The sequence below is a fragment of the Grampus griseus genome (genome assembly GCF_964374135.1).
Source record: "Grampus griseus genome assembly, chromosome: 1".
NCBI classification, from domain to species: domain Eukaryota; kingdom Metazoa; phylum Chordata; class Mammalia; order Artiodactyla; family Delphinidae; genus Grampus; species Grampus griseus.
Window position 1 is genome coordinate 45,463,557 of NC_139017.1, and position 288,358 is coordinate 45,751,914.

General features: G+C 48.7%; 1 protein-coding gene across 1 annotated transcript; it reads left to right on the plus strand.

Moving 5' to 3' along the window:
• Positions 1-16,425: 16,425 nt before the first annotated feature.
• PLXNA2 (plexin A2) lies at positions 16,426-234,329 on the plus strand. Its single transcript, XM_082674787.1, has 32 exons — positions 16,426-16,528; positions 41,446-42,713; positions 47,853-48,035; positions 112,620-112,754; positions 153,562-153,662; positions 156,779-156,902; positions 158,631-158,784; positions 159,815-159,911; positions 163,213-163,327; positions 172,090-172,290; positions 173,950-174,046; positions 177,693-177,883; positions 193,805-193,956; positions 200,104-200,221; positions 202,044-202,180; positions 203,104-203,271; positions 203,418-203,511; positions 207,233-207,472; positions 213,786-213,929; positions 214,205-214,439; positions 216,475-216,617; positions 217,293-217,561; positions 219,473-219,539; positions 219,754-219,900; positions 220,534-220,693; positions 221,052-221,155; positions 225,047-225,146; positions 226,124-226,314; positions 227,670-227,839; positions 230,349-230,561; positions 231,236-231,386; positions 232,071-234,329. Exons 2-32 carry the CDS (start codon positions 41,526-41,528, stop codon positions 232,164-232,166), a joined length of 5,685 nt encoding a protein of 1,894 aa, XP_082530913.1. The 5' UTR covers positions 16,426-16,528; positions 41,446-41,525; the 3' UTR covers positions 232,167-234,329.
• Positions 234,330-288,358: the final 54,029 nt, after the last annotated feature.

Genomic DNA, 288,358 nt, shown 5'->3' on the forward strand with positions numbered 1-288,358 from the left:
AACATGTTCCTCTGTCCCTCTGTATTTCTTATACATTGATCGTTGGATCTGCAGGCTTTAATAATTTGACAAGGCTACTTCAATAATTCAGCTTCAATAATTAGATAAGACTACTTCATGGGCTGTGGTATGTATTTCTATCAGGAGGTTCACAATGTCTGGTTGGTTCTTATGTGATGATGTTAGCAGTATCAATGATCATTGTCTAGATTTATTAATTCATGGCCAGGTTGCCTACAAAAATGCAGATGTCCAGTTACTTTTGAATTTCAGATAAACAATGAATAATTTTGAGTGTAAGTTTATCTCAAATATACCTGTACTATGCAATTATGTGGTTTTTATATGAAATTTATATTTAAGTGGAGTTCTATGTTTTTATTTGTTAAACCTGGCAACCCTAATAAGGGGCTACAAAATGATGATATTCTAATTCTATGATTCCTTCTTTATTTGTTAGTCATAATATTTTTCTAAAGAGAAACTTCCTCTCATCTATTTGACAGCCCTGAAATATAGATTACATATAAGAATCAAAATAGGTATTTGATTTTTTTTCCTTTTCCTTTTCAATTGGAAAATAATGAGATAGGTCCTCTAATGATCAATAGAAGTATCATTATGAACTCACACATGTGAATATATTTGTTGTGAATTTCAATCCTTTGTGGTTACTATCCTTTCTGGTGCTTAAACTATCCTATCTCTGGTCAGTGAGAATCTATTCTAGTAGGCTCCCGAGTCGAGTCCTTTTGACATGACATCAGTAGCTTGATATTTAGTTTGCTTTCTGGTAGGACAAGATTTTCTAGGCTCATCATGTATATTTCCTGCCTTGGATCTGGAATCAAGCATTTCTTCAAGGAATCCTGTTTCCTTTTAAGAGAAAATGGTACTTAGAAAACATAATCTGGTTTTCTACTGGTACTTAGAAAACATAATCTGCTCTGTGCTACTGAATTGTTCATTATTTTTAGGTCTTTTCAATAGAGCCAGTAACCATGTATTTTTAAAAGATAATAAAGCTCATGAGTTTGTAATATTTCCAATACAAATGCAAAACCACATGTTTTTCTTCGCTTCATTGGTCTCACATCTGTATCTCTTTTGTCCCATCATAAAAATCCCTATTCTCAATGACATTCACATAATTACTCACATACAACACATACACATAAAACAATGTATGCATGCAACATACAACTTCACTTACACTACAACTTTGTAATAACAATACCAACACTACCACTGTCAATATGATGGGTAAACATAGCTTAAGGTTTTGTTTCATTTTGTAGTTATTTTTATTCTTAGGGCATATTCCACTAGGGATATAAAAAATATATACTTATATTTTTAAATTACTTGAAATACTTTATTAGTATGGTTATGCTCCAGCTAGGTGTATATTTAAGTTCTCTTTTTAAAATTTCATTTTACTTTCTAAATTTTTAGGAATTGCTCTTTCGTGTTGCATTTTTAAATTATGTAAACATATTTACATAGTTCCAAAGACAAATCTGTAAAACATGGTGATATTCAAAGAAATCTAGTCTTATTCTGGTCTCCTCCACTCTGTTCTCTTTCTCCTTCTAAAGGTAAACACGTTATTTTTACAATTTATCCTTCACTGATTTATCCTTCTCTAATTACTTTAATCTAAACAAATATAAAGATATATCTGTATCCTCCTCATTCTTCAAGGCTCAGCTCCAATAGTACTCCTCTGAGGCCTCACCACCAAAAATTGAGAACTCATCATCTATTACAGACATCATCTATTACAGACAGAAGTGTCACCTGCCTAACAATATGGTCACACTGTTTACAGCTAGTCTCCATTCTGATGGTTTACTTCTCTATTCTAATTGATTGGTGCCTGAGTTTTACCTGATTACAGTTCATTGCATTCACATCTGCCTCTCTTAGTAGCAAAAGTTGCTAGGATTTCCTAGAAAGCCAAGACCAGCCCAGACCTTACATCCTTCTTTTATATTCCATACAGCCACAGCCTCAATGAAAATTCATTGAATTGAATGCATAAATCAGTGCCTCTTAGCCCTGGATAAGCATCTAAATTATCCATATAGTTTTCTCAGCTTTTTTATAAGTACAGGTTGCCAAGTTCTACCCAAGACCCACTGAATCAGAATCTCCAAAAATGATCACCAAGAATGTGAATTAAATAATAAAGCATGATTCTATTATACAGCCAGTTTGAGAGCCATTGACCAACAGCCACTCTGTATAAATGCCCCCAATGGAGCACATACAAGCACCTGCAGGGGGCGTTTCTTAAGAGATTCTCCCCTCGCCTGTTTAAGATGGTGCAATTCTGTGTCAGCAAAGCCAAGAGTAAACTTAGCTGGTCCTTTCATTTACCCTGATGATTTCCTCCAGAGAAAACTTAAAGAACTGTGGAGGGTGGGTTTATGTCTTTGAAAGAGAATTTGTTGCATATAAAGGTTAATTACTTTTTAAGGTCACACAGTTTGTCAACACACTAGGATGAAACTGGCTTCGTGATCTTCTGACCCAGAGCTCTGTCATTAGCTTCCCTTTCCCAAGCCCAGTATTACCCGAGGGCATAGATGACACAGGTCTTCTCATCCCTCCAAGGGCACTTCCATCCCAAGGCAGGACTTGAGAGCCAGAAGGGATTTTAGGGATCTAATCCAATCCCTAAGGTGAGAAAGCTGTGGCCTGAGTCAGAAAGACAGTTCAAGGCAGCGCTTGGACTAGAAACCCAGTGTCCCGCCTTCCTGGTTGATCAGGCTTTTTACTTTCCTCGCTGCATCCACAGTCCTGCCTATTCTTATGCCATCCATGCATTAACGCTTTAGGGTAAGAAAGAAGCTAAGTTAGGGTGTTGACATCTAGTCTCAGCCAAACGGGCTGATGTCACATTTCTGCAACTATGTAGAAGGCAAGACTCAGACCCTACTTTATTTGTCTAAGCTTTAGTGACAAAGCCATTGCCGGACCTGTGTCCAGAAAGTCACACCCATCATGAGCTGAGAGGAAGAGAGGGAGCGGGTAGAGAAAGGATTATCTCCTCCTTTTACAATAGCTTTAACTTAGCTCTCTCATTTGATTTTTCTTGATCATCTAGCAGTGAAAAGAGGCAGTGGGTGTGTGGGATGGCTGGGGGCAGGGGGCCCCCAGAAGTAGCAGCACAGTCGGCTTCCTCCAAGTCTGCCTTTTCACTTTTATCCCCAGGGCTCTATAGGCCAGAGATAGTCTAATTGGTGTCCTGGTGGAAAGGGATGGCGGCTGAGCACTATAGAAACAGGGCTTAGGTTTTTCTTCCATTATGCCAGCCTCCATAATCCTCACCATTCCCTGTCCCCCGCCCACAGTTTGAACCAAAGGCAAAACCTGGAGGTGGTCCACTTGGTACATGTGGCTATTTGGAAAGCTCCAGGGAGGGAGTCATCACAGTAATCAAATGCATCAATTAAACCCAACAGATCCTTTTCAATCACAGGGAACATATGCACACACACACATGCACAAGCACACACACACAGACACAATCGCCTGTCTTAGTGTACCCTAAAGGGCTCACTCTGGCCTCCGTGGCTTCCACAGTGTGAGGCAAGGCAAAAAATCTATTCAGGTCACAAGGTTGGGGTTATGAGAGATGAAGGAAACCAGAGGGGGTGGGCAAGCACGCTGGTGAACTTGGATGTGTGCCAGGAAAGGGAGCTTTGAAGGCAAGAGTCCTATAGGGATGCTAATCGTGAGTATTTCATTGTGATGTTTCTGGGTCTCTTTCTTTCACGGGGATGCACACAAAACTGTGCTGTGGGATAGGAGTCTCCCAGCTGTCTCCTATGGCGCCTTTGGAATAGAGGTCAGTGGTGGAAGAAAAGCCTTCTGCCCAAGGTTTTTGGAAAAATCATTGTTTTCACTGGATTAAAGTTCAAAAGGAAAATTTAGACTAGAATTTAAGAATCTTCCAGGGTAAAAGTACTGTAAAACTGTAACAGGTACCAAGAGTATTAGTGATATATTCTAGCCCTCTTTAAAGTTATAAGGTGGTAAATGCCTTATCATTGGATGTATACAAAGAGATAAAGAATGACCACTTACTGAGTTGATGTAGGAGATATTTTTATAGAGGGAGTAGTGGCATTTAATTGTGTCTCCCAAAAAGATATGTTCAAGTCCTAACCCCTAGTACCTCTAAATGTGACCTTATTTAGAAATAAGGTCTTTGCAGATGTATTCAAGTTAAGACAAAGTCATACTGGATTAGGGTAGGCCCAAGTCCAATGACTGGTGTCCTTATAAGAAGGCCATATGAACACACACACGGAGAGGGAAGACGGCCGTGTGAAGACTGAGGCATAAAGCGGAGTGATGTAGCTACAAACTAAGGAATGCCAAGGACTGTGGACAGAAACCAGAAGCTAGAAGAGGCAAGGAAGGATTCTTCCCTAGAGGCTTCAGAGGGAGCCATGACCCTGTTGACACCTTGATTTCCAACTTCTGGACTCCAGCCACAGTGAGAGGATAAATTGTTGTTTTAAACCATCCAGTTTGTGGTCCTTTGTTATGGCAGCCTTAGGAAACTCATACAGGATAAGACTAAATAGCCTGGAGGGTCTCTTCCAGCTGCAATAGGCCATAGACCTAATTTTGTGGGGTTTTCATTGTTGGGAATTTATACAGAAGCATCTCTCTGAACTGATTTCCAAATAGTTCTATCCTGAGAAAGAAGGAAGCATGGCTATAAATGAGAAGGAAGGAAATGTGAAAGCCATTGTAGATCCTGTCAAGAGGGCCTCACTTAGCCTCCCGTTTCCTCAAGAAAGGGTTGGACTTCCTTGTACTGTGAAATTCTCTCACACATGCGCTCTCTCCCTGCCCCTCACATGAATAACAGCTGCATACTTCATGCTGGCTCTTGGGGACAGGAACCAGACCCTAGGGCTGTCAAGAGTGATTCCTGACTCAGGAGCACGTTTAATCCCAAACAATTAAGATAATCCAATCAACATTGCAGCCAGCACAAAATAATGCCATTAGAGGCAGAATCTCCCCAGGCACTGGGGGGAGGAGAAGAAGGGGAGACAAAGCATAGTGGGCTCAGTCTCAAGGTCACTGTGATCTCCTAACCTAAACTGAGTTACTTGGGACAGATGGTTCCAAAGCAATGCCAGAGTTCTTAGAGGCAGACGTTAGTGTCCTCCTCTAGGGAGACCATGGCCAAAAGTAAAGATGGTATATGCTCAAAGGACAAAGCATCTCCCAGAGACTCTTAGGGGAGCCCATGCATCTCCGTGAACAGTGCACAGAGCTAGACTCAGAGACCTTGCTTTCATCCCAGCTTTTCCATTTATCAGCTACACCCCTTGGACAAAGCATTTGATCTCCTAAACCTCAGTTGCCTCATTGGAAAACAGGGACGTTGCTTGACTTCCTTCCTATCTTTCTGTGTTGTTCTGAAGGCTGAAATGTATCAGGATCCAATGCTTCTCACCCTACAGAGGAGGAAAATGAGGCTACCTGACTTCCCCAAGTCCACACTGCCCATTAGTGACAGGGGCTGATACGGAGTAACTGCCCTGTAGGTAGCAGCTTTTCTTGAGCCAGACACTGCGGTTTACAAGACTCATTTAATTCTTATAACAACTCTATGATGTCCACATTCTTTTCCTGTTTTACCATTGAGGGGATTGAAATTAGCAAGAGGTTAAGTAACTTTGCTAAGACCACAGAGGAATCAGTGGCAGAGCTGGGAACAAAGCCCACTCTGAAGTCTATGCTCTGAGCAACTGTAGTTGAACCCCACCATCTTTCTAGTATATGTCCACCTGCTTCTAATGTACTTGAAAACTTTGCCAATGGTGACTTGCTGTACACATTATTACATTAATTATTAACAGTAACTGTTAAATATTATTGCATTAAGAGAAGTAAGCATTCGTTTGACTTTGAAGCTCCTCAAAAGCACAGAGGTGAGTCACACAGGTTCTGGGCTGAGGCGGCTACGGAAACTGCAAAGCCATTTGTCATGTTCTTCCATCAAAGGGTCTCTTCTAAGCTCATCAGTCAACAGGGTAGAGAGGACTGTCCCTGCTGGTAGAACCAGTAGTAGTGAATCTGAAGGCATCTCTAATGTCACAAAGGAGGAGTTGTTTGGCCTCCTGACGTTCCTTGTGTCATCATGTCCCATGTAGGAAAGAGAGACCCAGATCAGTGGAGCGGGGCTGGACAGAGGAGCACAGATCACAGGTGTTTGCCAATCCAGGTCCACAGAATATTCCGGCATCGGAACCAAGGCCTTCCAAAGTTTGGCTCCGCGATGTTTATTTAGCCAGTTTTGACAGACTGGAGAAAAGTCGAGGTGAAGTGGTTACAGGAGATTGATCAGGAACTTCCACTTCCAAGGTAAGGTACAAGAGAAAGTCTGGCCCCTGCCCACCAGGACTTTGCAATCTGATGAAAAATATGAAGCCCTGAAGTTAAGCACACTGGCGAGTAACAGGAGAGGTTAGAGGAGATTGCAACAGGGACGTAGCATAGCAAAATGGAAAGGACCCTGGGCTTGAAATGAAAACAACCAGGTTCCAGTGTCTTCTCTGCCATGTAACTGGACATGTGATCTACAAGTGACTTAAGCTTTCTGAACATCTTTACATTTATCCTCTGTGAAATGGGTATAAATGGCAAAAACCACTAGTGAAAGTAATTCAGCAAACACGCACCCAGGGACTTCTCTAGGCCAAGCTCACAATGAATAGAAACAAGTTTACAAATTATTAACCTTTTGTGGGCATAAAGTGCCCTTAGCATAGGTTGGAAAAGATATATTTAAAGATATATTTAAAAAGATATATTTAAAAAGATATATTTTAAAAGACCTTTTAGAAAAAGGTCTTGAGAAGGTCTTAAAGATTGTTCAGGCTCTGGGAAGTTAGGAAGGGGAACAATACATTCTAGACAGCTGGAAGAACATGGGCAGAAGTGCGGGGAGAAAACGAGCTTAGCAATTTCAAGGAACCCAGAGGGAACCAGTATGCCTGGGTGGGTGGACAGGGGTTATTAGAAATAAGACTGAGCATAGAGGGTAGGGCAAGGTTATGGAGAACCTTGAAAGACGGCCTGTAAGTCCTCTGATGCTACGGTTATGGGGTGTTATTTTTATTCAAGGGAAGGAAAAAGCAAAGCAATGCATGCTGTTCACCCAAACATCAGGACATTCTGTTCCTCTGTGATTGTGCTTCATGAAAATGCTCTCCAGCAAAAAAAGAAAAAGAATGATTAAGGGGGAAAAAAAATAACCAGAGCCACATTCATTTCAGCTCCACTGAAAGCACAGCAGGAAGAAGTCGCTGTGTTTGCCAAACTCCAGAAAGAGACACAATTGATGTGGGGCTGAGAGGGGGAGGGCCAGGCAGGGAAGGGGAGATCAGAAGGAGGGGGCCGGTGTTGCTTTATTCTCCCAAGAAGATACTGTAAATAATGGCGAGGTATAATGCACGGAAGGGGAAATTACTCTGACAGGGCCCTTTTAGGGAAGAAAATGGAACTAAATACATGTTCCATTATTCCTGATCTTTCATTCAACTCCCCATTTACATGGGGGCTCCCCGGAGCTGATGTTTCCCCTTTGCTGTCATAAGTAGTCATTGACTGGAGCCTATCATTTCAAAATAATGGCCTGCAATTCTTCCACTGTCATGATTAACACAGGGTAATAATTATTAGCCACATGGAAAACTGTGGAGCAGAGGTAAGGCTGCCAGGCTGCCCGGCTTTTCCCAAGCCAGGGAAGTTCCCCGTCATTCCACCAGGGGGGGCGATGTCCCCAAGAGACCACAGAAGGCTTTGGTCTCTCCAGCTTCTCCGGGAGGCCTGGGTGGTAGCCAGGGATGGGATTTGCTGTCATCCCAGGATGTTGCGGAACGACACAAGATAGGAATTCCACAAGGAGGAGAGGGGGCTGGAGAGCAAGGTGGGTGGGGGAAGAGGAGAGGAGGTAAAGTAAATCTACGATACCCGATCATCCCATACTCTTGGCCTTGGAAACGTCAGGAAATATTATCAGCCGAATGGATCAGAGGGGCTGCAGCCACCCATGACTCAGATTCATAACAGCCAGCATCGTGAACAGAAGAGTTTATCAAGGCAGGCAGAGAGAGAAATCATCCACCTCGAGACAATCCAAAGGCAAGATCCTTTTTCTCAACTGTGTCCCTGTAGCATACACCCTCGGTGATGTCTTAGGCACTGGGCTTCCTTAGCTATTACAAGAAGGCTTCTTAGGGTCCAATGTCCTCGCTCCATTCTCCAAGGAGAGAGTCGGAGTGATGACAGGACAGGGCGGCAGTGCGGGGGGAGAGAGGGGAGCGTGGAGCCTGATTCCTTCTTCTTACAGATGCAAAAACCAGGACCAAAAGGAGGGAGAGGACTTGTGGGAGGCCAGGAAAGAGCAGAGGCAGGGTTAGAATCCAGGTCGCCTGTCACCCAAGGGGGAGGGGGTCCAACCTCTGTTTTATTATGGAAATAATAGTCTTGCCATTCAAATACTGATTCTGAGTGAATAGAAGCCATACGAGGAAAAAAAAACCCACAAATACACAAAAATCAGTGCTGTGACCCCAGAGAGAAAGAGGAGGAGAGTCAGAAGAGAAGGACAGGAACAGAATTACTTTTGTTCTCGATCTTCCTTTCCATCTCATACACCACCCAGAATAACCCGCAAGAGTGTATTTCACAAAAGGAATAAAAATGAACTTAACCTTAAACTGACTATGAGGGAAATGTGTGGATCTTACTTTCTAGGAATTCAAAACTCAGAATATAGGAAACAACATTTAAGTCTTTTTTTTTTCCTGGTGATTATTAACTGTTTCATGATGTTGGTGATGACGCCGTTGATTCCTGTCTGCCAAGACTTACGCCGTTTCTGACTTTTTCTATTTAGACCCTAGTAGTTCATACCCTGCTCTAAACTTACAGCACTGAAGCAGGCACTGGCGCTTGCATCTGCGTGCCAGGACATTTGATTTATTTAAGCAGTGTGGGCAACGAACTTTACTCCCTACCAGCCTCCTCCGGGCAACGCCCAATCCCTCCACCCCCAACGGGCCCTGGACCAGCTCCCACGCGTCTGGCTTGAGGCATCCCACACTACCCACCCCCCCAGCCACTGCTCTGCACTGCCTCACAGCAGACCAGCACACCGGAGACAAGCGTCCTGGCGCGGTCTAGCTTTTCCAACCAGCCCCGCTTCATCACTCTCATCACACACCGGCTCCGGTCCCAGGGAGGGGCTGGCACTGTGTTAGGTACTCCAGGTATCAGTCAGGAGAGAGAAGGGTGGGAGCAGACAGAGGGAGAGCTTAATGTCCTGTCCCTGAAGAGCTTGCAGTCAGAGGTAGGAAGAAATTCTTCTACTATCATTCTTGTCTTCCTTTCTCCCCTAATTAGGAGGAGATGTAAATTCAATTCTGTTGGGGGTTTGTAGGGTACAGATGCAATCCAGGAGAAGGCAGACACCGGTGTCTGCTTGCCCTGCTCCCCGTGGAGTCCACAAAGACCGACCGGCGTGCTCTCTCTAAGGGGTGGGTGACGCACGTTGCACCCATTATCCCATTATTTTGGAAGGCAGGCGCGGCCATGCATGTGCTGTTGTGCAGGGCAGAGGTGACATGAGCTGGTGGAGATCTGCATGTGTTGGCCACTTCTTTCCTCTGGGCCAAGTCTCGCTGTTAAACACACACACCCTGCAAAGCAGAGGAGAATTGAGCTCATTAGTATGATTGTTTATAATAATCATGATAACAATTGCAACATGCTCTCCTTTGTAAGAGAAAATGAAGCTCCTGACCTTCAGTAGAACTGAAGCTCAGCAATGCTGAGCAACGCTTTGCAGGACTTGTGATGAGTCTGTAGGAGCTCAGGGTCACTGCCGGTTCAGTGCTAAGAAGAGGGATGAGGCTCGGTGCCCCCCGTGTCCTGCCATGTGTAGAATGGACTCCCACACTTTCACCACTTTTTCCTCCTCAGAAGAGGACAAAACTGGAGAAAATGAATGTCAGATATGCCTACGTTCAAATTTTGACTATGCCACATACTACCTGGGTGACCTTGGGACCAGTGGCTTGACTCTCTGATCATCAGTTTCCGCATCTGTAAAATGGGTGATAATACCTACTAAGACTGGACTTGTGAAGATTCAGCATCATGTGGGCACACTGCCAAGCACTGTGACGGAAGCAGGGTGGGCACCCAATGCATGTTAGCACTTACCACTATATGATGAAAGTGGGTGCTTCCTATAGGTTCTGATCTTGAAGGAACAAACTGTACTGGCTTCCTCCAGTCTGTCTTACTCCCGCTCCAGAAGGCCCTGGCTGTGCCTGCACCATGAGACACTGCATCCTCGGAAAGCTGGGCAGCCCAGCTCCAGCTAGAGCTCTGAGAGCACAGTCATCTGAATCAGGCTGGGCCATCAGAGCCAGGGAGGGCAGCGTGTGTCTGGTGAGGCCTGCTGAGCAGAGAAGGACCTCAAAAGTGCATCTTCATAATGCATCTCAGGCAGTGAGAGTCCGTGCCATTCTGATTCCCGTACAATTGAGGGTGTTCCCCCAGGCATCTCAGCTCCTCTCTGCCTGCCTGGGAAGAGCGGGCTTATGGGGACTGCCAAGCCGTTAGGGTCAGCTCCAGCCTGGGTGTTCCCTGTGGTTCCACGTCGAAGGTAACTAGGCAGAATCTTTTGGTCTGCAGCACTTTCCAGTGGAGGCGTGGGAGAGGTGGAGGGACCCCAAAGTGATGGGGAGACAATGCAGCCACCCAATAAGCAGAGGGGTATCTCTTAGGAACCCAGCTGATTCCCTCAAAAACCGAACAAGAGGGCTTCCCTGGTGGCACAGTGGTTGAGAGTCCGCCTGCCGATGCAGGGTACATGGGTTTGTGCCCCGGTCCGGGAAGATCCCACGTGCCGCGGAGTGGCTGGGCCCGTGAGCCATGGCCGCTGAGCCTGCACGTCCGGAGCCTGTGCTCCACCACGGGAGAGGTCACAGCAGTGAGAGGCCCGCGTACCACAAAAAAAAAAAAACCGAACAAGAGAATGAACTGCTGAGTCAAGAAGAAGGTTTGGCTTTGGAAGGAACTTCTGGAACCTTAAGACAACATCCCCATTATACAAATATGTCATGATTTCCGATTCACAGCCAGTCTCTTGTTTGATTCTTGTGAAGCAGCGTATGCGGGAACCAGGGATATTATTTCCACTTCACAGATGAGGAAATGGAGGCACTGAGAGGCATAGCCAGGGATTACACGACCTAATGGGTAGCGTGTTTCCTTTTTTGGAATCTCTTAGAAAAAATAAGGGAGGAAGGCCCTTTCTCAGACCTTCAGTGCCAGGCACAGAGCAGCAGCAAGAGTCATGTCCCCGAACTGAGACCTTCACCCAGTCCTCACATTTCACACCTGAAGCCCGGTGGTCCACACTCACCTCCTGCATCCTGCAGCCTTCTCACCCGGGACACGCAGGAGTCTTTAGATGGTTCCAGAGACCTGTTCACATAAGTTTAGGGCTGTAGTTGGCTGACCCTCCCAGAGAATATTCTCCTCCCAGAGCAACATTCTAGATGGATGGAGAGAGGGAGGGAGGGTTAGGGAAAGAGGGCGAGGGATAGAGGCACAGAAGCTCCACTTGTGGGAGGTCTAGTGAGAAAGGAGCGAAATCCCACCTTGTTTGATTTGGAGTCTTAACAGGCTTGTACTGTTTACAGTACACAGGAACGTGGGTTTTGTGAAGGGATGAGAGGGGAGGAGAGACGAGGGTGACATCTGTATGTATGGGGCTGAGAATCCTGGAGCAGGTGCCCTGCGGCTGTGTCCTGGACCGCTGTCCCCACCGCCCAGCCAGAGGCCCGCCCTCTGGCAACCCAGTCATCCCTCCCTCCTTTCATAGGGCTTGGCCCACACACTCAGGGCTGGACCGTCAGACCAATCCCTTTGTTTCCCTCCATGTGGGTGGGGGAAGGAGGCTGCTGTTTCTACACTGTGCCTGCCTGGTCGCATCTGCTGGGTAAAGGTGAGGCAGGGGATGAGAGACGGAAGGGCCCACCCACGGGGGAAGGCGGCCCTGCCTTGAAATGTGGAAGGCTAGGGGTCAGGGCAAATGAAAGAGGATGTGCCTCTGAGAGCAGAAGTAGATCAGTGGTCTCAGCTTCGGGAGCTAGATGCAAGGCTGGTAACAACCGCACACCACCCAAAGATCACCCACTGACGCTGGCCACCTGCCCACAGCTCCAGGCACACAGCCCCCAGCCCAGCCCCCATGCCACTCAAGGCACCCTAAATGTATGCTCGAGCACACTCGCAGGCAGCATCCCCATGCTAAACACTGCTGGCTTGCCACCCTCCCAACCTCTGAAAGGGAGCAGAATTAATGCTGAAAGCCTGACAAAGTGTGGCTGCCTTCCAGCACCAAAAATACCTCCCGTGATCCAAGGAGCTACTGTACTGGCATCTATTTGTGGAGCTGGAGCTGCTGCTGTGACAGAGAGAGGACTTCCCCTGGGGGTCGGCTGGGTGCCCATTTGGGCCTATTCTCCCCAGAGTCTCAGGCTTCCTCAGGCCTGAGGACATCTGCTCGGCCAGACCTGCCTCTGCAGGAGAAATACTTATTTCTCCCGGGAAAAATTCAGCTCCATTCCAGAGTGTGCCATGGCCCTGTTCTCTCCTGCTTTTCTTATCCTCTTCCCCACGTTACCCATCTAGTTACAAGCAAAGAGGGGGCCTGGGGCTCAGGATGACAATGCAGCAGCCACAGATGACTTTGCAGGGGTGAGGTTCCAGGAGTACCATGACTTCAGAGGTGGGTGGGTTGGGATGGACGAGATCCCTATTGAGCTTGCTACAGTTTTCCAAAGATGAGGATTTGGCATAAGACAAACATCTCCCCATCCATCCATCCATCCATCCATCCATTTGATAAACACTTATTAAACACCCACCACGTGTGCAGAACGGTGCTGGGCTGTGACCATTCCCCCTGATGGAAATGAGGATGAACTTCAAGGCACTGGCAGAGTCTTGATGAGTCCCCAGGGGCCATGCATCTGCTATCAGCTGGACAGGATGCAAAAGAAGACATCAAAGACCAGCTAGATACCAGAAAACTCAGGTCCCAGAAAGACATAGACAGGTCTGAGGGCATAGAGCCTATTAGCATGATTATTAGCATAATTTCTCTAAAAATACGTGTGGAAGAGATAATCATGTACTATGTACAATTCCATTTTTAAAAAATCGAATAAAGTTGCTCTTAATAAATAATATTTGTGGAATGAATGAATGAATGGATACCCAGTGATCAAAAAGATGTGGTTATTAGAGCACCTTTGAAGATCAAAGGCTCATGTATATTGCCATTGCCTCAGAGGATGTTATATCTAAACACACACCATGAAACTGAGTTGTTCTTTTTTTATTCCCAAGATATATTGTTATAATTATGTGCGTGACTAATAAGATCCATATTTGTTTTAGCCTATTTGGACTAAAAATATGAACAAATCTTTCCATTTTAATGACACTATTAATTCTTCTAACATTTCTACATATTTCTATTTTAACTCCCACAACTCTCTGAAAATTGAAGGTAGGAATCCCCATTTTGAAGATGGATAAACCGAGGCCCAGAGATGTTAAGGGTACTTAACAGGGTGCCTCCCGGGAGACCTGGTAGTGTTCTTGACATTGTCATGCTGACCGCAGGAACCCCCATAATCTCACAGGACTCAGACCTCAGGCCTGAGTTCAGTGGCAATGTACAAACTGGGTGACATTGTGTCATGCCTGCAACATGTTCTCCTACCTGTCTTCTCTCTCTCTCCCTCCCTCTCTTTCTCTTCACTATTTATTTGAAAAGGGGAAGGGAGACTGGGTTGAAGGATGTGGTGAGTAGAGGAGTCTGTTTAATTTTACCTTCCTTGCTCTTCGTTCTAGGGTTGATTTCTGAACCACATGTAGGGAGGTAGTATTAGAAAATTATTTAAATGGTATTGTATTAAAATAGTCCCGAGATATGATTAAATTGTGGCAAAGGGAAGAGATGTAACCTCTTCCAGGGTCACGCAGCACTTGATTGAGAACCAGAAGGTCCTAATTTTCAGCTTCAAGCTTTATCGGTTAGGTATTTCCAACCCTACCACTGCCTGTCCTGGGTGGAGCTGACCAGATCAATGTTCCATGTGTCAAACAAATAAGAGAAATGTTCCAAAATCTTCTACCATCTTCTTCAAATTATATTCCTTAATAAATTGTGGTTTATATTCGGTTTAACCAAAGATAGGATGGTAGACAAGACTGTCTGGATGAAGAGACAAGATCAACTTATAAAGAGAAATAAATAATAATATAGGGTAACTTTTGATAATTGCCTGGAGGGGTGCCAACGATAAATGCTAAAGAAGTTCAAAGAAAAGAGTTGGTATGGATCAGGAAAGACAGCTTAGATTCTTTGTGGCTGCACAGGGCACAACAAGGAATAACCAGTGAAAGTCACAGTAAGACAAATGTCAGCTAATTAACAATGAGGAAGGAACTTTTGAAGAATTAGCTAATTTCTGTGACTGAAGTAAATCTTACATTTCCCCCCAATACTGTATTGAATGGGTGATTGTGCAAGACAACCGGTGAGTCTTCATTTATTTTCCCTTTTTTTTTTTTTTTAAAGGCCCCTGCTGCTCTGAGAATTCCCTGCGACTCCCTTTAGGGTTTCCGGAGTGGTTTTTTTTTCTTTCTTTCTTTCTATTTATACCACTGAGGACTGTGGCCACGAGAGGGCAGTAGAGGGAGCTCATCAGAATACTTGGACGTTTTGAGTAAACTCGCCTGTGCCCTAATCGGGAGCAGGGACTGCGCAGATCCTGCGAACTCGCTGGGATCTAGCTTGCAGGCCTGTTTCTCAAAGCCGCGTCCAGAGTCTACGGGGATACTGAGATTCTATAGGACATGGAAGCACTGGTCATAAAGACACCGAGGCATTTCCATTCAGAATCCAGGCACCTCTCACCTTAGGCTATTAAAATAAGTTTTTTTTACCGCCGTCTCTCTGATTCCCCTGCCAGATAGGCCCCCTAGGTCTGGATATAGAAAGCTCCCCACTGGTCCCCGCCTCCCCCGCTTGCCAGATGCCCAGGATCCCTCACAGAGCTGGAAGCTTGCGACTCAGAGCAAGGCTCATCTTCGCATTATAAAAATTATAATTAATAACAACAACTTCAAACCTCATTTGACAGCTTGTTGGCTTTTTGAGATTCACAAGCAGAGGAAATTTGCTCGGGTAAATTCTGAGAGCCCCTTCTTAACCTCATCAGCCAAGGCCGGTTCTTCCCCACTCACCCCTCAGATTAAAGACGAAGAGAGAGATGTGCAGGATGTGCGCGGTGACAGGTGATGCTCAGGGAGGGGGAGCCCACGTCCCCACTGACCTCTCCCACTCTGCCGGCGTCCTGAGCTCCCCGCACCGGGGGTTCAGCCGGCCGGGCTCTTCAGGCCTCCACCCAAATCCCCAGGCCCCAGCAGGATTTGCGTTGCCCCCTTTGCCACTTAAGGTGGCGGGTGGGTCCGGGCTGAGCCGCGCACAGGGAGGCAGCGGAGCGGCCTCCCGATGCCCAACCTGATTCTCCTTTGTTGACAGCTGGCGGAGGAGGAAGACCGGGCGGGCGGGGGAGGGGGCAGGGGGCTGGCTGCGGCGCGCTGTGCCAGTGGCGGGCGCGGCCCCAGCCCGGGCGGGAGCGGCCGGCAGGGAGGGGGTTAACGCGCGCGGCCTCTATGATAATGAGCTGCATGGTAATATAGGGAGGCCGGCTCTCAGGGCTCCGCCGCCGCCACCACCGCGGGAGCCGGAGCTGCCGGGCGGAGCGTCCGCGCCAGACTGGAGCGGGAGGGCGGCTGAGCGCAGTTGCTGGGAATTTTTCAGCCGAGAGGGCAGGCGATCCAGAGAGAGACCCCGCGAGCTCGGGAGCGGTGTGGAGCGCGGGCGCCGGAGCGAGCGAAGCGAACCTCGAAATAGATCTGGAGAGCCAGGTTCCCGGAGGAAATGGGACTGTGAATGAACCCGGGAGCAAGAAGGGAAGGAAGCGCCGCGATTGCTGATGTCAGAGGAGCCCGGAAAGTCGCGCTGGAAAAATCTGAAGACAGCCGGGGCTCTGCCGCTTCCCAAGGAGAGACACCGCCAGCCACCCACCCCACGCCCCCTCGGCGCCTCCCGGTTCCCCCAGCGAGCCGGCGTCAGAGCCCGGCAGGGCTGTTACGGGGCGGCGGAGGACGGAGCGGCGCGCGGACAGGAGACCGAGGGGCCACTTCAGGAATACAGATAAGTGGCTGGGGGCTTGACGTGGATTTTAATGAATCTGGACTCCATGTGGATTTGGTCGTTCCCGTGATCGCGAGCTGCTGGCAGCGAGAGGGGCAGCGCGCCGGCCTCGGCAGCCGGCGGCCGAAGCGGCCGGATCGGGGACGGAAGGACAGACCGACGTCTCCGAGCTGGGTAAGCGGCGCCCTCCGCCCCGTCCCCCGAAGCGCGCTCGCCCCGCCGCGGCTCCCCCCGCGCCCTCCTCCGCGGCGTCCCGGCCCCGAACGCCTGGGCTCGGCTGCGGCCGGCGAGTCCCCGCGCGGGGTCGGCCACTTTCGCGGGCCGGAGCGCGGCGCGCGCGCGGTGTGCCGGCTGACTCCCTGCCGCCGCCTTTAGCCCAGGCTTCCCCGCCGGAGCCCCGCTTCCCCGCTGGGCTGCTGGCGGGCGGCGCTCCACGGCGCGCTTCCACCGCGCACCTGCCTGCAAGCTGAGGCTCGGGGAGCGCGGGGGCGGCGGGACTGTCCCGAGAGCTGCAGCCCAAAGCGGGCCTCTGAGGCACTGCACCGGCAGGAGGGCCTGGGCCACTGTGGCCGGCGCTCAATTTGGGGACGTTCACTCTGGTGCCGGAGTCCCTGGAGGCCGCTGGCTGTTCCTTCGGAGCAGGGGACTTGGGAATCAAAGGGGAATGCCTCATATGCGCGGCTTCCAGAGGCTCAGGGAACGACACCAAGGCACCGAATGGGATAGGTGCCCCATGCCCCCTTCTGTGCGCCCTCGTGGTGAAGCACCCATAAGCACGATCCCCTGGTCTGAGCCTCAGGAGAGGGTTGGGTGTTGAAGGACGAGCTTATCCAGGGTCCGAGAGGCTCCTTATAAGCCCTTTTAGAATATTTTCTTTCTTGGGCTTCTTCTTGCCCCATCCCACAAGTGATGTAGGGATCTTAGAAAATTCTGGCCCTTTTTATCCATCCCACAGGTAGTCTCTGTAAATATGTTAATCATGGTCTTGATGGCCAAAGAGAGAAAGTCATCCGGAAACTGCCATCCCAGTTCCCTGACGAATGTCCACCTGTTTGGCATGACCTTTGCCCTAGAAGGAGCTACCTACTCAAACTCAGCTCGGAGGGATAGAGATACTGGGGGAGGTGGAAGTAAAAGACTTGGGGTTCAAAGTCAGTTGTCTCTAGAAATGAGAGCCCCATGAAGTGGGCAATGGAAATATGATCAGGTCTCCTGTAGGGTTCTAAGATCCTAGGGTAACAGTGGCAATCCTAGTAGTGGCTATACAAGGGACATAAGACAGGACCAGCTTGAGGCAGTGGCTTGGGGACCCAGTAGCTTGGAGGAAACTACAGAAATTTGGGGAGCCATTCATCCCCTATCCATGAGCACAGTGGACGGGGTTCATGAGCATCAGATCAAGATGAGTATCTGGGCTGGGCAGGGCTGGACGTCCTGGGAGCTGGGAGTCAGATTCAGTTCCCCCCGCACACCAGTCCCCACACAATAGCAGGCTCCTGTCCTTCTGGGCTTCTTTCCCAGACCTTGAAACTTCACTCTCCCCTCTGGGCAGGTTTTGGATTCTGGGGCCTTCAACAGAGCATCAGAGCCCAGGGAAGAGATAGCCCTGGCTGGAGGAATTCAGCTATTCCTAACTGAAACGGACAACTTTTGTGCAGACACCCCAGAACACTCCAGGAGCTGCTAGCAGCCCTCTCTCCTCTGACGTCCTGGCAAGAGGAGAGAAGAATTCATTAATTTCCCCCTCCCCTCATCTAGCACCTTTTGAATTAATTACCTATGATCTCCCCTCCTTGGCCTGCAGGTGGGGTGGGGGGTCAGGTGGGAAGGTAGGGAACCAGGGAAACTGAGAGCAATCTGTCAAGATACCCTAGCGAGGTTGTTTTGCTTTTCCCTTCTTCCACCTGGCATCTCCGCTTACGCCCAACCCTTCCTCATCCCGGAACCTGCCCTCACTGCCAGCATTACCTGAAAGAGTGGTTCCCCTCAGCCCTCTAGCCAACCCTCTTCAGGGACCCGCTGATAAAGGAAGGGCAGTGCAGACTGCCATCTCCGCTCCCTCACCGTCCTCAACAAATTGCATTAGGATGGAGCAAATTGGCTTGCAAAGCAGTTAAATGGAAATGACGTTTGGAGCGCTTGTGCAGTGGATATGCTGCTGCAGAGCAGCAGGGTGCGAGGCGGTGGAGCGCAGGCAGGTCCCCTCTGCCCAGGACCACGAGTCTGCCAAGGGATTTCCACTTGGCCCTTCTCTTTGACAGGATGTAAGGACCAGGACCGGGGTCCCTCATAGCCTGGAGCAGGCCAGAGGGGAGCTGGTTGGCCTCTCAGTCCCAGTCTAAATGAGTAAATGGTGGTGTCCCATGTCCATCACCCCAAAGCAACCGTGTCATTACAAGGTTGGTAGCCCTGCTTTCACAGCTGCCCTGAATACCTACCCCTGTCCCCAAAGCACCAGGGAACATTCCCTCTCCAACCTTTTGATCATCCAAAGCTGCAGGTGTGATGGAGGTAAAAGTTCACCATCTGTTGTAGTGGAGTCTGTGCTTAACATGAGGTTAAAGAGAAACCCTTCGAAGAAGAGCTACTTCTCTACCAGGCCCCTTTCCCATTTCCAAATACTTCTGGTGATTTTGTTCATCTTTATTTCATGGGCATGTTACAAGGAAACACACAAGCAGGATGGGAAACCAGTGACACAGTTAAATACACAAGGCAGCAGCTGGCAGCAGCCTAAACTCACCTGTTCAGGTATCATGAAATATTTATGGCTCTGGAGTTGTCACTGTTTGGGGGTTTTATAGTCTCTATCCTGCCTCCTTTGCTATGGCTGCCTCTCCAAGATAAGGGGTTTGGTGCGGGAGGGGTGGGGGGGGCAGACGATTTCCATCTCCAGCAGCGACCCCCCCCCCCAGCTGTCTCCCTGCATTGCCGCACAGCTGTCTCCATACACACAGACTGGGACCCAATATACTCTGTCCATCACGGCACAGCGAGAGGCGAGGAACTCCAAGCCAAGCCCCCACCCCACTCCCGTTCTGCTCATAAAGAGACCGTAGCATTGTGTTACTACAGTCTGTTAACTACGGATAAGTCAGGATTGTCCACAGGGAAAGTGGCAGAAGCAGGCTTTGAGGTGCCGTAGTTTTACAGCCTGTGCACACACCCCTCCCCCCAGCACTGCCACCCTCACCCAGGGCCAGTCTGTTATCAATTCATTATAAGTGAATATTTCTCCCCTTCACAGATGCTCTGTTCCAACAATAGTGAATGGAACTGATTCCCTTATGGGAAACAGTGTTTTTCACTTAGTTACAAAGATTTCATGCCTGATTAGAGTAAATGAGGGCTGGGGGTGTGTCCCCTCCTTGTTTGGTCATTTCTAAAGGTGAGCCCTGTGGAGACAGAGAAAGGCAGTTCTTCCCGGGGAGGGGACGGGCTGTGTGTGTCAAACAGCTGGTCCTAAGGGCCAGGAGGGATGCATGGTAAGAACAGGACACCCCCTTTCTCCCTGCCTTAGCCCTCAGGCTCTCCAGGGCCCTGTTCCTGGCCTTTGGGCATATGGAACCCCTACTGTTCCATCTGGGATTCAAGGGCAGAAATAGAGGCGAGAAAGTTCTTTGTTGGGGAGCAGTGTCCCTACAGGGCAAGTGTAAAGGGAGAGGAGGGAAGGGATGGGGGAGAGAGGAAAGAAAAGGCCCCAGCAGTGCACAGGCTGCTGCTCCCACAGTTGGTTAACCATTAACCCCTGCCCTGGCCTGGCCCTGTCTCCTGCTTGCGTGGAAGGATACTCTCAGAAACCCAGAGGAGCAGCGGGTGATCCCCATGCCCACCTCTCCCTGCCACAGGACATTCGCCATGTCTCCCCTCTCCCCTTCGGCCCCCAGCTCAGTCCTGGCCCCCACTCCCCCTTTTCTCTCCCTCTCCCCTGGCACCGGCATCCTCCTCCCAAACCCTGCCAGCTGTCCCTTCACCCAGGCTTTGCCAGTTGTTTGCCTGACAGCATGCACGTCCCACGGGGAGACAGGCAGACTAGGGAGGAGAGTGGATGGACGGGCTGAGCTGGGCTCACACAGGACTCCAGAGCCAGAGCTCTGAGCTCAGCTTATAGACTGCTTCAAACCTATACATCACCGCACGAGGCCCAAGTTTGCTTGGGGGATGGAGGCGAGGAGGGGCTTTTGGCCAAAGTTCCCTCTTCTCCGGGAATGCCTGATTTCCGCGAGGGTCCCTGCTTTGGCCCTCTGAGATAGGCCATTTTCTCTCCAAGGCCTTGTCAAAGCATTTCCAGCTCCTCCGACCTGGAGCCCTGAACTTCGGGAAAAAAAAAAAAAAAAAATCAGCAGACGGACCAGAGATGCGGACCAAGATACAGGAGCGAAGGCATACGTGGCAAGACCCAAGTCAAGATGCAGAAAGTCACAGATAGGCAGAGAGAGGCAAGGTGACAGAAAAGGAAGATAAAGGCGGAAAGGCTGACAGTGTAAATGTGGCGAGAAGAGCTGAGAACAGACATGGAAGCAAGTGGGAAGGAACAGTCCAGGCCTGAGGGGCTCTTCTGGTCTTCCCAGGCCCTAAGGGGAGGCTCCTCTGGGCTGCATTGGGAAGCTGAAGTAGCAGGTTATCTCCACTAGAGGGGACTCGTGAAAACCAGGCTTGGCCCTAAACTGGCTTTTGTGCTTATTTGGGTTTTTTTTTTTTTTTTTTAAGAAGAAAAAAATAGTTAAGATATATTAGAAACTCCCAGCTGTCGCTACGCAGAGACCACAACTGGTAGGGTCCTTTCGCCGGTGGGACCTCTGGGCCCGTCTGGTTGCAGGGGAGCGGGAAAGGCGCCTGCAGCATTAGGAGGTGCGGTCCAGCATGGTGAGCAGCTCAGGGAGAGGCCTGCGTGGCAGGCAGGATGCACCTGGGGGTGGGAGACAGGAGGGGGCAGGCATTCTCAAGAAGTCCTGGCCCGCCGGCTGGCCTGGCCTGCCAGGAGGCTCTTGCCTTTCTTTATCAGCAGTAGAAGTTTTGGCGCATCCCCAAGGTACCTTCATAGGCCTTCCCTTCTCCCAGCTCCCTAAATGCGAATTTGCAAAACACTCTCAGGTGGTGGCAAAAGTGCTCCTGAGGAGACATTTTAAAAGAGACCTTTCAGGAACTGAACGCATGTCAACGCTGTATCACTGATTTAATCTTCGTCTTCATACTCTCTGTGGGAGCCTTTCTCTGAATTATAATTCCCCCTTTCATTTCAGCAGAGGACAATATGGAGAGAACAGAGTCCAGAGGTTTTTCTCATCTGAGGAGATAATAACTGTCTAACAGGGGAAGGGAAAAATCTTGAAGCTTGGGGATGGGCAGTGGGCCAGAAAGGAGCATCTCTTCAGATCTGATATTTAATCATGGCTTCCCTTTGGCTCAAATTTACCTGAGGTCAAAGCGGGAGGGGAGGGAGGAGAGAGCAAAGAAAAAAGAAAAACAAGATAAATGTATCATATTATGAAAGTCTAATCCTGCTTTTCCTTGGCTAAAATTACTTTCAGTATGAGAGATAAAGTGGAGTTGCCCTTGCAAAGTTCAACGTATCTTTGAGAAGGAAGAGGCGGAGGAATCCTGGGGCTCAGAGTGACTAGCCGATGAATGAACCCCTCTCCTCTGTGACCCCCCAGCACAATTTCTCTCTGAAACTTTGAGAGTGAAGATGGAGGCCCTGACTAAGGCACCTCCACTGCTTCTCTGCGCTGTCTGGGGAGCTAAACTTTTAGTATTTTTGTATCTACAAGCTTCCCTTCCCACCTTAGTGTCTTGTTTGGGTACGGAGGGATAGAAAAAAGAGGTGTCGAGCAGCTAAACAACTCCTCCGAGTTTAATCTTCATACGTGAATTGTTGCGCTTGTACTGAAAACAGGAATTGCTATCCATTGGGGTTTAATCAAGTAGAAATCCATCACTTATGCAGTGCTAGGAACGTGTAACACTTGGTACCAGGATGAAAAGGTAACAGATCCTACCTTTAAGACCCTTAAGAGCATCCTGGGGGGAGGGAGTATTACGTAAGCCATGTACCTTCACAGAAGTTTAATGTAAGGCAGAATGGAGTTAACAGTATGTCGGGAGTGTCAGAGGAAGTGGAGCTCCGGGAAGCTTTTGCTCTAGTCAACGGAAGGTGTAGGTTTCCAGGAGAGAGGCTCGGGTGTCTGAGAACTTCATAGCTCCCTGTCAAGAATGACTGTCTAACGCTCTCCCATATTCCTCACCCTCTCAGAAGTACCCCTATTTTTTTTTCCTCATCCTCCTCCACGGATTTCAAAATGACACCACTGTAGTTGTTTTCTATTAGTCAACATCCTAGAGCAAGATCTCCATGTAGCACCCTCCCAAGGGGTTTTCACCGTGTATTCTATGTAAATTGCATCCCTTTCCGGTCCCCTGGAGCTGGCCGCATGGACGCCACTGTGCTTCATCAGGAAACGTTATTACTCATCTGTATTCACATTGAAGTGTCTGGAAACCTGCCGTTAGTGCACCACATTTATCTGAAGGAACCCATTAAAGGGAACAAACCTGAGAGAGAAAAAATATTCGGCTTTTCCTCCTCACCATGGCTGAGCAGGAGAACGCCCTCCACGAGCCACCCCAAATTAAATTTGGGGCGGGGGAGACCTGGCACTGGGGTGGACAGAACCAGGGTGCATGCTTGGGCTTAAAGAGGCCTTTGAAACCTTTGAAAGTCTGTGCTTTTTAAGAAGTATGAGTGTGTGTGTGTGTGTGTGTGTGTATTTCTGAAGAGAAGGAGTTTGTGATCCGCCCCCCGCAAACGTAAAGAACCACTAGACTCTAGTCTCCAGGGCCTTTTCCTAGCCTCAGTTTCTGCTTTCTGTTCTGGTGGTAGAATGAGGGCTTTGGGTGAGGAACTGTAACCCCAGTGCCTTCCGCATGTCCCCAAGTGGTAGATGACTGACTCTTAGAGTAGACAAGAGAAATCCAGGGACAAAATGACTCAGAATGTCAGGGAACCCAGGTGTCATAATTGCTCTGCAAATATGGACAGGTCATGGCACTTTTCTGAGCAGGAGGCAGGGCAGAGGACTCCTCCCTGTAAGGGATGGAGGGTGGAAGGTTCAGGAGGAGAGGAAGAGGTGGGTGAGAAAGCCCTGCCTGCCCTGTAGAGGCAGGAGGACCAGCGGGCAGACAGAAGGGACAAGAGGGGATGTTGCCGCTTTGAAGTGGTTTCCTGCTTCATAAAAGCGAAAGGCCTCAGCTGGGCTGGGTAAATATTACGTTGGCCTCTGACCTCCCACCTCCCCAGATTGTTCCCCCAGCTTCCCATTTTTTTCTCCTGAGCTACAAACATACCTGAGGGAGAAGAGCCTGTTCTCTGAACTTGGGTGTTCTCAGCGGGAGCCCTGGCCAAAGCCAGACAGGAGGACAAGGCTCCTCCCCTGTGCCCAGACCTGAGAGCCTTGTGGGTCAGCCAGCGCTGCCAGGTCTGGGTCCCTGCTCCACGCTGGTGGGTGGTGATGTTTTCCAGGAGAGAGGCGGTCAGTCCCCTGACAAGACTAGCCCTCTACCCTCACTTCAGCGGCCCAGACCTTGCTGGCAAGTCCCTTGATTCTCTGTGAAATTAAAACTGACACCACTAGGGTTTTTTCTGCTAGGCAAACACCCCCTGAGGTTTATCCGGAAATTAACAAAATTCAAGTCTAATGCCCCCCTCCGAGTGACCCCCCAGGGTGTGAAGCCCTTCAGGTTCTGGGCCCAAGAACCCAGCTGTGAGAGACTTAGAGAAAACCATCTGAGCCACTTGTGAAGCTGGGAAGTCACGCCCCGCACCCTCCCGCAGGAGGCTTAGTCCAGCCAGGAGGGGTCAGAACAGATGGTCAGGAAGAGTCTGGCGTCAGGTTAAGGTCCTAGTGCATGGGAACAAAGGGCCTTCCTTCACACTTGTAGCTCTTCCCTCTTCCTAAAAGCTTTCTCACCTGTTGAACAGTGTTCACCCTCCATTTGCTCCTGGGCCCGGGAAGGAGATACGAGGGAGACAGAAGACACTCAGGGAGAACTGCTGCCTGCCCCGCACCAGCACCTCAGTTTCTTCATCTGTACAGTGGGAATGAATGCTTTCCGTGACTCCCCAAGCGCCCTCAGTTGCCCTTGTTTCTGAAGCCGTGCATGGGAAGATAGTGTTTGGGCATTTGGAAAAATGACAATTGTTGCAAATGTGTAAAATTATTCTAAAATTTAGAGCAGGAGTACAGCCAAGCTAGGGGTGTTTTTCTCCTCTCTCTCTCTCTGTCTCTGAATTTGTTTGGAATTTTCTGAGAAAAAATAAGATTTTTATTTAAAGAAAATCTGTGTGCTAAAGGTTTTGATATGTAAAAATAGATGAAGGGCTAAAGATTCAGTGAAGACTGGAAACTGAGAGGAAAACCAATGGTGATCCTGGCACTGGGGCCACATGCATGGTTTGGGGTTAGCACTAACCAGTGGGGCTGGAGTTTGAATTCTGAATTTGCTACCCTTGGGGCTTTGATGCCTTCAAGTCTAAGAGGAGAGATGAATGATACTGTCACAGAACTGGTAAGCTGGCATTTTTCTGGGAGTCAGCCTCCCATGGCAGGGCAAGGGGCGGAGCTGACGGACCCCTAGCTGCCTGCCTGCAAACAAGCTTACATCTCTCTGCAGAGAGAGCTCCTAGGAGTATGGATATGAATGGGATGGACACAGCACGAAAAGCATCAGCAGGAACTGGGGCCAGAGCCCCAGCTGGACCCTGGAGCTCAGGGATTAGATCCTTGGCCAGCGCTGACCCCTGGGCAGAACATAGCAAGATGTCTGGGGAGAAGCATCAGCTATCTTGTGCTAGCCCAAGAAACTCCCCCAGGCCTTCCCTGCTGCAGCACAGAGCCTTGCCCTTGTTGGAAGCACAGAGCATGGGAAGGGGGCAATGAGAGGAGGGGAGCCCTGTGCCTTAGACAGCACTGTCCAAGAGCCAGCGGTGGAAAATGAGTGTGACAAGATGCCTTGAGTTTCTTTTCTAGAATATTATGAAGAAAACAGTTTGAATTACAAAAGAACGGGTGTTATATGTAGAATACTTGAGAAATGTTTCTGAGGATTTGATAACAGCTTTACCCAGCCCCACATCATAGATGCGGCAGCCGAGTCCAGCCTGGGAGAGTAGACTGCCCTGCGTCACACAGTGAGTGGCCAGTCACGGTGTCCACCTGTGAGGAGGTCTGTTTGCCCCGGCCTGGCCCAGCACACTCTCTCCACGTGCCCATGTGGCCACCTTCTCTTTCCATTCTCTCATTCCCCAACCCTGTGCTCAGCGCCGTCCCCATCTCTCTCCCTTGGGTTTGAGCGGGCGTCCCCAAGAAGTGACCTCTCCCCTGCTCTGCCAGTCCGCCGGCCCTAGGACACCCCCATCCCTCTCTGTGGCGCTGGGCAGTGTGTAGAAAGGCCCCCCTGCCTTAAGTAGCTCCAGCCAGCTTTCCTCCATCCACCGCAGGCCTTGCTCTTTTCAGAGTCAATGGCCCTGGCAAAGCCCAGCCACCCCTCCCTCCCCAGAGGCAGCGTGGGTACTGCTTGTGTGGCGGTCTCTATAGGCTCTGCATTCACAAGTTGAAGAGGGTGAGACAATGACCCGAGCAGCCGCCTGCAGACTGTGCTGGCTGGGAGGCTGCCAGAGCGGGAGGTGGGAGCCTGGGCCGGCCAGGGTTTGCCTACCACGCACCTGCGAGCTTTCTCAGGCAGCCGTGGCTGACCCAGAGGAGATGCGAGGCGGAATTGGGATCCAGAGGACCTGGTCCAGGCCACCTGATTGGCTTCTACCACAAGCCCCCAGCCTCCTTGGCCAAGGTTTCCGCCAGCTGTGTAGTCACTACAGGCCTGGAGGAAATAGCAGGGCCCTGGCTCCTGAGGGCCATTTGTGGCCTGAGGACAGGAAGAGGCAGGACACTTGTCCAGGTAGAGACAAAGAGGCCGCTTCACCAGGAGCCTGCCCAGGCAGAAGAAAGGTACTGTTCATTACTTGCAAGGAGATTGACGTTGGCATAACATGATTTACTTTGCACACATGTTTGTTGAATATCTACTATGTGGCAAGTATTATGGGAGGGAGGCCAGTGGCTATCGTGGCTCTTGAGAACCTTCCAGTGTGGCAAGGGGAAAAGGGGATACACACCAATAATGGTCATGCAAGTTAAGTGTTGCAGGAGCCCAGGAGAGAGAGATGAACCAGAGCCATGCAACCCAGAAGGGGCCGTCTAGGGAGGGAATGGGCTCTACATCATTTGGGGAATTCAAGCAGAGACTGGAAGATGATGACCAGGTCTCAAGAAGGGATTCCCGTGTGGAAGGTATAAGAGGGATGGCTGAGGTCCCCACCCACGTCCCAGTCCTCTAACCTTGAGTCTTTCTTTTTGCTGCTCAGTGAATTCAGTGGAGGAAAAGGCTCTTTTGAGAAGTGAGGATGAGTGTCAGGTCCGTGAGAATGACCCACAGCTGCAGGCCTAAATTCCACAGTAAACAGAGCTGGTTCTCACACCTTCATCCCCGTGACTCCCCTCGGAGCAGGGTGCCAGGAAGGCTGGGCTGGGATAAGCCCTGGCCTCCCCTGGAGCCAGAATTGTCCTAATCGTGTTAAAATGAGCTCTCGGTCTACAAGCAGGGGCAGACCCGCGTGCGCTGAGACTTGGTCAGCTCTCTGCCTGCAAAGCTCTAACTTCTAATCATTGTCATAAACAGGACGGAAGCAGCTGCTCACTCCAGTCTATTATCAGCTTGGTTGGAGACAGAGAAATTTAAATGGCAGTGAGATGCTTAGCAGAGCAACGAAAAGTCGGTGTTAAAAATAAAGAAAGCGAGACAGCTTGTTTCATCGAAATAGAAGGGTTATTAAACAGCCCTAAATTAATCAGTGATCTGCCAGGGTTGGGAATCAGAGCGCCGCAGAGCCAGGGTAGAGAGCTGGGAGAAGATGGGGGACAGCAGGTTAGAGGCAGGTAGGAGCTGCCTGCGATCTCAGGCCAAGCTGCAGGGATTGTGGAAGCAAGGTCTTCAGAAGGGGAGTCGGCAAATAGTTTTCTGCGCCACTGATAAGAGCAGGTTGGGTGGGGAGGGGATGTTGGTAGCCCAGCCTCTCCCCCTACAAAGCCCTGCTTCTGATTTCTTTCCATCTGCCACCACCCATGCCAGCCCTTGGGCCATCTCCAGTCCTCAGCTCCTCCCCAGGGCTGGGCAGGAGCTAAGTGGCATTCGGTGGAGGGCCACAAGCTCCCAGCCTGTCTTCTTCCTCTCTCGCAGGATGTCCCCAAGAACTCAAGCCTGAGTTGAGCTCCTTGCACTGCACTCCCGTTCTGAAAGAGTGGGAACAGTATATCCCAAGTATGGCCTGTAGGGAGGCTGATCTCTGGAGTCAGGGCTCTGTCCTTGGTGATATCACTTGGACTCCAGCCAGAAGGGCAGCAGGGAGACAGGTGTAACTCCAGGAGCCCCAAGTCCAAGGCCCACTTCCACATCAGGTACCTTCTCCAAAATATTTCACCTCAGGTCTACCTAAGTCTCACCGGTGAAGTGGTGATGCTGACCTGTTCTCTCCCTCACAGGCTCGCATATGGGGTACATTAATGGGATAACATACATGAAATTCTTAGTCAACTATAAGATCGCTGCACAAATGCTAGTTTATACTACAGCGGGGTCCCTTGGAGACTCAGGACAAAACATCAAAAAGACTTCCCAGAGGGCGTGACAGGGGTCTGGGGGAAGCGGACTTGCTGGTACCTGGGCGGAGCCACGGGAGGGGAGACCGGCCAAGCACGTCCCTGAGCACTTGTGCTCCCGCCAGGCTGGGCAGCAAGTTGGATCTTGAATCAATCACTCCAGGAGCATTTTCTCTGCTCTTTGACCTCAACATTCTTTCTCCTCCCGCCTCCCAGCCTCCTGCTTCCCTCCTGGCTGTTTACCTTTTTCCAGGCTCCTCTCTCACACCCCATTCATCATCGGGGGCCAGATCCTCACTCGAAAAGTCTCTCATCTCCCGCCCAGGTGGCCGCACGCTACATTGGCCTGCGTCTCCCCCTCTCCCCCCCAGCACATTCTTCTGGGGTCAGCTTCCCCGATAATTGTGCCCTCCGCTTCTCCCGCAAGGGCCTGAAAAGTCTCTTCTTGCCTCCCTGCTCACCCAGGTGCTAAGGGTCCTTCAGGCCGATGCACTACATTTTGGCACAGACAAGCCCCATAAGTGGACACACCTCTGCCCAGAGTGCCCGCCGCCCCAAAGTCTCCATGTGTCTCTCTTAACCAGCGCCACCCGCAGTTCCCTTGCTCCGTTGAGTGTGTGCGAGTGTGAATGCGCCTGTTACTTAAGAGAGGCTGCTTGACAGCTCAGGATCTTTTCTGCAAAAGCTCAGAGTCTCAGACAAAGAGAGAAAAATAATAGAAACTGAAGGTGGGAAGGTACAGGGTGGGGACACAGCCTGCTTAAGAAGCTTCCTTATAAAAAGGAGTTACAGCTTTTTATTCGAAGGGAGGCTGTTGATTCAGAAAAACCCCAGAAAGGGACTTCCGTGGTGGTGCAGTGGTTAAGAATCTGCCTGCCAGTGCAGGGGACACAGGTTCAATCCCTGGTCTGGGAAGATCCCACGTGCCATGGAGCAACTAAGCCCGTGCACCACAGCTACAGAGCCTGCGCTCTAGAGCCCATGAGCCACAACTACAGAGCCCACGTGCCACAACTACGGAAGCCCACGCACCTAGAGCCCATGCTCCACAACAAGAGAAGCCACCGTAATGAGAAGCCCGCGCACCACAGCCAAGAGTAGCCCCCACTCGCTGCAACTAGAGAAAGCCCACGTGCAGCATTGAAGACCCAACGCAACCAAAAAATTAATTAATTAATTAATTAAAAAGAAAAGCCCCAGAAAGAAGGAGAGGTAGGGAAGATAGCAGAGAGGAATTTCATCTGACGTGCTGACCAAACCCAGAGGAAGAGCCCCCCAAAATGTGGAGCTCAGCCCGTACGAACAGTTCTCAGCATCTCCTCGTCCTACGGGCCAGCTTTTCTCTCTTCTCCTTTCCTTCCTCTTTCCTTCCAGGGGCACCTGGATAAATCACCCAGAGTGGCAGAAGTGGCCTTAAATCACTCTCAGGGCCCTGAGAGGAGGGGGTGTGCCCTGGGTAGCATGGGGCCCCGGGGGACTGGAGGAATGGCTGCTTGGAACCAGCAGCACCCAGTTTCTCCCCAGAAGCCTGGGTCTGGGGAGCTGGGAGCTGGGTCCCCAAGCTCCATGCACAAGAACCACCCCGTCACCTGGCTGACGCCACCATCCAGGGCAGACACTGTTGCCAAGGAGATGATGCCCTTGTACAGTGTTTCTCCAAAAACAGAAATAAGAGTAACTGGTGTTTATTCAAAACTGTGGCATTTACAAAACACTTTCACATCTCTTTTCTCATCAGTTCTCACCACAACCCTGTGCGGTGGCCTTTTACAGTTGAGGAAACTAAGACTCCAAAAGGTTAAATAACATGTTCAAGGTCAGGGAACTAGTAAGTGGTAGAGCAAGACTTGCGCCCAGGTCTGCCTCCGAAGCCTCTGCATCCGCTGCCCGGCAACATGTGTCACGGCGATTTGACCTCCTCATAGGACAGCCCTGCTCTGAAACCTTCCTGGAGGGATCTCACCCCACCCACTCTGCTTTTGATCACTTTATGTTGTCCATTTATGATTACGTGCTTTTCATGTGATCGATGATAGCGTATGCTTCACGGCTTCTTGCCAAGACATTTCCTGCACCAACCCTGTTTGCATGGGGCATTCTTCAAAGGAGAGCTGGCATCTCCTCACTCTTCTCCATCCTTCTCCCCACCTTATCCACCTAGCCAATGACATTTGCTCTTCACCCAGTGGGCTCAAGACGAACAACACAGCCAGGATCCTTCCCAAATGGTTCACTCCCTTCTTCACTACCTCCCAAAGATCAGTTATGACAAATCATTGAGCCAAGTGTATTTCAGCCATGGCTTAGAGCAGCCTAGCAGGTGAGAAAAACATATGAGCATCCCCCCTTCCCTCTCCCCTGCTCTCCATGATTCAGACTGAGTGCAGTACTGAGTAAAAGGCATCATGCTACCCCTGTACAGGATGCCAAAGATGCCCTCAAAGAGCCTCTACTGCAATGGGAAGATAGGATAGTCACATGAAAATAGAGCCTACACTACCATGCAATCAATGTGTGCTAGAAATAGCAATTTTTGACTTTGGAGGAAAGACAGGGGTTGGGGACAGGGAGCGCCTAGAGGCTTCCTGAGGTTTTGAAGAATGGACAGGGTTTAGACAGGCAAAGAAGAAAGTGGAGATGGGCATTCCAGGGAGAGGGGACCACGGAGATAAAACCGTGTGAGGTGTTTCGGGGACTCGGCAAATGAACCAGTTTGTTAGGAGTGGGGTCACCCGGGAAGAGGTAGGAAGGGAGGCCAGAGAAAGACAGAAGAGCCAGCTTGGGAGGACTTGAACTTGGGCACTGAGCAGTCCCGAGTCTCTCTGGGCAACAGCAGGGAGCCAAGGAAGGTGTTTTCTAGGTGGATACCATACTTTGGCCCTATACCTGGCAAAGTTAGTCAAAGGTAGTCCTCTGACACACAGGAAATGAAGCAGTACGAGGCACACCTTGCAGGAAATCTATGGCTGCATCTTAGAGGCCAATGGCCTTCACTGGGGTCCATCACAGTGGCAGACCTGGATGGTGACTGTGACTGTCTTACATGCACATTTTCAGGGAGGCAACACCAGGCTTGCTAGTAAAGAGGACCACTCTTTTGAACTTGGGGGAATCCCAACTTCTGGAAACAGCGTTAAAAAATGCACCTTGATCTGGCACTAATGGCTGCTCTCCCTGACGCAAGGACAAGGCAGCAGCAATGGGGAGTGCCCCTTGTCCCTAGAGCCTTTCAGTGGCTGCCATGGGGCAGAAAGCATGAGGGTCTGCAAGAGAAACAGGAAGTGCTCTCACCTGGGGACTGCTGGGGGCTGTTAAAATTCTTCTTCAAGAGGAGAAAGATAGGACAGCTTCCTGGAAAGTAAGTGGCGTTTAGGGCCATTCCACAGCCTGAGAGCTGGGATAAATGTCTAGGGCTTTGTTTTTTTACTCCCCCCTCCTTTTTCTTCCGCCCCCTTCCCCCCCACTGGTGAGAATTGGAGCTGTGTCACTATTCTTTGAAAACATTGCAGTTAATGACAGCATAATATGCCGTTATTTGGAGTAACTGTAATTTATTTAACCCCTTAGTTGGGTACTTTCTACCCTGTTTCCTGCTCTCCTGCCCCATTTCTATCTCAAAGTCCTTAGCTCTTCCTTGTACAGTAAGCATTGGGTGAGAAGGCAGGAGAGATACTTCCAGGCTCCTCGGAAAGATCATGTGGAATTCCCCTGAAAGGTGACTGCCAGCCAGCAAACCTCTTGCCACAAAACACCCATGGACTCCACCTTGTAATGGATAACTCAGCCCTGGCCACCTCCATCCTCAGCCCTGCTTCTTTACCAAAATAAAATGGGAGCCTCAAGTCTTGACTTTAAAGTAAAGTACTTGCCAAGTCTTACTTAAAGTTCTCATGAGTCTTCCCAGATTAGGGGCAAGAGGGTTTGGTTGAAAAATAAATTCTAAATATCTAGGTGATATGGAAGAGTGGGGAAAGCATGGGTGTCAGAAAGTTCTGCTTCCTAGCAGAATGATGCTAGTTACTCAACCTCCCTGAGATTCCATTTTTTCATCTGTGAAATGGGGAGAATAATACCCATCTTGCGGAATAATCACAAAATTACCCGTTGCGTATGCAAAGAATCTAGCAGTGTACCATATAGCAGGTGGTTAATAATTAATAATAATGATAGCTGCTCCTTTTTATTATTTTTGTCGTGGAACACAAATGGAAATTGCTATCATTATGCTATTCGTGACCCTTCTGGTATGAGGAGTTCTAACGTAAATTTGGACTTGATTTAGCAATGCTAGATCCCCACTTTTATTCCTTTGCCAGACTTTGGAAGGAGCCTGAAAACTCCCCTTCCTGTTCTTTAATCCCATAATGCCTACCAGCAGAGCAACCCCATCACGAGGATGGTATGCGTATGGTCTGGCTACAGTCAGGGGACAAGTGGGGTCACCTTTCTAGGGGCCCCATAGTGCAGAGGGCAGGCGCGCCCCCAGTGCCCACAGCTTGGAGCCTCAGAGCCCTGCTAAGTCGCAGAAATTCTTTCTGCCCCAGGGGTGAGGTAGTCATGGCAAGGCTGGGCTGCACCATCCCCTAGAGGGGGTTGAAGAGGGCAGAGCCCACGGAAGGAGGAGGGAGGAGGGGGGGCAGGCCGGCAGCTGCTTGAAATTGATTGCTCTTGTAGTTTAGTTTATACCATGGGCCCTCTCCGCGCTGCCCGGGTGGCGACCTTTAGATAATAAAGGGAATTCTGGGAGATTTCTGACAGGCCCGTGACATATGGGGCAGGTCTGCAGGGTCAGGCGGTGTATCTCCCTGCTCCTGGCCCCAGGGTAATGAATCTTGTTTTGACTTGGCCAAGCCAACCCAGCCAGCACCCCAGAAAGGAGCCCAGCCCCTCCCCTCTGCAACCCTTCAAATAAGCGCCTGTCTTTGGAACCCTTCATAATTCAGGGAGACAACTTCAAACTTTTATAGCCTGTGAGAGGAGAAGACAAACACTGGATGTTTTGCTAAGGCCCTGGGAGAGCTGGTGTGGTTTCCAGGGCTTGAGCAGAGCCCACTGGGAGACCTGGGGAAAAAAAGCTACCAGAAAACCCTCCCTGATGTGAAGAGGCAGTGGTCCCTGGACAGGCCAGAGAAGGAGCTGGGGTGGGAATGGAGGGCGATGGCTCCCTGGGAGTCACAGAATATCCCCTGTGTCCTTGGGGTCTGGCAGGTGACACATGGACTCTTCTGGGCAGCAGGAGGAGGGGGCAGGGAGGCAAAATGGATAGGAACTCTGCAGGCCAAGCACGAGAGGTGAGAGGCTGGCAAAACCCAGTTCTAGTCCCACCGGGGCCAGAGCTGGGAGAGGCAGAACAAGTGCATTCTCGGGGCCACTGTGTTTAGCTGGGTGAAAGGGGAAGCATGTTTTGCTGCCTTTGGTTCTCACAGAGATGTTGAGAGATCTACATCTCGAAGTGTGTTGGCCCTGTGATGGCTTCTACCCAACCCCTCGCCACAAACACCCGTTTCTTTCAAGGAACAATTCCCAAGCCAAGATGGTGGAATGCATCACTCCTCCCAGCTACATTAGTTTGCTAGGGCTGCTGTCACCAAGTACCACCAACTGGGTGGCTTAAACACCAGGAGTTAATTGCCTCACAGTCTGGAGGCCAGAAGTCCAGGTGTGGTTCCTTCTCATGGTTGTGAGGGAAGGGTCTGTCCCAGGCCTCTCTCCTTAGCTTGCAGATGGCCGTCTTCTCCTTGTGTCTCTTCACATGTCTTCCCTCCATGCCTATCTGTCTCTGTGTCCAAATGTCCCCTTTTTATAAAGACACTGGTACATTTGGGTTAGGGCCCACCCTAATTATCTCATATTAATTTAATTACCTCTATAAAGACCCTGTCTCCAAATACAGCCATGCTCTGAGGTTGCAGGGCTTAAGGCTTCAACATGTGAATTTGGAGGGTGCATGAGAGCGGGAGTGCCTTGCCCACCGTGCCATCTGAGACACAGAGACCCCATCTCTGTCATGCACTCATGTGGGATGCAAGGGCCTTGCTTCCACCATCTGCCTGAGCAGAAAGCCACACACAGTGGCTTGGTCAGCAGCCCTCTCACCGCCTGGAATATGAGTTCTTCCCTTACTGCTGATCAATGTTAGGGCCTCCCCAAATTTCCTTCACTTAGTCCTTGGTTATTGGAGATTAGATCTGATTTATCCACCTGTGGGAAAAAAAATTGCATGGAAGGACAAGCAGGGAATCTCCCTTCTCATGGTGAGGGAAGTGACTGGGTAGCTGTTGTTACCAAAAGTTGCCTGGACATACCGTGGGGGGATGCGGGAGGGGTGGGGAGCATTGTATCGTCTATTGCACTTTCTCAGGAAAGATGCCAAGAGGCCATGTAGGCAGAGGCCCATTTTCCTTCTCTTTCGCCCCTCACCTCCCTTCCATCTCGCTCTGGGGCGAGGTGTAGCCACTTAGCTTCGCGTAACAGCACTGAGTCTGGGGGAAAAAATGACATTCGATTAATGAAACAAACGCAGCTGGTATAGCAGTGACATCTAAATTGTTCCTTTGGTCCTGTTATTTTCTGTAGGAAATTCTCCCTCTGCCCACCCCCCCCCCCTCCTCTTTTCCCTTTAAATCGTGTGCATAAAATACGCTAATAACAATCTTGGTGTCTGTGCCTGAGTGACAGCTGAAATAAGAAAAAGACTAATCGTACCTCCTGCAGCCCTGTCACATGGAGATTAAATGAGTCTCTCTCCCACCCCCTGCCTCCCCACCACCACCTCTCTCTCCCAATCTCTCCCCTCTCTCTGGTCTCTTCTCAGTGAGCATCATGGGCATTTGAATAATATATTATAGACGCCATCAGGGTGACAGTGGGGGAAAAAATCAGCTCAAACCCATGATTACTCCTTCCATCTAATAATTATTTAAATACCAGATAACTCCTTTCACTCTAATTGAGGCCTTCCAGCTGTCGGTGTTACCCGCGGCCTCTGCGCTTGCCCTGGCATTCACCTTGTGCTACTCAACGTGCCTGGACTACCTCTGAGGTCGCTGTTCGACAGAGTGACACTTGGAATGTTCATGTACAACCCCAAAGATGACACTATGACGGGTCCTTCAAGATCGTTCCATCCACAGGGGATGAGCCAGGGCCCCAGCCTTGTGCATTTAGACATTTTATCCTCATAGACTTTAATTCATAGAAATCCTATACCAAAGGCAGCCTCTTTGGGTCACTGGGACCAATCCCCTGCTTCTCAGTAAACATATTCCTCAACAGCTGTCAGGAAAATTCAATGTCAGAAAATTCCATAATCTCCTTGGCAGGATGCCCCAGGGATCCTCTCTAGATAGGATGTCCCCCTGGATATCTCACTCTAGTCCCTTCGGCTGCATTTCTAAGTCTTTGAGAAAAAGAAAGTGCCTGTGCTTGGATAACATCTGACCTGTCTATGGGGTTATCTACAACCCAGAGGCATATGGTTCAGGACACCTTAGCCCCCAAGTCACAGTATAGGTGCCATTCTTGTGTGTGACAACTGCCTGGACCTGCCTGGCCTGGAGGAGGTCATCCCCCCAACACAGAAGGGAGCCATTCTGGTGTCCCTTTCACTCCCCTGCCCCTTAATCCGCTCATCCTTGAGTCTGCCCTGCACACCACCTCCCTGTCCAGGCCCAGTCCCAGGCTCACTTCTGCCCATCAGGGGGCCACCACGATCAAAAGGCACCTTCTTTCCCCAAAACAGGGCACCCTCGAGGCAGAACATAACTGACTCCCTGAACTCTTTTGCCTACAGCAGAGGAAGCAATGGACCTTTGGTCACAAGGTCTAGGTTCTGATGGAAGCCTGTCCCTGAGTCATGTTGGGTCACCTTGGACAATCTGTTTTCTTTCCATAGGCCTCAGTTTCTTCATTTAAAAAAAAAAGAAGTGGACGGGAGTAATTTTACAGTCTGCTTCAGTGCTGGACTTGAATTCCTGCTTTAAAGGTGCCACTAATTAGAAGGGAAAGCTGGGGGAGAAGATGGACCTTTCCCTGCCCTGGGAGAGGGAAGAGGTTGGGGTGAAGCCCAGGAACAGGTGCTAACTCCTCTGACTTCACAGCGCTCATTTTTTGTTTGTTTGTTTAATTGAAGTATAGTTGATTTACAATATTGTGTTAATTTCAGGTGTATGGCAAAGAGATTCAGTTTTTTATATATATATATATATATATATATATATATATATATATATACTTTTTCAGATTCCTTTCCATTATAGGTTATTACAAGATATTGAATATTGTCCCCTGTGTTTTACAGTAAATCCTATTTTATATATATTAGTACTGTGTATCTGTTAATCCCATACTCCTAATTTGTCCTTCTTCCCCTCCCTTTTCCCTTTAGTAACCATAAATGTGTTTTCTATGTCTGTGAGTATGTGTCTGTTTTGTATATGGATTGATTTATTTTTTAGATTCCACATATAAGTGATATCATGTACTATTTGTCTTTCTCTGTCTAACTTACTTCACTTAGTGTGATATTCCCTAGGTCCACCCACATTGCTGCAAGTGGCAATATTTCATTCTTCTTTATGGCTGAGTAATATTCCATTGTATATATATACCACATCTTCTTTATCCATTCATCTGTTGATGGACACTTGGGTTGCTTCCATGTCTTGGCTATTGTAAATAGTACACAGCCCTCATTCTCATACTTACCATTTGGATCCTGGCTATGTGAGCCACCTAGTAGGTGCGGTTGTATTAATAGGCATGTTTTACTGTTATTGTTATGAAAACTGTCACAGCCAAAATGGTGCTGGTGATGACAGTGCAGGTGGTGGTGATAATGATGGTGACAGTGATGATAGAATGATGGAGGATACTGATGATGGAAGAGCTACAGATGGGTCCAAGAGTGGGAGCTCTACCATCATGAACTTTTACTCAGTTTAGCAAAATTGTATCCTGATCCTAACTCCTCTTCCTACCTCCTCCTCCTTCCTTTTGCAATAAGGGAGGCCAAGTAAGCATAGAGGCATATTCCCCCAGATCTCCTAAAAAAGGCCACAGGGCGGGTCACAGGAAGGAAAGACTCTGGCACTGAGCTGAGCTGGAAATGCCTAATTGTCATTTCTTCCCTGCTCTGCCCCTGTTGCCTACAGCAGCTGATCAGGAAGGTATTAGATGCCTTCACTAGCTGTCACCAACACCTGCCTCCTGAATCCTGATCGGGGAGATGGTGTCACCAGGCCCTCCAAATAAAATATTTAGTGACACTTGCTTCCCAAAGAGGAAAGCGTGGCCTCTTCTTGGCATCAGGAATGCTTTGCGTGCTTCGCTGATAGGGCGAGCATCCCGGGGCAGCACGTCCTGGTTGGAGACTTGGGGTGGGGGAGAGGGAAACTGGTAGGAGGACAGCCACTTGGCAAGTCTGGCTCTTGAGAATGCATGTGACACAGTGACTTCATGAACTAGACGGAGAGAGGAGAAGGGACAGGAAGGAGGCATCGTTGAGAAAACCCCTGAGGTTGACACTAGCAGAAAACAGGGGTTAGGAGGAAATGCTAGGTCTACAGAGTCATAGGTGTGTGTTCACTGGCTTCTACCAAAGTCATTCTAAGACCGACCACGGAATGGGTGGAAATCAAGAGCTGGGAATATTGAGAAATAAATTATTACTGATAAAGGCTAATGTATCTTGAACACTTATAACAGACCAGGCATTGTTCTAAGTGCTTTATATGTATTAAAGGACTTCATCATAATAATCCTATGAGGTAGATGCTAGTGCTAATCTCATTATATATAAATAGTGAGATAGCATCAGAGAATGGCTAAGTACCCTGACCAAGTTGACACAACTATTATTGCCTCTGAATCCAAGCATCTAAGTTCAGAGCTCATGAGTCTAACCATTACACCACATTGCCTCTCGTCAGAGGTTCAGAGGTGGGTGCCCTTCCCCCTTACTCCAAATTCAGACGGGAGGCTTGATCCTTGCCAGCTGGGCCCTGCTTTGGAAGAGCTACCTAATAGCATCAGCCTTGGCCTGGAAAGCCAGGGGCTCTCAACTTGCTGTTGAAGTCAGTTGTCTTTGTGAATTCCAAGGTGGAATGCAAGCCTCCTCTGCCACCCCTGCACTGCAAGAGACCACGTCTCCTCTTGACCCTGACGCACTAGTGCCTACTGCTCCCAGGTGGGTGATCTTTGAGTGCCATGGAATGAATCTGTGTGGCCGGTCACCAGGAGCAGTCTGTCCCAGGGTAGATGCTGATTGAGGGGTGAGAGGAGAATAGCCCAATTATTGGTCTGTTGAGAACTCTGAACTTCACCAGCCTTACCCAGTAGGACAAAAGAACCTCAGCTGCCATTGCAGTCATAGACTCTGGAAGCTGAAGCAGACAAGTCTCAAGGTATCATTTTGTCTGAATGAAGAAATCTTAAGAACTGGTTAATTCTAACATCCTTGATGTTAAGATCAAGAAATAGGCTCAGGTCGATGCTAGACCGGTCTAAAGCTATACAACTCATGGGTGACACAGGCAGGATATGAATCCGGGGCTCGCCGAGTCCCTCACTCTTCCTCCTGCCCCATGACTGCATACCTTCTAGCCACCAGGCCAATTTTGCCATTCATACTTGAACTCTCAGGATCCTGTACCTCCGCCGGGCTCCCTGCAGGTTGCAGAGAGGCTGTGTTGGGACCTGTGCAGTAGTGTGCTAGAGACGATCACCTTGGATCTATCCCCCTTCCTCTGACTCATGCTTCCCAGTCTGTGCCCCTTCACTGGGCCAGGGAGGGGGATCAAAGGTCTGCCCACAGCGTTCATTCCCATGGAAAGGAAGAATACGAGCAAAAAGAGAAGTCAGGAGGTCTGGCGGGATTCCTGAAGTGCAGTCTCCTGGGGAGGCTTCAGTGATAATAATAACTCCATAAGTTACGCATTCACTGAGTGCCAGCTCCCATGCTAAGAGGTTTCCCCGCGTTATCTCATTTACTCTATGACAACTCGAGGGGCTGGTGCTGTAATTATCCCATCCTACCAGAAAAGGGGGATGAGACTGGACTTGCCCAAGGTCCCAAATTTCTTCCCCAATTCTGCCTAACAACAAAAGCCACTCACTGTTTATTCAAACTGTGTCTCTGGAGGATATCGGGCAGGGAGGTGAGATAGTTGATCTTAACCTCACAATCGTGTCCTTTGGTGTCACCTCTTCTACTGGGACCTTTTCCCTCCAGCCATGGGCTAAGCATGTATGTACATGTACGTTCTGGGGGAGGTGGGGTGCACTGCCCACAAACTCGATGCCAGGGTGTCTCACAGAGCACTGTCTAAAAGGCACAGCCCAAGCGCATCAGTGGTGATGATTAGAATCCTCACGGCTCCTCGGGGACACACAGCCCTCCACCTGTAGGCAAAGGAGCTCTCCTACCCAGAGACAGGGGCACGCACAGCCCGGCCTCCTGCCGTTCCCTGTCCAGCTGGAGAATGTGAGCATTCTGTTATTTCCTTTCCACGGCTCCTCTTGAGGAATTCACGTCCTGCTACTGGCCCCAGGACATAGCTAAAAATAACCTCCAAACCGAAAGCTCTGTCTGTCGGGAGGCTTTGCCGGTGAGCACGTGGGGCCGGAAGGGCTGTGTCAGAGTCTCTGAGGTCAGCCTGGGCCTCATGCCGCTGTCGCCTCCCTCTTTCCAAGGAAGCCCGGGACCTGATGAGTCACACCAGAACAACACCCCGGTGAGGCCCGGTTGGAGGAGAGCCGTCAGGTGGGGCCTCCCTCTGGCACCGTGATGGCTGTCAGGCATGGGAGGCACAGTTGAGGAGGATGAGGGAGAGTTTCTAAAGACACAGAGCGAAAGCCATGGGGATGCTGCAGATGGCATCTGTGTTAATTCCAACCCAATCTAGCCAGGTTGGGGGCGAAGGGACACAGGACTCTCCTAAGCCGCCTTGGAGCACATTCTTAATCCTTGGCTTGAGTGTTTCCACTCCTGCTGCCTCATCGCCCAGAGTTCTGTCTGGACTTGTCCGAGGAAGTTGTCAGACACTCCATCCAGCTGGAGAAAAGATCCCTCTGCTAGACAGCCTGCTGCCCACTGCTGCCGCCACTGCCACCGCTGTCCCTCCCTCTCCATAGAAGTCAGGAGCAGCGCTGGCAGAGTGATGGGACAGGCTCCGCTCTCTACCCTCTGCCTAGGAGTCTAGAGAAGCTCTCGCAGGAACACCACCTTGCCCCTCTGGGCAGCTTCCTTGGAATAAGGAGGAAAAGCTGTGCAGCCTGGGGCTTGGGAGGGCAGAGAGGGAGGAAAGAAGTCGGGGCAGGGGACTGATGAGGCTGGGGCAGGCAGCCTGAGGTCGGCCACACGGAGCCTTAAACAATCACAAGGCCCCGGCAGTGGCTACAGTGAGCCTGACCTTCAACTTGCCTCCCTTTGCTCCTCTCCACATCTCCCAAACCCGGAACCCTTGCCCAGGTGGCTGAGACTGGACTCAGCCAGCCAGTCCCCGTGATTAAGGAGGCCACCTCCCCCTGTGCTCCACCTGCAGAGAAGCAGAAGTGGAAGCAATTTCCCCAGGACCTGGCACCCCACTTACTGGGGAGGCAGTGGCTGATGCCCTCCTGTCCCAAGGAGGAGGGGTGGGGGGTTGTCCGCCCTTCTCCCTGGGGCTCTGCAGGCTCCTGAACAGCACCTGTGGGGATCCCAGTCCCACCTCACACTCTGAACGAGTTTTAACCGCTAATGATCAGGGATTCTTCTTTCTAGAGAGGACGAGGTCAAGGGGCAGCGAGAGGCACTGTGATTCAGGGTGACCAGCTCTCCTCCTTCCCTACAGGGAACAGAGCATGAAAGAGGAAGGAAGCCAGCAGTGTGAGGGGCTGGAAGTCTGAAATAAGAAAGAATTTTATTTGTGATATCAGACTCGGAATAGCTGCCTGGGAGAGCCTGGGAGAGGACCTTGCTGACCAGCTTTCACAAGACAGGAGAGATTTCCACTGGACTGGGAGAGAACAGGAGGACAGACCCAGCGACTGGGTGGGGAAGTCCGGCTTTAGTTCCGACACCAGGATCAACTGGCTGGGTGAACTCAGCCGTTTAACCTCTCTGAGAGATAAAAACGATATCTGAAGACGACAGAAATAGAGATGCTTTGTAAAGTTATTAAAAAAAAATGCATTTTACAGCGTAAAGGCTGGAGACCAAAATAGATAATAGGATTCCCTGAACATCCCGAAGAGGGAGAAAGTATGTTAAAAATAGAAAAACTGAAATACAGAAGAAAGAGCCTCACAGAGCTAGTCGGCACTGGGACCTGGGTCAAGCAGTCCTGTTCACTCCTCCAGGGATTTATTTTCCATCTGACCCCTCTGCCTTGTGTTTTCCAGAACCATGTAAGGGCCAAGCCAGGAAGGCGGAGTACGCGAGCGCTCACAGGCTCTGTCTCCTGGTCCCCGCCCGGCTCAGAATGGAACAGAGGAGGCCCTGGCCGCGGGCTGCAGAGGTGGACGGCTGGCCTGTGGTCCTGCTCTCCGCCGTCTGCGTGCTGCTGGCACCCCCGGCGGCCGGCATGCCCCAGTTCAGCACCTTCCACTCCGAGAACCGGGACTGGACCTTCAACCATTTGACGGTGCACCGCGGGACGGGGGCAGTGTACGTGGGGGCCATCAACCGCGTGTACAAGCTGACGGGCAACCTGACCATCCAGGTGGCTCACAAGACGGGGCCGGAGGAGGACAACAAGTCCTGCTACCCGCCGCTCATCGTTCAGCCCTGCAGCGAGGTGCTCACGCTTACCAACAACGTCAACAAGCTGCTCATCATCGACTACTCCGAGAACCGGCTGCTGGCCTGCGGCAGCCTGTACCAAGGGGTCTGCAAGCTGCTGCGGCTGGACGACCTCTTCATCCTGGTGGAGCCGTCCCACAAGAAGGAGCACTACCTGTCCAGCGTCAACAAGACGGGGACGATGTACGGGGTGATCGTGCGCTCCGAGGGCGAGGACGGCAAGCTCTTCATCGGCACTGCTGTGGACGGCAAGCAGGACTATTTTCCCACCCTGTCCAGCCGCAAGCTGCCCCGCGACCCCGAGTCCTCCGCCATGCTCGACTACGAGCTCCACAGCGACTTCGTCTCCTCACTCATCAAGATCCCGTCCGACACCCTGGCCCTGGTCGCCCACTTTGACATCTTCTACATCTACGGCTTCGCCAGCGGGGGCTTCGTCTACTTCCTCACCGTCCAGCCTGAGACCCCCGAGGGCGTGGCCATCAACTCGGCCGGAGACCTCTTCTACACCTCGCGCATCGTGAGGCTCTGCAAGGACGACCCCAAGTTCCACTCCTACGTGTCCCTGCCCTTCGGCTGCACGCGGGCCGGGGTGGAATATCGCCTCCTGCAGGCTGCTTACCTCGCCAAGCCCGGGGACTCGCTGGCCCAGGCCTTCAACATCAGCGGCCAGGACGACGTGCTCTTCGCCATCTTCTCCAAAGGGCAGAAGCAGTATCACCACCCGCCGGATGACTCCGCCCTCTGTGCCTTCCCCATCCGGGCCATCAACTTGCAGATCAAAGAGCGCTTGCAGTCCTGCTACCAGGGCGAGGGCAACCTGGAGCTCAACTGGCTGCTGGGGAAGGATGTGCAGTGCACCAAGGCGGTAAGGAGGGCCCCACCTGCTCTACCCCTGATGTGGCATCTGGCATTGCACACCCCTTTGCACACCCTGCCCGCAGACCACCACGGCCTGAAATGAGAGAGGTGCTCAGGCTCACGTTACCAGGTGGTCCCCATAATACAGAGTCTGAGGATATCAGACACTTGAGGCATGTTTGCTGATGCGCGGAGTCATTCCCAATGTATAATCAAGGGCCTCTACGCCACCAGCCACTGTTGTAAGCACCCCGGGCTTCAGAGGTGAACCATACAACACAGCTACTTGCCCTCATGGAGCTTTCATTAGTGAGGCAAGACAGATTAATACATAAAATATGTCGTCTCTCAAGTGATGACAACTGCTGTAGGGAAAAATAAAGCACGGAAGTGGGGAGAGGCAGTACCCACGAGGATTGGTGCATTGAGAAAGCAGCATTTGAGCAAAGAATGAGGAAAGTAAGCTATGCAGGTATCTGGGAAAGCATTCCAGAGAGAGGGAGGGAGTAGCTCTTGCAGAGAATGCAGGGCATGCCTGGAGAGCGTGAAGAGCGAGGAGGCCACTACAGCTGGACCCGAGCATGTGGCAGAAAGAGCGGTTGGAGATGAGCCAGTCAGAGGTAACACACACCAGATCCTGTACATACAGGGCCCTGTAGGCCACTGTACAGCCAAGTGAAGGAGTAAAGTAGGCAGGTAGATATGTGAGCTGGAGGAGCGAGAAGGGAGTTGAGCTTGACTGATAATTTGAAAACTGGGGAAAAAGGAGAAGAAAGGGAGCTTGGGGTCCAGACCTGAGGATGGCAGAGACAAGAAAGTCAGTGGAAAGCACTGTCCTGTCAGAGGGTCAAGATGCTGCCATCTAGGTGGTTACCGTGATCCACCCATTAGTCCGTCCATCCATCTACCCATCCCTCTATCCATCCATTCATCCCTCCCTCCAGCCATCCACTTAACAAGAAGGTATTGAAGATCTCCCAAGTGCCCAGCTGGGGATGCAAACATAAAAAGACATGATCACAACTTTCAGATATCTCGTAATCTAATGGGAGAAAGAGTGAAAGAAAAAATAGCTGGCAGTGTAATATAGTACCTAAGAGTTTGGGATTCAGAATTCAAATTCTATCTGTGTGACTTCCTGGCTTCAGGAGTAACTTAATATCTCTCCATTATCATCTGTGAAATGGGAATCATAATGCCTACCGCATGGGATGATCAGATACTATGTGGCAAGATTAACACCATGCCTGGCATGTTAGGTTGAGCATTATTAGTTAACTGTTACGCATGTGACAAGTGCTAAGATAGATTTCTGTGCAGAGTGCTGTGGACACTGGATCGGCAGCCTGGGGAACAATCTGAGACCAAGTGACCCATACGGCTGCCTTCTGAGCACCCTAAATGGAGGGTGTCTGCTACCGGGACCAAACACCTCTTCTTAAAGCAAAAGACAAATCAGGCCTAGGGTATGCTTCTGTTCCTACCGTCAGCCTCTTGGTACAATAGGATAGTAGTTAAGGCCGTAGGCTTGGAATTCCAACAGATTTGTATTTAAAAATCAGTCCTACCATTTAAAACTGTGTGACTTTAGGCAAGTTATGTACCTGATCTGAGCTGTATTTTTTTTCATTTTTAAAATAGAAATAATAGTAGTCTCTTTTTATGGGTATTATGAGGATCAAATGGAGCAAGTATGTATGAGCACAATACCTGGCCCATAATAAGCATGCAATAAAGGACAGCTATAATTATTAATATTAATTATTATAGAACCAGTTATTTGCTGTTATTTTACCTTTATAAAATGAGGAGTTTGAGCTAGATATTCTCCGAAGTTCTTTACAGTCCTGAAATTCTATAACCTCTGGCCCCAACCAATCAAGACAAGTGGAGAGGAAATGCAAGGGTTAAGTCCTTGCAGAGTCCAGCCTGGTTCCCACTGCCCAGAGGGGGCCCTTGTCAGAAGGAAACTGCTGATTCCTGCCTGCTGCTGAGCCAGAGGGAAGAGGAAGAGCCGACACCCTTGTGGGGCTCCATTGGCTTGCAGAGAGACAAGCCCGGGCTAGTAACCACAGAGCAGCAGAGGCACTGGGAGAGAGGTGACAGCAGGTGGGATCAGGACCTCAGAGAGAACAGCCCCTCACTCACCACCCCCTCCCTTCATCATCACTCTTCGGCTGCGGCCTTGATAGTGGAGGTGGAGGTGGGGCTGCAACAGGAGGGGCCCCTTAAAATCCTTATAATCTAAGGAGTCCCAGACCTGGGGACCCAGAGACATTTTGGTGGCCTCAGAGGGCGTTAGGGAGGAGTGAGGGTAGCTGACGTCCCGGGGCTTAATTTTAACGTGATCTCTGGACTAACATGGAGCTCTCAGATGAAGGATTTGAGCTCTGTTCCAGAAGAGAAATGAGGAAGGGGAGCGTCACCCATTGAATAACAGTTATTGTCCTAAAGGCTGTGCTGGGCAATTTAAGAGTTACCTCACTTAATCCTCAATATGACCCTATAAAGCAAGGATTTTCATCCCCCATTTGACAGATGGAAAAACAAAGACACAAAAACTAAGTACATTGGTTGCACCCATACAACCATAAATGACACAGCAGGGATTTGAATTCAGTTTAGCCCATATGACCTCCGAGTCCAAACTCTTTGCATTTAGCCCTGCTGCTTCTAAGGAAAGCCATACACCAGGCTCTCCCTTTCAGAGCAAAAGTAAAGGGGCAGCAGGTGTTTGGGAATATCTGACAATTTAGAGACGAGAAAAGGAAATGCCAGCCAATCCCAGGGGCTTAGGCTCAGAACAAACCGTTTCCGTCACAGTCTGGTGATTCTAGAGTCAGGAGGGATGTAGAGAAATTCAAAATCACTGGCAAGTTTTTGGCTTCTGTCATCATTTCTCAGAAGCTGGCTTAGGTTATGCCTGAGCCCAGGCTCTGCAACCTTAGCGGTCCCTGGAGAGAGTGGGAAAGAAACTGAAGCCATGAAATCAAGAACTTTCAGAGCTGAAAGGAAGCTTGACGATTACCTGGTCTAATCCTTTCCCTTTACAGATGAGAGCATTCAGACTCAAAGTGGGTATGTGGTATATCAAGATAACATAGCTGGCTAGTGGTAGAGACAGGACTACAATCTAGATTTCCTGATTCTTTATCAGGACACTTGTGCCTCTGGTGTAGGGATGAGAAAGAGAAGTAGAAAATGTAAAAAGTGGTAGCTGATTCCTCTGACCTACCTTTCTAGAGAGCCTGAAATTTCCATTATTGGCTCCAGGGATGTGCTGGTGAATCTTAAATGGATGGCTATATGCAGGCAATGGTAGTAGCAGGGAAGGGATTGGGGTGGGAGGATCTTGATTAGAAGCATTTGCCAATTTCCGTGGTGTAAATACTCCCACCATGGATAATTTCAAGCCACCAGTGTGATGTCACTGAATGCAGAGATAGACGTACAGGCATTCCTCATAAGCTGGCTCTACTATACCATTGCTTCACTCCCTGCCTGAGAAGCTTATCCCTTCTGCCGTGTGGAGCGCCATATAATCCAGAATTCAAGGTCATCCTTAACCCAAAAGTTAGTTTTCTTTCCTAAAGAATAAACACACACACACACACACACACACACACAAGGGTAGCACCGCCACTCAGTTGTAGGAGCAGTAGCTCTCTACAAAACACCAAGGAATCACAAGACATGAGCCTCTGTTCTCTTTGGATTTGAACAGGGAATGAAAGAGAAGTCCCTGGTTTACCAAAAAAAATCCCATTTAGCTTATAAATCAGTTCTTCCAAGGAAATGAAGCTGTCAGGGAACGACACACCAGCCCGCTCTTTCCTGGTGTGGGTGAGAGGAGAAGGGTGATGGGAACAGGTCTCTCCATGATGCTTTCTGTGCTTCCCACGACCGTCACTTCCTTCCTCCTCGAGGATGCCTTTCCAGACCCAGGAGGAACAGCTGCCACAGGGCTCAGGGCTCTTTCTGGCCCAGAGTCTGCGACCTTTGCCCACAGGATTCCCTGTTGTGCAATCAACTGGGATGTTTTGGAGGATCCGTCATAGCCCAGCCCCAGGCTAGACAGTGTGCAGAGAATGCAGCCCCCTTGCAGCCCCTGTCCTCAGGAAGCATGCAGTCTTTTTTTTTAACTGAATGAGATCTTAGAAATCATCAATTTAACAGTCCCCAAAGAGGCTGTTACTGATCAAAGTTCACATAGAAGAAGAGCAGAGACTGGAATTCTTTCTGTCCAGCTATTTTTCCACTTGCTCAGGGTGCAATGTCTTTTCAAGGTGCCCTAGTCTCTTCTGAGAGAGAAGAGACTTTAATTTTTTTAAAAAAAATTTATTCAATGACAGATATTCTTTATACAAGCATACCTCCACTCCCTGCAAAAGGCTGCTAACAAGAAGACCATCTACCCCAGAATCTACCCAAACATCACTGAAGACCTCTAACGGACAGTGATGAGAATCATTGTACAACTTAATGAATCTCTTCGCACGTGTTATTTCCTTTTCTCCCCAGTGATTCTCTCACAAAGGTGGGCAGGTAGTGTGACACCTGAAGAAACTGAGATTCATGTAGATGAAATAACTTTTCCAAAGTATAAGGCACTGTTCAATATCAAGATAACCCTTTTTAATGTATCCCCAGTGTGGGATGTGGTGAATAATGGAATGACTGAAAATTCCTTATGCCCGAAGGCAGGCTTTTGCAGTCCAGGAAACAAATAAGGAGCGCCACCAGGCTGGTAGGAATCCTGTGATGTTGCCTCTAGACTGAATCTCCACTGTCTAAATAGAAAGACCGCCACAAATGGCGTGGTCCACAGGGACACGTAAATGACCAGGAAATGAGTTTGAGCAATCAGCTTTGCAACCTGTCGCAGGTTGTCTTGGCAGAAAAGTGAGTGGGTGATAGCAGGTGAGGGAGAAGAAAGCTGTCTGGTTTCCCAGGAGTCAGTGCGGGGTTCATGGGTCAGCCGTGAGATGTTTGTGTGTGCAGTGTGTGTTAGGCCCCTGAACTCCATGCCTGAATTTCTCGGAGGCCTGGTGTCCTGGGGCTGGTGGCCACGGTGGGTGGGCTGGTGAGGATCAACGTGGCCCTGCCTCCGCTGCTACTCACCCCAGGTCCCTCCCCTTCTCTCCAGCCGGTGCCCATCGATGACAACTTCTGTGGACTGGACATCAACCAGCCGCTTGGAGGCTCAATTCCAGTGGAGGGCCTGACCCTGTACACCACCAGCCGGGACCGCATGACCTCGGTGGCGTCCTATGTTTACAATGGCTACAGCGTGGTGTTTGTGGGTACAAAGAGCGGCAAGCTGAAAAAGGTAAGAGTCCGTGAGACTGGACGCCCGCTGCTGTTCAGCTCCTCCGCTGAGAGCCTCTGCTAGAAGCCTGCTGTGGATGGAGATTTAACTAGAGGCAACTCAGTTTTCTTGGGGCAGGAACAGGTAGAGTGGGGAGGGTTGGTAGGGGTTAATTTGTGCCTTATCTTCTAGCTGCTTCCTCTACCCACTGGTCAGTGAGTGTCTTGGTAATGTAAACATATTTCAATATTGACCAAACTCCAAGGAATTAGGAAGGTGCATCTGTCTAGAGGAGGAAAAAAAAAAAGTCTCCAAATCAAGTAGAATTTTTTGATTATCTATATTATGAATTTTTTGATTTTTTGATTATCTATATTATGAATCACCCACATCATAAATTTTTTTGATTTTTTGATTATCTATATTATGAATTTTTTGATTTTTTGATTATCTATAATATGAATCACCCACATCATAAATTTTTTTGATTATCTATATTATCTATATTTTTTGATTATCTATATTATGAATCACCCACATCATAAATCCCTCCCCACAGTCTACAGAGGTGATTGTACTCATCGAAAGTCTTTGTTGAGTCCAGAGCAGCTGCTTGAAGCACATTATGGGTCTCACTTCTCAGCCGATGGTGGTGCCTCTCTGGGATGGTATACGGTGCCTGGATAAGGGACTGTTCTCCTGTCTTTCCTCTTCCTGCAATCGCAGTCTCTTCCCCGCCCCTCCTCCCTCACCCCCAAGACCTGAGCTGACAGGAGGAAGTAGGCGTCTTATCCTGTGCCTGCTCTGAGCACCTCTGCCCATGGGAGGGCACGGGCCGTCTGGGGCTGGCAGCACGGGAAGCCTCCTGCGCGGCGGGCTGAAGCCGGAAGCTTGTACCTGCTTGTCTAGCACTTAAGGTGTAGAGACGGAGCACAGTCTGGTTTATCATGTGGAATTACAGCAGCCACGTTCTTTCCAGTCCCTGCTAATCCCTTTTTCCCAAGCTCACCCTCCTGCCACCTTTCCCCAGTCCCAGCACCTGTGGATCAAGACACAGGCCAGACCTCACCGCATCTCCCCCTTTGATGTTGACATCAGCCCTGTGGCTCTTTCCTCCTAATCCAGTTAGAGCCTCAGGAGAGATGTTGTTTGGGAATGTAGAAGGAGGGTGGCAGGGAGGGAGCCTGAGGAAGAATTTCCGTGTTCTGCTTGTTCTGAGTTGCTGCCAAAGGAGGTGAGAAAAACTGGTCTGGGTTGATGTGGAGATGCCTTCTTTCTCATGATGCCAGAGCCCTTTAACCCTTTCCTCACTCTGTGGAGAGGTGCCCACCTGTACCTGTCCTGTGCCCTCCACTTGGCCTGGGACTGTGGGCCCTGGCTTGGTTTCAGGTATGGGAGAGTGAGGATGAGTGTGGTCCCGGCGTTTGCTTTCCCAGAAGTGGAGAGGGAAGGAGTTGACCTTCTGAGATTCCACTAAGATTTAAAAGTGGTGTACTCTAGAAAAGAGTCTGAAATAGGATATATATATGTGTGTGTGTATATATATATATATGTGTGTGTGTGTGTGTGTGTGTGTGTGTATATATATATCTTGAATCACTTTGCTGTACACCTGAAACTGACGCAACATTGTAAATCGACTCTACTTCAATTTTTAAAAAGTGGTATATTCTGCGGCTTCCCTGGTGGCGCGGTGGTTGAGAGGCTGCCTGCTGATGCAGGGGACACGGGTTCGTGCCCCGGTCCGGGAAGATCCCACATGCCGCGGAGCGGCTGGGCCCGTGAGCCATGGCCGCTGGGCCTGCGCGTCTGGAGCCTGTGCTCTGTGGCGGGAGAGGCCACAGCAGTGAGGCCGGTGTACCACAAAAAAAAAAAAAAAAAGTGGTATATTCTATCAAGACAGGGTTCATCTTGGACTCCTGAGGCTGGCTACTTTCCTGCAGGGTTATCTATACAGCTGGGTAGATTGTGACTTGCCCAGGGACTTTGGGCCGAGGTGCCTATGGGAGTTGAAATCCAATCTGAACTCTCCTTGTCAAGCCATACACCCTAGGGTATAAACGTACCCCCAGAGGAGCTCCTGGAGCTGACTCATCTGCCCATAAATACCACCTGTTTCTCAGTTGCACAAAGGCTCTGGAAGGCCAGCAGGAGCCACAGCTAAGCTAGTGCTCAGCATTTTCTCCTCTCCTTCATGCACCTTCAGTCACTGTTCTGGATCATTCCTGTGATTCTGTCTCCTTTATTCTCTTGAAAGTTCTGTTAAAGGCAGGGGTCATGCCTTTGTTCATATTTATTTCCTTCTTTCTGCCTCATCCTTTCACCAAGTGTTCCCACCTGGGATGGGCCTCAAAACTGTCTCGAAAAAGAAAACCATGCTCTAAGGAACCTTAGAGACCATCTAGCCCAATACTAGCGTTATTTGGCAGGAAAATTGAGGCCCAGAGAAGAAAAGTGACTCGTCCAAGCTTAGAGATGAAGACAAGTTGCCTCTTGTCCTGAATCCGAGTTGACACCTGTTTTACTTAAAGAAGCAGCCACGGAACCCCGGGGGTGGAGGCTGAGAACAGCCTTCGGGTTCAGGCTTGCTACAGGGTTAAGCCAGGGCCTAGGGCCTCCATTCTCTTCAGCCCTGGATCTGAGTTAGGGAATTAATGTTTGCCAAATGGGTGGACGAGGACTGAATAAAGGAAGAACCACCCAGCCAGGCTCAAAGGGCCCTGGGCTGACCTTCCCATATCTCTCTTTTCAAGCCACACACTCAAGGTAGCCAAGTTCTCTTAGCCCTGTTGGAACCCCAGGAGGCAAGTTGCTAGGGAGGCAAGTCAGAGGATTCAAGGGGGAGGCTGGGGCATGGTTGCCCACAGCTTGTTCCGACCTGCAGTTGTCTGTTCCTTCTCTCTCTTCACTTCGATGTTCTTTAGTTGTTTCTATGAGCTCATAATACCCCTCCTTCTCCTCTGGCGACTCACCCTTCCTTTCCACCCACACGCCTTTGAGGCACCTGATACTAAAGTCGAGCTCCCACTGGCCTCCCATTTACCCAGAGAAACGGCCCATGAGGAATTTATGGAATGTCCCCAGGAAACTCTGCCATGGTCCAGGCCGCATAGCTCTTTCAACACAGGAAGGAAAAAAAAAAAAAACAACAACTAGCCAAGAGTTTGGAGAGGGGAGGGAAGCAGGGTACGTCAGGACTACTCACTTCTTCCCTGCCTAACCAGGTGTCTGTCAGACTGTGCGGCCTCCGTCCATGGCAGCCCATAGGACAGGATGTCCCCGAGTGGGGACGATTAGAGGAAGCAGAGACTGCCTAGAAGTGGCAGGACCACGAGGTGTTGTTCTGTGCTGTGTCACATACTTGCTCATACCTGCCCTCTGCTCTCCAGGCAGAGAACAGTGCAGACGAGGCCACTGCCTTCTGAGTCACAAACATGCAGAGGGAACAGGCAGAATAAGGACGAGACCTCAGAACCAAGAGGTGTAACACTTGCCTAGACTAAGGTCCAGGGCATCAGAGGTGATAAGAAGACAGGCCAGGATTCACCACGGGGATGGAACAATTCCAGAGAAATCAGCTGCCACAGTGTGATTAACCTGGAGGGCTTCATGGAGGAGGAAGCTTACTAAGATTTGCTCTGAGACTGAATGAGACAGACAAAGTGATGAGTTGGGGATGGGAGAGAAGGGCCCTCTAGACCTCGGGTGCCGCACTGAGAAGATGCAGAGCACGTGCCAGCAAGGTCTAGAGTGTGCGGAGGGGCTTGGAGGACTTGGCGAAGTGGAAGCCAAGGCGTAGAGTACTGTGAGGCTCAAGCCCTAGAGGATCAAGTGAAAAGGATCTTGGGACTTTCGCCGACCTTGTGAGCCAACTGTGTGATCCACAAAGTTAATTAGTCTTCACCACACTAACAGAAGGTCATGAAAAGTGGAGGCCCCATGTCCCACGGGAGATAACATTGTAAGAGGGCTTAAGCCAACCAAAGAGCCAGGTCAACAAGGCCTGCAAGGATGCGGGAGCCATGCTGTACGGAGAATACTTTTAAAAGGATGTTAACCTAAGGGAAGAAGTAGAAGGGAGGAGACGAAACAGCTTTCTTCACAGACTGTGATTTACTGAGCACTTATTATGTGTCAGGTGATATTCTAAGAGCTTGATATCTACTAACTAATCTTTATACAACTCGATGGGGTAGGTGCTATTGTCACCTCCATTTTGCTGATGAGGAAATAGAGGCCAGAAAAGGTGAAGAAATGCGTCCAAGAGCCACATGGCAAGTAAATGGCAGAGCCAGGGTTTGAACCTTGATCGTCTGGTTTCACAATCATGCTTCTCCATTAAGCTGTGCAAGATGAATTAAACTTATTCAGTGTGGCCCCAGAGGGCAGAAGAGGGCCAACAGCTAGGAGTTCCGGTAAAATAGTTTTCCACTTAATAAGAGGAAGAAGCTTCTTGCAGCCAAACTGTCCCATAATGGAAAGAGTTGACTCAAGAGGGAATGAGCTCCCAGTCAGTGGAAATACTGAAGCAGAGACTAGGTGGTCACCGATCAGGGAAGCTGTGGAGAGGCACCTGCACCAAGCACATGACCTTCCCACTTATGCCGCCCCTATTTCTCTGACTCCCTCAGTAGGGGTGGGAGATAACGGAGGGCAGAGAAGGGGAGCAGAGCGCGGAAGGCCAAGGCACCCTGGGGGTGGGCTTTGAAGTCACAGCTGGGTTCACGCTGGCCCTGGGTGTGTAGCAGAAAGCCCCTGAGGGTCAGCGGGGAGGTGCTTGGCCCAGACAGGGCAAGGCAGGACCCAGAGGATGAGGGCAGGCAGGCCTGGGGCAAGAGGCAGGGGAGGGAAAGCAGGGCCTCCTGGGGCTGGGCACGGCTGACTGTGCCGACATCCCTCCTGGCCAAGGGCAGGCAGTGGGAGTCCACCTAAGAGATGCCCGGAGCTAATAGCAAAGCACATGAGGAAGAGTAGTGGCAACAGGGACTACAGACTCATTTAACACGACTTCCCAGGTTGAAGGGAGGGGTCCAGGAGACAGGTCGTGGGGCCTGAGCTGAGAGGGCAGAAGACGCTGGGACCGGGAAGCAGGACTCTCTAGGGTTTGGGACAAAGTCCCATTGGTTCCTCCCCTCCATTTGCAGCTGCTAAAACTTCTGCCTCAGCCCCGGCTTCCCATTTCTTCAGGCCTCCTCTGGCCCCTCGACCCCAGGGCCTCACAGCAGCAGGAGGTGCTGGCTCGCTGTCCTCTCCCGCAACCCTGCCACCGGAAGCCTCTCCTGATGCTCAAGGCCTGGTGACATGTCCCTCACCTCGCCCCTTCCAGCACTGTGACTAGCGCCCTCCTCAGACCCCCTGCCACTTTGCTCCGACAGCATCTGGTGCGGGGGCAGCTGCAGAATAAGGGGTCCACTTCTCTTGAGACTCACAGGTCCTGGAGGACAGGGGCCTCTTTCCCACATATGTCACCCATCCCCACAGCCAGATCCAGTGTCTCTCACACATCAGTTGCTCATGAAATTTATCTCAAATGTACCTCCTCCAGGCCAGAGACCTACTTGCACGCGTTGGAAGAGAACCAGACACCAAGAGTGACTCCTGTTGACGTGGCTGGTTTGCAAAGGAAGGAAGTTAGGATGTGGTGGATAGGTCTGCAGGGGAGGGGGAGGGTTGGAGGGTGGCCGTGGGATGAGGGGTCTAGGAAACAAGAGAACTGCTGGGACAGGAAAAGAGCCTGTTTTCTGGTTTACAGTGTTTGGAAGAGGGTGGGGTAGTGCTCTCAGCAATGCTGACCAAGCTGGGAGGAAGGAGCCGCGTTTACACTGTTGCCCGTAGATCCCAGGAGAGCATGGCCAGCTATCTGCTTCACCTGCATCAGAGGCAGTTTTGCCTTCAGCCAAGAGGCAGGTACAGAGGCCCAGGCAACCCCTTCCCTGCCACCCCTGCCAGGAGTATCGGACTCCTGGACATTTTTGCAAATCCACAGAGACTTAGCCTTTTCAAGGTCTGGGGAGGGCCGGGGCCTCTTTTGCCACCACCTTCTTTTCCATTAGCTAAGGCAGCCACCAGAATGCTTGTGAAATGCTTGAGGAAAATCCTTTCTGCCTTTCCCTATGGGACATACCAACCCAAGGTCTCCAGTCCGCAGCTCACAGGAAACCCTGCCGGCGTCCCTTCCCATTCTTATTCTTCTCTTTGTAAGCTCACAAACGGTTTACTGAGCCAGGCCAGGAAAACTGTGAGCCTCTCGCAGTAGCAGCTTAGGCACTGGAAAGAATCCATTGGGAGCACTAAAGTATTAACTCTCCCAGGCCCTGGGGTTATTGCTCAGTTACTTGATAACACTATTTATGAGATATCTTTCCACGGTCCTTTCCATCCTCCACAAATACTTCAGCCAAGTATGGCGATGGTTCCCTGCATCTCCACTCCATTTTACAGATGTGGAAAACTGAGCCACCGGGATGTTAAATTAAATGTCTTGTCCAGGGTTACATGGCCGATCCATTGGCAAAATTGACATTGGCATTTATACTTCCTCCCAAAACATGCACGGAAGTTCCTAACCTGCTACTTGGCTCCCTTGTGGGGTGGAGTTGTCTTGGCGGACGGAAAGCCAAGTTGGGTGAAAAGCTGAGAAACATACCTTTCTCGCTGTGCCAACACCACCGAACAATAGCCACTCATTCCTCGGAGTGGAAATGATTCACTCGTCTCTCATTGTGAACCTTGGATTGAGTAAACAGCCAGGGCTGTGGGTCTCATTCTAGGAGACCTAGCGGATTTCTTGGGACCTGTGACCGCTGAGCTAATGCTCTGTGTCCCTGACGCATCTCAGCAGCTCTGGGGGCTGGGGTAGTGGGCAGCAGATGCCCTCTCCCCCTGCCCCAGAGCCTGTGCAGAGGAGGTGGGCTGGTGGCTCAGAACTCACCACCACATCCCCAGTAATGACTTTGGCTCCCTGCCCAGGCTCCTGCCGCCAAACTCGCTGTTTGTTTTGTTGTTTTATAGGCCTCTTGGGTCCCAAGAACTGGTCTTCTGGAACCTGGGAAAGGCAGCATTTGGCTGGCACAGGGAAGGGGGCATATTTACAGAATCCTTCCAAACCTCCTCCCCTGACCACCACATCCCCCTGCTCGACCATGACAGGTGGAGAGAGAGGGTGTGGGTTTCTATCCAGAGCCCCAGCTGACCCCAGGGAAGAGCCCCTGATCTCCCAGAGTCATTCTGAAAGGGAGAAACTAAAGATGCGTTTATTTTTTGCACCTTTTGTGCGGCTCCTGTGTGCTTCAATCTTGGATAATCCCGGCGTGAGGAGTCAGGCCGTGTGCTCAGCGTGGTGCTCTGCACTCCAAGAGGGAGCCCTTTGGAGCTCGGGGCTTTATCTCAGGGCAGGTGAAGCACAGGCGTAATGCTTCAAGCTCACAGAATCCAGGTGACCCACATAGGCTCTGTAGAATGTTTAAGAAGCCAAGGTGCTAATGTTTACAGAGCGGTCATCTTTAGGAAAATACAGACCGCATAGAGGCACATCCTTTTAGGTCACTGAGCCTTGCCTGCTTATGGGTACAAAGCATGGACATATATCTTGAGGTTGGACAGGACCTCCAAAGGCCAGCTGGTGCTGTCCTCTTGTCTTCAGGTAGGAACCTATTTGCATAACAGAGAGCATATGAGCTTACAGGATGCAGTTCTGACTCCAGTCTATTAGCTGTGTGACCTCTGAGCTTCAGTTTCCTCATGTGTAAAATGAAGACAGTTATAATACCTGCCGCATGAGATTGTAATGAGGATTAAATGAAATCATTCATTCTTGAACGAAAATGTATTGAATACCTACTGTGCGCCATTTGCTTGGTATACGGTAGTAAACAAAACTGTCAACATCGCCTGCCCTAGTGAAGATTATACCTTAATGTGGAAAGAAAATAATGAGAACGCACAATATACAGTATATTTAGAAGATAATAAGTGCTAATGAAAAAAATAGAGCATAATGAAATCATTTATGTAAAGTGGGGTGCTGAGCTTATATGCATTTAAATATCACTACTATTGTTACTTAACTTGTGAGCCTCAATTTTTTTCTTCTGTGGAGTGGGTAGTAATAAACACTTTGCATAGTTGTTGGAAGGACTAAGTGAAATCATGTATGAAAAGTTCTTACTATGGTGCTTGGCAACAAAAGTGCTTTCCATTATTATTACCAACATCTTGGAGGCTTCCCCCGAAGCCCGCTTCTTCTCTGGCTCCCTGGGGGAGTGGAGCTGTCAGATCAGCCTCTTTTTTAGTGACATGTTTGCAAGGTCAGATGGAGGAAGAGAATCCTGCCCCTTGCCCCCAGCCCTGTGTCATGGGAAAAAAAATACTTGGAAGGCTAGACCAGCTGGGCCGAACTAATCTAATCCTGCTGGACACCGGCATCCAGCTGCATTAGTCACCAGTGAGAGCTTTCCGAGTCCCATATCACCAAACAATAGGTACTGACCCCTCCTCAGGGCCGGGCTGGGGGAAGTGGTGGTTCGGCTCTTATGGCTTTGCAGAATTAACTAAAACGGGGCCAGTCTCTGCCCTTTGCATGTTCCCAAGCCAACCGTGATATCCTAGGGCTACACAACTCCACCTTCAATGAACTGTGTGATCTTGGGCAGACCTTAGTGTCATCAACTGGTCCACCGATGCTACCTTGCAAGATTGCTATGCATGTCAGACTTGGGGGATATGAAGTACCTAATATAGAGCCCAGTGTGTAGCAGATGCTTAATAAATGGTAGCTATTGCTGCTATTACCATAATTGCTGTAAGTGTGACTCTACTAGTGTTACTGCTACCACTCCTACACCATTACCATCCTTTTCTAAGGACCCAGATTCCCTTGGTTTCCATTAGCTCACTAATCCCATAGCATTTAGGATAAACAGGAAGGATTGAGATATTTCTCTGCTCCGTGACAGATGGTGATACTGAAATTCACAGAGATTATGGATTATTATGGATTGCTTAGGGTCCCAGGGTAAATCAAGGGAAGATTGGAATCAGAGCTACAAATATTTCAGGTGGCAATGGTGCAGCACACACCTCACCTGTATACAGTCACCTGTATAGTCCAACAATGATGAAGCTAAAAGCTTGCAGCTACTTGAACTTTTCTTTTCTTCCTGTTATCATGTGTCCTTCTGTCCAGAGAAGCAGGAGATATATGGAGATGCAAGGTCTCCCTGAGTTTCTGTCCTTTAAGTTTCTTCCTGGGATTCTGTTCCTCTCCTGGCCTCAGCCTCCAGAAAGGTTTCTAGGCTTCAAGATGGGGCACAAGTTTAGGAGCTGGTGCCTCTGGGATTGTCCCAATCAGCCATCATTCTCCAAAACCTCACTGGATTTCAAAGGCTGCTGACACCAGCTGGGCGTCCCCACCTAACCTGGAAGGGGCAATAGTATTAACAGCCTTTAGTAGCAAATCAGGAATTCTTACACTTCTGTGTTTAGGGGTGGATGAGAGTGCAGCCAAGGAAGGAGAAGAGGCCATGGAGTCTGGACCCTGCAAAGGGGTCAGCCCCACCCCCCAGGGGGAAGGTGGACTCCATCACACAAGGTCAGGAATGTTCCCCTGATTTTATAACTGGAAAGGCCCTCAGAAAAGTAGTCCAGCCAACAGACTTTGGGCAGGTGAGATGTTTATTGTTCTGTTTTGTGGATGAGACAGCTGAGGCCTAGAAAGGTTAAGGGATCTGCACAAAATCACCCAGGTCCTTAGCAACAGAAGCAAGATAAAATCCAGGTTTTTAGACTTTACTTTTGGGGCCCTTCTCTCTGTATCATATGGAAGAACGTTCCCTCTGCACAAAACCTCAGGCTGACCTCTGCCTTTCCCTAGCATGCAAGCATTCCCTAAGCAGACCCTAAAATTGGTCTGGGGATCGTTCTCTCCAGGGCAAGAGTCTAGCTGAACTTCCTATCCCAGGCCTGGCCATGCAGCCTTGCTCTGGGGTGCCCAGCATCGCCGAGCCCTCACTGTACGTGACTTGAGGATCTTTCTAGAGCCTGGCCAGCAAGGAGGTCTGCTTACCCACAAAATGCTTGCCTTGGGGTTAAGAAGTTCTGACAAGTCAGAAGAACACTGAATTGGGAACCTCCAGTTTTACATATGAGTCCTTTTTCTAGGCATGCGGCTTTATTTATTTATTTATTTTGCAGGGAGTAGGCCTATTATAACTTAGACACTCACTATGTGCTAAGCCCTGAGCTACGTACTTTTTTAGTTAAACCTCACAATACCCTTGTAAGGTAAGGATTAATATTACATCCGTTTTCCATATGAGCAGACTGAAGCCCAACGAAGTTAGGTGACTTGCTGAGTCACATTGCTACTAATTGGACAGCTGGGATTGGAATCTAGATCCCTCTGACTCCAGACCTGGGCTTTGTGAACCACTAACTTTGAGCACTCTATCGCCCTTCTCTAAGATTCTGTTGGTCCCTCTGTAACCCACCACCTGCCCTACAGAGAGCTGCAAGAAGATGCAGGAGAGAAGAGTGGAAGGACTGACTTTGCACTCTTTCCAGCCAAGATCCCCTGGAAAACCGGGACGTGGCAGCTGTCACCTCGGCACACGCTGCCTTGTGTCACTCCCCTCAGGCCTCCTCCTCCCCTTCCCACCCATCTCAGCCCAGGCCACAATGGATGGAGTGGCAGCCTTTGTGCCACACACAGTCCCCAGCTGACTCCCCTTTCTCCAGGCATCATTGTTTGCTGTGAGCTTTCTGAAGGGGAGACAAAGGAGTGTTACTGACAAGGCCAAGAGCTGCCGTGTTAAAGCGTGGGGCCTGGGCCCATCACCCGTGCATCCCTTGGAGGCCCCGGGCTTTCCTTCAAAGACGCTGTCTGGGATCTTTTGTGTGCCAGTCATACCCATTCAGAGCTGGCCGGGCAAAGGTTTCGGGTGGGGGAGGAGGACACTGAGAAATGGACTCATTTCGATCTGGCAAAATTGGAAGAGACATTTAATGTAATAGTTAACAGCCAACCACTGCCGGGGGGATGGGCCCGAATGCTTGTTCTCTGTTTATGGAGCTTATGCAATTCCATCAATATTGATGCCTGATGCCTTTGATTCTGACACTAATCATTGCTATGAATTAAATTTGCAGCCATATAATTAGGATCGCTATTAATAGGGCCCTTAGCTAAGCACTCCGACGCGGCATATCTTTTTCTCGATAGAAAATGGCATCCTTGGAACTCTGCTAATGGGGCGCACCTGGGATTTGCCAAGAATGATGTGAAAATTATACATTCTATATTTGTATTGGGGCTTTACTAAAATATCAGCAAGCAAAGGTGAGGCTGGAGGGAAGGTTCCCCCTTGCCCAGAGCTGTGGGCAGCAATTAGGTATCTCTCCCTCTCTTTGAGATCTTTAGGAAAGGATATTCCAGAGCCAGTTTGCTTGCTTACGGTCTAGGGTCCGACAGCTCAGAGTCAGGAAGGTCTTCTTTCAGTCTAACCTTAACCTTAGGCTAAAAGACTAGGTACTCTGGTGATTTCTTTCTCAGACTTTCAGGTGGCTATGAGCCAACTGAGGGAAGAGGAACGTCTTGGTGTGCCCCAAGCTCGGTTGGAAGGGGCTGAGACAAACCCCTATTGATAGGCCCAATTGGCCTCATTTTTAGGTAGATGATTGGGCAAGACCCCCACTCACAACTGATCCCAAGGGTTCCCATCCAGAGAGCGCCGGTTAACCTCACACATAAAAGGGCCCACTGCTGCACCTGGTGGGAAAGGATGAGCTCTCTCTCACGATGAGGTGCTTGCCCAGGTAGATCTGCAGCATATTTATTTACTGGGGAGCCCAGTCCTTTATTATCATCAGGCACCCAGGTCAGCGCTGGAGACTCAATGCCCCACTCACCCTCTGAGTAATCACACGTCATCATGCACACAAGGGTCCTCTAATCCTTTTCTAACGGTAGCACACGTGACACCCCCCTTATCACTGCGAATAATATGCACCACTTGGCATAAGAGATGCACTTGTCCCTGCTCTTTTGACTGTCAGACTGAAAATAATTTTTCCTCCAAATCAACATTTATTGATTTTTTTTCCTTTCGTATTTTTATGTCATTGTGAGAAGACAGTGGTTTGAGTTCAAGTCCTAACCCTACTATGTATTAAGTTTGTGATCTTAGCTAAGTTATGTAACCTCTTGGAAACTCAGATTTGAGGGTTCTCATCTTTAAAACAGGAATAATAATATCTACTTCATAAGGATAATAATGAGGTTAAAGAAGCATCTCAATTGCTTATCATGGGCCTTCCACACCTAATAAGATTCCTCACTCCCTTCCTCTTTCTCCTCTCACATATACCCAGATGCAGAGGACAAAAGCCTCTAGCTCTCGGTACCCACGGCGTTCGGAAGACTGCCGCTTTATGTCCCACCTCTTCTCGGGGACACCACATGGAAAATTAACTCTTCCAAACAAATGGTGAACTGCGCCGTGAATTCCAAACGCCTTCGGTCTTTTTCTCACACACGCTGAAAGGCTGAGCCGGGGCTTCTCACCCCACCATAGGCACCACAATTTCTGTTGTTTCTCTTTATTCTCAAGTAGCCCAGGGTTCTAGGTGGACTGAATCCGTCCTTGAGTTCAGGGCCCAGAGCTCGAGCGCAGCTCCTAGGCGCTGAGTGCTTCAAGGTACGAAGAAAGGGGCAAGGGCACCGTAGCCTCACCTGGAATGGAGGCCCTTTTCATACAGGATTCTTACTCGCTTCTGCCCTCTGCCCATACCTCCACTGTACATTTACCCTTTCTATGTATGGGCATACTTCAAGACAAATGTGTGGCTAGATAGCAGTGGGCCAATGGCCAACATTAGCCAGAGAATGTAGAAAACCCTCGAAAACAGTGTGCTTGGTTCAGTCCAGATTCAGAAGTACCTGAATTTGCCACTAGTTAACAAACAGCTCTTTTCCTCTTTATGCCTGAAGTGAAGAGGGGATGGAGATTCGTGTTGGGTTATAGCTGGGGTTGCTGTTCTTTTGGTTCCCACGAAGCAGAGGACATAAATCAGTCCCTTTAATTTTCAAAATTTGCCTGATGTTGGGCAGGTACCTAGTTACTCATACGTGCATTCAAGCATACATCCAGCACGGCGACACTCACCCCATTCTGATCTCTTGTCACTTGCAAGATCTTGCATGACGCCAACAAAACCCCCAAGTGGACTGACCCTGTGCGGCAATGGGATGCACCCACAAATGCTTCTGCACCTCCAGTCTTTCCAAGAGTCTAACTGCTCTGGAAGCCATAAAACACTGAGTAGCTTCAGTCTCAAACAGATTGGTGGTCTCGCCAGAGGAATGGCCACAGTCAGAGAAATAGAGGAAAAACTATGCCCAGCCTCTCCCCATCAGATCAAAGAAATAAAAAATCTGTCTCCTTGGTGCCTCCCCGATATTTATGTCTGAACCCAGCAGACACCCCTGGGCTGCAGCCAGTCTGTGTATTAGCATTAGTCCATTACGCTTTTTATGATGCATGTCACCCCCACCCCACCTCCTCCCCCGCATGCCACATTTTATGACTGTCCTTTTCATTTCTGGAAAGAGCTTCAAAGAATGGCAGGTGCTGCATTTCCCCACTCTTTGGGGACCTATTTGTAGGCAGCCTGTCCCAGGCCATAAACAACGGGAGATAAACCACAGCCACTGGCAGTAAATGTATCCAAGGCCAAGGAGGCAAAAAAGTAGGGGGGCTTGGGGAAGCTTGGTGGCGTCTGTACAAGCCCAGTGGCCAGTGGGTCTGGAGTAGATGCTACCCACAGAAGGAGAATCAAGGGGTTGGTACAGAAGTGGATGCCACCCTCCCAGATTTCTACAAGAGCTAGAGGGAAATCCTACCACTCTCCCTCATTCCCACTGAAGCCACTTGTCCCTGAACTTCGATCAGAACCAGGAAACTTTCCAATAAGAAGAGGATGGTTCCCTTTGGCATCGTTTTCTGCTGCTAGCTCATGTTGCTACATAGATTACTCTGTGCCACTCATGTCCCATTGATGCTTCTAGATCTTGGAGCCACCGTCTCTGCCTTCTCCCACCCTCTCTCCCTGTGACGCCCACCCCAACCTCTTCCTTCTTCCCTCTCCAATCCTCTTCCCCTCCCTCATGTCTAAGACCAAGTCTTACCAATCAATCACCACTAACTTCTGCCTCATTAGAACTTCAGCCAGGATTCTGGCGGTCATGGCGGTGATATTTATTTATTTCAGCTTTGAGCTGCATCCACAAGCAAGTCACTTGTGACTCTGCAGGAGCCAGCACCTGGAGCCAGCTTTGCTCCATCAAAGGCACCCCTGGGAGAAGAAAACCAAATTCTGAATGAATAATTAGTCTAGTGGAGATTTCAGATTCTTTCTGCACACACAAACAGGAACCGCAAGCAAAGAATAGAGCAGAGATAGAAGGAGGTGGGTGGTGGGGAAGGACAGCCAGCAAAGCCCTGAATAATTAGTGTGTTGAAGAGTTTTCTTTCTCATCAACCCCATCTTAGTGGCAGGACACGGACAGAGGGTGGAGGTGATGTTCTTTTTCTCTTCCTTCTTTGGTTTTGGACCCCACATCAAAATGGAAGCAAGTAGATGAAAGTGACGTGCATTTAAAATGTCCATACACATCAGGCTGCTGGAGATAGTAGCTATTATACTGTGTGTCTGTATTTTTGCAGTAAGCTGCTAAATTATTTATTGGGCACTGGGCTTTAATCTCATAAACCTGCCTGTGGGCCCCAGGCACCGGCAGCCTGAGCGCCACATAAAACACATACATCGGGGCCAGCTGCAAGGAACACTCCAGTGACTCTGGGTAGTGACTGTTCATTTTCACTCAGTCTTTTCCCCAGATCAGCTCATTAACAGCAGGCAGACCCAATGAAGAACCTTCTCATTTTTCCCTCACTGTGAACTTGGAAGTGGATTTGCATCTCATAGTAGACTAGAGCCCCAACCAGAGCCCAGAGGACCAGGGGAGCTGTAGCAAGAGGCTGTTCTAGAGTCTCTTTCCTGGACTGAGGGGTGGGAGCCTTGAAAGAGGGAGCAGATGACTCCAGGACCCCTGGATGTTGCTGGGATTGTCCGGAGCTAAGTGCCCTAAGCTGTGAGCTCCCCTACTATCCCAGGCCTTATCGAGAGATGACCCTGGACAAATCTCCCTCGTTCCCAGTCTGGAAGAAGACAACTCTCTTGGTATAAATCTCCCAGTCATTCTCTGAATGCCAAGATACTAAGAACCCCCTTAAACTTACTTAATGGTTTGAGGTATGTAAAGAGCTTTCATGTATATAGCGCTCGTTTTGAGCTCATCTAGACATCCTAACAACCCCATGGGCTGTGGTCTTATGGCTGAGGAAACTGGCCCAGAGGAGTCAAGAGATTTGCCCAGCATCACCCAGCAATGACACTATGGTTGGACCCTGGATGTCCATCCCTTGCCCATTCTAGACATAGGAGCTCACAGGCTTTAAGCTAGTGTGGAAACTGAGGCAACAGTCATCTCTGACACCCAAGCCACCTAGGGCTGGCCATGTGGGAGCAATGTTAACAGCCATGCCCTTGTCATAGGAATTTGAGTACGAGAAGGTTGTGCTTTCCAAATCCTGGGCCTCTCCTCTCCTTGAGCAAACGAAGCAATGGCAGGACTTGTCTGGGTTTCATCATTCCCTGTGCTGGAGCTGCCAACCTCTTATAACTCTCCCCCGCAAAGTCAGAGGGGCAGGGAGACCCAGTAGGAGGATATGGCAGAAGTTGAATGCACAGGACTTTTAACCAATGTTCCTGGATTCAGAGGGGCTCATGATCTACCCCCCAAAATATTATGCAAACATTTGTATGTCTATAATTTTTGTGTAGAGGGCCCATTGCTTTCATCAGATTCTCAAAGACCTTTGACCCTAAAATGTTGAGTCTGTCTAATGGTTTTTAGACAGTGTGCCTTTGAGCTCTAAGGTGACCACTCTAATCCCCCAGTTCCATCCTCCTTCAATCAAAGCATCTTGCTCTCATCTATTTTATATGTATCAGATTTAAATGACAGAAGACGAAATGTTGGGCCTACCTGACCATCGAGTGGTGTGTACCCCTTGTAACAGGCATGCATACACCATACTCACCACCTACTGTGCACACACACGTACGTACACATGCACATATTAGACACATGCACAGATACACATATGCATGCATGTACACAAGTACAGGTACACATTCACATGCACACATACACACACACACACAAACTCCCACTCCCAAACTTGGTGTAAGCGGCAGCAGAACAAGGTGAGACAGAAAGAACCCAGATCAAGACCAAGAGGTGAGTGAGGGCTGAAGCATGGAGACTAGATCAGGCCTAAGGGAGGAGTGGATCGTTGAGGACCTCACAGGCAGGAGACAGAGTATCAGCCCCGGTCTTGGTTGTAAAGCCAAATCAGACAGCACAGGTTAGGACAGGGGGCCGAATGGGTGGCTCCGAGTGAGTGTCCGGAGAACCAGCCCAGGCCAGAGGCAGGAGTCCTGATAGCTGAATTCACAGCTCTAACTCGGCCATGAGGTCGGGGCGGGGATGCACATGCGGGAGCTAAGCCTTGCTTTTAGAACATTGTTGCATCTCCATGGCCTTCTCACCTCGGGACTGTGCGCGTGTTGTCCTACCCACCTAACGCCTTCTCATCTTCAAGGTACTGTGGCATCACCTCCTCCAGGAAGGCCCCCCTTTGTGTGCTTCATAGCACCCCATCACATGGCTATCAGAGCAGGGAGCATAGCGGTTAAGAAGAGTCCAAGCCCAAGGTGTCCTGGATTCCACTCCTGACTCTGCTCCTTAGTACCTGGGTGGCATAGTAAGAATCACCTCGCCTCTCTGTGCCTGTCTCCTCATGTGCAAACTAGAAATAATAATAGTTTCTGCCTCACAGGCTTGTTGTGGAGCTACATGTAAATGAGCCAATACAGGTAAAGCACAGAGAGCAGTGTCCAAAAGAGGATAAGCGTCCAAAATAGGATAAGGGCTCAGTAAATGTTACCTATTATCCTTGTATGTATTGTCATCACCCTTTTTCTTTTCTCGGCCCTCAGTACACTCAGCAGTTTTGGAATAGGGGCTGCATTTATCATCTCTTTGTCTGTAGAACCAACTAATGTAGCAGAGATTCAATACATGTTTAAAAAGAAAGAAAGGAGAGGGGGAAAGTGGGGAGGGGGGAGGAGGGAAAAACTCCTAGGACAGGAGTCATCTTTCTGCCCCAGTAGTAAGACATCTTCTTGATGGGAGTCAAAAGGGGCTTGCATGTGTGTCCTCCAGGTAAGGTAGGACTTCAGAAGTTCCTAGCAATGTCTCCGGCTGGCCATGGGCAAAGGATGAGATTCTTCGGGGAGTGCACATGCTTCAAGCAATCACAGCTCACACACAGAAATTCAAGCCATCAGTTGCTGCAGACAGATCCCTTTGGGACTGCCCTTTCTCAGAGGGGAAAATTCCTTCAGCCTCACTTAACTCACAGCCTCACCCACCTGTCAGTGCTCCATCTGCAAATCCCAGTAGTTACTAGTTCGATGCCAAAAGAGAGCTGGCAGCGGAGACACCAAGGTGGTCCGTGTGGTGCCCTGCCCATCCCCCTCTGTGATTCCATCAACCTTTCGGAGTCCAGAACTTAGTAGACTGTACACCTCCTGCCACCAAGGGTTTGAAGATGCAGAACTACACCCATGATTACTTAGCGTGTTCATTCATCCATTCGCTCATTCAAAATAATGAATATTACTATCAATGCCTGCTATGTGCTTTCAAATATATTTCTTGTTGCTAATATCATCGTTAATGACATGAAGCCAGTATCTCTCAACTGGGGTGATTCTATGGACATTTGGTGAAATCTGGAGACATTTTTGATTGTTATGTCTGGGGGCAGGAGGTGCTACTGGCATCTGGTGGATAAAGGCCAGGGATGCTGATAAACATCCTATAATGCACAGAACAGCCCCCACAAGAAAGAATGATCCTGCCCCTAATGTCGTAGTGCTGAGGTTGAGAAACTGAGCAAAACAACAAACATGTATTGGTCATCACGTCATGTATTGTGCCAGTCACCGTGCTAAGCACGTTGCTTTATTTAATCCTCCCAACAGCCCTGCAACACAGGGACTAGAACTACGTATCTTTCCAGATGAGAAAACCAAGGCTCAGGGAGGTGAAATTATTTCCCCATTCATTCATGTCATATGTATTTATTGGACAACTCAGTAGGTGGTGGATTTGGAGAGCAAACCCACCCGAAGTCTGCTCATCCACTAAACCCTGTTAGCTCTCTGCTCCAGAGCAGGAAAGAGAAACAGGAAATAAGTAAGTGCGGGAGAAGTGTAAGTTTGGGGAGGAAAGCAGAGTTGATAAATGCCACTGGGTATGACAAAGATACTGCTTTTCCTTACCTGCCTTCTCCTGCCTTTCATTCCCCACACCTACTCACATGCTCCCAGACACACACATAAGCAGTTGAACAAAATCCTTGAGGCCCCAGTTTGCCTTCAAGTTTATTTTGGTGTGGGCGGTGATTTTAGCTTGAGATTACACCCTCCTTCCTCTCCCCTCAAAATGTGTCTCATCTTATAAACACAGCCAGTTCTTTGGCTGGGAGAAGGGTGGAAATATTTCTCCTGCTCCTGAAGTGTCTTGATAAAGATCTGCTCTCTGCCAGCCTCCAGCTTCTCCTTTTGCTGATTTAGGGCATGCTGTAGGAGGTGTGGTATTTTATCTGTAGCTCCTGACTGGTGGGCTGTTTGGATGGGGCCAGCATGTGTCGTGGGAAGAATGTGGACTTTGGAATCAGACCATCTTGGTTCAAATCTTTGCCACCTACTAGGTAGGCGATATTGGGAAAATTATCCTTACTGAGCTCTGGTTTCTTCATCTGCAAAATGATGATACCTACCTTAAAGGGTGCTTTCAAAATTAAATGAGGTCAGGCATGTTCAGCTTTTCGCCCGGTGCTTGGCAAAGAGTGAGCCCTCGGGAAATGCAAGCCAGTATTCGCATCTTCCACCTCAGCCCCAGGTTGGCTTTTCCCAGGGGCTCAGACAGATGGCGAGGTATAGTCACTGCATCCTCCCACCCTCCTGGTGGGCCTCCCTACCTGCTCTGGGTCTTCTCTGGGGCCCACGTGCATAGGTCAGCCCAGGCCCCCAAATCGACCACAAGACCGCCCTGCCCCCGCGGTGAGTCGGGCTACTGAGACCACACCCACCACTACCTCCCCAGCACATCATGTGAGTGAGAGTCATCCGTGATTCCTATTCACCCCTCAACTCAGCAGAGGCCCAAAGAATGGCACGGAAGAGTAAGCAGTGGTGCCAGTTGACCCTATTTAAAGATGTATGCTGACGTCATTTCAGACCCCGAGGCTAGGAGGGATCCTCAAGACGCCTTGTCCTAAATGACGGTCCTCACCACCATCCTTTGGTCCTTCTCCTCCAGCTTCTCACAATGGAGGATGTACTAGAATGGGCAGCTACAGAAGGGAAACCCAGTCATTGAGCACCTACCATGCACTAGACCGTTTGCCACCTGAACGTAGCCCACCCTCCCCTCCTGGGCGCACGATACCCAGTCCCCCTGCAGCAGGAGTGCATGAGCACTGTCTAAAGACCCTCAGAAGATGACCTTCCGTATCTCTCTGCTGTCTTATCTTTGGGGACCTCCTGAACCTCAGGGTCAGGAAGACCCAACGTTAGGAATTACAGTATGCGGTGTACTTTCTCATTTCCCATCTCATTTAGTTCCGCTAGCACCTCGAGGGGTGGATATTCTTATCTCCTTTTGGAAGATGGGGTAAACAGGTCCCGATAGATTATTCAGTCAGTGAGCCCTGGAGCCTTGACATAAGTCCTACTTTTGTGGTTCAAAGCTCACAACCCCCGAGATGCCTCAGTTCCCTTGCTGGATTCTTCCTTATATCTTACCTAAAGTAACCATTTAAAAATTGTTCTTGGAACACTGTAGGCTATGGGCCACGGGAGATGTAAAGGATAGCACAGCAATGGGCCTTTCCTCAGGTACCTACAGTCTATTTGAAGGTGTGGGATGTGTTTGCTAGCTTCTCACTTCCCCAGAAGACAGGATACTGTGCCCCCTCTCCCAGAGGTTCTGGCGGTGCAGCTCAGGCATGGGGTGGTGTGGAGCTAGAGAAAAGGAGCCCAGACATCAAGTAGCCTGGGCTCCAGCCCTGGCTCTATAGCCATTGCCCTTGGGGAAGTTACCCTGTTCCCTTACATCTAAAATGGAGACATTGATGATTCTGGTTCCTAGCTCGAAGGACTAAGGAGGAGATTTAGTGAAATAATATGTGTGAAAGCAAATGTTAGGGTCGGTGCTCTCATTGTTCCCCCTCCCCAACCCCTACATCTTATTAGCAGCCTCAGACAGTCTGAGACATTTCTATTGCCAGTCACCATTGTAGCCTGACCATATGTCTTGTGACCAGGGCAATTACAGCTGCGTGTTTCAACTGCTACCCCAAAGCCATGCCCTCCTCCCAATTAAAAAAAAAAGAATATAGAATGAGCTAAGCCCTAGAGAGAGAAGCTGACCTCTGCAGATTATACCCCAGGAATACGTGGCCTGGTCATGTCCTGCAGGTGGAGAACAAAAATGCCAGAAACTTTCACCAGATCTTGGTCACTGTCCCAGCAGGAAGGGGAGCAACAGTTAAGGGAGGACCAAGACCCTGAGGATATCTTTCCACAGCTCTGGCTGTTGTGGTCTCTCCAGGGAAGACTTCTGACTGGAGAGGTTTTCAGGTTTGCCTTCGGTTGTAGGGAACTAAGCTTGAGCACAGAGCAGGAAGGAATTTCAGATTTCGAGTGTTCACGAGGAATGCATTCGTTGTGAAGGCTGCTGCCCAATCCCTTCCACATCCAGCCTCCCACAGTCTCTCTGGCTCATTGGAGCTGAGATCAGCTAGGTAACAGAAACATCTTCCTCTTGCTGGTCTGTGACACGCCCCTGCCAGGATGGGAGCCATTACCTTTTCCAGCTGTGGAATAGTTGCAGGGCTCATCACCCCGGGAGGGGGAGGGCGCTGCTGGGATCCCTCTCCAAGGGACTCCACGTCCTTTTATTTAATCCTCAGGAGAGTCAGTAACAATAAAGAAAGTGGGAGATGCGGAGGAGAGGAGCTAAAGTATTTGCCCAAAGACACTGTGAGCTGCTCGTAATTCCAGCTCAAAATTCTTAGGTCCGCAAAACACTGAAATGTGTCTCTTGTCCCTCCCCCTTCCTTCCTACAGGAAGAATTTTGTACAAAATAACATTGCAATTCCCAGAGCAGCACTCCATTGCTTAGCTACCTCTCCGCAGATGTGGGGCCCCCTTCTCCCTCCATCCCATTTTCTCTATCACTGCCTCCTGCCTCCAAGCCTACCTTCCTGAAAGACATTCTTGACACTGTCATTAAACAGCTACCAGCAACACCTGCTGGCGTTCTCCGGTGCAAGGATAACAACCCAACTTTAAAAAGAAAGAATACTAAACAAGAAAGGTTGTAGGAGGTGTCGTCGTGGGTTCGGGGGCTTTCTGTGTTTTGGTTTTTTTGCCAGATTACTTTTCCTGCACTTCTCTGTTGATTCTCTTATTCTGTAAATGAAGAATTTGTTTTTAACATCTTTATTGGAGTATAATTGCTTTACAATGTTGTGTTAGTTTCTGCTTTATAACAAAGTGAATCAGCTATACATATACCTATATCCCCATATCCTCTCCCTCTTGCGTCTCCCTCCCACCCTCCCTTTCACAGGGGCTACCTCCACCCAGCAAAGCCTTTAACAGTAGAGGGGGAAAAAAAGACGGAAGAGCCAGCTGTTCCCTCCTCCCCCCCCCACCCCTCCCTCCCACCTCCTTCCAGCAAATGCTGATGCAGGGTGATAAAGATGGGGTTCTCAGAATCTTGCCTAATAATAACTCCCTCGAAAGTCATTACCTGGGTGCCTTTTCCTTCTCTGTGCTTCTGTCCTGGAGTTTCTCCTGTTTATCCAAGGAGCCTCATAGGGAGACCCCTGACAGCTTTGCTCACTGCCCCAGTGGTTGTTAAGCCTGGGTAGATGCCTACTCAGCGGCTCCCACCATCCTGCCCACAGAGGTCTAGCCCACTTGGAAACCCCAGCAACCCATTCTTAACCACACTGTCCCTAAGTGCCATGGGATCCTGCTGCCTGGCTCATTGCCTCCTGCTGCCAGCTGGAGCTCAGATACAAAGCCTACTTTTTTTTTTTTTAAGATGATAGGTCAAAAGCAATGGATTTTTATTTTTGCTTTCAGACAGAGGCCAACGAGGAAGAAAATGGCAGCTTCAGAAAACTGAGTTGTGTCTTGTGGTTGCCAGGGGTTTGGGGACTGGTGAGGGCTGGAGGGGTTGAGTTACTGGAATCGGGGTCCAAGGGAGCTTTGCAGAGGTCAACCCAAAGCTGTATTTGTGGGAACAATCAAACTGATGACTCTGATGGTTTTCTATTGTGTCATGGAAAAGGCTTCTAGGGAATTCTTGCCAAGTCTTTAGAAGAAAAGATATATATAGCTAATGATGAGTGTATTTATGGAGAGATATGTGGATATATTCATGCCAGTCATGCCAGTTAGCTCTGCAGGCAGGAGGAGGTGCCCTGGAAAAAGAGGAGAACACGAGGGTCTCCCTACAGCTCTTCTGGACCCTGGGAGAAGGACACATGAGCATCATGGGAGGTACTGGGATCTTTGGGCTTAATCCCCAGGGACCTACCTCCTGGACCAAGAGAAGCTTCCTAATGGAGGCCAAGCCTCTGAGCCAGAGTTTTCCTTTGAACTATTCAGGCAGGTCCCTGCCATCTAGAGGACGTCTTGGAAGGAGATCCTTCTGGGCTCTGTGATCCCTGAGTAACCTAGTCTTCAGAGCAGAGTGTGAGAGGCAAGGAGGCCATATGGGAAAATGCAGCAGTGCAGGGTGGAGTGGGAGGCCGAGGGCTGATGCCCCAAAGAAGGGATGGAATGCTCCGAATTCAATTGCTTTTCACCTGTGGGAGCAAAGCTTAATTGGACTGTCGGCCTTGGAGGGACCGAGACCCTGAGTTTACAGGCGTTGGGAGGCTTGTCTGCTTGGCTGGTACCATCTGCTGGCCCCCTTGGAGCCTGGAGGAACGGCCGAGGCTTACTGCGAAGTTGGGCTAAAGATTCTTTCCAGAATCTCCCTGGAACTACACGATGTATGTGTGGTATGTGTGTGGTACGTGTGTGTGTACGTGTGTGTTTGTGTGTGTACATGTGTTTATGTGTGTGTGGTGTGAATATGTGTTTATGAGTGTGTGTGCATACGTGATGTGTGTGGTTTGTGTGTATGTATGTATGTAAGCATGCATGCCTGTGTGGGAGGGTGTATGTGATATGTGTGCATGTATGTGTTTGTGTGTGTATGTGTCTGCGCATGTGTGGCGGTGGGAGATGTGGGGGGTGTGTGTGTGTGTGCGTGCACTCTTCCTGACTTCTCTCCATCAAGGGACCTCCCAGAGCGGGTGAGGCAGCCAGGGCCGTGAGTGAATTGGTTGGGAGGACTAGCTGGGCGGCCCAGTATCTGCTTCTGCATCTCTCATCCCATCTCCGTCATGTCAACAGCTCTCAAAATTGACTGAAGTATGGCCACTTGCCTCATTTCCAGCCTGTGTCCCTCATCCCCATCTCTGCCCATACCTGCCCCATTGGAGGCCCGGGGGTATGATGAGTAAGTCAGGCTAATGACACTGCACCCACCTTATCTAGCATTGCCCTTGGTATACCTTCCTCGATATGTTTCTGAAGCAGCGGGTGGGGATGGGAGGCAGGATATTATTGCAAAACCCGTTTGGCTGTAGCTGCCACCTGAATTCCTCCTCCACAGCAGACACCTAGTGCCACCCCTCCCCAGGCAAATTGTGTAGCTTAGTACTGGCAAAGAGACTCAAGGTCTAAAGAAGGCATATAGATTGGCGAAAAGAACATAATAGTTGTGACACTCTTACACTTCCCTTTCCTCCTCCGTGTCTCACCCTACCCAACACCCACCCTCAACGACAGTCAGTCTGCATTCCTAAGGAGGAGGACAGCATGTGAACATCTGGAGAAACCACGAATGAAAGTTTGACTCAAGTCAGAGACTTTCTAGAATAGCATTGTCCAAAAGAACTTTCTGTGATAAGGGAAATTTTTATATCTCTGTCGTCCAGTACAGTAGCCACTAGCCTCAAGTGCCTATTGAGAGATTGAAATGCATTAGTGCACCTGAAAAACTGAATTTCTGGTTTTCCTGAATTTTAATTCATTTCAATTGAAATAGCTCCATGTGGCTACTCTACCAGATGGTCCAGTTTTAGAATATGAAGTAGAAACAACTCCAAAGTCTGGGATACCTTTCAAGCCTAAAAGAGAATCCTCCGTCTCTCAGTCCCAATTAAAGAGAGGGCAGTTTTGTAAGATGCCACAGGGCAGGGTATTTACCATCAGCCCAGAGTGAGCCACATTTTTAGCCTAAAGCATTAGATACACTTCTTTCTATGATCTATTTCCCAGGCCAAAGAAACGGAGGGATGGAATAAGCAGGACGGGCCCAGCCCTCCCCCGCACCCCGCCCCCACCCGCCCCCACCGAGAACCACCCTGGTCCTCCACTGCACCTGGCCCGGCTCCCCATCCACAGTGTGGGACCCTCGGAGGCCGGGGGCCTGGGGGCACCACGCAGAGCGATGCCGCAGCTGCAGACATCTGCTCGCCCTCTATCTCTGCCCCTTCATTTCTTTTCTGTCAGCAGCAGCTCTTGGCCACTGTTGGTCAGCAGTCAGAGAGGCCCCGCAGACCTGTGTTCCGGCATCCTCAGCTCCCCACCCCTGCTGAGGAAGGTTAAGAGGGAAAGAGGGGAAAAGGAGACAGGAAGGCAGAGTGTGGGTGAAATGAAATGATAGTGACATTCAAGAAAGAGACTTCGTAGGCCGCTCACTGCCCTCCCTCCGGATTCAGGACGAACCTTGTCTGGTTTATAAGCCATCGGCAACTTCTCTCCTGTCCGAGTCGTCAAATCCTGGTACCCCCATCCCCTCCCTCCCTCCCACACATACAAGAACACATGTGGCCGGTCCATCTGTGACCTTTATTCTTCTGACCTCACCCCTGGAAGGGGAGAAAGCCCCAGAAGAGCCTTCACTCCCCATCGCAGACTGAATAAATTCCACCATCCTCCCTGCCTTCAACCTTCCCGCTTCCTCCGGGTACACAACAGGAAGAGGGGAAAAGCCCTCTTTCTGGGCCAGGAGGTTGGCAGCCCCAGCTGGATCCCACATGTGGAGAAAGCCCGGCGGGTGGGAAGCCTTCCTTCTTCTGATCCCAGCCTCTGCTGGCTCTCCCAGCCAGAGAGCTGAGCATCCTGTGAAGCTGCTTTCATTCATCGCCCAGCAGTGGATTCTCCTTGGAGAGAGGCAGCCCAGGGTGGGTGGCAACCCAGGAGTCCAAGACACAGACCCCCACACAGCTCGGCTCAGCTGGAAGGCAGCTGTGCGAGCCCCTTCCCTTTCTTGCACCTGAAGAGGAGCAGAAGAGCCCTCGTTTTGCTGCTACCAGCAGAACAATGGCCGATACCCCTCCGTTTCTTTCTCTGCAAAATAAGGAGATTGCATGGGAAGGCCTTTCTTGAGCTAACCTTCCCTGAATGTCATTTCCCAAAAACTCCACTCCTGTGGGCCAAGCAAGGGGCTTTTAATAGCTATGGAAGTACAGGAACATTCTCTTGCAGCTCTTTTGTGGCTCTGATTTCTCAAGGAAGAGAGACGAGCCAGCTCTCCCTTTGACTTTGAGTCACTCACTGCCTCTCCAGCTCTGTGCTTTGGAGCTGAGCTGAGCGCTGAGCTAGACTGAACAGGCCTTGGTTGGGGGGAGAGAGGACAGATATTAGTAAATTCACTTTTGTTTGTGTAGCCGCTAGAGCAGGGAGGAGACGGAGTGAGGTAATAGAACTTCCTAAATCAGTGCATTCTCCGGGGAGTGTAGCATTTCCTTTCCTAGCTAAGTTTCCAAATAAGAAAGTTCAAGTTTGCATCTTGAAAGTTGTTTTTCAGGACATGATTTCAAAGTACACGTTCTCTTCCTATCTATTGATACACCACCACCTCCCATGCCCAGACCCTGTCCCTTCCTGCCCGGGTCCATGGGGGCTGGTCTGCAGATGGGGGTAGGGGGTGCTTCTAGGAGAAGGGGGTCTGGCCAGAGAGCAGGGGTGAAATTCCCCTCCCAGCCTCTCACTGACATCTGACCTCTGCACCTTTCTTGCTAGTGACCCCTAAATTACTGAGCTGTCTAACCCTCCCCAGAGAGGAGGGAGGCAAACAGGGCTGATGGGAGGTAGAGCAGAGAAAGTATGAGGGGGAGGTCAGGGGTCGTTTCACAGTATGTTTTGGCAAAGGAGGCCTGTGGAGCAACCAGTGGGATCGGACTTTCATCCTTCCAGAGCTTCCCTCTCCAGGAAAACAAAAGCTGTCACTTGAGTGGTGGTTTGGAGGCACTGTGCTCTGGGGAGCAGGGCCCAGCTACCTGGGGTAAGGATTAGATAACAGTCACGGCCTTCCCCTGAACCCCTCCTGCCCCCACTCTCCTCCGCCTGGGGAGGTGACAAAAGTGCTTGGGAAGGCCACAGCCTCTCTGTGAAGGGGCTGCTCAGGATGAGAAAGGCTCAGTCAAGCGGGTCGGTGGGGGATCCTCAGTGCCCCAGCCAGGATGCTACTTCTGCGATGCTCCTGGTAACTTTCAACATCGCCGTGTCACTCCAGACCACCACCCTGCAAATCTGTCTCCTGTGCGGACAAAATAAGGTCTGAAAGGAAGGAAGAGGTGGCAGGCTCAGGGCCTGGAGGCTAGAGTTTTCCTGCTGAGTGAGTGCTGGGGGGACTTGGAAGGCTGGGGGCTTGGGAGGCCAGAGGAGTCAGCCCCTAGCAGCCCTCCTCAAACCTGGACAGAAGGGAGACACCAAAAACTTGACCTGACCATGGCCATAGCCATTACGATTCTTTCCCCCAGCTTAAATGTCTTCTACCCCCAACTCCCCTTGGCTGCTTCAAAATTCAGGGCAGTGGCAGCAAATACTCCTGAGGGGCAAGAACTCCATACCACGAGTAGGTCTTAACTGGAGCCAAGTCTCCAAAGACTGGGCCATGGTGTCGCGTGGCCTGTGTCTTCATTGCTTTGTCCACCACTGGCTAACTGTGTGACTTTGGGCAAGGTCCCCAACCGCTGTGACTCTCACCTCCTCCTCTGTGACATGGGGATATTACTAGCGCCTCTTCACATGCACGTGGATGCCCCGAGAAAGTAGATGCAGAGTGCACAACGCAGCACTGGACGCATAGGGAGGACTGGGTCAGTGTCGGCTCTTCTTGTTCTGTCTTGTCTCCTAGCTGTCTTCTTTGTGGGTAGCTCTTTGACACATACATGGTGACCGTCCACTCCCAGGCAGCCACAGCCACTGCCGTAGCCAAGGCATGGACCGAGCAATGACCCCTCTTCCCCAGGTGCAGAGGTGCCCACTCAGATCCCCTAACCAAGCCCCTCTCCCCCTCCATGAAGCAGAGGCGTTTCCTCTGCTGACAGCCTGAAGACAGGTCATTTTTCTTCTCTTCCCATATAATGGTCTTTACTCCCCTACCCATCACCCCTTTTCAAACCTTAATGACTTTAACATACACACAGTTCTAAAAAAAAAAAAAAAATACAAGCCCCCCGTGAGCTGCCCCGGACCCATTGTAGTGGAGGAGAAATAACCCGAGCACATGTTCACAAGTCACTGCTTGCGTTGACAGGGGTCCTCGTGCTAATTTCCTCCTGTGTTTGAAGCCTGAGCATGGGGGTGGGGCGGCAGGCAGCAAGAGGGAAGAGATGGAGGGCTTGGGCATTTGCTTGTTCCCTTTGATACTCCTAGAAACGCTGTAGCATTTAGGGAAATATTTCATCCTGAGAGATCTTGAAGAATAAGAAAGATGGGTTGGGCGGGTGTCGGGGCTGTGATGGAAGGAGATTGCTACCAGATGACCTTTTCTCTCCTTGAGATTCTGAATCTCTGCTGTCTTGTTTCTCTGGGCCAGGGAGGGAGGGGACAAGCCTCTAAGGGGAGACTCTAGCTCAGAGTAGTTATGGATTTGCTGAAGCCTCCTACCCCGACCAACATGCATGGTTTCTGCCTCCAGTTTCTCTGTGGTTTGCCTGGCCTCTCCGTGGACCAGCAGAGCCCAGGGCCCTCATCTTCCCAATGCAGGCAGCATCCAGGGTGAGCCTCTACCGCTGCCATCCTCAGGGCTGTCCCCTGACCTCCAGCACTGACATCTTGTCTGTGAATGGTACCCAGGGGATGGTCTGCTGGAGATGGAAGGCCGGTACCGCCTGCCTCTTGGTCGTGTCCCCAGCCCCACACCTACCCACACAGGGCCAGACTCCTGTACCAGGGACAGGAGTTGACCGGCAGAAAGGAGGATCCAACAGAAGGGAGGGAAGAGACAGGGCTAGGAGCTCCACTGCACCCTGTGGCACGGAAATGGAGCTGGCTGGAATCCAGGTTTTCCTCTAAATCAGAAGCAAATGCACCAACTCTGCAACCTTACCCCTTGACCGAAGACGGGAAAGTGCCTGTCTGACCTCACGTTATTGGTGCTATTATCATCATTATTGGTAATATCACCATCATCATCCTGTAATTTACCAATTTCAATGGCAGGGAGGCTTAGGCCTCCTCTGGGCTTTTCTGTTAAGAGAAAATGAGTTGTGGCAGCCTCCCCGCCTCTCTCCTCCCTCCTTACCACCCACAGGGCCTCTCTCCTGTCCTGTCACCTGAGACTCTCCCTGGCCCCAGTCCAGTGCACCTTCATCCTTGTGGGGACACTGCATGTGGCAGGGTTAGCTGCCAGGGCAAGGGGGAGATCCCTGTGCTGTGGGGTGGCATATGTCTCTCTCCTTCCAAACAAGAAGATTCAATCCAGGCCCTAAACCAGTGATTCTCAGACTTGAACATGCATCAGTATCACCTGGAGAGCTGATAGGAGTACAGATCGCTAAGCCCCATCCCCAGAGTTTCAGATTTCACGGATAGGAGATGGGGCCTGAGAATGTGCATTTCCCAGATGCTGCTTTTGCCAAGTTCCCAGATGAAGCTGATGCCCTCATGGGGACCACACTTTGCAAACCACGGCCTTAAATCATCCTCAGTTGTGTATATTTAAGGGGTGAGTCACTTGAACTTTTTTCTCTTCCCATCCTCATAGAGACAGGTGTTTACATTGTGCCTCATCCAGTACCCTCAAATTGGGTTCCCAGCCAGGGGGCCAAGGGCCCAGGTGCAGTGTGAGGTAAGGGAGCATTGCTAGCTCTCACACATAAGGACCCCCTAGAGAAAAGGCAGAGGCAGGCAACACCCCCGTCCCCACCCACTGAAGATTTATTCCTTCATTTGGCATTTCGGGCCTTCCTCCGAGGGAGGCCGGGGCCAGCCTGACTCACTGTGTGAAACTTTGTTGGAATCGCTGGGCCCCAGCCAAGCTGTCCTCCCTCATTCTTTCCCACCTGTTCCTCTAGCTGAGCTTCAGGCTCAGCAGAGAGTGACTGGGTCCCTGTGCACACTGTCCCCACGCCCACGAGAAACAGGCACCCGGGGTGCCCGCTGTCTGCACACATCCTCGAAGCAAGGCTCCCGCAATTCTGTGTCGTAGCTTTCCCCTCCCCTCCACTACAGAGCTCAGGGATTCTCCAGAATCTGTGTCCTGGGAGCGGGGCTGTTTCTCTTTCACCCCTGTAGGACCACTTCTCTGTAGGAAAAGGAGGAAAGAGGGTGGGAGTTGACACTGGGTGGGCTTCCCCTGCCGGGCAGAGACCAGGCTGGATTCATTTCACGTGGTCTCCCATCAGCAGGAGGGGCTGCTCCCTGATATTTGCTCTGGTCCTCAGGAGAAGGCCCCAAACTTTTTTGCAACAGCAGAGCACGCAGTATACCTGGATCGTAAGAGGTGGGCAAAGTCTAACCCAGTTGTTCTCAGACTCGAGCAGGCATCAGAATCCCCACTGCTGCATCCCACCCCCAGGGTCTCTGATTCAGAATCTCTGGGCCAGGGTGGGGCCTGAGAATCTACATTTCTAACAAGTTCCAGGTGGGGCTGATGCCACTGGTGTGGGGACCGCACTCTGAGTACCACTGGTCCAGTTCTGCGGCCCACTGATTAGGCTTTTGCTGATTGCAATTCCATGTTTCACTTCATCAGAACTTTATTTCTACCACTACATTAGATTATCTACTCTTTCTAAGTTCTTCTGTCACTAAGGAAAAATGTGACCAGCTTGCTAATTCCATGCTGTTTCTTCATTCATTCAAAAGATAGTAATCATTATAGCAAACTCTTACACAGTGCTTACTAAGTGCCACTGTCTTAGAGCTTTGCCTATTTTAACTCTTTTAGTCCTCATAATGGTCCTATGAGGTATCTGTAATTATTAGCCCCATTTTACAAATGAGTAACTGAGGCACAGAGAAGTTAAGGTTATGAGTTGCATTACGTTTCATCAGAGACAGAGCAGGGATTCAAACCAGGCAGTGTGTGTCTGGAATCTGTACTCCTAACCAATCTTCAACTCCTGACTATCTGTCTGTTATAAGGTAGACACCATGATGAATTCTGAATGGGTTAGGTAGGGAGAATACAAAGATGAATGCCACATTTTGTCTTGTATCACCAGATGGAAGGGATGGCATAGGATAGTATTTACCAAGACAGAAATCTGTACCAGTGCTGAGTACCTGAAGCAGAGAGAATGAATGGCTTGGCCTGAGAAAGGCATCAAAGAAGAGTGGGCATTCGAGCTCAGCCTACAAATATAAGAAGGAGTTTTGAGCTGGAGAAAAGGCTAAAGGCCACTCCCTAGCAGCAACCAGAACAATCCAGGGACTATGAGTGGCTCGGTGCTCTAGGGGCTCAAGGAAGAAGGAGGAGGAAGGAGAGGGCGAGCCACTACAGAAGCAGGCCGAGGCCAGGTGGTGCGCCATCTTGAATGGCACGCTCGGAGGCGGGACTCTGGTGATGAAGGGGGAACCATATAAGGTCTTTGCGCAAGTCAGGGACATAATCAAATGTAATATTGTGAAAGGTAACTCCAGGTTTCAGCCTTGGAATCCACCATGGGCTACATTCCAGACACAGAAAGAGCTAACCTCCCCCTGCTTCCTTGGCCACTTACATTTCCCTGAACAAAATCACTTGCCCTAGCACTTTCTATCTACCTGGACAACAGCCTTTGTCTATTTAGTGCTTTGGGGGTTTTTCTAGTTGATCTTTCCCTTCCTTCTCAAGGCTTTTCCAGCTGGTTTCAACCTAATTCTGACCTTGTCACCAATCATCGGTGGGTGTTATTCTCCATGACCCCAAGCCATGCCCTTGTATAGCCTCAAAGCCTATGCTTAGGTTGACCGAGGCTTCTGCTCGGGCAGGTAAAGGTATCCTTGGATACTTACATAATTCAAGGACTATAGGTGTCACAGCCCTTCCTCCTACTCATACCCATGGAAATAGATGGGCCCCAGAGTTAACCGCAAGCCATTTGGACTCCGTCTGCAGTGCTCACCTCCACTGCATTTAAAAGGCTTCGTGAGGTCTATCTAAACTGCCTCTTATCATCTGATTGGAAATGCTGATGGGAACTAATACCAGAGGCAACATCCTTCGACCTCCATTTTCTCACCTGTGAAATGGCAATAATTCCTTACCCATTTATTCAACAGAGTTGTTGTGACCTGAAATCCAACCTGACTTTGGAAGCATTTTGTAAACTGGAAAGCACCAGAAGAATATGAGATAGAAGGAGGGTGCATAAGGCTGGTTGCTTCAGACAGGAATAGAATTGAGCCATCCATCAATTCACTTCAAACAACACCCAGAGATACCACACAATGGGAGGCCAACCCGTGTCCAACCCTATAACTGTCCCACGGAGTCCCTAGGTACCTTTTAACTCTCTTTTGAACTGTAGGGTCCTCTGTCTCGGGCTGTCAGGTTTTCTTAGGCTCTTTCTTAGGAAGACTGCCTTTCTCCAGCCTGACCTCTGCTCCCCAGGGCTTCAAGTTGTAGCTCCCATCTCCCGCTAGGACTGTGGATAGCCTTTCCAGATTTTCAGCCCATCTCCCAGGAGAGCAGTGACCACTGGGGTGGAGCCAGCTGGCCCAAGACCTCCCAGCAGAGAACAGACTCCAGCAGGAGGATATAGTCCTTACCAGGCTGCCTAGAATTTTAAGGGACACAAGCAAAGTTAGGCCTTGTCCACCCTGATAGGATTTTTCAGAGATAATCTTACGTCTTTCTCTTCCTTCAGGCTAGGTGGCCTCTATCCTTTCCTACTTGGATGCTGGAGCCTTTGAACCTCCCATTCAGAGAATGCTGGGGTGGCAGACACACCAGCCCTGGGGGCATCCAATGGGAAAAGAAGGAATGGCTCTACTTGCCCAGTAACTGGCCATATTCCACAGTTGAGTCCGTGTTCACCGTCAGCTGCTGCTCTGGGATGAGTGGACCTGGGTGGAAGACCCACATTTGTCCGTCACCTAGCACTTCGCCGTCCTCCCCACCACGTTCTCCCCTTAGCCTTCTTTCCCATCATCCCTCAGTCTAGTTTCTGAGTCCTCTTCAGGTCCTCTACACCTCCTCCCAAAGGTTTCTGCAGGATCAGCCAGGCTACTCACTGCTGGAGGGCTGGTGGATATGCTACTGAATTCTGTTTGCTAAGGGGTCTGGGAGCTCCTACAGAGTTGCCAGTATACAAAGCTGGCTCCCAGCTGACCCAGCTCCCCCCAGAACAGCAATTGGCCAGGCCCAGGCCAGAGTTCCCAGCATCAGGGAGGTGTCAGATCAACAGGGGCCAAATCCAATTTTTCCTGCATCCCAGGGGTGTTGAAGGAGACCAGGAAACACCAACTAATTTCCTTGAGGGGATTTCTCCTGGGTGCACCGCTGCAGTCTTGGCAGTGTTGTCACTTTGCAGCAGTGAACTTGAGGGTGTAAAAAAGGAGAGGAGGCATAGAGGCTAATGCAGAGTAAGAGGCGTACTGTGGGGTGAGTCGTCATGGAAACTTAAAGCAGAGGAAGCAGGCAGAGCCTTCGGCTGGAGTGCCCGGCAGTCAGTGCGGTCCTGATATACTAACCAGCTTAGCAGGAGGCATGGCGACACCCCTGCTTCTCACTCTTATGGCATCACTGAGCGGGCCGATCTAGGTGAGCTGCATTCTCTGCCTGCCTCCTCTACCCTTCTCAGCCACCCGCCGCCCCGCATTTTGTCCTCTTCTCCTCGCTCTCCCGCCTCCAGCCCATCTCCTCCATATGGTCTCCACATCTGGCCGATGACCAACCAGAGAGTTTGACAGTGCCTCCTCCCGCCCTCAGCAGCCCTTACCTCCTCCCACCCCCACCCGCTGGGTCTCCTTATGACTCTACCTTCTGTGTTCCTCCCTGCCTCCCCCAGCTGCCCTGCAAGAATAGAACAAAAATACGGGCTCTCTGAAGCGTTTGCCCTTCTTTCCCCACCCCCCAGCCCCACACACACCGCCAGGCCACCAGGCCTTATCAAGTCCCCACTCCCCTCCTTCCTACACTTGGAAGCCCCTCTCACTCACAGGAGCTGAGTCCAGTCAGCGGGCAGGGCCCCTCCATTGCCTGGCAAACCATGGATGCATTTGCAGAGACGAATCTCATCATGACTCTGAGACTCTGGCCTCTGACCCCAATATCTCCCTCAGAGAGGGTTTGACATAAGCCAGTATTCCACTAACTTCTCTCCTCTCCAGGGATTTCCCTCCTCGGGCTCCTAATTCTGTCCCTGGTGTGAGTGTGTGCCTGCGTGTGTGTGTCCGTACACCCATCTCATCTTGGCATCCCGGTGCAATCCCGGCTAGCGTCCCCAGTCAGGACAGAGGAAATGAAAGTCAAGATTATAGCAGCAGATGTTGCTGAGAGTTCTTCTTCCCGGCTCAGTGCTGCCCATCCCTCTGTAAGTCAGGCCTGTAATGAGAGGATTAATTTTAGTTCCCCTCAATCTCAGCCCCAGTACGGCTGGCTAATGCTGCTTCAGCTGATAACACTTTCATTGGCACTTCCCCTACCCGCCCTTGAGATGGGCTCATCATACACACTTAGGCCCCAAACTGAATCTGCCTGGAACCAGAGCCTTGGCCTCAAATCTTGGCCAGATGTGACAGCTTGATACCAAAGGATAGATCCTTTGTCCCACTGCAGGTAGACTGGAAAGAGGACTTGGTGGGGCCTCAAGTGAATTCTGGCTCTGCCATGTGCTAGCTGTGTGGCCTTGAGAACTTCGCCTAAGTTCTCTGAGCTTTGGTTTCCTCATTTCTTTCTTTTTTTTTTTTAATAAGTGTATTTATTTTATTTATTTATTTTTTTGGATGCGTTGGGTCTTCGTTGCTGGGCGCGGGCTTTCTCTAGTTCCGGCAAGCGGGGGCTAATCTCCATTGTGGTGCGCCGGCCTCTCATTGCGGTGGCTTCTCTTGTTGCAGAGCACAGGCTCTAGGCATGCGGGCTTCAGTAGTTGTGGCACGTGGGCTCAGTAGTTGTGGCTCGTGGGCTCTAGAGCACAGGCTCAGTAGTTGTGGCACACGGGCTTAGTTGCTCTACGGCATATGGGATCTTCCCGGACCAGGGCTCGAACCCATGTCCCCTGCATTGGAAGGCAGATTCCCAACCACTGTGCCACCAAGGAAGCCCTGGTTTCCTCATTTCTTAATGAGCATAATAACACGGGACTCGCAGGACTTGTTGTGAGGATTAAGTACAATAATATATTCGCGTGTAGTAAACGCTCAGCAAATGCTAGTTAAATCTGAATCTAAATGGTGCGCACAGCGCAGGGAAAGAGAACCACAGACTTTTTAGAGCCCTTGAAAAGGCTCACTCATCCAGCAGCCTCAGTGCAGGAGTGGACGGCAGCAGTCCTAGTAAACACCTCTCGTGTTTCCTGTACCAGGTCGTGTTCTGAGTGCTGTGTATGCGTTAATTCATAATCCTGCACCAACCCCTTTTGCAAATGAGGAAATTCACCTCATCAGAGTTAAGTACCTTGCCCCAGGTCACGCAGGCTCTTCGTGGTACAGACTGGAGTCAAACGGAGTGAGAAGGGCTCCAGGCTTCGTTCTCCACCAGTGCCCTCGGATGTGCCCCGGGAGGCAGCTGCAGCCCAGAAAGGGCAGGGACTTGATCAGGGCCACCCAGCTGTTAATCTTCTCCCTCCTAGGCCTGAGCTCTTTCCATGGCCTCAAACTAATTGGCCACATTTTTTAGAAGGTGCTGGAGGGACCCATCTTCTACAGCCAGACAGCCCCAGAGCAACTCAGTTACCCCTTCTTCCTCTGCTACTGGAGAAAGTGTCCCCTGAACACAAAGAGCAGCTTCGTGCAGGTCCTAAGCGGACTCCAGGGGACCCACCCAGTCCTCCCTTCTGCGCAGAGGCAGTAGACTGACTCAGTACTCCACAAGGACACGATGAGATCAGCACCCTCTGCCCACCAGGATCTTTTAGAAAGAGAAGGCAGCTTCCTTGGGTTAGTTGCCACCCAAGAACTCAGAACCCCAGCTCCCCAGCGGTGAGATAAGTGTCAGGGCATGTGCTCTGCTCAGCCTGCCCAGGCTGAGATCAGACCCTTGGGAGCCCCGGGTGTCACCCGCAGATGAGGGCAGTGCTGTGGGCATCTAGCAGGCAGAGGCATCAGAAATGGAAAAAGAGGGGCAGCCCTAAATTGCAAGTACTTAGGAGGTTTTTTTTTCAAGCTGGTAGCAAAGTAGAGAGCTAGAAATAGAGGGAAGAACAGAGCATACCCTTTCACAGAGGCATCCCAGGCCTTTCATGATATGATCCCTCCTACCTTTCCAATTACAACTTTCCCCAGCTAAAAAATATTACTCTGTGAGTTAACAGGGGCCCAAAACAGTGGCTTCCACATAGGTCTGTGAACATAACGTGCATCTCTCGCTCAGAGCTGTGATCACGATGCTAATGCTGATACTGACTGAGTACCTACTCTGTGCCAGGTACTGTGCTAAGTGCTTCCCATGCATTTTCTTATTTAATCCTCACAACATAATTCTATTAGGTGGGAACTATTATTATCGTCATTTAGTTTAAGACATTAAAGTTTAGAGAGCAGATTAGTCAACTTAGGCAAGTTCCTTAAATGCTCCGTGCCTCAGTTTTCTCACCTCTAAAAGGGGGGAACTACCTTCTAATTTTATTTTGAAGAGTCAATGAGATGGTGCATACAAAGCATTTAAAATAGTGTTTGGCTGTAGTAAGCATTTGATAAAAGTGAGCTATGATTATGATTATGATTACCGTGAAGTCTGACTGAAAGCACCCCACCCCATTCCCAGCATCCTTAATTCTTAATAGTCCTTTAGGGTCAAACGGTGGCAGTACCAGCACATGGCAGCCTACCTGCTTCCACCACCATCACCACTCTTTTTTGATATGGACAATTTGCCTCTTTCCAAGTTTGTCAAGTGTGAAGCAAATTGACCTTTAGTTAGTTTCCTTTAATCTGTGTCCCTTTGTTCCACCTTGCAGCCAGATTGCACCCCATACTGAGATAGTAGCACCCATTACAGTGTCCCTGGGAATGACACCCCCTCCAGGAAGCCTTCCCTCCTCAGCCCTAACTGATCTCTGAGCTCCTGGCACGATTATCGCCAGTATCAGGCATTTGCTCACTGGCATGGCTCCTTGTTACTTTTCTTTCCCTGTCTTGTCCTCTTCATTAGATCCTGGGATTTTTAAGAGCAAGGACCATATTTTATTTAGCTTCATACTGCAGGATATTTATCACTCAGGAAGGGCTTAAAGAACTTGTTGGTTGGAGGATCACCAATCATGGTTAATTGTTCATTAAAAACAGTACAAATTGTAGGCAATTTTCGGCAGTATCTAGGCCTATTACAAAGGCCAAAATAATTTGGGGGTCATGGAATCATATCATGAAGCCTATTTGACTTTGGCTGCACCAGAATCATTCCATCTTCTTGTCCTTGGCTCAGCTAGCCCCGTTACAAGCACCCTCGCGGATAGCTGTTGCCTACTAGCCAGCGCCTTACCCCCATCTGGCAGGCATCCAACCCCACAAGGCCTCCTGCTTATCTGCCTCTGTGGGTGGCTGTGAGCCTCCTCCAGGAGGCAGTTCAGATCCCACCCACCCCCTGCTTCCCCTCAGCCTGTCAATCACCACTCTCTGGAGAGGGTCCCCAAGGCCCACCCTCCTTCTCCCCAGCCTCCAGTCACAAATGACTGCTCCAAGGCAGGCTGGTCTTTGTTTAACGTTCCTTTCATTTGACTTTGGACTAAAGAGGAAGATAAATGACACTCTGTCTCTTTACGGTAAAAAAGAGGCATTTTAAAAAGACTATATATATATATATATATATATATTTTTTTTTTTTTTTGCCTTTTAGTAGGAAAAAAAATCCTCTAAGTTATTAGGGGAAAGAAAATCATTTGACTTAAGCAGCCTCTGGCAGTATGGTGATGCTGAGACAATATACCTGTCAGCATCTATCAGGTTTGGAAAACAAAGCCATCTGCATATGGGGAAATGAAGGGGGGCTGGGGAGTGAGAAGAGGCGGTGAATAGCTAATAAGGGATGCACCCCACACCCAGCTGGAGAAGTCCTTGCACATCCTGGTTTCTGTGATTGGCTGTGACCAGAAAAATCCAGACATTTGGGGAGGGAGTAATAAGTCTGGAATTTTAGAATTTTTTTAAGTAGTAAAGATTTTAGAGTTCATCCAGCCTAGCCCTTCATTTTTTGGGGGGTAAAGAAACTCAGGTCTGTAAAAGAAAGGTGACTTACTCAAAGCAAGTGCCCAAACCAAGGCTAGAATCCAGTTTTCGTGGCACTGTGGGTTTCAGTCCCTCCTCCGCTGACCTAAGTCCCCTTTCTCACCTGTTGGACATGCTCTTTCAGTTCTTCTTCCTCGCCCATCACCCAGATTCTGCCCCTCCAGTGTTACCTCCAAGTCCAAGTCTCTCTGACTCCTTGTTGCCCCAAGCCCCTGCCCCCTTGCCCACAAGTTGGGGGTCACTCTAGAGCAAATTTTCTAGGAGAGGGGCTCTGGCTTATTTCCAGACAGGGCCAGATGCACCCAAAATATCCTTTTGGATGGAGCACCGATCTGCCCTGGTACTGGGGCCATGCAATATCCAGTCCCCTGTAAGTGACAGAGAAATAGTCATGATGAGTTTCAGTTTTATCAGCACACAAGGCTGATGGTCTAAGATGTTGCGGATCATATGTAACCCATGTGAACTCTCCCTGTGTCTTGTCGTCACTCCATTAATCTGCACTTGTTTATCGGTTTTTTAGTATGTGTCATGTCTGGATCTGGAGCGTGTGGCCTGTCACCCACTTCTGCCTGTGACTCCCAGAGGTCAGCCTCTTCTTTCCTCCGACTCGCTCTACAGCACACAGGGGAGCACAATGCAGGGAGGGGCCTGCCTCTACCCAGCCCAGCTGTTCCATGTCTAATAACTTGGCCCAAGTGGGGACAGTCAGGACCCTCTTCAGGGAGTTCGCTCTAAGGAGTGCAAGATGGGCTGAAGATCAGTTTAGCCTAATCGAAAACTGCTGAAGGGGCTTAGTATCTTTTAGAATGAATACGGGGGTGGAGTCTAGAGTCCATAATCCTGGAGGGGTCCAGCCTCTGCTTCACAGACATCCCGCCTCTTGCGCCTGCCAAGAGGTCCCCTTTCCCTGGCCCCAGTCCTGGTTGAAACTGGGACTTACTCGGATGCCAAAACCTGGCCACAGATGGCCAATTAAGAACTGCGCTGGGGCCCATTAGCCTCTCAGGAGCAGTGCCTGTCATTCTTTAAAACCACACACACTTAATCTTCTTTCTGTCTTTATTTTCCCTTTTCCATAAAATAGAAACTCCCCAAGCATTTAGAGCCTGCTGAAAGCCCCAGAAAGAGCACTTGAACCAGACACTCGAGGTTATTTTCCTAGGCTAGCTGTTGTGCCTTAGGACAAGGCATTCAACCTCTCTGAGGTTGAATTTACTTATCTAACAACCCCCCACATGGGGTTGTTATGAGGATTAACTAAGAGTAAGCGTATCATTCATTTATTTATCAAGTATTTCCTGAACACACCTACTGTATGTTGGTCACTGTTCTAGGGGTTGGGGATACATTAGTGAACAAAAGAGTGAAGAGCCTGTTGGATTCTAGTGACCTGTTTTAAAATCAAAAGTCTGAGTGTAAGGCATCTCTCCATCCATGTGGTCCATTCCTCTCCTCTGGACAGATGCCTCCACAGCCCATCCAGGCACGGCTATGTATGAAGAGGGGAAAGGAGAGAAAGAGAAGCACTGACATTTCTTATAAATTATACCTTTTAATCCTCACCTGCAATGTAGGTGTCACTGTGCCCACTTTCCAGTTAACAAGACCAAGGCTCCAAAGGTTTAGGTCACTTGCTCGAGGATAGCAACACCAGGATATGAACCCAGGCCTTCTGTCTCTAAAGCCCTGCCCTGTCGGTTCCACCAAGCTGCGTCCATATAGCAAGTTCACTCTGTCCCCCGAATAAGTACTAATTACACTGGGTCCCCAAAGCCAGAGAGTAGTTCTGCTATGGATTGAGGGGGGCAAGTGGGGGCCAGGGCGACATACAGGTGCTGGTGTTTGTGTCTGCCGAGTCTGTGTGTGTGTGTGTGGAGTGTCCACAACGGGGATCTCAGCAGGGAGTTGGTATTTGGGATGCTAAATCACCACAATTTGTATTAAGCAAAAAGAGAGTCATTGTGTACCACGTGCGGGCTGCCTGGGCTGTCTCACAGTGGAGAAGTGGGAAACTGATGATGCTTTGGCCTGTGGTCTGGCGAGAATTTTCCACCAGGGGTCCTGAGATGCCCTTCTGGGGGCAAGATGTGGGGAACAGTTGGGGGGAAGCGAGAAGAGAGGGGGATGGGGGCGTATGCCCCTCAGCTCCAGAGGACATGTGCCTCACCCCCTCCTACCTCTATGGATTCCTCATCAGTAGGGCCATTCCAGTTCTCATTAACACAAGTAAATCTGCATCCCAGCGCTGGGCAGGGGACACATGTGTTGATATTTAATTATATAGTGTGCTGAGTATATTATGGCTGCTCCAGGGAATGGCAGCTGCAGACAACGAGGTGCAATGCAGTACGTTCAAAACTGCTTAGTTAATTAATGCATTAGCTGTTCACCTTGCTGTGTTGGGGGAAGTGGGGGGAGAGGACACCAGCTATTTTCCTGGTGCCTTTCCTGCTTCCTCTCGCTTCTTGTTCCTTTCTTCCTCTGAGCCCTTTTCTTCCAGAAGCTCTAGGACATTCTCAGCAGTCAGGGCAGCCTCCATCAAGAGCTCTGGTCAAAGAGTTAGAGAGCAAAGAGGGTTAAAACTCGACAGGGACAGAAGTAAGTGAAGCCTGGAAATTCCTTTGTCTAGTTGATGCCAGTCCCCAGCGACCTAGAGACTCGGGGAACCAGCGAACTGACATGCCAATGTAGCCCCAAGCTCTGCTCTCTATTTTGGGAACTCCCTCTCCCGTTCTGTAGCCCCAGGTGCAGACTCACTCAGGTGCTGAGTTGCACAGAATCCCATCGAGCTGGGAATTGAGTTGTTTGGGGGCGAGGAGGAAGAGCTCTGGGAATGAGCCAGGTAAGGTGTGAGGCACTGAAGCCACAGGTTAGGAATCCATCCACTTAGAAACTGAAAGAGCAAAGACCCTTTCTCCTAAGTTCCTGCCAGTGTGTATCCTTCACCCTCCTCCAAATCTGTGCTTCTTCCTACCTTTGGTGAATTATTATGTCAGTGCATGAAATCCTTATTTTGTGTTCTTTGAAAATTTCATTATTGTACCATTTTGCATGTTTGTCGATTTCACTTTCCTTGCCCCCTACCCTATGGACTTTACCTCTCATTCTTTTGAACTTCTGGAACATTTTCCAAAGCACTCCACCTGCATTTGTCATTAAGCTTCAAAGTTATCTGTATGTCTCCCTCCCAGTGCAAGCTGCTGGGGGCAAAGCCCAAATCACAGTCAGCTTTCTGTGCCTAGCACTGTGCTTTTCATAGCAGGCATTCGAGCAATGCTTGAATTGATGCATTCTGTCCTCATCAGATCTTCAGGAAGTCCCAGCAGGTCTGTGAGCCTGTCTCCTTTGTCTTTGGAGTCCCTGCTCCCATCTCAGTGGCCAGAGCCTGGTGACCAGCTGGTGGCTTTACTTCCAGCCAACCTAGTATCAGCTCTTAGCGTAGCTACCCAAGCCAAAGGCCTCACCCAGAGAAGGTGCGACTGGGTTGGCACTCAGGTGACCTGCTGCTGGCGTTTCCATGGGAGTTCCCAATCAGTTGAGATTTCTTTTTTCTCTCTCTTGCAAAATCGTGCTATTTGGGGTTGATTTCTTCCTGCACCGTGTGTTAAATGTGAGAACTGTCATCTGCCCTTCCCTGGGGTGGTGGAGATGGGGTGCCTTTTCAGAGTCCTGTCTTCTTGGACCACTGGAGGTGGGCCCTGCCCTCTTGTGGGAAGTGACCCTTGGTTTATCTATACAGCATAAATAGCCCTCAGCTGTAGCAGGAAGTGAGCCCTTAGGCGGGAAGTTTCTGTGCAGGAGGGAGGAGTACAGTAAGCACTGAATCAGTTTGCCAGTGGAAGCTGTGGAACATTTGTTCTCTTTGGTCAAAAAATGAGACCCAGGTGCCCTGGCCCATGTAGAGGGTGAAGTCTCACCTGGAAGCTTGAGGCTCCACGTGGTGCTGGGACTCTGCAGTCCTGAGATGAAGGAGGGATGCCCCAGCCACAAGCTTGCCTCTGGGTCCCACAGGAGTGAGACAAATCCCTCAAGACCAGCCTAGCGCTAGAACGGCCCTTAACCTAGTAGAAGCGCCCAGGCCTGTGGGCTTTTTAGCCAAATGAAATTAAATGAGGGTTTGCCCTGGTCTGATGGGGAGAGCCCAGTGGGTTCCTCCCTGATAGGAGGATTATGGGAGCAAAACAGTTGAGAGAATAAAGGATGCAAAATAAACCCAGGACTGGAAATCAGAAAAGCCTCATTCAAGTGCGCGCTCTGCCACTTTCTAGATAGGTTACCTTGGGCAAGCCTCAGAAACTCACAGAACTTTGTTTCCCCATATATAAAACTGGGGGGCTTCCCTGGTGGCGCAGTGGTTGAGAATCTGCCTGCTAATGCAGGGGACACGGGTTCGAGCCCTGGTCTGGGAGGATCCCACATGCCGCGGAGCAACTAGGCCCGTGAGCCACAACTACTGAGCCTGCGCGTTTGGAGCCTGTGCTCCGCAACAAGAGGGGCTGCGATAGTGAGAGGCCCGCGCACCGCGATGAAGAGTGGCCCCCGCTCGCCAAAACTAGAGAAAGCCCTCGCACAGAAACAAAGACCCAACACAGCAAAAATAAATTAACTAATTAATAAACTCCTACCCCCAACATCTTCTTAAAAAAAAAAAAAAGCACTCTGTGTCTGAGAGATCCTGGTGATTTGACCTTGGACAAATAACAAAAAAAATAAAAAATAAATAAAATTGGGATAATAATTCTCACCTCGAGGCCCGTTGTGAGGCTGCCGTGAGGCACTGTCTATGGAAATACTTCATAAGCAATAAAAACATTCTATACATGTAGGGTATTATTATGCTCTCCCATCCAGGATTTGGTTCCTTCTCCTGGGTAAGAGAATGTGCACTATAAAATGAATCAGAGCCTGGGCACCCATCACCTCGAGCAGAGAGGGCCAGGTGACTGCAATGAACCCACCAATACCTGGCTGCCCAGACCTCATAAAAGAGGCAAAAGGAATCCCTCCATCTCCATGCTCCTTTATAAATTCAAACTGGAGGCAAAAGAGAGGCTGAGGTCCAGCGCGTTTGGTTCCATTCCTGACTTCCTGTCCCCGAGACCTCTCGTGACTGTAATTCCCATGGCTGGCCCCCACCTAAGCCTCTTTGCTAACAGAGTATTTTTAACCTGCCACCTCCTTCCGCTTTGCCGATCTGCAGACAAGGGTCCCAGCGAGATAACAGAAACCATTAGTGCCGCTAGCGTCAGGCAGTGCCTGCTAAGTATGTCCTGAGGTGCGGCCTCCCCAGCCACCCCTGCCAGATGATGGACACTCTGAGGGCGAGGCAGGCTGGCTCTGGGCCCAGGCGAAGGAGGCTCCAGCGGGGCCCCAGAAGGAGTTTGTGTCCCCCCTTCTCAGGAGTTTTCAGGGATGGTCCCTTTCCATGTGTATACAGGAGCCAAATTATTCCACTTTTAAGAGTGGATCAGATGCCCTTGTCTTCCCTTTCCTCTCAAAATCCCATAGGGATTTGGGAAGAAAGCATTTCTTAGAAGATGCCTGGGACTGGCCCTCAAAGGAAGGCACCACCAAGGGGTAACTGGTGTTAAACCCCTGGGACGGAGGCTGGGGAGGAAGAGCCACTTACTCCTTACCTTTGGTTGGGGCAGGGGAATGAGGAGCTAACTCCAGAGTCCGGAAAAGGATTCAGGGGAAGGGAGGGCAGAACTCTTGACTCTTCCCTCGACCCTTCTCAGGTAGAAGTTGGTAGTGATGGAGCAGAGGAGTTTGGGGGAGCACAGAAGGGGCAGAGGCAGATTGGCCGGGAGGGGCTGTCCGGGGAAGGGAAGAGCTCTTCAATGGGGCTGAAGGTGTCCCCTAGCCAACTCCTCTCTAACCGTTCACACACACACACACACAGCCCCTCCTGCTAAGGCCAGTTTCCATGCTAAACTGTTCATTACGGCCACCCGGCAACACTGTATGGAGGTGTCAGAACCCATCAGTGCAGGGAGAGTGGACAGGTGAACACATGAATACATCCCCCGTCCTGCGCTCTGCGGGAGGCTCAGACCCTGGGGAAATGGTGATGAGAGGCCGCGCGACGCTGATATCCAAGGGTGGGAGGAGGGCATCCAGCCCAGAGGCAAAACTCGATTCACTGAGCTAGTATTTACTGAGCATACGCCAGTGGTACTGTGTTTGGCACAGGACTGAACAAAGCACAGTCGATGGGGAAAAGGATACCAGCAAGTAACTGCAGGAGTTACTGCTTGTTACGGTGGTGACCCGTGTTAAAGGGATGTATGAGGTCCCATAAGCAGGTGAGAACCTCTAACTAGGGAACCAGGGCTATGGGGAGTAGGGGTGGGGATCAGAAGAGGCTTCCCTGGGGCAGCGAGATGTAAGCTGAACTGGTAATGCTTCATCAGCCTCTCTGCTTCAGCCCTGGGCGCAGTTCAGAGCCACCCCCCACCGCCGTCCGCCTTCCTCACCAGCCATTCCAGGCATAGGCGTGCTCTCCGTGCTGCCCACATTCAGTTAGTCCATCTGCTTTCTCCAGGTGCCCCTCCTGCCCTCCTCTCTCCCTTCCTACCCCAGCCCAGCTGAGGCTTTTCTATCTGCTCTTGAAGTTGTTCTGGCTCCTGGACCCCCTCCCTTAAGTTAGTGGCCACATTCTTTCACCCTTTTCACAGTTCCCCACAGCTTTTAGGATGTAGCTTAGACACCTGAGTAAGATCCTGACATCGGCCACGAGGAACACTCCATCTCTACGCACATCCCTTCCCCACCTCTGCCACACTCACACCCCTTGGTTCTAGTTTTGCCAGTCCCCTTGCTCTTTCCTCAGTGCCCTTCCTTGTCCACAATTCAGATTTCACCTCTGTGAAGCCTTCGTGGATTTTCCCATTCAGTCGAGTCCTTGCTATTGGTGAGAACACTTAGCAAAGGCGGCTTTCTAGGTGAGTTATTTATATTCCTTTCTCTGAGGCAGTGTGCATGGTGACAGGTGTCACAGACTTTGGGATGGGACTATCTGGGTTCAAAATGTGGTCTGTCCACTTGCTGGTGTGACTTTGGCCAAGTAACTTAACCTCTCTGTGCCTTATTTTTCTCATCAGCGATACGGGTGAATAGTGGTACCTGTCTCACTGGGGTTGTTGTGGGCATTTAATCGTTGTCATGGGTAAAGCACACAGAAGGGGCCTGCCTGCTATTATTTTTATTTCCTCTGTTATCGTTATCTGCCCTTCTCACCTGACTGTGAATTCCTGGCGGTCAAGAAGCACACAGAATTCATCTTTGTATTCCTCCAAAGAGATTCTGCTTCTCCCATAGTCTCTTGTAACTTCTTATAGAAAGAAACACAAAAGGTTCAAGCCAGAAAGGACTGCAGAGGTCATTTGGAGTAAATGCTAGTTTTCCTTACCAATAAACTGAGGCCCAGACGAACTGAAGGACCTGCTCAAATCATACCGCCAGTCCCCAGCAGCCGAAGGAACCTAGCGGTCAGGAGCGTGAGATCCGGGTCTAACTCAGGCTTTCCTGCGCCAACACAAATGCTATTTCTATCCCCTCTTTGGAGAACAGATGGTCAGTGTCATCTCCAGCCTTCTCTTGGCATATCACTGAGCCACCCTTTCAGATGGCCCCTCAGCCTTGTACTCTCCCTGCTAATGGATCTCTGTTGTCCTAAGCCCTTTGGCCCTGCCTAATGAGGCAGGGTTTCCTACCTTCCAGTCAGGGTGCTGCGTGTGCTTTAAATAGGGAGCGGCAAGGCAGGTTGGGGCTTGGCCTTCACGGAGACTCCAGGGGTGGAGAGGAGACGAGAGGGAGGCCAGGTCAAGCGGACACAGTCCAGCCCCCAACCCCACCCCCTGCCGGCACCCACCCTGCCAGGCACCCAGGCCGCATTCAGACTCCTCCCTTCACTGTAGATTTGATACAATCTGGAAAACGCATTAAACATTACACAGAGTAGTTGGCGCGTAATTAATAAAGTACAGATTTTGGCTGGAAGCCTCAACCTAAAATAGCACCATGGCTGTGGGGTGAGCAAGGGCAAGGGAGGGAGGCTCAGAAGATGGCATGTGATGAGAACCAAGGCCATTGTCTCTGCAAATAACAGGGTCCCTTCTCTCTGAAATTAAGGAGGGAGGAGAAAGAGAACAATTGTAATATTTTTATTAATAAGGGTGAGACTGGACCTTGGGCAGGCAAAATGTCTTGCCCGGGGATAGTTGTGTGTCTCCCAGGATAGAGGCAGGGACCTGAGTGTGGGCCAGCGCCTCGGTAAAAGACCACCTTTTGTGTATCACTGAACCACTCTCATGAGGTTGCACATTCCAGGGCTGTTTTTAATTTGAGAGATGTTTTAATGGCATTTTGAGACAGTCTGTTCCCTCGCCAGTTCTCCAGAGAGGCTGGAGGGAGCTTCGTGTCTTCTTTGAAGAAGCAAAAAAAAAAAGGCCTTTTCTTCTGCCAGCATGTTCAGAGAGCCCTTTGCTGCAGTTAACCAGCCTTGTGGTGTGAGGGGAGAGGTGAGGAAGGGGCTTGAGGAAGTGGAGGGAAAGGGGAGAAAAGGCTTCTGTGATTAATTCAAATGCCTGGCCTCCGGGGCTTTCTCTGCTGAAGCTGGAGCCCTGCTGCTTTCTGCCAGCGGATCCCAAACTGGGTTTCAGAAGCAAAATGCAAATTTCAACCCAACTAATCAACCCTGACAGGGTAGCATCACCTCGAGCCTGTCAGTCATTAACAGACGACCCAAGGCAGACCTGAGAAATGAAGAGTGCCAGTCCCAGATGAAGGAGGTCACGATGGAAGGTTCCGGAGACTTCAAAATGATATCACCATAGAGCAGAACCTTGACACCAAAAGGGAAACTGAGGCAGGCAGGAAGTCCCAATGTGATCCCCTCATGCCATTTATAATATTTCCTTCCTCTCTCTGCAAGACAGAAATGAACTTGATCTTCTTGTTCAATCAGCAGCGGGTGGGTGAGGATGTGTGAAAGTCTATTATATTATGAGACCCTATGGGCCCTCTATGAGAATAATTAATCTATTAATTACGTGACATAAAGAAAACAGCAGCTTCTATGGCATGATCGCTGTCGCATTCGTTTCCCTATCCCCGAAGCATAAGCACTACCCTTGGCATCTAGAAGGTCTTCAGAAATGTCTGTGGTCCAATCTTTGCTCCAGACCTCCCAGACCCTCAGTATATTTGTCTACAGGATGGAGATAAAGAGAGCTTCGCTTTCCTCCAGGCTGTTGAGTGGGTTGAATGTGGAGCTCTTGTTGGTCAACCGCACGGTGATGTTCTGACTGCCTCGCTCTGCCTGGCTCTGGCTCCTCCGCTCTTCCCTCCCGTGCCTGGGTCGCAGCCAGCGAGACAGAGCTGGCAGTCAGAGAGACACAAGGAGCTTCTGCCCTCTACCCCCCGGCTCCCCATGCAGCTACCTTGTTCTCGAATATCCAGAATTTGAACCCAGAACCTTGTACAGCTACTTCTTCCCAGGGGGAAATAGGTCAGAGATCCAGAGCTGGGGGCCGGCCACCAGCCAAATTCCCAGCTCTAACCCTTTCTACTTCTAGAAGGGGCCGAGAAGGAAAGTGCTGTCTCTGGTGCCGAGAGAGGGTGGGGGGAGGCTGTGGGAGAGGCAGGTTGGGTTTCACTGGCATTCCAGAGCAGGCTTTTGCTGTGTAGCTGAATCAGAGCTGAGGGAGCCTCGGAGACCAGAGGAGCCTCAGAGCCGACTGTGGGCAAACCTGATAGCCCATCTGGAATCCATCCACGGCCTGCCTGCCCTCCCTCCCTCCCTCCCCCATGCCCTGAGCTCACTGAAGGAGCCACCGTGGGGAAGCAGGGCCGGACGCCTTAAGCAGCAGGCTGGGCAGATCCCCCAGGTGCCAGCCCACAGGCCTGTGCTGCTCCTCCCAGCTCAGAAAGCACAGGTCCCCCCCTGCACCAGCCCCCGGCATCAGTTCATGCCCCTTCCTCTCAGAACCAGAGTGAGCGAACCTCAAAGCTCCCAGTGGCACAGAGGAAAGAAGGCGCCTCAGCGTTTGGACCATACCGAGGTCGTTCCAGGGACCTGAGAGTGCCAGCCCCATTCCACATCAGGAAGACGTCCAGATGGGCATCCAGGTAGCACTGGGCTTTCAGAATCCTCCCACCCCTTGGCTGTCAGAGTCCTGAATCTCCTTGGATGTCTGGTGTCCCAAATCTCTCATCACTTCAATATTCTAAATGCCCAAACTCTCCCAATGGAGGGATCCCAGAGCTGGAAGACATGGCATTAAGCGCAGAGTAGGGACAACCGGCTGCCTGCAGCCTCACACTTTATCCTCAGCTCTGCTGTGGTGGTTCACTCTTGACCTTGAGGGAGTCATTTGCTTTCTGAGGGACTCAGTTTCCTCTTCTCTAATAGGACACCGACCCCTGCAGGATGGTCATGATATCATAGAGGAAAATTTGGATGACAGAAACCAAAAACAAAATGTCATCGACCAAGCACACTCTCTGCAGAGCAGATGATAATACAACGGCAGTTTCAGCCAAAGTGCCAGCCAGCCTCAGCTGGGAGACTCTGACCCGCAGGGCCCCTGTCCTCTGCCTCTCTGAGGCGGCCTCCCAAAGCCTGTAGAAGGGAGATTTATTCCTGCATTTTCCTGGCATCTTCCCTACCCCCTGGGTCAGTGGGAGTCATGGCACCCTTCTCACCCACCACATTTGATTAACCTTTGATCACACCCGTCCAGCACGCGGGAATGGACACCTGTGGGGCTCTCTCTTCTCTCTCATGCAGAGACACACACTCCTCTCCATGAGCAGGAAGGAATGCCCCCCACCCCCGGAATACCCTCTGCCTGGTGGGCTAGAAACAGAGCCCACCATAGGGAGGATCCTGCAAGCTGAGGAAAGCTATCCATTTGCTGGAGAACCTAACGGGGTCAGAGGCAGCTCAGACCACCTGGAGGCAACCAGGCCCTTTGCCCACCATGAATCTCTTTTCACAACAAACTTTGAGAACAGCCTGTTTTCCCATTTCAGCTTCCTGCGTAGTGTTTGCCTAATCCGTCTGTCCAAAATCCCTCTCCAAACACGAGGTTTCCTGCCCAGCACTGGCAATCAGAGAGCTAATTATCTGGGATTAGAAATGGGGGGGGGGGCTCCCATTTAATTACAGGAAAAAATTAGACCAACTGATGTGGCCAAAGCTACTGGGATTAGAATTGAAGTCCAGGTTTGAAGGCAGGTCAGTTTGGAAGGTGGGAGCACCCCGTGCTCCATCCCGGGGTCTTCTGCTCTTGGCTCTCTCTGGAGTCCGTGAGATGAGGGTAGAAGGAGGGCTCCAAGAGATTCTCCCTTGGGGGTCGGGGAGAGAGGTGCATATGTGTGTTAGAGAGAGACAGGGAGAGAGACAGCAGAGAAAGACAAAGAGAGGTAGTAGACATGCAGAGAAACTGGAATTGACAGGAGAAACACAAGAGAGGGAGAAAGAGATGGGCAAGTGGGAGGTGAACAGCAGGCATTTTGGGGACCAGCATTCTGTCCCGCAATTGCTGTGGGCTAGCATTTCCGTCATGTTCCCTTTCAAGGGGGGAAGAACTGAAAGGCCGCAGAGGCAGGCCTCCCTCCTGCCTTCCTCCTTTCCGTCTTCCCACTCCTTCTTCCAGTGCCCGGCACGCTGGCCCAGTATTGCCACACACAGCACAGGTGACAAGTGTAGGGGGACAAGGGTGGGGCAGGGAGCATGGACTCCATTGGGCTCCTAGTGATCTTGAGTCTCTTCTGTGGCCTGAAGATGGGGCTTCCTGCCAGCCCTTGCTTTCTTCTCCTAGGAGAAGAACCTCCTGGCTCAGAGAAGCATTCACTCATTAATTCATTCATTCTTCCATTTTACCAATAGTTAGGGAGCGGTATTATGGGCCAGATGCACAGTGATCTATGCGTTTTCATTAGCCCAGAAGAATGCAAATTGACCTCTGGCTCTAAGTTGTGAGTGGTAATCTCCTCATTTCTTCCCCCTCTTCCAAGATCTCACATACACTTAAACCATCCTGGGAATAGTCCAGAAACACACCCTGGCCAGCTCCTGCCCACAGAGGCAAAAGATATGAGCACACAGTGCTCATATGAGCACACAGCAAAGACCTGAGAATACGTCAAGGGAACAGACAACAGAATGCAAACGTGTGCAGTACAGAGTATATGAGTGCATGAGCATAACTTCTTTCCAAATAAGGAATTAGGTGACTTATAAAGGATTTGTCAAACATATGTAGTGAAAACCAGTATGGAACTAGATAGTTCAAGCCATAAGAAGGGAGCGGAAATAAATATGCTAAGAATAAAGCCAATATGGGCACGAGCACCCAGCCTCAAATTTGGCCTGAGTATCCTGGCAGCCGAATCAAAAAGGGAAATGAGATGAACTAGAATTCTTAGTCTGCAATAGAAGTATACCTATTTTTTCAGGAGAGACAATTCCTGGACATTACATAAGTGACTTAATCATGTGAGTCCTTGTACAGAAACCAGGACAAAATTTGACATCAAAATCAGAAGCCTCTTTTATATGGTAATTTCTTATATAAACTTCCACTAAAGTGCCAAGGCCGTGACATCCATGTAACAATTATCATTCAATGAATTACTCTCGTGGAGTAACCAACAATCAAAAGCAAGTAGATAAGGCCATTGAGGAAAGTGAAACTTGCTGGTTAAGCTTTTGTGGTCCACGTTTGTGGCTTTCTGGAGCTCTAACTTGATTCAAGGATAGAATGCAAGTTTTAAAGCAACCCCTTTGTGCTTTAAGTTGAATAAAATGAACTATATAGATTCAGCTTCTACATCTGGGAATTTATAATTTTTGTGGACACTTCTCTAGAGGCTCAGATAGCAGAATAAGAAAGAGCCTTAAAATGGTAGACAGTAAGATGTTAACGTCATACGCAAGGCAAAGGTGAATGCATTTTGGGGAGGCATGCGGCGTAATAAGATTGTAGAATCAAACTGACCCAGGTTCCAAAACCTCTGTCTACCACTTACTGGCTGTGTGACCTAAGGCAAGTTACCTGACCTCTCTGAGCCCCAGTTTCTTCATCAGTGAAACGGGTTTGGGGGATTAATGTAGATATTTTGTGTAAGGTGCCTGGTGCCCCATCCAACATGTAGCATGTGCCCAATTAGTGGCAGCTACACTCCATTGCAGGGTTACTGAAGAAGGTGGCATTCCTAGCGTGGGGAGAGGAGCCATGAGCAAGGGAGGAGACTCAGGAGCTCTCTGGTCCTTGCCAGGGTTGCTGGGGACCGGTCGCCCCTTCTGAGAAATCCCCTCAAAGCCATCAGCTTCCTAATTGTTGGGACTGTCCAGAGCGGTTCTGCAGATGCTCCAACCTAAGTTGTCTCCCAGGAAGCCCCAGAATTCTCCCCTTCTCTGCTCTGTTTCTGTCACAACTTGACTGGGAAACCCGTGACCCTCCTTTCCCTGGCCTGTTTTCGTTCCTCTTCAGAAATGCCCAGGACTTGGCCTTTCAGCAAAGGAAGGCCCATCTCTCCTTGTAAGGAAGGCCCATCCTTCCCCGTCCAGCCCCGTGGTCTCCCCGTACCTCAGCCCTCAGGGGCCCCTCCTCTGATCGTCACGGCGAGGTTCAGGTGTCAGGTAGGGTGAGGGGCACCACCTCCTGCTTCTCCTTGAGGCATCCTTGTCTAGATTGGATGCCAGCCAGTCCCAGGCAGCCTCTAAGTGACAGCAAAGCGGGTGGGGGGTCGGATGGGAAGCCACATGATGTTCCCCCGCCCACCCCGACCACACCTTCCTGACAGCCGGGCACCCAGAGCTCCCCTGAGCCACAGAGCTGGGCAGGAAGAGAGAGGCAGATCCAGAGCATCGCGGTGTTGAGCCAGGGGCCAGGCACACACCGGGCTGCTCCTTCGGACACATCCCTTTTGCCCAGCCTCTCTCCCTCTGCTTTTTTTTTTTCTGCAGTTTCTCTGGTACTTTCCAGCTCACTGCCAAATTGTCAAAAGCTATGAGAGGCAAAGTGCTGTTCAGTTAATGATTCCAGTCCCTGGAGAGGTGGAACGCTCTTTTAAGAGAAAAAAATAGAGAGGAGTTGGGGGTGTGCGAGGGGCAGACAGGGGGATGCTTCAGTACTTTAAACAAAAGCTAAGCTGCAGCTCCTTCTAGCTCTTTTTCAGGAACAGATTAGAAGTGGGGAGGTTTGCCCCGAGCGGCCTTCTCTCTGTGGGGAAAGGCCTGGAGCCTCCCCCTCACTTTTCTCTTTTTCACAGAGTAGAAAGGGTCTGAATCAGAACGCTGCCATCCTTTCGGGCCCAGGGGCCTCCACCCTCTGTGTCCCCAGCGTAGGAGACCCCAGCAAAACCATCCCTTCGCACTCAGGGAGGCTGCCTGCAAAAGAAGCCTGCAAGCTCCTACAATGCAAAGGTTCCTGCGTTCCTCCGCTCCCTCCACAACCCCTCCTCCTTCCCCAGCTGCTCCCTTGGAAAGGACTGAGAGTAGGGTGTGACCGATGGCCCCAGTGGACCCCTGAAGAATTCCCTCCCTGCCCAGTTTTCCTCCTCAGTCTGGTCCCACCCAAGTCTATGGATTAAGAGCAAACCAGCCCAAAATTCTTCATCTCCGTGCAGCCCTTTCCAGCATTCCAAATGCTTTCACGTTCCTTATCTAATCTGTTCTCACCACAGCCTTGTCATGTAGGCTGTGCTGTTTTTTACCAGTTTTGCAGATGAAGAAAGTGAGAATTAACTCCCTTGGCTGAATGCCCCTGTGTGGCCTCCGCCCCCAGCGAGTTAAGACATCAGCCCTGACTGGACAGTCAACACCTCTCAGAAGGGAAGATTGAAGTGTGGGGCTTGAAAGATCTAGAAAGGAAACTGAAAAACCTCTGTAGAGGCTGCCCTCTTCATAGAGACGAGACCTGCGTGCCCTTTAATTTCCGTCATCTGCAAGTGTGATCTGCCTTTGGGCGGGGCAGGGGGTATTTTTTAAGTTATTTTGATTCATATTGTCCCTAGAGCAGTTCCCTGCCGTCCTGATACCTCTCATCTGTTCACATCCTCATACAAAAATTCTATCAGCTGCGAAAATGCAGCCGCACCTTGGGTGCCATGGTGTGTGGCTGCCCAGAGCCCAAGAGTTCATAGCATCCTGGTAGTGGGATCCTCTCAGGGGTCGGGAGGATGGGCAGGGGCTTCACTTTGCTGACCCTTGAGCCCACTGGATGTTCTGCTAATGCTCACAGAAAAGACGGTACAAGGTTTGCTCCGTACAAGGCTTCCTTCCTTCACTACCCGCCCCCACTGAGCTCCTGGCACCTGCTTCACTGTTGTACCCAGGCACCAGCAGGGGCTCCGTGCTGGCACTGTGCCCAGCAGCTGTGGGGCGTCAGCACAGGAGGGGGCGGGCATCGAGGAGAAGCAGGGGTCCGGCCAAAGAGAAGTTGGTGACCGGGAAGGGTCTCTGAGCAGCAATGCCAGGGCGTGCAGCTAGAGTCCGTGGCAGATCGAGCAGATGAGACAATCCTTGCTCACCAGCCCCAGCCCATCCCACCTTGATTAGAATGATCTGGCCCCAGAAGAATAGCAATGAATTAATTAGGGGTCTGTTGTCATGAAGCAGCTCATTATTAGAGTCCCTCTCCTGGGAGGGGAGATGGGGAAAGGTGTGAAGATGACAGCTATTCAAACAGAATCTTTTAAAGAGCTAGACCCTCCCTCAGCTGTCTGTTCTGCCCTTGGGCTCTGCCAGGAAGTCAGACACACCAAAGCCTACAGGGCTGCCCTGCACTGCACTGGCCGCCCCAGATTTCAGGGGGTGGAGGCTTTCTGGCCTCACTTCCCTTCCCTTCTCTGACCCTGTTTCTCAGACCCCAACTCTGACCCCATCTTCATGACCTTAACTCTTGCTCTCCGTCTGCCTTTGAGCCAGCAGAGCTCCAGCTTAGTGGCCCTGCAGTTCTTTTCAGAGCAGCACCTTGAGTGTTTATAGTACTTTCCTCCTAAGAGCTCTTACCAGTCCAACGAGAGCCAAAAAGATCATTTCAACAGACACTATTGCATACAGTGTGTTTGTGCTCCAGGTTCCAGAAGACTTGGTTGCAGGGGGCAGGGGGATGCATGGAACAAGATTCCCTCCTCTCCCCATTCTTTTCTAGAGAGTTGAGTTCTGACTCTCTGCCTACCAGCTCTGTGACCTTGAGGAAGTTTCCTCACCCCTCTGTGCCTCAGTTTCTCATCTATAACATGCGATAATAGGGTTCTTGTGAGAATTAAATGAGAAGAAGTGTATAAAGCCCTCGGCATGGTATCTAACAATAATAGGGGTTAAATAAATGTGGGCTCTGACTTCTGTTCCACTCCTGCCTGGTTTCAGCAACAAGAATCCATCCATTCCATCAGCCTGTGTTATTGAGGTCCTGCTCTGTACACAGTAGTACCCAGTACAGTGAGGCATATGGAGCTGCACAAAACATTGTGTCTGTTTTCTAGGGACTTACAATCTTAGGAAAGATAACTGCACGTGTTCACAAGTAACTGTGCCAAGAGTCACACTAGATACTGTCAGAGTTCAAAGGAGGGATCAATACAGGCTTCATGGAGGAGGTGGCATTTGGGTTGGGTCTTGAAGGATGATTAGGATCTAGGAAGTAAAATAAATTCTTAAGCAAAGGCGTAAAGACCAAGAACCTGGGGACATAATTGGAAAATGGTGAGAAGGCCGTGTTAGCTAGACCCCTGAGTGACAAATTGAGGCATGTGAACTTTTCTAAATTATCAATAGGGACAATTAAAGGTATTTTGTGTGTGTGCATGGATTCATACAATGATTTCCTTTTTTTTCCGTCTTCCAAAAGTAGTGTATGTTCATCATAAAAAAAAAATAGACCGAGATAAGCGAGCAAGAAAATTACAAACACCTGAAATTTAAGGATTTTGCATACAGAAAAGGCAGGATCAAATAAGTGTTTTAAGAAGATTAATCTGGCAGTGTTTGGTAGAAGAGATTAGAGCAGGAATATGCTGGAAGCAAGGAAATTTCTCAGGTTATCGCAGTAACACAGATAAGAGGCAATAAAGACTCAGACCTAGCCCGTTAGCAATGGGAGGAGAAACACAGTGACACGGATGTGCTTCTCTCAGTTACCACGCATTTTCTGCACCATGGTAGACACATGCCACATGCGTTTTTTAAAAATGACTTTTCCTTTTAAAATCTCAGGGAGTCTCCTGCATTCAGGCACAAGCCCAGTGTCATAGCCGTGCTCACAGACCTAGACCTCCCTTCCCATCCTTCCAGCCCGAAATGCCATCCTCAGCGTTAATGAAAGCAAGAGATTACTGTTGCAGGTTATAAAATGCGGCGCAATTTTAGGCCATTGAAAAGAATGAGTTAATTAAAGAGGGTAATAACCCTCTCCAGCGCCCCACCCTTTGCTCCTTTTCCAGCTGCAGGTGGCCTTCTTTGTCACACTGGAGGAGACAGCTACATGATCTATTTTGTTCCCCAGGAGTTATCTCCAGGGACACCCAGCACTTTTTAGATGTAATTTTTAGTCCCAGTGCAGGCATTGTCCTCTTGTTTGACTTAGGGAAAACCGAGGCCCCAGAGGGAAGCAGAGTGAAAGAGATGAGTGCAGGCTTTGCAGTCAGGCAGCTGCAGCTTGGAGCTCTGCTGGGCTCCTTCCTGTGTGATCCTGCTCTAGATAGTTTATGTTTCTTATTCTGTGAGATGGGAAGGCCTACTGCACAGAGTTTTCTAGATTAGCCATGTTTGTATCTCCAACTTTTTGCACGCTGGTTGTCATGCTCAATAGATTTTCCATAAATACGTTGAACTAATTGATAAAGGGAGATAAGCAATTCAAAGCCCTCTATATGTCCAGTTCTAGGAAGTGCTAGTTTCCTTTGCCCCCGCAGCTCCCCCTGGAAATTTTCCAAGGTAGTAGTTAACCTTGGGCATATGTCAATATGCCTCATCTTCACTGCATCCTATTCCAGAGCTCGGTGAAGGCTGCATTGCCTCCACATGGACCCTAAAGGTTGCTTCTAAATCATTCCCAGTTCAGAAAGCCTAAGAGGTTAGATTCTATCCCGATACAGCCTGGGCATCCCCAGGCTGGTAACCTGGGTGTGATGCCTTGAATGGAGATTCCGAGAGTCCAACGTTGCTAGAGTTTTGGGTAAACAGAGATTCCGGTTTAGCAGGAGACGCTCATTATTCTTTATGAATTCCTCCTGCTACCCCTCTGTGCTCCCCCCAACTCTGTGCACTCCCGGTGAATTATTGCTTTGCTGCTGCGTGATTTGATTTCATCTGAGGCTGCTAAATGCTTCTTCCATCCCTCGCTGTGTTTATCTTATTGTTTCCCAGAACAATCAAGTGTTTCCTCTGCCCCTGGCAGCTTCAGCTTGTTCCCGGAGCCTCCTGACCTGCCCAAGCAGCCTTGAAAGGTGGGGCTGATCTAGGGTCAGAGCCGGGTGCTCCAGAGCTGCCCCATGTCATTCAGCTCTATAAGCTCTACTCCTTTGTCCTGGGCCTTGGAGCTCCAAGCCCTGCCTGACAGAGCGAGAACCAAGAGATTGGATTCTGGTGCTTCTGGGACTTGATGTCACTCTCCCCTGAGTCGTAAAGGGAGAGGCCCCTGGGACAGCAGCTGGTGCCCTTGTAAAGTGCAGTTTGTCCTTCACCCCAGGAAGGTGTGAAGAGAGGCTGTTCCTCGCGGTTCTGTGGGCCGCTGGATAGTGATTGCTTGGTCGTCTACCCCTGGCTGATGAGAAGCAAAGAAGCCATGATCTAGAAGGGAATCCCACTGCAGCCAACCTCCCCGAGCTAACCCCCAAACCTTGCTCAGAGTACACGCTCAATAAATATCCACCACATCCCCGGTCCTCATAAGCCAGGATTCTCAGACTGTCCCAAGATGCAGAAGTCCAGAGACAGGTGGTTCCTCTAGGGACCCCCTCCCTCCCTTCCAGGAGAAAGCCCACGGTGGGCTGGCCTTCTAAAATCCAGGAGCCTCTAGCCCCGTGCACCCCCTCTGCTAGCTCACCCACCCCCAGCTTAATATCTAGGGCAGATTCCTGACATGCACAGAAATAGAAATAGTTGTACATGGAAATGTCAATCTCCAGTGTCAAAGCCCCTGTGACTGGCCGACAGCGCACTGGGGACCAGTGCTGGAAGCATCTGCACGTGTGTGGGAGGATGTGTGTGCACATGCACACAAAGGTGAGGGCAGCCAGAATTCTCGAAGTTTAGCACACCTTGGTGACCTCCTTCCTTCTTGCCGACAGGAGGGGTCCTTGGCTTCCCCCCTCTTCCTCATCTCTCCTGGCTCTGTGCAAGCCACAGGCCAAGTTTTCCAGGCTCCTGTGTTCCTCTCCAATCATCCAAGCATTTAGGGGCAGGCTCCCAGCTGTCCTCCAGGGAGCTTCGGCCCACTGGACTGTGACTCTGCGTGGATAGTTAATGTTTGCACACCTCGGGGGTTGAGAGGGGACATGAGCCAGAGGTACCCTGGAAGTCACTGCTGCTGCTTCTGTGTGTGTGTGTGTGTGTGTGTGTGTGTGTGTGTGTGTGTATCTATGTATGCATGCACATGTAGTGTGTGCAGGATAGAGGGAGGAAGAATCTCAGAGACTGACTTTACCAAACACTTCAATCTATAAATAATTCGGGTCATGAAACTCTACAAAAATAAACTTCAGCATGAATCCTCGCCCTCGCCACTCAATGCACAGCTGCAGATACACTTGCTCATTAACTCATTCCCAAGTTCAGTCTGAGCAGCACCAGGCCTTCTTCACCTTCCCCTCTTTAAAGGTCTCAAAGTATACACACACACACATATACACATACACCCACACACGTGCGCGTGCACACACACACACACACACACACACACACACACACACAAACATTCATAAGCCCAGAATCCTGAAGCCAGAGATAAAATCAAATAATAAAGGCCTCCTCCAAAGGGAATTTTAGGACACATGGTGACGAGACCTGCTGAAATTGTTGTTGAGCCCTCAATAACTACATGTCAAAAACCTCATCCTCTCCAAATACTCAGGTCTGACAAACCAAGTTTCCAAGAAATCTGGGCTTGGACATAACAATAACACTTTTATATTTATATCACACTCTAAAGTTTCCAAAGAACTCACATTTCCTTCCCCTCCTACTTATCAGTTTAGGTATCACCTCCTCCAGGAAGCCCTCCCCTCAGTCCAGGTGAGGTGCCGCCCTGCCCTCCATGCCGGCCTCCCTGGGATCCCCATGCAAACCTCCTCTCACACGGGGTGGCCCAGGTGTATGTGAGGACTGATTGGATTGTCTGCTTCCCCATTCCTGGGGCTTCCTAAGGGGATCCTTTCTCGAACTGTCCCCGGCTCTTAGCACAGGCCTGGCTAACAGGAGGCATGTCCTGAATGAATATTAGACAGTACCGAAATTTGCAGCCACAGAAACTATCACACAAACAAGTGAAGTGACTTGCCTGAAGTCACATAGCCAATTATTGAGAAAGCTGGGATTAGATCCCAGCCCTGCAGACGCAAACCAGTGCCTCCCTCTGTGTGGTGATGTCTCTCAAACCAATGTATTTCCTACTGAGAGGCCCAAGAAGATTCCCAATTCTATTGCTCTTCAGCAGCTCTTGCAAAAAAAAGATACTACTACTGCTACTACTACTACTACTACTACTAATAATAATAAAGTGATGTTAGAGTGTCAAATCCCAAGTAAAACTCCATAATTTAGGACTAACTAGGGAAGAAATTGATGCATAAGAAAAAGAGTTTGGAGGGGCCTGCAGATAAGCTAGTTAATTGGATATGCTGATTTAAATTGGATAGTCAAATAAAGAGGCTGTCATTAATTTCTGTACAGACCTAGCTGTGATTTAAAGGAAAGCTACTACTAATAGGATTACTATTTCATTCTCATTTCAAAGAGGCCCCTCCCCTCAGGAGGACCAGACAGTAAATCTCCCCTGGTTTTCACCTCACATCCTCCTGCCCCAGAGCCAGCCCTGATAAACTGCCTTTTAGCCTCCCAGCAGGTCCCCCCAAATTAGGCTCTGAGTTTACTGTTGCCTCTAGGAAGTAGGTGTTTGTCCCACTTTGGCCACTTCCTCTTTCTTTGGGGTCTGAAAGAGGAAGAGCAGCTAAAGAGAGGATTTGGACTCTCATCTGCCCATCTACTCTGTTCTCGACTGCAGTGAACGGCTGTGTTCACACATTATTATCTCTTAGGAGAGTCACAGAGTGGCTGAGAATCAGGCTTTATGTGGGAAACCCAATACTGCCACCCTTTAGCTGTGTGATCTTGGGAAAGTCACATAACTCTCCATGCCTCCAATTTCCCATCTGTACAATGGGAATAATAACAATGTTTACCTCATGGGTTCTTGTACAGGTTAAATGAGTTCATTTTTGTTAAGTACTTTCAACAGCACCCAGCACATGGTAAAAGCAATAGAATTGGTAGCTATTAAATTCTTTAGGCCAACAGGGCCCTTTGAAAATCCACCAAGATCATCCTCACTACCTTCAGGCAGGGCCACATTTAACCATGAAGCAAAAGAAGTCATCCCGGGGCTTCCCTGGTGGCGCAGTGTTTGAGAGTCCGCCTGCCGATGCAGGGGACACGGGTTCGTGCCCCGGTCTGGGAAGATCCCAGATGCCGCGGAGCGGCTGGGCCCGTGAGCCATGGCCACTGAGCCTGCGCGTCCAGAGCCTGTGCTCCGTAATGGGAGAGGCCACAACAGTGAGAGGCCCGTGTACCGCACCAAAAAAAAAAAAAAAGAAGAAGTCATCCCGTGTTCAGAACTCTCCTGAGAAAGAAGATACAGCCTTCTGTGGTCACCCACTCTGTAGTCAGGGCTCCTCATGACAGGAATTCTTACTAGAGCTAGCCTAAATCTCCTTGTACAATGGTTTAGGCACATTTTGTCTTTTGCTCATCTTTGTAGAGACTGGCACCCTCCATTGCAGCATACTGCCCTTATCCCACCTTCTGAGCTTTGTCCAAGCAAATTGACACCACTAGCTCTGCATGTCTGCTGAGGTCAAGCCCTCCCAGGAGAGGAGGAGCCCAAGTAGAAAGACGGGTTGAAGTGACTGGCTTTCCCCTGTCTGCATCACCTCCCTCCTCTGACCCTTCTCCATGTTCCTCCTCTGCCTGGTTGGATGTCTGGCTGGGGCCTGTGCAACTTGGTCTGATAGTGCCCTTCTCTTGGATTAGATTCATGGCCTATTTCAGTGTATTGTTATCCTTGTGGTCATTGAAACCTGGCCCTGGAGACACAAGCTCAGAAGCTGAAGAGAACTCACTTTGTGGGATACCACAGAATAGACTCAATCTGTTGCAGTTTTTTTTTTTTTTCTTTTTGTGGTACACGGGCCTCTCACTGCTGTGGCTTCTCCCGTTGCGGAGCACAGGCTCCGGACGCGCAGGCTCAACGGCCATGGCTCACAGGCCCAGCCGCTCCACAGCACGTGGGACCTTCCCGGACTGGGGCACGAACCCGTGTCCCCTGCATTGGCAGGCGGACTCTCAACCACCGCACCACCAGGGAAGCCCTGTGTTGCATTTTAAAATCCCAATTTTGTTTGGGACTCTGTCACAGTCTCCACCACCACCCTGTGTCTGGCAAGGATGGAGGACAACATTGAACCTCAAAACTTCCCATCCGAGACAGAGAAAGATGGGGACTCGTGTGCTTGAATTACAGTAGGGCCCACCTTTGTCCCTCCTCAGTCACAGGGTGTTCTCTTCATCAGCCATGTGCTTTCCTCTGGACCACACCGGCTGGAGCTGGTGGGAGCCCCAGGTCCACCCCTGACTAGCTATGTCCATGAATGGAAGCCCTTGAATGAGATGGGCTCCAAAGCCCTACAGCTCCGGCAGTCTTCATAAGTCTGTGATTCTCCTGTGATAGACCCTGAGAAGATTGCTCCTTCGTGTTATTCAGAGAGGAAAACTGAGCCTTGGGGAGATGAGGTAACTGACCTAAAAGTGTACCATTAGGCATAAAGCAAGCCCAAACAAGAACACAGTCAGAGCAGAAACCCAGGAACCCTGAGTCCCAATTCAGTGTGTTGCCTGGAGGGAGCAAAGGGAATTAGGGAAGGGAAAGACCTCTGCCGTCCAGTTGGCCTCCCCTGGCTTCTGCCTGCCAGCCCTGTCCCCACCTCATTCCCTTTGACCCCCAGCCTCCTGGCCCCCTTCTCCATCTTCTCTGTCCTCCTGTTGGTATCTTGGAGAGCTGCACCAGCTCAAGGCAGATAGCATGGGATGAGGGAGTAAGTAGGGGTGCACAGACTTCTTAGGCAATACCGCTCTTCATTCCAGGGATTTAGACTGAATGAAATAGGATAGCTTAGTTCAGGTTCAGTACCAAGAACATTTTCTCTTCTGGTTTAGTTTCAGTTCTGATGTCTGAGAGTTTCTGTAGGTTTGATTCTGGCTTCAACTGCTTTATTGAAAGATTGGGATTGTAGACAGAAAAAAAAAAAAAAACTGTTTAGGTCTCTTATTCAGAAAAAGTTAATGGCTGGGATTAGTCCTAACTGTGATGCAGCAGAGTACGTGATGATAAATCATCTTTGGTTCAATTCAGCTCCAACCTTGCCATGGGTACCATCTAGTCCTGGGGACCACAAAGGGCCAGACATGGCTTTCCTCCTTCTGACTTTGTGTGCCCAGGCTCTTGGGGACGAGGCTGCTTCACCTGGCAGAGGGTTAACCGGCCTCCCCAGGTGGGAAGATCCTGGGCTGGCCCTGGCGTGGGAGGATGGTTCCTCAGTTCCTGGGGCTGAGCCAGTGCCCGGAGGAGACTGAAACATCCCTGGAGAGGAGCAGCTGTCACACGAAGGGTGGTGAGAAACACTGGGACATTTCCCATTTGGAGGACAAAGCAGAGCTTGAACTCTCCCATTTTATGGAGAGGGAATATTGAGGTTAAGCCAACAAGAAGTCATGACTATCACATCTCCCCCTACCTCCTGCAATAGCCCGAGAACTTTTGTGATTAAAAGCTACTATATTTCTAGAAGGATCTCATGGAAATTTTGGATTTGTCCATCTGAGAGAGAATGCTGCTCTGAAGGTTAAGGGGAACTATTTTAATTGTGGGGCATTTTCCCAGACTGAGACCCTTCTTCCCTCTGCTTGAATCCATCATGAGATTTGCTCCAGGGTGGAAGGCAGTAGCCTCAGCCCCACACCATCATTCCTGGCTCCAGAGTCTTCCTCTGCCCTATGAGAATGAATTAAATGACCCCCTGACCCCTCCCCTGGAAGGAGGGGCTTTAGTGACAGTTGCCAAGGCAACAGCTTGGAACAGCAGGAAGCCACTAAAAAGGCAGAAAAAAGGTTGAAAGAGGAGCTTAGGAGAGAAGGACAGTCCAACCCACAGGGGGGAGTTACTGGGGTAGGAATGGCTGAGAGCAGAGTTTCTTCGGTTCCACTGAGGTCACCTCCTCATCTTTAAGCCCAGAGCTCCCCAAGTCACCCATCAAAGCAGATAAGGAGAACCTGGTACCTCTGACTCTTAGCCCTGCTCCATTATTCCCACTCTTGGGGTCTAGGCCCAGGGCCTCAGGCAGGAAAGTGCTGTTTCTGCCACTAGGAACTCCAGAACCACTGTGCCCCATCCCACAATGGGCTCGTGGTCTGCTTCTCACTCACTCCAATCCAGCCCAACTCTGGGCACAGATCACACCCTGGGTCAGGCCCCTCAAGTACACAGATTCTCAGGAGGGTAGAAAAAATTGAATAGAAGCACTGGTCCTACCCTCCCAACTCTGCAAGAAATAATGCTCTTGATCCTCTCTACTCAGCCAATAAAAACTGAACATGTATCCATTCATCCATCCTTGCGTCAGGCACCAAGCTTAGCCCTTGCAATGAATAAGTCATGGTCCTTGCTCTCAGGAGCTCTCGGTGGGGTGGGAGAAATGGGCAGAGGGAAGAAGATGGTTAGAAGTCCAAGAGAGAAATCAAAGGGAATAGGAGGGAAAGACTTCAGCTTAAAATTGTCCACAGAAAATTGTCTTTTGACCTCACTTTGATTTAGCACTAAAGAGCCCACGATACTTTATCAGTTGGTTCATAGTTCATGTCCTTTCAACAAGCATTTCTCAAGCATTCCCTTTTATCCATCACCAGCTGTGTTCCCAGCTCCATTCTAGTCCTCAGAGGCTCGTCCTCAGAGAAATAGAAAGCCTTCCTGCCTTCAAAATGTTGGCAGACTTACGCACATGCGAGACAATTAGAGAGCAATTTAAGTAGGTAGTCAATACACGTTAGCTAGTGCGTATACGATGAACAAGTCAATTGATTATAATCCCAGGACAAAATGTCTGGTGGATAAAAAGCCATCAGGATGAGGAGCAATTAGTGTGGTGGAGAGACTGGGGAAGGCTTCATGGGGAAAGTGAGCTTGAGCTAGAGGGGGTTTAGTTGGACGGAGGACAAAGAAACAAGCCGGGGTTGGCAATATTGGTCAAGAGCCAGCTGCTGTGTTGGGAACAGGAAACCTAGTGGTGAGAGCACATTCAAATTATGGACTCCCTGCCATCAACATTTTGTCCTTAGGGACCTCTCTCCGCTGAATTTCCAAATTCTGTGTAGAGCTTAGACTAGAGGAACACCTCTCAAACCCCCAGGCTAGCAGAATCTACATCAGCTGGGAATTTGTTAGAAATGAAAATTCTCAGGCCTCATTCCCACTGAATCAGAAACCCTGGGGTGGGCCCGGGGTGCATTTTCCCAATCCCTCCAGGTGGTTCTCAGGGCATGCTGGTTTGAAAACCACTGGGCTACAATCAGTGCTTTTAGACCCTGGCCACTCACTAGATTCACCTGGGAAGCTTTGAAACCCAACGAAGATGCCAGGGCCCCAGGCACAGAGGTTCTGATGAATGGATCCAGCCATATATTTTTTTAAACTCCCCAGATCACTCTAATATATATCCAGGGCTGAGAGGCACCAGACTAAATGACCTCCAAGTCCTTTCTGACTTCTCATCCTGGGACGGGCTCCGAGGCCGAGTCTCAGATTTTTGTTCTCAGGGATTCCCGGCTCACCAAAATCTCCTGGTGGATTTGCACACATTCAGGGGATATGTTTGGGGTCAGAAAGACCTTTCTGAGATCCTAAAATCTTGAATCTCTTGATGACTAGCTCTCTGATGGTTTGTATGCTGGTCCCACCATCCTCTCTTACTTGCCCGAGGCAAAAACGCTCGGTGCAGATGTTGATTCTCCTACCCCAAACACAAATAAGTGTGCACAAGCACACACTCCCACACACCCTCATCATGCAGTGCTGTAAATATATGTACACACACACAAGAATAACCATATAGGGATATTCAGATCACACCTGAAAATATATACGTGCACACAAATAAACTCACCATCAGAAGTCCCAGACCAGCACACTCAGACTGCTTGGAAAAGGATTCCTCTTGGTGGAAGTTGGGCTGTTTGAATTAAGAAGCACCTCTGTCTTCCCTGTAACCTAGCCTGCTTCAGGGTAGCGCTTGGGGGGCAGGATTTTGGGATTATCTTCTATAAACTACCTGCAGGTAAACCCACAGGGGACCACTGAGTACAGATGCTGAGGATGCCCTTTTTTCTTTTGCAGATTCGAGCCGATGGTCCCCCCCATGGTGGGGTCCAATATGAGATGGTCTCCGTGCTCAAAGATGGGAGCCCCATCCTCCGGGACATGGCCTTCTCCATTGATCAGCGCTACCTATACATTATGTCTGAGAGACAAGTAAGTGCTGACACACATCCCTCCTTTCCAGAGCCCAGGAGGAGCAGATAACCAGTGACCTTTGTTCAGAAACTATTCCATCAAACAAGAGAGACCCCTGGGCCTGCTGCTCAGGGGTCCTAGGAAGCTTTTGCAGGGAGTCAGAGAGAAGCAGTTGGGGCCAGCCACTTCCTGGAGCCTCTCTTTAGGCCGCAGACCCTGTCTCAGCATGTGATGAACAGCCCCACAAGAACGGGCCAGACTGCATGAAGCAGCTTGGTGTGATTAGGAGGTAGATTTACTGCTCCCGAGCCGACAGTCTGCTGCTCAAGGGAGCCAGAGAGGTGTAAATAATCCAGGCCTCCAGGCTGGGAGAGATAGACCCAAGATAGGTCCCCAGAAGGAGATAAAAATCTTGGGCTGAGTCTTAGACTGATGCAGGGTAGAAGCTGGCCAGCTCTGGGAAGCTGCAGCTCTTTCTGCAGAGATGGAAAGGCCTGAGAAATCGAATTCTGTCCTTTTCTGGGTAACACCTGAGTGGATTCCACACCCTCTTGGATGAAATGTTATTCCTTTGGGTTATATTTGACCTGAATATGTGGGAGCAGAGAGAAGGCAAATGCAGGGAGAGCCATGGTGAAGGACAAGAGAAGGACAGGGGATCCCCCAAATCAGTGGAGGCGCAGGAAGCAAAGCTTAGACCTTAGGAAAGGCTGGTACCTTCCATTCATTCAGTCAGCAGGTCAACAGTCAGCAGGACTGGTGATCTTGACGTTGACCTGAACATGGTAAGTAAGATAAAGGCCAAAGAAAAAGGGGAAGGACTGTGAATCTGTTTTGGTGCTGGGGACACTGACTTAGAGGCTAGACAAGGACGTGGCGCTGGAGGACCAGTGAGCTTTCTCAGGGTACCTCCCCACTCAGGTGTCATTCTCGAAATACTCTGCAAAGATTCCAGGTGTCTGTCATCAAGTTCACCCTGCCTAGAGTTCTCTTTCCCTCCTCCCTTTTTGTATGTGTGAATTCTGAATCGGGGACAAGGGATGAGTGGAGGAAGGAAGAGGTGAATGGGCACATGATGGCATAAGGGAAGCAGGGATGCAACTTTAACTTGAAAATTAGTTCCTGAGAAGAGATGACACAAACCATATGCTAATTGTATGCAAATTACATCCAGATCCTCTTGAACCCGCCTGTCTTTTTACCTTCTTTCTTGTAACCCCCATGGTTGAGGCGTAAACAAGTCCAGATGCAAACTTGTAACCCTAAAAAAAAAAAAATTACTGGGCATGTATTTATGGGGAACAATGTACTGGAATAACATCAAAATGAATGGGACTTGGTCACTACCCTTAAGTTGCTTACAGTCTAACAAGGAAATCTTTATCATCAGATTGGAGGCTATAAATCCTCTGCCTTTCCTTCCTATTTTTCTTTGTTTATAAGACAAAAGGTTATTTCTTAAACAAAACTGATAGGTGGGCACCATACAAATTCAAACAGTACATACAGAAAAGGAAATAACAAGTTCCCAAACCCCACACCCCCAAATGTAACACCATGTTAACATTTGATGAACACCATTCCAGATGCTTCTGCAGAAATATTTACAGATAGAAGGGTGGGTGGAGAGATAGCCCCCTAGACTGGTGCATTAAAGGATAGTCACTGGGATCAAATAGACCTACGTTAATATATTTTCGAAAGACGTTATGTATGGCCGAGGACCAGGCTGGTAACTCTGGATAAAAATTCTTTCTTGGGTTCTCTGAACCCCATGAAGTAGAAAAGCAGAGACAGCAAATAGAAGTGACCAGTGAGACCTCAGTGGAACTGAGACGATGCCAAGGCACATATTTGGGCTGCATATCTTGTAGTCAAATGAGATGCTTTCTGAAATTGAATTCAAAACGTGGCCAAAGAGGAGGGCTGGAGGCTGATAAGTGGCCTTCAGAGAATACAATGACCTCTTGAAACCATATCTGATGTCCTCTCTGAGAGCATCAGCTCTGGCTAAACCAAGTGTCGGCATAGCTTATTTCTAAATAATCCCTCCTTTGGTCTCATCTTCTGCATCTGCTGCCTGGTGCCTGTCAGTTGGCGCCAAACAGAAGGGCTCAGTAGTAGCCAGTCATGCTGAGCAGATATAGGAAGAATTTGGGTTGAATGCCATGGGGCTATCTTGAATCAGGTGAGATATTAGTCAAGGGAGATCCCTATGCCAGGTGGAGCCGTGAACAGCGGGCAGAGTCGGAGGGGGACTGGTGGTAGAGCTCGGAGGCCTGTCACTTGGAGAGCCGCAGGCCATGGGGCAGTAGGTAGCCCGGTGATTTCACCAGGGGCTGGGTCCAGGGTTGAAGGCCAGGAGCACCTCAGGAGGGCCATCTGTCTGAGGCCAAGCGGCCAAGAGTACACCGGGCGTTCACAGACAGCTCGGACCTCTTAAAGGAAACAGTTGAATGTGTGGCAAGAGAACAGTCAATGGAAATGAAGTCAAATGACGCGGGTTCTAGATCAGCTTTTGCTCTAACTGAGGTCTGAAGCTCTCAACATTTTATAACCGGGTGGCCTTAGACAAGTCACGTCACCTCAGTATGTCTTACAAGGGTCGCTGTGAGGCTTGGCTGAGACAGCAAGAGGGGAATTCCTTTCACACCACCTCACGCACCGAGAATACTCATTGTTCAGATTCCTCACGGCCTGTCCCTGCTTTCAGCCTTCATGATCCCATTACTCAGGAGGGTGGTGACCCTGGGTGGTGGTTAGGAGGAAGCTAAGTGGCGGCACACCCGGCAGGCCTCAGGCCGAGCCAGGAGGCCTGTGTCCTAGCCCTGGCCTCCCTCTAACCAGCTGGCTGACCTAGACCCTGAACTTCGCAGGGACTCAGTTTCCTCAGCTTGAAGGATGGAGATAATAAATCGAACTCTCTAGAGGCTCTTTCAGACCTTAAAGAGACTTGTCTAAGGTCTTGGGATCAGGACTCTTCTCCGTCTCCAGAAGACAAACCCCAAAGCACAGGAAACAGCATTGAGGTTAGACCAAAAGAACTTTCTTAACGAGTTTTATGAGTCCCTGCATGCCCATATGAACTCCTTCCCCGAAGGGTAAACACTGCAATGAGGGTAGAAACGCTGGCGTCTATGGATAAGCAGATTCCTGTTTTGAGGCAGTCATTTAACAATTTGGAGTTCCCTAAAAGACCTAAGACCTTATAAGACACCGTGGGAATGGGGTTTCCCACCGCCTCACTTTCCAGTAAATCTCTGGGCAGCCTGCTCTCACCCCTGCCTTCACCACGTCCCCAGCTCGTCTCCCTGTTCCCCTCCCCCTCCCCCAAATCATGGCATCTATTGTATCCTTGATGCCACGAGAGAGTAGAACCAAGTCTCTGCCCTCCAGTTCTGCCTAGACAGGTTTTCATCTCCCCACAGAGCTAGAACAATCCAGTATGGGCTCATGTGCGCGCGCTCTCTCTCTCTCTCTCTCCCTCTCTCTCTCTCTCAGTTAATTAAATGTGATTAAGAAATAGGACTAGTAAGAAGTGTTGGGTCGTTAGTGCCACTGCCTAACAAGTCGATGTTAATGTACTGTTAATAGACCCAATGCTGGCCAGTCCCAGGGGAACATTTGGGAACCAATTCCCCGATCCTACTAATTGCCCAGGTGCTCCACGGATAGGATGCCTGACTCTTCCCTACAAAGTGCACCCCAGCTTCCTCAACAGCGAATCGACCGGCAGATGTTATGGGAGGGAATTCAAGTCGCTACCATATCCTCAGTGTCTAATGGAAGTCACATGGTGGGACCAAGGAGAATCAGGCGACGAGCCAAGTAAAAAAGCAAGTCACAAGATGAAAAGAAACTTGATAGCCCCAGTTTCCACCCAACTTGTCAGCCTGGCCACTCCCAGAAAGGGAATCTAACTCTATACTCAGGGTAGATGGGAAAAATGTATGGGGATGGAAGCAATTATTCTATTTTATACTTTAATTAGTTTGAATTAGCAGAGGGAATAGAGGCATAAAATGATCTAGTGAAGGGTGAAATGGAAAAAGGGAGTCATAGTGGAGAATGGCTCCATGTAGGCTGGAAAGGGCCTTGGGAACGGCAGAAAGGCTGGTGATGGGTGTGTGCGTGTGTGTGTTTAGGGTGGCTGAGGACATGGGATGCTGCTGTCTATTTCGAGGCCTGGAGAGGCAAGATAGCATAGTGGTTAAGAGTGGGAGCATGGGAGTCAGACCGCCTTGCACACAATCTGACACCGCTTGTTAGGCATATGGCCTTGAGAATGTTATTTCACCTCTCTACACCTCGATTTCTTCATCTGTATAGTGGGCCTAATAATGGTGACTGTTGTGAGGATCGAGAGACTATATATAAATTACCTAGCACTGTGTCTGACACACAGTCAGTGCTTTCAATAAGTGGTAATGATCATTATCATTATCGTATTGTCATTCGTAGTATTATTAGAACTTCTGAGACCCCAGAGAGGGCTAGAAGCATCTCCACTATAAATTACGGCTGAGACAGAGATCCCAGTCTCAGGCAAACACCTCCAACCTGACTTTCCTGCTGCTCCCTCCCAAGGGACACCTCAGAAGCCTCTGGCCTGGCCTAATGACAGCATCCGACTAAGTCGCTCATAATCTGCTATTTATTTTTAAAATCCAGGAATGTGCCCAGCAGACTAAACAGTCCTGGTCCCCTTGATACAGGCGAAGGCAGCCCTGGGCTCATGTGTGAGGCCCGGGAGGCCAGTATTCCAGGCATCTGTGGAGAGAAGGGAGGGGGACCCTGAGCCCTGGTCATCTCCCAAGCCTCCAGGCCCCTGTCTGGCTGCATGTGTGGACACTGGGCCAGAAAGGGGCTATCCCTGGGGCTTTCCATGTCTGGCCTCACCCAGTAAGTAAGCAGGCCTCAAGCTCATTGCAGTAGATGGGGCTGCCATTCTCCAAACAGTGGACACTCAGACCCCAGTTCTGAATGCCCATATGTATGTCAGTTACCGGCACACATTCTGGTTATTTACTGCTATGTAACAAACCACTTCAAAATTGACAGGCATAAAACAACCACTTCCACATGCTCACAAAACTATGCAAGTCAGGAGTTCAGACAGGGTGCACCGAAGAGGGCTTTTCTCTTCTCAGCAACATCTGGATTGGAGCCTCTGCTGGGATGGCATGAATGGGCTGGGGTGACTGGAATGATTAGGGCTAGAATGATCTGGAAGCACGTCCTCTCACATGTCTGGCAGCTGGGAACTAGAAGGCTGGGATCAGCTGGGACTGTCGGCCAGGGTACCTTAGGCAAGGCCTCTCCCTGTGTCTTGGGCTTCCTCACAGCATGGTGGCCTCAAGATGGTCAGACATCCTGAGCATGGTAGCTCATGGCAGACATGGCCGCTCAGGGCTCCAAGAGTGAGTATTCCCACAAATAAGGTCGAAATGTTATTGCCTTTTTTTACGACTTAGCCTTAGAAGTCATATTCGTTCTCTCTTCTACCTGACTCTTCACCTCTCTACCGCCCATCACCCCAGCTGATTCTGATGGGTGTGGCCCATGACCATGCTTTGAGAAACAAGGCACAGGGAAGGTAAATACATGGTTTCCTGTCTCCCAAGTTATGAACCATAGAGCATCAGAGCTGGTAAGGACTTCAAAGCTCACCCATACTGACCCCAGATGGGAAGTATGAGGCCCATAGGACATGCAGCAGGCTAGCTGCCCTTTCAGCCTTGTACAACACCCGACACCTAAGACCAGAGTCACCAGAGCTGGTTTGATTTCTCTGAACTCACAGGGAAATGCCAGTGGCTTTAAAGCTTGCTGTTGATGGACTGAAGGTTGTGTTAAGTCCTAAACAAGACCCACATCAAAGGTGGCTCTGAAAGTGCTTCTGGGAAGCCTTTGAGGGAATCCATCAGGAACAGGGACACACTGCCTGGAAATTGCCCAGACGATGGCATGTGATTTTAAGGGCTGTCCCGGGCAGTCTTCCTGTGCAGTGTTGCATCAGTCCACTCAGAAGATGGTCCTGCTGGAGGATCCACCATCTCATGCAGGGCAATGGGACTTTACCCTCACGGATGACAGGAAAGTAACTTTTTAATCACCCCTATCTTAAGTAATTTCAGAGAGTTGAGGCAAGAAGAACTTTGGCCTGGAGTTATTAGCAATCAGAATTCTTTGGAGATTATGAAGCTATCCTTCTCTGAAGGTCTCAAGTGCAGAAGAGACATCCCTGCCCCTCAGCTCCTTGCACTGGTTTAAGACCCTGCCTGGGGTGGGGAGAGGGCTGGAAGGACACAGACCAGATGCCTCTAGCATGCCACCCTGGCAGTGTCCAGCCAGCTTCACTAGAGAACGAATGTTGGTGTCCTTGGTTTGGGGGAGGGCCTGTCGACTCTAAACCTGGACCTAGGGCCAAAAATAAGAAGCATTTTCAAAGGGCCTATTGTGACGTAAGGGCAGTAAGTCTCTCACCTGTGACCAAAGCCACTGAACTGCCAAGCCCCTAGGCATCTGAAGACTTGGGGAAGGGGGAGGGGAAGAAAAAACTCTGGGGAGCCATACTTCCAGATGTCCCCTGCTCATTTATTTTGACATCTCAGACTATTATTTTGATTGTGCACATTTGTTTAGTCCTGGCGATAAGGCTTCCCAGGGTGCAGGCAGAGCGTGCCAAGGTGTATTTTTACAAGGCGGTCAGAAGTCTTGGTAACAGGAGCTCTCCCTTCTGCCTGAGCCTGGAGGCCTGGGCTGAGCCACAGGGGGCAGAGAATTTGAGGAGGCAGGGGCTGGAGCAGAGCCTGAGGGACTTTGGGGAGAATTACAGAGTTTGCGGATTAGGAAAGTGAGGATAAGCGAATTTCTGCTGTACTTTTGTTTTCAAATGTGTCACTTTCAATCCAAGCCTTTGATGCACATGTGTTTCTGGTTAAGGACCTCAGTGTGGCCCAGGAGCTGAGTGCGCATCTCAGTGTCTTTCCCGAAGGAGGAGGGGAATCTTGCCTCGTGGAGGAGGGCGTTCAGGGACTAGTGACCCCCCTCCAAGCCTGGATTTGATTTTTTTTCCTCTTTCTTTCCCCCCATTTCAACTATCAGGGAACAAAGAAGCTGACACGGAGCTGATTCCCTGGCTATTAATATTCTCATTGGAGCATTTTTTATAAATATTTTCATATGAGGAAAAGGAAATGCAAGCCCACCCTATTAATCAGACGCTTGGCTTGTTGTATTTAAGAGAGAAAACTCCAGCCTCTTATTTAAAAATCCTTTGGTTTGGAAAGAAATGATTGAACACAATGCCCAGGCTGGGAGAACTGGTGCCTAAAAAACTCATTTCTCTAAATGGGCAGGGGGCCTGGAGACTCTTTCTCTAATCCTTGGCAAAGGATGCAATTTCTCTTTCTAGATAGGATTGCTGAATGCTGAGACTCTGATTGCCCAGAATGACATGCCCAGGACCAAAAGATGGGAGATCACTATACCTCAGTACTGGAAGGAAAACCCACTTATTTTAAAGATGAGGAAAATGATGCCCAGAGAGGGGAGTCACTTCCTAGATCATGTTCTGAATTACCAGAAGAGCCAGAATTAATCCTAATTAACCTGGCCCAGCCCAGCATTCTTCTCCCAACTTGACAACAGCTTCACTCAACACAGGCAAGATACAAAACTGGTTGGGTTAAAAGATTTTCAATTAAAAAACATTAAAACAACCCAAGCCCAAGGGAGTCCCTGAAGATGTTCCCAAGGGTCAAATTAAAATAGGGAAAGATCTGCATCTCATTTGCATACACAGACTTATTTATTCAACAGACCGTTAAGTGTCTACCATGTATAATGCATAGAGCTGTCCACTGACAAGTTATTTGCATATGCAGATATAGACAGGGCAGTCTTTCTAAGAAATATTCCAGCAAAAGATCTTATAAATAGGGTTGCCCTGCAGATAGGTACTGTCCTGATTTCTTTCTGCTCTTTGCAATGCAACAACAGCACTGTTAAATGTGCTTTTTTTTTTTAACATCTTTATTGGAGTATAATTGCTTTACAATTGTGTTAGTTTCTGCTTTATAACAAAGTGAATCAGCTATACATATACATATGTTCCCATATCTCTTCCCTCTTGCGTCTCCCTCCCTCCCACCCTCCCTGTCCCACCCCTCTAGGTGGTCACAAAGCACCGAGCTGATCTCCTTGTGCTATACGGCTGCTTCCCACTAGCTATCTATTTTACATTTGGTAGAGTATATATGTCCATGCCAGTCTCTCACTTCATCCCAGCTTACCCTTCCTGCTCCCCATATCCTCGAGTCCATTCTCTAGTAGTTCTGTGTCTTTATTCCCATCTTGCCCCTAGGTTCTTCACGACCTTTTTTTTTTTCTTAGATTCCATATATATGTGTTAGCATACGGTATTTGTTTTTCACTTTCTGACTTACTTCACTCTGTATGACAGACTCTAGGTCCATCCACCTCACTACAAATAACTCAATTTCGTTTCTTTTTATGCCTGAGTAATATTCCATTGTATATATGTGCCACATGTTCTTTATCCATTCATCCAATGATGGACACTTAGGTTGCTTCCATGTCCTGGCTATTGTAAATAGAGTTGCAATGAACATTTTGTTACATGACTTTTTGAATTTTGGTTTCCTCAGGGTATATGCCCAGTAGTGGGATTGCTGGGTCGTATGGTAGTTCTATTTTTAGTTTTTTAAGGAACCTCCATACTATTCTCCCACCAACAGTGCAAGAGGGTTCCCTTTTCTCCACACCCTCTCCAGCATTTATTGTTTGCAGATTTTCTGATGATGGCCACTCTGACCGGTGTGAGGTGATACCTCAATGTAGTTTTGATTTGCATTTCTCTAATGATTAATGATGTTGAGCATTCTTTCATGTGTTTGTTGGCAATCTGTATATCTTCTTTGGAGAAATGTCTATTTAGGTCTTCTGCCCATTTTTGGATTGGGTTGTTTGTTTTTTTGTTATTGAGCTGCATGAGCTGCTTGTAAATCTTGGAGATTAATCCTTTGTCAGTTGCTTCATTTGCAAATATTTTCTCCCATTCTGAGGGTTGTCTTTTCATCTTGTTTATGGTTTCCTTTGCTGTGCAAAGTTTTTAAGTTTCATTAGGTCCCATTTGTTTATTTTTGTTTATATTTCCATTTCTCTAGGAGGTGGGTCAAAAAGGATCTTGCTGTGATTTATGTCATAGAGTGTTCTGCCTATGTTTTCCTCTAGTGTTTGATAGTGTCTGGCCTTACATTTAGGTCTTTAGTCCATTTTGAGTTTATTTTTGTGTATGGTGTTAGGGAGTGTTCTAATCTCATACTTTTACATGTACCTGTCCAGTTTTCCCAGAACCACTTATTGAAGAGGCTGTCTTTTCTCCACTCTATATTCTTGCCTCCTTTATCAAAGATAAGGTGACCATATGTGCGTGGGTTTATCTCTGGGCTTTCTATCCTGTTCCATTGATCTATCTTTCTGTTTTTGTGCCAGTACCATACTGTCTTGATTACTGTAGCTTTGTAGTATAGTCTGAAGTCAGGGAGCCTGATTCCTCCAGCTCCACTTTTCATTCTCAAGATTGCTTTGGCTATTCGGGGTCTTTTGTGTTTCCATACAAATTGTGAAATTTTTTGTTCTAGTTCTGTGAAAAATGCCAGTGGTAGTTTGATAGGGATTGCATTGAATCTGTAGATTGCTTTGGGTAGTAGAGTCATTTTCACAATGTTGATTCTTCCAATCCAAGAACATGGTATATCTCTCCATTATTTGTATCATCTTTAATTTCTTTCATCAGTGTCTTATAATTTTCTGCATACAGGTCTTTTGTCTACTTAGGTAGGTTTATTCCTAGATATTTTAATCTTTTTGTTGCATTTCTAAGAATTTGTCCATTTCTTCCAGGTTGTCCATTTTATTGGCATAGAGCTGCTTGTAGTAATCTCTCATGATCCTTTGTATTTCTGCAGTGTCAGTTGTTACTTCTCCTTTTCCATTTCAAATTCTATTGATTTGAGTCTTCTCCCTTTTTTTCTTGATGAGTCTGGCTAATGGTTTATCAATTTATCTCAAAGAACCAGCTTTTAGTTTTATTGATCTTTGCTATTGTTCCCTTCATTTCTTTTTCATTTATTTCTGATCTGATCTCTATGATTTCTTTCCTTCTGCTAATTTTGGGGGTTTTTTGTTCTTCTTTCTCTAATTGCTTTAGGTGCAAGATTAGGTTGTTTATTTGAGATGTTTCCCGTTTCTTATTGTAGGATTGTATTGCTACAAACTTCCCTCTTAGGTCTGCTTTTGCTGCATCCCATAGGTTTTGGGTCGTCATGTCTCCATTGTCATTTGTTTCTAGGTATTTTTTGATTTCCTCTTTGATTTCTTCAGTGATCACTTGGTTATTAATTAGTGTATTGTTTAGCCTCCATGTGTTTGTATTTTTTACAGATCTTTTCCTGTAGTTGATATCTAGTCTCATAGCATTGTTGTCAGAAAAGATACTTGATATGATTTCAATTTTCTTAAATTTACCAAGGCTTGATTTATGATCCAAGATATGATCTATCCTGGAGAATGTTCCATGAGCACTTGAGAAAAATGTGTATTCTGTTGTTTTTGGATGGAGTGTCCTATAAATATCAATTAAGTCCATCTTGTTTAATGTATCATTTAAAGCTTGTGTTTCCTTATTTATTTTCATTTTGGATGATCTGTCCATTGGTGAAAGTGGGGTGTTAAAGTCCCCTACTATGATTATGTTACTCTCAATTTCCCCTTTTATGGGTTTTAGTATTTGCCTTATGTATTGAGGTGCTCCTATGTTGGGTGCATAAATATTTACAATTGTTATATCTTCTTCTTGGATTGATCCCTTGATCATTATGTACTGTCCTTCTTTGTCCCTTGTAATAGTCTTTATTTTAAAGTCTATTTTGTCTGATATGAGAATTGCTACTCCAGGTTTCTTTTGATTTGCATTTGCATGGAATATCTTTTTCCATCCCCTCACTTTCAGTCTGAATGTGTCCCTAGGTCTGAAGTGCGTCTCTTATAGACAGCATATATATGGGTCTTGTTTTTGTATCCATTCAGCCAGTCTGTGTCTTTTGGTTGGAGCATTTAATCCATTTACATTTAAGGTAATTATCAATATGTATGTTCCTATTCCCATTTTCTTAATTGTTTTGGTTTTGTTATTTTAGGTCTTTTCCTTCTCTTGTGTTTCCTGCCTAGAGAAGTTCCTTTAGCATTTGTTGTAAAGCTGGTTTGGTGCTGCTGAACTCTCTCAGCTTTTGCTTGTCTGTGAATGTTTTAATTTCTCCATCAAATCTGAATGATATCCTTGCTGGGTAGAGTAATCTTGGTTGTAGGTTTTTCTCCTTCATCACTTTGAATATGTCCTGCCAGTCCCTTCTGGCTTGCAGAGTTTCTGCTGAAAGATCAGCTGTTAACCTTATGGGGATTCCCTTGTGTGTTATTTGTTATTTTTCCCTTGCTGCTTTTAATATGTTTTCTTTGTATTTAATTTTTGATAGTTTGATTAATATGTGTCTAGGCATGTTTCTCATTGGATTTATCCTGTATGGGACTCTCTGTGCTTCTTAAATGTGCTTTTATAGAGAAATAAATAAAATATAATCCCTGCCCTCAGGGAGGCCACATTCTGGTGGGGAAGAACGATATATAGATAAATTACAATACAGAGTGAGCAGTGCTACAGCAGAGATATACAATGTGCTCCGTGACAGAAGTAACTCATACTAATCATGAAGAGCCCTGTCCTTGTTCCTCCATACTTGTGGTCACTCAGAGGATGCACCCTCTCTCTGACACAGCAATCCAGAGCTGGTAGAGCTTCAGAGACTGTCTAGTGAAAGGCAGTCCTTCCTTTTATAGATGAGGACAGGAGACCTGAGGGGGAAGTAACTCTTGAGACCTTGAGATGGGAGTATCTACCAAGCCAGGGTGTGAAGAACAAGATAGTGGTTGATGATGGGCAGTTTCCTGGCGTCCATGAAGAGCATGGGCTCTAGAGGCTGCCTGCCAGCCTGCCTAGTTTCAAGTCCTGTTTCCACCACTTACTGCTGTGTGACCTTAGGCAAGTTGCTTCACCTCTCTGTGCTTCACTTTCCTCACCTTTAAAATGGGAATAATTATGACATCTGCTTGAGGATTAAATTAAATGAATTAGTACATTAAAAAGCACTCTGAAAAGTTACCTGGCACATATTACCTGCTTAATAAATGTTAGTAGTAGTAATTATATTTTTATGGTTGTGCCCCCATGCATAATCTCCAGGCCAAGCCATGCAAATCATGCTCCAAGTATAGCCACACCTAGAAGAGAAACTTAACCACCCTGCCTTGCCTCTCAGCTCTACCTAATTTAAGATGTGTTGAAATCTAACTAACATTTAGGTCGTGTGTTTTTCTTCTTTTAGTTTGCAAACATGACCTCAGCTAATACAACAATCTCCTGGGATAAGTAGTATTGTCCTTACCTTTTTTTTTTTTTAACAGATAATAAAACTGAAATTCAATCTGGCTAAGTAATTTTCCCGAGGCCACCAAGCTGGCCAGCAGCAGGGCTAGGATTCCCCCCAACTTCTGAAAGCCCAAGCCTTGTTAACGCGGCTTCTTGAGACGTCGCCCCCTGGCGGCCGCGTGAGTGCAGAAGGACCACCCCTACTGCTCCCTCTCTACCTGCAGCTCTCAAGGCTTCAGACTAGTTCAGACTCACATATCCTCACTTCACACCCTCAAGGACCCTGGAGCGTGCACTGTTTTGTTTAGAAAATCAATAAAGGCAAGTGAGCCCTGCCCAGGCCTGACATGTCCAGTCACAGGACATGTCTCTGATGGTCAGAGTGGAGGCCGAGAGGGCACCCGCCCCAGGAAGCTGTGGTTTGTCCTGTGCAGCAGGTCAGACCCCTCACAAGCATGATCTCAGCTCCTTACGGCAACCTTGCAAGACGGGTATTATCACCCCTGTGTGACACGAGAGGAAGTCAAGGGTGGCAAGGTTTAGCGACCAGAACAAGGCTGGTCACAGCCTAGGAGGCAGAGCCAGAGCAGAGGTGCAGGTCCCTGTGCTTGCAAAGGTCCTGCCCCGCCTGCCATCCCCACACCCCCCCAACCAGGGAGGCCCGTTCAAGGTGCCCAGTGGGTGATGTCAGGACTCCCCTGCACTCTTTACCACGATCCGCAGCTCCACCTGTCTGGCAGAGGAACCTTTGCAAGGAGGGCAGGTGCAGGACACGTGAGAGGCATTGCACGAAGCCGATTCAGCCTCTTAAGTGCAACTTCAAGTGTGGACCAGGCAAATGGGTATAGGCTCCCTAGCTGGCCCTACCCAGGGGTTCTTGGGCTCTAGAAAGCCTTCTGTGTTGCCATCTTGAGTCTCATCCAGCCAGTGCGGGGGTCCCCATAGTGATGCCTCAGAATCCTGCAGCCTGCTTTTTAGCTCCTTACCAGAGCTCTCCCTCACGCTCCCCAAGCTGAGTTTCTGTAATTGAATGTGTTTTATTTAGACCGTAACATTTAGTGCCACTTTGTATTTTCAATTAGGCTTCAGTCAGATGCCGAGAGTCTGATTCGTTTTGTGGTTTTGATCAACACAAAAGATGGCAACATCAGAGGAGCCGCCGTGAAAAGTTATTTCCATCCACTGATGACTAGGACAGTTGCTGTGATGTGAAGATGCAGCTTTGGAGGTGCCAAGAGATGCACCGGCTGTTAGGGAAGGGGGGGGGGAGAAGAGGGGAGTCAGCGAACCCTTGGAAAGAAGCACGATTTAAGGTTCTGAGGTTCACAGCCCGTACTACAGGGTCTCCCCAGAGAGAGTAGGGAGGTGGGTGCTGGGCATTAGGCAACTTGAGGCTCCTTCCTGCAAGGGCAGGGCTCCTGGTGCCCATGCGAGAGGGCCTTTTATCCAGAGCGGTCCCTTGAACACCGGGTTCCCATGATGTGGGAAGCTGATCACTAGTGGATTTCTGCAGATAAAAGTCTCTGAGCTCCTCAGCCAGAAAGGACCCCCGTACTGGTTTACAGAAATATTGGAGAGAGGATTTCCTCACTGCCCGTAACTTCTGACCAGCAGCTCACACATGCTGCCTGTCAGACACGTTTTCTCTCTGGAGCTGGTCCAAGGGACAAAATTTAGAATCCAACTTTGAACTGCCAGGGAGTCGGAGGGGGTGAACTGGGTGGCGGGATGACAGAGGGATGACAGGAGAGTGACAGGGGAGTGGTAAGTTCGGATCCTGCCTTCTGTTAATCATCAAAGGGTCTCACGACTGCATCTGAGTTAAGGCCAACTGGAGCCTCAGTTTCCCCATCGATAAAATGTATTTGAATGTCCCCTGCGGCCGTGACATTTGGTGCATTCTTTGTGGCCCTGAATACGTTTCAAGCAGCGTCTAAGCGCACAGCCCTGGGAGGCTGACCTGGATACGGGGCTGTGTGTGCTTGTGAGACAGGGGTGCGTGGGTGTGAGTGAGTGAGAATAAGCATTGCTCTGTGTTCTGGGGTGTGGAAGGGTAACTACACTAACGCGGCTCTTCCGTGCAACGGGGCAGGGCTGTGCTCACTGCGGGAGAAGCCGGTCCGTGCTCCTTCTCCTCGGGGCTTGCTGTTTTTAGAAAAATGTTTGACATTTTTCCAGCTGGCCCTTTGATCTTGCCGTAGCCTGCTCAGCTCAGGAACACAGTGTCTCAGCCACAGTCTTCCTTCATAGCGCGCATGCCGCACAGTTAAATTCCTCGAGCCTCCGCCACTCTGCCTGGAGTCACCTTCCTCACTCCCGCCCCCGGTTACACCCCCGCAACCTCTGCCAACAGGTTGGGGTTTGAAATTTGTACCAGGTACAGGGAGAACTGGCTGTGTCATCAGCGGTGGGTGGCTTAGCAGACAGTCTGGGTTCAGTCTCCATCCCTCAAGTACTGTTTAATGATGAGAAGGGGGAGTTGGTCAGAGATGAGAGTCAGGCGGAAGGAAGATTGGAAAAAGAAAAATGGGCACAGCCAAGAACGATGTCTTAGTTAGCCACTCAGCCACGAAGTAATTCATCAACGACCTTTGAGGTCCTATTGTGCATGCAGAGCTCACCCTCACAAGATCACATATGTAGATTCAGGACACATACACGCATACAGGACGACAGATTTACAGTACAGTATGCAGAGTGCTGGGAATGTGTGAGAGGGTTACCTCTCAGGGCTACCCAACAGAGCCTGAGAGTCAAGGAAGGCTTCCTGGAGGGGGTGATGCTCTAGGTGTATTATGAAAAGAGAGGGGCTCACTGAGTGGAATAAAAAGCAAAAGAGGGCTTCCCTGGTGGCACAGTGGTTGAGAGTCCACCTGCCGATGTAGGGGACACGGGTTTGTGCCCCGGTCCGGGAAGATCCCACATGCCGCGGAGCGGCTGGGCCCGTGAGCCATGGCCGCTGAGCCTGTGCGTCCGGAGCTTGTGCTCCGCAATGGGAGAGGCCACAACAGTGAGAGACCCGTGTACTGCAAAAAAAAAAAAAAAAAAAAAGCAAAAGAATCTGAAAAAGAATATATATACATATATATATAACTGAATCACTTTGCTGTATACCTGAAACTAACACAACATTGTAAGTCAACTAGATTTCAGTTGAAAACAAAAAAGCAAAGGAAAAGCATGGAGGCATGAAAGAGTTCAGCCTTTTCAGGGACTGTTCCCCCAAATCTGATATTGCTGGGGCTGAAGGCAAGGGTTAGGAGCATGAGTCCTCACAGAACATCCACAGCACACAGGCGAGCAGCCTGCAGGTGGACTCAACCCACCTACCACCACCAAGATAAAAGGAGACTCAGCCCAAAGAGAAGGCGCCAAAAGCTCCCCCAGCCCTGCTGCTGCACCACAGAACTTGGGAGGAAACAAGCCTGCACCCAGCTCTCGGTGTCTCTCCTCCACCAGCAGGCCCCCTGGACGGGCTGTGGGGCTGCGCAGCACAGTCAAGAAAACAGATGGCTGGCGCTGGCAGAGCCCCTTCCAACAGCATTCCTCAATGGCAGAGACCTTGCCTGTCTGGGCTGCTTCTGTCCCCCGAAGAGATATTACAGGGTTTGGCCCTTGCTAGGTACTCAGTAAACACTTGCTGAAGGTTTGGAAGAGAGGAAGGGGAAGAAGGGAGACAAGAAAAGAGAGAAAAAGGGTGTATGGAAAGGAGGCCTTGTAGGATAATATAAAGAGCTCATCTTTGGAGCCACTTGGGCCTGTATTCTTGGCTCTGCCACTCTTCAGTAGGGCCTGGCTTATCCTCTCTAAGCCTCAGTTTTACCTTCTGAAAAGTGGGAAGAACAATAATACCTGCCTTGTAAGGTTGCTGAGAAGATGCAATGACTAATGCCTGCAAAGTGCTTGGGACAGAGCAAGAGCCAGACCCTGGAAACGGCCCCAGCTAAGCCCCGTCCCTACCCTCTGGTTCACGCGTGACTGTCCTATTTCTCTGCCACTGAGTGCCCCTCCCCCGACTCCAGCTAACAGGTTGCTCATTTTTCACTCTTCAGTCACCTGCCAGTTGCATCTATTTCTAGCCTCTGTCTTATGAAACAAGAAGAAGGAAGGGAAACAGATAACTGCAGAGGCTCATTTACTAATTGTCAGCTCCTGCCCATCAGCAGAGCTCTGTCTGCTTGTCCCTGGCTACCTAGAAAAATCATTGTGACCTTTTATTTACTGGTGTCAGTTCTTGGCTCCAGGTCTCTCTGCCTCCCTGCTCCCCACCCCCACCCTGCAGCCCACACTCAGCATCCCCATCCCCAGGCATGGCCTCCTGCCTCTCGTGCTCCATCACACTTAGGATGCGCAAGCTACGCTGGGCCCTCTGAGCCTCCCTGTCTTCATGATCAGAGTCTTAGAAACCTGTGGGGCACAGGGAGGAGGGAGAACCAGAATTATTGACGGTTCCTGCTCAGTGCTCCCTCCAGAGAAGATTTCTGCTGCTGACCCTCTTCTGCAGGCCTCCTCTTCCATCCCAGTTTCACTGTGGAGCTAAACTGAGATTTCGGCCAGTAAGTGACCTGCCCCAGAGTTCTCAGTAAGTCAGCAGTGCTGCCTAGAAGAACATAAGTTTCTCCCAGTTCCTTATCCCAGATTTTGCCCTTTGAGCTTTACCAGGCATCTCCTCTTTTTCATCCATTTCCCCTCAACCTCTGCCACCCCCTGCACTGGTTCCTGGCCTGGCTGGATACCATGGCCTGAAGCTCTTTTGGCTTTTCTGTCTCCTTCCTCCCTGAAGCCAGCTATGCATTCACCTAAGGCCCCTCTGAGCCAGTTGGGCCGAGGTGTGCAGCCCTAGGAGCAGTAACTGGGGGCGGGGACCGCTATGGAGGTGACAAGCGGACAGAGTTGGCTAACAAGTGGGCGCTGACAAGAAGACACACCACAGAGGTCCCAGGAGGCCAGGCATGAGGCAGGCAGACCCAAACTCCCTGTGTCTTCACGGGCTGCAGGAGTTAATTGTTCATACAGCATGCCTCTGTGTGTGTGTCTGTGTGTGTGTGTGTGTGTGTGTGAGAGAGAGAGAGAGAGAGACAGAGTGTGTGCACACGCACACTTATGTATATCATATGCAAACTGGCTTCTGGAAAAAATGATCCAAGGTAGGGTATGGCTTTCTTACTCCATCGCCTTCAGGCCATCTGCCTTGGACTTCCAAAGCCTTCAATGTCCATCTTAGAACTGGCCAGCCTCACAGCTCCCTTGCACTGGGGGAAAGAAATTTTAAAGTCTCTTGTGCAAGTTAGAGCCCTTCTTTCCAAGCTTTCTTCTTGGCCCTCGCTGTCAGCATCAATTTTCTGCAGGGAGTGATTTAACCTTCATTTATTCATTAATTCTTTTTTCCCCTTAACTTCATTAGGTAAGATTTATAAAGGTGCTGAATTGGAAAGGTCACCTGTCCCTGGGCCCAGGACACAGTGGGCCTGCATCTCTTCTCATGAGTTTCCTTACAGGAGGGCTCTGGTGGTAGGGAGGGGAGGGGAGTAGCAGGGGAGAGAGTGAAAGCAAAGCCTGCAGCTCCCCAAGAAGGCCAGACAGGCAAGTGGATGTTGCAGCCTCTGCACACACTCCATGCTACCTGCTTGCTGTTGAAAGACTGAGCAGCTTGGGGAAGGGCAGGCTCCGTGTTAAGCACGTCTGGAATCCTGGCTCCACCTCTTACTATACCGACCTTCACCAAATTATCTAATCTTATTAAACCTTCAGTCTTCTCTTAGATAAGCTGTCTATGATGATAGACTCTACTTTATCAGGTGCTGCAGGGGTTAAACAAGGTGAAGATCTTGAATTGTCCTGGATGAGTCCTGGTAGTGTTGGGCAGTCGTCAGCTTACTAATCACTAGAGACTGGTATACAGGGAGTCTGTTTATTTCTCCAAGAAAAGGAAGCCCCCATATTTTATGATTGTTTCCCATCTCCAGAGCCACAGAAAAAAGCCTCAGCTCAGGGAGAAGCCAGAAGGAACCAAGCCACTGCTCGATGTCAAGCTTGCTTGCCAAGGCCCACCAGATTTCTGCAGGAAGTCGGGCTAAGCTGGCATCCTGCTTTCTGTCGTAGCCTGGCCACACGCACCGTCTCAGGCCCACCCAGCAATTACCCATAGTCAGGGGCCTTTCCCAAGTCTCAGCGGCCTGCTGGGCTTGGCCTCCAGCCATCTCATCTCAAGGAGCTGTCCCTTTCATTAACAGCCTCCCTAGAAAGAGGGGAAACAGTATAGACTAAAGAACCATGCAGGTATTTTGAACTTGCAGAAAGACAAGAGTATCTGCTTGCCGCCACCCTCCTGTATCCTTGATCTCCATGCCCCCAACGGAACTCCAGACCGTCCCAATTCACCCCACTCAGAATGAATTCAGCTCTCTGAGCTTCTCTAACTTCATGGTTAAAAACCATATACCTGGGGAATAGCTGTCTATTTGGTGCCGCCCACATTAGGCTCTAAGCTACTAGGGGACCCGAGGCAGGTCAGAGGTACCCCGTACCCTCCCAGGGTGATGGTAGAGCCAGAACTCAATCAGCGTTGGAGAAAATAATTTTAATAGGAAAGCACGGAGGGAAGCAGGCAGGCAAGCCAAGCTGAGAATATTGGGTTTGAATATGATCACAGAGGATTACAATAATTAATTTTATTTTAGCTAATATTCTTACAGTTGGGGCTTCTGGAATCCAACAGGCAAATGTATGCTCTTAGTGCAAATTGGAGCATGCCCAGAGTAATGGAGAAAAGTCTAGTCCACTCACTTTTTCCAGAATCCTATTTCCCTTACCTGGGATCACCTATTTGTTTGCCAAAGATAGGCTAGGGAGTAAATTCCAATAGAGGAAGGAACTCTTGGCCTGAGTAAATGAGACCAGTGCCTCCTCTATGCTAGATGGAATGAAGAGAGACGCTGGGCACTGGGTAGCAGCCCTCCAAGGAGCCCGGGGCTCCTGGGCAGCAGCCACAGGAGACCTAGAGTGTGGATCTCGCCCCAGGGCAGTCCTTACCGCCATGGAAATCACTTCACATGTATGATATTAGTTGGTACTGTCCTCACACTCCCAGATTTAATGAGATTCTTTGAGCATTGTTAATAAACAATGCTTGACCTTTTTAGAGTAGCAACACTGTATCATTTTATTTCATGAAATAGGCCCTGACACAACAGGCCATTTGGTATAGTTATTGTTCCATTTTCAAATGAGTGTAGTTCTAAAATAGAATTTGGTTTTGCGACTCTCACAGTGTCCATTGAGGTCACCAGGGATACTGGTCACTGAATAGCCCAGATAGGAAGTGACCAGTAATTGTACCTGAACTTCACAGCCACTCCTCATTATCTGAGTTCTTCCCTACTACTCTGACTGTGGCCACTGTCACAACCAACAGGTCCGGCACCTAACGACACTGTAGTTTGTACCTCTATCTTGGCCTGGCTGTGAACAATTTCCTCTCCCTGTAACTCAAGCTAAATCAATATTGGAATTTATAGGAAAGAAAGAAGGCCTCACATAACCCTCTTTTGTTGTGTTTTCCTGAAGGAGGGTAGATATGAGTCCATGGTATGTCTGGTTCTATTTTGCGTGTCAGTTCAATTTCTTTACCTGTGGCCCTAGACTAACATCTAGTGGCCGTGGTGTAATGATGATAAGCATCAGTACAGAGACCGAAGCTGCACACACAATTTAGTCTTTAAATATTTTCTGTCTCTGGGGTCAACTGGATACAATAGATGCCCTGTATCTCTCAGGACACACCCCTCAGGGACACATTAGTTATAGAACAAAGGTGATTGACATTTTCTGAGTCCAGTGAATAGCCTCGTCCTCTCAATCCAACTTATAAGCCCCTCCTACTTCAGGGATGCCTTTGGCCCAGAGGTGTCGCTTTCCTGCATCCTAAGGCTACAGTCTTAACATATAAAATCACTTGAAACATAAACAGTGACAGATAACCATTAGAGGAGAGTCATTCTTTTACATTGTAAGAATAGAGTTGGGAATTGTCACTTTTGAGAGGTAAGAGAGAGACATATGGACAGAATACCAAGAGTCTCTCATTTGTCTCTTAACATTAAATCTAAATCATAAAACCACAGACAAGAGACTCTTACATTTGGAGACCCTTTTGTTTTCCTTTCTTTGTAATAAGTGTATGGAGTGTGCAAAAAACATGCACTCAAAAAGAGGTATCATTTCACCACCCTTTGGTCTCCTCAATGGTAAAAATAAAAACTCCAACTGCCTGATCTCTAAGTCTGTAACTAGTGACTAATCTTGATTCAGTGAGATTTCATGGGGCGAACAGTTGGACAGTTTCCAATATGACACTTGTTTATGTGTGTATATATGAAGCTCTGCTCTTCCACCTTCTTGGCTTTGAATTGAGAAATTTAGGAAGCTATCAAATGCTACATGCTACAACATGGACAAACCTTGAAAACATAATACTAGTGAAAGAAGCCAGCCACAAAAAGCCACATACTGTTTGCTCCCATTTATATGAAACGTCCAGCATAGCAAATCCATAGAGACAAAGAACCGATAGGTGGTTCCCTAGGGCTGGAGAGGTCCGGGGGCAGGCAGAACGGAGGGTGATGCTAATGGATATAGGGTTTCTTTCGAGGGGTGAGGAAAATGTACTAAAATTGATTGTGGTCATGGTGGCACAACTCTGAATATTACTGAAAACCATTGACGTGTACACTTTACGTGGGTGAATTTTATGGTATGTGAATTTTATCTCAATAAAGCTGTTACTTAAAGAAAAATCATAGGAAGGCTGGGCCATAATTGGTGGCTACCCCATAACCTCTCCTCTCTGGTCACCACCACCCAAGAAGGCCTGGATGCCCCACCATGGGTGATGCCGGTGGGTGGCATCTGCGGGGTCTGCTGTCCTTCTTGCTTTTTCTTCCTTCCCTTCTTCTCCCTGCTCTTCTGCTGCCTTGGTCTCCTGCTCTTGCCTATTCCTTCTGTTTCCCCTCTTCCTTTTCCTTCTCTCCCTACTGATCCCACCAGCCAATGGGCTTTCCTTGACCCCGGGAAACTGAAAGGGAGGGAACAAGAGATAACAGTGAAAATTAATCATAACTATAATAATAAATTATTTGTATGATGATAAATTATTACAGCTGTCCAGGACTTAATTTAATCTGCACAACATCCCCATTAAGGGGGTGAAGAAACTAAGATTCAAGCAAGCAGAGTGACATACCCAAGCTTACCAAGGGGCAAAACCAGAATTCAAATCCAGGCCTGTCTGGACTCAGAGCCTAATTCTCCAAAGCATGAGAAGACCTTAAATATGACTCTGGGCTTGGTTATTCATTGATGAATTATAATAGACGTCATTGCGGTATCTACAATCTCATCTGTTGGTCCGATACTTACGGCCATTTATGGGTGATATCTATGTGGCGCTTCCATTCTTTATGGTTTTCATTAAGACTCTAATCCTGTCTAGAAGCCTTTCATTTTTAACTCCTCTGTTTAATTTGGCACAGCCCTAATCCTTCTTCACTACAAGCTGGAGGGAGACAGATCCCGATGGCTCTTTTCTTCTTGCAGTTGCGTGCAGCCGGGGGTGCGAGGGGGCGGCAAGCATGGTGTGTCATGAGTGTATGTGACGTGAATATGTGTGTGAGCATGTGATGGGAGTACGTGTGAAGTGTGTATGCTGTCAGTGTGTTGGTGTGGAATGTGAGTGGATGGTATGAATGTGTGTTTGTGTTCATGAGTGTGTTTGCATGAGACTATGCGTTTGTGGAGTGAGGGGGTATGTGTATGTCAGGGGGCTATCATTCACTGTATCCTATTTTTTCAGAATCACACACATTCTTGAGTTGAGGCCTAACCATTGGTTTCCAAGGCACAGGGGCCGTTCTCCCCTCCCCCGTCACGGCCTGCCAGGCTCTCTTCCGTAAGACAAGCTTGGAGTTGGAGGGGAGTCTTGAGTCCAGCCTGTCACTCATCAGGGACCTTGAACTCCTGCTTAGAGCTCCCCAGTAATGGAAATCTCCCTTCCTCCCCACTCTGTTGGTTTATAGAAAAATTCTTCCACTGGACTATTCTTTGTGAGGGAGGCCTAGAGTTGTTTTACTTTGTTTAATTCATATGTAAAAAGTCTACTCCCAAGGAACCAGTAAGAAAAGACATCTAAAAGCGACATCCTTTTTTGTGTCCTTTGCTCTCCCCAGAGTACACACCAAAGCTCGTTCCCTCTGCTTTGGCTTGTGATGTTTTCCTGCCCAGGACACTATACTCTCCCCCTCCTCAAGTCCCACCTCCTCCATGGAGCCTTCTCTGCTCTTCAACTCACGCTTGACACCCACCTTCTCTGGACCCCCCCAAAGGGCTTATAGGAGGTACAATGCCTAGCACCTAAAAATATTCTGTCTCTGGGTCATCTGGGTAAAATTCTGGTTGACCCACACCACACATTTCAGCTACCTATTTCCCGAGAGAGTTTGGGCATCAGGGCCGCCAGATACGATGGTTCAGGTTGTGTACTGTACAAAGGCATCTGGCTGAGGGCCAAGTGAGGCTGAAACCAGGTTTTCACTCATCTTACCAAGCCATGCACCTAGAGGGGGCATCTTTCCCAAATTGCACAGAAGGACTCTTATTGGCTAGAGGTGGCCAGGGAGCCTCAGAGAGTTCAGTCCTGTTGTCTCAAGGCCCCCAGTAGCAGCCGGAGGAGTGCTTACTGAGGGACACAGGGAGTGCTGCCTTCCTTCCCCACTTCTCGGCAGATGAACCTGGCCCCCACAGCCCTCCTTCAGAAGACCTTGACCCCTCTGAGTAATCCCACCACACTCCGGTCACCACTTAGCTCCACATGCCCTCATCTGACTCCGGCTTAATTTTCACTTCTCAGTACCTGCCTTTTAGAGTCCTAAATCTTTTTTTCACATCTTTGTTATGTCCTTCCAACTAGTTACCAAGCTTTAGGAGGGTGGAGAGCATACTTGCATTCCATTTGCTTTCGGCCACCCCTGTGACATCTATCCAAGGACTCGGTCCCACTGGGGGCCAAGTTAGTGTTGTTGACACACTGAGCCACCAGCTGAAAGAGCAGAGAAACCAAAGTTCTGTGTTCAGAGCCATGAGTCAGGGCATCGACCCGTCTCCCAAAACACCAGCTCAGCCGGGCATCTCGGGGGACAGAACCCATCTACTCAGCCTCCCTCCCGCTCTGGTCCTAGTTACCTGCAAAAGGTTCCTAAGGATTAGAAAGTTCTGGAAGAACTCAGCCTTATCTCCTGGTTTCTGTCTAGGGTGACCCAAAGTACTGGACAGGAAAATGAAGAAGTGGCCCCGCCCTTCACCAGATTAACCTTTAATTATCACTTAGTGAATCATCGATTAGGCTTCTGATGGGCCGTGGCTTGGCAAGGACTAAAGCTGTACCCCTTCAGATGCATGTTTGGTTTGGATGAGGGACAGGCCCGCACGGAGGCAGAGCATCCCAGGAAATGGCCTTTAGCTGGGTCTATGGCATGGTTTGGTTGTGCCTCTGCAGAAAAATGTGTGAGGCGTGTCTAGCCTGCAACAGTGGGAAAAGTTGCCTTTTTTTCCTCAAGACCTCCAAGCCCGGGTCCCTGGCTGACCCCCTCCACTTCCATCTCCACCTCTCAGCATTGGTACTCCCTCAACCCACCCTCACACTCCAAAATAAAGCATTCAGGAAGTCACTAAATAGCAGTATTGATGCTCCATCCCCGCATGCCCTGAAATGATAATGCGTCACCCGTGGTGCGTATCCAGACGGAGCCAGATTACGCTCAGGTGGTTAAAAGTCCAGGTCTAATTAGAGTTCCAGGGAATCAAGCCATTGTATTATTAATGATCTTCCTCCAACGTTCTGATTAAAACAGTAATTTTAATAAGCACAGCTCGATGCTAAGTGTTCACTGAGCACCTAATTACATCAGTTATAACTCCAAAATTATTTAAAATTCCCTTTTTCCACCAGACCCTGCATGCACCAAATAAAAGAGAGACTCAGACAACTCGGTGATTACTTGCTGTAATTAATTTCTTAAGCACCTGGTTTTTTTTTTTTAAAAAAAAGGAAAAGAATCTTTTGTCTCTCTTCCACCTCCCTACCTCCCCCTCCACCCCTTTGTATCTCCAGAGGCTCTGTGACATTGGTTACATTAGAGGCCGCCACTGAAGGAGGCCACGAACAGAAAGAAGTGAGGAAGGTAAAGATTTGAACAGTCCCTGCCACCACCCTTCAGGCAAGGGGCGGCTGCAAAGCTCCAATCTGCACTGATGGCTCAGACAGGGCTGGGCACTAGGGGCAGGGAGGCCGGAGCACCCAAAGGGCTTCTAACCAAGAGCCGGTTCCTGATCACATCCCTGTCTTCCTTAGACCAGCTTCGGATGCCTTATTTAATGATCTCAATTGCATCTCCAGGAGGGCAGAGGCAAACGGGTTGAGAGCCTTCCCATTGTGGCTGTCCACAAAGTCTTCTGACCCTCGAGCCACTTGAGTTAAAAAAGAGGCCTCAAAAAAATAAATAAAATTCAAAAAAAAAAAAAAAAGAGGCAGGCAGAGAAAAAAAAGAGACCTCACACCAGTTCACCCTGTTCAAGGACACCAGAATTTTAGAAAGAATGGTCTGCTGAGTCATCTGAGAGTTGAGCTGCAGAGTTTTCTTTTAAAAAAAATCATAAGTTATCCATAAGTTATCAGTCTATCTCCGGAAATAACACCAATAATTCCCCAGCGTGTGTGCGATAAACTTGATCGTGAACAAGGCACGTCTGTGGCTCTCACTTCACATGATCCTCGTGACAACAAATGAGTTAGGAACGGCAGTTGTTAGCATTCGCACACCCAATCAGTACGCCGAGATAGAATCAAATCGCAGCTTTATTCTGTCTCCCACCATCGCTTTACTTACGTCTGGGGCAGGCTGCATAGCTCATCAGCTCACTCTTGGATAATAAAAAGTCTTTCACGTCTCAAGCACAGTCTCCATTCAGAAGCATAATGCCCAGTTCCAGACCAGAAGAAAAACTCTGGCCTTGATCGATGCCCAGATCTTTCTCTCCCCGACCCCCAGCCTGGGCCGGCGCACACTCCCCGCTTGCGGGGATGAGAGGTGGGGAGGCATGTTTCTTCCCTTTCTGTCACTTACCTTCCCGCACTCGAGCTGTTGTTACCCCTTTAGAAGAGGAGGAGGGGAAAGGTCAGGGAGGTCCTTCTCTCTTGAACTGGAATTGTCGCAAGACAACCTCATGCTCTCTGAGCAGGCTGGCGTTTCTGACCTTTTCGGGGCTGAGTCCTCCCTGGGCCTGTGGACACCTCTCTACCAAGCTGCTTTGGCTTCTGCTCCCATCAGGCGGGCAGTACTTCCTCTTACCCCACCACTCTCTCCTCTGCCTCCATTAGCCTTCACGTGAAGATGCTCACACTAGTGACTTAGCCCCACCTCCAGGGCTCCTCTTGGACAAGTAGTAAAATACTGCCAGGCCAGCTCTCCTTCCTGAGGTGTCCACATCTAGCTGTCATGCAAGGCAGCCCTTGCACATCCTCGGCCTGCCACCATCACCGGGGAGCTCAGTGGCCTCCCGCGGTCCTGCCTTCACTCTGCCTCCTAAGAGCTCGCCACCTTACCCTCTGGATTTCCTGCCTCCTGGCTTCTCCCGTCCACTCTGACCCCTACAGTCCAGAGGATGCATCAGGCTTTCTAAGTGGTCCTACTGAAGGGTGGCTAGGTCACAGCATCCCAAGGTCCTCCTCCAAACATCTCACAAAATCCTTTCGTCGCTCCTTCCACCCTTTCATTGCATTGATCTGGGTCGGGGATCTAGAATAAAGGGTAGAAGAATCATGAACTTGGATCTTAAGAATCTACTCTGAAATCTTGCATGACAGTCGGCCACCGTACTTTAGCAAGCTGCATTCATTATATCTCGGTGCCTTGGTGGATGCTTTAATTTTGACATCCGCTAATATTTACAGATGTGGAAAGTGAGGCTCAGAGAGGTTAAATGGCTTACCCAGCACAGCTGAGTACCCAGTGTGGCTGAGCCAAGTTCTTCTGACAGTAGCAGCCGTGTCCTTTCCATGACACCATGCGCCTCTGCTGGGTTAGAAACGTCGTCTATTTAAACAAACCACAAAAAGCCTTCACATCACCTAATGGATCCCAGCAGAATGCCAGCAGTCTCAGCCACACCTAGAGAGTCGCTGCATAGTTCTTAGTACATTTACTTAAGGAGCTTAAAATAAAACCTGCATCACTGAGTAAGTGTGATTAGCTTCTCAGCAGGTATTTATAGACATATTTTATGTAGGAAACTGGAGTTGGAACATACAGGGATATCCCATATGAAGAAATGAAAAGCAGAGCCCTGTGCATAACCTAAAAAGAGAGAGACCTCAGAAGAGCTTAAACAGTATGTTTGCGTCTTGCGAGTTGGGCAGGAGGTCAGAGTCTAGATTCAGAGAGAGGGGTCACAGAGGTTGATGGAAGAAGGCTGTGAGGGGCAGTCATTTGCACGTGTAGGGGAGGGAAGGACATTCTGATAGCAGGAATGCATGAGCGAAGAAAGTTATGGAGGCAGGACCACGCTGAGCAGGAGAGGAGACCAGCCTGCCAGGGGTGGGATTCATGCCGACAGAAGAGTCCAGAGTGGGAAGTTCAGCCTGGGTGGGGAGTAGAGGTTAAAAGACTGAAACATTGGGCTGGGGTATTTGGATTATAAACTTCATCCAAGAAGCATTTTTTTCGTGTTGTTTTTGAATTTTGTTTTTTGTAGGGGAAGGTATTGGTTTTTGATTGTTTTTTAGCTGAGGCCATCATTACAAAACACTGCCTCTGGGAAGCCTTCCTTGATTTGCCCTTCTTCTTTGTTCTTGTAGTTTTACCACATCTCGGTCATAGTGCTGTTTCGTTATGATCTGGGGGTCCATCTGTCTTCCTGACAATACTATGAGTACTTCAGGATCAGGGCCATGTCTGTTCATCTTGGAACTTCATGCCTACACAGAATACAGAATTAGCCAGTCCCTAATGTATTAATAATATATATCTCAGGCACTGGGCTAAGTGTTTTCTAACCCATGCCACCCATTATGCCTAAGAGGCAATTTCGTGAGGAGTTCTGCAGCCAGCCTGCTTAGGTTTGAATCCCAGCTCTACAACTTACTGGCTATATGACTATCAACAAATTCACTGTTTCTTCCTCATCTGCAGATAGCAAGTCTTATAGAAGTATGTGCTATAATTATCACCATTTTGCAAATCAACAAATGGGGCTCAGAGCTGAGTAACGTGCCAAAGGTCACGCAGCTAATAAGCAAAGGGGCTGGGATTTGGACCTAGGCAGCTTGATTCTAGGGCCCATGCCCTCAACGACTACACCTTTTTGAAGAAAAGAAAAAATGAGGGTGTGCAGAACACATGTAGTGTGGAGAGAAGGAGAGGGAGACCAATGGGCCATCAGCCACCAGCCCGCTGTGAGGATGGGGACCTGCAGCTGGGGCCAGTGGAGGGAGGCAGCAGGCATGCCATGGCAGGGACAGACCTAGGACACATCATGAGAGAAGAAATGCAAAACTTCTCCTCTTCCTCCTTTCTCTTCTGTTTCCACCACCCTGGCCCTCCGTGACTTACCCCCGAATCACTTTTCTGACCAGCCATCTCGTCCTGATACGTGCCCATTCCTGGGCTTCTTCCTGTACCTTTTCATGTTTGTTCTCCGTTCATGCTTTTCTCTCCTCACAGAATGCCCTTCCTCCATTCCTGCCTCTCAAAATATCGCCAAGTTTTCAAGGCCTGCTACACATGATGACACCTTCCTGGTCCCTTCAGCCCGAAGTGATCATTCCCCGTTGAAACTCTTATGTGACATCTTTCACTTTCTAGCTTCCCCACCAGAGGGGATGCTTCTGGAGGGCACTGGAGGGCCATGACTAACTCGGATTTGCTATACCACAGCACAGGACTTGATACCTGGTGTGTTGAATAAATGAGTAGACGAATGAAGGACGGATCCGTAGCTGGATGGACTAATGTATGAGTAAATGAATGAATAGACCAATGAACAACTTATAAGTACCAAGTGTATTTCCACCACATGCAGGTCCACCCAGTTATAAAGCAAGTCTACATGAATGTAGATGCCTGAGGCCATGCCAATCAACCTGTACTGGCTAGTCCCCAGGGGGCAGAGCACTGTGGCTCTGTAGTCATCGCTGCCTCGGTGGAATGGTCTTTATTCAATTGGCCAGTCTCTGCCAGTTCCCAAAGCAGCACCAAGGCCCGGGATTCAGCAAAGCATGGGACCCTCCCTGCCTCATACCACCTTGCCAAGGTTAAATGAACGAACGGCATGAATGAAGAAGTGAGCTCTATACAGAAAGGAAATTTAAAAATTTTAATACAAGTGTAGGAGACTGTTTTCCTCAGGCAGAGATTTAACTTACACTCATATCCTCCACCTTTCTCTCTGTCTCTTACACACACATGCACACTCGTCTACCTACCTATTAACGTGTCCCAGGAAGCTGTGAGTGACAAGAAACTGCTCTGTCCTTCCCTGGGGAGCTAGTCACTTAGCATACTAAGAAGAACCAGAGAGAGTATTTTCAGATTTGATGTGTCAGGGAGGACAAGATGGCCTCATCTCAGATGGTTAGAAAGGCAAGTTGAGAAATGATGGAGAAGATGTACGCCATGGGTCCACGGGAGACCAATATTCATAGCACGAGGGTCCAGTGGCTTCCTGTCTACTCAGAATTGTACGATAGCTTAGGCAGAGAGGGGGAGGCCCGTCTCAGATCCAGCGCCCGTGGGTAGAGCTTTCTTATGTGCACAGCTGTCGACAGGGGTGGACTGAAGAGGGGCCAGGGCACTTGAGCTTTTGACCAGATCCCATTCCAGCTTTCACCATCTGGTAGGATTTTGCTCTCCCTACATCAAGATGACCTGGGAACTTCAACCTGGGGTCCCTTCAATACCCCAGAATTCCACAGAAGGTATCAAGGATGGAAAATCAGCACACAAGGAGTCCCCAAGGCCTTACCGGCTCCCATCAATAACCCTGAGTGGCAACATCAGAGGCGGAAGTGCAGCTGGGCACTGGGAGGCAGGAACTGGAGCCTGGTGTGGAGACGATGCCAGGAACTCTGCTAAAGGGAACTCTTTAGGGCCCCCTTGAGGAGCAGTGGTGTCCTGAAGGCCCCACTTTCCCTCCTAGATGACTCCCTGAGTCCTCTTCTCAAACAACACTGAAGGTAGCCCCATCCCCTACCGAGGCAACAGCAAAGGTGTTCTTACCCCAGATCTCCGACCAGCCTCTTCTCGGGCCCTGGTGATTCCCTCCCCAAACCTCACCTTTTAGAGTTTACATACTTTAGAGCCATACATGCTTCAAAGAGGATTTGGGATTAACGGGAGGGCCACACCCTCTTGTCTGGCTCTCCTGGTGACTGGAAGGCAGGGGAGCCAGAATTTGAAGGGGTGGGGCCCAGAAACCAGGACGTATTAGGCAGATGCCAGCTCTCAGATAAATCAGGCTCCATGTGGTAAGGCTACCCTTGGGCTCTCTGCATCCAGGGGCCCCACTGGAAAGTCTGGAGGAATAGAAGTGTGAATGAACGAATGGGAATGGACAGGTGAAGGGGCATCCCTGCTTCGTTACTCTATCCCTTTGCCATCACCACTTTTCCCCTCTGGGGCAGACAAGTTGATGTTGGCCCTGTAGGGAGCTTTGTGGGCCCTGGCTAAACCCAGGCATCTGGTTTCCAGGTGAGAGATCTGATTTAGCTATTTCATAGACCCTGTATTTCCCAAATCCTCTCGTCCCCTATTTCCTACCCCACCTGCTTTCCCTAACTGAATAAATCCATGGTTGTCATGGAGACAACGTAGTATCAGCCTCTCTGCTTCTTTGTAGAACCTTCCAAAAAACAGCACTAGAGAGGGCCCTTTCTGGCACAGGAGTCCTGTCTGAGAAAGTATGGTATGGTATTTGGAATATCTGCTTTGCCCATTTGCTTTCTTCCCTCTTTGTACTTCTTCCTTGCCCAAGTTCCACCTTCTTCCTTAAGAGACTAAGCTCAATTCGACTTTTTCCAGCCAAGAATCCTGAATTTCAGTGTTCTTCAGCCTCCAGTAGGGATCATGTCATGAATAAAGACAACAGTTTGAGTGGCTGTGTAGACCTAATTCTCCCCATATGATAGATAGATCAGCAGCAGTCTCAGCCCAAAGAGGCGAGGTAGCTTACTCAAGGTCAGCCTACACAGGAGTGCAGAGTCTGGGTGAGGGCCCTCTGCAGCTTCCTGCGCAAACACTGCCGCTTTCAGTGGGTCTGCACAGAGAGACTGAGCATGATAACTACCACTATTAAGCACCAACTGCATGCAAGCCTCTTTGTGTACAGATGTCACTTAAACCTCAAAACAACCTGGTGAAGTTAATACCATTATTGTCAGCATCTCACAGAGGAGGAAACTGAGGTGCAAGAAGGACAATAAGGACCATTTATTAATGTCATACAGTCGATAATTATAGCAGCTGGATTTGAAACTGATGACTGTCTCCTTCAAAGTCCAGTTTTTTTTTTTGCGGTACGCGGGCCTCTCACGGTTGTGGCCTCTCCCGTTGCGGAGCACAGGCTCCGGACGCGCAGGCTCAGCAGCCATGGCTCACGGGCCCAGCCGCTCCGCGGCATGTGGGATCTTCCCGGACCGGGGCACGAACCCATGTCCCCTGCATCGCAGGCGGACTCTCAACCACTGTGCCACCAGGGAAGCCCAAAGTCCAGCTTCTTAACGAGGACAAAGTAAACATGGCCTCTACCAAAAGGGTACAGGAGGAGCCATCGTTGCCCAAGTGCTCATCAGTAGGGTGAATTCCACTCTTTGGGGCCAGAAATTTCTTTCCCCATCATCCTTTCCCCTTTGACTCCTGCGTGACCTTCTGCTGGGTTTTATGAATGAGAAGGAAAAAATATCATTGAAAAGTTCAACCAATTTTGGCTCCCACTCTCGGAGTGATAGATAGCTTTAATTACTTCAAATTACTCAGCCACTCCACTCTTCTCCCCCAAGTCATTAAAAATAGATTTTCTCTTTGAACAGTCACACTGCCCTAGGGTCTCCAGATAGTCAGAAGTTCTTAGGAGAAGGCCCCAGGGTCAGCTTTTGGTCAGAAGGTTGCAGGTTGCTTTGGTTGCAATCACAGGCTCCAGAACCTCCAGCTGGTTTTCTGGGGGTGGGGCCGGGTGGGGCGGGGCGGGGGTGGGGTGGGGGGGTGTTGTGGGGGGGTGTTGGTGTCTCCTTCTTAATGATATTGATCATGTGACTTTCACAGCCCCCAGGAGGGGCAGTGGGGCTGGGTTGGTGTTTACTTTATGGAGATTTAAGGTGTTCTCACACATGACTATTGATTTTTAAAGAACTGGACCTAACCCTGGGAACAAACAATACTGAGTCATTCATATTAATTACTGGGAAGTTGATTCATAGGGAGAACTGAAGATGAAAATAGGAGCTCAGAGGTGCCCTGGTCCCTGATGAACAGGCAGGACAGGTGAGACGGGAATTGCTATCTCCACTTTAAAAATAAAGAAGGGAGGCTTGAGGAGGTTAAGCAGCTTGCCCAGGACCTCCCAGCGAACAGATAGCAAGACCAGGACAGGAGGCCCCTGCCACCTCCACTGCCCCCACTCTGTGCCGACTGAGGGCCCTGACATTCCGAGCAGGCTCAGGATGGAGATTGTGGAACCCATTCAGAGTCATGTCCATTACTGTTACGGCCCTGGCAGGTTTTAAAAAAATCCAGCAGGGCATCCTCACCCCCACCAACCCATCTCCTCCCTCACTCTCTCACATCATCCCTTGTGTTGTCTGGCTCCAGATGCACCAGCTGAATCGCTGTCAGCAACCAGAGAAAAGTGAGAAAGAGGCAGGCAGTGGCCAGGAAGGAAGCGTAATTACAGCGCTGGGCCCTGACCTCCAGGAGAAAGCCAGGGGACCCTGACAGCCCGCCCTTGGGGGCAGCGCCAGGAGAGGGGCCTTTCCTTACTGCTCCCTGTGCCTCCACCGCACCACCTCAACCTGGGAGTCGGATGAACCTGGACTCCAGTTCTGCTTCCACCACCTACAAGGCACGCAACTTGGGCAGTTTGTTTAACCCAAGACTCGGTTTTCTAATAAGTGAGGTGGGCCTAATCCCTCGCCTGCAAGGCTGATGTAAGGATTAGGTGAGGTGACACAGGGAAAGTGCCTGGCGTGCAGTAGGTGCAGGATAAACGGTTCCTGCTGCTTCATTCCCTTGGACAAGCTCAGTCAACTTCCCGGCTCAGAGGAAGGCGGTGCCAGGCAGGAGGCCTCAGTCCCCCTCGCTTCTCCCCCTATCCCTGGGGAGCAGATCCAAGGAGGCGATCTCACTTCTGCCCCCAAGCACACCCAGCGGGGGAGAATTAGATTAAGATGCTGTTTCAGGCATCCGGTTGACAGTCAGCTCTTTGCCTGTAAAGGATAGGAGACAGGATGCAGGTATTATTCTGTGGAGTCTTGCTGACTCAAAGGGGCCATAGTGTGAGGCACGTCTAGAGCCAGGGGAGCCTGGCCTGTTCCCGGGGGGTCCACTTTGGCTTGGGTGCCTGAGGGAAACTGACCAGGGCTGGGGCCTTGGCCTGGCCTCCCTGACCATCTGCCCATGTTCCTCTCCCTGGGAGGACTGTGAACCCTGGCCCCAGCGGGTGTACAGGGAAGGCAGAACCCTAAGCTCTCAGACCTCCCAGTGCTGGTTGTACCTGTTCGCCACGGGGCTGACAAGATTCGGGGTAAGCAGTGAAGAGAGACTCCTCCCAGGGCTTCCCTGGTGGTGTGGTCGTTGAGAGTCCGCCTGCCGATGCAGGGGACACGGGTTCGTGCCCCGGTCCGGGAAGATCCCACATGCCGTGGAGCAGTTGGGCCCGTGAGCCATGGCCTCTGAGCCTGCGCATCCGGAGCATGTACTCCGCAACGGGAGAGGCCACAACAGTGAGAGGCCCGCGTACCGCAAAAAAAAAAAAAAAAAGACTCCTCCCACCACCCATGGGAACAGGTAACAACTGCCAGGCACTGGCCAGCTCCTAGGAGGAGTGGAGTCAGAGAAACCAAAGCCTCACCTGCCCTCTGGTTGCTTCCCGCCTCCTGAATCCTGCTCTGGCCCCAGCTCCATCTCCTGGAACTAACCCCTGAACCCCCTGTCCCTCCTTTCCTCAGAAAGATCCTCTATGACATGTCATCACCACGGGCCACGGAGGACGCGCTGCAGCTGGCCACCTCCACTCACTGTGAGACAGAGCCCAGGGTTAAGCCAGACCTTTGGGTGCCTCTATTTCCTGGTGGAACAAATGGATCCCTAACCTCCCTTCATCCCAAGGGAACTGTGCAGATCAAATGAGATAAGGGGTGTGAAAGCGCTCAGAAAGTGCTAAAACCCTCTCTGGGCATCGGCATCTGTTGTGATTGTGCCGCGGAGCTCATCCCGCACACCAGCCCTGGTGGAGCTTCCCATCAGTCTGCCCTCAGCTGTGAATGCAAATGAGCATCAGATTGCTTCTTGAAAACAGATCTGGTTTGGGAAAAAGAGGAGAAACTGGGTGTAGGACCCTACAAACTCCAAGGGGAGAGAGGCTGGGCTGGCAGGGAGGGACCACCAAGAGAAGATACAAAGGAAAGGAGAGAGGTGTGGGGAGCCAGTTGCATTTCAGCTGCCGTGCACTTTGCTCCGGGCCCTGGGGACTAGGAGGCTGTAGCTCAGGCCAACTGCATGCTTCCACCCAGGCTCCGTCACTTCCCACCCCCTGCCACCTGGCTCTCAGCCACTGAGAAGGCCACTGTTTCTTTCCTTGTGTCTGGAGGCAGGGGACACATGTGGGGACAGGTGTACCATCTGGCAGGGGGGAGCAGATTCCAGAGAAGCAGGGGATTAAATGCTCTGTCCCCAAGGGGCCCTACCAGCCTGGGGAACAGCTTTCCCTTATTCCTTCCCTCTCTCCCTTTCTCTCTTTGCATGACTGCAAAGGAATCCTTCAGCCTCTAGAACAGAGTGCCCATGCCAAAGCTCCCTGAGGAGAACCTTCAAGCTCTGGCCTTTGAGCCACGACTGTCCCTTGATTATACCTCTATTGCGGCATCTATACTCCCGTATTAAGATGATCCTGTTTCCTTTGTCCTCAGCCAAACCATGGGCCCCAGGGGGACAGAGAATGTCACCCGATGCCTAATGGAGAGCTTAACACAACATAAATGCTCTGTAAATACTGAAGGACCGCATGGCACCCAGGCACAACCCATGGTCAGAATCCTCTGTGTTGTTCTGCTTTCAACTCAGCTGCTTCTCCGATAGTTGCCCCCAGATTCTCAGAACCAAGGTGGCTCCTTCTAGGAGTCCACACAGGGTGGCAGAGATACAACCTTGATTCTCTTTCCCCAGGTTTACGCACAAAAGGGCTCCTCCCTCGGTCCAGCACCAGGGAACTCTTCTCTGAAGAGTGATGGGTTTGCAACTGATGGTAGTGACTCTCCAGGCTGATAGTAACTGCCAGGGCCACAGAGGCCTTTGGGGCCTCACCCTGGGTAGTCCAAGCCCTGTGGGTGTGCCCTGTCCTTCAACATCTTCAGGAAGGAGGATGGTTCCAGCAGGTCCCTTGGTGATTCGTCCCCACAGCCGATGATAATCTGATATCACATCCCTTGCTGTGCGGGGCGCTGCACCCTGTGGGCTGACCAGTGTCCTTAAAGGGGAGGGAGTTGGGTGGGGGAGAGAACCACTCCGAACTCTGCACCCCTGCTGAGCTCTTTCCCACGTACGTCAACCTCACAGACTGAGGCCAAGGGAGGCACTGGAGATGAGGGGCCTTGGGGTCAGAGGAGACAAGAACACAGTACGAGTCACCTTTCATGAAGAGTGTTTCTTCAGTAAATGACTTAATCGGACAGTTATATTCATTAGAGGTGTAATTACAAGACATAAGATCAAGCAGAGAAGAATGCCAAGCGTGTGGGGGGAATCCAGTGCGGAGCGGTCCCCTGGTCCTGGGGAGAAGGCGGTGGAGGCAGGTGGGAGAAGGGCGTCCTCCATCGGAGGCGCCTCACCGCCACATTCCTCTGCCGACGCAGCCACCCTCCGATCCCAGCACTCGGAGCAGAGGGGGTGGGGAGCCTCGGGCATAATTAAAGCACAATCATAATAAACAAACGCTAATTAAAGTGCCACTGAGTGTCCCATTAAACTCTGAGTCAGCCCTGACAAAGCTGCCTCACACGGTTGACACTCTACAGGAGAAGCTCCCTTGCCTTCTCCAGCTTCCCGGGACAATGCCCATCCCCTCCCCATCCTCCCCCGCCCACCAGGTCCTAGAGCAAGTGCCCGCCTTCGCCTGCTGCAGAGTGAAGTGGCCCCTGACCCCAGAAGTTTGAACTTGGTCTTTCAGGGCCTCCATAGACTCAGAGATATTAGAACCAATTTCTCCCTGGCTATAAAGCAGTCCCCAGGCTAACCTCCATCTCTCCTCCTCCTGAGTCAGTCTAATTCCTTCCACTAGTTCCTTTCGTAGTCCCTAGGCAGAGTTTGATTCTATTTCTTCATGGCCCCAGGGCCTGACACTTAAAAAGATTTCCCAAGACATGAGGTCCCATTTACCAGTGGTTCTCATAAGAATCACCTGGAGAGGGGCTTCCCCGGTGGTGCAGTGGTTGAGAATCTGCCTGCTAATGCAGGGGACACGGGTTCGAGCCCTGGTCTGGGAGGATCCCACATGCCACGGAGCCACTGGGCCCATGAGCCACAACTACTGAGCTTGTGCACGTCTGGAGCCTGTGCTCCGCAGCAAGAGAGGCCGCGATAGTGAGAGGCCCGCGCATCACGATGAAGAGTGGCCCCCGCTCGCCACAACTAGAAAAAGCCCTCACACAGAAACGAAGACCCAACACAGCAAAAATAAACTAATAAGTTAACTAATAAACTCCTACCCCCAACATTTTCTTAAAAAAAAAAAAAAATCCCCTGGAGAGCTTGTTGGAACCATTTCTCAGGCCCCGCCCCATCCCAGAGGTTCTAACCCAGTGGACTCTGGATTTTTATGCCCCTTAAGCTCACAGGTAATGCCAAGGATGTTGGTTTGAGAGCTCGGGCCACCTCTTCATGGAGGACATTCTTTTGGCCAAGGAGTGACAGGCTGGAGAGCTTACAGACATCATGTATTCCAGCTCTGTGGCCTTCTCCATCCTTCCCAAGTTAACCCAAAACTACCTTTCCATATTTATACCCATCACTCTTCACCCTCATGCAACGTTTTCTGAAGAAACTCTGCTTTCCTGTGTTTGCTTATGTGGTTCTTTCCACCTGGGACGCTTTTCATCTGTATAAATATTATTCACCCTTGAAGACCCGGACCCAGGCCACATCCCTTACAAAGCCTTCTTGGGACTCCCATCTAGAGCAGTGCTCTCCCATGATGACAAAGTGCCGTCCACACAGCTACGCATGTAATTTTAACTTTTCCAGCAGCCGTATATTAAAGAGTAAGAAGAGACAGTGGAAATTAATAGTAGATCTTATTTAACTCAATATTTGCTAAATTTTTATCCTTTCAACATGTGTCAATAAAAAATTATTTTACATTCTTGTTTTCCGTGCTCAGCCATCAACATCCGGTGCCCTTAGAGCACATCTCTAAGGACTAGAATTCGAACTAACCCCATTCCAGATGCTGGTGACCACACGGGCCCATACATTGGACGGCGTAGATGTAGAAGTAGTATTTTCTTTGCTCTGAATTGCCTCAGCCCTCTTTCAATACCTCTCTTAGAACACACAACACTTTTCTTGTTTTTATTGCTAGTCTGTTTGCAACTTGAAGGTGATGGCTGTGTTTTAATGTTGCTGTTGATTTTATTCCCCTAAGGTGCCCAGCCCTGGTCTTTCTGTAGGACATGATCTATGAATATGGGTTGATGAATGAATACAGAAACACATGATTATAGGAAAGACAGAGCACCCACGGAAACACCTGACTTTGAGGGCCTCCCTCCAGTCCCTGTGACATTTCTTTCCTCTGGCTTGCATATGGCTATGAGGTTTTTGAGAAGAGAATAATTCAAATTTTAGGAACCACCCCCCTTATAAGTTTCCTGTTTCACTTTGCTCTTCAACTCAGTGTATTTAAAAAAAAATTCCCACCAGGAGGGCCCAGGAAACAGGAAAAATAGTTGTGCTGTTGGTTTCACGTTTGGAGAAGAACAGGCTTCTCACTATCTCTGCGGCACTTGGCGTGAAAGTGGGCTTTGTTGCTGGAGACACTGCTCCCATTCAGGGCCCCCTTCCCCAGCTGCTGAGAGCTGGGCTGTGTTTTGACAGACGGGCCGAATGCAATGCAGACAGTTGTTTTAATTTCCAGCCAGATGCAGACATCACTCACACGGAGCCCGAAACCCAGGAAAGGGAGGCCGGGCACTGGGCTGCGGCTCTCAGGCCTCCGAGGGCGGGTTGGAGGGGGCTGGCGGAAGCCCCCCAGGTGGCTAGGGTCACAGATATCCTGAAGGGCCGAGAGTCCCAGGCCCGGGAGAGGCATGCTGGGAGAGCGTCTGGCAGGCACCTGCCGGAAAGGTGCTTCTGGTAGGAATCACAGGACGTGAGTCAGGGGTCAATGGTTGCTCCTTAAAGTGGGGTGCTATCAGTGGCTAGTGGCGTGGCTGGATCTTTGAACTGTCCAAGTCATTCAGGACAGAAATGAACAGTCTCAGGAAGGAGTTAGGCAAACTGTGGGAAATAGAATCCCTATGTCAGAGTTAGAAGGACGAGGGCAGCCTTCCTCCGGGGGCAGAAATACCTTCCACAGCCTCCCAGACACATGTCACCTTGACTCTGCTTACACGTCCCACGGAAGGGAGTCCCTGCTGGAAGCCAGGTCTGTGCACTGGTGGACAACCTTGACTTTCTTCTGTCGAGCTTTCCTGGAACTTTTCACCCATGAGTCTTATTGCAGCCACACTGCCGCCCTTCAAACAGTGGCAGATAGCTTCCACGGCCACCCTGACATTCAACTTCTTTGACCTAAATAAACATACAGGTCTATCAGCTGTACCTCAGATGCCACACCTGGGTCCCACCCCATCGTGACCACCCTCTGGAAAGTTTCTCTGGTTGAACAACCCTCCTCTTAGAGCAGGTTGCAAAGACCTGAACTGGGAACTCAGGTCATCTCCATCCTGACACCATGTCCATTAATGCAGCCCATGATCGAATTAGCCCCTTTAGCTATGACATCACCCTGTCAGGTCATATTGGACATAGAGTCAATTCAACCCTCGGACCTATTCCGCATGAACTATTTCAAATCAGCTACTCCCCCAACCTCCATTTAGAATATCAATTTTTTCACTGAATTGCAAGATTTTATATTTATGCTTTCTGCATTTTGTATTTTTATTATTAAAGGGAAGTTAGGGATGCTTAAAGTTGATCACGTCACTCAGAGAAAAGCTTTGTAATTCAGAATGTTAAGTGTTTATGATGTGGGGAGAATGAGCGGGTGTGGGGGGCACCCAACAGAGAGAAGGAAGGTTCCTGGGGCTGGTACCCAAGACCTTTCGTTGTCTGGCCCCTGGTTCCATGCCACCAGCCTCATCTCTCAGCCGCCCATCCAGTATACACTCCACACTTGAGTTAGGCTGAACTTAGCCATGATTACATTTTTTTTTTTTTTTTTTTTTTTTTTTTGCGGTACGTGGGCCTCTCACTGTTGTGGCCTCTCCCGTTGCGGAGCACAGGCTCCGGACACGCAGGCTTAGCGGCCATGGCTCACGGGCCCAGCCGCTCCACAGCATGTGGGATCTTCCCGGACCGGGGCACGAACACGTGTCCCCTGCATCGGCAGGCGGACTCTCCACCACTGCGCCACCAGGGAAGCCCCATGATTCCTTTTGTTCGTGATAATCTCTCAGCTAGGAATGCCCTTCCAGGCATCTGCATTGGGCCCACTGTTACCCTGATTCACCCTTACTCGGCTGGTCCCTTCCTCCAGACAGGTTGTGCTGGACGGCCCTCCTTTAAGGTGCCAAGGCCCCCAGGGCACACGCCTATTGCCTGCAATGGATGTCGAGCACAGTGTAGAGCAGGTCTCGGTTTGTAATTATCAACTCCTACTGGGCTGCGTGCTCTTCCGGGGGGCAGGATCTGGGTCCTGTTCGCTGCTGTTTCTCTATCACACAGCACCGGAGCCTCTCATAGTGACATCTGATAAACAGTTGCCGGGTGAGCAGTATTAGACTCCATCCCGAGCCTCTCAGGAGCACGCTGTGAAGGCAACTCCGTCAGATCCTTTGTCCCCCTGCTAGAGGCAGACCACTGTGCCGCTGGACCGCAGGTTGTGTTTCCACTTGGGTTCGCACATCCAGTAGGTGGGGGACCTCTCTGCCCTGACAAATGAGATTCCATTCCCAGCCCAGCAGCCTCCAGCCCCAGCCGGTAACAGATACCTAGGACATACCAAATGCAAGACTTCAATCTTCTGACCCTTTGCCTGGCCTTAATGTCACACCTGCTAAGCAGGTAAGGGTGAGTAATGACCAAACAGGCCTGGCCCGTGTCCCCGCAGGGCCCCACCTGGAAGCCAGGAGGAGGCCACATCCTCTGGGGGGCAGGGGCTTCATCTGTACATTCCCACTTTCCCCAGCAAGACAGGCAGCTCATCTCTGTTCCCATTTAGCCAGACTTTTCAAAGGATGGGAGATTTACTAGAGAAACTGAATGCAGGCATCAGAGAATGGGATAATTGGATCCAGGTGGTATGTTTGGTTGGCTGTAAAAAGACCATGCCATTAGATGAATATTATTTGATAGGAAAAGTTTCTCCTTCTCTCCCTTTTTAAATGTTTTCTGTGCAGGCAGGATGTCTCAGCCCAAGCCCAGCTGAAAGCTCTTCAGAGACGAGTTGGTGGCACTCAATAGCCTTTCAACAGAGTTAACCATTTTCAGCCTTTGCCAGGAGCAGGGCCAGCTCTCCGGAGGACTTTAGTGCAGGCAAAGAGAAACTGGAGGATTTGCTTCCACCTCCAGCAAAGGCAAGAAGCCTGGGGCCTCTTAGCTGTACCTGCCTCGTGCAGGGAAAACAGATGAGAACACTGAGGCCACCGATTCACACACACCCCCACTGTCACCTCTTAGGGGTGGTGACAGTGCAAGTGTGGTTAGGTGTAGTTGAGTCTGAACGCACCTCTGCGAGGCGTCACTCCCAGATCTAACCTGCTCTCTTTTCCCTCTTGGCCAGATCACCAGGGTCCCTGTGGAATCCTGTGAACAGTACACGACTTGTGGGGAGTGCCTGAGCTCGGGGGACCCTCACTGTGGCTGGTGTGCCCTGCACAACATGTAAGTTTGGCGCATTCTGGAAAAAAGCCTGGAATGCAGAAAACCAGGTACTTTCCTGGGAGTGTTGATGAGGGATGTGACATCAGTTCATAGGGAGAGAGGAATTTCCCTCTTCTGAGCAGTCATTCTCATCGTGGTTGGAGTGCTGAGAACAGGAAGAGGAAAAGAGGCCGTGGGTGGGCTTTCTTTCTAAGTGCAGTGCCTCTGCCTCTCTGTTTTTCATTTCACCTCCAAAATCTGATCCCCCACCCCCTCCCCCCCTGGCCAGCTCTGAAGTCTGTACCTTTTCTACAGGGAAGGGTAGTGGTGTTGCAAGAGCTCACAAGGGAAGTTGTAGAATCTCTAGGTTTCCCAAGAGGCTCATCAGTGTAGCCTGAACGAGGTGCCTCCTTCCTGGAGTTTGCACTAGAGTTGGGAAGCTTGGACTCCAGTTAGCTGCTGTGTGACCCAGGATGGTCCACTGCCAGCTGTGGGCCTCCATTTCCCCATCGCTAAATAGGGGTAATGCCTACCTCGCAGGTGAGCTGTGAGGATTAAATGAAATAATAAATGCTTTGGCAATAAGGAAGCTCAGGATAAGCTACACAAGTCAAAATAATTGTTATGGACACAGAAGCCTTGGGAGGACCCTTCTGGCCTCATTAATTCTGGATTCCAAGAAGTCTGCATCTCACTCCAACTGGCCTCACATCCCTATTCAGATACATCCCCTGCCATTGAATACCAGCTCAATAGAAATGCAAAATCGCACTTAAACTTCCTGATTCGAAGTGCCCCAGAGGGAGAGAAGAGGGTGAAAACTCCAAAGGCAGGAGCTGGCTAGGAATTCTGTTCCCCAGTGGAGTTGGAAACTCCTTGGCTCCGTGCCAGCCGGCAAAGCATCCCCATAAAATGTGCAGAGTTTAGGGTGGAGGCGGAGGCGGAGGGCCAGAGTTCAGGGTCCCGCACAATAGCTCTTGGCTTCCAGCCTCTGCAGCAGGTGTTGGGAGGGCTGTGGAGGGAGGGAGGGAAGCAGGCACCTCACAGATGCAAACTCCGGACTGGATTGGAGCCCACAGATACTGAGTTCCCTGCATAGATTTGGAGGTAAGGGCCTCCTCCAGAAGTCTTGCCAGAAACGCTGTCACCAGAACCCGGACAGTGAGTCTCCATTTAGGCCAGACCAGTGGTAAAGAAACTGACGCTGCTCCCACAATGCCCCCAGAATGGCAAAGGTGGCTACAATTGGGTTCCCTTCAGTGAGGCTGGCCTGACAGCCAGAAGGCTCTCTCACCTCAAGGGGATTTCTTTCTCCACAGAATCTGGCAGCCACTCCCAGCTTCAGGCCTTGTCCTGGGCTACCTGCCCTCTCACTGTGCGGCGGTGGGTAGATCCGGCCATACTACCCACTCCCTGCTCTCCCTGCCAATCTAGGCTCGATGTCCAAGTCTCCCGGAGGCCCCAGACCACCCCGTCATCCTCCTGGGCCAGGTCAGCTGGGGCTCCTAGAATGACTGGACCACATGAAGATAGTCTCAGATTTCCTCTGCTGTCTGAGCTCCTTCCCTGTCATCACCTGCCAGGGCACACCTCTCCTTCCAGCAGCTCTGTTTGCCAAGAGCACATGGGGAGCAAGTTTCCTCCTGGTTATACCCAGAGGTTTCTCTTCTTCTGGTCCCTCTCATCTTCACCAGCCCCTCCGGCCGTGTCCTCCCACCTGTCGCCATCCGCCTGCCTGGGTAACAGGAATGAGTGGATGGACGACCCCAGCTGCCAGGCCCACACACTGGCTTTTAATGGAGGCAGAGGCCTGAGAGAAATTGCTCAGGAGCCTCTGGGTCCGGGGGGGATTTGAAACCTTCCTGTGTCTTCTGTATGCCTTGCTCTTGCAAGTGCGTTATTGTCTCAGAGGCTATTTATCTCTGTTAGGGCTGTTGCCATATATAGTATGATAAAAAAAAGAGCCATTTCAGTGAGTCAATGAGATAAAGGCTCCAGTCAAGAGCTCACTTTAGAGCTATCTTAAGGATTCACTTAAACCTCAATAATTCTTTTCTTTGACAGCATTCATATTTAGATCCATTATGTGCCTGGAAAGGAAGAGGGGGGAGGGACTTTGGGGGGAGCTCGGGTGGGAATCTCAGCCTGGCTGTGGTATCTTGTAGTGTCCCCACTGGCTCTTTGGTTGGAGATGCACCAGCCCTGGAGCATGTTCCCATGTGACTTAAGTGGCCACCAGACGCCCCTGTGTGCAGGCATCACAGTGCCCACCTGCTGCTGTAGGCAGAGAAGCCAAGAACCAGAGATGAAGATGTGAGGAGAAGCGGCCACACGTGCCTTCTGACAGGGGCAACCCTGCCTGCGACTCCCTGTCTGTCTCTCTCTTTCCCACCACAAACATTTATTGAAAATATACCATGGACAGGTAGAATAGCTCAATGCATAAAACATGGTCCCTGCCTTCAGAGAGCTATGAATCCAGCCACAAGATCACTTGCATGCTGTCCCACACAGCTAAGACCCTGTCCAGGTTCTTAAATATCCCTGGAGGAGAATAATAATATTCAGAATCATCATCATTAACATTGTTCTTAGAAGGGCTAAGAACAGGCCATTTTCTAAACACTAGCTCATTTAATGCTTACAGCAAGCCTGTGAGGTAGTGTGTTATGATTGGCCTCGGCATTCTACAGTTGAGGGAACTGAGGCGAGGGGAGATTAAGGAACTTGTCCAAGGGGCCACAGCTAGTAGGCTGTAGATCTGGGGTTAGAGCCCAGGCATCATGGCTCCAGAGTTCACATTTTTAGCCTCTTGCTTGCTACTTCTCACGTCCCCAACCTTCCCTCCCTCACTCACCGAGTTTCCCGTAAAGGTGCCGTCCCTCTAGAGCTATTCTTTATGTCTAAACCGCATCTCTTGTGTTGGCGGTCAATCCCACTTCTCTTAGTCTGACTTTAACTGCAATAGAGACCATCTGGGAGTCACCAGGCCCTCTGGGATAAGTGAATGTTGTCATGAGAAGACGGACACAGACCTCAGAGCAGCAAAGCCTTCTCACTTACCTTCAGGGGACCCTGGAGCCTCCAACAGATGGGTCTCAGAGGCCTGACCGCCTGTGGATCTGTGTCTGTGGCAGGTGCTCCCGCAGGGACAAGTGTCAGCGGGCCTGGGAACCTAATCGATTTGCTGCCAGCATCAGCCAGTGCATGAGCCTCGAGGTACATCCCAGCAGCATCTCCGTGTCTGAGCACAGCCGGCTGGTGAGTAAACTCATCCGGAAGGGTGGAGGCGTGGGGTGTGGGACCCGCACGAGTGTGGGTGTGTTCCCTTAACACTTGCGCAATGTAAATGGCTCACACTTTAAATGCTCCGAGGAAACTTGATCTTTGTAGGAAAACTATGGTAACTCTTATTGTAAAGGGCCTAGTCATTCGCCATGCCCCTTGCAGATTCATTACCTATTGATCTGTTTTGTAAATCTAGATTTTGCATTTAGTAACAAACAGCTACAACATAATGCAATCCAATGCTATTCTTTGGTATATGGTGTATTTCAATCGTCCACTTGATACAGTGTCTCACAGAAACCTGGAGTTGCCTTTGTGCTTGTATATGAGAGAGACACAGACAGACAGGCAGACACAGAGAGACCGAGACTTAATTCGCAGTATGTGCTTAGACTATTAAAGAGAATACAATGGTCCTTAACCACCTGTCGAGTTGCAACCCCAAATACTTCGTGTCCTCAGGCCCTGCAGGATTATTTCATTCTGGAGGTTATATGAGCATTCACAAATGTTAATTAGTTAATGAACCTTCCAAGACTTGCGTTCATTCATCCCCACCGGGAGGTTTTGGCTCCCATGGAGCTGAGGGAACAAACAGCAGAGTTTGTACCTAAGTCTCTCAGCCCCATGGAAACGAAACTGGGGCAGAGATTCAGCAGCAAACAAATGTATAGAAAGGCTAGGTGATAGCCATTGTGACTAAGAAATCCCTGCCAGGTGGGATGACAAAGGGAGACCTCCCTCCGCTAGGACTCGCCACTTGCAGGCTGCAGGGTGTTGTCACCAGGGACCCTCATGGGCACTCCCCACTGGGAGTCACATTTCTCACCTGTTGTTTCAAATACCACTTAGATACTATATTGTGGTCACTTAGTACAACCCCATTTCCAAGTACACTGAATTCAGAGCAGCGTTTTACCATTAAATGATTTCTCAATCAACAGATTCTTCTGACACTCTGTGATATTTTTACCATTCAAAGGAGAGTGTTCAAACTTGAAAGGCCTGCAAACCACTGACCTAGATCACTGGGTCCCTAAGAAACAGCAGGCATCATCTGAGCCATTAGTGTTCACTTCCTGCCTTCCTCTGATCCCCTAAACTCCTTGTGAGGCGACTGCCCTACTCTAGGGGAGCTGTCAGGGGACAGAGAGCCAGAGAGGAAGAGAGAATAGAAACTCTAGGAAACCCACCACCTTGGCAAGCAGACCCTAAATGACAGCCAGGCTGAGGCGCCAGCTGTCTTTCACCAACCCGGTAAACTCCTTATAAACCTGCAGACTGGTGATACGTGTTCTCCTATGATCCAGGGCTAAGGCTTATTTGTGAAGGGCTCAGCTCATGACTTGCTTTCAAGTTTGCATGATTTCATGTCAAAATGAGCTGGGTCTGAGATGGGTTTTGGGACCTTTCCCCCTAGCATCCCTCCCTTCCCCTCCCCCCAGTCTTTCTGCTGCTGGACAAGACTGAAAAATTAACGGTATTAATAATAAAGACCATTGGCCCTGCACACCCCTCGCAGTGCTACTGTAATTGTTCAGTGTCAAAGGTAGAAGATCACCTGGAAACAACATCCTCTTTATCGATGGGGTCAGTGGAGATGAGTGAGCAAGTGGGCAATGGCAGGGCCGGGCCTGGAGCCCAGGTCTCCTGAGCCCCAAGGGCTCTTCCTACAGCATTATCCCTTTGCTCCTCCCACAGCTCAGCCTGGTCGTGAGTGATGCTCCTGATCTGTCTGCGGGCATCTCCTGTGCCTTTGGGAACCTGACAGAGGTAGAGGGACAGGTATCTGGGAGCCAGGTCATCTGCATCTCACCAGGGCCCAAGGTTGTCCCTGTCATCCCTCTGGATCAAGGTAAGAAGTGTCTGCCAGGAGAGTCATATGCTAGGGGCTGCCCTACCAGGGTGGCCAAGAGAAGAGGACCCAGGGAACAGGGTGGCAAGTACCAGCACAGACTGACTGACAGTTGCCTGACTAGGTCTCCTTATGCCAGATACCAATAGGGCTTATAAACTTGTTTGAGTCTGAAAGCAAACTGTCATGCCCCAAAGCAAAATTCAGGAAGAGGGAAATCCCTTGCTCCCATTTGGGTTAAGCCTGCACAGTGCATAAAGATTTTTTCCAGACTTCCCTTCCCTTCGAGGAATGTCAGTGGTTTCAGCCAGTGGTTTTCAGTGGGTTCTCTCCATAGAACTGGGGGCTTTCAGAGCTTTTGACCTGATATTTCTTTTTTTTTAATTTTTGAATTTTATTTGTTTTTTTATACAGCAGGTTCTTATTAGTCATCAATTTTATACACATCGGTATATGCATGTCAATCGCAATCTCCCAATTCAGCACACCACCACCACCACCCCACCGCTTTCCCCCCTTGGTGTCCATCTGTTTTTTCTCTACTTCTGTGTCTCAATTTCTGCTCGGCAAACCGGTTCATCTACCATTTTTCTAGGTTCCACATATATGCGTTAATATACGATATTTGTTTTTCTCTTTCTGACTTACTTCACTCTGTATGACAGTCTCTAGGTCCATCCACATCTCTACAAATGACCCAATTTTGTTCTGTTATTTCTCTTTTTTTAATTCTTATTCTGTATCGGTGACCTGATATTTCTGACAGTAACTGTACATATTTGACCAAACAGGGGACTCTGTGGGATCTGATCCATTACCTCCTCCCTAAGAGAGGGGCTGGGGGCATCTGGGTCTCAGTGATGGGCTGGTCATCAGCAGAATGAAAGGGAGTCTCTTGGAAGAAGATTCAAGGACATTCCATCTACCATCGGTGCCCCAGGGGAGCCCTGGAGTAGCTGAATGATTTACCCTCAGTCTCTCCACTGTGCCCCAGATTTGTAACCCTCTCCTGTTTTTTTCCTTTTTCCAGACTGGTTTGGGCTAGAGCTGCAGCTTAGATCCAAGGAGACAGGCAAGATATTCGTCGGCACCGAGTTCAAGTTCTACAACTGCAGCGCCCACCAACTGTAAGCACACCCCTCGCAGCACTAGTAATTGTTCAGTATCAAAGCCAGAGGATCACGCAGACCAACGTCCTTCTATAGAGATGAGGTCGGGAGAAATTAGTGAGCAAGCAGGTAACGGCAGGGCCAGGCCAGAAGGAGTCTTGCCCTGGGTCTGGATATGAGTGTGGGGTTTTTCTAAGTTCCCTTAGAACAAGAATCATATTGTATTCACCTCACAGTCTCCCAGTTGGACCTGGCACATTGTCTGGAAGAGAGTAAGCTCTCCATAACGATTACTTTTCAGTTATATTCCATTTATTCAGTTATATTAAACCGAATGGCTTCACTCTCCACAGCCTCTGATCTCATTCGGTCTCCCTTGCAACACACCCTACCCTCAACTCTCAAACTAAGAGTTAAAAGAGGGTTTGAAGTAAAAACAAAGGTCATGGCTCAGGACCCAGAAGAAGAGTTCTCCATTTTATACCAACTGGTGGTGGATTTGAACATGGAGACTGACAACCAGTGGAGCTTGGACACATCATCCATGACCACATGAAGAAGGGACTCAGAGATGGGGAAATAGCCTCACCCAGCACTCAAATAAAGGACTCAGGCTGGGAGAGGGAGAGGAAGCTTTAAACTATACCGTGGTCCAAACTGAGCCTTCAACTTTTCGAGGAGGAGGGGAAAACCAGACCCAACCACCAGCCCTCAGAGGGGCTTAAGTGCAGCCCAGCTGACCTCACCAGCCATCTCCAGCAGCAGAATGCCTACCAATTGAGTGCCCTTGGCTGTGAGATCCAACAGCTGCTCAGGAAGCTGGGAGCATTTCATAAGTAAAAAGCAGGACCAGGAGTGGAGGAGAGAGAGACCCATACTTAGTTTCTGCTGGTTCCTCTCTCGAAGTGAAACTGAGACTCCTTCCATACCATCTGGAAACTCATGCACCATTTAGATTTAGATTTAGAAAGAGGGAAACACGTCTCTATAATAGGGCCACATAAGGGCCATGTGACCCTGGTCAATCAACAAGGAGAGAGATCAAGCAACGGCTCCACGCCAGAAGGAGCAGTACCTGAGAATATTCTATGGACCCATCCTTCCCATTGCCCAGGGCAGGAACAACCTGAGAACTCCAGCAGTATCAAGTCTGAGGGTCTAGGCTGTGGGCACGATGGGCCCAGCAGTCCATGTGGGGAGAGGGTCTGTTTGCAGCTAAGCCCTAAAGGAATTTAGCCATCAAAATAGGCAAATGAGCCTCCTTAGTCTCCTCTTTACTGGTCTTGATTTTTCATGATTAGAATCATCTTCTAGATTTCTAGGGTCTCCACAGTAGCTAAGGAAAGAGACGTACCTGAGCCCCATTTGGCCAAATCAATAGATGTGCTGAGAAAGACAGAACAAGTGGTAAAAATGGCCTGGGAGGAAGCAAGGCAGGGCAGTATGTGGCTGAAGCTGAAATGAACAAAATTGCCCCTTACCCACTGCATTCCAATCCCATTTTGTTGGGAAATGCAAGCATCTTGGAAAGTGAACTTCCCACAACACAGCAGTGAAGGAATACATTGTTTGTGAGAGCATCCACATCTCCATGGCAACTCAGTGTGATGTCACCACTTTCAACCATATTGCCATGGCAATGGAGATGCTGTCACAGGCAACAAGTGTTAGCAGAAAAACAAAGCAGGTATCCTTGACACTAAAGATTCCATTTTATTGCAAAACACTATCTTACCCTTCTTTACTCCTGGCGTTCACAGTTAAAAATCACAGAGTCAAGTTCAATTCTTTCCTTTTACTATGGTACGCTGAGGCCCATAGGGTATAAGTGCTGCAACGAAGGTCACAAAATTAGCCAATGGAAGAACCTGTTCTAAAACCCTGATCTCATCATCCTTGGTCCATTTTCATGTTTTACTTGCTGAATCATAAGATGTTAGCAAGAAGCAATCCATCTGGGCTAGGTACAGGAACAAAATAACTAGGGGCATATCTAGAAGGGGATAAAAATATTTGGCATGGAGAAGTGTAGATGGGCTAACGCACCCAATCCACTGTGGAGTATTAGCCAGTGACCCCTGGATCAAGCCCCATCCGCCCAAATGTCATCAGAGCTCCCACCAGGTGGCGCCAGATTGCAGACCTGGCCGTGTCCCTTCCAGGTTGGTCTAGTTGTGAGAGGCTAGACTAGAGGATCTGGCAAGAAGCAGGAAGAACAACCCTACCTGCAAAACCTGTTTGCCTGACAGTGGTCTGATCACACACAGAGAACCTAGATAATACACACAGCCTCCAGGGGAAACCAGAGAGAAAGAAGTGCTCACTCACCCTGGGGAGAAAGGCAGAAGCCACACACATAGCCTGTTGCTATCTATGCCTGGCTACCTGGAGAGTGGGGTAAAGTTATCATTTAATACCGTTTACTCCCCCAAAACTCAGAAACACAGGTGGTATGAACCAATCATTAACACTCCAATGTGATTTAAGAGCTTGAAATAACAGGTGATTTAAGCACTTAAAAATAATACATTTAGCATTGTTAATACTTTTCCAAATCACGTCCTATACATTATCTCATTTGACACGAAACACCCCATGGAGTGGACGGGAAAGCCTTAGTACAGACAGATGAAGAGATTCCGAGTCAGAAGGTAAAGTGCTTACTCAGGGTGACCTCAGTGGCAGTGGCAGAGGCAAAACTGCAACCAGACCTGCCCAATTTCTATCCCTGCGCTCTTTGGGCGATTCTGTCTTTATTTATTTATTTTTAATTTATTTTTATACAGCAGGTTCTTGTTAGTTATCTATTTTATACATATTAGTGTATATATGTCAACCCCAATCTCCCAATTCATCCCACCCCGGCGATTCTGTCTTATAAGTGGTGGTATGCTGCCAAATGTTTAACCACCAGAAATCAGGGGGAAAACGTATTATATGGCATTTTCCAATTTCTATGGCATAAATACTCCCTCCATGGCTAATTTCCAGCTGCTATCATGATGCCAACCACTTGTAAAATTCCTGAAAATATGAATAATTGGCTGTCATGAGCTGATACAGACCAGCTCTAGCACACCACCGGTTTCTAAGTTACATGATTCCCGCTCTGAACACATTTTTCTCTCAATTTTCTGGTCCCGTGAACATCTTAGAGGGATAAGCCACCATTCTCAGGGCTGGGGATGCCCCACCAACCTACCCCTCTGAGAGTGAGACTAGGATAACAGACTTCCATCATGACGCATGGGCTACCAGGCACCCTTACCTTCCCTGTCTGCTGCCTTCTCTTTGCCTCTTACTGTCTCTATCCTTGCAGGTGCCTGTCTTGTGTCAACAGCGCCTTCCGCTGCCATTGGTGCAAATACCGAAACCTCTGTACTCATGACCCCACCACCTGCTCCTTCCAGGAGGGCCGGATCAACATTTCAGAGGTAAGCATAGCTCACCCTGGCGCAACAGCAGCCCCAGTGAATCTGAGTGGTCCTCCTTTTTCAGATGGTCCGTCCAACGGCGTGGCCATCTCCTTGCCCTGGTCCATGTTGGTCTTCCTCCCAGAGATGTTAGAAAGCCCTGGTATTATAGAGCTAAAAAAAGTGGCAGCAAATACCCCAGAGAAGGAGAAGTGTACCGTATTTGCTAGACTCCTAAGACTGTGTGCATTCAAAAGCTTGAGGGGACCTGAGGGTTGAGACTGAAAGTTTAGAGGAAATATATCCAACCGAACAGGCCCCATGGTCTAGAAGAGTGTAGTGAATGGCGTTTGTTCTCTGAGTCTAAGCCCTTTGCTTGGCTGCAGACATCGTCTAGTTCAATAGAGCATTCACTCTTAGCCACTCTTTCATGCCAACCTCCCTTCCTAGTCTAAAATTCAGTGATTCTTTGACTCTGGTGTATGACTGTGTGGGTGGCCTTGCAGAAGAGAGAGGCAGTCAGCTGGTGAAAAGAACCAGGCCTTGCTAAAAGTCCCATTTTCTTGTGTAGTCAAAGTGCCATCCCTCAGGCCAGACCCACTTTTGTCATCAACACAGTGCAATATCAGATTTCTTCTCTTTCCAATGAATATCACACCCAATGATATTTCCTTGAGGTTGACTTTCTTACAAATTCATAGCAGGCCTTAGGACAACGGAGCCTACTGGGTCAGTGTCTAATGTTTTTCATGTCCCAGAGTGACCAGTAGGTGAGTTTGAACAACTATAGAGACCTTATGTATTCCCACAAATGCACATATGTATAAATATACATTCACCTCTCGTTCCACCTTTTAGAAAATCCGCAAATGTAAATAAGTGACAGTGTAGCATTTGCAAATACTGCTACGGCCTTTATATATCTCCCTCTTGCACTAGGCTACAGGCTCCTTAAAGGCAAGGATTACATATTATCTTTAAATCCTCAGTGCCTTTTTCAGTGAAAGTCTGTAGCAGGCATGCATGAAAGCACAGAGGAACCAATGACCACTTTACCCAAATGCCATTAATAGGAAGTGTTCCTTGGAGCTACTTGTCTAAGATTTCAAGAAATAGAGTCTTTTCTGTCTCCTAATCTGGGTAGAAGTACTGGTTGCTTCCATGCATAAACACGAGAAAGTAAGCCTTGATATACATGTCAGCATGATGTACAATTTAAATACCTTATAATTTTATTTGTCAATTATACCTCAGTAAAGCTACATTTTTTTAAATTTTTAATTTAAGAAGAAAGTAGACCTTGAAAGGTTTCCCAGACACACGCACACGCACACGCACACACACACACACACGTGACCATGAATTCTTTTGAGCTCCTGAAACAATATGTGTTACATTCAGCCAGAAAAAATGGAGTTTGCCTGTCTTGAATGAGAGACACACAGATGGTGCCCACAGGCGGTATTTAAGGCAGACCCAACCACAGATGCCTCAGCAGGATGGAACCAGTTACCTAGTGCCCTGAAAACCTTTCAAGGAAGGCTTTTCCTCTGGCCAGTCTGTATGCTTTGATGTAGCTGACCAGGAAGTGCCAGCCTGGTCTTAGTGGACACCGGAAATTAACCCCAGCCCTGGGATTCTGCAAGAGGATGAGACTGCTTTCAGGCCAATCTTCTTACCCAGAGGAAAGGACCCATGCATGAGCCGAGGGTATGGTGGGAGAGGGTATGGTGGGAGAGGACACCCAACTTGGGTGTCAATAGAAGATCGGCCTAGGGAGGCAAGGAGGCCAGGGCAGGGCTGTGCAGAGATGAAGGGTGGGCAGTGAAAGGTCATGGTAAACAGTCTCAGAAACTGACCTTCACAGTGGCCTCCGAAGTTTGTTAATAAAATAAATCGAGGAGGACCACAGAGTGCAGAGGGAGAGGGTGATGCGCAGGTCCAGACTAGAAGGAGCAGCTGCTTCACTTCCATCTGGCTGCCGGCTCCCCTGGGCAAAGAGAAACCCGAAGCCAAGCCTGACAGGGCCCAACGGGCAGCTGGAGTGAGGGCAGGAGAGGTGTCAGCCCGAGAGAGACCAGTAACTCTGTCCCGTGTGGAGGCCAAAGGGCTGAGGCCCAGAGGCTAATTGAAATCATGCCACCTCCCTCTCACCCTTTAGAAGTCACTGGAACACAGCTGCCTCTCAGCCACGGGTGACTCAAGAATTCCAGAGGACTGGGCCTGGGAGAAGCTGTTGCCATCCCAAGTCAGGATTAAATTAATACTGAAAGAGCCCTGCGGGGAAAACCAGAGGCTTCCCATCTCCTTTTTCATTTCCTCCCTTAATGTCTGTTCCTTGAGGTGAGAGAGATGCCTTTGTCTCCGTCACCTCCCCCTCGCCCTGCTGGCATGCACTAGCCAGCAGGGCCCCAGAGACTGGGTGTGGGCGAGGGTGCTCTGGGGCTCCTGAGTTTACTCAGGAAAGGAAATAGGGCGCAACTTCCGAGGAGGTTGCCAGGGCCACAGCCACTCCCGTGTCCTTTCTCAGCAAACAGCTCCCAGACCCCACTCTGTCCTGTCCAAAGCTCTGCTTTGGGGGGGAACCCCGTTCCTGAAAATGTGGGGAACAGCAAAAGTGCACATGGCCAGCTCGAGCGAGGTTCCCCTTACTCAGTTAAGAGTCCTGCCTAGGGCTTCCCTGGTGGTGCAGTGGTTGGGAGTCCGCCTGCCAATGCAGGGGACGCAGGTTCGCGCCCCGGTCCGGGAAGATCCCACATGCCGTGGAGCGGCTGGGCCTGTGAGCCATGGCCGCTGAGCCTGCGTGTCCGGAGCCTGTACTCCGCAACGGGAGAGGCCCGCACACCGCAAAAAAAAAAAAAAAAAAAAGAGTCCTGCCTATGTCCTCAGGTTCTTCTGGGGACTGGAAATCCCTTAGGTGCCTCTCTGGGGCTCCTAGAATATCTCTTTTCCACTTCCAGTAAGGGCCCCCCAACTTTGAATCAAAATTTTACATCTGTCTTCTTCCTAGAAGCAATGTATAACTGATCAGCTCCATTGATGTGTATAGTAACATTAATGTATCACACATTTGCATTTCTCTCACATGTGACAGGAGGGTGGGGGATGGGGGGACCAGTGGCATCAGCATCGCTTGGGAACTTGTTAGAAATTCAAATTCTCGGGCCTCATCCCAGATTAGGCTGAAGATTGAGAACCACTGACATATGGCATCTCAGTTGATTCTCACAACAGACCTTCAGTTTCACATAATTCATATTTGACAGATGTAGTAACCAAGATGCTAAAAACTGGGGGTTTTGCCCAAGGCTACAGAGAACTCAGGCATCCAAAAAGGCAGAGTACAGGATGCTTTCTCCAGAAAATCAGAACTGGTCCGCTTGTCTATTTCCACGGTCGCAGCCACACTTGTGGGTCTAACCTCAACCTAGCCCTGCACCGTTGGTCATGAGGGACCCTCACAAATCCATCCCCACAGATGCAGAAATTGCCCATGGAATACAAGTCAGTAGTGCTACTTCCAGATACAAAGGCAACCAGGACATGAGATGAATCTGCCTACTTCTTTCCAGAGGGCTGATGGACCAATCCCACACTTAGTCCCGATAACCAAGAACCACTGTGCTAGAGTGAATGCAATTAAAAATAAAAGTATTAGTAGTTAACATTTTTTGAGTGCTTATTATATATACAACATTATACATGCACATTTTTATCTCATTTAATTTTAACTACTCTATGAAGAGGATTATATTATAGATGAATAAGTTGATACGTTTAAATCATTTTCCTATGATCCTCACATAAATGCAGAAGTCATGATTCAATGTTCCCAAGCTGGTTCTAAGGATGTTGAAGTCCTCCGACCCTGTGTTCACGTACACATGCGAGAAGTATGCAGTAGTCATGTTAACGTGGTTAACCCAGTTTATCACCACTTACAACAGACCTTCATGTCCCTCTTGCCTGCAGTCTAGGGGTGTCAGGTATCACAGGCCCCATTTTATAGATGAGGAAGCTGAATTTCAATTGAACCGTCTCTTGAGCTCTTTTAAGGTAACGAGCCAAACCTTTCCCCCACTCAGAGCACAGCAGATCTCTGATGGGGTCCCAGAAATCTGGGCCTCCCTGGACCGGATCAAGGTGTGACATGGTGTTTGCAAGTGGGTGTGCGCAGGAGTATGTACGGCTTTCAGCTTTAGAAGCTCATCTCCCTCCATGGCTAAACCAGGCCTTGTGAGATGTAGATACACATATCTTCTTTACGCCCTGTCCCAGAGGAAAGATAGAACCAAATAAATCCGATTAGCTTCCCAGGATGCTGGCTGCTCTGTCTCTTTGAAGTCCAGCTGGTGAAGATAATGTCATTTCCACATGGGAGAAGTCGTTTCTGAGGGCTGAAGGGTCCCCAGCGCTCAAAGCTGGAGAAGCACAGCTAAACAGGGTGGCTCATGCGGCCCAAAGGTCCGTACACAGGGCTGCTGTGCCAGGGTCCTGCCCTCCCTCCGGTCGTGTCTCCTCCTCCGCAGCTCACCCCTCCCCTGGGATGTTCCCCAACAGGACATCTGCTCATCTCGATAGAAACTCAGATTGCTGCCAAGGAGGGCCATCCTGCCGCCAGTTAGCCTAGAGGCAGAAGGCAGAGTAAAATGACCTACCGAGGTCATTCAGGAGACTGGGCAGGTCTGCAGAAGCAATGGAGATTCTAACAGTGCTCACAACAGTCTTCACATGCTGCAGAAGAAGCCTACCATGATTATTTGTTCTCTTGTTCTTAGGACAGGAACTGTGTGCATGCATGGGTGTGTACTCACAGAAGCAAACAGCTTGGAAGTGGCCTTATTGTAGCTAATGAAACCTATCACCTTCCTAAAGCCCCAGAGGTATCGAAGTTCCAACAGCTTGGCAATGTTCAGGCTGCCGGCTCTCCTGCACCTGCCTTCAGCCCTCACCACTGCCATTCCACCTAAGACTCGCTGCTCCCTCAAGATATTCACCAAAACAATCTCACAACCCGAAGAGTCTGTATCTCCCTGTATTTCCTAGGGAGAAGAGAGTGTACCTGGGCACCAGCCATGTCTTCCCTTTGCCCTAAAGAAGGGAAGGAAGGATGCTATTCCATCTGGCCTGAGAGAAACAGACAAAAAACAAGCAAAGCCTAAGGCATTCTTTTCTCCTGGGGCAATCTTGGAAGCCTGTTTAGGCGTTTGGAAAGCCCCTAGTCATCATCCTTCAATTTAGTCCCAAAAAGTCTGAAAGTCTGACCATGGGAATTTTTTCTAAAATTGTAGAATCTCTTTAAAAAACTCATAAAAGTACTCATAAAGTCTCCTTATGATTCTCCAAGTTCCAGGCTGGCCCAGACAGCACAACCCAAAGGATGAGGGTGTGTGGGGAGTGTGTATTTGTGTGTTCGTGTATATACACATGCATATATATATTTTATGTCATAGTTAAAAGGATTCTGCAATCTTGTTTACTAACCTAAGACACTGTACTCCCAAAAGTACATCTTTAAGACTCCGCTCATGAAATTTGAATTTGTTCTCTGAACTCATTAGAGATGAAAAAACAACTGGTCACCCTTTACAGTATATCAACTAGTTCTTTTTTTTTTAAATTTTTAAAACTGCCTCAGTTTTAATTTCTAATACAGTAAACAAAAGTTCTTGAGGTCCTTAACAATTTTTTTCTTAATAGTTTTTTTAAACAAATTTGTTTATTTTATTTATTTATTTTTGGCTGTGTTGGGTCTTCGTTGCTGCACGCAGGCTTTCTCTAGTTGCGGCGAGCGGGGGCTACTCTTCGTTGCAGTGCGCGGGCTTCTCATTGCAGTGGCTTCTCTTGTTGTGGAGCGTGGGCTCTAGACGTGCGGGCTCAGTAGTTGTGGCTCTCGGGCTCTAGAGCACAAGCCCAGCAGCCGTGGCACACAGGCTTTGTTGCTCTGCGGCATGTGGCATCTTCCCGGACCGTGGCTCGAACCTGTGTCGCCTCCTTGGTGCATCTGTCCTCATCTGTCGGTGAACAGAAGCCACTGCGTGAGTACCACGTGCATACCCCAAAACACCACGCAACGCTGTCCTGGCTGCCCTCCGCGCCACCGCCGCCGTCCCGCAGGCTCCTGCCAAAACTTTTCCCATTAATCCACAAATCCCTATCCACTAGTTCTGATTCTGAATATCTATTCTCTCCCTCTCTCTCCTACAGGTATACATACACACATGCACATACACACACAGAGACACCCTCATCATACCTCAGCCTTATTTCTAGTCTAAATTTAAATTCTAATTTTTTAGACTCAATGGGAGTTTTTTAGCCACTAACAGGAAATAGTATCTCCTTTTCAAAGGGAAGCCTGGGTTTCCCTAAAGTGGTGTTCATTTTTTTTTTCCCTTGGCTATAAATATATGAAAGACTGTCAAGAGTACCCATGGGGATTGAAAGTAAAAGTGCAGTAAAGAGCAAGTTTATGAGTTGGCAGCTTGAGTGACTGATTTCTAAACAGGGACCCATCTGTTCTGGGGTTGCCTTATGCTCCTGTCTCCTGTGGAAAACTCGCCTGCTTGATATCCTCACATGCAGTCACTGAGGGATGGCACTGTGACCCGTGAGGTTCCGCCTGACCCTCCTAGATAGGTTTCTGTGGGAGTAGGTTTCTGTGGGAAATTTCTCCTGGACCCAGCTTTTCATCAATCCTCAGGATTCCTTAATAGATATAGATGTTCCAATTTAGTAATCCTGTGACTCCAGAAACAATGACCATTTCCAAGCCCAGCTTCGGGAATCAAACTCCTGCTCAAGTCTCTAGATGTTCAGAAGGCAGGACTTTACCTCATCTCTAAAAAATCTAGGAAGTTGGAGCCAAATAGAAAGTTTGAGATCGTTTTGTCTGTTGCTTTATTTTCTTATTTTCCATTTACCCTCCCACGAGCAACAACTACATGTCAGGAATTTGGATAAAGCCTGGGGATACGGAGGCAAATAAGACGCAGCCTAATCCTCAAGGCTCACAGACCAATAAGGAAGACAAGTCAATGAGAAACTGCAATTCTGAGGGCTAAATGCGATCGGGGAGAGTATCCGTAACCCATCCTGAGGGCCAGTGCAGGGAAAGGGTCAGGGATGGCTTTACAAAGAAGGAGCTGCAGCGTTGAGTTTGAAGGCTAATTAAGAGGTAATCAGGGCTTCCCTGGTAGCGCAGTGGTTGGGAGTCCACCTGCCGATGCAGGGGACGCGGGTTCGTGCCCCGATCCGGGAAGATCCCACATGCCGCGGAGCGGCTGGGCCCGTGAGCCATGGCCACTGAGCCTGCGCGTCCGGAGCCTGTGCTCCGCAATGGGAGGGGCCCCAACAGTGAGAGGCCCGCGCAAAAGAAAAAAATAAAGAGGTAATCAGCTAAAGAGGGCTGAGTCAGGGGCCAGGAGGAAGATTCGGGGGGTGGAAGGGGAGTGTTTCTGGTGGAGAGAAAAGCATCTTCAAAGGATCAGAGGTTGATAAGTGAGAGAGATGGTCCCTCAGGACTAACCTTAAATTCCTCCGTGGTATGGCTGGACCACGATGCCCAAGAATCACAGGGTAAGAAGGAGGCAGGGGCCGAATCATGAAGGGAAGGGCTTGCTCCTGCGGCCCCTGCCTAAGCCCACACTGAGCGAGAAGCCCACGGCTAAGGCAGTCCATTGTTTCACCTTCCTGTGGCACCAAAGGCTTCTTACCAGGGATGCCTCTGGCATTGGGAGAGGGACCATTTATTGTTCCAGACTGTCCCACACCTTGAGGAAGTTCAGCATCCTGCCCCACACCCGGCAGTAAATGCCAGTAGCGCCCTCTGCAGGGTAGCAACATACCAACACCCCCACACACACACACCTTCCCAAAGGCTCCCTCTGAGAACCGCCACCACCACGGAGGGGAAGGGCACAGGGAAAGGGGTGCCTTCAAGACGTTGCCCAGTTGATCCCCAGAGACGGGAAATGATTGCACATGGAGGAGGCTGTGTGTTCTCATTGCCAGAGGCCACTGGGCAATGTCTTCCTGGAGAGGGAGAATATGGGCAGGGGGTGGAACTGTCAAGAGGTGGTCATTTGACCTCTGGTGGAGAAGCAGCCTCTAGAAGAAGAACTAAGGAGCACCACTCTCCTCCTCACTTCCTCCCTCTCTCATGGTCCTTCCCACAACGCCTCCACACCAAGACTTTATTTTTTCTGTTTTGTTTCCCAAAGCGATATGGTCTTCATGCAAGGCTTGGTAATGAAGTGAGATAAAAAGCCAGAGCGAGTGTTTAGAGCGTTGCTGGGAGGGCTTGAGCCACCTCCTGGAAAGGCCACTCAATCGGCGCTGGGAAGCTGAGGCTGCCGATAACAGATCACCTTGGGCACGGACAGTGCAAGAGGAGCTGGGGGGCAGATGAAACCCAGAGGTGGGGGGGTCCAGGCTGGGGACAGGGACGCGTGGAGCATCTTTTATCCTGTGTCTCAGGAGATAAAATCCACAACCTGCCACGCGGGGCTTGAAAATTAATTCCTAAATTGTAACACACACAGCAGATACAGGACAACTTGTGGGACGGGGATGATGATATCGAGGCCCGGGAGCTAAGAGATAGATTTCATATTCCCTGCTGACTCCATGTGCCCCTTAAATGAGGTACATCCTTGTGGGCAGCCCGCCTGGATGCAAGAGGCTATGGCCTGGCATGGAAGGCCTGTCCACCGCCTGGGCTTGGGGAGCAGGGAGGTATGAGCCAGGACAGACCAGACGGAGGCTCTCTGCTTGTTCCCCAGGACTGTCCCCAGCTGGTGCCCACGGAGGAGATCCTGATACCCGTCGGGGAAGTAAAACCAATCACCCTCAAGGCTCGAAACCTGCCCCAGCCTCAGTCCGGCCAGCGAGGCTATGAGTGCGTCCTCAACATACAGGGAGCCGTCCACCGGGTCCCCGCCCTGCGCTTCAACAGCTCCAGCGTCCAGTGCCAGAACAGCTCGGTAAGAGCACCAGGGCAGGGCTTTCTCTCACACCTGAGCCACGGCCTCAGCCTGACCTGCCCCGGCTTCCAGAACCCTCCGGGTCCACAGGCTGACCCACGTCTCCAGGGACAAAGGAGTCTCCTGGCATAAGCTGATAGCTTTGTGCCCTTTCTGAGTTGAAAGAATACTTCTTGGCCTTTGGTGAAACTTCAGCCAACGCCAGTCAACTTGACCCCAAACCCTGTCCGCATTCAGGGAGTGGATCCGCTGGAGGGCAGGGCACCACGTGGGAGGAGAGCTGCAGAAGAGATCAGTGCAAGTGGAAGTAGAGTGGCATGAGGGGAGGGGGGAAGGGAGGAGGAGGAAGCCGTGAACTCCAAGAGCAACAAGGGTTAAACCAATCCCGAATGCCAGACAGAAAGCACGAGGTGTTTAATTATACTACTAGCCCAGAGAAGATCTTTTCATCTGCTAACTCCCTGTCTCCCTGGGGGGTCAGCTGGGAGATGGGGGGGATGTGACAAAGGTGACAGAGGTGCTGAGGGAAGGTAATTCGCCCGGGAGAGATAAAGAGAATCTGGGCCTCTTATCACGGAGCTGTCAGATTCCCGGTCATGGGCACTTGATGAAATTTGTAATCGGTAGAAGGCCGCCAAGCACCCGGGGAGGGTGGGAGATGAGAAAGCAATGGAGCACAACAAAGGGAGGAAGGTGGCAGGAAGGGCCGGAGTGACGGGCCCTGGGAGCTAAGTGGCCGGGCTGGGCAGTCCCCACAGAGGGGATTCCCACAGAGGCTCAGGGGCTGGGCCACCAGTGGGGCTGTTTCTGATGTGTCTGAGGGCTTGAGAGTCCTCGGTGGGATCAGCATGGGAGAAAGTCCACTCCCAGCTACAGCTTGGGGCCCTTAAATGGCAGAGCTGATCAGATCTGTGCCCAGAAAGCTCTGGGCACTTTCCCTAGTGAACTGTTGACCAAAGTAAAGCTCACGTGCAGAAAGAAAGGGCCACCACAGGGCCTGGCCAACCAACTGAGGCACCGCTGTGTTACACACATGCTGTGCTCAGGGCTCTGGGATTTACAGAGCGGCATGTGGACTTTCTAAAGAGACTAGACTTCCGTGTGAAAAAATGCAAAGCAGCTCCCGGGAAGTGCCTGGTTAAAGACAGAAACACCAGGGGATGGAGAGGTTGGGGAGGGCTGGGAGGAATGGCAGAGAAGACACCTGGGGAAGGTGAGTCTGAGCTAGACTAGGAGAGTAAAGGTGGTGAAGGGTGGAGGCTGTCGGGGGAGGGAAGAATTCTTAGGAGACGTGAACTGAACACATACAGAGAGGGGCTTGGGCGGGTGTGCTTGGAGACAGGTGCTTCAAAGATTCTGGAGGAGTGGAAGAGAAGGTTGGAGAACTAAGTTTGGATGGGATTATAGGGGGTATTGAATGCCAACTAAGGGGTTTGAGCTGGATCCTGTGGGCATTAGTGACTAGCAGTCGGGGGGAAGACACCATAGGGATAATGTGAACGGTGCACGGGGTTCCTGTTTCTCCCTCTGGTCCTCTCTCAGCCCAGAGGGAACCAGAGCCCCTGGTTTCTTTCCTGGTCCCCTGAGATAGAAGCAGCTTCCCCGCCTCCCCGTGATAGAAAGCCTCATGAGCGTGTACCTCTGCCCCTCTCCCCACAGTACCAGTACGACGGGATGGACATGAGCAACCTGGCCGTGGACTTTGCCGTGGTGTGGAACGGCAATTTCATCATTGACAACCCTCAGGACCTGAAAGGTAAGCAGCTACTTCCAGGTAGAGTTTTGGGGTTTTTTTTGCGGTACGCGGGCCTCTCACTGTTGTGGCCTCTCCCGTTGCGGAGCACAGGCTCCGGACGCGCAGGCTCAGCGGCCATGGCTCACGGGCCCAGTTGCTCCGTGGCACGTGGAATCTTCCCGGACCGGGGCACGAACCCGCGTCCCCTGCATCGGCAGGCGGACTCTCAACCACTGCGCCACCAGGGAAGCCCCCAGGTAGAGTTTTGATCTTTCCGTGACCCTGGGAAAAACTGGGGCTGGAAGGATCAGAGCCGGCCAGCTGCTGTGCCGTGAATAATACACTGCCTCTGTCAGCATAATTCTTCAGAGGATCCTAAAGCAACATTTGGCGCCATCAAAGCAGTCCTGTTGGGAACCTGTTTTATTACAACCAGAGCATCCGCTGGGTGGCTGCCGGTTCATCACGTTTTCCTTCGGCTCCCGGAGACTTTGAAGTGTCTGTGGAACCGGACCAGGAGAGCAGCAGGCAGGAATGTCCTGCCAGTTTCCCTGGAAATGGAGATATTATTTCCAATCAGGTTCTGGTTCCCCTGTCCTTGGCCCCAGTCACTGCACAAGGGAGGTTTGAAAGGCGGCTCCCCTGGTCCTGAGGTGGACGGGAGGGACCAGCTTGCTGACTCGAGGGCACAGCTGTTGCAAGGAAGCTCAGGAAGGAGCTGGGCTGATGCAGGAGGGGGTGTTCCATGAGGCCACCTCATTCGTGTCCTACACACCCATGTGGAGGTCCTCCTGGGTGCAGGCAGGCTGCCCCCAGTGCAGCATTCCTCCCAGATCTCAAGAATGACAAAAGTGACTCCAGTTTGATGAGCACTCTGGCTAGGCACTCATTAAGTGGTTTATTTGAGATTATTTTCCTAATCATCACAACAACTCTGAAGGGTATGTACCAGTATTATCCTCATTTTATAGATAAGGCAACTGAGACGCAAAGAAGTTAAGAGATGTACCAAGACTGTTCACTTTGGCAACATATACACTAAAATTGGAACGATGCAGAGGTCATGACCTTTGCACAAAGATGCTGCAAACTCACAAAGCATTCCATGTTTTTAAGACAAAGACTGTGTAGTATAACTTATATGTGGAACCTGAAAAAAAATGTCCAACTCACAGAACCAGGGTAGAAGAGTGGTTGCCAGGGGTTTGGGGGGGTTGGAGAAATAGGGAGAGGTTGGTAACAGCATACAAACTTCCAGCTATAAGATGAATAAGGTCTGAGGATCTAATGTATAACATGGTGGCTCTAGTTGGTAACACTGTATTACATAATTGAAATTTGCTAAGAGAGTAGAACTTAAATGTTCTTAACACATATATATGTGTATATATATACATATATAGACATACACACACACATATAGATATAGATATGGGGGTGATGGATGTGTTAATTAACTAGATGGGAGGAATCTTTTCACTCTTTGTATGTATGTCAAATCATCACAGTATACACTTCAAATATTGTACAATTTTTTTGTCAGTTGCATCTCAATGAAGTTGAAAAAAAATGAACCAAGAGTCAAATAGTAAGAGCCAGGATTTGAACCAAAACAGTCTAATTCTGGAGTTCACATGCTTAACCACATCACTGTCCTCCCTCCCAGTGGCTCCAGCTATTGTGGGATGTGAAACCTCCTTCCCGTAGAACCCTGTCACCGCCCCCCACCATGAGCCACATTCCACCACATTTCAAGTAGCTAGGGTTGTCACAAGCCTGTCCTTCAGCCCGAGGGTCACCCCATGGGCACAGAAAGAGGGACTGAGGCCACAGGAGGACCTGAAAGCGCTTCAGCATCTCTTCCAGATGCTACGGTCCCTGTCCCGGATGCTGCCGTGAAAATCAGTGCTACTTAGGCTGGGAGATTTTTTCTATTTCCCCTCGTACCCAGGCCAAATTTTCTCAGTGCTAAGAGATAGACATTTCCCCTGCTGAGGATCTGGGCTTAGTTCCCAGAGGTTGCCTTTGCACCTGGAGCTTAGAGAAAAAACAGCCACATCCGAGCTGTGGCATCGGAACCCTCCCTTGTGGCGCCTGACAACTTTTAAGCAGCTCCTTGAATGCACAGGCCATGGCGATCTCACATTCACCTCCCACCCAGATCCCAGCTGTTCCTGGAGATTAGGCACGGTGTTGGGTGGAGGAGGCCACAGTGCTTAAGGACGCGGATTCTAGAATCCAACAAACTGGGATTCGAATCCTGGCTCTTTCACCAATAGCTATGTGAACTCAGACTTATTACTGTTCCTCTCAATGTCCCAAGTTCATTATCTGGGAAATGGGGGAAAAGATGCCCACCTCTCAGGGTCACCTTGAGGATCAAATGAGAAATTAGATGTGGACCATTTGCATATTAATAAATGCATCATGTGGATTTGTTCATTTTAAGATTCCCATTTCCTGCCCACTACCATAAGAAGCCGTAGGCATGAGGATGTTTCAGTACAGCCCCTGCAGCTGAGACTGAGGAATGTTTGGCAGAGCAGAGGAGTAGAATGGGGCCGCATGGAAGAATAAAAAATACCTCTACGCTGGGGCATGTACCTGAGCTCCAGAGGCATGCTGCCCAGGCCTGAGGGCTTACGTCTGCTTGACCAGAAGAGTTGAAAAATGACTTTCTAAGTATTCTGCTTCTGAAGACTTCTACTTGGGACTCTGAATTCAAAACTCCAGCAGACAACTACCAAGCCTCGGGCTCACAAAACGGTTCTGCCGACTGGCCTGTCTAGGGCTTCTAAGTGGGTAGGAGACAAAAGCAAAAGCATTTGCAGACTCCAAAAGTGACCTGTTAAGTAGCCAGTTTGCCCTCTCTGGGGATATCCGCTCCATCCACAGGGCCATGAACAGGATGGCATCAACCATCGTTCCTTATCAGCTCTGCCTCCACTCTGCCAGGCATGTGGCCTTTCTTGAAGCCCCAGCTGATGCCTCTCCCAGACCCACCCAGTCCCCTGTGTGCCTCTCTCCTCTCAGGACCTGCGTGCTAGCGGCACAGCGAGTTGGATCTGCAGAATCCCAGCTTGGGGCACTAACCTTAGTAAACTCCAAGAGTCATTACATCTCTCTTTGAGCTTCTTTTTTGCCTGAAATGGGGAAATCAGTCCTTACATCTTTCAGCGAGGGCCGTATGTGGCAGAAAGAGAAGCAGCAGCGTAAGAATGTAGTTTGAGTTCAAAGAAAAGATAATAAGCATGTACAGAACATCAGCTATGTTACAGGCACTGTGCTAAGCACTGAATATACAACATCTCATTCAAACCTCACAAAAAACAATGATTATCACCGTGTTATAGAGTAGGTACTGAACGTTGAAAGAAGTTAAATTCTTTGTCACATTGCTAGGAAGTGGTGAAGCCACAATTAAAGCCCTGATCCAATTTAATCTAGAGCCAGAACTCTTAAATAATATTTTCTTGTAGTGCCTTTAAACGACTGCTAAGAGGCTCAATTTATTATTAATTCCCCATCAATTATTCTTGCAGGGATAATGATGATCATGGGTGTTATCCATGGATGGGGGGCGGTTTCTATCACGCCTGCAAGAAGGGGGTAAATTGTGAGGCGTCCTCTCCAACCCCATCTGTGACTGCCCCTCCTCTCTTTGCAGTCCACCTCTACAAGTGTGCAGCCCAGCGGGAGAGCTGTGGCCTCTGCCTCAAGGCCGACCGGAAGTTCGAGTGTGGCTGGTGCAGCGGTGAGCGCAGGTGCACCCTCCAGCAGCACTGTAGCAGCCCCTCCAGCCCCTGGCTTGACTGGTCCAGCCACAATGTTAAGTGCTCCAACCCCCAAATCACCGAGGTGAGTCCCCCAGTTTCCCAGAGTGGGATGGGATGGCTGGGAGCTGACCCCAGGGCAGTGGGAGTTGAGCCTTTACGGAAGAATTCTTGGCATAGAGTGAGTTTAATGTGAGGGTGTGTAAAGCCTCTCACGGGTGTCTCGATGGCCTGTGTCCAGGCGTAAATGCCAAGCGTATGGAAGTGTGTCCTCACGCCCGTGCACGAATGTGCGTGCCCGTCAGTGGGCACCGAGGAGGCACAGCCAGTGCAGCCTCCCTGCCAGGCTGGCTGAGCCAGGTGGGGACGAGAAATCAGCTGCACGGCGGATGAACGTTTCAGAAAACAGGTTTAGCTTTTCTCAGCAGAAATGCGCTTTCAGGAGCTGCAGTTAGCTCAGAGTTGCAAAGCTGAAAACGGAGGAAGAAAGTGAAAGCAGGCACTGCATTAGCCACTGTGCCATTTCCCCGGGTTTACCCTCGGTCCCAATTTGTTTGTGCATTTTAATGGAAAGAAATAGGTAATTAGCTACCCTGGAAAAAATGATGTTTCCTGAATAGTCAATTGCAAAGGAAGATGAATAGGTAATGTGAATGAACATGCAGCTGCTTGGAGTTTGAATGGCCGGGGAGAGGAATAGTTGTATTTAACTTCGGTTGCAATATGTGCTCATCACTCTCTGCTGCTCCCTATTCACCGACTGTCACTTGTGCTTTGAAACTACTTGCATGTTCCTTATGGTGACTAGGAATATCGGCCAGGGCAAGTATCACTGTGATTTGCATGTTTAAGAAAGTAGGAGGGGGTAATTCCCTGGTGGTTCAGTGGTTAAGACTCGGGCTTTCACTGGTTCGATCCCTAGTCAGGGAACTAAGATCCCACAAGCCATGTAGTTTGGCCAAAAATTTATAAAAAAAAGCAGAAGGGGCTGCTCCTTTTCTACCTCTTCCCTGAGCAGATGCACTGTCCCTTTCCCTGCCCTCAGACAGCTAGCTCCCTGAGCAGCTCAGGGCTCCATGCCTTCTCCCTGATTCTAGTGATTTCCAGCAACGGCTGCCTTGAGAACTTGCTCTGTTCTGTAATTCTTCTTGCTGCTGCCTCTGCACCTCTGGTACAGGGGAGCTTAGGCAAGGACTTGCTTCCATCAGCCCCTCTCACTTCCGACAACCGGCTGCTGCCCCAGCCCTGTCTCCTCTCTGACTGGCAGGGGCCCCAGCCCAGCCAGGAGGCAGCCTTCTCCCTGAGAAACCTCTGCCTCCGCCACCCCTGCTCACTGACCGAGGACTGACAGGCTGCTCTGTTCGCAGAGGACACCGAGGCTACACGATGCTAATTAACCCCCTGAGGTAATTAGGCTGTAATTGATTTTCCCAGGGAACATAGCAGCAGGAGTTGGAGGCCCTGAGCAGTTGGGTCTCCTCTTGGTGTTTTTCAAGTAGAGGCTGTGGAGAAAGAAAGAGTATCTTGGGAGAGAGACAGACCCACACCGTGTCTCCAGACGCTTGGGGGACAGCATTCTGGACAGCACATGTGAGCTGGAGGAGACAGGGCTGGAATGTTTTCTTCACTTTCATCCTGCACCTCCCACCCCCAATCTATCCTCCTCTCCTTATAAAAGTCATTTTTCACTTTTTTAACTTTTCATGTTTGAAATAATTTCAGACTTATAAAAAGGTACAAAAATAGTACAAAGAACTTTCATATACCCTTCACCCAGATTCTCCAAAATTAACATCTTACATAACCACAGTACAATGATCAAAATCAGGAAATTAACAGTGATAGAATAAAGCCATCTAATATACATGTCTTATTCACATTTGCCAGTCATCTCACTGATGTCCTTTTTCTGGTCCAGGCTCCAATCCAGGATCACATGTGGCATTCCATTGTCATGGCTGCGCAGTGCTATAATCCTCAGTCTTTGTCTTTCATGACCTTGATACTGTGGAAGAGCACGGGACCCTTACTTTGTAGAACGTCCCTCAGCTGGGATTTGTCTGATGTTTCCTCATGATTAAATTCAGGTTATATAGTTTTGTCAAGGAACACCAGAAAAACTGTAGGGTGCATGTCCAAAGGACACAGGAGCCAACTTGATTTGGCCCTAGTGGCCAAATCTGGGGCAATGTAAGCAAGAAAATAAATTATAATACTAATGGACTATACTCAAGAGAATGATATAAGAATCTATGGTCCTTATTGATATAATAAATTAATAACTAATGTGGGAGAGAGGAAGCTCCTCTTTATACTAGAACTCCAACTCATAAGTGTAGAAGGACTTAGGGAAATAGAAAATCACCATTTGGCAAAATTCACAGTAATAATTGTTTCAGGCAAGAATGGCCAATGAATGCTAAAATTAGCAAGTGAAAGTATGATGAGAAATAGGATATTTATATAGCCTCAAGCTATCTCCCCACAAGATATGTATTAATTACAACAAGAAAAATAGTTCAGTATACTTTCATATACCCTTTACAGTGAAGAAACCTGGTAGACAGTGGTTAAAGGGTTAAGGTTCCTTAACCGAGTGATCAAAGTTAACCACCAGTTACGGGAAGAATCAACCTCAGGCACCTCTCCGTGGGATGCGCTGAGAAGAAGACAACCTCATTTCTATGGCATTTGTTACCAAAAATGTATAATTTGTTAAAAGTAACTTTTAAGAAGAATCGACTCATTTTCTTTACCTCAGTTTTCTTGGTTAATTCCTTGATGTTGGCATAGATCTTATTTTTCTGGAATGGTGCTGTCCTGCCCGGGGACAGGGAATTCTGTGAGCTCTGTGCCCTTTTATACATACCTCCCTCTTGTCTCTGGCCCTTCCTTATCTGCAAAATGTGTAGCCCCCTCAGTGCATGCCCACGTGCAAACAGAAGCCATTGACTACAAAGATCTTTCCTGAGGGAGAAGAGAAGGATTCTCTGATGGCCCATGACAGCTACTGGGAGCAGCAGAATGTCCAGTGCTGGAAACCAGTAGGGACTGGAATGGTGCTGTCCTGCCCAGGGGCAGGGAAATCAATGAGATGACCTCAAAGGAATTCTACTTTAGGAAAAGGAGTGAGCTCAAGCTCAGTTGGATGAACAGCTGTGTTCTTTCTTAACCCCTGCTAACCCAACTGTCTCCATAGCAACCAATTCCTCCCCTAGAGACCCATCTCTTATGGCAGCTCCATGTAGGACAAGTCTTACAGCAGATTGAATTTCCCAGTTTGCATCATCTTCAGGTTAGGACCCCCTCAGGATTCACCGTCTGCTGCTTCTCAGCCAGCCCTTGGTGTGATAATGACGCTGTCCCTGTGGGAGGCATCCCAGGCTGCTCCCATTCCAGCTGTCATCCCGGGTGTCTGTGCACTTGTCACCTGTTCAACCCCCAGTACAGGAGACAACGTGCAGAGGTTTGGAAAGCCTGTGAGATGCCAGGAAGCCATGTTTCTGTCCTTCCCAGCATGTGCTTCAGGACCTGCTGCGACATCAAAGTGGGGGATGTTAGGAGCTATCCCCTAGAGAGAAAAGAAAACCCAGAGAAAACATTTCCCAAGAAACTGTGAGTGGGCAGCATCCAGCAGAAAGGGGAAAGAGATCGAACATGTTCTTGGGAAAAGAAATTTAGAAAGGACCAAGGGGCTTTGGAGCTCGCGTGAAAGAGGTTTCCACTCAAAGTGAGAGTATTGGTCTGCTAGGGTTGCAGTTACAAAGCACCACGGGGGGTTTAAACAACAGAAACTTACTTTCTCACAGTTCTGAGGGCCAGAAGTCTAACATCCAGGTATCAGAGTGTTGTGAGGGCTGTGAGGAGAATCTGTTCCATGCCTTTCTCTTGGCTTCTGGTGGTTTGGGGCAATCTTTGGTGTTCCTTGGCTTGTGGAAGCAACTCCCCAGTCTAAGCCTTCGTGTCCACATGGTGTTCTCCCTGTGTGCATGTCTGTCTCCAGTTAATTTTTTTAAATAAGAATGCCAGTCATATTTGATTAGGACCCACACTAATGACCTCATTTTAACTTGATTATCTCTCTAAGGACCCTATCTGCAAATAAGGTCATATTCTGAGGTAATGGGAATTCGGGATTCAATATATGATTTTGTGGGGGATAAAATTCAACCTGCAACAGGACATTCTGAGCAAAAGGAGGAGATGCCATGGTTCTAAGGAACTGATTCATCCATTAAATATTCATGTCATGAGTGACTGCTCTATGCCCTGCACTGTGCTAAGATTGGAAGTTATCACGTGGATAAATTAGTCCTGGGTGGGGAGGCAGGGGGATGCAACCAGCCTATCCCTGAACATTGGCCACCTGGAAGAGGCTGGAACTTGATTGCCCTGCAGGCGGCTCTGTTTCTTCCAAAGGGCCTCGGACAGAGATTTCTAATCTACACCCTTTGCAGCTGTCTTCTATTAGGAAAGAGAACTGTAACAGGGACCAAGGCCTCCACACCTGATAAGGACACCAACCTCAGGCCAAGGACACGAACAGACAAGCCATATTCTTAGTTCTGGGAGCCTTAATACTAATAGCTTTTCTTTACAAGACACTACTCTGTGCCAGAACCCATGGATTCCACATACCTACTCCTCCCTGCAATCCTGCAAGATGGCTATAAGAGCTGGGGAAACAGTGCTTAGGGGAGTAAGTAATTTGCCCGAAGTTGCAAATCTGGTTGGTGACAAAACAAATTCAGAACCAGACCCTTCTGACTTCAGAATACAGACGTGCTCCACCACTTGATGCTACTTCTCTTGGTCAGATGGATGGAGAAGTACTCCCTGGCTATACACTTTCCCACCTCACCCCACCCCCAAAACATCTGTGCCCAGGATCTGAATCCCCTTGGAAGGTCTCAGGAGATGCCAGACAAACTGAGAACATGGGCTACTCTTTCAAGTCTGAAAATAACCGTCACCTGTCTTCCTAAAGATAATTAAGTCCACACTTATTGCTATGAGTGGGGGAGAAAAATGGAAGAGCATTTGGGGGCACTTTTGAGCTTAGGGCAATCACTTCTTGCCTGTCCAGGGGATGTGTTACTTTAATTACATGTGTTTCTTAAAGCTATCAGACTCGGTTTGGTTGGTTTCTGGGTGTGTCTATCAATGGGACGATGGTTACAGTGAAAGTTACTCTCACAAGCATCTCAGCCTGATGGGAGAGCCCAAAGGATGAGGCCCAGGTGGTTCATGCCTGCAGGTGAGAACGGAGATCAGGGTGCAGTAAAGGCAAAGCAGACTTGGGATGCAAGGGACGAATCCCCAGTGTAGGGGTCCTCAGGGAGAGACCAGGAACCTACACCCTTTGGCTACCAAGAAACGCTCCTGTGTGTTTCTGACGTCCCCTAACACAATGCGCAGTAAGAGCACACTGTTGCCAGGTCCTAGGAGTACTGGGACCTAGGACCACCTTGTAGCTTTTACTGTATAAATTTAACTTCAGTAACTTCCCCCACACCTCACTTGTCCATGTTTAGGGAATACTGATTCTGTTTAACATTCTCTTAATTACACGTAACCAGGAAAGAAAACCAATTGTAGAAAACCGCCAACACTGCCCTCCAAAATCAAGCATAAATAATCGTTGATGCGATGGTAGTTTGAGATGATCCATTGCTCTTGCTTTCTCCTGCTCTCCGTTTGCCCAATTTTTTTTTTAAATTTTTACTGGGGTAGAGTTGATTTACAACATTGTGTTAATTTCAGGTGTACAGCAATACATATATCCACTCCTTTTTTTAGATTCTTTTCCCATATAGGCCATTACAGAGTATTGAGTAGAGTTCCCTGTGCTATGCAGTAGGTCCTTATTAGTTATCTATTTTATATATTGTAGTGTGTATACCAAATATTTTAAAGTAGATTCTTTTCCTGGATTCTCTCAGATGCAAATGGATTTGTGAAACTGTTTGGAAAGCTGGAAGCTTACAGGTATTTATCCATAAGACTGCACTGAATCTCGGCAGGAAAAGCCGGGAGCCACCTGCCCAGGGCCAGAGTGACTCACTGCGAAGTTCCCAACAAATAAATAAATAAGTCAGCCAGCTTTCCTGAGAAACAAGTCGGCCCTCTGATCTCCCGTTCATTTATTTGCAGGGCTCATTAATATAACATCACTGCAACAAACAGCTAACGGGGGATGGTGTCAGGATGAATAATGGAGTTGCTCTGCTGAGATAACAATTAGATTTTGAATGTACTATCGGCTAAGACAGAGCCAGCAAGGATTCATGCCGGGTAGGAGAGCTGGTGTCGCCGATGCTGTAGATTCCTGCAGGGCTCGTCAACTGGGCTCTAGCCTGCCATGAAGAGTGTGCACATACTTGCTCTCATGCACATGTGCTTGCGCGCTCACACCCACACACACACCAAGTTGGAAAAGAATGTGACAGTTTGCCATCTTGGATCCAGCATCCAGGTGCCTTTGGGAGCCAGGCTGAGATCAAAATCTGCAGGCACAAAGTTGGCATCACTGCTCTAAAGTCAGGAAAACTCTAAGCAACAGGAAAGGAGTAACTGGATTAATCAGGGGAGGATTAGCTGTCTACATACCCACAATTGTCCTCGCTGGCCTGTCCTGATTAGGGCGATGCTCAGGGCAGAACCCTCTCGATCCCAATCTCAGACGCAGGAGCTTTTCAGACAAAGCGTGACCATCAGTTGGGGATACTTCACCCTGGGGCGACTACTCTGGGACCCCCCTCCCTTGGCTGCTCTGGGAGGATCTGACGTCAGTCTCTCCCATCTCCTCTTAAGAGCACAGCCTAGGGTGCTGACAGCCTGCTGGAGACATGGCAAGAGCTGCACAGGCCCATCCGAGAGGCAGCCAAAACCGTGCTGGGCAACCTCCACACCCGGCACTTCCCCTCCGCAGGTCGGCTCTCTGCCCCTGCCCTGAGCCCCACCAAGAACGATACCCAGAGGCTCCACCCTCCTGGGATGCTTATAAAAATGAAGCCACTTTTCCTCTGGACCTCAACTGACCTGGCTTCTGTCCAAATTTCTTAATCATAAAATAGTAATGAGAAAAAATGATAGATAACGTTCACTGAATGCTTACCTGGCACCTAGCACTGCTAACTTAGCACCTCATGTATATTATCTCATTTAGGCTTTACAACAACTTTTATGAGGTGGAAGCTATTATCATTAGTCCCACTTTACAGACGAGGAAACTAAGGCACTATGGAGTGTGATACCTTTCTTAATGTCACACTGCTAGTGGGTTTTAGAACTAGGAGTTAACCTTCAGCTACTTGACTCTAGAACTCCCATGTTTGACCCATATAGCATCCTTCATCTCTTTCCTGGGCTCGCTTAGACAAGTAGAACTCTCAATCCACAGGGCTGGAGGAGGAAATGGCGCAGGCACCAAGCTCTTCATCAAGCCTTGCTGCAGAGATGGGAAGCAAGCCGTAATCCCCACCCCAAGCATCATTTGGGGAGACTGGGATGCACAGGGAGAGATGACCCAGCGGCAAGGCCAAGGGGTGTGTGGGCATTCACAGGGGCAGGGCCAGAGAGGAGGGAGGGTGGAAGCTGAGAAGTTCGGAGAGATGGTGGTCCCAGCAAAGCCAAATCCAGGACTCCTTGGAAAGCAGCAAGCTTGACCTTAGCCATGGGAGCGGGGCTGTAGGACCTGCGCAGAGGGGCCCACAGGCAGGCTGGAGCATGAGTTCTCATGGCTGGTGATCTCGGGGCTGTCCCCGGCAGGATAGTAACTCAGGCATTGTGGTATGAGGCTTGAGGCACAGGTTAGATAGACCACTCACAGTGTGACGTTGAGCAAGTTACTTCACCTCTCAGGGACACTATTCCCCATCTGTAAAATGAGAAGACTACTGTTCTCATTTTGTTTGTTGTGAGCCCTAAATGAGATAAAATATATAAGGCCCTTGGCACAATACCTGGCTCATGATAAGTACTTAATAAATGAAAAGAAAATGGTAGGCATCATTATCAGAATCTTCAGTAACCTGGAGCCAATGCCCGTTTCTGTCTTCTCTGCCATCACATCTATCAGGCAGGAGATATAAGCAGAGGAAGACAGGGTCTCTAGGATGGGAGCTGGGCTTCGTGAGGCTCCCACCATGAAGGGGTTCTCCTTTGACCCCTTAACCATCTACCCTGTAGGAGGCCCCAACTCCATCTCTCCAAGGCTCTGCCTGAGTTCAGGAATGGCACTCCCCAGGCTGCCAAGCCCCTGGGCCTCCAGCGTCTCCCACTCTGCTCCCTGGTGCAGCCCTTCGGAGCTCCCCAGCTGTAATTAATCGCTGCATCTGCTCTCGCCCTTGGACGGCTTTGTGGCACAGTTCCCTCCGAACTGTTCAATTAGCGGCTGCAAGAATCAGGGCGAGTGCAGCGTCACGGCGGCTGTTTTCCAGGTCAAGGCACCCACGGTGGAAAACAAACATGACACAGTCTGGCAGGAATACAGGTTTGGCTGGGATGCTCAGGCGTGCGTCAGGCTCAGTTGGGCTGTGCCGCTGACAGGTGAGGTCTGAGGAGATGGGGAAGCGGCTCCCCAAATCAGGGGCTCCAGGCGTCTTTGAGAGGACCCAACAGGAGATAGGAGTCTCCTGGTTAGTCCCCTCCTGTCAGCACGTGCCAGCCTCATCCCACATCCTACTGGCCTATTCACCCGAGCTTAAGGTGACCAGATCAGGGACATGGCCTGGACTGGGACCAGCCACCTCTACCCGGGCGTGGTCTGTGACTGCTTCTGGGACAGGGCTTAGGGGCTGCTGGACTGAGCCCTCTGTGCTAATGTTTCCCACATTTCCCTTCTGAATCCTGCGAATAGACAAACTTTTAATTCTACAACCGGTTAGAAAGCCAATACTCTTAAGGTAATAACAACTTAATGTCCCATTAAATGCAAATAAAGGGTTCATTAGAGAAGAGACAGTAGTAGAGTGTAAGGTGACTAAAATGGGGGAAGGAACTCCAGGTAGTGAAAAAAAGCACTTGGGAAAGATAAGGGCTTACCCTCCCTCTGGGATTTGCCCAGGGCCAGCCTGGTTGATGGCCTGTGGGATGCGCTAAGTGAGATGGTTGGCTCAGACCTCGTTTGCTGCAAATCCGCAGACCTTTGCTCAAGCCACAAGCCTGCTTGGGGTCCCTACACTCTCAGAGGATGCATGGATATCCAAGGGTCCAAAGAAAAGCATCTGAAATGATCAAAGGACCTGGAAAACAAGAGCTTCCAACAAAAGGCTAACAGAATTGCAGAAGCGCAGACCAGAGGCGACTTAATTGCTGTCTTCAGTATCTGAAAGAGGTTTGATGAGGAGGCAGCTGTTGAGTCCTCCATTCGATGAGGAATCACAGAAGAAACTGGCTTAAATTAAAATAAGAGAGATTGCAGGAAGAACTTCTTAATGCTTCCGATGTGAAAATACTGCATCACTCCCAAGCGACACGTAGGCATCTCCATTCTTACTGTGGTCATTCAAGAACACAGTTTGTACTAGAATCCTCTTGAGACCAGCTTTTCCCAGGAATAGAGAACTGGAGATATTTCTTGACAGCTGCTGTGTCCTAGGCAGTGTGCTGTGTATCAGGTTACTAAGAGAAAGCAAGGTCCCTATCCCCATATAGTTAGTGCCTTCTTGAGAAAAGACGCAATTACAGTCCGGTGGCTGTTGCTGTCTTGGGGTGTAGGCAAAGGGGCTACTAAATATTCCCTTGCAGGAAGGGTAAGCATTTGTCAGCGTCATGCTTGACCAGCAGAGGGAACCACAGGTCAAATGCACATGGGCGTTACCTGCTATAGCCATGGGGACCCCCAGCTCCCCCTGGGAGCCTGCATAGTACATAAGAGAGGGGAACCGGAGGTCTGGGAGGGGGCAAGGGGGAGCACACAGAGAGAGTCAGCACAGAGCCTAGGGGAGACCCTCAGACACCCCCTGCACCCCAACTCAGCAGCTGCTTCTGGGCTCTTCTCTCCCTCATCCCCTACTTCTGGCTTTCCCTTCTGAGGTCCACAGAGGAGAATGTAAATAGATTTCAGGTCCACAGTATGTGCTGAAAAACACGGGGCTGAAATTCGGCCATATCGAAAGATCTTCCCAGCTGATTTCACAGGTTTTCAGCTCCCTTCCCCCTTTCTCCACACCCCTACTACACACTCACACACATCCCAAACTGTCAAACCATTTGTTTGCATGGCCGTCTCATTCAGAATTACTTTCCTGAAAGAATCCATTGAGTTCACTGGGAAATGCTGTGCCTTATCCCAGAATGGCTAATAGCTGGGGGCAAAGAAGTGGCAAGAAGGGAGGGAGGGAGGGAGGAATGAAGATGATTTTAGACACAGCCAGTGTCCTCCCAAATTTATTCTGGGTGAAAGGGTGATGTCTGGTTCAGAATATGCTTCTGTGCGGAGCCCAGAAGCCACCAACGCTGAGACCCTGCCCTGGGCATCACGGCCACTCCCCGTCCAAGCTCAGGTTTTCTCCAGTCAACCCACGAGCGACTGTCTCTGCCCTGGGTCACCCCACCATACACCATCTATGTTATGAGATCCCTGGACCAGGTGTCCTCCTTCCAGATAAATAGGAAGATCCCCATCACCTCTAAGCTCCCTCCAACACCACCATCGCATGTTTTTGTGATCTAGGAAGGAACAGGTGCAGGGGGAACACAAGGAAGGAAACTGCCAATTATCAAGACCTACTTCCTACTTCGAAACCACTATCATATTAGGGACTTTCCAAATGTCTTCTTTCACCTTCACAACATCCCTGTGAGGCAAGCATTGTTATCTGTTTTCTGATAAGGACACTGAGACTGAAGGTCACCTAGCTCGTAAGTATCAGAGCTGGAATTCAAATTCAAGTCTGTCTCACTCAAGAGCTTACTCTCTTCCTGCTACAGACACTGCCCAAGCATCAGAAGGTCTCCCTTCCACACCACAGAGCAGCCAGCAGCCCGAGGACCATCTAAAACTAGAAGCAGAGACGTGAGGATCTGGCTGTCATCCTGGCCGTATCTTGGTTTCCCCTCTGTCTGTGGGGGAACGTCTGTAACTGCAGCCTGCCCTTTCACCCCCATCTCTGTGGGAGGTTAGCTCTCCCTCCCCTATGGCCCCACAACTCCTTCCAGAGCTGAAAGGCCTTCCTGGGAGTTCTGCAAGCAGTAGTATGGGACTCCACCGACTTGCCTCCTTATAGACCCACGTGGAAAGGACAGACGTGGCCCCCAAGAAAACCAAGTTTTCTGGGTGCCATGCTGGGTGCCCTGTAGTCTAACACTGCTTTGAAGAGAGAGCCTTGGAGGCTGTCTCCAGGGTAGAGCCCTGCCTCGTATGAAGCGGTATCTGAAGAATCCTATTCACTCCCTCTCTGGAGGATAAATTCTTTTCCTTCAAGCCTCCCTTCTAGAGCCTCTCCTCAATTCTTGGGGAGAAATGAGGAAAGCAGTGTGCCTTGGATTTTACCACCACACAGGCAGGGCTTTGGTAGACCCTGATGCTCATCCTCACAGTCACCTGGAAGCCCTCAGGTGGCACGGGGCGTGTCACACAGGACTCCTCCCTCTGTTCCTTTGCGCGCTGAACCCAGACCTCCACCTTGACTCTCTCTGATTTTTAAGCTGGGGGAGAACAAATGACACAGGCAAAGGCACAGATCTTTAAAGTGTGTTGTGTATATAGAAACGGCTGGGATCTGGGTAGCACATGGTGGATATAGTATAAGACGGCAGATGTGGCTGAAGAAGTAACAAACATCAGAATGTGGAGGACCAGGCCAGGAATTAGGGACAGTGGTCAGAGGCACTGAAGACCTTTAGAGCAAGTGACTAGTAATCAGAGCAGGTATGTGTTAATGAAGCCCACCTGGCCATGTGAAGCAGTCAGATCTCATGGAGGAAGACAAAGGCCCTTGCAGTTAGTGTGGGTGAGAGGTGATGCAGCCCTGCTTATCACCTACGCTGGAACCAGAGTGGGGCATAGATTCAAAAGGCACCTGGGAGACTTCCCTCGTGGCACAGTGGATAAGAATCCGCCTGCCCATGCCTGGGACACGGGTTCAATCCCATATGCTGTGGAGCAACTAAGCCCATGCGCTTCACCTACTGAGCCTGCGCTCTAGAGCCCACGAGCCACAACTACTGAGCCTGCATGCCACAACTACTGAGCCCGTGTGCCACAACTACTGAGCCCGCGTGCCACAACTACTGAAGCCCACGCACCTAGAGCCCATGCTCCACAACAAGAGAAGCCACCACAATGAAAAGCCTGAGCACCGCAACGAAGAGTAGCCCCTGTTCACCACAACTAGAGAAAGCCCACACACAGCAACAAAGACCCAATGCAACCAAAAAAATAATTAATTAATTAAATCTTAAAAAAAAGACACCTGGGAGTAAGAACCAATGGTCCCTATATTTATTATACATGGTAGGAGAGGGAAAGGAAGCAGTCGAAGATGCTTGCAAGATTCCTGGCTGGGTGCACGGTGGTTCCATTAACCTTGAGAAAGGATCTGGGAGGATAATCAGGTTGGGGGTGGAAGGAGGGAAAATTAAGAGTTCGTTTCTAGACATGGTGAAATTTGAGGTGCCTGAGGGACATACGTGTGGAAGTCGAGATGTCCAGTAACAATTAGATATATGGCTATGGAGCTCAAGAGAGAGGTCTGAGCCAGCGATATAGGTTTAGAAGGCATCAGTAATGGAGACCTTGGGAATCCTCTTGCAAATCAAGTGCTCACCACCTCATCTATGTTTTGGAAATCCAGACTTTTATACATCAGTTTTGTCTTAAGCAAGAAAGAGGAAACTACATCCCATGTAAGCCCCAGGGCATGGGGGCTGCTGAGTGCTTTGACCCCCAAACTCCTTCACCACCTCCCCAGGTGCTCGTGGCACAGCACAGTGTGTGTGCTGTATGGGGAAGATCCACGTGGACCCAGTATTGCCCAGGCACTTTCCAGTGACCCATGAGGATGCTAATTCTCCCAGCTGTTAGCTGGACCCATCTCTTTGACATGTGTCTTCATGCCAAGATTATAATGCTTGCATATATTAATATTTTTGTAAGTTTTCCTTCTCTAAACAGTATAAGCTGGTTTATGTTTCTGGGCAGCTCTGTGCTAACAAATGAACCCTGCAGCCCCCCAAGTGCCATGACTGTGTCTCTGCCATAGACCCTCGAATGTCAGAAGGGGACAGTGCAGAGACTTCCCAGCAGGAGGAGGCTGCCCCGTGGGCCTGCCAACTCCACTGAATATCCCCAGTACAATCCCCACGTGCTACCTGCAAGACGGAAATATTTTTAGACTTTCCAGAAAGATCTCATTTCAGTTTTTCTTAAAGCTTGTAATTAACCGCAGTGAGCAAGAGAATGTATTTTTAAAAATAAAAGTGCAGGGGCTTCCCTGGTGGCACAGTGGTTGAGAGTCCGCCTGCCGATGCAGGGGACACGGGTTCGTGCCCCGGTTTGGGAAGATCCCACATACCGTGGAGCGGCTGGGCCCGTGAGCCATGGCCGCTGAGCCTGCGCGTCCGGAGCCTGTGCTCCGCAATGGGAGAGGCCACAACAGTGAGAGGCCCGCGTACTGCAAAAAATAAAAATAAAAATAAATAAAATAAAAGTGGAAGAAAGAGAGCAAGCTGATCACCACAGTTCTGTCAGGGTTTTCAGTAGGTGGGTTCCTGGCATCCAGGTGGCTGGAGGAGGGGAGGGGGACCAGTGATGTTCATTCCAAGGGATCAGAGGAGAACCAGGTGCTTAGATTTGCTCAAAGCTACTTCCTTCCTCCTGAATCTCTCCTGCAGGGGCATGGAGGCCACCCCTTTCCTGTTCCTCATTACGAATATCCATCTCCCAGAGCCCAAGAGGCCTGGGGACCTGAGGAAGTGGCACCAGGGGAGAGTGTAACAGCCAAGATCTAGTGTCAGTTGTTTTTAGAACCCTCAGGGACAGAAAAGCTATGGGGCTACCGGTTCCTCATGCCAGCTCCTTTCTCTCCAAATTGTCCTGCCTCCCCCGACCCGCCAAGGCCCAGTGCACAAAGATGCCTCTGAGAACCGCCATCCCCTCCCTTGATTCATCTCATGAATCTTGTTTATTTTTATTCATCAGGTGGGATATTTTCTTCCCAGAGAAGGGAGTCAGAGCCACAGACAAGGTGACTTGGGTGAAATGGGCCCCCGGATAAGATAGTTCCCAGCCTGGGCCTGAAGGAGGGAAGGAGGCTGCACCATCTAAGGTCTGCAGAAGAGGGTGGGAGGTCAGGAGGTCTGACCTGGCTGTGCAGCCAATGCACAAGAGCCCAGGAGTCAGTGGGCAGTGAGGGAGGAGGCCTGTCCCGGGGCCTCATCCCCTCCATCATCTCTTCTGTGTCTGCTATCACCTGGGCATTCGTGGCCAAGTTGGAGGCCGCATTCATGGTGCTTACATTACTGGAAGAGAGCAGTGCCCCTTTGCTGGAGACAGGAGCGGGGAAGAGTCTCCAGAGCCTTCGATAGCATTTTCGCCTGTACTCACCTCCAATCTCTGCCCAGAGGCCGTATCTGGAAGATTCTGGTGGACTCTTGGCCTTGAGCAGCCCTCCTTGCCTCTCTCCCTCCCTTCTTGCCCTTCTAATGGTGTAGTGAAAAGAGTCCTGGACTTTTTTAAAACCTTGTATACATGTTGTATGATGATCTTAGAATAAGACACCCCGTATCTCCTTCCAGTTCTGAAATTCCATGCTCCTGCCTTCAGTTGGGTTCATGTCTAATTTCCTCCTGCTTTGGATAACTGTGGACCTCGAAGTAGGAGCTTATTCCCTGGGATCTGTTGGATCCTGAAGAGCTGCATTTTTCCTGGAGCCTGATCCATTCCCAGACAGAAATGTATACCTTAGAGCTGCCTGATTCTGCAGTTCCTGTTGGGTCAAAACAAAATCAGGCAGTCGGCATTTGGTGACTGAATTAAGAAATGAATAAATAAACGATCCTTGCTGCTGGGAAGCCAGCAACATTTGGAAACTCAGAAAGCTATTTCTCTTTGGTACTAGCACGTGTCACAGGATTTTTTTTTTTTTGCAGAACAATGTCAAACATACTTTCCATCTTTGGTCATCCCCCACAGCAGTCCCTAATCTGGAACTCCTCTGAGCTCCCACAGCTCTTCTTTCACCTTATCACTGTGTACCCTGCATCAGCATTATTTATGGCTCCCTTATCTCCTCCTCCTTGACCACTAAGTTCCTCGAGGGCAGATTTCCTGTTCTATTCATCATTGTAAACTCTACAGAGGCTAGCACCCAGGAGTGGCAAATCATAGCGCGGTCACAATGACAAAGCCCTTTCAAGTTTACAGAATGCTCCCAGACACCCTCCATTCAGGAGCTTCCAGGGAGAGGTTGGTTAGAGATGATTATCCTTCCTACCAACTGAGAAGAAATGAGGTTCAGAGAGATTCTGTGACTTGATCACAATCAGGCTAGTGAATTAAAGTACTGCCTTGAGGGCTTCCCTGGTGGTGCAGTGGTTGAGAGTCTGCCTGCCGATGCAGGGGACACGGGTTCGTGCCCCGGTCTGGGAAGATCCCACATGCTGCGGAGCGGCTGCGCCCGTGAGCCATGGCCGCTGAGCCTGCACGTCTGGAGCCTGTGCTCTGCAACAGGAGGGGCCACAAGAGTGAGAGGCCCGCGTACCGCAAAAAAAAAAAAAAAAAAAAAAAAAAAAAAAGTACTGCCTTGAGCCAGTACTCTCTGATAATTTCTTTTTCATAAGTGGATGAATGAATGAATCATTGGATGAATGTCCTAAGAACCGATGAAATAGCTACATCATGACAATGTCGGGATCCTAGATAAGTTGAAAAGCGGAGAAAACACACCCAGTTCCCCCAGATTCCAGGTGTCCCAAAGCCTTCCCGTGGGGAGGGAAATGGGTGCCACTGCCCCTACTCCTGTGACCGACCAGCTTTGCTCATCCCATTTCCCTCCCGCAGATTTTGACGGTGTCCGGACCCCCTGAAGGAGGGACCCGAGTGACTATCCATGGCGTGAACCTGGGCCTGGACTTCTCCGAGATCGCCCACCACGTGCAGGTGGCTGGGGTGCCCTGCACGCCCCTGCCGGGGGATTATATCATCGCTGAGCAGTGAGTCCAGTCCGCTCTGGCCCACCCTCTTCCCCACCCCGGAGCTTGTAGGGGGAACTCTCCCCTCTCCCTCCATCTCCTATGTCCCTCCTCCCATGGACCCCACTCCCTGAAGCCTTCCCAGGGCCCTCTCCTAGCCCACCTCCACTCTTAGAATACCCTATTCATTTTGATTCCCAATTCCCTGGCTCCTCTGGCATCAGGGCTCCCGGTGCAATGCTCTCGTGCAGTTGGTCTTCTCCTGCCCACTGGCTAACTGAGCCACTTTCCCAGCCAGTCCATTCTGCTCCTCCTTGCTTCCCCCCGCCCCTCCCCCCATAGCCCCCATTGGAATGCATCCCGCTCGGTGGGCTGCAGGCAACAATTTGTTTGGCTCAAGGGGCTCTGACAGCAGCTTAATCTGAGCAGGGCCTCCGCCAGAGCAAATTCATTTATTTCACTAAGGGAAGTGTCAGCTGGAAATTAGAAAATAGGCATGTAGCGGTGGACAGGCGAACGGGGCTCCAGAAGTGACATATGTTCCAGTTTGGGGTGTTCATCTGGCAGTGGCAGCTGCTGTGAAGTTGGTGGGCAGGAGGTGGGCATGAAGCTAGGGGTGTGCTGGGGGTGGGAGTGTAGAAGGAGTGATGCTTCCCCTCCTATGGAGAAAGGGAGGAGAGTAGCCAGATCCTTCTGCATGATTTATCATGTAAAGTTGGGTCAAGTCACCCTGGTTCCACTGGGCACACAGCTCTGCAGGGGGTACTGGGAGCGTGCCCGTGAACAGGGCTCCTCTCCTTTAGCTCCACCCCTCGCAGCCTCCCCAGAGCCAGCCTTTAGTAACAACCAGAAAAGTGGCACTGGCAACCGTAAAAATGACACTTCATCTTTCATCAGCACTTACTCTTTCTCATCCATTCTCTTGCTTTTAATTGGTAAGGACTCTGAGAGGTAGACATTGCTATCACGGTTTTACAAAGTAGGAGAGAGTAAAAGACTTGGGAAGTGAAATGACTTCCCCCACTCACTCAGTGCGTACGTGGCCATGGCAGAGTTGGAACTCAAGTCTCCTAACTTTTGGTTCAGGCCTCTTTCCATTCCCTAACAGCCATGGGGCAGGACTTCTGGGTAAGAGTGGCCTGCAAATTCCATTATCCGTCAGCCTGTGGCCTTCTGGGTCAGGGGCCATGATTCCAGTGTGGCCAGGGCAGGGTCAGAGTCAGAGGGGTGAGTTCCCCGACTTAGGGCACATCCAGCAGGGGAGAAGAAGGAGCTGCCTGACCCTGCAGACATTCAGATCCTGCAGAACTGACCCTTCACTGACAGCCTTGTCCCTTCAAGGAGTGAATCATGGAGGGAAGACTGGCTGGGTCTACGGAAAAGACATGAGGAAGAGGAAAGGGGGAAATGATATAAGTAGCGCTTCTGAGCCAGAAAAGAAGGGGAGAGCTGTTGGGCTCGTCAAGATCAGATGGCTTTACAGAGCCCAGCACCCTGCCACACCCAGCTAGACTCTCAGTCACACTGACCCCAGACCCACCTTGGCCTCAAGGAGCTGCCTTGGGCCACTGGACACAGGTCAAGTCTCCAACTTGGTGAGATGCCACAGGACTCCAAAGGAAAGGGTTCACAGGGGACTGAAGGGTAAGGCTTTGAATAGAGCAGTATAAATTCTTGGGCAGCTGGACATGGAAATCGCATGAGAATTGGGATCCAAGGGTCTTCTAAATCCTGCCTCCTCTACCTGCCAGCCCTGAGACCTTAGCAAACTGTTTGGTCTCTCTAATCTTCATTGGCCCAATGGAAATCATGATTCCTACTGCATGGGTTTTGGGAGAGAATTCAGTGAGATGAAAACGTGAAGACCGTAACGTGCCGTAGGAACGTAAGGAAATATTGTTCTATTCAATATCTTTGAAATCAAATGCATCACACTCACCCAGGGCCCTAGGGAAGAAAGTTCCAAGAAAAACTGGAAGTGAGGATACGAAAGGAGCCTGGGGAGGTGAATGGTTGCCAGGGGTCCCTACCAGGGCCAGTGATCACCCAAGAAAACCAGCCCCATCATCTCCTCAGGCGCGGGGCAGGCAGGAGGCAGCAGGCACATTCCTCACCTTGCCTGCACGCAGCCCTGGTTTCCAGCCGTGTCAGGCTCATTATTGAGAGCTTGTTAACATCATTAAAGCCTCCATCCTGGGCAGTGAGCAACAGGCACAATCATTATAGATATCTGTGAGAGATGAATTTGGCTAAATGGACCCAGTGCAGAGTCCCGGGCACGGGCAGGATTAGCGGGCACAGTGATGACTCACCGTATGCTTGTGCCGTGCCATCTATCACTCAGCAATTAGGTTAATGTTGGTTAAAGGGCCCCGCTTAGTCTCTTGCAATCAGTGCCCCACAGGGCTGTGGAGGGCCGGATGATTCCATCACAGGACGTTTCCCGGGTGATGAGATGCAGGTTGAGGCTGCAGCTCAGCCCTGCCTGGGACAGGGGCTCTGTATGAGATGGACTCAGCTTGGGTCCTCAGACCCCCTCCTTCTCATCTGCTGCACCTACAAAGTCAGCCATGTCCTGACGGATGTTACATGCTTGTGCTCCCACCCCAAGGATGCACACTCACGGGGAGAAAGGCACCATCTTTGCCAATCTATGGGAGGTGGTGCGGTGTGAGGCGAGGGCACTGGGCTGGGTGCCAGGAGCTCAGCTATTGATGAGCTATGTGATTTTGGGCAAGTCTCTTCGCTCCCTGATCCTCAAATGTCTCATCTGGAAATAGGTATGTAGAAATGGACCTCTACAGTCACTTCTGTGGCCCTAGGATGTCAGAAGCAATATGGAATCTGCAACTCCCGCCATTAGACAGCTTATCGGTGGGACTAATGTGAATCCAGAGGTTCCTGTCCATCAGGAGGAGTCAAGCCTCCCAATGTTGACGCTAAATAACTAGTAGAGAGTTATTTAGTCTAACTTCTCATTTTACAAGGAGAAACTTTAGGCATCCCCAGCTGTTGTCTCCTGATAATACACAGGGAGCCTAAAGCTACCAGGGACACCGAGAAGAGGCAGGAGGCCCCCAGAAGTCAAACCACAGGAACTTTGATGACCTGTAAAGCCTAAAGGAGGAAGTGGTGGCCACACCGCTGCCTGTGGTCATCTCCAACCAGGGAGGGAGGGAGCGCAGGTTCCTCAGAGCCTTAGGAACCCAGCCAGGTCTACCCCACCTCCCCCTCCTCCCGCCCCAGCCCCCCCACAGCCACGTCACCTCCACCCCAGCACAGCCACCATGTCCATCCTGTCCCTTCCACGAGAGACACAGAAGATTCCACTGATTCTAGGGGCAGTAGAGTGGAACGGTCAAAGGCATGAGCTTTGCAGCCAGGCTGACCTGGATTTGAATCGTGGCTCTGCCACTTCCCAGCACTATGGCCACAGATGAGTCACTTAGCACCTCTGAGCCTTGGCTTCCTTGTCTATAAAAATGGAGAAGACCCACCCTGTAGGATGCCTGAGGATGACACGAGATCCTATCTGGGCCAGTGCCTGCCACACACAGCTCGACAAATTGTAGCTCTTGTTTATTGTTGAGGTACAGAATCTGTTTGGCCTGACCCTCATTCCTCAATATAACCCTCTCCACTCCCTATAGCTGCCCTTGCTTCTCCCTTTAACCCTCTATCTCCTTGAGCTCAGAGAACAAATGCCAATAACACATACACTCAAGGAGGCCTCTCCGTCCTTCGCTGCGAGCACTGGGTCCCAGGAATAAAAAGGAAGAAGAGTTAGAGGTCATTAGAGTTCTTCCACAACATGGTCTGAGTCCTCAGGACTTTCACCCAGCTCTTAGACTTAGCAACCCAGACCATTCTACAGTCCACCGCTGACTGCTTCTCCTCTCCCACTCACTGGATGAAGTAGAACCTCATTCCACCAGCAGGGAAAGGAGTCAGCTGCAGTGCCAAGGAAGGGAACCCATGGTCCAGCTCTAGGCCCTCCCTGCAGCCTCGGCCCCTGCATCATACCCTTCCAAGCGGGACACTGAGAGCCAACTGCAGGCATTCAGCCTTGGACACTTGGGCAGTGCCATCTCCCATCCACCCTCTTCTCCCACGTGCTTGACGTGCAAAGCTCATCTTTTGGGCCACACACCCTGAACAAGAAAATGTTCTAGAAAAGACAGTGTGCCAAGACGTCCCAGACAGCTGAACAGGCCATTCTAGCCTTCTCTTCTCCTAGACAGGCCCCAGGAGGAGCAAATATGCCTATGACCTTCACGTGTTCTTATGTTTCCTCTTTCCATGACTTCAAGCCTGCCATGATTTGCTTCTGCTTTTCTTCTCGAGGGTGGCTCCAGCACAGTGGCCGGGGGGGTGAGTGAGGGACAAGAAAGCACTGATTAGAAGAGAGAGAAAGAGACTTATCTGCTGCCTCCTCTTCTTCACACCCCAGACCCCCAGTAGAGAGTCGATAATCCTCTGATACTCCTTGAGAGCCCGGAGCAATGTGACAGGATGACAGGGACCCCAAACGGGAACAGGTGCTGGGGCCCAGGAAGCAGGATGGGAGAGTTGTCACTCCAAGCAGGTAGCAGCATGGAAATAACCCCACGTTGTACCTTAAATTAAGCTTCTCAAATGCTCCGCTAATGAGGTTTAAGGAGACGCTTACATGTAAAATACTAATTGATCATCACTATCATCTTTACTGTGGGTTCATAATTAATTTATTCACAGAGAAAGGGAAAGGAGAACGTCCTTTGACATGCACTCAGTACTTTCTTGTCGAACCTAATATGCTAAACGTAATAAGACAGTCAGTGTATGTAAAGTAAATATTCACCGATAGTGAAAATACTTATTTGGGATTAACTGTTAGGAAGGAGCTGGAGATCGGTGGCATGCCATGTGTGTGAGCACGCCATGTATTTGTTTAATGCAAGTTTTATTACATCAAAATGAAATCTCTGTTTAGTTACCTTCCTTCCTAGAGAAGTTGTTGAGATAAGCGTCCTCCGTTAAACACGGATCTTCCCCACCGTGCCTGCATAATGCTGGGGATTAGTGGAGAGGGGTCTGTTTTTCTGACTCCCCACTAAACCAACCTACCAAGGGCACCAGACTGCTCAGACTGAACTCTTAAATGGCATTGGGAAGGAAAGAAAAGCCTTCCATCTGTCCCCTGGGTTCCCTTTGGCTGAGCCTGGTGGAGCCCTTTCCCACCCATCCCATGCCTTAAAATTCCAGGCAAGAGATCCCCCCAAGAATCTGATTTCTTCAGTCCCTCCCATATCCTCCAGCTGCCCACTCTTTCTAGAGTCTGCTGTGGCTAAGGCAACCCGTCTGTAAATGTGCTTGTTGTAACTTATCTCAGGTACCAGGGAAGCCCTCACTGGGGGTATCAAGCTGCACATCACGAGAGAGAGTGCCACCCCCCTCCCTCCCGCCGCCCCGCCGCCACCGTTCTCCAGTTCTCCTGTGAGACATGACTTCCAACCCCAGGGCTGGTTCACCGCCTCGCCCACCAGCTCTGTGAGCTCAGCCCTTGATTAAGTGGGAGTCCAATGTCGATTGCTGTCCTAATGAACTCATCCACCTCCCACCCCCTTGCCTGCTGCCACTGGATGCCACTCCTCCCATTCAGCTGGGAGCTCCGGTTTGGGGAACTCACTATCTCACCAGATTATCTGTTCCCTCACTGCAGGAAACAAACCACAATTGAATCAGCTTGGCAAATCAGTCCTCACTCCCTCTTCTCGTGTTGCAGCGTTGGCTTGTCACACAAAAAAGAGCACTAAATTACTGCCCCTAGATCTCTCTGTTGAACATTAGGTTTATTCCACAAATATTGGGTTGATACCCAGTGCCAAGCCCTGCACTAGGCACCGGGGACTACAGGCTTGCTCATAGAAATAGGCAGCATAGCGTTTCGAGGGCTCTAGAGTTGAGCTCATCCAACCTCTCACTGTACCAATGAGAGACTAAAGCCCAGAGCGGGAAAGTACTTTACCCAAGGTCACACAACCACATGGTTGAGCAAGCTGAGTCTTGGTCCAGCACTACTGTAAGACTGTGATGAGTCATTCACTGTGACTATGACGGGGTGAGCAAGCTGGGGCAGGGATGCAGCTCTCCCCAGGTCTCTCATGGAAAGGTTTGCTCTCTCCTCAGGATCGTTTGTGAGATGGGCCATGCCCTTGTGGGGACCACCTCTGGGCCCGTGCGCCTGTGCATTGGCGAGTGTAAGCCAGAGTTCATGACCAAATCCCATCAACAGTACACGTTTGTGGTGAGTACTGGGTCTAGTGCTGAGCTACAGGCTTCCAGCAAGGGCATATTTCTGCTCCAGGCTTCTCCCAGGAAAGTCCCACCCACCCCTCTCCCGAGCCGGCACCTCCAGGCTTCTTGCAGATGGAGTAGGAGACCAGAAAAGGGAAAGCCTGTCTTTCCTGGGTGGGTCAAGTTCATGACCAACAACACTTTGGAGACTTTGGCGTCCCAGAGAGCCACAGGTCAGAGTTCTAAATAAGCAAAATCAGGCCTTTCTTAGAAAGTGGATCCTAGACACAGGGTGGGGAGGGGCTGCCCTTTGTCCCACCAATGTGATATCTCTGTCTAATTCCAGCCTAATGAGGACAGATCATCTGAGGGACCTAATTATAAAGGTCTATATTTATCCACACACTTCGTTTTCTGCCAAGGATATTGTAAGTGGGAGTTTAGAGGAGCCGTTTGGAATCCTGCAGGAACGCATGTCTGTGTGCAGGACCATGGGAGTGGGATGTACGAGTCAGCTGCTCTGTGTGTTGGTGTGGTTACACACACATATGCACACACTCAGCCCTGGAAACACTTCTTCCCGCCCAAGCAACAGATGGTGGACTCACAAAGGCTTTATTTTCTTGTGCTGAACAACCTGCTTCTGGGGCTCCAAAGTCCCTTCTCTGACACCTAGGCAACATTGCCACATCAAGTTCTTCACTGAAAAGTGTTAACACCAGCGGAGGGGGTCAAACCAGCCTTGCTCAGAGTATTGAAAATTTATTTGACCACAAAATTCTCTTCTCTCTAAAGCACTTTACTGCTTGTTTTAGGTTTTCCAGTCTCTGCCTTCTTATCTCAACATCTCCACCTTTCCTTGTACCAGTCTTCTCTCAGATGGGAGGGTACCATGGCCTATATCTGCAGCCCACCTACCCCATCTCCTGTGCAGGACAGACAGGGTCTCGTGTGAGAAGCAAACCCAGAAAGACTGGATGGAGAGAGCTGTAGAGTGTCAGAGCTGGGAGGGCTTTACAGATCATGTAGCCCACTCTCCTGTCTTGACAGAGGAGGGAACAAAAGCCCAGAGTGATCCAGAAACTTGCTTCAGGGCCCATCACTAGTGAGTGGCTAATGCGGACTAGAGTTCATGCCTGTGTAGGTGCTCAGTTAAATGCACTTTCCACTCCACTCCGCTGCCGGCTAGGCAGGAGCAATTTCTTTCTGATGCATTTTAGGCCAGATGACATTTCTTTTAGGCTTTAGGCTTAATTTTATGATTTAGTGAGCTTACTAGAAAATCCCAGCCAACGATGGGCCATCCTCCTGGTGAAGGTCAGGGAAGACGCATCTAACATTTACTGACAGGTCTCTGCACCTGTTGTGCCCTTCTCTTGCTTAGGGAGGGACGGAAGGACACAAGCGTGGGCCATTAATGGATCCTCTTGGTGGCCCAATCCAGGCAGGGATCCTTTATTCAGCCCTATCGATTTTGTGCCAAAAAAATCAGTATGCGCTCCAGATAGAGAAGCATTTTCAAATTGTTCTCAATTTGCAAACTAATTGATAGATTAGTCAGTGTCATCTCTGCCTTCCCAACAGTGTTATGAGCATAAGACTCCCAGGGGAGTTAATTAATTGCAAAACACGGCCCTTCTGCCTTCCCTGGATATGCCTGGAGCCTCTTCTTAGAAAGGGTCTGAGCTCCAGGGTAGGCAAAGAGTGTTTGGGATTAGAAAGGGTTCACTCTGAGCATGGACACAGTCCCTCCTTCTGTCTTTAAGTCTAGCCTGGGTTTCTCTCTTTGGGTAAAACCTGAGCTGTGATCCTTTCTCTGCTTCCTCCCAAAGAACCCTTCCGTGTTATCACTCAGCCCCATCCGAGGGCCAGAGTCCGGAGGCACCATGGTGACCATCACGGGCCATTACCTCGGGGCTGGGAGCAGCGTGGCTGTTTACCTGGGCAACCAGACCTGCGAGTTCTATGGGTGAGATGGGCTCAAAGGAGCCCTAGGAGACTGTACACGTGAGGCCTGTGCACACATGTTCCCGTGCATGTTCACATATGTGCCTGCCCCATCATCCCCATGTTATGTGTCATGTCCTGGGCCCAAACACCATTCCAGTCACTGTAAGAAATATATACCACTAGTCAATTTGTATCGCGAGTATCATAGGGGCTAAATACTTCTACAGATATTTAGAAGGGAGGACCATAAGAGCTGCTGATGAGGGAGGTTCCCAGGAGCTCTCAGTCACCACCAGGATCAAGCATTCATTATGTTCCCACCATGGTGACTTGAGAAACATGGAGATTGCATGGCCTCTGTCCTCTGCAAGCACAGACTCATCCTCAGGGCATCTCTTATGCGCTAAAAATTGAACACCTACTATTTGTCTATTCGTCAGATATTCTGATGAAGCCCTGGGGTTGTAGAGAATCTAGAGAGAATTCTGAAAGGATCCCTGGATGAGAACCCAACTTGCCCAGTAAACCTCCTCCCTGGACCATAAACTGCCTGAGGGCAAGGACTGAATATTTGCTTCTCTGCCTAGCAGGTGCTCAAGTTATTAACTGACTGACCAGACACTAAGCACTGGCTAAATAGTCATGGTCTAGAAAAATCCAGAAAAGAGGAGTTCCCCCAAAGCCCAAGGAGCCCCGCCCCTGCCCCACCTTCTCTAACCCCCTTCTCCAGTTGGCTCCCTCCCTAGTCCATCTGGAGTGGGATCTCAGGTAAAAAGAAGCACTGATACACACTGCTGAGGGATGTTCCCCAGTCTAGAGTATAAAAGGACAGAAGAACATTCCTGGGCCATACCCCCCAACCGGGGCAAACCCCTTCTCAGGCCAGAGGCTGCACCTCTTGCCCATGCCTTTGCTCACCACCCTCCTGCGGTCTCCCTGTAGGCGATCAATGAATGAGATCGTGTGTGTCTCGCCCCCGTCATCCAATGGGCTGGGGCCCGTCCCTGTCTCTGTGAGTGTCGACCGAGCCCGTGTAGACAACAACCTGCAATTCGAGTACATAGATGACCCCCGGGTGCAACGCATCGAGCCCGAGTGGAGTATCGCCAGGTGAGGCAGAGCGAGCGGGGATACACCCAGCTGCCGTGCAACCTGATCCCTTCTGCCAAAGTGCAGCACCTGTGAGGATCCTAGGGGGACAAGTGGTAGCAGTTTGAGAGGGTTTTTCACCTAACCCAGACTCTGCTTGTTCCCAGCGGCCACACACCCCTGACCGTCACAGGCTTCAACCTGGATGTCATTCAGGAGCCAAGGATCCGAGTCAAGTTTAATGGCAAAGAATCTGTCAATGTGAGTAACCACGGGTCCCCTCAATCTGCAGGAAACATGGCTGTGTCTGTGTTTTGCAGTGTGATAAGGTCTGTGTTAGGCACTGGGACATTCGACCGCCAGAGAAGAGTCCAGAATCATGGCCCCAAACACCTGGGCCTCACAATGATTTTTTATAATTACAGTATAATCATTTCTTGTCAGAAGGTGATGTCATGAGTGTATAAACATACTGGCTTCTGAGCTTAAGATATGGTGCAAAAGGGCTCCTGTTTTCTGCCATGTTCACTTTGAGGTCCGATAAGAGGTAGGGTGAGAGGGGGAAGAAATTCTGGATCCAGATTCAGACATCTGTGAATTGGAAACAAAACACCACCATCTATTAGCTCTACAACCATGATCAAGTCGTTTAACGTCTCTGATCCTCCCTTCCCTGGCTAGAAATGCTGATGATAAGACTTGCCTCGCAGATCTGTAACCTGCAACGAGGCTGGCACCTGATAAACGTTAGTCACTGCATGCAGATATTTCCATCCTGGTTGCTAAGACGATCAAGCTGAACATTTCACTTTATTCCTCTGTGCAGACCCATGTAATTTAATTTTTTTCCACTGTGGATTTTTGTGATGTTAAAAAAGTTCTCTATCATAAGAGCAGAATGTCTGCTATGTTGTGATAAATTTTTTAGTTCGTTCTACTGGCTCCATCCTTCTCTTTTCAGGCAATATTTTCTGAAATGTTATTGTATTCAAAATTATAGTCCAGGAGATGCTGTTACGGCCATTATTTTTCATATGAATTACTGCTTTGACCTTCTGGGCATTGACGAGGCTGAGATGGAGACGGAGATGGGCGAGATGGTGTTGGATCTACCCTCTTATCCCTGACACATTCCCAGCATGCTTGAGGCTTCCCTAGGAAACAGAGAAATACAGAAAGGGACAGGCTGCCAGAAGGCTAGATCTGGAAAGGTCTCAGGGATGATCTAGTCCAAACTTCTCACTGTATAGCTTAGAAAACTAAGGCCAGAAAGCAGTAATGACTTGCCCCCAGTCATGAAGGTGGCTGGTGGCAGGACCAAGCTAGATCCCAAACATCTGACTCTTCTAACTAGACCACGTGAGATGATGGCGGGCTTGACATTTCATCATGCCAGAGACATGGAGACACCTGAATCACACCTCCAGTGACCCATTGTGCTCACAGCTCTTTGGGCTAGAAGAGCACGCAACTCCAGATCCCAACGTAGAGCCTGATCGATGAGTGAAAAAGGGGTGCCCCCGCCCCACTTCCAGACCGAGGCTCAGTGTCCCCAGGCCACCTCCATCTGTTTGCTGTCTCTAGGAGTTGGCCAGCCTGGGGAGGGGCAGCCCCTCCAGGACCAGCAAGGCCCCAGAGGTTAAAGCCTCAGAACACAGAAAATAAAAGATGTGGTTAATCTAGTACAGAGGGAATTTTGGAGGATGAGTGCATGACTGACAAGATTAACCTCCAAAGGCTGCAGCATTGGTCGCCAGGAAGCTATTTGAAGAGAAGACTGGGCTGGGCAGGCCTCCCCACGCCTGGCAGCCTTCTGAGAAGGCCTGGGTCCTGGGCGTCCTGTGCGCCCGCCAGGACACGTTGGCAGCCCCAGGCAGGAATCTCCCCAGCAGTTCTCCCAGCCCACCCACCAGGACCTCAGTGCTTCAAGGAGTTAAGAGACAGCTCCTGCCTCTCGAGCATTCGGGGCCCTGAACTCCAACAGGGACCTGCTTGGAGTCTGCAGGCTGGCAGGCAGCCTGGAGGAAAGGCCTGGGTGTGCAGGTTTCCACCAAGCCGGGCCCCAGCATGGGAAGCCCGTAAACTCCGCCCGATGCCCTCTGTTTCAGGAGTGGTGAGAAAGAACCATGTTGCCCCTGAGGCCCTACCTGGGCTCCACGTCATCCTCAGTCCCGGGGGGCTACCCCCTGCCTTTGGGTTTGGAAGCAGCCCGTGAGAAGGGCCAAAGCGAAGGCCGCAAAACCCAAAGGAATGTTTGGCAAAGTGCCAATGCAGCGCTGGGCAGAGAGCAAATGGAGGCCGTTTGTCTGGGGGTGATTTGCTCATTCACAGAGGAGTCCCATCCAGGGACACTGGAGTGAGCAGGGAGGAAGATGAGGGGCGGGGCAGGGAAGCGGTCCTTGGGCTGGGAGGTCTGCCCCGTGGAGCCCAGGGAGGGGACTCCCAGCTCAACTCTGTTTGACCGCACCACCATTTTCCTCATGCCAGGGTGTCCCCAGCTGGAACGGGAAAGGGACATTAGGTTCACAAGGGGCTGCTGAAGGGTGAGCTGAAAAGGGCGGGGATGCGTACTAACCTCCGACACGGCACGAAGCCCTCGGCGAGCTGTTGGTTTAAACTCTTCAACTCCCTCTGGAAAGGGAGGGTTAAGACTTGGAGCTCTGACATAATTTCTATGCAAGCATCAGCTTTTTTTGCAATTTCACACACGGTCTTGTTTTCCGAACATGAAGCCTGGGTATGTGTGTGTTGGCCAGACACGCAACATGTGTGGACCTGCCAGGACAGTGTGTACTTGAGCAGGGTTCTCACAGATGCCCTTGGCTGTTGCTGGGACACTGTGACTCCCAGAGCCAAAACTGAGCCACGCAGCGCGAGACAGGAGGAGGTGGGGAGGGGTCCAGGTTTTCTTCCCAGATCACACGTGGGTCCTAGAGCGCTTTCTTCAATCTGGCTGCTGCCTTGGGAAGCCCTCAAACTAAACCACCAGAGGAGAGAATGGCACAACACATGCCACACGGGGCCACCTCAGCTAGGATGTTATTTGGGAGATGAGGGTCCACCAAGGAAGAAAGGACATTATGAACTCAGTGTCAATACCAAGGTTATACCCCCATGGAGAGTTAGGGGGCACTTGGTTGGAGAAGAGAGAGATCCTGACTAAAACATTTAAGGAGGTGAAGGATCCTTTTCATCCATCAGTGTTTTCAATAAACATTAACTGAACACCTACTATGTGCTCATCTCACACAACTTCCTTCCTTCCATCTCACACACACACACACACACACACACACACACGCACGCACGCACGCGCGCGCGCGCGGGAGACTGCTTCTGTCCTACTTTTTCCACAAACATCCATGCTCCCTCATCCCCAGACCTTTGCTGCTGTTCTCTCTGCCAGGGACTTGATCCCTTACCATCCCCCCTTTCTGGGTAAGTCCTACACATTCTTCAGGTTAAATTTCATTCACCTCTTCCAAAGGAAAGCTCCCATGAGCCACCCTCACCCTGCCTCAGGCCATGCACGCTCGCGCACAAACACAGGCTCGTGCACACACACGGACACCCGCAGAGTGCCTGGTTCTTCCCCAACCCGGACGTTTCTCACCTCCATCCATGCATTTAACAGTGCTGGTGCCCCTCCTGTGCTCCAGGCCCTCTGCCAGGACTGCACTGTAATGCTTGTCAAATCATTTGTCTCCCCGATAGACTGAGACTGTTTCACGGATGGCCCAACTACTGGCACCGTTCCTGGCACAAAGTAGGTGCTCACTCAGTGTTGGTGAATGAATAAATGAAGTTAAAACACGCCCCTCCCTGCCAAAAAAGAAAAAAAAACAAACAATTTCACAGCCCTTTTCCTCAAGCAAGTAGCCCACTGGAGACCGGCCAAAACAAGCAAAGGGTGGGAGGGCAGCAGTGTGACCCCCACCATCACCTGCTGGGTGTTTGAACGCCATGCTCTTGGGCCTTTTAGGTGTGCAAGGTTGTGAACACCACCACCCTGACCTGCCTGGCACCCTCCCTGACCACGGACTACCGGCCCGGCCTGGACACCGTGGAACGGCCGGACGAGTTTGGATTCGTCTTTAACAATGTCCAGTCCTTGCTGATTTACAACGACACCAAGTTCATCTACTACCCCAACCCGACCTTTGAACTGCTCAGCCCCACGGGGGTCTTGGATCAAAAGCCGGGATCCCCCATCATTCTGAAGGTAGGAGGGTGGGATGGCTGCCTGCCACGCGCAGGGGTGGCCGGAGCACCCCTCTCCTGGCCTGGCCTCCCTTCGATGCCCACGGGCTCACATGGGTGTCATCTCCCTGTGAAGGGAGCTTGGTTATACATATCGACCCATTGAGTGACATATCTTGCACTTGGGATTCTCAAGGAACACCGTAGAGTATTTCTGTGTGTCCTTGTGAGCTTTGGGACCTAAAAGTCCTGCAGTGCACTGGAAGCAACGATGTCCTTTATTGACCCCATCCGTGGCCGCAGTAACTGCCCTCAGATGTGAAGAGGTCACGGTCCCCTGGTACCATCCTTCCAGGTGTGTGTTACTCTACCACTTTCACTTCTATCCCCTGCATCCTCCCCCAAACTTTCACTTGTTTACTGTTTGGTCCCCGCTTCCTTTCTCTTTACCACTCTCTTCCTCCCTTTCATTCTCTCTTCCCTTTGTTTTCTCTTTTTCTGTCTAAATTGTGGCTGTTAGAAGTCCTCTCCAAAAATTTACCATGGAGTCACTCATTGGTTTTTGCATTGCTCCCCTTACCCCACCTCTTTAATCTCTTTTTATTTTTATTTATTTATTTTGTTCATCAACATTAGAATATATTTTGCATTTATATAATAAAATATAGAAGACAATAAAAATAAGTGAGCATTGCTACAAGCAACAACAGAAATAAAACTCATGAGCAATATTCAGCAAAACAAGGCAGACATAAAATGATATACATTGTATGGTTTCTTTTTTAAAAATTCAAAACTGGGCAAAACAAATTTATGGTGAAGATAATGGTTACTTTGGGGGCAGAAAGCAGGGGTCATGATGAGGAAATGGTATAAGGAAGGCTTCCGAGATCCTGGGAAAATTCTGTTTCTTGATCTGAGTAGTGGTAATACTAATGGGAGTTCAGATAACTCACATAAGTCATAAGTTTATAGTTAAACTTATGCACTTTTCTCTGTGTTATAACTTATTAAGAAAGCTAAGACAAAAGCCTTATTTAGTTCATTAAGATCAACAGCTGGCAGAGAATTATTGAATATTATTTCAGACACCTACAAAGTTCAAGGAACCGTGTAAGGTGATGAAAGATTCCAAGTCCATTCCACTATCAGATTTTTTTTCTTATTAGTCATCCATTTTATACACATCAATGAATAAATGTCAATCCCAATCTCTCAATTCAGCACACCACCACCACCACCACCCCACCGCTTTCCCCCCTTGGTGTCCATCTGTTTTTTCTCTACTTCTGTGTCTCAATTTCTGCTCGGCAAACCGGTTCATCTGTACCACTTTCTAGGTTCCACATATATGTGTTAATATACGATATTTGTTTTCCTCTTTCTAACTTACTTCACTCTGTATGACAGTCTCTAGATCCATCCACGTCCCTACAAATGACCCAATTTCGTTCCTTTTGATGGCTGAGTAATATTCCATTGTATATATGTGCCACATCTTCTTTATCCATTCGTCTGTTGATGGGCATTTAGGTTGCTTCCATGACCTGGCTATTGTAAATAGTGCTGCAATGAACATTGGGGTGCATGGGTCTTTTTGAACTATGGTTTTCTCTGGGTATATGGCCACTAGTGGGATTGCTGGGTCATATGGTAATTCTATTTTTAGTTCTCTAAGGAACCTCCATACTGTTCTCCAAGTGCCTGTATCAATTTACATTCCCACCAACAGTGCAGGAGGGTTCCCTTTTCTCCACACCCTCTCCAGCATTTGTTGTTTGTAGATTTTCTGATGATGCCCATTCTAACTGGTGTGAAGTGATACCTCATTGTAGTTTTGATTTGCATTTCTCTAATAATTAGTGATGTTGAGCATCTTTTCATGTGCTTCTTGGCCATCTGTATGTCTTCTTTGGAGAAATGTCTATTTAGGTCTTCTGCCCATTTTTGGATTGGGTTGTTTATTTTTTTAATATTGAGCTGCATGAGCTATTTATATATTTTGGAGATTAATCCTTTGTCCGATGATTCATTTGCAAATATTTTCTCCCATTCTGAGGGTTGTCTTTTCGTCTTGTTTATGGTTTACTTTGCTGTGCAAAAGCTTCTAAGTTTCATTAGGTCCCATTTGTTTATTTTTGTTTTTATTTCCATTACTCTAGGAGGTGGATCAAAAAATATGTTGCTGTGATTTATATCAAAGAGTGTTCTTCCTATGTTTTCCTCTAAGAGTTTTATAGTGCCCAGTCTTACATTTAGGTGTGTAATACATTTTGAGTTTATTTTTGTGTATGGTGTTAGGGAGTGTTCTAATATCATTCTTTTACATATAGCTGTCCACTTTTCCCAGCACCACTTATTGAAGAGACTGTCTTTTCTCCATTGTATATCCTTGCCTCCTTTGTCATAGATTAGTTGACCATAGGTGTGTGGGTTTATCTCTGGGCTTTCTATCCTGTTCCATTGATCTATATTTCTGTTTTTGTGCCAGTACCATATTGTCTTGATTACTGTAGCTTTGTCTGAAGTCAGGGAGTCCGATTCCTCCAGCTCCGTTTTTTTCTCTCAAGACTGCTTTGGCTATTTGGGGTCTTTTGTGTCTCCATACAAATTTTAAGACATTTTGTTCTAGTTCTGTAAAAAATGCCATTGGTAATTTGATAGGGATTGAATTGAATCTGTAGATTGCTTTGGGTAGTATAGTCATTTTCACAATATTGATTCTTCCAATCCAAGAACATGGTATGTCTCTCCATCTGTTGATATCGTCTTTAATTTCTTTCATTAGTGTCTTATAGTTTTCTGCATACAGGTCTTTTGTCTCCCTAGGTAGGTTTATTCCTAGCTATTTTATTCTTTTTGTTGCAGTAGTAAATGGGAGACTTTCCTTAATTTCTCTTTCAGATTTTTCATCATTAGTGTATAGGAATGCAAGAGATTTCTGTGCCTTAATTTTGTATCCTGCAGCATTACCAAATTCATTGACTAGGTCTAGTAGTTTTCTGATGGCATCTTTAGGATTCTCTATGTATAGTGTCATGTCATCTGCAAACGGTGACAGTTTTACTTCTTCTTTTCCAATTTGTATTCCTTTTATGTCTTTTTCTTCTCTGATTGCCGTGGCTAGGACTTCCAAAACTATGTTGAATAATAGTGGTGAGAGTGGACATCCGTGTCTTGTTCCTGATCTTAGAAGAAATGCTTTCAGTTTTTCACCATTGAGAATGATGTTTGCTGTGGGTTTGTAGTATATGGCCTTTATTATGTTGAAGTAGGTTCCCTCTATGCCCGCTTTCTGGAGAGTTTTTGTCATAAATGGGTGTTGAATTTTGTCAGAAGCTTTTTCTGCATCTTTTGACATGATCATATGGTTTTTATTCTTCAATTTGTTGATATGGTGTATCACATTCACTCATTTGTGTATATTGAAGAATCCTTGCATCCCTGGAGTAAATCCCACTTGATCATGGTGTGTGATCCTTTTAATGTGTTGTTGGATTCTGTTTGCTAGCATTTTGTTGAGGATTTTTGCATCTATATTCATCAGTGATATTGGTCTGTAATTTTCTTTTTTTGTAGCATCTTTGTCTTGTTTTGGTATCAGGGTGATGGTGGCCTCATAGAATGAGTTTGGGAGTATTCCTTCCTCTGCAATTTTTTGGAAGAGCTTGAGAAAGATGGGTGTTAGCTCGTCTCTAAATGTTTGATAGAATTCACCTGTGGAGCCATCTGGTCCTGGACTTTTGTTTGTTGGAAACTTTTTAATCACAGTTTCAATTTCATTACTTGTGATTGGTCTGTTCATATTTCCTATTTCTTCCTGGTTCAGTCTTGGAAGGTTATACCTTTCTAAGAATTTGTCCATTTCTTCCAGGTTGTCCATTTTATTGGCATAGAGTTGCTTGTAATAGTCTCTTAGGATGCTTTGTATTTCTGGGGTGTCTGTTGTAACTTCTTCTTTTTCATTTCTAATTTTATTGATTTGAGTCCTCTCCTTCTTTTTCTTGATGTGTCTGGCTAATGGTTTATCAATTTTGTTTATCTTCTCGAAGAACCAGCTTTTACTTTATTGGTCTTTACTATTGTTTTCTTTGTTTCTATTTCATTTATTTCTGCTCTGATCTTGATGATTTCTTTCCTTCTGCTAACTTTGGGTTTTGTTTGTTCTTCTTTCTCTAGTTCCTTTAGGTGTAACGTTAGATTGTTTATTTGAGACTTTTCTTGTTTCTTGAGGTGGGCTTGTATAGCCATAAATGTCCCTCTTAGAACTGCTTTTGCTGCATCCCATAGGTTTTGGATCATCGTGTTTTCATTGTCATTTGTCTCTAGGTATTTTTTGATTTCTTCTTTGATTTCTTCAGTGATCTCTTGGTTATTTAGTAACGTATTGTTTAGCCTCCATGTGTTTGTGTATTTTTTTCCCTGTAATTGATTTCTAATCTCATAGTGTTGTGGTCAGAAAAGATGGTTGACATGATTTCAATTTTCTTAAATTTACTGAGGCTTGATTTGTAATCCAAGATGTGATCTATCCTGGAGAATGATCTGTGCGCACTTGAGAAGAAAGTGTAATCTGCTGTTTTGGAATGGAATGTCCTATAAATATCAATTAAATCTATCTGGTCTATTGTGTCATTTAAAGCTGTGTTTCCTTATTAATTTTCTGTTTGGATGATCTGTCCGTTGGTGTAAGTGAGGTGTTAAAGTCCCCCACTATTATTGTGTTACTGTTGATTTCCTCTTTTAGAGCTGTTAGCAGTTGCCTTATGTATTGAGGTGCTCCTATGTTGGGTGCATATATATTTATAATTGTTATATCTTCTTCTTGGATTGATCCCTTGATCATTATATAGTGTCCTTCCTTGTCACTTGTAACATTCTTTATTTTAAAGTCTATTTTATCTGATATTATTATTGCTACTCCAGCTTTCTTTTGATTTCCATTTGCATGGAATATCTTTTTCCATCCCCTCACTTTCAGTCTGTATGTGTCCCTAGGTCTGCAGTGGGTCTCCTGTAAACAGCATATATATGGGTCTTGTTTTTTGTATCCATTCAGCAAGCCTGTGTCTTTTGGTTGGAGCATTTAATCCATTCATGTTTAAGGTAATTATCAATACGTATGTTCCTATTACCATTTTCTTAATTGTTTTGGGTTTGTTTTTGTAGGTCCTTTTCTTCTCTTGTGTTTCCCAGTTAGAGAAGTTCCTTTAGTGTTTGTTGGTTAGGTGGTGCTGAATTCTCTTAGCTTTTGCTTGTCTGTAAAGCTTTTGATTTCTCCATCGGATCTGAGTGAGATCCTTGCTGGGTAGAGTAATCTTGGTTGTCAGTTCTTCCCTTTCATCACTTTAAGTATATCCTGCCACTCCCTTCTGGCTTGTAGAGTTTCTGCTGAGGTATCAGCTGTTATCCTTATGGGAGTTCCCTTGTATGTTATTTGTCGTTTTTCCCTTGCTGCTTTCAATAATTTTTCTTTGTCTTTAATTTTTGCCAATTTGATTACTATGTGTCTCGGCGTGTTTCTCCTTGGGTTTATCCTGTATGGGACTCTCTGTGCTTCCTGGACTTGGGTGGCTATTTCGTTTCCCACGTTAGGGAAGTGTTTGACTATAATCTCTTCTAATATTTTCTCGGGTCCTTTCTCTCTCTCTTCTCCTTCTGGGACCGCTATAATGCGAATGTTGTTGCGTTTAGTGTTTTCCCAGAGGTCTCTTAGGCTCTCTTCATTTCTTTTCATTCTTCATTCTTTTCATTCTTCTTCATTTCTTTTTCATTCACTGTTCCGCAGCAGTGAATTCTACCATTCTGTCTTCCAGGTCACTTATCCGTTCTTCTGCCTCAGTTATTCTGCTATTGATTCCTTCTAGTGTAGTTTTCATTTCAGTTATTGTATTGTTCATCTCTGTTTGTTTGTTCTTTATTTCTTCTAGGTCTTTGTTAAACATTTCTTCCATCTTCTCGATCTTTGCCTCCATTCTTTTTCCGAGGTCCTGGATCATCCTCACTATCATTATTCTGAATTCTTTTTCTGGAAGGTTGCCAATTTCCACTTCATTAAGTTGTTTTTCTCGGGTTTTATCTTGTTCCTTCATCTGGTACATAACCCTCTACCTTTTCATCTTGTCTATTTTTCTGTGAATGTGGTTTTTGTTCCACAGGCTGCAGGATTGTAGTTCTTCTTGCTTCTGCTGTCTGCTCTCTGGTGGATGAGGCTATCTAAGAGGCTTGTGGAAGCTTCCTGATGGGAGGGACTGGTCTTAATCTCCTTTTAAATAACCAATTAACTTCTGTGCACATGTGTCAATTATTCCTATTAAGATTGCTCTTACCTACAGGGCAAAAACCTCTGCCCTCCTGCTTCTGGAGGTGCCAAACTCAACTACACTGTGCTGATTGGAGAGACCCCATGCACTGTCACTGTGTCCGAGACACAACTGCTCTGCGAGCCTCCCAACCTCACTGGGCAGCACAAGGTCATGGTGAGTGAACCGTCTTATTATTCTTCCCCTCCTCATCTTTCATGTATAATCTGTCATAAAGAAAGTGTCTTCAACCTCCTCCATATCTCCTCATCACAAAGTGCTATATTAAAATGGGTAGGAGCTAAGAACACAAGAAAAGAAAGGCAGATGATAAGCAGGAAGTTGTTTTGTATCCAGACTGCACTGTGTGGTTGTGGTCTCTCATGCCCTTTCTGAATCAAGAAGGATTGGATGCCAGGGCTCTACAGTGACCGTGTGTGTGCCATGCACAGGTCCACGTGGGTGGCATGGTATTCTCGCCCGGCTCGGTGAGTGTCATCTCAGATAGCTTGCTGACCCTGCCAGCCATCGTCAGCATCGCGGCAGGCGGCAGCCTACTGCTCATCATCGTCATCATTGTGCTCATCGCCTACAAGCGCAAGTCTCGAGAAAATGACCTCACTCTCAAGCGGCTCCAAATGCAGATGGACAACCTGGAGTCCCGTGTGGCCCTGGAGTGTAAGGAAGGTAAGTGGAGGCACTTCCTCGTTTCTGGGACCCTCTTTCCTCACCAGCCTTATTACCCCTCTCCCTAAAATAGCTCTCATCTTTGCTCCCATCTCTTCTACCACAAGCCACCCTGCTCCACTTTGACCTCTGTTTTCTCTTAAACTTCCTTTGCCCTTAAAATGCCCACAGTAAGGCCCCAGACCTGATCCCATTATTCTGTCCCCCTGTGCCCTGACTCATCTCACAGTCTGGCCCAGCCTACTCTCCTTCCCGGGACCGCAGTCTCCCCACAGTCAGAGCCTCCTGGGCCCTGTTGCCTCAGACTCTAGATCCCCACGTAGGAGTGACAGCTCCTTTTGCCTGGCTGCCTTGGAGCAGCAGGAAAGGTGAGAGCACATGCCCTCCCTTCCACCCCATCCCCTCCCCCACATTGTGACTTCAGCCAGTACTGCAGGCTGAGCCTCTGAAGGCCACTTGCAGGGCATCCCAGGCTGTGGTGGTGGAGACAGTGTTTCTTCTGTCTCCCAAGCAACCACAGCTACCTGGTGTCCCCTTGGGCTGAGGACCTGGAAGACTCCCTGGGTAAACCTCTCAATTAGGAATCAAAAGACTTCTCCTTTTGCTGCAAACTTCAAGATCAGAACAAGCCCTCTGCTGGATGAAAGGGAAGAGCTGGGCTGGGGCAAAGTGGGCCAGGCTCCTCCCAGCGCCAGGGCTGGGGAGGAGCAAGGAGGGCGTCAGGAGACAGGTCTGCCACCAAGGGGAAGCCCCTGTTTGTCCAAGGGCCTGGTGGTCAGGGCTCTCTAAGTCTGGGTTTGGTGGTGTTCTCAGTTTCGTTCATGTGTGAGTGTGAATGTTAAATATATATAACATAACATTTACCATTTTAACTTTCTTATCTTTGCACCCTAGTGCTCTCTCCACTTCTGTGCACAGAAGTTAATTGGTTATTTAAAAAGAGATTAAGAGGCATTAAGTACATTCACAGTATCGTGTGGCCATCACCACCATCCATCTCCAGAACTTCCACATTTTCCCCATCTGAAACTCTGTACTCATGAAACAATAATCCCTCATCCTCCTCTCCCACTTTCTGTCTCTATGAATTTGACTACTCTAGGAAACTCATATAAATGGCATCACACAGTATGTGTCCCTTTGTGTTTGTTTTATTTCACTTAGCATCATGTCTTTAAGTTTCATCCATGTTGTAGCATTTGAGAGAACTTCATTCCTTTTTAAGGCTAAATAATAGTCCATTGGGTATATAAACCACATTTTACTTATCAATTTATCCATCAATGGACATTTGGGTTGTTTCCATCTTTTGGTATCATGAATAATGCTGCTGTGAACGTGAGGGTACAAGCATCTGTTCAAGTCCCTGCTTTCAGTTCTTTTGGGTGTATATGTAGGAGAGGAATTGCTGGGTCATTTGGTAATTCTATGCTTAATTTTTGGAGGAATCACAAAATTGGTTTCCAGAGCAGCTGTACCACTTTACATTCCCTCCAGCAAGATATGAGGGTTCCAGTTTTTCCACATCCTAGCCAACACATGTTATTTTCCACTTTTTTTATAGTAGCCATCCTAATGGGTATGAAGTGGTATCTCATGGTGGTTTTGATTTTCATTTTCCCCCAAGGTTTTTGCATCTTGGTTTATTCTCTTGCTTGGAAAAGGGGAGCAAAGCTACCTATTCTGGTCTTTGTTTGATCTGTTCGACCACTGCCTCTCACCTGCTTCTAGCACCTGTATCACCTGCATGACCCAAGTCATGGGCTTCCTTTGTTTTAACTACACTTATAATACATAGAAAGAAAATTCAAAATTATAGGTAAGCATAGAGGAGGAAATAATATAAAAATCACCCATAGTCCCACCACCTAAGAAAGGCAGACTGGAGATATCTCATCGCCCCTGGAGACGCACCCCTATAACCCTCCCTGTCTCTACACCTGGCCCTTCCCTCCTCCACGAACTTCTCCCGCCTTTCCCCTCCCCGGCCTGCATTCCCCTCCTGAGCTTCCCTGTCTCCACTGCACTTTCATAGCTTTTGCCGAGCTCCAGACAGACATCAACGAGCTGACCAGTGACCTGGACCGCTCAGGAATCCCCTACCTGGACTATCGGACCTATGCTATGCGAGTCCTGTTCCCTGGCATTGAGGACCATCCCGTCCTGCGTGAGCTGGAGGTAACAGCCGCCTCCCTCGCCCAGCTGCCCAGCAGGGACGTGGGGCCTGGGTTTCCTAGGAAATGCCAATGGGGCCCAGTGCTCAGAAGAAGGTCAGGAGTGAGGAGGAGAAATAGCTTGTAGAAGCATCACCTTAACGGGGATTTTTCCAACCAGGAAAATCACAGCCGGGGGGGCACCCAGGCTCTTTGGGATGATTCCAGGGGAAAGCTGATTATTTGTCATTTTTTAATTAATGACTGAATTAATTAAGATTCTGCCTCATTTCCGAATGGATTTAAGCTGGCTTAAGGAAAGACCTATGATTCTGTGAGGCTTGTTTTTTCATTTCTCAGTTTGTTTTACTAAAGATAATAAATCAGGGCAGAGGAGATTAAGGGGAGACTAGTAAACCAAGCTAGTCTGCTGCAGTATCTCCTATTGTGTTGCATCCTTGGGAAAATCAGATGAATAGCATCCTCTCTGAGGTCTCTACCTGGAGCCCAACCCTCTCAACCCAGGGGGAAGTCAGAGCAGACTGCAGACCTCAGGGACCAGTTATTCCTACATCACCGAGGGTGGGGCGGTTACAGGCGTCATGGAGAGGGTCCTATAGCTGGCATCGTCATCAGCCAACACCCTCCCGGAGAGCCGGAAGCTCGTCCTCTGAAGCCACGCCCATCACACCCATCCCAGGTGCAGGGCAACGGGCAGCAGCACGTGGAGAAGGCCCTGAAGCTCTTCGCCCAGCTCATCAACAACAAGGTGTTCCTGCTGACCTTCATCCGCACCCTGGAGCTGCAGCGCAGCTTCTCCATGCGGGACCGCGGCAACGTGGCCTCGCTCATCATGACCGGCCTGCAGGGCCGCCTGGAGTACGCCACCGACGTCCTCAAGCAGCTGCTCTCCGACCTCATCGATAAGAACCTGGAGAACAAGAACCACCCCAAGCTGCTTCTCCGGAGGTCTGACCTGCGCCAGGGGCGGGGAGGCATCTAAACAGGGACGTCCGGGGGGGGGGGGGGGCAGGGCTGGTTAGTGTGGGTCCCACGAGAAGGCGCCCCCACCCAGGAAGGCCTGTGTCCCTGCAGCTCCCAGTGCAGAGTCTCATCTTCCTTCAGTCCCGGTGGCTGTGCCGTGTCTGCGCCGTGTCTGCAGGTGCTGAGCGTGATGCAGGAGCACAGGCCCCAGAGCATCTGAGCTTGAACCCCGGCTCTGCTACCTGCTAGTCGTGTGATCTTGGGCCAGTGATGTGGCCACTCTGCTGTTTAGTTTCCTCGTGAACAAAATGGCACTAATAATACCTGTCTTGAAGTCTCCCTCCCCATGCATCCTGAGTTTCACTGTCCAACACAGTAGCACATGTGACCATTAATTTAAAAGAAAATGTAAAATTCAGTTCCTCCATTGCACTAACTGTATCCCAAGTGCTCAGTGGCCGCCATATTGGAAGCACAGATAGAGGCCATTCCCATCATAGCAGGGGCTCTGTTGGACAGCACCCGGCTGGAGATATGGTGTGGCCTCTCCCATCAGTGCCCGGCTTCCTGGATCTGAATCACCAGCATCCACCACCACTCCCTCCTCGGTTGCCATTTTCCTGGCAGGGAAGAGGGTCAGAGACCTTGGCCATCCATCCCTGAGCCTACCCTCTCTGGGGGCCCTGGGGAGCCCAGCACAGCTTTGGAGCTCAGCTGGCAGCAGGGCTTGGAATGTGCCACCTCCATTTCACTGCCTTCCCGGCAGCCTTCTCCTTGCAAGATTTCAGGCTTCCAGACCTCATGTGGGGTGAGGAGGGAGAAAGAATAGCTTTGTTTTATGAGTACAGAGCCCCCATTCTGCCAATCTGAGCATTAGAAACTCTCATTAAGAACTGTTGTATTTAAATTAGAGCTAATCTCAGGCACAATGCAGGGAGAGGGTGCTGGGAGGGGCCAAGGAGAGAGCCACAATTTCTCCTGCCATTGTCACTCTCTCCCAGGCCCGCATTGCTGAGCAGCCCTGGCAAATGCCTGGGATTTACGGCAACCGGAGGGTATTATTTGCACCACGTCCAGCGAGTTAAAATACCCCTCCGGCATCCCCATCACTGCGGGTCTGTCACAGCCACTTCGTTCCTCCGCAGGTCCCCAGATCTGCAGCCTGGGATGATGGGGGTGGGGCAGGACGAAGGGGTGGTGCTTACAGAGGCAGATCCCCTGTCAGCTAAACACTTGCACACACTGCTCTTTACCTGAGGGTCTGGGATCCACGACCCCGCAGGACAGTGATGACAGCGAGCAGGTATATGCACTATTCTTAGCACTTTACATACATTAATTCATTCAACCTTGACAACAACCCTGTGGGATAGATGATGATGATGATGATGATGGTTATTATTATTATCATCCCCATTTAGAGATGGGGAAACTGAACCCAGAGAGAGGAAATGACTTACTCAAGATCACACAGGCCAGTACGCAGCAGAGTCAGGATTTGAACCCAGGCAGTCTGACTCTGTTTGGAGGGGAAGGTACCAGGGACCTTGTGGACATGCAGATATTCAGACATGCAGGAAATCCCAAAGGGACATAGAAACTCCATCACCCTGAGGCTGGAAGAGGGTAAGAGGATGGTATTCTTGGTCCCTGTGTCTGCAGACCCATAGCACCACTCCATTTTTGCTGGAAATTGAGGTCCAGAAAGAAGCCTCTAGCCCAAGGTCTCACTTCTCATTACTGGTAGCGTTGGGACAGGACAAGTGTCCTGGCCCCCAGCCCTGGCTTCTTTCATGCCCTTGTTCTCTTGAACCCTGGTCCACACAACAAGCTAGGCACACCCCCACCCTTAGACCCGTCCATAAAGGACTGCCCTTATCCCTTCTGCCTCCCCAGGACAGAGTCCGTGGCTGAGAAGATGCTGACCAATTGGTTTGCCTTCCTCCTGCACAAGTTCCTGAAGGTGAGACTGGGAGTGAGACAGGAACTGGGAGTTGAGAGCAAGATGGGGGGCTGCCCCTCTGAGCCTGGCCATCAGGGCTGCATGGGGACCCCCCCTTAGGAACAGAAACCTACCTGGCTGGGTGCCCCAAAGCCAAGCGGGCCTAGAAATAGGGTCGGGAGAGGGAGGGAAGGAGGCTGGTGCCCCGCCACCTACGCCCTGCGTCCGCCCACAGGAGTGTGCGGGGGAGCCGCTCTTCATGCTGTACTGCGCCATCAAGCAGCAGATGGAGAAGGGCCCCATCGATGCCATCACGGGCGAGGCCCGCTACTCCCTGAGCGAGGACAAGCTCATCCGGCAGCAGATCGACTACAAGACCCTGGTGAGGAGGCAGGAAGCCCAGGGGACAGCACGGACCTCCTGCCTCTAATCTGTGCTCTGCCTTCTCACCACAAAGCCAGTTTGAGGGGTCAATAAAGAGGCTGGGAGGCCGGCCTGGGGGCCAGTCCAGGGGGCATGCCAAGTGTTCCAAGGGCGGACACACAGGCCTGGGCCCCTCCTCCCCTATCTCATTGGGTGGGCCTAAAGAGCTTGCATCGCCTGCCTTTACCCTAGATCACTCAGCATTAGCTGTGGGGAAATTAGCATGACGGGGAAGAAGTCTGCTGATCTCTAATATAGAGGCTTCGGGGAAGTGGGAGGCCAGCCCTTGCAACACCTGGAGGCACCCCTGATCCCCCAGGACGTCTCCACCCAGGATGACAGCCTCCCCTAAGCCATCAGGGGCTAGAAAGTAGAGTCCTGTCTCTCTGAGAAAGAGAGGTGGGCAGAAGGACTCAAGCTGTCATTGGCAGATGGCTAGAAGGTGAGAGAAACTGAGACACAGACAGAGGGACACCCGTTTCTCCAGTGAGGAGGGGGAGCCTGGGTAAGAGAAGGCTCCAGGGCCTCACGCCCTCTCCCCCAAATGGCTCCTTCAACTCGCATCCTGTCCCTCTTCCATCGCCACCTGTAGATCCTGAACTGCGTCAACCCTGACAACGAGAACAGTCCGGAGATCCCAGTGAAGGTGTTGAACTGTGACACCATCACGCAGGTCAAAGAGAAGATTCTCGATGCCGTCTACAAGAACGTGCCCTACTCCCAGCGGCCGAGGGCTGTTGACATGGACTTGGGTAGGAAACCTGGCCTTGGAGTGTGAGGGCAACTTCCAGGAGGGCATTTGGGCTACGGCAGGGGTGTGGGGGGGAAGCCCTGCCCCGCAGACAGCCCCTCGTCGGGGCATGACTGGGTCCCGTCCAGGTGAGGGGCCAGGTGAAATGCGTGCCTGAAACACTGCCCACTCAGATGTGGCCACCTCTGGGGAGGCCCATGCTTTTGCCAGCATTGACACCCCCGGAGCCCCAGACGCCTGAAACACTGTCATTGCACCAGCTTGAGGGAGCCGGGGTTGCCAGGCCCCTAGAGGACCCCACGACTGGGCAGTCCCAGCCCCCGCCCCTCACACTGCTCCTGCACCACCCCTCCACCCAGAGTGGCGTCAAGGCCGGATTGCCCGGGTCGTGCTGCAGGACGAGGACATCACCACCAAGATCGAGGGTGACTGGAAGCGGCTCAATACGCTGATGCACTATCAGGTGAGGGCAGGGCTTTGCGTCAGGGACCCCTGCCCTCCCAGAATGTCCCCTCCTTCTAAGGTTTGCTCTAAGGCCCTCAAAGCCCTAAAAGGGTTCTCTTCTCTCCCCTCTCCACCTCCTGCCTGAGTCTAGAGCAGTGATTCTCAGCCACAGCTGCTGATTAGAATTACTGGGGGAAGCTGTCGAAAACACGAGTGTCTAGACTCACCCTGAGAAACTGACTGAACTGGTGTGGGGTTGGGCTGGACATTCCTATCCTGTACAGAGTGTAGCTCTTCGCCTGCAGAAACATAGCATCTTTCACAGACAGCTGCATAGTCTCCTGCTGCTTTCTCTTTGCTTTCTTACTAACGCGGCTTACACGTCTCACCTGCAACGAAGCAGGGACTTGGGTCTTATATTCTGCCACTTACTAGCTGGTGTCCCTGGGGAAGTTGCTTAAGCTCTCATTCTTCTCATCTCTAAAATGGAGTTAATGGTGATCCCTGCCCCATAAAGTTGTGAGGAATAGATTGAATATAGTAGGTAGAGTGTTTAGCACACAGGCAGACACATTGAATGGAACAGTCAAAAAAAAAAAAAAATCTCAGCAAAAGAACAAAAGATCCCGAGAGGTATCTACTCTCACCCCCCCTTGCTTCTCATGGTAACCACTCACAGCTGGGGGTCTCTGTAAGATTAAGCACGGGTAGGCTGGTTGGCATTCGAAAAACATACTAAAATAGAAGCTGGAGATGAGCGACAGTGAGGGAAATTAAACCAACCAGAGGAAGCGCCTTGGGCAGCAGGACCCTGTGGGATTGCCTGGTTAATAACATCATCCTCTGTCCCTGCCTCACACGGGGAGGGTGCGGAGGGGCTGGCAGGCTGGGTTCTTAAGCACTGAGTTACCAACGACCAGGAGGCTGGGGGTCCTAACAGTCAGCAGGACCTGCCTGGGAGCCTCTTGGGGCACAGAGGAAAGAGAGGGGCACTGGGGAAACCCCAAAATGCTCCCTTCCAGGCTCCATCCCCCTTACTGGCCTGCATTTCCCATGCTGACACTCTGCCTGGACCCCCTCCCTAAATGGAATAAGTGTGGTATAGTGGGCAGAGAAAAGAATTTGTGAGTTCTATTTAAACCCCTGCTTCCCCATTCACTGGTGATGTGACTTTAATCTCCCTAAACCTTGGGTTCCTCATCAGTGAATGGAGATATGACCCCAAATTGTGAAGGTGGTTGGAAGTATGAGAAACCACAGGTGAGGTATACCAGGATGTATATACCACTCCATAGTAGCTATAATCACTCTGTTGATTCCACCCCAGCCCCCAACCCCACTTCACACTGGGCTTCGTAGAACAGTTTTAATGAACCAATTAGAACCGAAGAAGAAAGTGCAAAAGAAATGAGCATTATGCCCCCAAATTGTTAGTTTCTCCAGGGCAGGAATGGGGCCGCTCTCCTGTCTTTGGTGCTCTAATGCTTGTTACTGGTCTGTCTGTCCTATGACTCTCAATCAGAAGAATGGAATATTCTGTTCTAACAGTGCTCATCTTACAAAGCACTTTGAATTCCCCGATGTCATTTATCATTCATGTATTCATTCATTCCTCAAATATTTACCGAGCTTTACTTTGTGCAAGGCTCTTCCCACACGCTAGCCCTGAGTGACAGGGGACAAGAGGGATTATTCTTCCCTTTGGGAGACAATGATGATGATGATGTTCATAGTAGCAACAGTAATACCAGCAGTTACTGAGTGTCACTGGGCGCCAGGCACCACTGCTCCCAGCCTCTACGTGTCCTAATGCCTTTAATCCTCGCAACAAACCTAGACTCGATTATTATCCCCTTTGACACATGAGACAACTGAGGTGCAGAGAGGTTAAGTGACTTTCCCGAAGTCATGTAGCTACGAAGTGCAGAGGCAAGGTCAGACCCAGCCAGGCATCTTGCCCACGGGTTTGCATCACCTGTTGGTCAAGAGAAAGACTGGAGACTAAGGACAAGGGAGATTTAGTGATGAGACCTGGAATTCAGTTGAACTGTGGTCATTCCAGTCACCTTGTGAATCTCCCTTTAGGTGACGACAAGCCATAAATGATAACATAATCTGTTCTCCCTGGGAGAATAAACCCTTGCTCCTGCCAGGCTTTCGTGTATTATTTCAATTGCAAAGAGAGTTCCTGAAAGTCCTAGGTGGGGAGTTCCTCCTCCTTTTTTTTTTTTTTTTTTTTTTTTGTGGTACGCGGGCCTCTCACCGTTGTGGCCTCTCCCGTTGCGGAGCACAGGCTCCGGACACGCAGGCTCAGCAGCCATGGCTCACGGGGCCCAGCTGCACTGCGACATGTAGGATCCTCCCGGACCGGGGCACGAACCCGTGTCCCCTGCATCGGCAGGTGGACTCTCAACCACTGCGCCGCCAGGGGAGCCCCCCCCCTTTACAGACCTAGTGCTGATGGTACAAGCTGCCTGCAGTCTGGGGAGCCGCCCCAACTGGGAAGTAACTACGCATTGGCAACTGTGAAGAGCCCTGGCCCCTGCAGCTTTATGCCATCAAGTCAAAGCGTCAACCTCTTGTTACCCTCCCAGGAGTCAAAGGTCCTTGGAGCCCCTACAGGAGAGAAATCTGCATAATCTTAATTAACAAAGAGATTTTTAAAAACTTCCCCGGTTCCCGCAGATTTATAGGGAGGGTGAAATTAAACAGCACTACTAAAACGGGCTATCGGGGAATCTCGTTAGTGCTAATGGTCACTTACAGTTTGACTTCCCAACATTTAATTTTTTTTTTTGGTGGGAGAGAGGGACTGACAATTTAAGACCCAGAAAGATGGTTTTACGACTGGTGCAGCCATAAATCAAACTTATAAAGTTCATAAAAATTGTTAAAGTAAAAAATGGTTTAATAGGAATGTTTTATGGCCCATAACATTATTATAGCTGTTTTACTCCCTCTGCATTAGGGGTTTAATTGGATCGCCACAATTCTGGGGATTCTCTGTTTTTATTGGATGGAGGGTAACCTTAAATGAAAATGGCCCCAAATGTCTTCAATATGGCTCCTCATTTATCAGCCCTTTCCCTGCAGGCTGGGTGCTGAGCCTGGGCAACCTCACAGGTTACAGGCAAGACACCTTCTTTCTTGCTGGTGACTGGGCCATTATAGGACCCAGGCCAGAAAGAAATCAGAACCAAAAGGGAAAATGGGCTTCAGACCAGTGTGTCTTGAAATAAAATCCCAAATTAGGATGCAATGAGGAGAACATGTGCTCTGGAGCCTGACAGTCCGGGCGACAAATTTTGGCTCTATCGTGTGTTAGCTGTGCGAACTTGAAGGTGTCGTTTAGCTTCTCAATGCTTCAGTTCCTCATCTCTAAGATGGGGATAGTTGTATGTAACTCACAGAGCTCAAGGCAGGCTGGGCTACGCTAGCTCCCTCTAATAGAAATGCAATGCAAGCCACACGTATAACTTGACATGTTTTACTAGTCACATTTAAAAAGTAAAAATAAGCAGATGAATGTAATGTTAATGTTTTATTTAACACAACTGAACTAAAATAATTGTCATTTGAATGTAATCAATATGAGCATTATTAATGAGACAGTTTGTGTACTTTTATTCATCCTAAGTCATTGAAATCCAGTGTGTATTGTATATTTATAGCGTACCTGAGCTCAGACACTTACAGGGCATCTCCCTTTGGACTGATTGGATTGCAAGAGCCCAATAGCCACAGGTGGCAAGTAGCTACCATACTGAAAAGCAGGAATTGTTATTTGTAGCATTTCTGATCTCCTTACGCTCTACCTAAACCCATTCCATAGCTTTCTAGAAGTACTTGACAGTTTTATTCCTCAAGATACCAACATTCACCTGAACTGTATCTCTCATACCCTTCTCAGGTATCAGACAGATCGGTGGTGGCTCTGGTCCCCAAACAGACCTCCTCCTACAACATCCCTGCCTCTGCCAGCATCTCCCGGACGTCCATCAGCAGATACGGTGAGGACCAGAAAGGTAGCCTGGGCAGCCAGTGGAGTCTTCTGTGACCCCCAGGGGCTACTCACCGTCCCTTCTGACAGCAGGAGCCCCGTACTGCTGCCAGCCTGCAGTCAAAGGCTTCCCTTTCTCCCTGGACCAGTCATCCTCGGAGCAGCCTGTCTCCTCAGAGCTGTGGCAGCAGGTGGTACCCGGCACCCCTCCTTTGAGAGCCCAGGTCTGATGAAGCAGTTTGAAGGGCCCACACCCAGGGAGGCTCTTGGATGGGGGGGTTCACATAACCCAGTCCCAGTTTATGCTATCGTCCTGACTGAATTATTAACAGTGCCCCCTTTAGCTCTCAGTCATGTCCCAATTTGGGCAGTCAATTGGCCATTCTAGCCCTTCCACCCCTGAGGAGTGCTAGGGCCCCCAGTGCCCTCTGGGCAATGAGGTTGTGGTGTTTCACTCTCTCTGACTCTGTTTCCTCTGGTTCTGTATAGCACTAGGCTTTGGGCTGTCCAGCTAAAGGACACCTCAGGACTGAAGCTGGCAGCTCCAAAAGGGGCTCAGACAATTCTATATTCTGGGCCCCAAGTAAGAAGGAACTCGTCGACTCCCGAGAGGGAGCATTTCCACTCACAGCCCTTAGGATCCAGACTTTTATTAAAGCCTCTATGAGAATATCTGGTTGACATTTTCCCTATTGATTGTTCTTTGCTGGAAGCATCCGGGAATGAGGGACTCCCAAATTCCCAAGGGCCACTCCAGCTCACAGAATTTCTAGGTCCTCTTTTGACAAAGAGATTTCAGGCTGTTCTCATGCCAACCAAGGATCGATAAAATAACCCACCAAATATGAAACCCCAAGGGTCCCCTTCCAATTGAAACTGGTTTATTCTGAGTGAGTGCAGCAGGTGGGCAGGGATTCTAGAAGGATTCTACAAGCCAGGATGATGCAATTAGTCGCTCACAGGCCTCCGCTGCCCCCTTCTCCTCAGACTCCTCCTTCAGGTACACAGGCAGTCCCGACAGCCTGCGGTCTCGGGCCCCCATGATCACCCCAGACCTGGAGAGTGGGGTCAAGGTGTGGCATCTGGTGAAGAACCATGACCATGGGGACCAGAAGGAGGGTGACCGGGGCAGCAAAATGGTGTCCGAGATCTACCTGACCCGGCTATTGGCCACCAAGGTAATTCCTGCCCTGCCCAGCCCAGGGAAGGCCTCCTCAGAGGTGTGTCCTACCCCCCACCCAGCCCACAGCATAGGAAGGACAGCATGGAGTCTGTCCTTCAAGGTAACACATTTGGACAAGGCGGTCCAGGTCTGGGGCAGGCTTCCCAGGAGATCAGGCCACTGCTGTTCTCTACCCTTTGGCAAAAATCACAATGACATCTTTCCTCCTAGCTCACCCTATAGGACCGCCATTACTCCTCAGAGGATCGACGGTCTCACCTCGGGCCTCTACAACCCTTAGGAAATCATTGGGGTTTTTTATTGGTATTAGATGGACAGATATGCCAACTTCCTCCATCAGTGTCTTTTCTACCCACTTTCTGGCCACAGTGGGAGGAAAAGCATGAAGGCCTGGTCCTTCTGGTATCCAAGAGAAGGCTTCCCTTTCCCCATCCCATCTCATCTAACCCCAGATGCTCATGGAAGCGAGGCAGCAGCAGTGCTGGAAGCTATGATCTAAAGCTGTGTTCTAGCCTCCCTAGCAGAGAAAAGTTTGCCTATATATGCATAGCAATTATCCAGCCCGTATTTGCCAGTACTGTCCCCCACTGACCCCACAAAAATGTGGCTGAAATTCTAATACAGTGGCCTCTCAGATTTGCTCCCTGAAGTGCCTCAGAAATACACCATCAGACCATGCGTCTCAAATTTTGCTTTGCCTAATATGCTAATAAGAGACCAACAAAGAGACACCAAAAGGTTGGACATTTTCCTGACCTTCAGAGGTGATTTTTGAATCAGCAAACTGTGGGCCCCAGGCCCAGCCTTGTCCCTGCCCCAGGTTCCCTCCAAGGCCCTGTGATCAGGGCTGTGTCTCAGCGTTCTTGGACCTGGACCCTTCACCCAGTCCCCACTCCAGACACTGCTTATCCCTGGCCACTCACATGGTGGGCCCTTCACACCTTCCTGTGAGACCCTCTGCAGTCCTGCCCTGTTCCCGCTGGAAAGGTCCAGCCCTCCATTTTGTTCTTGTACCGGCCTGTGCCCTTCATTCCCCGTTGGAAGCCTGGGCTCAGAGCATTTGCTGTCTTCAGTCAGACTCCCCACACCCACACCCGCCTGCCACGGACACAAGCAGAAATGTGGCATGTGGCCGCAGGTTGGAGGAGGTTCTGGCCAGGAATCTGCAGCCCATTCAGTCCCTCCCACCTGCCTAACACCCACCCCCACCCCCACTCCCACCACACTCTGCACAGCCTGGCGTTGCAGACAAATCTCCAAGGCAGGATCGGTCCAAGGCACCATCTGGTCTGCCCACCTGCTGCCCGTTCCCCTCCCCCACCTCATACTTTCCCACCACCCCTCCGCCAGGGCACGCTGCAGAAGTTCGTGGATGACTTGTTTGAGACCTTGTTCAGCACCGTGCACCGGGGCAGCGCTCTCCCCCTGGCCATCAAGTACATGTTCGATTTCCTGGATGAGCAGGCGGACAGGCACAGCATCCACGACACAGATGTGCGGCACACCTGGAAGAGCAACTGGTAACCCCCTGGGGAGCCCAGGGAGAGCTGCAGCCTGGCGAGGCTGCAAGCTGCGGGGCGTGAGAACTAGCAGGGACCAGGGAGATGGGCAGAGCCTGTTCTCTGCTGTGGCTGAGTAATCCAAGGTTCCTGGGACAAACATATGCTCCGCAGAGCAGATGTGGTCCCCAGGCGCCAAGTGGGCCCTGCCGGGCATAGAGCCTGGCACCAGGACAGAGCTCTGCCCTTCCAGGCTCAGAGCCTTCTCCGGGACGTGCCTCGTCCTCCCTAACTTCTTAGGAAAGGGAGCTGGAGGAACCTACACAAAGAGCCACATCTGAGACCTAGCAGCAGAGCTTCACAGACAGGCGTTGTGGGGCATTCTAAGCACGGCAGAACCTAAGGCGCTTCCTGAAATGGGGAAGCCCTGAATTAAACTTAGACCCTGGGGAAGTTGGCCAGTGCTGGGAGAGAGCTTGCACCTGCTGTAGACTTGAGCCCACCAACTACGAGGTTGTCATTGCAAACGTGATCCCTTAAGGCCAAGTGATTACCCCGGCGCCATGGCTTTCAGGAAGCAGCAGGCAGGACGTCCTGCAGGCGTGACTGTCTCCCCTAAGGTAACCTCTGCAGCCAAACCCAGCACTGGGAGAAACAGCTCCTGCGGGCTCTTCACGCAAGACGTTTCTCTCCTGGGTTTTGAACCTGGACCATAGACCACACTGAAGACCGACTTTCAGGTCACAAAGGGCCTGGCCAAGAGCCAGAGTAAAAGCCTTCCTTCAGGAAAAGAGCACAGAGAGGGGAGAGAGGGGGTCCAGGCATTTGGGTTGGGCAGGCAGCCCACACAGCTGTCTGGAGTCAGCCATCTCCTCGGAAAACAGAGCCGGCACAGATGGGCCCCGGCTGTTATTTGGGAATCAAAAGTCCTAGCAACCAGCAAAACACTTTGGAAAAACCCAACCCCGAACCCCATATATTCCTTCTTTTCCGGGGTGTTGTGGTTGCCAAGCGCTCCAAAGTCTGCAGCTTTGATCACAGTGGAGTGAAATGAAGAGGCTCTGGTGGTCGTGGGGTGAGGAGCCTCCAGTGCAGGTCACTGGGACACGCCTTTCATTCATCTGCATTCCCAGGGCCGGGGCCATGGCTGTTCCCTTTGCTTAGGCGGATCCTCAGTCCAGCGCTGGGAGTGGCAATTTCAAGGGAATCAAGAGAACGTTCTGGATTATCCCCATCTCTGTGCCCTTTGTTTCTGGCCAGGCCCAAGTCATACCCTGGAGAGCAGACTCTGGAGTTGTGGTGGGGAGAGTCCCCTTAGCCAGACCTCAGGTCCCTAATGTCCCAGGAAAGACTATTAGAAGCTTCCAAAGCTGCCGGGGGAAGGGGAGGTAGAAGAGAGGAGTCACCTCTCAGCCCAGGCCACTCCCTCCGGGTTAAGGAAAGTGAGTGATCCCGTTGCATTTGGAAGGATAAGCAGAAATCATAATGGAAGGACTTGGAGTGGGCACAGCTGATCTTTCCCAAGACTTGGCGTGAACTGAGACATTTGGGAAAGTTTGGGGTCCAGGAGAATCAAGAGAAAATGAAGGAGACGGGGGAGGTAGGTTGGATGGCTGAAACATCTCAGGCCCGAAGGACAAGCCGGGGACAGGGCTCATTCCACAGAGGATCCAAAAGAGTTAAGGGCCTGCAGGCAGCTGGAGGAGAGGGCCAAGTTGGAAAAGGCAGCAGAAACAGCAGCTGTTCTGGTTTTGAAGGGGAGTAAATGGGCTTATCCTCCTTATGGCCTAAGGAGCAGAGAAAAAGCATTCTCCTCCGATTATAAATTCCCAAGTTGCAGAAAGAACTCTCCTAACGACTGATCAGTTCCTCTTGGGGTGGGAAAAACTCGGAGTCCTAGTGAGTCATTCCCAGCGTGCCAACAATGGCCTCCTCTTCTTCCTCTGCCCCTGACCAGATCCGAGACGGCCCCGGGGAGAGTCGTGAAAGAGCTGCCCCCAGGGGAGCCCATTCCTCAGCCCAGCCAGGCCGGGCCAGCCCTGGGAAGCGGCTGGGCAGCCGGGCTGGGTGGGGAGCACAGGTGGCGCCCTTTGTGCCCACTCGGAGCCCGTGCTGGGGCTGCCACTGCATCCTTCTGGATAATGGCCACAGGCATTGGGAAGGGACTCTGGGAGCCTGGGGGCTTTGTTTGAACCTCTGGGAAAACTGTGCAGCCCTCTGTACTTGGGCTTCCCTGGGGACACAGAGGCCTTTGGAAAAGACCTCCATGAGGGAACGAAGCCACCCACGCCCACCTCTCAGTTGTTAGAGAACAGGGTCAGCACCCCATTAGGGCGCAATAGTGCCTCTCCTTTTCTCCCAGCATCAGTAACAGCTTAGCCTAAATTGGCAGCCCAGGCTGGACCAGTTTTCTGTGACTTCATTCTCTTGCCCTTCGAGAGAGAATTGTGGGGGAGGGAGGAATGTTAGTGAACAGCATGGGGCACGGCCAAGGTACAGCCCTGAGACTCTGCTCTGCTGTTTCCTACAGCCTCCCTCTGCGCTTCTGGGTGAACGTGATCAAGAACCCCCAGTTTGTCTTTGACATCCACAAGGGCAGCATCACGGACGCCTGCCTCTCTGTGGTGGCCCAGACCTTCATGGACTCTTGCTCAACATCAGAGCACCGGCTGGGCAAGGACTCCCCTTCCAACAAGCTGCTCTATGCCAAGGACATCCCCAGCTACAAGAGCTGGGTGGAAAGGTCAGTAGCGCCCTCAGGACAGGCCCGTGGCCCTGAATGCCTGCTGCATTCCCTCCTCTGGGTTTCACTGACCGAGGACTCAAAACCATGTTTGTGGTGCCTTTGGGACCTCATGATCACCTTTTTCTCTCTTGTCCAAAGTTCCTGCTGGGGGAAGAAAGGGAAGCTCTGTACCCTTCAAGTCAGCTCATTAGCATTCTAATTACCATTTACTGAGCACACGCTAAGCACCCAGCACTGTGCTAAAGATGTTGTGTGTATCACCTCACTAAAGTATCCAGCAGAGTGGTAAAGTAGGTATTATTATCATCCCCATTTTACTGAGGAGGAAACTGAAGCACAGAGAGGCAAAATAACTTACCCAAGGTCACACAGCTGGCAGGTAGCAGAGCTGGAATTTGAATACAAGGAGTCTGGTCAGAGTCTGGGCTTTTAACTACCCCGGAAAGTTAGTAGTTAGGGAGAACCAGTCTCCAGGCCCCAACCTTAGGGAAAACCAGCCTCCAGGCCCCAACCTCAGCTTGAGGGAAGAGGCCAGAGGAAGCTTCGTCAGAAGAGAAGTAGGGAAGCAGGAGCAGTTGGGGACAACTGTGGTCTCAAGGGTTCTGGGGCCAGGGTAGGTATAGGCAGTATTTGCTGAGTCCCCACCAAGGAGCCTGTCCTCTGTACGGCAGATACTACGCAGACATCGCCAAGCTCCCCGCCATCAGTGACCAGGACATGAACGCCTACCTCGCCGAGCAATCCCGCCTGCACGCCGTGGAGTTCAACATGCTGAGTGCCCTCAACGAGATCTACTCCTACGTCAGCAAGTACAGCGAAGAGGTGAGTCAGGGCCCCGGGAAGGGCGCACACAGGGGGCAAAGCAGGTTAAACAAAAAGCAGGGCTCCATCCTTTAATAACAGCAACGGAGGGTAATTCAGAAAACACATTCACGGAGTCAAAAAGTCATCACCGTGCTTTTAGAAGCCAGCCTATCCTCTCCTGATCCATTCAGTGCTTTCTTACACCTTCCACTGTCTTGCCTTCATTGTTCATGCAATACATAACACCTTTATTTGATAATGTAATTGTTTTTCCGTGCAAAGTGTACGATTAATTTCATCCATTCTTAAACAATGAATCAGACTCTTCTTTGCAGTCGGGAAGATGCTGTCAGTTACATTTCAGACAGACAGGTGGACATGACTAGATCCTGAAGAGGACAGCTCCAGAGGATTCACAAGTCATGCATTAGCACTGTACCTGAACATAATCGTAGTAATAATAATAGCTAACACATAGCACTTGCTATATGCTAAATGTCGTTTTAAATACTTTAGATATGTACATACACACACATACATGTATGTATGACATCTGTATGTCATACATACATTCAATTATTTACATTATTTACGGTTATATTCATGAGGGCAGAATGGAAAGGCAGATAGAAGGATATAGGATTCTGGAAAATGGCCTCTTCCATGCTGAGTCTGCCCCCCCACTTTGCTTTTGTTCCTCAGCTCATTGGGGCACTCCAGCAGGACGAGCAGGCCCGGCGACAGCGGCTGGCATACAAGGTGGAACAGCTCATAAACGCCATGTCCATTGAGAGCTGAGCGGTGGAGTCTCCTGTTCCTGGGAAGAGGGACCCGTGAAAGCTGTCACACTGGGCATCTCAGAAGGAAGGACAAGTGAAGGGGATCGGGCCCCAGCGCTTGCTGTCCCCTGAGACCCCCTCCCGGGGAGAGGGGAGGACCCGTCTCCCCACGCCAGCCAAGTTCCGTCACAGCCTGTTCCTGCAGGGAGAGACCGGGGGTGTCATCCGCCCCATCTCCCCGCGGCGAGGACGAGAGGGACGCCAGGACCCAGAGGAGGTGGCTCTTCAAGCTGAGAGGCACGACTGAGCGCGGCTCTGCCTCTGTGACTGCTGCTTTGCATGAAAACTCGTTCAGTGTATATTGGGGAAATAATGAGAACTTTATTTAATTTTTTTTAAGAAAAAGGAAAACCAGAAATAAAACAAAACAAAAAGCTTCCCTGTTCATCCCGTCCAACTTTCGTTTAATTCTGATTTCTGCCCCCCTTCCTTCTTCTACCCCTGTCCCTCCTTCCTCGTATAACTCCTGGTTCCCAATGCCGGAAAAAGCCTACAGAGAGATGCTGAGAGAAAGCAGAGGGAAAAATGATTGTTTCCTTAACTTCGGAATTGTTGTTTTAAAAAAGTGAGGAGGAGAAGAATGAGCACAAGTTGGCACCAAACACTTCGCAAAAAGAGAGGCCAGTGAAACCCGAAATTATCCCGGCAGCCGTAAGAGGTGGGGAAGGACTCACTAGCCTTTGCACAACTGGCGAAGCCGTCGAGCGGCTCCACCTGGCTGACTGGAAACAGCTTTACATACGCACACCTGTGTATTCTCATCTCCAGAGAACATATGTGTCTGTAGAGTACCAGTGCTTTTTGCTACTGTTCGGTTGTTTTGTTTTATTTAATCCCGAACCTCCACAAATGAGGAGCTGATTTTGGTACTTTTCCTTTGGGTTTCCCTAAAGTTACTACCAGAAGTGGGGCAGAGGTGGGCCTCTCCGAGACCAGTGGCCTGGCCTCCCCGAGGATGCTGGGCAGCTCTGCCTTACATCCGTCACTGTCATAAACCAGGCACCCTGGGGAAAGGCCTTGGAGGCGCGTGGGCCAGGCCTCCAGGAGATTCCGTCTGAGAGCTGACCTGGGGATGTGGGTGTTTGGCTTCGGATTCTGCTCCAATCCGCCAGTGGTTTCTTGCAATTAAAAAGAAAACAAAACTCAAACACTGTTTACAGCAAGCAATACTTGAAGAGCATAGGTTCGAGAAGCTGCAGTATTTATTGTTGTGCTTTCTGTCTTTTATTCTCTCATGCCTAGAGAGGGGAGACAGCCCTTCGCTCGTATGCGGAAGCTCCTGATCGTCTGTCTGAGCACTGGCCTCGGTAGAGATGACTGTAGCATCCCCATGTTATGTCTTCTTCGGCCTCTCTTTCTGCCTCTCATGTCCTTATGAGTTTGAAGGACAAGTGGGCAGCTTCTCTCTCTCCTGCTGACACCTAAATCCGTGGATGACCCTCCGTCCTGAGTGTAGTTTCCAAATAAAGAGACCAAAGTTCCACACCCTGGTCCTGAGGCCCCATGGAAGGCAGTGGGAGGCATCCAGAGGAAGACACCTCCGCTGGTGCAGGACCCTAGTGACCGGACAGCCACCGGAGTTTCCGGGCCTCCCACCCTGGCAAGAATCCAGCCAGCTCCAACTTCTCCGCAGGCAGCGTCGGAGTGAGTGTGAAGGAGGACAAGAGAAAGGCAAAGGGGTGGGAAGGGAGGCAGCAGGAGAGGACCAGCCCACCCTTCCCACCTTCTACTTTACAAGGGGCTGCAATGCTGGGAATCGGGTCCAGCCACCCCCAGCGATACCAGACCAGGGTCATTTCCACTGTAATTAACTCTGGGCCCTGGCTTCTCTGGGCCCTGATTTACCTCCAAACACTTCCAATTTCCAAAAGCTCTGCTGACCACATTGGATTGCCAGGAAAGGGCCGGGGGAGGGGTAGCTCTGAGGGCTGGCTTCCATCGCTGGGGTGTGGCTTTGCATCACTGTGCTAACCACACAGCAGACATTGCCCGGTCCTGGCCTCAGCTCCAGTTTCTTGCCTGAATGCAGCCGACAAATGGGAGAAGAAAAGCATTCAGCAAAATACTCAGGAAACTCGCTGTTTTCATTATAATTCACAACCAGCCATGTGAAGGCCACTTTCTTCTGATAATCCACTTCTGTTAACGTTTCTCTGGGCCCTATTAATAGCCTGAAAGAAATCCTAATGACTGGCCTTCTGCACTAAGCCAAAGTGTTTGCCCTTCATATACCCAAAGCTTACCAGCTCAGAGCCCATGATTTATGGAGATGAAAGGCGAGGCGATACGGCAAGAGGAACGCGAGCAGGGGACTCTGTGCTGCCCACAGAAAAGTGCAGCCCACCCTCCTTTTACTTCCAAGCTTTGAATGAAGGTTTTCTGATCACACCACTGCTCAGACTGGCATCCTGGGCTCTGCCCCACCAAGAAGTAAAAGTTAGACATCTCAACTGCGACCTGTAGGCATCTACCCGGGTGTCTCCCAGCAGCTACTTTTGGTGACCATTCACCACCCCTGGGGATGCTTCCTTGAAGGTTTTGGAGGAGTGGGAGAATGATGGAGGCATGGCTGCTTGGACAGTGGAGAGGAGAGGCGCCAGAGCTGGCCTGAGAAGCTTGACCACATTTTTCAGGATTCCATGAGAGAGCTGGGGAATGTGGGCTGGCAAAGGTTGTGGCACAGGGCCATCCCTAAGGAAGGAATTAAGAGAAAGGAAAACTCGACTGGACTCAAGTCAGGCCATGAGGGTGAAAGGATGGAGAGCATTGCTTGGCTTTGGGTCACCGAGAGCGCATGCCCTGTGGGATGGGAGGGGAGGGAGTTAATTGGCCTCTGTCCTCACTGTTATCCGATGTGATGTGAAGGTATTTTGACCTTGTGTAAGGGATAAGTATTAAAGTCACGTTCCCTCCCCACATGAAGTCATCCGTCTTGGAGGGAGGCAGAGAGGGACTCCTCTCTCTCGAAGGTTGATCCAGCTCCATTTTGTTTCACTGGTCTGCACAAGAGACAATCTTCTGGAAAACGGAAAGGAAAAGCACCCCAGAAATGTGCTTGGCAAGACAGAGGGTGCTCACACACAAGACAGAGATGGACAAGCTGTCCATCTTGGTGGAGTGAGTCCCTCCAGCTGGCCTGCTGCTGCCTACCGCCCAGCAAGGGCTCAGGTGCTTCTGTGCTTGCCCTCCTACAGCTCTCCACAGCCCATCTCTCAGAACCATTCCTGATCCACTACTGGCAGAGAGCTCCCCCTCCTTGAAACGTTCAGTCATTAGAAGCACGGATCCACTGGGAACCTCACTCGCGGGAGGGAGCTGTTTTCTGTATTCATTCATTCAGAGAACATTCCTGCGTAACACTGTTTGCTAGGCTCTGCTCCAGGTGCTAAGAAACAGCAACAGACAAGACCAAGAAGGGCCTTCTTCTAGCAAACTGACGTTCTTCGGGCTGCTGGTTCCTGCCACCAACTTAGCCCGCATAGCTCAACTCCCAGACCTGCAGAGGGCACAAGTTTTGTAGAAAAGGGAGCCAGAAGAAGCAAGAAAGCCGACCAACCCAGCTGCCTTACCTTGTTCTGGGGACAGTCCTGAGAGCCATGAGAGCCCTTCTCATTCCCACTGCCGCTGTCTCTTCTGGTGGTACTTCCCCTGCTGCTTGAGCTCCTGGCCTCCCTTTATTTCTACCAAACGAGGACAAGAAATAGCAGTGGAGGCCCCTGGCCCTGCTGAGCATGAAGTAGAAGCGACGGATGGGTGAGCTGGACTACAATGGTCTGGGCAGCACAGATTGAGAGTGTTTGAAAGCCACTGGCTGATCAGTCCCCAGGTGCATCCCAGTTGCCACACTGCCCCCATTAACCTGCAGCCAGTAGATACTGAGCGGGCAGCTGCCCTCGAGGAGGCCACTGTTCCCAGCCACGCTGTCCTGCCTGAGGTTCCTGGGCCCTGGCCACGGGCAGGAAAGCACTGAGCCTCAGTGATGGGGGCTCTGTGGGTGAGAAAATGCAGAGGAGTTTAGTGGACACAGGGCTGTGGGAGCAGGTCCTCTGGGGGGACTTGGGAGGTGAAGTTCAGGACCTTCTGGTGCCTTGTCTCAGGAACACGCTTTGAGAAGACGGCGGCCTCCTCTTCATCACCCCAGTCTCTGTTCCCTGTCCCTTTCCTTTCTTCTGGTTTCCCCAAGAGTGAAGTTTTAGCATCTGGGGGCTCCGTCATGCCAGGGATAAAAGATAAAGTTTCACCCTTGGTATTAGGGAGGACCTGGGGGCCAGGGCCTCAGCCCTGTCAGCAAACTGGAGATTCTGGGCCTTTCATGGACATGCCCATCGCATTGCCCTCACCCTAAAGGGACTCGCCCCTCTATCCTTTCTGCAGTGCAGCCCGTGCCTCCCGTCCTCACCTCAAGGAGATGGGAGGCATCGTCTGGATTTCAGTCAAGGCCCTGACTCAGGCCTCGTGTGCTCTCTGCGTTGGCATTACAGGTGGAGAACATAATGGAACGTAGTTCCCCCTACAGAGCAGATGTTCCCAAGTGTGTCAGGGAGGGAGGGACAAGCTCTTTGTACCACGAGACTAAGGACCTGAGCCCACCTGCCTCTCCCCTCAACTTCTCCTACCCAAACCCACTCTTCTTGACACACTGGAATCTGTATTATATATTTTTTTAAGAAAATAGAATGATAGCTGTCCAGTTTTGTTGTTTTTACAGGTGTTGTGGAATAAAAACTGTAAGAAAATTACGTATTTAAAATGTTCCAATAAACTGGGGTTTTTTGGTCATTCTAATATATTACTGTGTACCTATTGTAAATATGAAACACTCCTATTTTGCAAGCCAAGGACACAATTTGTACTGTTGTTATATATAAATAAAGTTTACTGGATTAAAAAAACCTTAAATCTTCAAATAAACCTGGTTGTTCAGTAGCGTATATGCAGAATAACATTTCCTGGGCATATTTAAGAAGCGGGTACTCGTGGAAAGATGAGCTAAGTTGTTTTGAGGGACTTCTAGAATTCTCTCTGGAGCCGGAGCTTATTAGTGTCCAGTTATCAGCGTCAACACACCAACACTCACACACACACACACACACACACACACACACACACACACGCACATGCTCTGGCTGTACCAATGGGTGAACACTGCCCCCTGGCCCCAAGACCCAGAACATCGCTTTTCTCCAACAACAGGCTGATAGTGCAGACTTTGGGTTGAGATGCTTTCCTAGGGGTGAATTAGGTCTCAGAAGGAGGAGATCCACCTGCATTCCTTCCTGAAAATTACATTCATTTATTTGTACTAAAAATTTCAAGCACCTACCAGGGAATGGCATTGTGGTAAGTGCTGGGGGATGAAATAATAAATGAGAGAGACACAATCTTTGCCCTCATCAGCCTTTTAGGGTATGAAAATCATAAGGATTCTGAAAAAGGAATGTCTCAGCTGTGCCATGGAAGGGTTTTTTGGTTGTTTTTCTTTTATTCTCAGTTGAGGGATTAAGGGTGAATCGAGGGAAAGATGTCGGATACTGTGTGCTTTTAGATCCAGCCCAGGGGAGAGAAAAGGGTTGGGCTGTGGCCTGGGGGATAAAAGCAGTTCAGGGCTGACATGGAGTCCAGAGTCAATGCATCCTAGAGGTAGGGAATTGATGTTTGGCCTGAGGATGCCATGTCCCTTTCCCCTTGTTGTACCTCCTTTTTTCTATTTTTCTTTCCCATGTCCCAAAGTGTGTGGGTGACACTTCCACTCTCGGCCGCTAAAGGAGCAAACGAGGATAATCTGTTAATCTGACATCTCAACGGAGCGTGCTGGGAAACCACCGATCTACCTCCATGACGTCAGAACTGTGTCTGGGCCCACAGCCTCAGACCCAGCACTCAGTGGAGGATCCTTAAGGATGAGATGCAGCCCTCGCCCTCAGAGGGCGTCCAATCTGATGGCAGAGATAGCCCCTGCCTTCAGGGTGCCTCTAGCCTGACAGGGGAGACACAGACCCTGCTCTCAAGGACAGCCCAATCTTACAAGTCTTATACAGACAGACAGCGCATGTAAGAATGGGGCCTGGGACTTGAAAACCACAGTCACGTAAACAACTGCATATTGATAAATCTAGTGCACACTAGAGTTGTAGAATTATTGTAGACTCAGAGAAATAATTCCTGTGACGATATTTCAGGGCCTATTCTGCAGCCTCTGAGTTTATGGTGTTTGTGCGTACACACACACACACACACACACACACACTCGTTCCCGGAGAGACTTGGAGAGATGCAAATGCTGGTCTTGAGGGTGAGAAAAATGCAAACACAACACCCTGAAGAGCCGGGAGAAGAGCACGTTGCCGAGGCCTGTGTGTAATTAGTACATCGTTTTCGATTGCACGGAGGTTTTGTTGTGAGTGCACTGGGCTGTTTTGCTAACATTAAACCATCCTCCGCTTCTCTTATAAATGCAGGCCTTGAGCACTGGAGGCACTCTGTTCCACCACAGTGATGAAGGTATAATCATTCCTCAGCAGAAGCATTAACGTGGTCCTGGCAAGCTCCTGGAGGGTTGGCAGTGTGAGACAGGAGCAGTTAGATGAGACCGGCCTCTGCCACTGCCTGCTGGGGACCCTGGGGTCAGCTGGGCTGGCACGCAGGGCCATATGGACTGCATGGAAAAGGCCATTTCTCTGCATGCAGTCCTTGTACCCCAGAGTTTCCCCAATCTTCTTTCCACCCCACCGTCTCTCCCCTCAGTAACTTGATCTTGGGGCACCTCTGTTATTAAATATCTGCTGCAGGAACTACTATCCTCAGGGAAGGAAGAAATTGGGGAGGAGGTGTCTGTCTATCCTGGTCACTGTTGTAGTCCCAAGACAGAACACACTGAGCACTGGGTAGGCCTATAGCAGATGCCGATGAGAATGTTCGGAATGAAAGAATGAATAAATGGATGTTGTGAACCACCTCCGTACTGCAAACTCTGGAACATCCTCTCTTGTAGGCCTCTCAGTCTCATGTGATAGACATGTTCCATTTTTATAGTCTGAGATCAGAGAGGTTAAGGGATTTGCTTAAGGTCACACAGATACTCTGCTCTTTCCACCGCACAAAACTGCCTTCCATTAGCTCTAGAACAATTTAATACTTGAAAGTCTTCCCAGGAAGTGATCCTTCCTCTTGTAAAAAGCAAGTGCTATGAGAGCACTCTTCAGCATCCATTACTATTCACATCTGCTCAATACAATCATTTCTATCCATTACTTGCAGTAGAATGACACTAGACTAGGCGCCGTTAGACATACAAAGGAGAAAAAAAGCTAAGTCTTAAAGTTGCAGGTTTCTCAGATTTTACAATCTAATATCAACACTATTCATTATTCTAAGAGAGAAAGACTCATCCTTTTTCTTAGTGGGAATTAGATATCATTTTTACTACAAGTGCAAAATAATTTTTTTAATGATTTTTTTAATGTATTTATTTATATTTGTTTTTGCCTGTGTTGGGTCTTCGTTTCTGTGAGAGGGCTTTCTCTAGTTGTGGCGAGCGGGGGCCACTCTTCATCGCGGTGCGCGGGCCTCTCACTGTCGCGGCCTCTCTTGTTGTGGAGCACAGGCTCCAGACGCGCAGGCTCAGTAGTTGTGGCTCACGGGCCCAGTCGCTCCGCAGTACGTGGGATCTTCCCAGACCAGGGCTCGAACCCTTGTGTCCTGCATTAGCAGGCAGATTCTCAACCACTGTGCCACCAGGGAAGCCCAAGTGCAAAATAATTTTGCCAAACTGCAGCAGTAGGATTCTGAGAGAGCTGGGCTCTTCAGTTTGAGGGAAAACCTGCATGATAAGCCAAACAAGAGATTTTAGGGCAGTGGGTGCTGTTGGTGATCTGTGCTCCATCACGATGACACCATGCACTGCCAAACCTCCCTGCTCAGCAGGTGAGCTGCAAGGCAGGGGAGGCCCCTGCCTGGGTGTGTGTCGGCCGCTAGGAACTGGGAGCTAAATCTGCGGCCCACCAGTAGCCCATGTGCAGGACTTCCTGCAGTCTACTCATAATATTTATCTTATTCCTGGTTTTGCTTTATGTCTCTAATTCATTTACTTTTATTCCTCAGTCCCTCCTCTTTCCTAATTGCAAGTTTTCATGTATCCCTGGCTAAGGGCACAGGCCTTGGATTCAGATTGCCTGGGGTTAAATTCCATTCCCAAACTGTATGGCCTGGGGCAAGTTCCAAAACCTCTCTGTGTAACAATTTTCAAATCTATAAAATGGGTTTACTATACGTTAAATAAGGGGTTTTGTAGAGGTTAAATAAGATAGTGTATATAATGAACTCCCTAAATATTACAATAGGTAAATGAGAGAGAGAGGGAATTAACCATACATCCTCCTTTTACAGGCAGTCCAGCAGGACCTACGGGAGGAGATGAGGATCTCTAGCTGGCTGTGGGAAGAAGCTGAATTAATGCCCATAGATTTCAGCAATAAAAGTTGGTACCTGAGAGTTAAGTCCTTAGGAGACTAGGCATGGATGCTGGCCAAGGAAAATAGGAGGTGAATCAAGGCTTTACCCAATGGAAGAACCAGCTATGAACCAGCTGGTAAATATGGTACAGGTAAATGCAAAGGAACAGACGGGAGTGGATCAAGCCAAATCTGCATGTGCTAGAACCACGGGCAGAGCCCGGTTGGCCGCAAGGTCAGGAGATGGCTTCCGGAAGGCCTGACCAGGACCTGGGTCCAAAACATGGTGGGGCCTCATAGGAAAGACACTCCTTCACTTAGAGAGCCAGTGGGCGGGGCAGGACCTCAGGCCCAGGGCAGGGGCAACAGAGAAAGGCAAGTAGGCTGGAGGCAGAGGGCACTGACTCCATGGGCCAAGTCCCCAGGGAAACAGAGGAGGAGAGGGAACAGGGTGCTCACCAGACCTGGGAGGGGGCCTCTCCTGTCTCCCCTCTGGGAAGTCTGAGCACCTCCATCTCTAACTCATTTCAGGTGAATATATTACTCAAGGTTTTCCAGAGAAATAGAACCAAAAGACGGATAGGAAGTGTGTGTGTCTGTGTGTGTATAGGGTGGTAGATAGAGAATCAGCTCACACAACTGTGGAGGCTGCCAAGTCTGAAATCCGCAGGGCAGGCTGGCAGGCTAGCAACTCCAGCAAGAGCTGATGCGCAGTCTCGGGTACAAAGGCAGTCGGGAGGCAGAACTTCTTCTTCTTTGGGAAACCTCAGAGTTGCTCTTCAGCTGTTAGATGAGGCCCACCCATACCATGGAGGGTAATCTGCTTTCTCAAAGTCTGCGATTGTAAATGTTAACCACACCTAAAATATACCTTTGCAGCAACATCCAGACTGGTGTTTGACCAAACACCTGGGCACCACAGCCTAGCTTAGCTGACACAAAAAATTTACCATCACAGTGAAGAAAAGACAAGTCACCTACTAACAAACACTGAAGCTAAACTCAGGGCAAATGATCTGTAAATCCATCCACTTTGATGTGTGTTTTTTTTTTTTTTTTTTTTTTTTTTACTGCAGTAGAATACACGTAACATAAAATGTACCGTCTTATCCATTTTTACATGTACAGTTTAGTTGTATTCAGTACATTCACATTGTTTTGCAACCGTCACCACCACCCATCCTCATAACTCTTTTCATCTTGTAAAACTGAAACTCTATACCCATTAAACAATAATAACTCCCCTTTCTTCCCTCCCCACAAACTAACCAAGAAACCCTTAGTTTCCTAGTAGAAAATGTTTCTGAAAAATCCCAACCTTTGTTAGCTAACCAGAGAAGAAAAGAGACAAATATCAACAGGTATGGGGCCCCTGATGCTGGAAATGAGAGAGAAACGGAGAGGGTTCCAGCTGCAGATCAGGGAAGAGGCGCTGATTCTTGGACTCATCATAAATAAGAGGGAGTGGGAAGAAATCGACACCATCCCATCCTCTGGTGTTTCTCCTGAACTCATAGATGTCTGTATTGTCCTAGCCCATTTATAAAAGCCCCACCTAAGGAGCATACACTAGAAGCTGATCAAAACACACAAAAACATGTTTAGTTGTTTAATCTCCAAGAATCATGCAGATTTCCAACATTCCTGATCCGTCTCCCCAGTCTCATCCGTCCTTCATTCTCCCATCTTCATTTGGCTCCGTTTCTAACTTTGATGATGCGCATTTTGGGAAATCTCAACCTGGAATTCTGACGTAGCATCGCAAATTGCCCCCAGCCACTCAGTTGAAGAGCCCCAAGTCCATCCTCACAGTGCCTGGTTCCACCTCCATCTGACAACCCTCGGTGAATTTAAAAGCCACAAAACCGTCTCCAGAGTGAAGTCCTGGGTGGTTGCAGTGAACCCACCTCCTCTGTCTGTGTTAGAGGCAGGCCTTAGTTTTTATTTCAACTCCATTTCCTTGTTAGAAGTGTGAGGATGCCGAGGAAACAGGAACAGGCATCTTCCGTCCTCCTCCCGCAAGTTCTTCTTCAAACTTGAGGAGTGAGGTAGGATGTGGGGAGAGTGCACAGACATGGGAAAGCTGTATAGGGATTCCTCTCTAGGACAGCCAGTCCCTGTTCATTTGTTTATTTAATCAAGTATTTATCGAGAGCCATCTATATGCTCTTCTCTGTGCTAAGCACCAGGAAAGCCCAGGACCTGGCAGCTGACATCCTAATCTTGTGAGTTTTGCTGGCTGTTATGTTCACCTGGTAGCAATGATTTCTGTGAGTCTGCTGTGCACTTACTGTCATTGGGGGCTACACATACATGATCTGATTGGCTCCTATAAAAGCCTGAAGAAGCAAATACTATTTACTCCCATTTTAGAGATAAGGAAACTGAGGCTCAGAGAGATTACATAACAAATCACACACAGTCACAAGCTGTGACATCAATAGCCATGGAGAAAGGCCTATTGCTCTTTAGGACTCAAGGAAGGAGCCTCACCTGTTCCAGGACACAATGCTCATAGCAGAAGGGGTAGAGGCCCTTACTGCTCAGAGCCAGTCTGTGACAGCAGCACTGAAGACTCCTGGACCCTCAGGCCGCTCCCAGCCTGAGCTTGGGCAAGATACAGAAATCCACAAGACTCTTGGAGAGGTGGGTCATGCTGCTGGGCCAGTGTCCTCAGGAATCTGCCCCAGCCATTGGGACTGTCTCTTCCTAAAGCCTTAATCTGTCACTAAAGCACTTAGGTGGCCTTGACAAACCCTTTCTCTTTGTTCAATTTCAGCTTTCTCCTTTGTGAATTGAAGGGGCTTAGAATAGATCCATAGTTTTCAACTCCTTATCGGAGAAAGGCTCATACAGAATCCAGCTCCAAGTGAAGTTGCCCCAGTGGAGACACAGACAGGAAGCCAAGCCCCAGCCCACTCGGTCCCGCCTCCCTACTCCAGGTCTTCCCCTACCCCTCCTCTGTGTTGCCCCCTAAAACACCTCTGTACACCCCTAGGGCTCCATGGAATACCCATGATTCCCTATGGTCCCACCAAGAAGCCACCCTTCCTATCAGACAGGCGCCTCCAGCCCACAGCTGCGCTGTAGACCAGGTAGAGAGAGGTGCCAAAAGTCACACTGCAATCCAGGTTCAAAACTCAGCTTCACCCCCGACTTCTTAGAAGGACGAGTGGCATTCAGCCACCCGAGATGGAGCAATAACACGTCTGTGATGCCCTTAGCTGTTCGGGGCCGCACGCAAGATACACTGGCGGGCTCAGCGTGTGCCTACCATACGTCAGCAGGCTCCGGTAACCCATGGAACCCCATTCGTGATGGGGACCGGGGATTGCAATTGCTGCCCATGAACAAGGAATTCCCAGTGAGTGCAGGTCATAAGTTTGCGATGATTAAGTCCCTGCCCTTTACATATTACCCATCGGATGGTTTAATGATACCCTCGGATCCACACTGCTTAAGAAAAAAAAAAAAAAAACTCAGCTTCAAATCCAAGGAACTATGGAGAGAGCAAGGGCCAAATATGGAGCCAACATAAGAACAATGAAATCAGAGAGGGTAAAGTTGGAGTAGCAAAGAGGCAACAGTACAAGGGGCCTGAGCAATTCCAGAGTTGATAGTGAAGGATGCAGCTGCTCTTACAGAGGTCCAGCCCAGCAGGAGAGGGCATTCTAGGTTCCTTTAAGGGGCCACCATGGGCAAACATCCATTCCCCCAGAACCAGCCATAGCTTTTTTCTCTAAATTCCTCATTAATATTCTCGGATCAGGAAATGATCTACAGAGCAGGGGGTAGAGAGTTTCTGAAGCGTTCCCAAGGAACATAACAAAGGTCACCTGAGTCTTGAGGTGCTTGCTTTTCTACCTACAGAGAACCAGCAAGACTTCTGCTAGACTAGGAGGCAGAACAAGGGAGAGCCTGGAGGTGGTTCTGCGTGTCCAGAGGTTGTGAGGGCTGGGGAGCCCCGACCCCAGAGTAGAGTATGACAGAGTGAAGAGAAAGAGATTCCAAGGCACCACCCGAGGAGGACGAGGGAGAAATGCCATATGGGATGGGTGAACCCAATCCTTTTATACTTGAACAAAGACCAGGATTACCCAATACCTATGGTTTTGAGATTTATGTAACCTTTATCTGCCCCAGGATTGTTTATATTGTAAACTCTGTCTGTTTTCATGTGGTGAAGAGTTGAGAGGGTCTCAAAACTGGAAAGGGATTGTGCTGACTCAAGAACCAGGCTCCTGTTTCAGAGCGACCTGGATCCAGGGCAGCTGATGAGAAGAGAGATAAGCAGGCCAACCTCCTGCTCTAAAATGAAGAGAGAAAGGAAAGGGAAAGAGACATACAGGAACTTTGGGGGATGGCAAGTGGACAGAAGGGACTAAACTTGGCCCATTTCCTATTCTTTTTACCCCTTCCCCCTCTCTGTCCATGCAGGCCACAAAGAAACTTCCAGGAGCAATGATTCCACTTCACAGTCTCAAGAAGCCCTGGACAGGGGGGACTCAGAACACGGCCCTAGACTCCAGATGTTAGGTAGGCTGGAGGCCAGCCCCTTCCCGCCAGCCCAGCCTGCCCTCTCCCTATCGCTACATTTCCATTACCATTTTCCTCCTCCTTCTCTGCTTCTTTGCACTGAATTAAAGTTGTATTCTATCAGAGACACAAGAAAGAGCCAGGGGGACACTGAGCAAAGCACACAACTCAGAGAGCCCCGGTCCAAAACATCAGCTTTGAGAAACCTTCCTCTGATGTTCTCTGATCTCGGTCTTTAGAAAATTCTGAACTTGGAAAAACTGTGATGTGATTCTCTCTTCCCTCTGTGCTCCATCCCACTCCCCCCAGGCTCCCCACCTCTCCTTTCAAGGCCCCTTCCCCGGGTCCTTGTAGGGGAGGAGAAAGGACAGGGACCCACATACCACAGATGGCCGTACATCCCTCCTCCTTGCCCCTGAGCTGGTCTCATCCCTTTCTGAATCTCCTCCACCTCTGTGTCAGTGACATTGCTGACTTGTTACCATTCTATGATAATGTTAAATGGACAAAACCTGCTCCCAGGGTCTCATTCCAGTCCCTACCACACAGCAAGACAGTTTCCCTGTGGGAGGTTCCACTGGACTTCCTAGCTGTAGATTCTCTGATCAGACCAGACCAGATCTCCGGGGCTGCAAAGCCCCACCCAGCCCCCGTTATCCTAGCGCCTGTGCCTATGTCTTTGTTCACTTTGAGCTTTCTGCAAACTAAGACAGAAATACAGCAAGATGGTGAGATAATTATGACAAGCCAAACAGTACCTAGGCTCTGCCAATGCAGAATAACAGCACTGTGGCTGCTTTGGTCTGTTCCAAGAGCAACTTGAAAGATGGCTCATACAGATGGAAAAGACAAGAGACATGGGACAGGCGTCCTGGAAAGAAACAAGATGGCCTCAGGGCTCAGGTGGAAACCTTGTGGCCTTTTTTTCTTTCTTTCTACAGAGCCTAGTTAAATCAGCTCTATTGGGAATCCAGAAGGAGAAGCAGGAGTCCAGGAGGCTTAGATGGAAAAACACTCCAAAGGTTCAAAGCTGGGCTGGCATGAATAATAATGAAGGGTCTCACCACACCTTTCTTCAAGGGAATGCCAAGCCCTCCATCTCTGACATGAGTCCCAGAACCACAAGGCTGGCGGGGGAGCCATCTGCAAAGGTAATGGCTGACTATGTGACCTTGGGCCATTCATCTGACCTCCAGGGCTCATTTTTTCTCATCTATAAAATAAGAGGGTTAGATGAAGTCAACTCTGATGTCCCTCCATCCCTGTGGTGTTATGAATTCTATGACTATCAGAACAAAACAAGAAAAATCTGAGAACCAGGGGAAGAAAGTGTCTTATAAAGACACACAAAGTAAATAAAAGAAAAAGCCAAGCTCAAAACCCAGGTGCCTAGATTCCTAGCCTAGGGCTCCACCTGCATCAAAGGAATATCTTCAGAATAACAACTTGCACTATTACATTTTCTATGCCTCCTCCTCCCAAACGTAAAATCCCCCCACCAAGCAAATGAGCTTTTATCTTCCCATGACCAGATCCTTTGTTATTAGTCTGTCCATGCATTGCCCCTCCCAGACAGCATTTGAAATATATTTTCTTTAATTATGGATTATTGACAGGATGGAGTGCTATAGACCATGAAAAACTAAACGTGGGAACTATGTCAATATGTGGATGTGTGAATATGGACTAACTTCACATGGAAAGGAGGACAGTGTATACTGTGGGGACAAGTACACACTGATTATCTGGGTGGGAAAGTAACCATGTGCTCATCGTTCGTTTATTGACCAAGATTAGATGCAAATTTAGATTGTGTCCTTTTTTTAAGTTATTTTATTTAAGTATAGTTGATTTACAATGTTGTGTTAGTTGCTGGTGTACAGCAAAGGGATTCAGTTATCTATATATGTATATATATATTCTTTTTCATATTCTTTTCCATTATGACTTACTACAGGATGTTGAATGTAGTCCCCTGTGCTATGCAGTAGGACCCTGTTGTTTATCTATTTTATACATGGTAGTTTGTATCTGTTAATCCCAAACTCCTAATTTACCCCTCCCCCACCCCCTTTCCTCTTTGGTAACCATAGGTTTGTTTTCTATGTTGGTGAGTCTATTTCTGTTTTGTATATAGATTCATTTGTATCACATTTTAGATTCCACATATAAGTGATATCATATGATATTCATCTTTCTCTGTCTGACTTACTTCACTTAGTATGATAATCTCTAGGTCCATCCTTGTTGCTGCAAATGGCACTATTTCATTCTTTTACGGCTGAGTAATATTCCATTGTATATATGTACCACATCTTCTTTATTCATCTGTCGATGGACACTTAGGTTACTTCCATGTCTTAGTTATTGTGAATAGTGCTGCTATGAACATTGGGGGTGCATGTATCTTCTTGAATTAGAGTTTTCTCCAGATATATGCCCAGATTAAATAAATGTATGCTTTTTTTTTTTTTTTTTTTTTTTTTTTTTTTTGCGGTATGTGGGCCTCTCACTGGTGTGGCCTCTCCCGTTGCGGAGCACAGGCTCCGGACGCGCAGGCTCAGCGGCCATGGCTCACGGGCCCAGCCGCTCTGCAGCATGTGGGATCTTCCCAGGCCGGGGCACAAACCCGTGTCCCCTGCATCGGCAGGCGGACTCTCAACCACTGCGCCACCAGGGAAGCCCCTGTGCTTATTATTTTTAAATTCTGGCTGTCTTAGCCATCTCAGCCACTGTTTGGGACAGAATGTGACCAGGTCCACAGAATCCTTTTTCAAGCAATGGGTTTCCTCCTCTTCCTTCTCCCTGTAGGTCCCGCACCTTTGCTCCCACCCTCACCAGTCACACAGGCTCCACCACACACACACCCAACCTTGAGAGTCAGCAGCTAAAAGGCCAACTTACCTGGCAGGCTGGAAAGACAGGGCAGCTGCAGGTTGGGGAGACGGGGAGGGAGAAGGACCTGCAGGCAGAGCTTCCACCAGGGCTGAGAATGATGTGGACCCTAAGGTGACCCCACTAGCCTGGGTGGATAGGGGCTGGAGTGAGAGACCCCTCAAAGCTCAAGGAGGTGAAAGCATTTTCTCCAGATGACAAATTCTCCGTCACAAGAGCCCTTGGGGGAGGGGCTGCAGTTCCTCTTCTGTCTGAGTCACCCAGGCACAGAAGTGATAAGCATGGGATTTGGAATCAGAGGCAACTGGGGTGAAAAACAGGTTCCGCCTCTTAGTAGCTGGGCGATATTAGATGTTTCTTACTCCCTCTGAGCGGGTCTTCTAATGTGTAAAATGTGGTATCGGCTCAGATGCTCCGGGGAAAATTAGACGAAGGTAATGTAATGTCCTTAGCCCAGGCGTGGCAGATACCTAGCAGGCACTTCAGAAGTGAGGAACTTTCTAGTCCAGCGTTAACTCTCTTGCACCACCTCCCTCGGCAGCTGGTGGTGCTGAGATGTGGAGAGAAGCGGACAGAACCAGGACAGGTCTCAGCCTCCACCCACCTTGGTGTTCTCTTAACTGAAAATTGAAACCTGGCATCAAGCTGCTTCATCTCTTGGATCATTTGGATCATCTCTTGGGTCACTGAAAAGCTCTGGCCAAAAGGTTGACTCTGTCAGGAAATGAACCCCGGTTTGGGAGAAAGCAGGCAGTGACGCCAGGAGCCATCTGGAAGGGGTGGCGTTTCCAACTGGTACTGGGGAAGACCAGACACTGATCAGAGCAGTGTGGCAATAGCACAAGAACAGACAGAGCAGTGGGACTAGACAGCTTAAAAACAGACCCTAATATATACTTGAGGACTGAATAAATGATAAAAGAAGCATCATCAACTATTGGAGAAGGTGTGAGTTACGCAAAAACTGGAATCAGGGGAACTTGGCTATTTGAAAAGGAATCGACTCTGGTCCTCCTCTCACAGTCTACACTAAAATTTTACTTATATTAAAGGGTTAAACCTGTAAAAACAAAGGAAGGGGGGAGTAAAACAGAACATGTCATTTTTCCCGAATGGTAAAACTGAACAGTATAAAGATGCAAATGGCTCATGAATTAAGATATATGTTGAATCCAGTCCCTTTCAAAGTCCCAAATGGGATTGTTTTTTTCTGGAGCCAAACAGCATGACTCTAAAATTCATCTGGAAAAATAGCAGGAATAGCCAATTTTTTTTTTTTTTGTAAAACTGGGTAATTGTGGGAGATTTGTTCTACCAGAAAACAAAATGCTACATTTCATACACAAATATGTCACATTTTAAAATATGTGAATGTATAAAGATACAATAATTAAAACAGTGTGTTGATAGTAGAAGAACTAACTGAACAGAATAAGACAGCTCAGAATAGACTACCGTATATTAAAAAAAATTTAGCATGTGATAAAGGTGGCGTTCAAGCCAATGGAGAAAAAAAATTCTTTAAAAAAATGATGCTGGGATAAATGTTAACTATTTAGGGGAAAAATCTATTTAAATACTTACCACACAGCAGAGAACACAATAAATTTCAGATGAATTAAAGAGTTAAATGTAAAAAACGAAACCATAAAATACTTACGATAAAATATAGATTATTTCTATCTCAGTGTGGAAATGGAATTTCTAAGCATAAAAGCAACTGGAGAAGTCACAAAGAAAAAATAGATATATTTGGCTGCATAAAAAATCAGACCATCTCTATAAAAAAAAAATCACTGAAGGTAAAAATAAACAGCAAAATATCTGCAACAAAACCATCAAAAAAATTAATGTTCTTAAAATATAAAATGGCATTTATACATAACAGAAACCACTAAACCCAAAAGAAAAATGTGCAAAGAACAAGAATAGGCTACTTGCAGAAGAAATACAAATAACAGTTTAAACATGCAAAGGACTGTTAAACCTCACTAGCAATCAATATCTGTGAACAAAACACAGTAATGAAATACATTTCTTGCCTATCAAATTAGGAAATACATGTAAAAGTCAATGTGGAGTATTGATGAAGGTATGATGCAATGATGCTAGCACATCACACACTGCTAGCATGATAAAATTTGTACAGTATTTCTAGAACACAATGCTGCAGCAAGCCTCCAGAGTCTTTACAATATTCATTCTCTTTGTTGCAGTTATCCCACTTCGATTTCAAGCAAGTAAAAATAAGGACAAGCATACATTCATCTCTTTTATTTATAATGATAAGTAGAAATAAGTATCTACCAAGTTTTTGAATATCCACCAAGTTTTGGAAAGTTAAATAAGTTGCAGTATATCCACAAGATGGACTATTATACTATCATTTAAAATCATGCCCACATCGAATCTTTCACGATTTGGAAAACTGTTCATAATGTGTTACATCATGATCTGAACAAGATAGTGGGACCATGGGTGAATTGCGGGCCTCTAACTGTTGTGGCCTCTCCCGTTGCGGAGCACAGACTCCGGACGCGCAGGCTCAGCGGCCATGGCTCACGGGCCCAGCCGCTCCGCGGCATGTGGGATCTTCCCGGACCGGGGCACGAACCCGTGTCCCCTGCATCGGCAGGCGGACTCTCAACCACTGTGCCACCAGGGAAGCCCCATGGGTGAATTTTATTTTATTTCGTACTTATTCTGTTTCCCACCCCAGCCCCCAATTTCTACAAGTGTAATAATGATTGCAATTTTTAAAAATACTTGTACCCCTGAACTTCTCTTTCACAATCACTCTTGTGGTACAGCCAAAATACTCTCCCACGCTCTTGTCTCAGTGGACCCTCTTCTTCCCAGTCCTCAACTAAACTGTCCCCATAGGTGACCTCTTTTACTCCTCTGAGGTTGCCCAGTTGGGAAGTAGGTGGGCCCTCACATAGTCTGCTTCGTCAAGGCCACACCACCCACAGGACCCAGCACCCCGGAAGAGGGAAAAGCATTTCCGCAGGCTTTGGTGTTGGCGCACCCTTAGTCCTACTTGAGTAAGTATGCATGCTGGCTAATGACCTTGGGACGCTCTCCATCTGAGCCAAGTGTGCTGCAGGAGGGCAGGCTCTGTCATGGCCACCACTGTCTCCCCACAGGGGTTCAATAAATATTGAACGAGTGAATGAACAACACGTCTTCCGTGAAGTGGGTGAAATAAGCCCACTCGACAGAGCGGCTGTGAGAACCAAATGCAATAATGTATGCAAACGGGCCCATCGTAGATGCTCAGTGAATGCCGGTGCCCGCGCCACACCTAGCTGACCACCGACGAGGCCCTTACCTCCCTGCTCTCCTACGGTTAGGCAGCTTCGCTGAAGGTATAAATGGTTTAGCTTTGCCTCTGAGTTTTCCCAGATGGTCTGAAACACGTGGCTTTCTTCTTCTTCTTCTTTTCCTTTTGGTTTCCTCTGAATTGATTCTGCCACTGGTGAAGGGCAGTAAATTAATAACTAGATTTCCCCCCATGACAACAAGCCCAACAACTAATTGGCTCAATACCTCCCTGTTGCTGTATCACTTTGGGATTTTCTGGGTGAGATATAAATAAGCCGATTCTATTAATAAGCCATTTGGCTAAGGGAAGAAAATACTCTTCCGAGATCCTGAGGGGCCAGGGGAAGCTGCCTGGTGGCCCATGGATCGAAAGACTTGATTACAGGAATGAAGCATTCCGCCTCTGTGCCCTCCTCCCTGCAAAGCTGCCCTCCCAGCAGATTCCTCTCAGCCCTGGGGGGCGGGGGAAGGAAAGCTTTGTTAAGTTTAAAAATTATAATTTAGATAAATCTGTGCATTCATTGGCCTGAGCCTGTCTCTGGAAAATAATAGTTAGCAGGGTAGAACCTGCCGCATTTCAGGGGCTTTATTGTCTCCTTATAATTAAGTCCTGCACAGAAATCCAATTACAGATGTTCTCAATCGCCCTCCAGCTAAGTGCTAACAGAAGAGAGGAGGAAAGCTCTTGGGCTTAAATAACTCTGGATAAAAATTAATATCGTGGCCGTGTTGGCTAATTAAAAGTGCCGCCTCTATTAGCGGGCCTTTATATTAATAAATGAGACTATTATTATCATATCCGACAACCAGGGCCCTTATCAAGTCTGCTCTGTCAGCTTTGCTCTTGAAAGCACAAGTTCATTGCCCTGGGTACAGGCTTCTATGGGAGCAGAGGGAATGACTCCCTTCTAGCCTGGCATTTACAGAGATGGACACCTTTGCCTATGCTGCCTTGCCTGTTCCTCACACAAGCCCTGTCTGGGATGTGTTACAGTTCCTGCTTTGCGGTTCAGCAAGCTGAGGCTTCCATGTTCCCTAATAAGAGGGAAAGTGGGGTTCAAACCTGCAGCCTCAAGACCCTGAGTCTAGGACTTATCACATTCTATCTGCTAAGGTTTCCTCCCTGGGTGAGTGGGGCAGGTGTGGGGTTTACTATGTATTGGTTCCTAGAAGGTGGAAAACTCCCCCTCAGTGGATTTGGCGCATTCCTTTGTTCCCAGTGACTTATTTACAAATCTCCTTCTGTGGGCCAGGCACTGTCTGAGGCACTGGACACATGGCCATCCCCACTCTCAAGGGGCAAGCAGGTATTGACAACGGCAGAGCAAACACAGGGCACCATCAGAGCCCGCTGGGAAATAGCCAGCACAGACCGGGGGATGGGGAAGACTTCTCAGGGGAGGTGGCAGCTAAGCTGAGTTCGGAAGGGCAAAGAGAAGAAGCCCAGGCGCTATGGTGGGCCAAGAGGAGGAGATTTCCAGGCAAGGAAACCCTGCATGCAAAGGCCTGAGAGAGTAGCTGGACAGTGTTCACTGTGCCTGAAACATAAAATTCAAGGTGCATTAGGAAAAAATGATAAGGCTGCAGAAGGAAGCAGGGCCAGATCACATCAGGTGGGGCCTTGCTGCCTACACTCACAGCTTGGGCAGCTCACCCAAGGGTGATGAAAAGTCTTTGAATGATTTTAAAGTTCTTGTCTCTGTGGCAGGAATGTGGGGATGAACTGGCCACTGGAAGCAGAGGACCAGTTAGGAGTAATGCAGGGGAGACATGAGGGTGACTGTGGAGGTGGAGAGAAGTGGCCCCATTCAAGAGACGTAGAAGACATAGAATCCACCCAACTCATTGACTGGCAACAAGCACATGTGAGAGAGAAACAGGAGTCACATTTGATCCCAGGTTTCTAGCTTGAACAAAATGAAGGGATTTCAGAACACGGGAAAGAGAGAATGGATGAACAGCAGCTTTGGGTGAAAGATAAGAAGTTCAGTTTGGGCTACAAATAATAAAGCTGGAGAGGGTGTGGAGAAAAGGGCACCCTCCCACACTGTTGGTGGGGATGTGAATTGGTGTAGTCGCTATGGAGAACAGTGCGGAGTTTCCTTTAAAAACTAAAAATAGAGCTCCCATACGATCCTACAATCCCACTCCTGGGCATATATCTGAAGAAAACTCTAATTTCAAAAGATACATGCACCCCAATGTTCATTGCAGCACTATTTACAATAGCCAAGACATGGAAGCAACGTAAATGTCCATCGACAGATGCACAGATAAAGAAGATGTGGTACATATATACAATGAAACATTGCTCAGCCATTAAAATGAAATAATACCATTTGTAGCCACATGGATGGACCTAGAGATTATCATACTAAATGAAGTCAGACAGAGAAAGACAAATATCATAGGATATTACCTATACATGGACTCAAAACAAAAGATGCAAATTAACTTATTTACAAAACAGAAATAGACTCACCGACACAGAAAACAAACTTATGGTTACCAAAGGAGATATGGCGGGGGGGGGGGGGAGATTAATTAAGAGTTTGGGATTAACAGATACACACTACTATATATAAAGTAGATAAACAACAAGGACCTACTGTATAGCAAAAGGAACAATATTCAATACCTTGTAAAAATCTATAATGGAAAAGAATCTAAAAAACAATATATATGAATATATATATGCATAACTGAATCACTTTGCTGTACACCAGAAACTAACACAACATTGTAAATCAACTCTACTTAAGTAAGTAGAAAAAACTTCAATTTGGGCCATGCAGAGCTTTCAGTTCTTGAGGGACATTCAAGTGCAGTTGTCTAGTGAGCTGCTAGGTACAGGGGACTGGAGCTCAAGAGAGATAATGGCCTGGAGATAATGCTTTGGGAATGACCAGGTCATAGACAATGACTTCAGTGTGATCACAGTTGAGGTCAATGGCAGGTGGGTGACCAGACAGGTCCTCAGTGGACCTCCACAATTTTATTCATCTTTGCAGCAAACACTTAGCATGCATCTCCTACAGGCAAGGCACTCATCTCTTGTTACTAAGCATTCCTTCTGTTAGGATATTGTTTCCTTGGTGACAAGAGATGAGGAATGTCATGTGTAATTTCCCCCAGATCCACACAGAAACATTAGATTTTATTTGAGTCATCAGAATCTGTTGGCAATCCGGTGACCATGAATCAAATTCCAATTCTATGCCCCCCTTAGGTTGTCCTCTGATTCACTCCAAGGCCAGAACTATCATGAGACCAGGATGACTGAGAAAAAGTAGCCAAACACTCTCTCAGTCTCAGAGAATATTTTTCCTAAGTCACCAGAGCCCCATAATGGAACCCAGACCCAATCATTTTAATGTCTAAATTCCAAAAATAATGATAATAAAGAATGAAATACTGACTAAACTTAAAAAATGAAAGCTTTTAAGTGAGGCAGGAGTGGGGGAAAGAGGGAAGAAGAAAAATATCTGAAAACAGCATCTTTGTTTTTACAAAGTAATGGGCTAACCATTTGCCATCCATCAGCTAACAAATGCAGGGAAGCCCAGATTGATAGGAACACTAAGAGAATGGTGAAGGGCTACAAAGCAATGAATTTTCTCATAATAAGGAAGTTGTTTCAGCTGTCATTGAAAATCTTTCCAGGGGTCTGGTTAAGCTTTCCTGCTCTAGTATGTCAGCTGATTTTCTGATCCTGCTTTTGGGTAGACCTGGGGCAGGTGGGAGGCAAGCCTGACCAGTGTAGAGTTCCAGAGGTAGCAGTTTCTTACACAAGATTATAAAGTGTGAAATCAGAAGGAAGACTCCCAACATTGTGTCTGGAAAGGTCAAAGCCACATGATAAGGCCAAGACCTGACCATCAACCCGAGCAGCTGGAGAAGGAGATAAAGATGGAGTCAAAGGTTAGGGGTTGGGAGATAGAATTGGGAAGCTGGAGAACAGTAAGTAGGGACAGTGGTGAATGGAAGGGTTCTGAAGGAGTCCCAGAGGTTAGGAATTGGTGGTATCTGGGTGTATTAGTTATCTACGGCTGTGTAACAAATTATCCCAAAACTTAATGGCCTAAAACAAATATTTACTATCTCACAGTGTCTGTGGATCAAGAATCTGAGCATGTCTTAGCCAAATGCCTCTGGTTCAGTCTCTCGTGAGGCTGAAGTCAAGCTGAAGGCCAGAGCTGAGGCCTCCTCTGACGGCTTGACTCAGGGGTGAGGCAGGAGGAAGGAACCACTTCTAAGTTTACTCATGTGGTTGCTGGCATCTCATGGGCCTCTCCATAGGCTATCTAAAGATCTTCACAACATGGCAGCTGGTAATTGGAGAAAGAAAGAGACAAGAACAGAAAGTGAGGGAGAAACTGAGAGAGAGTAACACCCAAGAAGGAAGCCACAGTCTTTTTATAACCCGATTATCTTGGAAGAGACATATCATCACTTCTATCATATTCTATTCATTAGAAGCAAATCAGTGAATCCAGCCCACATTAAAGGGGAAGGGATTACACAAGTGAGTGAATACCAAGAAGCAGGGATCACTGGAAGCCATCTTAAAGGCTACCTACCACATTGCGGTTGCTTTTTTAGTTCCAAAGGTGGGACTGCATGTGTGGGCAAGCCAAGTTCATTTAAAGGGCCATTACATGCTGGAAACCAGCATGAGGGATAAACAAGTTCTTTGGCAGATGAGAATCTTGCAGAATTTCTGGCTCATTCGTTGTCTTCATTGGTTATTATTTTCCATGGCAGCAGACGTTGAAATAGAAGGCTTAGACAGCTCAAGTAACTATGTACTGATTTTCCGATATTTTCTACAAGCTGACTTTTTGACCAAATCACTGATGACATCCTAACGTTTGTTCCCTCCATCCCGCTGATCCCTCCTCTCAAAAATTCCTCTAAAATTATTTTCTGTGTTACAAATTAGTCTCTTAAATAAAAGGCACCAAGCTCTGTCTGTACTTTCTCACAGTGTTACCTCGACTGATAAATCTTCTGGGAACAGAGCTCCAATATCTAGTCCGTCACATTAGGAAAACACGATTTCTTTCCTGTGATGGTGTACGACAGGCCTCCACTATTTTTTTTTTTTTTTTTTTTTTGGTTGTACCTGGTCTTAGTTGCAGCTCGTGGGCTCCTTAGTTGTGGCATGCGAACTCTTAGTTGTGGCATGTATGTGGGATCTACTTCCTTGAGCAGGGATCGAACCCAGGCCCCCTGCATTGGGAGCGTAGAGTCTTAACCACTGTGTCACCAGGGAAGTCCCAAGGCCTCTACTTTTTTAAAGGAGTGTCAAGCATCAGCAGGTAGAGTGAGAACACAGGGTGATATGTGGTCAGAGCGACATGATCAAGTCACATCTGGGGCCAGCTCCACCTGCCTGGATGCAGGCTGGCTTGGTCCTTTCAGACGCCTGGAGAGGGGTGTGAGCAGGTGGAATCCAGGAAGGTTCACGAAGGGAGTGCACGGTGGGACCCCAGCTGCATATTTTCGTACTGGGACTGGGGGTTTGGGGAGGACCCCGTTGAGAAAGCACGCTACGAATGCATCTGCCTGTATGCTTCAGAACAACCAGGGACCAGGCCAGGACTATGGAGAGGAAATGGGGAAAATGAGGAAAGAAAAAATGACAGCAGTAGCATATGGAGAAAGGAGGGGATATGAGAAGAGAAAGAAACTAGATGGAAGAGCCCACAGTAGAAACAGCAGGAGGCTCCCATGCCCAGCTCTGGGGTCGGCAGCCATATCTCTCTCGGGTAAATTCATTTCACCAACTTTAGTGAGTTTCTACTAAGTTCTAGACCCAGAGGACACAAGAACGAACAAAACAGACATCACTGCTATTCAATCAGAGGTGAGGACAAAAATGGGGCAGTGCAATGAGGCTCACGAGGGAGATGGCAGGTCATGAGGATGAAGCTGTTACGCCCACAGATGTTGTGCACCCACACCCCCGCCCCCACAGCACAGCAGAGTCTGCATCCTTCTGGCTTGGACACAGCCTGAGGGAAATGACCCTTCCAACCTTCTTCTCCCCATACGTCAGCCCAAGAGTCCAGTGTTTAACTCTCACACCCCCTTCTCTCTTGGTCTCTCATGGCTTTGACCACCTCTCGGGATCTGGGGGTTTTATCCTTTCCCTGCCTCTCCCTCTGTCCATTCAGACTCGTTGGGAATGGCGAGGGCAAGAAAAAAAGCCAGTGGCTGCCGTTTGCCATGGGTTTGGGAAAGAGCACGTCCTCCAGTCTTGCTGACAGGAAGAGAAAGGAAGCATGTCCAACAGACTCCACATGGCAGAGGTAAGGGGACAGAGGCCCAGCATCCCTCTCTGAATGGCACTGTGTCCCTTGTGGTACCAAGACGGCTGACCCTCTGGGCACACTGCAAGGAAGACAATTCAACTAAGGAAGGAAATGATAGGTGGTGAGATGTTAGCTCCAAGGTATGTAACCAGCCTCAGTCTACTCAGAGAACCCTAAAAGTCTCTGGTTGGTGGATTCCTCCCCAGGCTGCAGGGGTCAGCGGTCAGCTCGACCCCATTTGACTTCCTAGTCAGAGTTCTGAAATGGACTGTTGAGATAACCCTCAGTCCTTTTTCTCTCACTCCTCACCTCCTTTTATGAGTATGAATTTCTTCCTGATGTCCGCCCTGTATCTCTCCTATTAGTATTTCCTTCTACAATTAAAAGCAAAGAATTAGAGTCAGAAAAATGCCACAGATTCTGGACACAGCAGCACACAGAAGCCAAGTGCTTGAAGGTGCTTAACTGTTCACACAGGTGAGCTGAGGACGGGGCATCTCAAATAGGGCTTGAGAAGGACGGAAGGAAAGCCAGGGTAGGGAAGCTTCCCCCAGAGGCCGTGGAGCCCCCTGAAAGCTGTGGGATGTACACCAGTGCCCACCTCTGGCACAGCTTGTAGCTCCAGTGACGGGCCTTGGGATGCACTTCCAGGTGAAACTGACAAGCCGCACGTGGGAAGATGCCCCCCAGCCTGGTCCCTGTCAGTGGCTGACACAGGCCTTCTCAGCAGCCCAGTACACCCTCACTTCTCTGACTCTTCCCTACCCTTTTCCCACCCAGAGCTCCAGCATGCATGCTGAGCCATCTTTTTAATTTTCTGGTTGGTTTAGCAAATTGCAGCTGCTCTGTCCCCAGAGCTCTGGGCCTATGTACAACTTCCATTTGAATGTAGCTGCAATGCTCCTCTCTGCTCTCCCCTGCTCAGTGAGCGCCAGACCCCAACTTCTCCATCAAACGAGCCTCGATGCGGGTCAGACACTGTGCCATTCCCTCTACTTTGCCCTCCTAATCCCAGGACTCTCTGCCTCCCTGATCTTCCCACCCTCGGACTCAGCAATGGGGCAGCTCAAAAAGCCAAAAAGGGGAGGGAGAGGGAATGGGGAGGGGAGGCTGGGAACTGAAAACCCTGGCCCCCTCCACATCTGCTGCTGCAATCACACCCACCCCCCAGCTGACAAAAGGCCTCATTAGATCCAGTGGCTCTGATGCCAACCCAGCCCCTTGGAGCAATGACAGCCATCATGTGCTATGTTTGCCCAATTCCGCAGCTGGGCTAATTACTGTGGTTCCCGAGCTTGGGGTCCAGCCCCAAAGCAAAGAAATTAGGACAAAAACCATAGCCTTCTTCATTCCTCTCATTCCCAGCCGGCAATTGCTGAAGCACCCCTATAATTGATAACAATGAAATAAAAACCCACCACCTGTCCTTAATCCTAAGGACTTGGGAGCCCATCCAACAGCACAGCACAGCCCTCTATGGCCACAGCAACATGGGACTTAACGATACTGCATCTCCAAGTGCCAGCACCGCTTCTGCCAGGCTGGACCATGTCCTGGCATATGACAACTGGGACCTGTCATATCCCCGGACATGGTCCAGCCCGGAAAAAGGACTGCAGCTGGGTGGACAGGCTAAGAGGTGGCAGGACTCGGGGCCACGACGGTCCACGGCGGTGGACCAGACCTGTGAGGACTGCTGCTCATGCTGGAGGTGGTGTGGACACAGGGGCGTGTGGAGGGAATGGCAGCAGTTGGTGGCCTGGAGCCTCAGGAGGCACAAGTGGACAACCCAGTGGCTGGGAATCACCTCCCAGCAGGCCAAGTTCAGAAAACTGGGGAAGCAGGGGGAAGGGATCAGTAAAGGCTGGCAGTCAGTAGGAGGACCCTGGCTCCGGCATCCAGGTTCAGGAACAGAAATTAAAACAGGGATGCAGTGATGTACAAGAGCTGGGTGTTATGGAAGGAGAGCAAAGCACAGTTAAGGCCAGGCTCCATCAGCAGTGGGGAAACGGGATCCAGATCAGATGCTGGGCTCGGACACCCTGACCAGGGTCCCACTTAGGTCCTGAAATAGAGGTGGCAAAAGAGGCCTGGTCAGGGACAGAGAGCCAGCTTGCTGGCAGCAGTTAGGTGGCCCTATTCCCCACCTCCAGTTTGAGCCTGAATTGACAGGCAGCAGGTGCTTTGGTGGAGCTCTGGCCTGGGAGTGGCTGGCACCCAACCCCCAACACCACACAACGGGGGACTGAGCAACAGTCCAGGGGAATGTGACCTTGGGAAGCAGGGGCCAGTCAGGTCTGGAGGGAAGGGGCAGAGAACACTTTGGAACTTGGTTCACAGTGAGCAACTTTCCAGGAAAGTGCCCCGAAGAGCTCACTGAAGACAGTGGTTCCAAGAGCAGCTGTCTCCCTGGGAACTCGTTAGAACCGCAGACTCTCTAGCCTCACCTCAGTCCCTGGTATCAAAAACTCTGCCGGTGGGGCTGGACAATCTCTGTTTTTACCGGCTCTCCCGGTGATTCTGATTCTAAAGGTTGAAAATCTCCAAGCAAGGTTCTCAGGGAAGACATTCATTTGTTCACAGTTGTTCTCAAACTCTACCTTGTATCGGAATTGCCTAGAAGGTTTGTTAAAACACAGATTGCTGGAGTCCGTGACTCAGGGGCATGGGGCGGGGCCTGAGGATTTGCATTTCTGACTAGTTCATAGGTGATGCTGTTGCCGCTGGTCCAGGGACCACACTCTGAGAACCACTGATTTAAATACCTGGGGACAGGATATAATCCTCCGGCTGCAAGTGAGCTTTTCCCAGACTGTCTCTCTGGGGCAATCCCAGGACCCAAGAGGAAGCACCAGTTCCAACAGTCAATGGGATGGGCTGAATGTTTGTGTTCCCCCTTCCAAATTCATATGTTGAAGCCCAGTGTATTTGGAACTTGGGCCTATAAGGAAGTGATAAAGGTTAAACGAGGTCAGAGGGGGGCCTTAAATCTGAGAGAGCTGGTACCTTTATAAGAAGAGGAAGAGACGCCAGAGCTCTTTCTCTCTCTCTTCCTTGTGAGGACACAGCAAGAAGGGCGTCTAGAAGCCAGGAAGAGAGTCCCACCAGAAAGCAGCCAGCACCTTGATCTTAGACCTCCAGCCTCCAGAACTGTGAGAAACAAATTTCTTTTGTTTAAGCCACCCAGCCTGCGGTAGTTTGTTATGGCAGCCTAAGCAGTTTAAGGCAGACTCAGGGACCAAACAACCTGAGTATATCGGCAGATTTAATCCAAGAGAACGAGAGAAAGCTTTCCATGTATCCCCCTCAGCTGGCAGCACAGACGAACCCCGTCTATGGTCTTCTGCAGTTTCAGACCCATCCTCACCTTCTGAGAGATCCTTGTTCTTGTTTTCATCCCCAAACAACCCTATGGAACTGCCTTTAAACTCTCTTCCTGAGCCCTCCATCTCCATCCCTCCACTAACAGCCCCTGCCCAGCCCCAGTGCAGGCCTTCATCTCTGGTTCAAGGTCATACCCTGAGCCTCCAAGCGGCCCCCTCTCCCTCTGCCTCGGTCTCCTTTCAACCTCTGCCCCCGATGAATCACCTGAAGGGCAGTTAGGAGAAGCCAGCCAGTGAGTACCTGCGGAGGCAGCAGCCGCAGGTCAGGGAGGCTCAAGGAAGATTTATTGGCCACTAAGCTCAGCCGGAGGGGGTGGAAAAAGAAGGCCGAGTGTAATCAAAGGGATACTTTATGTTGGTCCATCTGAGGAAAAGAATTTTTCAACTGGAACATCATTACACTATCATTTTTCTACTCCTGTGCCAATTACGGGGAAATAGAAACTCACTTTCTTCTTCATAATAAACCGCAAATTCAATAATTCAGAAGGCTTTTTCTGAGATGGAGCCGTTCTCCATCCTCCGGTGATATAAAGACAGGTGCCTTCTCCAAATTCCCAGGCTGGGACAAAGGTCTCAGCAGCTCCTTAGAATGGCTGTCCCCGCTTCGCCATGCCCTTCTTGCCCATCACTCAGATGACTGTCTATCCCAATTTGCCAGGATTAAAGGGTTTTCCAAGATGCTGGACTTTCAGCACCAAAATCAGGTCGGTACTGGGCAAATCAGGACAGCTGGTCACCCTACCTGCCACCAACCGGGGGACAAGGGAGCTGCACTGTGCATTTAACAAATATTTGTTAAGTACCTACAACGTGCCAGCCACCTTTCCAGATTGCTGGGAAGCAAGCAGTGTACAAAGCCGATGAAAACTTGCCCTCAGGGAGTTTACATCCTAGTCAAGGAGACAAACAATAAACATGATAAATAAGTGCATGACGGAATGTACTAGAAAATGCCATGGAGAATAATAAAACAGGAAAGGAAGATTGACAATGAGGGGTGGAGGGTTGTAATTTAAGTAGGGTGATCGGGGTAGGACTCATTAAGAAAGTGTCATTTGAGCAAAAGTTTGAAGGAGGTGAGGGAGCAAGTTACAAAGATATCTGAGGGAAGGGCATTCCAGACAGAGGGATAAGCCAGTGCAGAGGATCAGAGGCAGAGCTTGACCTTAAGGAATTCAAGGAATTCCATGGAGGCCCTTGGGACTGGAGCAGAGTAAGCAAAGGGAAAGGGAAGGAGAGAGAAGTGGCAAATGTGACCAGAGAGGCCAGACTTGGTAGGGTTCTATAGATCCTGATGAGACCATTTGGTTTTTACCTGGAGGAGGTGGAGGAAAGGACACAGTTCGATTTATGTTTTCCTGGACTCGCTCTGACTGCTGTGGAAGACCATGGAAGACAAGTTAGGAGGCTGTCACAGTAACATGAACAAGCAATGACTGTGCTTTAGACCAAGATGGTAATAGTGAACTTGGTAAAAAGGAGCTGGATTCTGGATATATTTTAAAGGTGAAGTTGATAGAGTTTCCTGATGGAGATTGGGCATGAGGTGTGAAAGCAAAAGAATCAGGATGACTTCCAGTATTTAAATGCACAGGGGCCATCATTAGATCGTAGAATAAATAATACATATTTCAAAGACATTCTACTCCCCAAAACATGCACTTGAGATATTGCTGGATTTAAGTTAGAGACTAAGACACACTTCCAAATAGAATCATTAAGACTCTGGAGTATGGTCTTTAATGCAGAATAGAATTGCATTCATCCCGGGGCCTGGGGCTAAATAACAGGGCCATCTACCCAAGGTCAGCTCTCTAGCCTACTGGCTGACTCAGAATAATTCAGCGGTTAAGAGGTTAGATTTGCGCTTAATCTCTCTGAGGTATGTTTTCTCATCCAACGATTTTCTCATCACAACGATTATTGTGAGAATTGAGTAAGATTATGTTCATAAAATACGTAACACAAGGTCTAGACCCTGGAAAGTGCTTCTTTACTGGTAGAGATGTTTAACACTCTTTGAACGGTGTTGAAATTCTGACAGTGACCAGCAGAGGGCACCACCAGCAGGAGACGATGGGGCTGTGCTGCTAGGGAGACTGGCATACCTGCCTTGGGTCCACTAATCTGGTGAAAAAATAAACTAAAAGTAAATAAATAAACAAACAAACTAGCTCCGCATAAATAATACATTGGGATTATGTTTTTCCTCTCTTTTCTTTCTCCCTACACCTTTTTGCCAAATTTTACATTTCCCCGGATTCTCCCCCTCATTACAGAAACCCACTGCTGTGTGAAATGGATCTTCTATTTTCGGGTTCCCCTTGCTCAAAACAGCCCCAAAGCCCTGGCATTAGAGGAGAATAATGTACCGACCCCCACCATCAGTCAGTTCTTACCTCCTCCCCAGAACCCTGAAGGAGACCAGATGACTCTCCAAGTATGGGAAGGTGTGGGAAGGATGGGGATGGAGACGAGCAAAGATAAGGTGTGCCCAATTTGTTCGGGTCCCTGGAAATTCTGCTTCTTATCTCCCCTCCCATTGCTTCATCAAATTGCCAAAATTACCTCGATGATATATTTTTTAAATTTAAGAATTCATTTTCACTTCAAGAAAGAGGAACACGGCAGCCTGATAAGAAACTCCATCTGTCTTCAAGAAAAAGGGTCGTGGGTTTGGGTGTCACGAATCCTGTAATGTCTTAAATTAAGCTGCCACTTTTGAATGCTTTCTTCGTATTTATGAAATGATTATTCTATAGAGGTGCATTTAATATTGTTAAAATAATGATTATGCATGTTTAATACATCAATTTAAGTTATTATCTCCCATGCTATAAAATGCAGGATAATTTCATAAATAATTACAAAGCATTTACAAATGGCGCCTTAATGCAAAGCATTCTTGCTAATCCTTTATCTTTCACAAACACAGAAATAACAATTAGATTCCTGTAATGGAAAAGAGAGGTTATGTTCGAGAATATGTCACCTCCTTACTGAATGCAAATAAGGAGGCAAGGAAAAAAAATTAAAGCCCTGAGTAGAACCAGTGCACTTTTCCCCCTTCCTGACAGATGGAAGATGTCTGTCCCGGGTATCATTAGTCTATGCACCCAGCTTTCTCTCTGCAGGGACTGGGGAGCAGCGGAGTGTAGCCTCAGAGAAGGGAGGAATTTTGAACCCCTTTGAGGAAAAGTAATTCTGCCTCCTGCTAATTTCTTTTGAGAAATGGAGAAGCTGTAGTACAGAGGTCTGACCATCGGGTTAGAATAAGAAGCACTTTTCCCCACCCACCCCCAACTCCCACACACACATACATAGGGAGGACATCCCTAGATTCTTAGAAGTTTGATGCAGATCTTGAACCACTCCAAAGGACGAATTGAGTTATAGGTCACTAGGAACCATATAAGATAAAAACCCTTCAGTTTCCATCCTTCAGTTTGCCTGTCAATTAATACAGACTTAGGGAGGCAGGAAATCCCCTCAAGAAGCTTACACTCTGGATGGGGAGCCTGAATGTTCACATTTGAAACTACTCAGTAACACGGACAGCATAGAGCTGAGGTTAAATCAGCTAAAGTAAAATTCAGTTGACATGAAGTAAATCAGGAAGGCTTTTTGGAAGACGTGAGACGGAGCCAAGTCACAGATCGATGGAATCAAATAAATCAAAGACGGGCTGAGGATGCTGAAAGAGACAATGCACAGTGTATTTAATGCACTTCCCTGTGTGTGTGTGTGTGTGTGTGTGTGTGTCCTCTCATGCACACAGTAAGCACCAGCTGTGATTCAAGCCAAGACATCAGGAACCAGGCTTGGTCAACCCAAGGAGATATTTTGGGATAACGCCCTTTGCATCCCACCAAGTCAGTCTGTCTTTCAAAGGCTGGACAGTGGCAGAGGTGACTCTGAGTAGAGGAAGGAGGTCCTAAGCAGCCCTGCAGCCAATACAAACCTCAGCTCTGCAGAAACAGACAGCTCCCAACTCAGGCAACTCTCTATAAAACTGAGATGTGGAGGGGAAAACAGAAGGGGCAAAACCTCAAGGGTCCTGATGCTGGGACATCAGCTCCTATAATGGTGCATCAGTGTTACTTACACACCAACAGAGCTAGTGAGTCACTGTAGACTGACTCCCCGAATCTGGGGAGGAGGAGAGGTAGATGAAGTTGATCAAGAATAGACCACCAGGGCTTCCCTGGTGGCGCAGTGGTTGAGAGTCCGCCTGCCGATGCAGGGGACACGGGTTCGTGCCCCGGTCCGGGAAGATCCCACATGCCGCGGAGCGGCTGGGCCCGCGAGCCATGGCCGCTGAGCCTGCGCGTCCGGAGCCTGTGCTCCGCAACGGGAGAGGCCACAACAGTGAGAGGCCCGCGTTCCGCCAAAAAAAAAAAAAAAAAAAAAAAAAAAGAATAGACTGCCAATCAGTGGGCCAGCAAGCTGGGCTGTGTCAGGTTGCAGCCCTATGAAGGAGGCTGCCGACAGTCCCTAGTGGGCTGAGAAGCAGGCTGCTATCACAGATCAGAAGTAAGACCCTCAAAGAAGCTGAAGGGCATCTCCTCCACTCATGTCAGTCCCAGGGCCAAGCAGGGAGACAAGACAGACTGAATTCTTACAGCTCAGTCCCTGAGCCCTCTCCTGCAAAAGATGGCCAAGAATTCATTACTAGGAGTCCACGCTAATTGTACTTTCTCCTCCCACACCTCACCCCCAGTCACTTCCTCCACCACCATGACCACGTCTGCAGAGGTCCTGGCCTGGTTCTCAACACTCAACTAGTCCCGGTTCTGGCCACAAGTTGCTAGATGCTAGATGCAACAGGAAAAAGAATGAATCTCTCTGGTTCTCACACACAAATCCCAAGTCCTAGGGACCCTCCGATCTCTCATCCTGTGTCTCTATCTCCCTCTTATGTCCTCTGCACTATAGCTTTGGCAAAATCAACTAACCCACTAATGAACTCACAGAAACAGGATATCTGCATAGCTTCAAAGCATCTCCCCAAAACATGTACTGTGTACCTGGTGGTTTTAGCACCTCTCCATAAATTCTTTTTTACTGTCCTCCAGAAGGTGCAGCCTAATTTACATCCCCTTGACTGTGGGTTGAACTTAGTGAGCTCCTTCTTACAAATAAAGTGCAGGAAGGGAAAAACAGTGATTTTTCAGTTACGCATGCTGATGGGCAATTACCCAGAGGAGGTAAAGTGTGCAACTTCTCCAGAGCAGGAAGCCTTTTCTAGCTCATCTGGATAATAAGGATCACATAGGCAGGAATGCTAGATTATTCTGGAAAACCAGGCTGATGCTACCCTTTTGGAGAGCACTTAGAAGGGCTTACTTCCCCAGTTTGTCATGTTAAGATCGTGAACCTTGTGATACCGCTGGATGAGAGAGGCACTCCACCTCAGTGGTATTATTCCTAAAAGTCTAGTTGTGTGGGCTTCCCTGGTAGTGCAGGGGTTGAGAATCCACCTGCCAGTGCAGGAGACAGGGGTTCGAGCCCTGGTCTGGGAAGATCCCACATGCCCCGGAGCAACTAGGCCCGTGAGCCACAACTACTGAGCCTGCGCGTCTGGAGCCCGTGCTCCGCAACGGGAGAAGTCGTGACAGTGAGAGGCCTGCGCACCGCGAAGAAGAGTGGCCCCCACTCGCCACAACTAGAGAAAGCCCTCGCACAGAAACGGGAACCCAACACAGCCAAAAATAAATAAATAAATAAATAGCTTTCCCTTAAAAAAAAAAAAAAAGTCCACTTGTGCTGCTTTATGTCACAAAGTCAGTACCTTGGGGTTATTTCACTTCCCTGAACACACGAAGCTCCCTCTTGCCTCGTGAGCTTTGCTCACACTGGCCTGCCCCCTGCCTTCCTGCTGGTCCCACCACAGCAGCCTTAGAAGGTCAGTCCCAAGCTCACCTTCTCTGTGACTCTCCAACCGGCACACTCCCTCTTTTGCATCTTAGGGTATTTGCTGTCCACATCAATCGTTTCGCTCCTTATAAGCAGAGAGTAGCTTTCCAGGAGTAACACCCAACTCGAAAATGCCACCTCCCCACCCCCTAATTTCCCCACCGACTCTTTAAGGCTCAGACCCTCAGCCCTTTGGAGAACAGGACAACAGTGCCTCCTGGGGACTGTTACAAGGAACTGCTGACTCCACACCACTTCCCCACATCCCTACAGCTCTTCAGAGCCTGGGCACCCACTGCTCCATCCTGCTTTATTTCTCTTTCACCACCTCTCCAGGCTCAGTGCATTTCAGCACAAGCAATCTCGTTCCCATGTAGGCACACACCCTTTTCCGGTTCTATGCTGGGTTTTTTCCCCCTTTCTCTCTAATTCTTGCTGAAGCTCCCCAGGATTCCTTTACTCCCTCTTTTTTGTTACATTTGTGAACAAACTAATGACCTTAATTGAGACCAGTAAAAGAGCTGGCCTCATTATATAGCAATCAGGGAGGGGGAGGGACAACCCTGAGTTTTGCACAGAAATTAGATGAAATAAAGATTCAGTCCCATCGACTTCTAAAACCCTTGAAAATACTCCAAAAGTCCATTTAGGTTTTTCCATAAGTCTCTCTCTACTTTCTCATCTTTTTCTAATCATTTTTCCTCAGACTCCAATATTCAAAATAAAAAATGTTTACCTATTTTATTCGATGCTATCATATTTCTCTTTTAATTACTAGCTTTGCGAGAGTATTACTTTCTGCTATTTTTCATGGCAAATGCACAGTACTTCATCTGTACTATGGGTTAAATAGGTTTTTGGCAGCCAGCCCGGGAGCCTCGCCAGCACTGACACCCTTGTTGTTGTGGGAACAAAACCTCAGACAACTAACTCAAAGGACTTTTGGGAACTCAACCCATTTATAAGTCAGGAACTGCCTGGGCTGCCGTGGATGGTTATGTGATTGGTTCGGGAGATATAGGTCTTTCTTGTTTCCCAAATGAACTCATTCCATATGCAACATACACATAGAAAGAGAGAGGTTTATTTTAAGGAATTGGCTCATGTTGTTATGGGGGCTGGGAGGTCTGCAATCTGTAGGGCAGGCTGGCCGGCTGGAGACTCAGGTAAAAGTTGATACAGTCTCGGGTCTGAAATGTGCAGGGCAGCTGGAAGGCAAGAAACTCAAGGGAGAGCTCTGTGTTGAAGACTTGTGGTCCAATTTCTTCTCATTCAGGAAACCTGTCTTTGCTCTTAAGGCCTTCAGGGGATCGGATGAGCCCCAGGCCCCCAGGTATGGCGGGCAACGTGCTTCATTCAAAGTCTGGTTGTAAATGTTGAGAGCATCTAAAATATATCTTTGCAGCAACATCTAGACTGGTGTTTGAGCAAACAACTGGCCACCAGAGCCTCGCTGAGTTGACACGCAGAATGAACCCTCACACTGTGAAAGCTCAGGGAGCCATAGCGCCCAAAGGTGCTGCTCCCATCTCTCTGAGTCTAGGGGAAGGAGGTACAAGCTGAGACCTGAAACGGGGCTTAGCCAGGTGAACATTTGGCAGAGAGAACCGACGCATCCCTCCACACCCCCTGGGTGGTCTACTCCGTGACAGACTCAAGAGCATTACACTGCCTTCTGCACACCCCCACCCTCCAACATGCACAGGCCCGCACTTCCTCAACACCCTAGGAGGGGCAGCCAGCCTTCTGTCTGCTCGGGTTGCCAAGGGCAACCTTGGCCCAGGTGGGTGTTCACCTAAGGCCAATAACCCAGACTGGCCGGCTCAGGAATGAGTGTCTCCCTTCCCCCTCCTCCAGGAGGCTCCCGGGCTCCTGCAGAAACACTCGCTCCTGGCATCTGCTTCGCGCTCTCATCCAAGAATGTGAATCTCTCCATTTGGTCCCCCGAGGATGCAACCCAGCCAGGCCCCAGGCCCAGGTCTGCCAGGTCGCCCCCTGCCCGCCTCCCACTGGGCCCCCCCTCCAGAGGAGGGGGGTGGCGGGGAGAGCATCTGGCGCCACCGCCTGAGCAGTCCATCACCCTTCACACCGCCGTCACCACCAGACGTGGTGGAATGAAAACAAAAGACGTGACAAATTTGTCCTTTTCTCTTTCATAATTAACCAAAATATCTCAGCATGTAGCAAAGCACGGCTCCTAATTAACAGACAGGCGAGAGGCGATTAAGAAAAAAAGCTGCAGCCCCTCTCCACACCCCTCCCCCACTCGCTCTCCATCGCTACCTTGCAGACCCCCTCCCCAACCCCGGTAATTATATCTGTGGGAGAGAATGATATTCTGGTCAGACACGACAGACAGAAAGAGCCCAGTCCCCAGCGAGGCAATTAATATTTCACACCTGCCAAAGCGACGTGGCCAGGGGAGGGGAGAGGCTGGGAAAGCGACCGTATTGTCACAAGGCCAGGGTGTGCAAAAGCCAAGTGGGGACAGTCCTTCTGTTGGGCTGCGGGAATGGGCAGGCCAAGCTGGCACAGAAAACAACGCTTTTGGGTGTGTATGGAGGGGCGGGTGTTTAGGGGGAGCACCGGCCAGAACAAAGAATCCATCCGCCAGTTGCATCTACTCTTTAGCTGCTCTCCTCCTCTGGTACCCATCTCCTGGCTCACTCCACACCCATTCCCTCCCCACGGAAAGGGTGGCATGACAGGTGGGGAGGGGACAAATACAGAAGTGAGCACAAAACGTTCACCTGTGCCCACCCCCCACCCCGAGTCCCACAGATTCATATGCTGCCCGCAGGGGCATTATTTATGTGCCAACCCTGCCCACCACAGACACGCATCCTCACATCCTCTCTGGTGCTCCCCAGGGAGCCCACACACGTGTACACACACACACACACACACACACTCACATTCATGCTTTTACATACTCACACACACAACCATTCCCAAGTCAAACAATCAGCAAAGAGTTAGTGACCATTTATTATGTTCAAGTTCCTGCCCCCTGAGATTCCAGCGTGAGTTATGGAGACAGAACGATTGTGGATTTAAAAACAATAAAAGGAAGTACACTACAAAGCCATGACTGGTAAGTAGTACGTGCGAGATATGAGCGGCATCCTAGCCTGCTCTGAGCACTTGCTGGTCGTCAGGTACTCTCACCAGCCGCTTCACAACCCTTCTCTCATTCACTGCCTATAAAAATCATAAAAGACACAGGACACCATTGCATTTTACATGCAAGAAATGTGAGACTCCTGGAGGTTAGGCATTTTACCCAAGCTGAGATTTAAACTCTTCTGTCTGATGCCAAACTCACATGACCTATTCGCAATAGCTGAAAGGTCAAAGCCACCCAAGTGTCGGTCCACGGATAAATGGATAAACGTTATGGAATATATATATACAATGGAATATATTTGGCCTTAACAAGGGAGATTCTGACACATGCTACAACATGGATGAGGCTCGAGGACATTAGGCTGAGCGAAATAAGCTATTCACAAAAAACTACTGTATGATTCTTATATGAATGACCTAGAGTAGTCAAATTCATAGAGACAGAAAATAGAATGGTGGTTGCCAGGGGCTGGGAGAGGTGGGGGGAATGGGGAATTCGTGTTTACTGAGTACAGAGTTTCAGTTGGGGAGGATAAAAACATCCCGGAGATGGATGGTAGTGACGGTTGTACAACAATGTGAAAGTACTTAACACCACTGAATCGTAAACTTAAAGATGGCTGTGAGGGTAAATTTTATGTTATATGTTTTTACCACAATTTAAAAAACAAAACAAAACCAACTGGCATTAAGTACCATGCCAAGGGAGTAGAGAAGGAAGAAAGATCACTGTGGGCTTGGTGGCCAGAGCAAGGGTGTGGAGGAGTGAGATTTGAATGGGGCCTTGAAAGGAGGGAAGGACTCGAATGGCAGGGGTTAGGGTGTGAAAGTTTGCAAAATAACAAAACGCACATGAGAGATTGGTGCCTGCATGAAGGAGGGGACCTGCAGAGACCACTTCAATGCAGAGGAGACCATTTTATTAGAGATGACTCTAGAAGGGATACCTGAGCAGCCAGTTGGATTGGATGTCATTCAGCACTCTGGATTCCAGAGTGAAGATTTTAAACTTTCCAAGGACAACAAAGCCCTCATTGAAGAAGGAAGTGGGAGATGAGTCTGGCTGAAGTGTAGGGGCCTGAGGAGGTAAGAGGCCACTAGGACCAGATAGGAGACTCGGACAGGGGGCCTGAGGCTGAGCAGAGGAGTTTGAATGTCCACCAGACAATGGGGAGCCTTGGGAGGGCTGATGGCGGCATGGCAGGGGGACCCTGGGGCTTGAAGAGATTATTCAGACAGAGGTGGAGGTGAAGATGGTCAGAAACACAGTTAAGAACCAGTGAATGAGAGAAGACAGAGCCTCACCCAGGAAGAAGCCACTGCCCTTGGGGAATGCACTGCATGAGAGAACGAACAGGTGGATGAAAGGTGACCTCTGGTTTTACTGATGGAGAAACAGGAGTGTGGCAGCATCAGGGACCCTAACGCCTTGCTAGGAGGAGCACAGCCCACTTGGGAAGGAGAGTAAATGACGGAAGGTGCGTTTCATCCTGGCCTGCAGTGCAGTCCCTACTTAGGAATGGTAATATTCATCCCTGGTGCTACCAGCCTTGCCTATTCCACCTCCAATACAAATCTAGATCCCATTTGCTTCTCCCCAACGTTTTTTTGCCACCACCCCAGTCCAATGCAGGGCCCTCTGCTTTCCTGTGGCTTTGCTAAGTCATAGAAATAATATTGACCCCAATATACCGATTAGGAAACTAGATTCTGTGTGGTGGAATTACTTGTTAAAAGAACTGCAAAACTTATATTGATGGATCTATTCAGGAACCTGGGTCTCCTAACTCAAAATTGGAGCAACTCTTGGGTGCAGGGACTTATGAGATAGTTTGCCATCATTCCCTTCTCCCGAGAAGTTTACAATCAATTTAAGCTCATCAAAAATGCATATAGGTGGGCTTCCCTGGTGGCGCAATGGTTGAGAGTCCGCCTGCCGATGCAGGGGGACACGGGATCATGCCCCGGTCCGGGAAGATCCCACATGCCGCGGAGCGGCTGGGCCCGTGAGCTATGGCCGCTGAGCTTGCACGTCCGGAGGCTGTGTTCCGCAATGGGAGAGGCCACAACAGTGAGAGGCCCGCGTACCGCAAAGAAAGAAAAAAAAAATGCATATAGGTAAAAAGGATAGCATATATCTGACGCTAGTGTGAAATGAGTTTATAGCAAGGCAGGTGGGGGAGTAGAGAGAGCACGAACGTTAGGGACCCAGACACATGGCTGGAATCTCATCTAACCTTGGTGAGATCGTGAGATCATGGGTGCATTACTTAAAAAGCCTCTATATCTTCGTTAGTCAAGGGCTACCATTTCTTCATTTATTCACTCCTACATCCATTTGTTCAAAAGTAAATGTTGAACAGATAGTCTGAGCCAGGCATTGTGCTAGGCACTGGAGATAGAATGCTGAACAGGACACACAGCGTCTGCCCTCAAGCAGCTTATGTTCTGGTGGTGTGAGGTCTGGGATGGAGACCAGAAAGAAGCTCTGCTGTAGCGCAGCCAGGGGACAACAGAGCCTTGGACTGGGCGGTGGTGTGGAGGCAGAGAGAAGAGAATGGATGCAAGTTAAGTGCTAGAGGTAAAATTAACAGGACTTGCTGATAGGTTAGATGGTAGAACCAGAAGAAAGATAGGGGAGAAGAGAATGACTCCTGTAATAAGAGTTAGAAACAACCAGATACTTGGCAGAGTGCCTAGCACACACTGGTGCTTTACAGATTCTGAGAACAGAGGGAACTAGAATAACTGGATCCAAGTGACATTTCTACAGAGGAGGGCAGGAGTAATGGAGAAAGACTTCTGGAGGAGGTGAATTTCAAGCCAAGTGTAAAGCAGAGGAGGGAAGTGGGTTGACATGGGGATGGAGAAGGAGGGTGTCAGGGGTTTCTGGTGGGAGGCAGCAAGGCCTGGACCAGACATCTGTTTGGAGGTGGGAACTGTGAGTCACTGGACTCAAGAATCAGTTAGGGTTGCACACAGGAGGATTCTGCTTAATATACGGGTAAGACATATGTAGGATTTTAAATTAAAATAGAACTAAATCCAGATGCTCAAAACAAATTCCTGACTCCTTTTCAGATCTGTGAGCTTAGATTGGGAGATTTTTTTTCCCCCATTTGGAGACCGTCTCCTTCAGGCACATAAAGGAGAAAAAACTTTGAGCTTAAAAGGCTCCAAGAGGCCGTGGGGTGTGGGACCGGGCAGGCAAGGACCAGCACGGGAGCCCAGAGCCATCTCAGCCCTCTAGCCAGCTGTCTCCTTGGAGGGTGTCCCAAATGAAGAGCCCACCCAATGGCCCTTATGGGTCTTCCTGTTTTAGCAGCTGCTGCCCACACAGTCTCTGCTTAATTTTCAGCATCCACTCTTGAAGGTTGCATTGTCTAACCCAGAAAAGCTACTTAAGCTTCACATTGGAGTGGCTCAACCCCTGGCACATACACCCCCCCACCCCACCCCAGACATTTCCCCCATCTGTGGCTGCCACAGTCTGTGTGGGTGGCAAAGGCCCAGCCCCCGTGAAGGGAGTGCAGAAGCGGCTAGAAGCTACTCCTCCAACAGGTGGGGCCGTGCCTTCTCAGTTCTCAGTACCACCTATGCCTGGTTCTCTAGCTCAGCACTTCTTAAAGTATGGTCCACAGAGCCCTGGGGTTCCCCAAGACACTTTCAGGGGTCCACAAAGTCAAAAAATTTTATAATAATATTAAGACATTATTTATCTTTTTTCTCTATATTGACATTTGCACAATGGTGCAAAGGCATCGGTGGGTAAAACTGCCGACACCCACGTGAACCACAGTAATGGCACCAGATTGAACTAATAGTCATTTTATGTTTTCCTCATCTCATACTCACAGTTTTATGAGTGTTCTTCATGAAGCAGCAGAAATCATTAATTATATTAAATCTCAACCCTTGAGTCACATCTTATAAATTTCCATGTGAGTAAATGAGAAGTACACATAGAGCATCTCTGCAGACACTGAAACACAGTCCCCGCCCCGAATGAAAAGCACTCAAGCGGGTGAGCTGTGAACTGAACAAGTTACTCCTTTCACAGAACACCATTTTTATTTGAAAGAACAACTAACAGGCTATGGTAATTTAGACTTATGTTTTGGGTAGAATTTTCTCGAAAATGAACAAAGTGAACCTGTCACTTTTTTTTTTTTTTAAACATCTTTATTGGAGCATAATTGCTTTACAATGGTATGTTAGTTTCAGCTTCACAACAAAATGAATCAGTTATATATATACATATGTTCCCATATCTCTTCCCGCTTACGTCACCCTCCCTCCCACCCTCTCTATCCCACCCCTCCAGGCGGTCACACAGCACCGAGCTGATCTCCCTGTGCTATGCGGCTGCTTCCCACTAGCTATCTACCTTACGTTTGGTAGTGTATACATGTCCATGCCTCTTTATTGCTTTGTCACCGTTTACCCTTCCCCCTCCCCATAGCCTCAAGTCCATTCTCTAGTAAGTCTGTGTCTTTATTCCTGTTTCACCCCTAGGTTTTTCATGACATTTTTTTTTTCTTAAATTCCATATATATGTGTTAGCATACGGTATTTGTCTCTCTCTTTCCACTTTAAGGAAAACAATTGACAGATATGTGGCCAATGATAAAATTTGACTTTCATGTGGAAATTTTGGAAAATTTGTATTCACCACCGTGAAGTGATAGCTTCCCAATACTTAAAATATTTCTTGATGAGGTCAGTGATGATAGAAACAAATCTATTTTTTGTTTTGGGTTTTTTTCTCTATCTTGCGTAATGACATGTCTCAACTTTGGGAAATCTACATAGCTCAGTGAAATAATATTTTCCAAATGCCCAAGGCATGAGTCTACAAGACCGTGGCTGGATAAAAGAGCCACTGGAAGTAGAATAATCACCCGTGTATTTTTATACAATACACACAACAGGGTATAAAATGTTCGTTGATACGGTTTCAAATTCTCAATTGCAAATAACCTTTAAGAAACTGTCATATTTTGAGTTTTCGTGTAGGATCAAAGATGATTAGCCACAATTATCTAAAGAAATTACAGAAAACTCCTACCTTTTCTAACTACATATTTGGATGAGGCTGGATTTTCTTCACATTTTCAACCAAAACAACAAATCCCAACAGATTGATGCAGAAGCCGATGGGATCCAGTCAAACACGAAAAAGATTGTTTTTAATGCAAACCAATGCCGCTCTTCTCACAAATTTTTTTTGTTTTGGAAAATATTTTTCATAAAAATATGTTATTTATATTAACATGGAATCGCTCATTACTATTATTTTTATGTTCCACTGTTATTTTAAAATAAATTGAAAATAAGTTTTTTTGAATTTCCGTTTTAATGTCTTATACAGGAACTATTGTGTTAGAAATACAACCCACATAAACAAATGCTCTTTGGAGTCCTCAATAATTGTTACAAGTGTAAAGGACCCCTGAGACCAAAAAGTTTGAGAATCCCTCTCTAGCTCACTGTCCCCATCGCCATAACACCTCTCTTTGGACCTGGAGCCCTGGTGTTCCTCCTGCATCCAAGCCCCAGGGTCCAGTTTCTAATTCAGAACATCAACCCCAGATCCATAACGCCCCTCCAGATCCTTCCAAGGATTCCCTTTCAGGGTGGTCTATGAGGCCTCCAGCCTGCCATGTGTCCCCTCTCCTCAGCACCTATATCTGCTCACACACAACACACACACAGAACAATTACTATAGACAGTAAAGACCCAAGTCTTCCTTGGAGTAACTTTTTGATCCTGGAAAAGTCAAACTCTCAGGCTTTATTTTCCTCAACAATCATACAGAGATGTCAATAGCTACAACAATCCTAATGGGGCTGTTGTGAGAATCGAGTGAGACAACGGGTGACACTAGATATTCTCCATCTGCAGACCCACCCTCACCTTCCCCCACCCTGCTCTGTGGCCCTGGAGGCTTCCAGTTGGCCCAATGGGAGGCACAGGTGGGGGACTCCAGAGGGCAGGAGGAGAAAGAGGTTGGAAGGCTCGTCACCCTGACAGGCACACACGTGTACACCCCAGAGTTTGGCAGTGCCTCTATAGGAGACAGAGCTGCTGTTGGACACCCCCTCAGGCCTCGGAATGATCTTTTCTGGCCCCAAGGTGCCTGACCCCCCACACCTTGTTGGTTTCCTTTAACAGCCCACACCTCTGTGAATAACTCCTCCTTTAAATTCTCCTCAGTCACATTGTCTGGGTATGCCATTTGGTTTCTGCAGGGACCTTGATTGATACAGTATGGGAAACACTGTAAACTTGGATGTGTCTGCACCAAAGAAAAGTCCTTTTCTTTCTAACCTAAAGTCTTCGATGACCACAGGGCATCCCCAGCTCCTCGCTCCCCCTCCTAGTGAGGCAGGAGGAGACGGGGATTTAATTCCACTCAACGCAGTTTATTCTCAGCACCACTTACGTCCAAGACGCTGCACAAGGGATTCACAAAGCACCTCAAGGAAAGGAACACCCTGTGCTTTCCCATCTTTGTGCCTTTCCTCCTGATGTTACCTGCAGCCCAAGCATTCTTCTCCTTCCATCAGTCAACACCCTCAGACATCACCTTCTTAAGAAATTTTCCCATATTCCCCCACAATAAATAATGTCTTTCTCACCCAAACACCTCTTTTCAAGCACTTATCTCATTTTAACTTGTATTATTCAATTTGATTCAACAATATGTTTACCCAGTGCTTTTTTTATGCCAAGCCCTAAGCCAGACACTGAGCAGTGCAAGAAAAAATATTAGACTGTACCTGCCCGAGGCGAGCTCATGCTCTCGCTGGAGAGACAGAAGCATAAATACTTAGGATGCAAAGGGAACGAGGTCAGTCATAACAGAAGTTTACACAAAATTCTATAGTTTGGTTAAGGGAAGCACTATGAAAACATCTAGATAGATGAGGGGAGATCAAGACCATTAGAAGGACAGCAGTACCCTCTCAGGGTGTAGGTTTAGGAAGGCTGGAAACCTCAGTCTAAGAGGTGCTCGGCACACAGGCAGCCAACACGGCACAGAGCATAAGAGCAGCCACTGGGGAGGGAGGGAGCTACGTCAGTGAGCCTGAGGCAATGCCCTTGAGTCCCTGCTCTGTCTGCCAATGGCTTGTAGGGATGATGTCGGACCTCCTTATGCCCTGGTGAAGAAACTCAGAATGGCCTGGTGGCCAGTGGACAAGCAGAGGCTCGAGGTTTGATGAAAAAGCTACAGGTCCTTTCCAATCAGAGTCCCAGAACCGTACCATAGACACTAAAGGTGGGTGCCAGAGTGAATGCTCCAAACAGCCAGACAGGACCTCAGGGGTCGCCAGGTTAGGCACCAGCCCAGATCAGCCATTCTGCAGGAGAGACCAGGCAACTTGAAATGATGTCATGTGAATCCAAGACATCCTTCTCCCCACAGCAGCACAACGTCTTTTAAACCCTCTACCACAGTGAAGGGGACCAGAGGAAGGGAGAAGACATCCCTAAGACTGAGCATTTACCCAAAAAGAATGAAACACCAGTTCCTGACAAGATGGCAAGGTAGCATAAGCTGCTGGAACCTTCCCCCAAAATTAATTTTGGAGAAGCTACAGATGAGAAGATAAGTCATGGATCTGAGGATCTAAACATAAAACTAAGAGAAACCCCTGGGAGAGAGAAGGCTCCCCCAAACTGAGAATAGTTGTGTTTGTGAGGGGGATGGGTGGTGGGTGAATGGGAATAGAGGGGGAGAAGCCCTAGTGGGAGACTAGGTTGGCTGTGAAGGTCTGATCTTGTACCACCCTCCTCTCCCCCAACACATGTCCACGCGCGCACACACAGAGCTACCCCGAGATGACCATTGTCTACGCAGAATAAGCAGCATCACAACCCAGACCTTCAGAATTCCAAGAGTATTAGAGAAATCCTAAAACCCTGCTGAGATGAGAGCTAGTGGGGCCAGAAGTGTGCTTCCAGCTGCCCTTGGATGTTCACGCCTCCATCCAACACTCCTCCCCATCCCCCAACAGTCAAGGTTGGTGTATCTACTGAGGATATAGCTACCTCTCAAGTTCAGCTTCTTTCAAAGGAGAATGCCAGACAGAGAGGAGTTGCACAGTAAGGGAACAGTATCTAAAAGGGATCCTAAATTGGGAAGGTGCAGCAGGTTACTGGGACAAATCAAGAGGGTTTCTGCAGAGCCAAAGGTTCTCTGCCTTGGAGCTCATCCTCACCTCTCTTCTTTAAATTCACCAAGAGGTAACACACTAGGATTTTAGAACCTCTCCCACTACACATTACAGAGAGCATAACTATATTCCCAAGGGAAACTATGTTTACAGGTCAAAATAATTTGACCCTGAGAAATAAAACCACTTTAAAAGAAAGATAACAAACTTAACATCATGCATCCCATGAAGCAAGATAATTGGGACAGCTGCACCAAGATTTTTAAAGAAGCATAATAAATATTCTCAACAGAAGTATTGAAATATGAAATAAGTTTAAAAAAATAAACAAATAGAAATCTTGTATTTGAATAATAATTGAAATAAATAAAAGAGATGAACGGCTGGATGGATAACCCTGAAGACAGAATATATATACAAGAAGATCGTGTTGAGGAATTCTCCTGGAAGTCAGCGAAAGAAGATAAAAAGAAAGAAATTAAAGAAAGACTAAGACATGCAGTAAGTAAATAGAGATACTAATATTCAAATAATGGAATTACAAGAAAGAAAGGAAACAACAGAGGGAAGGAAATATTTGAAGAAATTAAAAGATGAAAGACCTCAGGTTGACAGGATTTATAGAGTGCCAAGTAGGATAATAAAAAGACACTCACATCTAGAAATATTTTAGTGAAATTCAGAAATCAATGATGCAAAAAAATTCTAAAATTTCCAGAAAGAAAAACAAGTCATCTAAAGAAGTAAAGACTCTGATTTTATCAGATTTCTTAACGGTACATTGGGTATAGGAAAACACAGAGAAATATATATATATTTTTTTTTCTTTTTTTTTGCGGTACATGGGTCTCTCAGTGTTTTGGCATCTCCCGTTGCGGAGCACAGGCTCCAGACGCACAGGCTCAGCAGCCATGGGCCACGGGCCCAGCCGCTCCGCGGCATGTGGGATCCTCCCAGACCGGGGCACGAACCCATGTCCCCTGCATCGGCAGGCAGACTCTCAACCACTGTGCCATCAGGGAAGCCCCGAGAAATATTTTTAAAGTATTAAAAGAACACTGAACCTAGAATTTTACATATAGACAAATCATTATTTATATGCAAGAGTGTCAGTAAGATATTTCCAGGCATATGAGGTTTACATCACAAAATCCCATTTTGATAACTCTTGGAAGAGCACTCAAATAAAGAGAAATAAATCCAGGAAAGTGCTTCAAGGGAAATTCAATGGAAGAATTGATCAAATACCCTAAAAAAGCTCGCTGTTCTCTAAAAAAGTAAGGATCAAACAAAAGATTTGAAAAGAAAAAACATACTTACAGCTCTCAAAGCTAAGATTTTAGACACTCTCAAGCAAATAAACGTAAGCATAGCTCTTAAAGGCAACCACCATAATAATAAAAATAGAAGATACAACTTTTGAATAAGCCTAAGACAATTTATCTATGCAATGAAAATAAGACAAAATAAAAACAAAAGGAATGTATAGTAAATGGAAAATATGAAATAATATGGCAGAAATAACTCCTTATTTAGTAGTATTACAAGACATAAGGTGATTTAGCTTACCAATTAAAACACTGAAATTCACTCTAAAATTAAAACAGTGTGGTATTGCTATACTAGTAGACAGACAATTAAAATAAATTAGTAGGTACAGAAACAGGCCCAAGTGCATAAGGAAATGTTTTATATGATAAAGGCAACATCTCAAATCACTGACGAAAAGATAGAATTTGAAATAAATGCCGTTGAGACTACTGAATAACCATTCGGAAAAAGATAAAACTGGAATCATACCTCTCAGCCTACCCAAGAATAAACTGCAAATGCATCAGAGATATATGATACAACAAGGAAACGACACAAGTATTAGAGGAAAACAGGTGATGTACCTGATAATTTGGAATTGGGAAAAGCTTTCTCATTATGACTCAAAATCCAAAATCAATAGAAGATAATTCAACTACATGAAAAAATCTTTTGCATGGCTAAAATCACCATAAACAAAGTCAAAAGGCACATTATATAGTGGGGAAATATTTGCAATGCATATCACAGATAAAGGGCTAATATTCCTAGTATGTAAACAGCTCAAAAAAATCAAGAGGGAAAAGCCCAAACAGAGATTAATGGAAAAAAAGCAAAGAGAGAGAGATATTAAAAAGATAATCAGAATAAGAGAAATGCCAATTAAAACTGCACTGATACCATTTTGCAACTACAAAATAGGCAAAATTTCTAAAGCTTCATAAGGCATTCTGTTGACAAGGATACGGGGAAATAGGCACTCAAAATCAATTCTGGTGAAAATGCAAAATGGTACAACCCCACAAGAGGGATTTGGCAATATCTCACACAATTGCATATGCATATAACTTTTCACCCAATAATCCTATTTATATTAATTTACTTTGAAGATCCATCTTCAAAAATATGAAATAAAATATGCATGAGGTTACTCATTGTAGTATTATTTATAATAGCAAAATATTGAGAACAATCTACATGCATATATGCAGAGCAGATTGGTAGAATAAGTCATTGTATATCCATACAATGGCATAATATGAAGCTATAAAAATGAGAAATATCTCTATAAATTGGTATGAAGTGATTTCCAGGGTATTTTTAAGTAGAAGACACAGATACTATGCTATATTTTTGTAAGAAATAAGGTGAAATAAGAATATATACCCAGGGGACTTCCCTGGTGGCACAGTGGTTAAGAATCCGCCTGCCTATGCAGGGGACACGGGTTTGAGCCCTGGCCTGGAAAGATCCTGCATGTTGCGGAGCAACTAAACCATGTGCCACAACTACTGAAGCCTGAGTGCCTAGAGCCCGTGCTCTGCAACAAGAAAAGCCACCACAATGAGAAGCCCGCGCACCGTAACGAAGAGTAGCCTCCGTGGGCCACAACTAGAGAAAGCTCGCGCTCAGCAACGAAGACCCAATACAGCCAAAAATAAATAAATAAAATAAATAAATTTATTTTTTAAAAAAGAATATATACCCGTTTTGCAAAAGAAACATAGGAAGGATAAATTAGAAGCCAGTGGATAAAACAAAAAAAACAAACAAGCAAACAAAAGAAGCCAATGAAATTGGTCATCTGCAGGGAATGAGTTGAAATAAGGAAAAAATGCTAAGAAAGAGACACAAATGTCTCTCAAATATACTATTTGTATAGTTTTGATTTTTTGACCCATGTAAATATTTTACCATACAAAAAATAAAATTAAATCATCAAACGTGGGGGAAGACCCTAAAACTGAATGTAAATAGAAACAAATGAACCTATCTACATATTAAATTGGTAAGATAACTATATAGAAAGGAAAAAATTTAATCCAACTAACTTTTGGTTAGTATTTGGACTGTACATCCTCAGTGAGACATATTCTAAAAATTAGAACTGTAAAGGAATTTTAACCTTTTCTAATAGTATTGTTTTTGTAGTGGTATGGGTACAGCAATTTCAAAATTATTTGCATGTGTTTAGGCAATGAGCAAATGAGTAAATATATTGATGTTGTTGAGAACCAGGGAGGTTAAGAACCTATTTGAGAGAATCATTGTGGAGGAATGAGATACAGATAAAGAATGGGAAAAGGAGAGGAAGAATCCTGTAGTATTGGATTGGAATTAGAGGTGTTAATACATGATTTTTTTTTAACATCTTTATTGGGGTATAATTGCTTTACAATGGTGTGCTAGTTTCTGCTTTACAACAAAGTGAGTCAGTTATACATATACATATGTTCCCATATCTCTTCCCTCCTGCGTCTCCCGCCCTCCCACCCCTCCAGGCGGTTACAAAACACGAAGCCGATATCCCTGTGCCATGCGGCTACTTTCCACTAGCTATCTACCTTACGTTTGTTAGTGTGTATATGTCCATGACTCTCTCTCGCCCTGTCACAGCTAACCCTTCCCCCTCCCCATATCCTCAAGTCCATTCTCCAGTAGGTCTGTGTCTTTATTCCTGTCTTATCCCTGGGTTCTTCACGACATTTTTTTTCTTCTTAAATTCCATATATATGTGTTATCATACGGTATTTGTCTTTTTCTTTCTGACTTACTTCACTCTGTATGACAGACTCTAGGTCTATCCACCTCATTACAAATAGCTCAATTTCATTTCCTTTTATGGCTGAGTAATATTCCATTGTATATATGTGCCACATCTTCTTTATCCATTCATCCGATAATGGGCACTTAGGTTGTTTCCATGTCCTGGCTATTGTAAATAGAGCTGCAATGAACATTTTGGTACATGACTCTTTTTGAATTTTGGTTTTCTCAGGGTATATGCCCAGTAGTGGGATTGCTGGGTCATATGGTAGTTCTATTTGTACTTTTTTAAGGAACCTCCATACTGTTCTCCATAGTGGCTGAACCAATTCACATTCCCACCAGCAGTGCAAGAGTGTTCCCTTTTCTCCACACCCTCTCCAGCATTTATTGTTTCTAGATTTTTTGATGATGGCCATTCTGACTGGTGTGAGATGATATCTCATTGTAGTTTTGATTTGCATTTCTCTAATGATTAATGATGTTGAGCATTCTTTCATGTGTTTGTTGGCAGTCTGTATATCTTCTTTGGAGAAATGTCTATTTAGGTCTTCTGCCCATTTTTGGATTGGGTTGTTTGTTTTTTTGTTATTGAGCTGCATGAGCTGCTTGTAAATTTTGGAGATTAATCCTTTGTCAGTTGCTTCATTTGCAAATATTTTCTCCCATTCTGAGGGTTGTCTTTTGGTCTTGTTTATGGTTTCCTTTGCTGTGCAAAAGCTTTGAAGTTTCATTAGGTCCCATTTGTTTATTTTTCTTTTTATTTCCATTACTCTAGGAGGTGGGTCAGAAAGGATCTTGCTGTGATTTATGTCATAGAGTGTTCTGCCTATGTTTTCCTCTAAGAGTTTGATAGTTTCTGGCCTTAAGTTTAGGTCTTTAATCCATTTTGAGCTTATTTTTGTGTATGGTGTTAGGGAGTGATCTAATCTCACACTTTTACATGTATTTGTCCAGTTTTCCCAGCACCACTTATTGAAGAGGCTGTCCTTTCTCCACTGTACATTCCTGCCGCCTTTATCAAAGATAAGGTGACCATATGTGCGTGGGTTTAACTCTGGGCTTTCTATCCTGTTCCATTGATCTATATTTCTGTTTTTGTGCCAGTACCATACTGTCTTGATTACTGTAGCTTTGTAGTATAGTCTGAAGTCAGGGAGTCTGATTCCTCCAGCTCCGTTTTTCGTTCTCAAGAGTGCTTTGGCTATTCGGGCTCTTTTGTGTTTCCACACAAATTGCGAAATTTTTTGTTCTAGTTCTGTGAAAAATGCCAGTGGTAGTTTGATAGGGATTGCATTGAATCTATAGATTGCTTTGGGTAGTAGAGTCATTTTCACAATGTTGATTCTTCCAATCTAAAAACATGGTATATCTCTCCATCTATTTGTATCATCTTTAATTTCTTTCATCAGTGTCTTATAATTTTCTGCATACAGGTCTTTTGTCTCCTTAGGTAGGTTTATTCCTAGATATTTTATTCTTTTTCTTGCAATGGTAAATGGGAGTGTTTTCTTGATTTCCGTTTCAGATTTTTCATCATAGTATATAGGAATGCCAGAAATTTCTGTGCATTAATTTTGTATCCTGCTACTTTACCAAATTCATTGATTAGCTCTAGTAGTTTTCTGGTAGCATCTTTAGGATTCTGTATGTATAGTATCATGTCATCTGCAAACAGTGACCGCTTTACTTCTTCTTTTCCGATTTGGATTCCTTTTATTTCCTTTTCTTCTCTGATTGCTGTGGCTAAAACTTCCAAAACTATGTTGAATAACAGTGGTGAGAGTGGGCAACCTTGTCTTGTTCCTGATCTTAGTGGAAATGCTTTCAGTTTTTCACCATTGAGGATGATGTTGGCTGTGGGCTTGTCATATATGGCCTTTATTATGTTGAGGAAAGTTCCCTCTATGCCTACTTTCTGCAGGGTTTTTATCATAAATGGGTGTTGAATTTTGTCAAAAGCTTTCTCTGCATCTATTGAGATGATCATATGGTTTTTCTCCTTCAATTTGTTAATATGATTTATCACATTTTAGATTTGCGTATATTGAAGAATCCTTGCATTCCTGGAATAAATCCCACTTGATCATGGTGTATGATCCTTTTAATGTGCTGTTGGATTCTGTTTGCTAGTATTTTGTTGAGGAATTTTGCATCTATGTTCATCAGTGATATTGGCCTGTAGTTTTCTTTCTTTGTGACATCCTTGTCTGGTTTTGGTATCAAGGTGATAGTGGCCTCGTAGAAGGAATTTGGGAGTGTTCCTCCCTCTGCTATATTTTGGAAGAGTTTGAGAAGGATAGGTGTTAGCTCTTCTCTAAATGTTTGATAGAATTCGCCTGTGAAGCCATCTGGTCCTTGGCTTTTGTTTGTTGGAAGATTTTTAATCACAGTTTCAATTTCAGTGCTTGTGATTGGTCTGTTCATATTTTCTATTTCTTCCTGATTCAGTCTTGGCAGGTTGTGCATTTCTAAGAATTTGTCCATTTCTTCCAGATTGTCCATTTTATTGGCATAGAGTTGCTTGTAGTAATCTTTCATGATCCTTTGTATTTCTGCAGTGTCAGTTGTTACTTCTCCTTTTTCATTTCTAATTCTATTGATTTGAGTCTTCTCCCTTTTTTTCTTGATGAGTCTGGCTAGTGGTTTATCTATTTTGTTTATCTTCTCAAAGAACCAGCTTTTAGTTTTATTGATCTTTGCTATTGTTTCCTTCATTTCTTTTTCATTTATTTCTGATCTGATTTTTATGATTTCTGCTAGCTTTGGGGGTTTTTTGTTCTTCTTTCTCTAATTGCTTGAGGTGCAAGGTTAGGTTGTTTATTCGAGATGTTTCCTGCTTCTTAAGGTGGGCTTGTATTGCTATAAACTTCTCCCTTAGAACTGCTTTTCTGCATCCCACAGGTTTTGGGTCGTTGTGTCTCCATTGTCATTTGTTTCTAGGTATTTTTTGATTTCCTCTTTGATTTCTTCAGTGATCATTTCATTATTAAGTAGTGTATTGTTTAGCCTCCATGTGTTTGTATTTTTTACAGATCTTTTCCTGTAATTGATATCTAGTCTCATGGCGTTGTGGTCGGAAAAGATACTTGATACAATTTCAATTTTCTTAAATTTACCAAGGCTTGATTTGTGACCCAAGATATGATCTATCCTGGAGAATGTTCCATGAGCACTTGAGAAAAATGTGTATTCTGTTGTTTTTGGATGAAGTGTCCTATAAATATCAATTAAGTCCAATACATGATTTTTTTAAGCATTCACTTTTCTCCAACCTTATTGAGATATAACTGAAGGACATGAAGCCACACATATATAAGTATGCAATTTGTTCAGTTTTGACAAATGTATGCACAATTAAAACCATCACTACAATAAAGATGACAAACATTTCCATCATTCCCAGAAGTTTCTTTCTGCTCTTAACATCCATCCTTTCTTCTGCCTCCATCCTCCATCTCTTTCCTGTCATTATAGATTAGGATGTAATTTCTGGAATTTTACATAAATAGGAGTATATGGTATGTACTGTTTTTGCCTGGCTTCTTTCACTAAGTGTAATAATTTGAGGTTCACCAATGTTGTGTATTCCTTTTTGTTGTTTTTATTTCTAAAACTGGAATGGCTCTGTTTCTGGGTTCATATATGTTTATAATTGTTATGTCTTCCTGATGAATTGTCCCTTTTATCATTTGAATTGTCCACCTTTTTCTTGAAAAGTGAAAGAGTGATACTCTTTATGTTGAAGCCTATTTTATCTGTTAAAAATAGCAATTCTAGGCTTCTTCTGCTTATTAGTTGAATGGTATCTATTTGCTTTAAAACTATCTGTGTTCTTGTATTTAAAGTTTGTTAGTTGAAGGAAACAAAGTAGGAACTTGTTTTTCTATCCACTTTGCCAAACTCTAGGTCTTAATTGAAGGGTTTAGACCATTAGCATTTAATGTAATTATTAATATTGTTGAATTTAGTTCTACCATCTTACAATTTGTTTTCTATTTTTCCCCTCTATATTTGTACTATATGCCCCTTTCCAGCCTTCTTTGGGATTACTTAAATTTTTTTTTTTTTTTTTTTTTTTTTTTTTTTTGCGATACGCGGGCCTCTCACTGTTGTGGCCTCTCCCGTTGTGGAGCACAGGCTCCGGACGTGCAGGCTCAGCAGCCATGGGTCACGGGCCTAGCTGCTCCATGGCATGTGGGATCTTCCTGGGCTGGGGCACGAACCCGTGTCCTCTGCATCGACAGGCGGGCTCTCAACCGCTGCGCCACCAGGGAAGCCCTGTAAATAATTTTTAATATTCTATTTTTTTTTGCATTGGTTTTTTGGATAAACCTCTTTGTATTATTTTGTAGTGTTTGCTGTAGAGATTACAATACATACACTTTCATATTGAAGTAAAATGTAGAAGCTTTGCAATCATATCAACTCCTTTACTATTCTCCTCAGCTAACCTTTATGTTATCATTGTCACTTGTATTATATTCTTATACATTGAAAATTCCACCATATAGTGTTATAACCTCTGCTTACTATAGTCACATGTGTTTTAAAGAACTAGGGGGAAATATGGTCTCTTATATTTACCCAGATATTTACCATTTATGTTTTGTTCCCTTCATTCCTCAAGACCAAATATTCTTTTGTTATCATTTTTCTGCAACCTGATAAATTTTCTTTAACACTTCTCACAGAACAGGTAATCTAGTGACAAATTCTCTTTTATTTTCCTTCATCTGAGAATAGCTTAATTTTGACTTCATACCTGAAGTGTATTTTTACTGGATATAGAATTCTGTGTTGACAATTCTTTTCTTTCAGCCCTTGAAAGATGAGGTACTACTGTCTTCTGACCTTCAGGGTTGCTAATGAGAAATCTCAAATCATTAGAACTTTTGTTCCCCTATATGTAAATTGTTGTTTTTCCTCTAAATGCTTTCAAAAGTTTTTCTTTGCTTTAATTTTCACCATTTTTATTATGATGAGTCTAGGTGTGGTTTTCTTTGAGTTTAGCCTATTTAGGGTTTATTAAGCTTCTTGACTCTTGAATCTGCCAACATGGAATAAAATTAAAATTCAATAAAATGTTAATATAAGTACGGACCACATACAGTGAAGGCCCAAAAGAGGAGGAATCAATTCTACCAAGTTAGTGGAGGGAAGGAGATGCCAGGAATGGACTTAAGCAGGTATACAGAGTGTGGGAGAGGCAGTCTAGGCAAAGGGGACATTGTAAGCAAACATGAGACGTGACACATACAAAACCCAGTTCTTCATTCTCCAGTGCTCTTTCACTTCACCTTTCTATTTTTATTTTTTTTTCCTTCACCAGCTGGTTTTGTTTGTGAAGTTCTTAATGACATCTTTAGGAGGGACATGTTTTCTTATACTGTTGTCTTTTTAAGGGCAAGAATAGAATTCCCCCCTTTTCCTGTACCTTCTAATGTGGCGTTTTGCCAATTAAAAAAAAATACAGCCATGATCTTTGGACAGTATGTGGAGGAACGATTCGGGTTTGTCACTTTATGAAAATACAGTGCCAGAACGAGGAAACAGTTAACCCTACTAAAAAGGCACAAAATCTGCCTCTTTAGACAGTAATAAGTTAATTGGTTGAAGCACTTTGGGACTCTTAGAAACAGAATAAGTAAAAAATTTCATTTTATCATCCAAACTTATACCTATTAAAACTAACCCTCCAAACATTAGATGTTCATCCAGCATTAATTACGACATTTAAGGGGACAAAAATTAAGTGCTTTGTTGGTTTCTCTAAGTAATTTACATACCATTACTTTACCATTTATGTTGCAGTGATTTTTATTAAAATTAGTAAATGGAAATGGAATGATATTACCTCCAAGCTTTCAGGACCCTAGGGTCAGAGTCACTAATTTGTTTCTCTTTTAAAATAATAATTGTCAATTGAAAAATATATATAGG

Coding starts and splice junctions, on each gene's coding strand:
- PLXNA2 (XM_082674787.1), top strand. CDS start 41,526: ATGGAACAGAGGAGGCCCTGGCCGCGGGCTGCAGAGGTGGACGGCTGG. Junction 177,884..193,804: donor CCAACCCCCAAATCACCGAG/GTGAGTCCCCCA, acceptor TCCCTCCCGCAG/ATTTTGACGGTGTCCGGACC. Junction 220,694..221,051: donor GGCTGTTGACATGGACTTGG/GTAGGAAACCTG, acceptor CCCTCCACCCAG/AGTGGCGTCAAGGCCGGATT.